Genomic DNA, 288,358 nt, shown 5'->3' with positions numbered 1-288,358 from the left:
CACTCTGCTGCTGCTGTCACAAAAAAGCACAGTATTGGAGTATTTTCCTTTCAGATTCATCCAATTCCCAGTTATTTTCACTCCACCCTTAACAGAGGCAAATATCCCCTTCCAGTGCAGACAACAAAACCTTTCAGTTTTGTTTTAATTTTCTCACCTTAGCAAATTACCTTCCTTTCCGCAGTGCTGCCCAATACACACTACAAAAACAGGGCATACAACACTCTTCATATTTGGACTTCACCTTGACATTTTTTTGAATTAATAGCGCTGAAACTCTTCCTTGAAAAGAAGTAACACACTGATTTTTCCCTCTACTCCACCACCTACTTTTCAGGAATTGGGACACATTATTGTCAGGGCTATCAAGTACTGTAGAATTTGAAAAGCGTTTCCTTTGCAAAAAAAAAAAAAAAAAAAAAGAAAGTTGTTGAAATATCACAAAGAAAGATTGATTCATCTCTCAAGAAAAAGTCACTGCTGTCTCATGGGTAGGTTTGGCAAAATCATCTACTTGGATTAATATCAAGTGCTTACTTCCTCCTTCCCTTCCTCCTTCCCCAACTGACTACTTAGTCCTAGAGAGTGAGGCATATGAAAATCCATGTTTTCTTGAGGGCTTCTCTGTTTCTGAAATTATATCCTGCCATTGGAGACCAATAAAACTGCAAAACTTTGTGTAAATTGCTCTGGGGTTGGAAAATTACTGATTTTGCAAGCAAAGGATGTGACTTTATATGGTAAACAAGCATCATTCATTCTGGCCTAATCTAAAATAATACAAGGCTTCAGAGGCAAAATGGAAACAAAAAAAAATAGAAGTAACAAGGAAAGAAATCCAGGTGTCCAAGGCCAGTTACTAAAAAACCTAAAAGTCAACTCAATGTTATATTGAATAATTTGGTGTCAATTACCTTTGCTGAGGCCACGTAGGACCCACAGGCAGTGATTTGGGGACAGAGTCCAAGATATGAGTAGCTACAAACACATATATTTTGGCATTACTTTTATATTTAATCTTATTTCTGAGTTAGTTTTCAGGAAGAAGCATAATTTGTTCTGCATTCATGCGCATTCAAGTGTTCTTCTGCCTATTGTGCTGCTGATTATTTTGCTTATAAAATAATAAGCTTTTCAGAGTAAATTTTTTTCTCATGTGCCAGCAGCAGTGCTGTAGTTTATATTATTTAGGATCAGCTACGTTTTGGGCTATGAATTATAAAGAGATCAGAATAATAACCAAAGTCATTCTCTATCTTTCTCAGTGAGAATAAAATTTCTTGTCTTCTTTCCAAAACGTTAATTTTTGAAAATGAACAGAGTCAGCAATCAAAGCATCCTTTGCTTGCCAAAGAAATAAATTTTCCTGTATCACATGGGGGTTTGCAGTTTTTAACTGAGTTGCAAAGAAGAAATCACACTTGACAAGCCATCCAAATTACTGCAGATTTACAATTCAACCAGTAAATAAAGACTTTTGTTGCTAGAAAATCTTACATCCCTAATACATCTTTTATCTTTCTGTGAGTGATTCTTTAAGGGATGCTTCAATTTTCTGTTGGAAGAGACTCTGCTCAGACATGAATTCCCAGGGATGAGCTAAGTGTTGTGAGAAAAGAGAGCATTTCCCTTCATGGCTATCAGCTGTGTTGTCAAATTCACCCCTGGACAAAACATCCAGATAGTCCTGCTGAGTGGAATAATCAATTTCTTCTCCAGAAATTCTTTAGTTCACAGTCTCAGCAGCTGCTCTGGTTTCTGTGTTTGCCTGCTTGGCACAAAATCTGTCACCATTTTCAGTTCTAAATGTGTAATTTTTTTCTCTACATTTTCACCAGCGTCCTCTTGTGTCTCCATCCTTGTTGTTTTCCTCCACTTTCATCCATCCCTTTGGAATTACGCAGTCTAAAATCCACTGTCACCCAATTAAAAGTCAACAATGTGCTTATCCACCACACACCAAGAGATCTGACCTGGGCAAGTTATTGCTGTAAAACAAATATATAAACACCATAAAGATTTTATCAGGTGAATAACTGATCAGATGGGATGCAGAAATAAGGCCAAACAGCGTAGCTTCACTACAGAAAAGATCTTGAAGCTACACAAAAATTAGAAATGTCTTCTCTTCGTAAACCTGATATTTTCTTCCCTTCCCTGACACAGTATTCATATTGGTGAGCACAGGGATTTCTCACATAGAGGTAGAAGTAAAAAAAAATTCTTCAGTTTAGGAAGAAAAGAAGAGATGGGAGAAAAAGGCCTCAGGGCACATGGCAACCTGTCAGCACAAGGAATAAACAGTGATGCAAGCCAGACTCGTGGCCCACACTGCTCCCAGCCCAGATTCTGTATTAGGAAGGCAAGGTTGGGATGGCCCTTCATGCCAGGAGGGCCACAGAAGAGAAATGGAACAAAGTCCTCTTGATAAGGAGCACCCATGCTGGTTAGACTTTGCAACTTGGTTGCTTTCAGAAGAATTTCGAAGTTTTTGCATTGTTGTTTGAGGTCTTTTGTCTTTATTCCAGCCTTGATTTTTTTTTGTTTCTTTTTTTTTTTTGAGAGTCTGTTTTCCTGCCTGCTTGTTCTTCCTACTCAAAATTCCCTGCCTTGAAATTCTGCTGCCTTCCCCCATTCCTGACTCTCCACTGGATCCTTCTCCTAACTTTTACTGATTTCCCCCTCAGGGTAACCAGTATTACTCTCCTGTAATCAGAAAAAAGCCCAGTTCTCAAATTTTTAATATGCGTATATCTGTTTTTCTTACCCGAATTATTGCGAAAAATTTATAAACCAAAATTGCAAAGTGCTCTTTTTAAACAAGAAATTTGGATAGCTGATCCTGAAGAATATTCATTTTTTTGAAACTACTGACCCTTTATAGTTCCCTTTGATGTCTCCCCAATGAGGCACTCAAAACATTTAAAAAAAACAATTAAAATCATCCTTTACTCTCTTTAACTTTCAAGAGCAAAGTTGGATAAAATTCCAAATAACTTTAAATCTTAAATTTAATAAAATTATTTCCTATACCTCTGTTTCACATATTTTCTTCCACTGTCAGCCTGCAACCCTGTGAACAGATAAATCTTTTGCATTTGTTGAACACAAAAATATTCTAACCATGTCCTCAAGTCTTTTACACAGAGCCATAAGGCTTGGTTACAAAGTAATCAGAAAATAATCCTTATTTTACAGACAAGCAGACAAAAACAACAGTCACAACATCCTGAATGCTGCCTCCAGTTTTAACTTCTGTGTCCTGTCAGTTGGGCTAGCAAAAAGTACAAATTCTAATGTCTCCCAAAACATTTAGGGATCATCTCTTATTTGTTAGTTATCACAATATTAACATTAAAAACAAATAAAGAGGTAAAGTAATAGTAAAAGGCTGAGTGAGAAACTGGTAAGGATGATAAGAAGGCCAACCAGAAATCCCAGCTTCAATTTTTAGGACTTTAAGACATGTTTTGCCACCCTTTGCCATCACCATGATTTTCAGAAGTGCCTCTGAGCTGCAATGAATCACATACTGCTTTCCTTCATTGGCTTGCTAAGGAAGATTACCCCAAATCATCAAAGGAAAATGATCATAAATTAAATTATCATAAATTATCCAAGGAAACTTCCTTTGTTCAATTGTCTCTGCTGATCTGACAAAGTGAGCACCAGGAAAAGCCACCCCTACTCAGCAGACATCTGAAAGGGAAATCGTGCCACATGTAAAAATAATTTAAAAAAATAAATTAAAAACCACTTTAACACCCAAGACAAAGTTGTCATAGAAGTCAGTCAAGGAAATGGTAAATCATTAAAATGATCAAATAAAATGAGATGGGAGTATTTGGCTGAGATTCCTACTGCTTAATGTTTTCCCCTATTCCTGGTCAAAAGGGTTCCTGACAGAGCATTTTCCGGAATTTTATCCAACTTATTCTGAAATGTCATCATCAGCAGGAGTGACAGAGAGCAGCCCAGTGTTCCCAGCAGCAATACTGGCAAATAACACCCTCTGGCCATCACACCTTTTCCTGCAAACCTGAGCTGAATCACTGGCAGCTTCCCACACTTTGCCCCTAAGCCACCATGCCAGGACCACTGCTCTGGCTCACTGTGCTGCTCAGGACATTTTCACCATTTCACAGCACATGAAATATGCTATATTTCATTTTATCATCTCATTTTCTTTATTTCACAGCACCTATTTCAGCCTTTGCACAGAGCCACAATGTGAGCAGCCACCACAATTCTTTGTGATCCAAAGAGTTGTGGAGGTTGCTTTGTGGATGTTCCTTAGGGGAGGAAAAACATTTTGAGTGTTCCTTTTTCAAGAAACAAATTTCTTTCCCTCTTTAATAAATATATTTCTACTAGTCTGCGGAAATATCCCCTGGAATGTTACATCTTAGACTTCCTAGATATTGGAGAACTTTTATAGGTGCTTGAGACAGAAGTCCCAAATATTTGCTTTTGCAGAAGTGTCTTCTGCAGCACTTTCATAAATTGAGGAAATAAATTCGTGGAGTGTTGAGATTCCACTTTCCCCTGGGGTCAAAGCATTCCCTGACCACACACCTCAGTGTTGTGAGTAACAAGCAGCTCAAATGATCCACACAATAAGAAAAAAAGACTCTCTATCACCTCCAAAGTGCTGTCATATCAGTCCAAAACAGCCACTAAGATCTGCTTGTGATTTAGTTTGCAAATAAAGATCCCTGATTGAGTTGCCTTTTTTATTTTCACTTGTAAGTGAAATAATTTAAAAATTTCTAGCTATTTATTTTATAATAATAAATTCTAATAATAAATAATGAATATATATTTTCATACACTGAATCTAAGAGAGACTTTGTACATCTCTGCTGAAGGGAGTTAAAACTGCCACAGGAGAAAAAAAATGAAGGAAAACTACATTTGAAATAATAAGCTGCAATGAAATTATGTTCAGGCAGATAAACAATTTCAAATAAAACAATGAAACCAAGCCACAGAATGAAACACACAAAGAACCTGAACTGGATCTTTCTGCAGCTAAAATTTTGACTTAAAATCCATTTGTTTAAGACAGCTTGCTAATTATTGGAAAAACTGAAATAATTCATTTTATAACCTATGTTTTCACTTACTTTTTACAGCAAAGAATTTTGGGTGAGGCTCAGAATTTCCAGAAGCTGTCACTGAACAGAACCATTGAATATTTTGTGTTTGCTTTATTACTACTGATGGCATGGGTGGATCTCCAGACACATGGCGGCCATAAAGGACACTTAGCCTTAAACTGAGGCAGAAATACTGATAAAAGGCAGCGTGCACCTTCCTCAAAACCAAATATTCTTCCCAGACTCCTCTATTCCCACCAAGAGTGGGAATGTGTTTCTGTTTTGCATGGAAGATGTCCATGAATGCCATAACCAGGAAAGCTGGCAGGCAGTGGCAGTGCAGCTGTAATTGTAGCCTGAACTCTGGAATTCTGCTGTTCAGCAATAAAAAGCAAACCTTTCAAAATGGGATGTGAGCAGACAGCTCCCCATTCCATGCAGGATTCAGGCTGGGATCAGCTCTTCCACTTGATGCGTTGGCAATTTTGGCTGTGGCACACACACCACCAGGTGGTTGTCAGGACCTGTTGGGATTTTTATTTGATCAAATAACTTGCCTTGATAAATGGGTGAAGCTGTGCCATTCTAGGCACAGTCCTACACATCTGCCTCCTGCTCTGTCAAATACACATCTGGAGCTGGGGAATTGCTGGATGTTCCATTTGCCATTTAAAATCTTAAAGAAAACCAAGAGGTGTCCTCAGACATTGGAGAAGAGGGGATTCAAGGGCAATCTGTTCTCCTGTGGCCCCAGGAATTCATCACTGGTGGTGTCAGGTATCTTACAGCCTCAGGGAATGAAAAGATGCCCTTTCTGAAGGACGTTATCAACTGTTATTTTAATTTAACACATGCTGACTGAAGGACAGAGGTGTCATCATAATATTTGGCTGTAGTTTCCCTGACTGTAGGTCGATGCCTGTTTTCAATTCTCTACCTCCTGCCTTTCACCTACATGGCACCAACATCTGGGGATTATAAATCCAGTCTCCTTAAACTGTCCCTCTGTTTTACTATTATTTAAAATATATCAATATGAATATTTAATATAAAAACATTATATTTAATACTATTCATAATATGCATAAAATATCTATTATTAATATATCAATGTATTTAATACATATATTTAATATATCAATAGTTCATATACCTAATATATGAAAACAGATATTACCATTATTTATACATACATTTAATATATTATATGTAGCAAATACATATATGTATGTTATATATATATATATATATATATATATATATATATATGTTATATATATATTTATAGTTATTATGTGTATGAGTGGGGGGATGTTGGTTTGGGTTTTTTTGGGAGAGGTTGAGTTAAGCAACAAATTACAAAATTGTACAAACCAGAATTTTAACAGGTTGAAAATGCTGCGAAAAGTTTGAAACTGTCAGCATGGACCAGGTTGGAAAGAACTGTGTGAACACCATGAAAATCAGCGATGTAAGTGTGTTCCTTTCACTCAGATTTTACTTTGTAGAGGGAGAGGGAACAGACATTAGGTTTTCTCAAAGCAGTATTGCCAATAATGCCTTCAGATTAGCAGCTACTAATAGTAAATATACATATGAATATTAAGGTTGTGTAGATACACATCTGAACAGCGCAACCTGAACATGACAATGCAATTATTTTGTTTTTGAAAAACAAGGGCCCTCTCAAGTTCCCAGAAGCCTTAAAAATATTTTGCAGCCTTTTAGCTTGCTCAACAGCCTGTTCTTTCAGAAAAAAAAAAAAAAAGAAAAAAAAAAAAAAAAAAAGAAAGAAAGAATTCGATAAGACTGAACTCAGAATAAATTCACAAAACTTTCTAAGGCACAAGGGGGGTGTAGACTCAGGTCTAGTGTCCAGGTCAGAACTAGATGAATTTTAGGGTCCCTCCCAACCCAAACCATGCTACAATTCCACATTACTGCTTCTGTACCCAAAGCCATTCTGATTTTAGCAGCCTCAGAGTGCCACCATCCATCCCCCCGAGGAGCTCAGCGCCTCCCCTCCCCAGGATGGCCCTGGGGGCTGCTGCCACCCCCAGCCCCCGTGTGGGCACCTCCACAGCCAGACCTGGCTCCCCCAGCTGCAGCAGATGTTTGGGGGCTTGGGCCAAAGGAAACTGTGTAAGGCTTTTCCTCCCTCTCAGGGAGGAATGCCAGAACAGTCAAGAAATGGGAAATATATAACTTTATTCAGCCTTCCAAACCAGGAGGGAAATGCTGCTGTTGGATTGTTTGGAAGGGTGTAAGGGGCCAAATTCTGCCATTAAAAAAAAAAAGGGAGTTGCACCTGTGTAACTCAAACATCCCTGTCTGCATAAAGGAGGGGGGGGAGGGAATCTTCTCTCCATTTCAACATATAATATATAATTTTTCTAAAACTCCTTCAGACAAGCATAAAATAGCAAGGTATTTTTTAAAAAGTAGTTCCAGAACGGAACAAAGAACATTTTCCTACACAAATCTGCTACTTCACCTTATCACACTGAGATTATGATGTTTTAGCTGCCTTCAAAACACAGACATCCTAAGAGTCTTAACCAGCCAACTCTTTGTTTAAACCAGATTTTAAAATTAACCGTGCCAAGCTTGTCACCAACCCAAAAATTCACTTAGTTTTTAAAATTCTAGTTACTTTAAATAAATTAAACAGTCCAAGAGAAGGGATATATACTTTATCTGCCTGTATATGAGTTTTCTGTTTGTAATTTTTCCTGCCTTGATGATGCACAAAGATGTCTGTTTGTGGAAATAAGGCCGATTTTTTAATATCACTCATAAAGATTATGAGCAGCTTGAACATTTACATTTCTGCAGACACCCAGCTTGTAGACCTCTCTACAGCAAACTAAATAGAGTATTTCATCTGAGCAATTAATTATTTCACAGAGAAAGTGAGTTGTTCATTTTGAGATAAAACTACTGCAAGAATTCCGAGAACAATCCTTGAAGGCAAAAGACTGAGCACATCTGCTACAGCCTTGATCTACAGGATAGATTTTTTCTTTTTTTTTTTTGGCCCTAGAGATGGATGGATGCATTAAGAAGCCACTAGGCTCCTGTTCAAACTAAAATATGAAGAAGGTGGTTTTCAGTTATTCCACTTTCTTTTGGTGTGGGATGGTTAAAAAAATCTGAAATCGCACTCACTCAATATTTAAGCAAATCAATAAAACACACTCAGCTCACACTTTTTCTGGAGATACACAGCAAGTTTCAATCATGAGAACAGCATTTTTCCTGTGAGCATGAACCTTTTAAAACTCCCAGACCTGTAAATCTCTGAGAGCTGGAGCACACCCAGGGCTCTGTGAAGTCCTGGTGATCTGAGCTCGGAGCCCTCCACATTGCTCTGGCAGCAGGGCAGGTATTAGAACATGCAATTATTTATGGAAGTGGCCAAAACCTCGTGGAAATAATAAGGTTCTGATGACAGACAGGCAAAGCTTTTGTTAAAGTAAGAATTAAAGGCTTAACATTATAGGTGGGATTGAAAATGTAACCAAAACTCCAATTTGGTGAACTTACACAAGCATTCAGTGAAACACAAGTACACAAACCCCACATGGGTTCTTTAACCTGTGTGGAAGAACACAGTGGAGCTGAGAGTGGCAGGCCACAATTTCAGTGAGTCATCTATTTCAAGAATCTGGTTTTTTCCTCATATTGCTTTTAAACGTGTACAGCCACTACAATTCAGGAAAGGTTCCTCAACAGATCAGTGGAATCAGAAAGTAGTCCCAAGGAAGCCCATTTATTTTATTTTACAAATTAGTCTCTTCACCTTTAATTTTTTATTCATTAATTATGAATTAAATGAAGCCTTGTTTGTGTCAAGTTTTCTCTTTAAGCACATTTGGGTACCCTAGATGCAAACATAGCCTGTCTGTTTTCTTAAATTATTTGGGGCATTCTTAACTTTGTATTTTGGGGGCCTGACAGTTCAGAATCAAAGACTTTACAAATTACAAACCTTTCTTTTTCTGTCAGGCTGAATTATCATTTATTAACAACAGTGATATTGAAGGTTATGACTCCTAAAGAAACTATTTTTTTTCTAGGTGCTTCTTTATGTCTACATATTTTCATAGTCTGAGACGCCCATTCTCACTAAACACCACAGCCATGCCTCGTATTATCTGAGTTAAAACCATTAGTGTCCAAGGATTATGGATTCCCCCATTTATTTGATTAGAAAGAAACCATAGTTTACACAAACATTTGCTGAGAATGTGTGAAATTGCACGTTGAGGTCAGGAGTTCTGTGAGAACTGCTGTTCAGATCACCTGGGAGCAGCCCTACAGTGGCTGAATCCTTTCAGAGGAACACTGCAGCAAGGCTTGCTGCTCCTAGGAAAGTATTTTCTAGAAATGATTGCTACAGGCAGGTGAAAAAGCCATTTCTTTTCCATTATACCTATGATGCAGAGGCAAGTAGAGTGCAGATGCAGAAATATCTGTCTAAAAGGGAAGAACAAAGGCCTGGGATAATGAAAGCTCTGTATTTCAACGCACAAGAACAGACTTTATGTTTGTGGAAACAAAACAGAATTCTTTCGTAATGGATCATCCCAACCTCACCAAAACATCTGGTCATCCTTTCCCATCTGGACCCTCTTTTCCTTTTTTTTTTTTTTTCAATTTGGCTTTGCTTATCTTGGGACTGGTGAAGGTGAAGCAAGTGCTGGCAAAGAAAACCAGTGAGAAGGGTTTGATGGTTTGGGGCTCAGCCAAGAGGCCATTGTCCAAGCTGTTCCACATTGACCCCCAAGTGCCTGAATTCTCCAGCAACAGAGAAAAGCCTCCCATGGGACAAGTAATTCAATCTTTTTCTGGCTGGCTCAAGTCCTCTTACCAAAGGCTACGAGTTCATCACGACCTGAAATGAATTAAATGGAGCTCTCTAATTCAGAGCTATTGAAACATCACCTGCAGCTTTAACTCTCACTTGGGAGACCTGAAATATGATAACTATTTCCAGTTGCTTCCATTTGCAGAAATCCTCTGTACATAAAAAAGTAATGCCAAGGTATTACATGGCCCTAAATACATGGCTGTTATCAGTTTGGAAGGATTAGCACCTCATCCCTTCATAAACAAACCTCACCCACTTTGTGCTCACGCTGCAAAGATCCCCTTAAAACCTGAATCTACAGCAAAATGAAGCAAAATAGCTCAGATGACTGATGAAGACTCATCTTTTTTTATGGGTTCACAGCTGCCTAATTCTTAGCCTAACAGTGGGTATGATGTTTGTGGCCTGTGCCTCTGCCCCAAAAAAAAACTTTCAACTTTTAGAAACACCAGAGCTGGAAGCAGTTACTCTCTGATAGGAATTCTCTCTAGAAATCTTTTTCAGAGCAGAACTAATACATGTATTTTAAAAGTAAAATAAGGCTCTATCTAAAAATTTTTCTTATTTTGACAAAGTGAATGTTTTTTACCGATAAAGACTTTTCCTGAATCTTATGTCCAGAATTTCATTGAGCTTTGATTTTTCAGTCTTATTTTTTTTCCTTCTTCCTTCAGCTTTATCCACCTCCTATCTGGAGATATGCTACCAATGCTCTGTGGTGCTCCAGACACTCCATGAATTTGGTGAAAATTAACAACTCCCAGACAGTTTTTAACCTGTTGTGATGGAAATGAACCTTGACAAGGTGAAAATCTTTCAATGAATGAAGGCAAGGGACTCTCTTCTAGTCAAGGTGCATTGAAATTTGAAAGGAAAGGGCCAAGAGGAGCAGCAACAAAGTGGAGGAAGGTGGTGAAGGAATTTGTCACACTCAACACTTGTGAGGTTGAATCTGGAGCGCTGCTTCCCATCCCCACCTCCTGAGCCCTCAATACAAAACCAGGCTTTGATAAAGTTCCTACTGCAGGAGCCAGGATGAGCAGGGGGCTGAAGGACGAGTTCCAGGAGGAAAGGCTGAGGGGCTGGGGCTCCTTCAGGCTGGACAGTGGGTGGCTTTGAGGTGACCCAGCAGCTGTCCCCACTGCCCAGGGCAGGGCAGAGCCAGGCCCTTCCCAGGCCTGCACAGCAGGGCCATGGCAGAAGCTGAAACCAGCAATTCACACTGGGAATACACAAAATCTTTCCCCCATAAGATCAGCGAGGCAGTGGAGCAGTTCCTGCCCAGGGCAGTCTCCAGCCTCCATGTATTTCAAACCCTGGCTGGATCAGGCCCTGAGCAACCTGGGCTGAACCCGTGGCTGACCCTGCTCTGAGCAGGAATTTGGATTAGAGGCTTCTCAAGCTCCCTTGCAAACCCAGATGCCCTCTGATCCCATGAAAATTCATGCTTGCCCCACAGGTGTTTCTCTCCTGACTTTTTCAAGCTCCACAGAGCTTTTAAGAGATTATTATAAATATTCCAGTGGACTCTTGCCCGTTCCCCTATGATCCTGCAGTCCTGCTGTCACCACTTAGCAACACAAAAGAGATCATCAGCTATCTTGTGAGATTTTCACACACACCTTGAAGCGAGAAAGTATCAAGGTACAAATTCTGTGTTAATACACCTACAGGGACAATCAAAGACAGGAAAAGGGGTGAATTAAAAAGGGCTAAGAAAAGGTATTATTTATATAATAATAATATTCAGTCAAGCCTAATAAATACAGAGAAGCAACAGCAGCCTCACTAGCATGTAAAGCTATGATTAAAAAAAAATATTGCAGAAAGGGGTGTACAGGACAAGATTTCTGGGATACCTGCAAGTCTGAATTTACTGCACCAGGAGCTGTTGGTGGACCCCATCCCTATCACCACACTCTGCCCACCCAGCACTCATCCATGCTGGGGAGGGCACAGACTGTGCTGGGACACTCCTGTTTCTGGCTCGTGCTGCCTCATGGATGCAGATTTCCTAAACAGCTATGGAGAACCATTCTCCTATGGAGAACCATCAGGAGAATAACACATCTCTAGAAGAACAACCACACATGGACTCCTCAGAACCCTAGAGCTGTGTATCAAAACCTAAAACATCTGCCACACTTAAAGCCACTCAAGTAAAAGCATAATTTAAAAAAAATGGATGTACACTGCTGTCCAGACATGGTGCTAATCTCACTAACAAAAAATGTGTCCTCGGCAGGGTTCAAAAAGGTAAGGCAAGCATTAGAGAGGATCACATTTTCTGAGGTGCTATTATTCCCTTGGAAGACACTGCTCAATCCTTCAGCAGCTCCAGCAGTTGGTAGGAAGGCAGTGAATTGCAGAGTCTTTTGGAGCATTTTAACTGATGTCACTGCAGGAGAATGGCAGCTCAGCCTCTACTGACACCACTGAGAAGATAAATATTCCCCAGATCTCAGCTGGATGAGCCAAGCAGTGAAGCTCAGCTCTCAGCAAGCTCCCAGCCCAGCACTGACTCTGTGTTTTAAAGTTTATGGGGTTTTGGTTTTAGCTGAGTGCAAGCACTCCATTATCGATCTGTAATCTGGGCCATTTCACAGAGCCCTGCAGAGTAGCAGGGAAAATAAGGGTCTCTGACAAGTAATAACTCCTTTTCACCTCTATTTTTGATTCTATCTCCAGCCATCAACCCTCCAAAGGCACCTGTAATGAAAGGCAAATGAAACCCAGGTCCCTTCCATAAGTCAGAGCTAATACACCATTAAAAATACTGCTGAGGATTTATAGCCCCCCCCAAAAAATACACGCTGACTGCATAGAGAGCATCTCATGTGAATACCTCTGGACCACAAAGCTGGGAAATCTCATCCTTGTGAAAGATGGACTTTCTTTAAGTTTCTGCTATGCTCAGCAACCTAAGTATTTTGGTTAAGGACTGCATTAAAGAAGAATTAGCTAAAATAAATTGTATCCCCCTTTTGATCTGAGTATCTCCACAGATATTTAGGAATAGGGATTGGTAGTAGTGCCCCTCCACTTGACCTCTCTGCATTTCCCTATGACCAGTTAGGAAACAACTGAAAACAAGGATATTCTATGTTGCAGAACAAAATAAATTTAATAGGTTTACAGGTTCTCTGTTCCTGAATCCTACACAGCCTCAATGCAGGCAATTACTCATTGGAGGAGTAAAGCTTTGTTTGCCCAAGAGCCCTGGTAAGGTCTCAAATAAAGTTTACTCAAGTACATTTGCAGAGGTGTCACTGAGAATCCCCATAAAATGGTCCTTAACCTGCATTTAACAGGCTTTACTTGATTAATTGAGAAATATATTGGCTGCTATTGGTGATTAGTAGACACCTAAATGTTTTCATTTACAAGAACCTTAATAAGGAAGCATTTAAGTAGAATAAAACGTTAATTTAATTTTGAAAAACAAATCAAACCACACAGATTTTTTTAACACATCACCTGAGTACACCATGTCGAACCAGCAGTAGGAAATCAAGACCACACTGACAACTTCTGACTGTCTAAATCCTTACCAGCAAACTTGTGTTTATTAATATTGCATTAAAACACCAAAACTTCTCCAAAATCAACATATACACATATATATGTATTTTTAAAAATCACTTTAACAAGATGTAATTCATCCTTTCTGGATACAAATCTGTTAACTAATTGGAGACATATTAATTCCTACATTATTCCACATCCTGAAAGTTATTTTTATTGCTTATTTTCCCTCAAAGTTTTCCAGAAATAATTCATGTGAGCTTTACTAGACCATCATCCAAGATCTCCCTGACCATGCTTTCTCTACAAGCAGAAAAAATTCTGCAGGAATTAGGAGGTTCTGTGAGCTCCAAATTGAAGTATTCAGTCTTTGCTGATATAGGTACAGATAAGGCATCTTTTAAAGTAATGATTAAAATCATTCAATTTACCAAACTCAAGGCAATAATTTTAATCAAGACAGCCAATGAGTATATGAAAAATTAGAACCCAAAGTAATTATTTTATGTTTATGCAGCAATAGGAGAATTTATCTCGGTCCTATTGATTTCAAAAGTGGTACAAAAGACAAAATCCTTGCCCAAACCAAAAGTCTCATCATCTGCTGTTCTAAGCTGAGTCCAATCTCAGATTTCCAGCACATATTTAGAGCTTTAGTCTGAACTGGTTTTGCACTCTGAGCAAAGTAACAGATATTGCCCCAAACTCATGTGGGTAAAGTTAAAAGTAGCTATTTGAAGAAGATAATCTCAAATGTGAAACACTGCAGATTAATACCAGGAAAATGCTGAGTGTGTTGTACACATACTCAATTATATCTTCCCAAAAAGAGAAAATCCTTACACAGTATCTTGCTTCTAATTACCACTGATAAAACATCATCAGTGCTATGAGAAACACACTGTATACTGAAGAGGAAAATTACATCCAGGAACCTGGATTTCTTTTCTAAAATGTTGACATCTGCCAACAGTAGAGTAATTCCAAGAAATTTGCCTTTTCTCCCAAGGAAAACAATCTCTACTTTCAAAGTGGGGTGCAAAAAAAGATTCAAGAAGGAAAACTTCCAGAACACAGTAAAACATAGGAAGTGTTCTCAGCGAGAGAATAAACCTGGTTTGTTGTACTTCAGAGGGGACATTGTAGAGGCCAGTGGAGCCAAGAGCATGAAGAGCAAACAAGCCCAAAGCAGATGATGTGACATTCTCACCGAAGGAGATTTGGTTGTGGAACTTTCAGCAGAATAAACCCAAATTCTGCTTCACAGAAAACAGGGCAAAATTTTCCACATCTGATTTGCAGCCTGGCTGACAAAGTTTGTATCTTCCAAAAGAAGCCACAGAATTAAGATCCCATTATATGCTCAAAACATAAATAACATTTCCAAACACACCTCTGATTTTAAGAAGATATGCTTGAGCCTTTTATCACTTTGCATCACACTTTGGCTTGTGGGGTCTCAGTTGCCTTGTAAAATAAGATTTAAGATATTAAATCTGCTCTGATTCAGATGAAAACATCCCCATACAATTCCTAAAAGGATGCAGCTGATTTCTGTAATAATTTGTTACACACTCTATTATATTGGTTAATTACTTAGAAGAAAACTCTCAGAAACTTAAATAAAACAGAAAAAAACCCCAAAGCAACTATGCTGACTGATGTGGGGCTGCAAAGACTTCCTTTAAAAGCAGGGCAGTCTAGAGAAATTAGATTTGTAACCCATATTACAAATCCAGTTTTGCTTGCGCAAATATCCAGTGTTACCCCACTTTAAAACACTGTTCCACTTCATTGTGTGTGATTTAAAAACCTACAGAGCTGACTCTGTTTTATTAGTGGAGAGCAGCTGGGGAGAGGAGAATTCCTGCACAGCACCTTGTCGTGCAGAAACACAAGGCATTATTTTTATTAATTGTTAAGCAATTTGTCTGCTCTACCACCAAACAACTTTCCCTCATGTGCAATCCACAGCCCTGCCAAGAGAAGGCTGCCAAATCACCACTCCCTCCACCTGAAAGCCATTTTCATAAGCTCTTGTTTAAAGTAGAGACCAAATGGTTATTGTATTTTTGTTAATGTAATGCAGCTCGATTATAACAACCTGTGGCAGATACACAGGATTTGGACGTTCATGCTAACAGATGTTTGAGAAGGGAGCAATTCTGTTTGGGTTGTTTTTATGCCAGCAGATCTTGTGCTGAATCTATATAAAAACCATCTTCCTCCCCCCTGAACACACATATTAGAGAAAGGACTACATTAATCCCCAGTGTAAACCCACTGAAGTCAGCAGTGTTACATCAGCAATGAATTTGACCCTTTGTGGTTAGCTGACATTTATTTTAAAGCACAGCCATGAATCCATCTTCCCCCTGTCTGCCCACCTTCCTTCAGAGAGGATGTGCTGCCCCAAATAATGAAGGGAATGACGTGGTGGTGGCTGAGTATGAGCTGAACTTGTGCAGTTATCTAAGGATATGGTTTCACATGTTTAGCTTTTGTATTTGGATAAAGGGATTACACCATGAGTAATGTCTAACAACCATTGCATATGGTTTATTTGCTTTCCAACATCTGCTGAATCTCAAATCCAATTAAAAAAAATACATCTAAAAGCTAACTCAAGTCTCAGCAATGTGCCAAATTAGCGACACTGCTCTTCTGCTTGAAGAGAAATGTTCCCATGTCCATGAGAACACAAAAGGGCCCTGCTTCAAACCCACCCACTGATCTGCATCACCAGTGCCAGTAGGAAATACAACAGTGAAAAGAAAAATAAACAGCAGAAGAACAACAAGGGGAAGAAAAATAAGTGCAGGACTGAGCAGAAGTAGAATTTCCATGAGGGTCTAACACTGGGAGAGGGTGACAATCAAAATAACAGAGGAAAGGTTTTGCTGGTGAAGTAATAACACTATAGAGAGAAACCGTGTTGGGCCTTTTTGAGGTTTCCTTGAACAAATTTTCTGTTTGCAAAGGGCTTGGGTGGCCTGGCAATCTCCCTATTTTCCCTGTGAACACTGACATGGGGTCTTTGAAGGTCCATTAGGAAAGTGACTCCATAACAGATGAATTTTCCCTGTTTATTAGCAGGTACAAGCTAATGACAAACAGCACTGTGGCTATTACCTTGTACTTAAATTATTTCCTCAGCAAAAGACCAGTACATTTAATGATTCCAAGAAAATAGAGAACAGAGCGTTGTTTCCAGCTTTACTTCTCCCAAAGTAAAAGGTGTCTACTGACTGTTTCTTTCAGGTTTGCTACTCATATTTTCTCTCCTCCTTTATTTGAGTGTTCATTTTTTAAAGTGTTCATTAACATCCCAAATCCTTGAGTGCCAAAATGGAAATGTTTGATCAGCAAGCATTACACTAGAGAACAAAAATCTTGGTCAAGTCTCCTCTCACTTGGTCCTAACACAAAGCAGGAATTGAAATTTTATTCTTCTTGAAAAGTGATGCTTTCAGTACCAGCAGTATTTTTATGCCTATTCTTTTATATAATTAAGAAAGCAAGGCAAATAAACAGAAAAGAAAGATATTTTACTGATGCCCAGTGGTTGGTGTGGCCCTTTTCAGGTTGTTAGAACATGGAAAAAAAATTAGATGCTGAGACTGAGTGGTCATTTGAAAAAGAGGAGGGACAAGGTCAAACAAGCTGAAAAATCTGAGGCTGTTTGAAGCCTCTCTCTCATCATTCAGGGAAAAATCATCTCACCAGCAAAGCTTGTTGGTGCTCTTTCATTTTTCTATCTAGGGAAAGATCCTAAATTATGTAAATCCCAAAGAAGTTTATTAGACCCTAGGCACTATGTGGGTTTGTTATCCAAGCATGGCAGTTTCATCTGTGTCATCATTTGGAAAGCTGTCAGTCCTGTCAGCGTTTCTCTGAAGTGTGAAACAAAGACCCCGCTTCTCTGATCAACAATCCTTATTTATAGCCCCCACTTTTCAGCTAAACTTGGGAATTTTAAGTGGAATTTACCTTCATCTTCTAAAATATTAAACACAATAATGCAAATTTTAAAAAAATAAATCCAAAGCAACAGTTTTCTTGATTCTGCTGCAAATTCCAAGTTAACAGGAAAAGTCTGGACTGTTTGAACAGATATAGTCAAAGTGATGCTTATTGTATAAGCCACTGCACAGTTTGCTGTTCCATCCCAGAGCAACCATCAACTCAATTAAGTAAATGAGAGAATCGAGTTATTTGGGGAATGCACACCTCTAATTAGCTGGAATTATTTGTGCAGTTAACTCATTTATGGATAGATTTCTCAGCAAGCCCACAGCTTCCACTGCTTTCTCACTGCTGTACTGAGCTTAATTGCCATTCTGCTCCTCTCAAAAACCTTAATGGGAAATTGAGTGCTGTGGGGGAATGCACGTGGGGAGAGGGAGATCTGTAAAGGACAGGCTGTCCTCAGTCACAGAGACAGAAAAGAACCTTTTTTCTTCCTTCTGACACCTCCTATTGCCTGACCTGCACTTCTTGTTGGTACAAATAGGCACCAGAGTGGTGATTGCACCTTGCCAGGAGGGGAATGTCCAGCTTGAACCTCACCTGGCAAACACCATCCAGCTCCTGGCCAAGCCTCCTTGCTGTGTTAAAGCAAGAACTCTCATCAAATGGTGGAATTATGACTGAGCAGAGTTCTCATTTAATTTCCACTGCAAATCGACATCAGAGTCACATAAAAACTGTCTAACACCTCTGTTTTCTTGTTAACTTCAAGTGATGGTCATCAGTCCATATAGCTGATTTTAAGAAAATATATGCCAATAAGGGAAAAATCTTATCAAATGCTGGGCATTTTGAGGATTTTGCTGTCTGATTCCATGAGGGAATGGACGGCTCTTAAATTTTTCCAATTTTTATTTTTACTGCAAAGCACTGAGGACAGATTCTTTTTATTCCTTTTAGTGACTTGCTGCACTTTGGATGTTGAAAGGACATGGTTCTATTTAAATTAGCAGTTAGGCATCTGACCAAGTCAGTCATGATTAGAGCTATCCAAAAATACATGGCTGATGAGAGGACTATTTTTGACTGATTAGAACATGGAGAATTTTTATCAAACTGGATCACTTACTGTTCAAAAATTACAAGGATAGGATTGTAACCACCGAGCTGACAAATTTCCAGGGTAAATAAGTTACTGTCTTGTGACAGTAGAAAGAAAGCAAAACAGCTGCTAGAAGTGGTGAGATGGAAAAAAGCAGGGAGTTTCTCTTTTATAGACAACATGCAGTGCCTGTTGTGTTGCTGCATTTCTTCCAAGGAAAAAAAATTTCAGCTTAGCACATACAATACACATGGACCATTGAAAGAAAGTAAAATACATCAATATTCTGTGATAAACTGGAACACAACACTCAATTCCTGAGGCAATTCATGACCAGAACAAGCAGCCTCTTGCCAGCAGCACCCCCTGAGTTGGTTCTGCCTCCCCCAGTCCCCTGAGAGCTGCAGGCTCACCCCTGGGAGCTGAGGGATATTTTCCTAACACCAAAGCAGAAATCATCGTCCAGTGGCTGAAATTCAAGAACTTCCTGGGGAAGTTGCTTGCTTCCCTGAGGTCTGGTTTTAGACACGTCACTTCGACACTTTTGCATCCTCTCTTGGCTGCTGGCTGCAGCTGTTTGGTTCAAGGCTCACAAACAGGGACGGTCACTGCAGCCCCACAGCCCCGAGCCCAGCCCAGGTTGCTAAGTGCTGCTGCAACACAAACAAGGACCTGGTGCTTGGCAGCTGCCTGAAATTAATGGGCTGGAGGGGAGCTGAGGGGCTTTCCAAGGGTTTTGGAGAAACCTTAGGCCAGGCACTTCCCATCCTGGATCCCAGCTTTTCCATCTGTAAAGCTGAGGGTGAGATGCTGACTCCATGTGAAAGCGCTTGGGAACCTCCCTGAAAGCCAAATGGTAAAAACATGCCCCTCTATGAGGAGCTATAGCCCATTTGTTTTACTAATATTGGACAATGTGAATTACATTTAGAAGGAAAAAAACCATAAAATTACTTCCCTAAATATATAAATTATCCTTGCTGCTACCTTTGCTGATGATACAACCACACAATATTTGGATATGGGGAGCGGGCATTGATATTTCAAATATAGTTCATAGAAAAGATACATACTGCCCTACCCTAAATATCATCAGAGAAAAGATTCTTTATGCTCTAGAGATTAAATCTGGATGTATTGGAAGGAAATAAATGCAGGTATGAGGTGTTGGATTGATTTTTAATTAGACATTTTAAGATGTATTTATTTTAACTGGCTTCAGGGACGGATCATTATTTATTGCCACATCAGGTTTTACTGGAAACTGGAGGCACGGAGTTCATTTGCCAAACTCACTGCAGACAGGAGGAGAGATAGACAAGTCTCAGTCTACAACTGGGAGAATTTTAGAGGAAACCTTTGGATGGCAAAGCAATCCCAAAGAGCAAACTTAGAGGAATTGTAATTCCTACTGCTGGAAACCAGTAGAGCCCACATGGATGGCAAGAGATGAGGTGAGAGCCTCCAGGAAGCCAAGCACAGAGCAGCACTTCCCAAAACCAATATTTTTTGGAAATCGCTCTTTCCCTAGGGCTCTACCCTCTGTGGCAGCAGCACCTCTTTTAAAGGGGTTCCAAGTCACTGTCCCCAGTGCAGATGTGGGATTGCACTCCCTGGCTCTTTTCCTGGCAAAATCAGCCTAAGGATCAAGCCAGGAGCAGGAAGGCTTTGAACAGCACAAGTCTCTTCCTCCCACAAGACTACACTGATTTGCTTAGCTCAGAGGGGTGCAGGGCAGAAATAAAGAGCAATGTCTCCAGGCAGCTCTCACAGAAAAAAAAAAAAATTACCACCTCTGTTTTCTGGCAAACTTTCCAGAGTCTTAGCACAAGATATGAGAGGAACAAATCCCCCTTGGGCCTGGCTTTGTGGCCAAAAGGGTCAAGCTTGGGAAAACAGCCCTGCTCCCCAGGCACTGTAAGTCACTCTCCAAGCTGAGCCCCTGGACCAGAGTCCAACCTTTCAGCAATAAATCTCAGCTTCAGGTGGTGCAGAGGCACCTTGGGAACAAGAGACAAACTCTGTGCCCAAGCTGCATTGGTGCCTCTGACACACCTGGAGAGAAGGTGATGCTGCAGCCCTGCTGCTCATTCTGCTTCTCCCTCTCCTTCCCACAAAGAAAAAAACCAAAAAAGATATCTTCAAAAATTTTCATGGAAAAGAAGCATACTTGAGGCCAGATAGGGAACTAAGGAGGTTCAGAAAATATATCAGGGACCACAATGAATATATGTGGGAAAAAAATCACAGTCCAGTGATTTATATTTCTCTCCAGAAGCCAACAGCTGAAGACTAAAGGTGAATTGCCCTGTAGCATAAAAGAAACTAGATGATTATCTAATCAAGCCAATGCTGCTCATCAGTGATGAATTCATTCAGCCACTCTGCCTGTCACTGTTTACAAGGCACTTTGAAGATGGATTTCCAATGAAAGCTCTTTAAGTGTGGTGCACCGACAAGTTACTGGCATGTTTTGTTACCTGTGGACTTGTATTTCATTCTTGTCTGCCACAGGAAGGAAAAGGCTGAAATTTATAATTACCAGGGGTGCTTTTAAGTGGTGCAATTTTTCAGTAATACACAAAAAAGAAGGGGAAAAAAAGCCCCACAACAAAACAAATCTCACACACACACACAAAACCTAAAAAAGCCTAAAAAGGCAAAAAACAAAAACAAACCCCCAAAACAAGAACAACAAAACCAAAACAAGAAAAAAAAAGAGGAAAGTCCAAAATTTTCTCTTTTTAGTTAAAAAGGTGCTCTCATGCCTCCATAAAATGACAAAACTGGCTCTAGTGGCAACAAATAGATGAAGAATTCACAACTAAATAGCAAATGGGAGCAATTAGGCCAGAGTTTACAGAAAAGCAATCAGCCAGCCAAATGCTTCCCCTATTCCAAATTCCCTTAAATCTCATCTCTCCACCAGGAACTCAGTGTGCAAATGTGGGGGAGTTTGTGAAGATTCCCCTTCCTCCCATTAGAAATCAACCCCAAAACCTTTTCTTTTGACTATGGAGAACTACACAGGCCTTAAAAATATTTCAGCTTTATTTCAGACTAACTCAGCATTTTCAAAGTAGACATGAAACAAAATATTTATATGAATGAGTAAATAAAGAATAAGTATTGTAGCTCAGCAAGTCAAAAGCTTCCCCCAGTTCCTGCCATCACACTAACCTCATATTTGCTAAATTTTCTGTTTAAAACCACACATGTGCATCACAGTTCCAGCAGTTTTCAAAACAAAGCATCATCAATAACTTGTTTAAGAAACAATTGTCCAGGCAGGACACTGAACTTTATCTGGAAGCCTCTGAAGACATCCAAAATGGGGCAAAAAAAAAGAAAAACAACATCTCCAACTCAAAGTGCAGTTTGGAGACTTCTTCATTTTCATTACCACATTTAAATTCTGAAAGACTTAATTACCTACTGAGGACCTGACTCTGATCTAAGCCACTTGACTTTTTTAACAGTGAAAACTAAAAACGTTATACTGAAAGGAATTCTTCTCTCATGCAGCACCACACCAGATATAGCTATTGGCAAAATTATTAGGAAAAACTCCTAAAAGTTCCCACATATAATGTATACAATGATTATTTTGGGGTGTTTGTTACCAGAGGTCTCCTTGCCTGTCCAGTTTTGCTAAATCTCCCTCTATCCCTAGCAGCACCACCCATGCTAATGTTCCTCTCTTTTCTGCAGTGTGTTTTTTTATTTTTCTTCCAAGCCAGTTATTAAAGGATTTTTGTTGTTGTTTGGTGGTTTGGGTTGTTTTTTTTTTCATTTATTACAACAGAAGAAAAATATTTACTAAAGTAATTCACAATATATCCTTCAAGTTCTGACTTTGTCTTGAGGATTTCTAAATATAACACTTCTACCTCTCAAACACAGCAGTAGTTACAGTCTGGCAAGATCATTGTCCAGAGTGATGGAGCATGTGGGACCAAGCTGGAGCAAAGCTGTTCCTCTTGCAGATGAAAATAAAGGCATGCATTTGTGGGTCCATCTAATCCTTTCTTTGCTTTTTGCAGGCCAAAGGTCCTCTGGGGATCATTGCAAAGTGTTCCCAAGGGCTGCACTCCACATTTAGGGGCTGGCTCTGCTGACAGATGTGAAAACACCTAGCCAGACATTCTTCAACAAATGCACAAGAGGATGCTGAGAGCATAAGTAATTACAGACAAATTTAAGAATAATGTCCATTTAGGATTTAGGCTATTTTATTCTAAGCTGAATTTTTTGTTTGTAATGAATTTATTGTTTACTGATCTGCTTAGAACACAGACTTGCTGTTTTCTTGCTGCAGAATGCTACAAGATCAGATGAAATTCACCATGAAGCAAGTGCCTGCTGTGTATAAAATATAAATAATTTTAGAGTGAGGAAACAGGATAGTCTGGATCTCACTGGTACTGTTTGACATCCTAAATGTTTTCATTTAGCCTTAATTTATAATTGCATCTAACCATTTTATGCCTCTCCTCTTAGTTTCTTCCTCACCTCATTTCTTGCATGCAGACACTGAAGCTCACAGTTATTTCCTAAAGTTAATAATGATTTTTATCTCTCTGCCTCTCATTCCTTTTCTAGCACACATCTTCATGTCCTATAACCACATGACACAGTGCTTGATTTTAACATCAGTCCCTCAAAAACTGAAACTTAACACAGAACGTTATTGTGTATAAACCTGAATCCAAATCCCCATGGCTGCTCCTGAATAATTTAGAAAACTAGTCACTAACTGATGGCATTTCTTCCTGGTGGTAAGAAGTGTTTAGTGAAACTCAGAAAAGCTTTCTTAAAGTATTTCTTCTCTTCTCTGGGTGCAAATCCCTCACTAATGTTCAAGATAATTTTTTTAGGATTAAACTCCTAACAACAGAACATGTTTATGAACCCTAAATCTGACTTCTTTATTCTCTTAACCTTCCCAGCTGGATACTTTATTCTCAGCCTCCTCAGCTGGCCTGAAAATAAATAACCCAAAGATCTTTATAAAATCTTTTCAGGTACCTGCTCCATTTGATCATGCTTCACTTTGATCTCATTTGGCAAAGGTGATTTATATTTTGAGCCCTTGGAAATACCAAGCTGGAGCTTGTTCACTGCCTGCTTGTGCTGCCAGGTGTTTTAGAAGCTGTGCTGAGCCAAAAGCTGGCAGTGAAAGGTGGAAGGGGCTCCCCTCTAACCAACAAGGCCTGGCCAGAGGTCAGAGCATCCCTCCCTGAGGGGTTGCTCAGCAAGGACCACTCTTCCTCCATTCCAAAACTCCAGTTAGGAGGAAAATGAGATTTTGAACCACCAGCCCAGCCAGCCATGGCCATCCAACAGCTCCCAATACCATCAATCTGTGTCAGAGCAGCGGCATCAAGTCAAAATAAGGGCCCAGCACCACTCCTGTCTCCCCAATAATTCCTGTAGCTTCCACCTGTTTGCAACTCAGACTTTCTGAGCCTGACTTCACCAATTGCATTTTATATCAATTTTCCTGGATGCCTTATAACAAATGAAGACTTCCACATCCTCTGGAAGTGAGGCCTGTGCTGGTGTGCAGCCTGGGTGTCACAGACACTGCAGAGGCAAAGGGGGAGAGAGGTGACATTTCTGTGATCTTCAGAGCTGCCCAGATGACAACACACATCAGCATTATAAGGGAAATAAGGTTAACTCCTTTGAAAGACATGCACAGTCCTTCAATAGTATTCAGCTCTGATCTTTATCTAGGCTTTTATTTGTCTGGGTTTTTTTTTTTTTTTTAAATCATATCTATTGAATTTTGAGGCCACAAATCAAAGAACAGGATCACTGCTGCTGTGGTCCTCCCTTATTTCTTTACTGCTATTTATTGCCCAGGCCCTACATGCTTGCATGCACCCAGTTGTTAATTCTAAATTACTCTCAGTCACTCTGTCAAAAATCTTTTTGCCAAAGACAGATTCAGCAATGGAGCACAACTTTACTTGCCTGTTATGGAAAGGCAAACAACTTTTTATTTTCTTTTGTCATCTCTGGTGGGTTAAAGTATGAAAAAATTAGCTGTGCTTGCTGTTACTTATTCAAGAACTTAAGATGACAAAAGTCTCAAAACAAAGAAGAAACACTGATCTACAGAAAATGTTTTGTCTAAAAGCTCTCAGGAATCCATTCTTGGCATATACCACATGTCTCTTCTTAATGTGGTACTACTGAACAGGGTCAGAATTGAGATTTTGGTAACTCACCACTCACAGACAGATAATCTTTTGTATAGAGGAAACTCACACTGGGATTTCTCAATGTGAAACTTCTAAAAACACACACAAAGCACAAATGGGCCACAACCACAAACAAGTTTTCAGCCCACAATATATGAATGCACACTCCCTCCTCTGAATAAAAACTCCCACTGATGTCAGGAGGGCCAGAAGAGCACCTTAAATCCAACATTTCCTCTCCATTTCTGATCACATCACTAGAGGAAAGTGTGAGGACAGAAAAAAGTATGGCTGCTACTTGGAATAAATTAGAGTAGCAGAACTGCACAAAACACATGAGGAACTCAGTGTATTTATTCACCACTCAACTCCCAAGGTGCTGAACCACTTTCCTAAACCAGAGTCTGTGAATGGATCATTTTTGCCCCTTGGCCATAAAATTTTCATGTCATAAAGGATAAAATACATTTGTAAAAGCATTGCAACACAAATATTTTCAAGTCTTTACAGCTATCAGATGAAGATGCAGATTTTAAACACAGCATTCACCATTTCTGAGCAGGATCAGGCGGCTCATTTTGTGCCTTGGGATTCCATCTCCAGTTTCCTAAAAATCCCTCTGCTTCAGCACCTCACTGCAGTTACCTCATCTTCCCTGCCCCACAGTATGACTGTCCTGGCCATCCTTTAAAGGAAGGGAAAGCACTCATTAATTATTAATTTGTCCTGGCCACCCCTCTCCTCTCCCCAACCCCTGGATGATTTAAATACCATGATTTGTTCTTTCCCATTCAGTGCCTCTTGCAGAAGAGCTTCAAGTAAAGCTTATGCACATTTTTTCCCTAGTAGTATAAATTCGACATGCAGTGGCTTTTGGGTTTTTTAATAACATTTTTGAGCCTTTTTCTTCTCTTGTGATGAGATCTATTAAGCTACACAAGGTAGAGGTGGACACTTTGCTCACCTCATACTCTGGAAGGTGTAAAGTGAATTTGTCATCACAGGCAATGTCAAACACCCAAGAACAACCTGAGGATAGCACAGCAAGTAAAGAGTAGGAGTAATAATTGTAATAAGGTTAAAACCTGGAGTGAAAAAAGTTAAAAAATCCCCCCAAAACAGAATAAATCTAGAAAATCCTTCACTGATAATTTATGTGTGTTAAGGAGAGAACATTGAAACCTGAGCAGTGCAGTCAAAACCCAAGGGCACAGAAAGAAGCAGAACTCAGTGAGAAAATCAAGAGTAAAGCACTATATAAGGTACTGCTGGGAGATGATCCAGGTGGGAGACTGGAGAGGACTGTAAATTACCATCCAGGAAGTGCTCACAGAAGGAATAAACCCTTTTCACCTATTCTTATTGAAGAAAACCTCCAAACTAACCAACGAAAAACAACACCAAAAAACAAGGAATAAAAACCTATTCTTATATAAGAAAACCTCCAAACCAACCAACCAAAAAAAAAAAATCACCAAAAACAAACAACAACAAAAATAAAAAATCTTTTTTATTGCTCAAGACTTGTCACACTTATTCTGTGCTTCAGTTGCAATTTAAACACTAATTAAATAGAAAAAAAAGGTTAAAAACACAGGCAAAAACCACTCCAAACCAGACCTCAAGCAAAAAAGTGTCATCCAGCTTCTGAAACACTACTGTTTCAAAATCTACACATCAAAGTACATTAAAAATTCCATCCAAGGTACAATAGCAAGATAAATATTTCTAATTAATGAATTATCATCTTTTGGACACTTTTCACTCTTTTTTTCCCCTAAGGATAATTTGTTTTGTGAAATGAGTGACATGTTTAAGGTATCCATGCAGAAAGATGTGGCAGTAAAATTCAAAATATGTCATTATAATCACAGATTTGGGGGTTCCTTCCCCTGGCTTTCAGCTTTTTACCTTCCAGTTTTTGGTTATGGTAACAACAAAATAGTACACAGAGGCAAAACCCCAAATCTACATTACAGTAAAAATTGCACCCCTGGAAGAGAAGAGCTCACTAAGATAAACACTAAAATCCAATTATAAGCTCATCTATGATGGGCAAACCCCCCATATGAGTTTTTTATCTTTATCATATAACAGAATCAGGCACCTGTCTGAATATACACATTGTATGGTACAGGATTTTATTTCTCCATCCTCCTTTTCCAAGAGTTTCTGAAAGTTTTCTAACTCACCACCTTGACAGTTTTGAAGATGGATCTATTAATTTCCTGACACTCTGGCAGCAACTGCTGTGATAAAAAGGTAATAGCCAGAAGAAAAATAGGTGTCGTTTCCCTGCATTAATTCACAATTTCGTTTCACATCCTTTAAATCCCTTCCTCTCCCATGAAGTCACCGGTGTAGGACACTGGAGCAACAATGAAATTCTACTCAAGTGAAGGAGGGAAAAAGGAGGCCTTTCAGTCTGCACAATGAAATGTGACAATTGCCATGGACACCTAAGCTGTTCCCTGAAAAGCACTCCTGTAAAGGATTGCACGGTGCCTGTCTGGAGAAATGCAACTGCTGCATTGCCAAATTATTCCCTCAAGAGGGGGCATTGAGTTGTCCCCACAAGCTCGCACCCCTCTGAAATCTACATTTCAGGGCTGGATTTCTTTGCACTCATCAAGATTGGAGGTCCATGGTTATGCATGTCTATAGTCTAGCAATAATTCATTAATCTTGAATTTATTTCTTGCAACAGAACATTAAAATGCCCTAAAACATCCAGGGCACAGATTCCCTTATGGAACTAATACAAAGTGAAAAGCTGAACAAGGAAGGTACCAGCACACGACAGATACACACTAAACAAATGTTATTACGGAAAAATGGCAATTAAGATTCTCTTAATTAGCCTGTCATTTTGTATTTATCATCATAATGTTTGTTTTACAATGCTTTATTAAATCTGGCTTTATGACAAACAGTCTGCTGGCAATGCATCCTGCTGTGCAACATATGGTGTTACACCTAATGAATATTAATGCTGAGAAGTACAAATGGTCTTCTGGGACAAGGGCTGATGGCTGGGAAACTCCTGCAGATGGCATCATTATTCAGAGAGCTTCACCTCACGTGTTTCTCATCAGGTCTCCTCCACAGCTACCTGGGCTGCTGCCTGTGGGCTTGCAGGGGAAGTCTAATACATTAAAATTCTTCACAGTCCCATTCCAGATTTTCAGGGGGTTTGGTGGGGGTGTGTAGCTTTTTGTTTTATTTTTGTTTTCTTTTTCTTTTTTTAACAAAAAGTCATAGCTTAGCTTCATATTGCAAGTTCTCCTACTCTTTGATTTAAAAAACAAAACAACACAACAACAAAAAGCCTCCAAGCTGAAGAGAATCCTCATTCAGGATCTCTTACTGTGCTGGACAGTGTCTGGTGTTGTTCTACTCTTATTTCTCTTACATGGTGCTTATAATAAAGAGACATTCCCTCCCTAGACAGAAACCTAGGGAGAAGAGGCTTTCCCCCTTTCTCTTATTTGTAGTTTTGAGCCAGCAGAGGTTTCAGCTGGACACAAAGGGACCATGGTAAGGAAATACAAAGTGTTAAGCCTTATCTTTTCCTCTGCACTTTTGGAAGCCTTTAATTTCCCCTGGAGAGCTCAGAACAGGAGAGCACCTGAGCACATCCAGCTAACAGAGCTCAAGCTACACTCACCCAAAAATTAAACCTGTCTAACTGGGAGACTCTTGAAGAGGCCAGATATATTAGTGGTACAGACCTTATTGAAGATAGAAGACCCCTCATACCATTAAAGTCAGTTCTCCTCCACCCATTACCGGATGAAATGTTTATCTGTCAAGAAATTCTCTCCCTTTTTCTCTGGCTGGAATATCACAGCACCAGCAGAAGCAGTGCATTATCATTTCTATAGCATATCTGCTTAGGGAGCTCCTGCAACTGGACAGATTCCTACCCTGAGCCAGTTTCTTATTATTTCACAGCCTCAGCAAAGCAGCTCATATCTAGCAGTGAAGTTATTTCTGACCAAGAAGTTATTTCTGGTCCTTACAGCACATTAAGTTTTCAAAATGTGATTACTTAATATGATATTTAAAAAAGCTACTTGCTTGTTTTAAAAATTACTTTCTATCATCACTTAAAACAAATAAAGCAACAAAACAAACAAACAAAAAAACTCCACAAAAATCCCCAGCCCACATTCAAAAGCCCTGATTAACTTGGCTTTGATTACTTCCCTTTGTACCCACAAAAAAAGCCAGTGCTGTATCTCAATGAGGAAAGTGACTGCAGCTTTTCCTGCACAAAAGACAAGCACATTATGTTTCTTTGAGAAGTCTTCTAGGTTCTTCTGGAAGCCTACAAATTAAGAATGACAAAACAGACCCAGCAGATTTTCACAACCTGCGACTCCCAGATTCTCCATCAAGTCTGACTATAGAAATGACAGCTGTGCTCACCAATAATCACTTTGTTTATGGTACACCAATTATGCAGCACATTCTCCTAAACAGCTGGGCAATACACACTTATTTGAATGCCATCAATGCTTCAGCTATTCACAGAACCACCCCAATATAAGCTTTTGGCTTCCTTCTGCTGAGAGAAGTCACAGTTTGACTCAGAGCAATGAAAAACAAATACAACATTGGCTGCCAGAATGCTGAAGATGGGCTGTTGGTTTCCACTAGATTTATTTTGAGAATATTACATTTATTTTAGTCTTTCAATGGCCTGTTGCTGCAACAAATAGAAGAAGCATCTCTTTTATGTTCCAATATTCAGGGTAAGCACCATGGAGACAGCTCTAGCTGAGGCAGAAGAGACAAATCAGCAGCTCACTGTATGCCATAAATATCTGTGTGGCTTTTGCAACATTTCCCAACCCAAAAGGTTCAAGTACTACACAGAGATGGCCCAGAAGGGTAGGAGCACATAGTGCTAAGCCAACCACACCTTTACAGGAGAAAAGAAAATTTTCTTTGCTCCTAGCAGAGGAAAGAAATAGATCTGCAGAGCAACCTCCACAGGGTCAGGCATCAGCTCCTCAGATGAAATCAGTATAACCTACATTTTCATCAAGTTTTCAGGAATAGCAATCCCTGCACCTGCTGAGCAGTTTGGTTGTTTGACATGAACCAAGTCCCACATACACATCTTGGGGTGTTTCAGGATATTCCCTGAACAGACAAACTTGGGTTTCTGCTGTCTGAACGAGCTCTGTGTCCCACTTCCCCTCCCAGCTCCATTCCTCATTCCCAAACACAACCTCCATATAAAGCACTAATTAGACTGATAGATTAACACAATATACTGTGACTGAAGAGCCAGCAAAGGTTGATGTAAGTCCTGAAGATCAGAAGGGTATGAATATTACAGGGAATGAATCAGTGCAGAGATTTCCCCATCAGCAGAGAATTTCCCTCCAGTGTTTGAGAGGAATCACCTGGAAGCTGCCACAGTTCTGGTCTGAGGCAACAGCAAGGGGAATAAATGGCAATAGCAGTGTATTTAAAAGCTATTTCATTTATCAACAACAAAAAACCTGTGGAGTTTTGGCAGTCTTTGGACACGAGGTTAGAAGCTGTCTCGCCAATGTCCTCCTCCATCCATCCCTCTGCTTGGCTGATGCTTTTTCTCACTGCACATTGAGATCAAAGTGCAGTCAGACTCCCACCCTCTGCACTTGTTTTCCTGTTTGTTAAAGGCACCATCAATAATGAAGGCAGAGCTCTGGGAATTAGGTTTGTTATTCAGCTTGTGACATTTGTTGTAACTGGATCCAAAAAGTGTAAAACATTGTGGAGGTTTCTGTGCAAGTGGATAAACAGTAGCTGCTGCTTTATGGATATTTTGGCTTAGGGCTGAAGCAGTTTCTAAAGAGGCAAATTCTTCATTTTTCATATGGCATCTAGGGAATACATCACACCAGATTAGACTGAATTTTAAGGCAGAGACACAGCAGGCCAAACTTACAGTGTTGATATAACAGATCTTGCGCTTTCACATTGCTCAGCGCAGACTGTGCTAACTCTCCTAGAAGTTATTTCTCCCCTTGTCTTCCTTTTAAAATAAAAGCAAAAGATGACAGAAAGCTTACATTTTAGCCTGATAAAGCTAACTCCATTTTTTTGCCAAATTTAAGGACCAGGACCTCCCAAGCTATTTGTAGTGTAAGGACATCAGGATTGTCTCTTGCCCAGAGTGCTTCTTCTCAAGGCACCTCCCTTCACTCCCTTTTCCTTTTGGCACTGCTGGACCCAAACCTGCAGCAGCTGCTGAGACACCCAGAAGGTCCCTCTCTATCTGGCTTAAGGCTGTAATTCTTTAGCCTGAGGCTCCTGTCTTCCTTTACCTATTTACCCAAGAGGAACAATTAGCAGCTTCCCCCAGCAGAGCTGTTTGAATGCCACTTTATGATTGTTATTCCTGCTAGGTGGCTTAGCATGCACTTTTTTAACCTTTATTTAGTTTTCAAACTAACAGTGTTTGAATCCTGATCAGTTTAAACCTGACAACTTCCAAACAATTTGCGTTTTTGTTATCCAAATCTGAACTACTTTACTGACCCTGAAAACTTCATCCAAATGACTGATAAGGGAGCTTCATTCTTTAAAATGGGTGTCATTCTTGATAAAGATCCCACAAAGTAAACACAATTAAATATAGGTCTGAAAACTTTGCTGCTGCTGCTGCTCCAGTTCCAGGCAGCTTTCTGAGGTCAGTTTGTGAAATTCTGCACCAGCTCCCCCTCCCAGTACCTTCAAACATTTCTAGGAAGTTCAAACAAGCAGCTACAGAGAAGGTAAAGCCCATAATGGTTTCCAAGGATGAAGCCTGCAGCTGCAGGGCTCACTCTGAGAGCAGAGTCAACTTTTCTTGGGCTGCTGATACAGCCTCAAAGATAAACACAGGCACTAAAACAACCAATCTCTCTCTTATCTATTGTGTGTCAAAGCTGTTTTCTCTCTTGCACAGTACACAGAGGTAAAACTTCTTGGCTGTTTGGTATCTCATGCAGCTGCTTATCCTCTCTGAGGGGACATAATTCAGTACTGAGAATTTTCATATCCAGACGTGAGTGGGAACAAGAACAGATTCCTACAGAGTTTGGGGCAAAACTGGAAGAAAAGTGATTTTTAAAGAATGGCTGGGCTATGCCAGCTCAGCTGAGAGTTTTAAATACATTTCCAAGTATGTTCTCTAAGCAACAGAATAATTTTTTTCATTGACACTAACCTCCAGCTGCTGGGGCTAGGAGTCAATTTTACCCTGTCGCCATTCCAGCTACCAGGTTCCTGATTTGTCCAAGCAAATCTGAATCCCAAAATGTCCAGGTTATAACCTGTACCCAAAGCACATTTTGCCCATCACTTTACCAATACGCAGGCCAGTTTGGCTGGCTGAAATGAGCACTTGTCTTTTTCTAGAAGATACAAGCATCTCATCAAGTGTTCCATCCCTAAACAGACCAGCAAAGGTTAAAACAGCATTAACATTGATGTCCTGCTCATGAATTGCTCCTCACACACAGGAGGCAAGTGGTTCACAATACTGTGCTAATTCAATAATGAGAATAGCCAGGAAGTTTGTGTTTTTTAATTAATTGGTGCTGTATCCATCTTAAATGTCAAGTACCGAGTTCCTAAGAGCTATGAACCATCCATGAAAATCCCAGAAATGGCAGGTATAATGCATCATATCTTATATACTAATAAAAATACTGCCTGCTAGACTTTATAAGGTCATGGCTTACTGCTGTCTCTCAACAATAAAAAGCTTAATGCAACACTGGGCTCTGCATGATCTTCATAGCCAGAATTAATGAAGAGGAATCACAATTAATGGTTTTCTACAAACCAATGGATCACAAGTGACAGGAGCTTATTCACAATTTATGAAGAACTGATTTTTTTTTCCTTTTTTTTCTTGGTGGGTAGAGGGCTGGAAAATTGCAAAGAGATAATGAAAAGCAACTATTACACAGAATATGGTAATGCAGGTTTATAATCAGAAGCCACAGATGTGCCCATGGCAGGAACTGGTGAGCTGCAAGCCTGCAGCTCCTACATGAGCTTGAGATTTAAGACACACTGACAGAAAAGTACCTGGGGCAGCATCTGCAAGTAAATCACTGCTCCATAAAGTGACCTACAGAGGGCATCTTTCTCTATGATTTGTGGTCTGAAACATGAATCAGAAAAGACAAGGGAGAAAGGTAGATGATGAGGGAGAGTTGAGCAAACAGGCACATTTTGCTCATTTACCAGTCACAGCTCCTGCAACCCTCAGGAGCCAGGTTTCAAAACAAGTCATTTTCTAAATGCCCACAAACCAAATTTAACTTAGGGACCTAAAATGTCATAGTTATCTGTGGCTCAAACAACAGAGTTTCAGTTCCCCAGCCTTTTCTGAGTTAAAAATCCTAGAAAGGCTCATGTTTATACCTTCAGACATATACAGAGATGTCCCACTCCTTACAGAAGTTGGTTCCTTGCTGCTTCTTTATTGAAAAAAACCAAACCAAACCAAAAATTACCAAAAAGCCCAGCAAAAACTACCAAACAAAAACCATGATATAGATATTGGGTTTTCTTTTCTCATTTCAAAGTGAAACATTCGAATCAACTGGAGTAGACCAAAACCACTGTGTCCTAGACCAGACCTTCACCTCTTCTCTCCAAACTTTCAACAGTATTGCTCCTCTTTAGACCCCAGGGTCATTTTAGACCTCTCTGCAAGTCCCCAGGAGACATCACAGCCATCCCAGAGCTCAAACCAGGACTCTCAGTGCCCAAGATTCTCTGTGGCTCAAACTCTCCACTTCTTTGGCTCCTTAAGATCTTCCTTGGGCCACAAAAGGGAAGCAAGGTGCCCTCCTTTATCTTTTGAGGGGAAAACACCAGTAGAAGTATTCTGCCTGGGATCCACAGCCAGAGTGGCACTGCAGAGGTTTGAACTGAGGTGCTCAATGAAATATGCTTTGCTTTCTTGCAAAGAGAAAAGAAAGGGCTGGAGAACAAGCCCTTCTATACAGCACAGGGCAGTGACAGAAAAAGAAATTGATTATTTGTAGTAGCAGGAAGACAAAAATATTAAATTAGTTTGGGAGGGCTTTGCTTGCATAAAAACAATGTTGTCAAAGTGAGCATCACTGGTTCAAGGATTCCAAACCTTTTCTCCTCCCCATCTCACCCCAGAAACCCCTTTAGCACCTAAAGCTTAATGTGTTTCCCATTTGAACATTTTGGTTAAGGAAACCAATGGATTGTTTCCCCTGTCACAGGCAGTTACCAGGGAGATACAAAGGAAGGCAGGGTGATGAAACCTGGCACAATAATTCCAGCCATGACATAGACTGTGCACTCTTAGATTAATTATTGAATTTGGGGTGATTGCTTACAAGGTGAGCTCCTGTTTTCCTTCTGCAGCAATGGATGCAAATCAGAGCAGGCAGCTGGTGACATCAAAAGGCCTGGGCAGCACATCTGATTTTCCCCTTGCATCTGCATAACTCCACTGACTCAGATTTATATTGGGGTGGAACAGAGAATAATCAAAGCCAGCATGCTCCATCTGAGCTGGGGCACAAAAATGTCAGCAGCCTTAATCTTCGTAAGGAATCCATCATTAAAGCAGGGCTTTAATGCAGTCTGGGTGCTGCACCCAAAGCTGCTGCAGCTCAGTGATGGATGCAGGGCAGGTAGCAGAGCTGGAAAGCAGGGAGGAGATAATTGAAATACACGTGTAAGCCATTAGGCTATCACTCCCTGCGGGGCAGGCAGGGGGAGCAGCAGCAGGATGGCTTCCAGGTGGAGCTTCTGGAGCCTGAGCTGAATCCAGCCCAGGAGGGGGCACAGCAAGGGATCGGGAGGGGACAACACCCCCTGGTTATTGATTAAAACAAAAATAAAAGCTACAGATGCACACAGCACAATTACAAAGAAGAGCTATGACAATCAGAAGGGCAGGTTCTGATTAGGATCCTGCAGCTGACAGAATTCTTTCCCTTAGGTGGACTGATAGTGGCAGAGGAAGGTGGAAGGGACTCGCAGCAGCAGCATCAGCCATGCCCTGACCTGGGCTGACTGCACATTGCAACCTTGCAGCAAAAAAGTGACTCCAAGGTGAATATAGTCCAAAAAAACAACACTGCACATGTTCCCCACATCCACACCCTCATTCCCTGCTGAACAAGACACAGCTGAGCCAGGCAGGTTGTGCTGGTAACCCTGCTCTGCTGGACAGAGCCTTTCAGAAACAAAACTACCAGCAACATTTATGCAGGGGTCTAATGGCTTCTCAATACCTGCAAGAGTGGAAAGGCACCTTTAAAATCCCATGTACATCTTCTATTCTAATATACCTGAGAATCCAGCACTAATACTTAATTTTTACCCACACAGATTTTTTTCTTTGACACGTGAGGACAAGAAATTTATAAGTCACCCTGTGCAAAGCTAAGGACACAAGCAGAAAAGTGACCCATTTGTAGGGAACTATTTGACAGAGATTAGCAGCTGGTCTAACTAGTAGAAGTGAAATAAACTGGAAGTGCATCCTCTTACACAGACATAAGTGTCAGAGCCGGCCTTAGAAGTGAAAGAATAATTATTGCAAGAAATAAAGCTGAAACATGTCATGTAAACACACAGATGCACAAATGGTGAACTTGTGAAGCTGTGTGCTCATTGCAATGCCACAGAGAGTAGTGGAGCAGATGTAATTAATCTTGGTTGGAAATGCACAAAAAGCCTGAACATTTACCCCAAGCCACAGCCCATGGTCTGCTTGCAGTGGTGATTTCCCCCTCCTGTGCTCCTGGTCACAATGGATTTTGTTCCATCCTTCCTCGATCCCTCAAACACAGATAGGTGCTTGAACTCCTCCAAACAGAAGGATTTTCCAGTCAATTCCAGTTTGAAGGCAAGTTTTTTTCTGGTTTACACTCTGAATGGAAAATAGAGCTGAGTGACACCACAAGCGATGACATCAGCTTTAATAGTGCCTCAAAACTCAGATTATGCATGAAAAATTTCTTCAACAATTCCCCAAACCCCTGGTATTTTTCCTGGCCTGCAATTGCAAGAAAAGATACACTTCACATGAGTTCTGGAAATAGCTTGGGGCTGTATTCAGCACAAAGCCCCAGCACGATGACCTGAGCTGTCACCTGCTCCTGGTCCCCACACACAACTTAGGTGCTGATCCCCAAAACCCCATTTCCATCCTGCACCTCCACTTTCTCCCACCACCTGGAGCATTTAACCTGAAGATGTTCTGTATTTGGAGCATCAAAGTATTTTTCTCCAGGACCTGTGCTATTTGATGTGCACGTGGTTCTCATTAGTAAGGAATGGTTTGGACTTTATGAAGAGATTAACTCTGCTGAACTTGTTCATGGGGTGAAAAACAACTTTCAGATGCAGAACTTCTGTGATCCCTCCTTGCCCAGGATGATTTTAGCATATGAAATAAACCAGTTGCAAAATCAGTCTTGCTCCTTGCAGGCTCTGGAGTGAGCAGCAATAAAGGGCATATTCATCAAAGCTTAGTGCTCAGAGTGAAGGAGTCCATATGGCTTTAGACTGGAGGTGGGGAACAGGCAAAGGAGGGGGAAGAAGGGAGAAAATTTCAGCCAAAAACTATGAGAGAAAATGTATATTTGAACAAGACTATTGCATAAGGAGGCCTGAATGATATTTCTAGATAGACAGCAACTTTGTCAAGGACTAAAAGAGAGAGTAGGACTGGTACTGCATTTACTGTGCTCACTACAGTGCTGGAGAAGCCAAGGCGACCAAGCAAATTAAACAATAAAAAAATCCTTACAGGCCAAATTGGGAAGATTGTATTTCAATCTCTTTTAGTCTCTTTATTTGTATATTTCACACAGCTATTTTTCAAGAGCTACCAGACTGTATTGTTGCAAGACCCAGGACAATACACCATAAGTGATTTTATTCCAAGCAGAAAGAGATTTATTGCTCTGGAAAGTTTCCCTAGATATTCCAAAGTCATGTAACCTATACCCTGAAAAAGTGTTGAGAGCCTCCCACTACCAAATAGGGAATTAAAAAATTCTAGATATTTAAGCTGGGTACTTGAAGTCAACATGAAAAAGAAACATTTAACTGCATAAAAATGAAGAGCGCTGGCAAAGTGAAAAATTTGTGCTGATTTAACTTAAATATAAAAAAATAACTGACCCAAGTATTATGCTGCATTCTCACAGTTTTGCTGGCATTCACACCAGATCTGCCTCTGCCCCATCTATCAGAGAGAGAGGAAAAATTGCTTAAAGCCTCAGTATCATCAAGAGATTTATAAATGCTGAGGTTTAGTTACAGCAGATTGAATTTGTGTCTGCATCTTATCAAACTGGAGCCAAATTGTGCCACAGATCTGAGGCTCAGGGCGAGGCACAGGGAACAGACAAGGCATTCATCTGCACCAGGGCACAAAAGGGAAGGGCCAGATGTGGGAGAGAAGGTGAAGTATCATTTAACCAGAGATGTTAAATCCAGGTCTTAAAGCGTGCCAAGGGAAAAAAATAATAAAATAAATAAAAAAAAACACAACACAAAAAGCCAACCAAGAAGTGAACAAACCCATCTGTTGTTGCAGCTTAACTCGACTGCAGCCCCACCTCAGCACTGAAGCAATCACAGTGTGCTGCACTTCTCACCAGGGCTGCATCCCTGCACTTGCCCAAGGGTGACGGGGATGCTTTCTGCCACCAAAAGCTGTGAGAGAGCTGAACATGCTCTGTCCCCTGCCAGCACAGGCTGTGCCACTGAGGCAGAGCTCCACTTGGCAGGGCCTGTGCTCAGAGAAGCTGCAAACACACCACCAGGCTTCCCACAGCTTCCTCACACCCCCTCATGCTGGAGCAGCATGCAAGTTATTCTGGAGGCTGAGAAAAATGTCAGTTTAAAATATTCCTGTGTGAATTTGGCACCAGTTGTCTTGCTTAGTGTCTTCACTGTAAATTAATTAGCCCTTCTGCAGACACATTTTCTATTTATAACACTTTTCTCTGTGACATTGGTGCTGACTTCTTCCTGCCTAAATATTAGATGCCATCTGTGGGCTCCCTGTTGTTTCACCCACAAGTCAAACAAACAAACCACAACTGAAAGTGCTGCTATCAGTGCCTTCAGAAACAAGGCTGAGGGTAAAATTTAAATTTGGCAATATAGAATGGACAAGATGCATACACAGAAAAAAAAAAAAAAAGAAATCAAACAAAAAAATTTACACAAATAGCTGCCCCATCCTTCTGTGAAAATAGGATGCTGACCCACATTGCTCCCAACACTGAAGGACTTTTTCAGCTTTGTGACTCCCTCTCTTTCTCTTATGACAACATGCAGGTGTTCTATACTACTTTCAGAGAGAAACCTTAAAAGACTGTGAAATGATAATTCTAACATGCACAAGGAAGAAAAATAAATTGTGAGAAGCCACATAACAAGTTATAGCCAAGCCAGAAAACTTCACATACCCAACTTAACTCTACTGATTTCTTCACTGTCTTATTGTAATATCTTCAACTGATCAATAAAATTTAGAACAAATATAAATATATAATGTATGCAAAACAAATATATATATAAGTTATGCAAAAAAAAAAATAGAAAATACTTTAAATCTTTGTTTTAATGGAGGTGGAACTGCCATCTCATAAGAAATTTCTTGTAATTCCCTATAGATTAATGACATTTAAATTTACACACATACACCAAAGAAAAAGGCACTTCAGCTTGGAATAAGTAGCTGGAAATTCCTGCTCCTCTTTCCTCGATGATCTAATTTAGAAATATGTTGAATAAGAGTTTTGTTCCCACTTAAAAAAAAAAAAAATCAACTATTGGAAGGTATACACAGCTCATGAGGGGCTTCAGGGGAGCAGGTGAGGAAGAAAAAGGCCAAGAAGCCTTTGGGGACAGGAAGAAGGGGTGTGAAAGGAATGCACCTGAAGAACAAATATTGCTGTGCAGGGACCTGCAGGCTCCAGAGAGGGGAGAGCTCTGCCTGATGCAGCCAAGAGATTGTTGCTCAAGCAACTGCAGAGATAAATAAGCATTGTGCACTGAAAAGAGCATGAGGATCCTATAGAGGAAACACTGCTGTCAATGTGACAATATTTTTTCTTTCTCTAGATAGAATATGATAGAAAAGGAAAACTTATTGCCTTCATGAATTCTTATCAACATTTATGGTGTCCTTTATATATTAGGCATTAATATTTCACACATCCAAGGTGACAGAGTGTCCCTCCTCCCCTCAGAGGTTTTCTCTCTAGTGCACAGCAGAGATTTGTGGACACATCCATTATCATAGACCAATTATTTAGCAACTATTTCCCTATAAAAACCTTTCCTAAAGCTTCCTATGAGACGCACAAGTCTGTTCCAACTGGTGCCGCATTTAACCAAAATTAAAACCCAGTGCATTCTGAATTCTTTCTGTGAACACTGATCAATTTTCTTCTTCTCATTCTCATCACCATTTCTGATTCACCTTCAGACAGGAAAAAAAAATAGAGGGGAAATTCTATGGATAAATACATATACACACACATACACCCTGCCCATACATGCTTGTGCACCTTGGAAAACCTGTGATGTGTTTTATACCTCCCCGTGGCTCCCAACACCCATTTCCAGATATAATCAGTTTTTCATCTTGGCTATCACACCACAGAGACCACTGGCATATTAACGGTTGTATCTCTTTCTCTCCTTATAGAACTGGGGAGATGTTAAGCTTTGCTATAGTGTGGAATAATTCCTCAACCCTGCTTTCAGAGATCACTGCCTCCACACCAGCTAGGAGGAAAGAAATCCAATGTCTTCATCTGCAGCTTTCAGGTTCTTCACTAACATTTTAAAATAGAGATTTGGACAAAAATTAAGGCAATTGGTACCCCTGAAAAAAATCTTCAGCCACTTAAGGCTTAGAAATTACTCATTAAATGATTATTGAGACTCTAATCAATCACATTCCAGAGATATTTTTAAAAAGCAGCAATTTCTTAAAGGCTTTAAGGCTTTAGCACTCTTTGTCTCTAACAAGTGCTTAGATTCCACAGCCTTCCCTGGATTTAAACACCTCCTAACACATTTAAAGTTCATCAAACTTCTGCAAGGTCAGCACAAGATGTTCTGGGGTAAATCCTTCCAACCCTTGCACATCCAAGCTCCAATAGCAAAAGAAAAGGAAAGTGGGATACATCACAGGATTTGTTTGCCATTAATGCTGCAGATCATCTCTGCTGATCCAAGTCCTAGCAGAGATTAATGCAATGATGAAACAAGACCCTGGTTAAAAGCAGTGAAGACTTCAGAGGGCAGGAAAGGAGGGAGAAGGAAATGTGGCACAAATCAAAAAACTGGTGCTTGACAGAAGGAAAAAGCAGAGGCATCAAAAAGCAAGAGACACATACAAGAGGAAACTGAAAAAAATTGAAGGAAACACAACTGAAAAATCAATTCACTTGAAACAACAAAATCTTACTGGGTTCTTTTGTGCCTTCTATTTACACAAATAAGAGATGCAGCAGGAACCAGGGGAAAATTAAATGCTGAATTCTTCCCCAGTCACACAGAGCAGAATGAAGTTTGCATCATGACTCAGAATAGAATGAACATACCAGAGTTGCTCACTGATATTAAGTTTGTCTTTTTTGTTTTAAATTCCCATTTTAGGCACAATTTCATCACAAGGACAGGCCCAGTAATTACAGGCAGGTCTCCTTCTCAGTGATGAAGTTCCAGCCATGCCCAGACAACATCAAAAAGGAAGGAGCATCCATCAGGACTCCTACAAGCCCTTGGTTACAAAATTAGGAAATAGCCAAGCACAAATAAGGGGGAAATGATGGATCTGAGCAGCGATTCTTTTGACATTTCTGCTAAAGGTTCTTCCAGAAACAGTTTATATCCATACAACTCATCCTAGCAGTGCCCATAGTTTCCTAATCAAATTAGAAAGATTGAGTCATTAGGGTCAAGTGACCAGCCACAAAATGATTAAAGACCGTAATCAAGAAATCGAAACTAATTAGTACCTAAGCCTATTAAAATGGCTTCAAAATAAATTACTTCAATGTGAATTTATGTGCAGTGGTTCCATTTTGAAAAGTAACAGAAGCTCCAGGTAGAAGTTGCAGCATTCCTGAGAAGAGCAAAGCATTTCACTGGGACAGCAAAACACAGAAAAACGGGCTTGGGTCCAAGTCAGCATTTTCAGGTGAATCAGCAGAGTTTGAAGGGTCAGGACTCACAGTCTGAGCTCATCTGAGCAGCATTGCACAGAATTTATGGTTAACTCTTCTACAACTTCATTTTTAAATACCCAACTTAAGGAAATTTTACTCCTAAACTTGAAAGCAGCAAAATGAATTGTTTACAGAAGTTCTGAGAAGCTAAGGGGACAAAACTAGAAAACAAATCATCTCCATCAATTTGTAGTGGTTGGAAAAGCTCAGTCTGGGAATTTTGTTTGTATAGAGACCCAGAAGCTGAGGTACCCTCTTGTTTACACAGAGCTGGATAGGCCACCAGATTTCTATCTTTTTCTAATGGAAATACTACAAATGCAACCCTTAATTTAAGACGTTTCAGCATTTTTGTATTAGTCTCCATCAAAACCAAGAAATGGAAATGAGCATAAAAATTAGGAGTTACAGAGAACAGCAAAACCTCATGCAACTACTTTATACATCAAGTTCAATTCTGATTTCACTTAAGAAAATAATTTTGAGCCATTTTTATTAGGAACATGAATCCAAATAGATTTATGCACTCCCCATACAGGCTATCCTTGTGCACAGACAGAGTTCTTTCAGAGACAGCACTTCCAGGAACTGTGAAATTAAGCACATTATTCTTTCCATAGCTGAGGTTTTCTTGCTAGCCCAGTCTCCTCTGCAAGCTGTCAGTACATTTTAGGAAACACATTTTCTTGCATCTCAGCTCTTACTTCAAAGCACACTCCCAGATTTTTCTCATGGCAACAAGTAACATAACGTGCAGAACCTGCTAAGAGTAATAACACAGCAAGGATTTTCTAAATTCAGAATTGATGGTGTGATGATTAGAGTCAAAATAAAAGCAGAATTAGGTTTGTGGTTTTTAAATTAATCTCTTGACCATAACTTTTTACTCCTGCCCTACACATTTCAGATGTTTCCTTGGCTGGTGTATCATCTAGTTTGATAGAAAAAGGAGTTTGCTCCCCTGCCTTTAAGAAGGTAAGTCACATATTTTACTTTTTCAGTAAATGAGAAATTATATTTCTTTTCAAACTTTTCTCTTTTCTTACATCAGTTCTTACTACTTTTCATATGTTCCCTCAAATCTTGCCTCAGCTCCTTCACTAGATCTCTGTGCCATCTTTATCCCATACAAAACCCCATGGATCCTTTCAGCGCTGTGGCTGCAGCAGATCTCTCTTTATGTCTCTCTCATGGCCCTCCTCCAGTCATTGCCTTGTTCTAGGGCTCAGTACCAAAGAAACCCCATCTGGTACATGTTACATGAGCTTAGATTGAAAATTACTCTTTTTTTTCCTGTGGCTGGGATGGGCCACTCTGGCTAAAAAGCGAAGGAAAGCTGGGAACAGCAGATGCAGAGTTTATTCAAGATTCAGAGGATTGCATCTGCACCGTGCCTGAGGTGAGCACAGCACACAGGTCTGAGAAGAAAGGAGCCCCTCAATTTTTGTTGGGGTAAGGATGGGAGCACATTGTGCTGAGGGGCAGGGAGGCCCTAAACTCAGCTTTGTAGCTGGGATTAAATACTGAGATCTTCCCAAATCTGCCCCAGTAAAATTTCTGCAGGCACAACACCCCCAGCCACTCAACTCTGCCTGCTGACACAGAAAGGAGCTAACACTAAAAAATGACATGCACAGCACATTTCTCAGTGTTACACCAGATAAGCAGCATGTCTGGCAGTAATTCAGTTTGAGCCTGCTCTGCTTCTAAGGGTGTGTGCTCCTTGAGGTTTGGCTACCAAATGTTATCCTCTAATTATCATTGCTTCCTGGAGTTCTGCAGCCCCTCAGAGAGATCCTCACTGGATGTATTGTGCTCTTTGCAGTACGAGCAGCTGCTGGTGCTCACCTGGATGCATTCATCAGAGTAGAGCTCCTCAACACTATTTCAATCATCTTTGCAGGAAAATCAGTGCTAAGCAACCCCAAATCTCTCCTCTGCTTCTGCTTACATTAAGCTTTCAGCCATTCTGAAGGTTACTGTAAAGATGAGAGTCTATTGCTTGTTAGCAATAAAAAAGTTAATTTGGCTCTGCTATAAAATAAACCTAATCCTAAATAAAAAAAAAAAAAAATAAAAATCACATTAAAGTAGTTACAGCAAATTTCCTAGGTAATGAAGAAGGTATGGTCCTTCATTTCCACCTCTATCATTAGTTACAGATGTTGAATTTTAAAATATTTTTCCGTGATCATGGACTGCACACCCTGGGAAAACAAATATCTGGGGGAGGGAGGGGAATTTGCTGAGGAACATTTCTCCAACAGTAGTTTTTTTCATCCATTGATTTACAAGGCACTGATTTACAAGCTGTGAATGAATAGTAGCCTTCAACAACAGGAAGCCACGGCATTGAGAAACCCTAGAGCGTCAGGTGGAGCCTGGAGACAGGGCTGTCTGCTAGCAGGGAAATTCACTCCAGGAGCCCCTGTAATCAGAGCTGTTAGCCAGAAGGAAATGTCTTCAGCACTCTTACATGGCTCTTAATCAGATACTGACAGAGTGCCTTTGATCAGTGCATTTCCACAGCGAGGGGAGCTGCGGCTTGCAGGGCGCCTACACGGATTTCACAGCCAGCTCCCAAAGCATGCAGGCACAGCGATTGCTCCGGCTTCACCCTGCTCTCCCCTTGGCTTTTGCTGCCTCAGAAGACAGCCAGGGCCTTAGGAATGAGCAGCACAGATGCTGAGCAGCTTTGCTGGTGCCCGGCGTGCAGCAGGGAGTCAGCCTTGCCTCGTGTTCTTCGTGGCATTTCGCAGCCTGGGGATGGAGCAGCAGGAGAGAGAACATTTGCTCAGCTGCTCCTGGCTGGTCCAGGCTCACGGGGAGCCAAGGCTGGAGAATCAGGCTAAAACAGCCTCCTATAAAACAACTATGGTCTAAATAAGGGTTTTAAGGCGGCATTACTGAAGATTAAGGCCCTGCAGCCCTAACCAACAACTAACTTCAGGTGTGTAATAACTCACAGAACGTACTGCATGGAAAGCATCAGCTTCTCCCAGAGTGTAAAATGCACGTGGTAAGAGGAGAAGAGAGGCAGCTCTGGGCACTCCCTGTCCATGCCACTGCAGGAACATTCTGCAGTATGAAAGCTGGCACACACCAGGACTCACAAGAGTAATTTGGGAAACCCAAAAAGGCTCCTGAGCTTTTATCACTTGAGGAAAGGGCCTCTGTTTCTAATAAGCTGAAGACCACAACAAGAGGTTCCACACATTACACAAGTTGGGCAGTGAAAGCAAGAACAGGAGGCTACAGAGGGAAAAGATGGTTTTGGGTCCCACTCCACTAAAAGAATGTGCTGTGAGCAGAGAGATCATCAAGCAAAACAGGGACACATTAATCAGGCAGTCATTCCTCATCCTCTTACATCACCTGGCTGCAGGCTGGGGCAGCAGGGGTCCAGAGCAGTGGGTGACCATACACAGCATCTGCAGTGACCTGTGCAGCACATCTGGAATATACATTGCAGACACAGCAGATAAAAGCTCACCTGCTGCTCTGTGGCTTTCTTAATAGAGTGCCTCTGCACCACTGGGTGAATTAAGAGCAGAGCAGCAGCTTTAACTCTGGATTTCCTCACCTCTGTGTTAGAACACCTCTCTTGTTTAATTTAAGTACTTATTAAGTCATTGAGGAAATGAAGGAAATGAAGAATGTGATGTCAAGACAGAGAGCAATTCTATTCAGTGTTATTACACAGTAAAAGATACTACACAAGATAAAACAGATATAGGAGAGCTATTCTATAGCAGATGCACTCTGTAATAATATCATCAATAATTATGCACACTTAAAAAAACAAACAAGCACAAATGGCTCACTAAAGTGAAGGAATACTGGCACTGCTGCTCACAAATGCATCAAAGAATCAAATGAGGTCAAACCAAACATTCAAATGCTCTAAAAGGCTTTACACCTTCAGGGGTAAAGAGAAAAAAATTATTAGAATATTCAACATACAAGTGGTGGCCCATTTAGAGTTTGAGAGGGCACCTGCATGCAATGTATATATATTTCATTAGGCATACAACTGGTTTGGATATTGGCAGGATAAAACACAAAATCCTGACAGCATTTTATGACAGAAATCTCACCTTAAGAGCAAGCAGCAAGCCTTTCTCCTCTGTGTGTAAGAGAGAAGATAAAGTATTTCAACCCAGATTCATCCCACATCATTTCTAGTGCCCCAGCAAAGAAAATAGTTTATCAAAAAAATCAAAAGTAGTTCCATATCATGGTCTGGATCATATGTGGAATTTGAGATTTTGTTGGTTCTTATTTTGGGTATTTTCCTGGACTTTCCCACCACCACTTGCTATAAAACATATATCACATAATCCTGATTTTCTATTAAATAAATTTTGTATTTGCTCTCACACACAAAGTGAACTTATCATGGACTCACAAGCTGTTACCTGTAGCAAAAATGACCTTCTAAGTAATTGTTTCCTTTTCAAGCTTTTTCTGCCATTCACCTACTAAAGTTTAATATAGAAATTCTCAGAAGCAGCTTTCTACTGTTTCATGCACAACCATTCCAAGGAAAATTAAGATGAATACAACACAAAGTAGACTGGATCTCTTTCCTCCCTATGGCCTTTAGAAAAGATTTTAATTTCAGCAAAACTTTCTCCATCATGGAGGGAAACAACCCAAATGGTGGAGATGGAAATTTTTATATAAGTCTTTAAGAAGCTTTTTAACCAAAGGCAGCTGATGGAAAAGGAGCAAAAAGAGGATAATAATGATCCCCAACATGGACACAGTGAGTTTGGCTGGTCTAGAGCATTGTGCCTGTCCTGAGGAGCCAGCAGAGCATCCAAACAGAAATCCTCCCTTGCTGCTGCATGATGGATGTCAAATATTAGGATGTTGCTGTCCTTGTGGATGTTTAGAGATATACATTTCTACAGCAAAACATAAACAAGTGGAACCACCGTGCAAGCCTCAAAACAAGAGCAACTTTGTGTGCTAGCCCCCAGATTGAAAGCAGATGTAGGGCTTGGTAATTAGGCCTGATTTGAGCTGCATGAAGTGCATAAAAGCAGTTGTTTTGGAAATGAAGGGAAGGACCAAGGTAATGTAAACACAATTTGTCTTTTTGCTGCACATGGCAACAGATTAAAGAAAATGAAAGAGAATTAATCATGGGGCAAAAAAAAAGGGAAAAAATCTTCAGGGAGGGTACTTACATACTCTCATCCTTCAAAACTGAAATGTTTAAATGCTGCTCTTTCAGGGCTTGTATTTGCATTATGCTGATGTGTAACCTGATCAAAAAGCTCATTTATTTTATAAAGTTTCATATTTATCAAACACATGTGTCTAAAAACGCACAATTAAGGTGGTTGTGAACTCATCAGGAAGAGATTGCTGATAGCTGACTGATTTGGTCGCAGGCTCCTGCTTCAGTCAATGGAACCCTTGATTTCCAGCATTTGGATCAGACCTTGTCCTTGGGAAAGACTGAGTGCACCTTTTCCAGGTGAGTGGCACCAAACTGATGTCTGGAGGAAGTCACTGCAGATGGATCCTAGGATTTCATAATCTTTTCTGTTGGTTTTGGCTTTGCAGAGAATTGAAACACTTCCCACTCTGTTCCCAAAGAACCAAAGTGTGATTGCAGGACACAAAATCCATAGGTTGCTCCAGTATCCTCTCAGGGTGCACTGGGGCCTCTGGATGTTGGATTTAATCATCCAGGCTCCTCCAGCATCCCCACCTGAATGGGATGTGACAATGTGAGATTTCTTTGTTTATCTCGCTAAATGCTGTCAGTCACACACAGGACACAAACACATTTTATTAAACGCAATGAAAATGTTGCATTAAACACTGAAGTCCTGTAGGCTAAAATCCATTGCTTACTGTATTATCACACAGATGAACACAATATTTTTTTTTTTTACTTTGAGAAAGATCTGCTATTTAATAACTGCCTGGAGCTATACTGAGGGCATCAGTGTTGTAAATATTCACTATTCTTAATCTCTGCTTTGTTATTTTCATCACTTAACTCAAAATGTTGCCATTTGGATTCTAGCTCAGTTTTCCCAAAAACCAAATCACCACAAAAGAATTGCACTCCTCTAAGATTAAACATGCATTCCCACCCAACCTTCTTTTGTAGCAGCAGAATTATCACTCTATCCTCTTTTGCCCCTCCCCAGTATATAAAAAAAGCAGTTTTAAGTTGCAGTATGCCTGTTTTAAAGGCATTGCCCTAACAGAAGGCAATGCCTACTTGCAAGAAGTGTTAAAAATGGAGTACAGGTCTTAGAAGTCATTACAAGGACACAAGCTTTTAGTAGGAAATTTAATTAAAGTTCCCTGCCCATGTTCGCAGAGTATATATAAATATATGTATATTTATATGCAAGTTCACTAATAATTATTTTTACTGATGATGTTTAGGGCTGGGTTTTCTAGGTTTTTTTTAGGAAGTTTTACTGGCCTTTGGGGTTTGGGTTCTTTTCTCTGAATATTGTAGGGTTTAACAGTATCAGGCTGAAAGAAGTAAAAGTACTCGCATCACTGCAAAGCAGCCAAAAGAATATTCCCCTCACTTTGGTTTCTCCAGCAAGGATGTGTTAATATCAGATTCTTGCCCTGCAAAAGGTGCCAGGATGTTACATTTCTCATGTCTCAGAAATTCACTTTTTCTCTGAATATGGAATGTATCACAGTAGCAGCAGTGCCATTCCATTAGAATTTTGAAACAGAATAATGAGCTAAATATCTTTTTTTTCCAGCTAATTAGAGGCTTGAATATGCTTTGAAACATTAGTGAGTGGTGGAGCTTTAGCCTGAATGATCCAGTAGAACCAAGGTCAGCAAAAATAAAACTCAAAAAAGGAGGAAGCACTGAGAAAGATTCTTCAGGTGGTTTCCTTGGGGGAAGGTGATGTGAGAAAGCAGAATGTGGCTTACAGAGGCTGCTTCCACAGTCATCAGCAACCCTCAACTAACTTTGGCTCCTGCACTACTTATATATTGATTTAAAGAAAGCTGATCATTACCACTACTTAAAACAGAAGAGAATTCTGCATTAGAATTTCTCTTTTTTTGTGGGTTTAGGGTTGTTTTTAATGGCTTTTCCTGTTTTATCACAGAGTCTGAGGCAGCTCTGACCCACCACAGGACTCAGGGCTTTGTGTTCCCCACAGTGAGAGAGATTTCTGCAGCCTCAGAGCCAGCGAAGCCAAAAGCACAACAGCTCAAACTGATGCAGAAAACATTCAGGAAATCAAACTCTGAGGTTGGGGAAAACAAAAGAAAAGAAAAAAGGGAAGCTGTTTGTTTTGAACATAGTGACATTAAATTCCAATTTAAAGGCAATTCGGGAATCTATGCAACCATTTCAGATTTGTCAGCCCAGTGATTTATGAAAACAACATGAATTCTCTCTCAAAGCAGGGGGCCTCGCTGCTCCCCCTCCCTCAAACACACACTTTGGACCATGAAATGCCCATTTCAAAGGAAATTCAGTGCCTTGTGTCACCTTGGAGAGGCTCTGCTCTCAGGTTAGGACTCCTGGGCCTGTGGTGGGGAGATCCCTCTCATAGCAAGGAGGGCCAAGAGGCCTTTTTATTTTCCCTAACTTGCTTCCACATCACTGAGATTTCAGCTAAAAAAAATCCCAGAAACAACAAACCAAACAAACAAACAACTGTCCACAAATTAAAAAATAATCAACACAACCAATCAACTAAAAATAAAACCAAAGTAGCCTTTGACTGATTTTCATTTTTACTATTTTACAGTGCAGAAGCTCTTCTTAACTGAGAGCAGTGCAGCTCTAAAATGTCTGAGGTTGTGCTGAACCAGCCTCACAATTATATGAACCTTTCTTCCCCATTCAAATACAAATTGGCACTTGTACAATTCCTGTTTCTAGCTCTCTGTCTGAGGGATTGGCTCCAGGCTGGGCAGGCACCAGCACCAGAAAGGTAATATTAAATCCAGGAGATGTCAGAACCCTGCAGAAACCCTCTCAGCAGGCTGGGAGCTCTGGATACCAGCACAGTACATACGAATCAAAGGGGTTTGGAAATCTTTGTTCCGGCATTTCAGCTGCCAGGTGTCTGCTGTCAGTGATCACAGCCTCAGCATCTAGATGGGCCTTTTCTCCAATGCATGGTTAATTAATAATTTAATACATAACGTTAATTTTTGTCTCTGATGGTATTTGCTGCGTTATGAAGTTACCCTCAAGCTCCTCTTTCCCTGTCAGGATAGATGCTGTTCTCCTAATATTTTAGTAAGGACAAAATCAGTGGTACAGGATGGCAACAGCCTCCTTCAGAGACATATTCCTGGCAGGGGGAGATGTAAACATTAATGTTGAGACTTCTGTCTAAATTCCTAAAGACCCTGACTGTCCTCAGGTATTTCTCCTGCCCCAGGATCAGTTCTCATTGCAACCAGCCAATGGTCAGATTCAAAGATCAGCTGGATCATCTTTCAAAGTGAGCAAAGCACACAAGAAACAGCAAAGAATTTTTCTTTACAGAGCAAACCTGCAAGGTCTGGAAGTTGGACGTAGCAGCAGCTCCCAGGCACTCCTTTACTGGTTAGGTAAACAAAGTAATTCACATCCGTCCCCAGATGATTGCTTTAAGATGAGTTTTGGGGGAGTTTTTTTAGATCATCTTTCTTGTTCTCATAGAATACACCTCAGGAAAAAAATAATTAAAGCCTTATATCAGAACATTGGGCTGCACAACTGTTTCTATCAACTGTGTCTTTCTACTTTCCCCAATTCTGCCAACAAGTGTTGCCAGCATCCCTACTTTAAAGGCTTATTTGCTCTTAATAGAAAAGTTATGCATCACTGCACAATCACCTGAAGGCCAGGTGGATTATTCTTCCCTCAGCTGAGATTTATGTCTGTCAGTATTACAATATATGACTTGATAATTAATGAGAATTGTTTACCTTGTGAGGTCTCTCAGTCACTGGAAGTGTAAAACTGAGGGAGATTTCCTTGTCCAGGAATATCAGTTCCTTTAAGTCATGTGTCTGCAAACTGCTTTCTGTCCTCAAACATATAAATATCAAATATTTCCTCGTTGTATCCTCTCAGCTGCCAATGTAATGGGCTCTCCATAAGTTTCATTGTGGCACATTAAAATAGGCCATGCCAGGAGACATTTCAAATGCAATTGGTTCTGCTCAATAAAGAATTATTCTGTTGGTTTGTGCTTGTTCAGTGGGAGCCATGAGAGACTAAAGAGATATGGAAGAATGGGGAAAAGTAACCCAGCAGGATTTTGATCTTTTCTCCCTTCTCTAGACCTCATTGAATACAGGTAACCAAGGTTTTGGGGAGACAACCTCCCACCCACAGACCCCATCAGCTGTCACTGTGTAGAATTAACTAAGAATTATTACATAACCTGAAAAATAGAAAAGGTAAGATAAAGAGTGATATCAACCTTCTATAGATCTCCCTTTAATGAAGCTTTTTATGTCCCTACCAGCACACTAATTTTATTAGTTCAGGTAATCAAAGGTATCACTTCATTTAGAGGCAAAGGAATCAAAGTGGTTTCATGATAACACAAGCAGCTGTAGCAGACACCTCAGGCACCTTCCAGCACCACATTTCCACCAGGGAACAATTTCCTGTGTACTCAAGGCACTGCTACATCCCCACTTCTACTCCAAAGAAAAAGAAAGAAAATCCATAAATTGCCCAAACCCCAAAAAACCAGACCCAAACCTGACACACTGGCCGTTCCCTTTTCCTGGGCACACTTCAAGGCACACAGCAAAAGTGGTTTCACATTTCTCTTTCATTCAGAGTCAATAAAAAGCTGAGCAGTCATGGATGAAGATGTGTTACTGAGACTCACAGAAATGTAAAACATTTTAAAATTGAAACTGCTGCCCTTTAAGTGGCTGTAGGTAATAGCTGAGCTGCAGCCACGCTGCTTTTAATTTAACAGCACTGAGTGACAAATGATAGCATGGAGTGGGGAGAAATGGCCTCCCTGCAGAGTCCTGCTCTTTGCTACATTTTTAGTGTGCTTACTAATCAAATATGAAAATAAGCATGCTGTAAGCAGCACCTTTTAGTTTATGGAGGGACTTGAACTAAAACCTCACAGACCTCTCGGGCGGTTGAGCTAGGAAGGTTTTCCATCTGGAAATTATCTTTTGCTGTAAACTTCTCTCTTTCACCTTTATGTTTATCAGAAAACCAAACATAAAATCCTAAACAGGGTATTTTTGGAAATCTTTAGCAAGCCTTAGCATAGTCAAAGTCAAAAATGCTGTGTAAACTATGGGTGTAAAACCTTCTATCAAGGTATTCCTCTCTATCCCTAGTGCCTATTTCAAGGCTTGTCCTCAGCCTCCTCTTTCTGCCATTTTATTTACTCACAGTTTATCATCCCAGTCTGGGGACAATAACTATGCTCTCCTACTTCTGACCCAGCTCTAGGCTTTAATCTCAAGTCTCCCATTATTTACCCTCAACAATTTGAGAATTTTTTTACTTTGACTTAGCCATTCAGACCACCCCATTGCCCTACAATTCAAACCTTGCATGAACTAAATTTCTAAACACAAGCAGTGTCTGATAACCACAACTATGAAACAAAACATTCAACAAGGTTTATGCAACCAAGCAAAGGATGGTTTGCAGGGGACAGCAATTTTGCCTCGCTCCTCTCAGAAGGCAGCTTTGAAGTAGGGTTTAAATCAGCTATGAAAACCCCTACAAAGAAGCAAGAGGTGCACCTTGGCTTCTGCTTGGTTTGATGACACAGGACAGTGCTGCTGCTGTGCCAGGAAAAAGGTGCAGGGTCTGAGGTGCAGCAAACCCTTCTCATGCCATGGCCCCAAAACATCTCTGGAGGAGATGACACACCTGCCCCATCACACCCAGAAGGAGAAGGTAAAAACCCACAGAGCAATGCCAACCCATGGCACAGAAGTGCCATAAGAGGGGTTTTTATCACCCTGCTCTGCTGAGCTTTGCCTTTGGCCACACACAGGAACCTAAGGCGTGACAAATTGCTCTGTCTCCCAGGATGACTCCAGCCCTTTGTCTCTGGGTGTTTTTCTGTTATGCAAAGTCAAAGCCCTGATTTATGTGAGGCTACCGCCACTGCTCCACTCTGTGAGAGGGGTTTTGTTCTGCTTTAGACTTGGTGTTGGTGTCCTGTACACGAGCACAAAGGTGGTGAGGTTCAAAGGAGCACAAAGGACTCACATTTGTCTGTCCCTCAGTGACAGCAGGGCTTGGGCACTTGGCTTCTGCAGAACCTGAAGTCTCTGTAACTCAATAGCTAGGTAGGCAGGCTGTTTGAAGCCAGTTTAAATGTGTAAGAATAACAGAGAAAAGCAAGGGACAGAGTTGGAAAAAATGTCAGCTCAACTGACAAACTCAAGGAGCTACTGCTATTTTCTACTTTGATTTATTTAGGGAAAATAAAAAGAGCATTTAGATTTAAAGAACTGAATTTGCCCAATTCACACCAAAGGAAATGCTGGCTCTTCAACAGCAAAGGCTCAGCAGTGTTTCCCAGAGCCACAGATACACAGAGGTGACACAGACATAGACCAGACCTGGCATGTTCTAGGACGTATCTCTGGCAATATTTTAATTGCTGGAGCCAAGCCCCATCATGCTACCAATGCTGTTGAATAAAAGCTTTCATTTGAAGAAATGTTTTTACATCCTAAAATTGGTCCTGATCGACTTCACCTTCAGGTAATCAGCAGACACTCCTAAGGGATTTTGTTTCCACAGCCCATTTTCCTTACCCCCACTGAAATTCTGGTAATGGAAATTTGACATGCAGAACCCAAGTCATTCAAAGCCACTGTTCTTGTTAATTAAGGGCCTCCTGCCTTCAGATTTCTTCCAAAAGTCACATTTTCCTTTGGCTCCTCCAGACCTCCCTTGTGTTCCTGTTTCAGTTGCTTCAACCTCAGCTGTGCTCAGTTCTTTACCAGAGCTGCAGGCTATGTCTGTGCCGCAAGGCTGAAAAAGCACCTTAATCTTTCACACTAGGTTCAATTGGATGAGAAGCAGTCAAAACCCTGATCAGCAGAGCCTAATCAGTGTAGATGTGGCCCTCTGTCCTTCCCTGGTGTAATTGGCAGTGAAAACATGCAGCAACAAGAGGAGGGAAGGACAGGCTGGAGACGGAGGCGATCATCTCAAACAACTGACTGATCACTCATAATCTGGATTCTTGTATTTAGTAAATACATCCTCTTCCTTTTCACGGGCGTGTGTTGACACCCACAGCAATTACTGCAGAAAGTTAACTCTCTGAGGCAAGATTTCTACCCTGCCTATTTGCACAAGTACCCCTCTCAGTCCATCAGCACCGATGAGCACTGACACCCTCCTGTCAGCTTGTAATTCCTCAGCAGAAAATGCCACAGACGCTTTCTCCTCCACCTTTCAGAGCTCCTCATGCAAACCAGAGTAATTAGCGCTGACCTTTGGGCTAATGCTGCTTGCCAATCAGCAGCGCTTCCCCGCTCAGCAGATAAATTTATACAGCCCAGTTTGACAACCAGGAGCACAAAATAAGCACAGCAGGCAGGCTGCAGTGCTCACAGCCTGCTCACCAGCCCCAGCAGTGCCAGGGACTGCAAGGGACCACAAGGAGCAAAATTCTCACGACACTCCACACCTCATAGGATTAAGGGCAAATTTGAGAACAAGGACCAAAAAACTCACAAACAGAAAACAAAACTAATTAAACAACAACAACAAAAAAACCCCAAAAAACCCCCAAAACAAAACAACCCCCCGCCAAAACAGAAAAAAAACCCCAAAATCAAAAAAGCACAAAAACAGAAAAGCACAAAACCAGAAAAAAAAACCAAAACCAGAAAAAAAAACCAAAACCAGAAAAAAAAAACCAAAACCAGAAAAAAAAAACAAAACCAGAAAAAAAAACCAAAACCAGAAAAAAAACCCCAAAACCAGAAAAAAAAACCAAAACCAGAAAAAAAAAAACAAAACCAGAAAAAAACCAAAACCAGAAAAAAAAACCCAAAACCAGAAAAAAAAAACCCAAAACCAGAAAAAAAAACCAAAACCAGAAAAAAAAACCCAAACCAGAAAAAAAAACCAAAACCAGAAAAAAAAACCAAAACCAGAAAAAAAACCAAAACCAGAAAAAAAACCAAAACCAGAAAAAAAAACCAAAACCAAAAAAAAAAACCAAACAAACCAGAAAAAAAAAAACAAAACCAGAAAAAAAAAACAAAAACAGAAAAAAAAAACAAAACCAGAAAAAAAACCCAAAACCAGAAAAAAAAAACCACAAAAAAAAAGCAAAGCAAAAAAAACCCAAAGCAAAAAAAACCCCAAAAAAACCAAAAATACCCCACAAAACAACAAGAAAACCCCCCAAAAAAACCCCAAATCAATCCCCCCCCCAAAAAAAACAACAAAAAAAAAAAACAGAGAAAACCCCCAAAGTTATTTTTTCGTTCAGAAATCTTTCCGTGATAAATAAACGCAGGCAACAGGGGAGTTGCAGGAGTGTGTGCAAACTGAAGTCTGGTCTGGGACCTGCTGGTTTGGGGGCAGTTCTGCTCTGTGAAAAAGGTGATTTGAAGCTTCCAAACACTCAGGTTCAGGAGTTCAAGTGGCCACATAATGCTGCAGGTTTCCATAAGTGACTACCCCAAAAAAGGAAGGGCACAGAGGGCTGTCCTGGGCACCCCCTAAACCTTCGGGGTTTGCTCTGAGCCCCCTGCTCAGGCACATTGGTCACAGCCTCATTCACTGTCACGCAAATCCAGCAGAAGATAAATCACCCTGCATTAATCTTTGGCAGTCTGCATCTAACAGACAAAAGAGCAGAAACCTGACACTTTAATCACGGCACTGTTACAAGCTGCTGTTCCCCACCAAGCTGAAAACTTCTTCTGCACTTGGGCCCATCATCATGAGCCCCATCCCAGGTGTCACAGGGTGGGAAATGCCATCTCTGCCTGCTATCAGGGATAAAGATTAATACAGAAACCAAGGGAAGTTTGGGAAGCTTCCAAAACCAAGGGAAACCAGGGTGCCTGGCAGGACAGAGGAGGAAGGAAATTGTCCTGGAGCACAGGGATCCCAGCAACTTCCCTACATGAGGGTTTGAGCTTGCTCTGAAGGTGCAGAACTGCTGGCATGGAGATCTCCATGGTACAAAGCCCTGTCTCTAGTTCACTCTGATTCCTCAGAAAAATAAAATGTTACCCTAGGAAGCTGTTTGTCAACAGGATCCTTCCTACCTGCCACATCCATAGAGTTTGCCACTGCAAAAAACTCCCTGCTTTTTTTGCAGCATCACCAGTTTGTCAAAGGTGACAGAAGCATTGTGCAGTGAGACGCAGTGTCTTTCATGGATGGACATAAAAAACTACTTCAGAAATCCGTAACTAATCTGCTAGATCATAGGAAAATACACAACTAATTGTCTACCCATGGTTTATACTTTAAAGAAGTCACTTTTGCACTTGCAGTAGCAGAAATGAGCTTTGTCTGGGAAGAATGATTTGTATTAAGCTTATTAATTAATCACAATGTCACATTCCTGAAGAAGAGTTCTGCCCAAAGAATTTCCATTAGCAAACAAGACACACAGGATATACCTAGAAGTAAAATTGAGATAAATTCCTCTAAGCCACACGCACGTTTCTCTTTCTGAGTTGCTCCATGGAACAAGCCTTTGTCCAAATATTCTTGGACAACTTTTCTTTAGGAGATGCTAAGCCAGAAGCTTCCTCTGAAGCCAGGGAAAGCTGCAGTTTCTCCACACCTTCAAGCAGATATAACTTGCAGATAAACACAGATGCATACATCACATATACATAACACACACAGAGCTGCAGGAAGACATTAAAAACAGAGTTCCCTTTTGTATTTACTTTACAATCACCATGGGACACAACAAATTAACTGAACTAATCAACTAATAGAGAACATTAACTCTCTCAAAATCTAGATGTGGTTGCTGGATACGGGAATTGATACCAGACAGCCTTTAGTCACTGACTGTGTTACTGATTACGTCCAATTATGGCAAAGAAAAAGGATTCTGAAACATCTGAGCTGGGGCAGAGAGAGAGAGAAGCATAATTTGTGCCTTATGTTAGGCAGATCTTCCTCCCCTATTACAGCATTATTCAATTATTCACCATCTCTTTACCACCAAGGAGACAGCGTGGCCGTGAGCTCTGCAGCATTTACCCTGTAGCCGAGCTGCCTGATGCTCACACGTCCCATTACCAGGGCACCAAGGGCTGACACCCAGCCAGGCTGCCCTGCAGAGCCTCACACCATGCCCCGCTCACAGCCAGGGTGGGAGGTTGAGTTTCAGGCCTGGGATGGGATTCCCATTGCAGGGTCCTGCCAAGAGCAGCGCCGATGCCCTGGGCACTGTGTTATCCCACACACCCTGCCCTGGGAATGCCTCCTGTGCCTGAGCACACAGAGCTGCTCCTTCTGCCTGCCAGCCCCATCCATGGCGAGCTGCTCGCTGATCCCTGGCAGCCACAGCTCTGGCACACACAGGGCGTGCAGCACAAAGCAGATGATGCTGCCTGCTCACAGCAGGGTTTGGGTAGAGTGCTGCTTCAGCAGAGCAATGGCCATCACTTCCTTTGCACCTCAATCACCGCCTTTCCCCAACCCCGAGTAAAAAACCAAAATAAAATAAAAGTAAATCAATCTATAGCAAAAACTTCTAATTCAGCAAAAGATTTACAGCTCAAAGGGCGCAAAACAGGCTGAGACTGTCACTCTCCAAGCTCAGTTTAGTCTCTTAGATGCCTCTACAACCTAACCTAAGCCTAAGCATAAAATTATTTCCCTCCCATCATATCTTCATGGTAAATTAGCCCAGTATCCATCTGTCCAGGAAAGGGTGGTAAGAGGAAGCCTGGAATTGAAGGAAAGAAGGCAGCTCTATTTCCACCAGGCAGGTATTAAATGTAACAGGGAAGTTTATCACTCATGCCATCACACTTGAAAATCTCACAGTTTATAAAACATTTCATAAAAGCAGGAGCCTTGGGTCTAGCTAACACTAGAGAAGAGCCAAGCATCTATCTTAGGGCATATCTGCCCAGGTGGGCAGGACACACAAGAGCAGAGGCACAAACCAAGGTTACCATCATTCCTGGATTCAGTCCACCAGCTTTCACTTCTCAAGCCACAGAAAAATCTCAGCATCACCCCAAGACAAGGCCAAGACACAGCAGAGCTCTCAGCCCATGCAGCATCCAAGGTCACAAGGCACCCACACCAAGGGGCTCTCCATAACAATAAATTCCTTCCCTCTCTCAGGGCCTTGCAGGTCACCTGTAGCAGAGCAGCCACACCAGGAACCCCCTCTAGCTGACAAAAAAATGTCTTCCAAGCCAGATTTTAACCTGTGATAATCCACAAACCAACCTAAGACAGCTCTAGGTTTACTTCAAATCTGAGAGCACAAAAAACCCCAACAATACCAGGAGTTATTTTACCTTTTGCCAGCCAGCAGACTGCAGCCCTCAGGAAGTCCTGGCGTGCTTGGCCATCAGCAAAAACCAGACACACCTGCCCTGAGTTGCTTTAAGCACTGCTTTAAGTATGCACAGCTGTGACAGGGGAACCTCCATTTACACCCCAGCAATGAAGCTCTCTTCAGATTACACAGCATTTTACACAGGTGCTGAGGACTATACCTGATAAAAGACCATAAAAAAATAGGTGCACTAACCCCAGGGGTGGTCTGTTTTTCCCTTTATAAACATTTTTAATTGATTCTGCAGGACAGAACACCAGAATAGCCTATTAATCCCAATATAAGTTTTGCCCTGAGTAAAAGGTTGGACTGGATTTACTTTTATCCAAATCTGTCCCTTGTGTAAATCTGTGGAAGACAATCAAGTTACAGCATGGGAAAATACACACTTTTATATCTAAATGCAAGCTGTCTTTATTAACTCACTGCAGATGGATGCAGGTGCAGGTAGTTGCTACTGATCCCATTCAGAAACTCAGGCACACAGTTTCCCCTAAAGATCTGTGCATGCTAAAAGGGAAAAGCTGAAGCTGCACAGGCCAAATGTTAAGCTCCTACAACAAAAAGGGAGGTTCCTGTGACAGTAGGACAAGTTTCTGTGTCTCCAATGTTGCTCCCTGATGACCACAGGCTCCAGGACAAGAGCACATCCCAAGCCAGGGAATATCCATCTGGGAGATGCATTTTGGGCCCCTGAGGCTATGACAGATTTCTCTCTTGCATGTCATTGCATTAAACCACTTCTTCAGTGTCAGATGGTCATTTCCTCAGCAGTTTCTGGAAGGAGGGAAATCCCTTAACTGCTTTGGGATAAATCCCCAAGTTGTTTGGTGTCTCCAGGGGACACAGGGCTCCAGCTGTGCCAAGCTGAAAGCACTGCTCCTTCCAGGCTTGCAATAGCAAGAAAGGGGACAAGCATCTCCCAATTCAAGCCTCAAATAAACAAGATAAAAGCATGATACCGTTTGATCATTCTTCTTTTTTTTGTGTGTGTGGTTTGTTTTTTTGTGTGTTGTTTTTCGGTTTTTGTTTGGATGCAGCCCAGTTAGTTTTGATCTGATTTGTTGGCGTTTTTTCCACTCTCATCAGTTAACAGGAACTAAACCAAAGGAAAATCCCTGCTTTTTTGATCAACCCACCCAGGCAGTTGTGTAAACATGCAGTGACTCCACATGTGGTATCACTCAGTCCATGAACAGGAGCTCATGCTCAGCATCCCCGTGGCTGTGCAGTGCACCAGCCCCTCGCAGGTGACAAACAGGATGCTGATTCTCCATCAGAAGGGAGGGTTTCACGGCTTCTTTGTCAGAAAACTAATGAGCAGGAAAGGAGGTCAAGGCTACATGAGAAATGTCTTGCTTCTGGATAGGTTCTATAATTTTTGTAGTTCGTGATATTCCTTGTTCGGGCAAAAAGAAAAGGGTCAGGGCACCACATCAAGGCTTGCACGGGTGATATAAAAACCTTCATGCCCTTCTGTCCAGCAAGAGGCTTTAGCAAGACCAATATTTTTCTGCACACTGCACCCAGGAAAGAACAAAATCCTCCCTAAGATGCCCACCTAGGAAAATGGATTGGTTTTGTTGGGTTTGTTACCTGATCTGTTCAAAAGTTCTTTAAAAATATCAGTTCCCCACTGGCTGCACTGCCCAGGCCTGCTGGCATTGAGAGAACACTTTCTAGGTAGAAAAATGCTCATTTGTGGAAATTCCAGTTATTCTATAAAAAAATCTAAAATATTTATCCCCAAAGCAATCCGATAAGCAGCTAATAAGTCTACAGATGTGCTGAGCTCAGTTTTTTTCTGCTGTGAGGACTGTCTCAGAGCAGAAAGCCAGGATTTGAGAGAGCACAGGAAGTCACATAAACTCCAGCTACACATCTGGCTTGAGCCTAGAAATTTCCCAATTCTTGGCAGGTGGGCATGGATATCCAGACTCTTCTTTTGGGCTCCTGGGAGTCGTGTGTAGGGGCAGCCATCCCAGAAGGTCTTTCCAAATCTTCAGCAGGATTGTAAATCCTGTTCTTTTTTCTGGCCTCCTCAGGATTTTATGCTCCATGGACCAGAAAACCCCCAAAGCCTTGAGAATCAGGATTGTCCAAAAAAATCCTCCAGGGGTAGTGCTGTGGATTCCACAGCTAGATGTAACCATTCATTGCAGAATGGAAAAAAGACAGGAGGCTGGGATTTCACCTCCCTTTGGCCTCTGCAGCATCCTTGGTGGGGCAGTTGTGCCTTCCAGCTGTGCAGGATAATTAAAATGAAACACTGTCTTTGTTTTTTTCTTTCCTTTTTTTTTTTTTTTTTAAGTGAGATTTTTGAATGGAAATGTCAGAAGTTCTATGAGGACATAGGTACCAATCACTGCTTGGGGGCAAAGTTAAATTCAGGGAGCATAGTAAGGTACAGAGTTCAACATGCAGCACTAAAATGAGATTATAATTGATGCTGTAACTACCTGGTTTTGAAGGATGGGGTCTTTCAGCCCAGGGAAGTGCTGACTGTAGATGTAAACTGAATATTCTTCCAATTATAGGTCACTGGTTACCTCCCATTGGTCAAAGGAATAAACACCATGTAGCTTTATATAATTTCTGTAATTTTATTCACCATGCTCCCACTAAAATCAAATCAAAATCCCTTCCTTGCATCTTTTTGTTCAAAATCTTATCCCTTTTCCTTCCCTCTCTGTGAATCATTATCTTACAATAAAAATAAGCTCTACTGTGACCACATGGAGTCAGTGATCTGAAGCTTTAATTGCCTTCATCTTGTCCCTTAGTTAGTTAATTCAAGAAAAAGAAAGGTTACAGAGAGTGGGGAGGTGAAAAGTCTTTTCTCAAGCCACAGGACTCCTTCATGCTTTTGGTCATCATTGATAGACACTGTAGTGACAAAGGTTACATTAAATGGTCTTTAACAGAGTGCTCTTTAAACACAAATTCAGCAAAAAAAGAAGAAAATATTCACTCAGCAAACAATATAAACCCAGTGCTTTGGCACTGCCTGAAAAAATGAGAGTGAAATTATCAGGGTTTCAAAAACATTTATTTCCACTTACAGAGCAAAATCTCGCCAACAAAATCAAGTTCTTTGACTGATTTCAGTTTTTATTAAGTCATCCAGGCCTCCTACAGCCATAGTCTCCACGTTAAAATCTACTGCAATTTCATGTATTAAACATTAAAAAAAAAAAACAAAACGTAGAAGCTGCTGCCATACTCTTAAATTTCTTGAAGCTGCAATTGACTTGTAACAAAGGCCCCCGGTGCATTGCAAACAGGGCTGTCAAGCCATAACAGCTCTATTGCAGCTCTGGCAGCCCTTGTGCAGGCTGCCAAAATCCCCACCTACCCAGGGGAGGTCACATCCAGCAGCAGAGGGAGGAAATTGTCCTTGTGTGAGCTGTTCTCCCATCCCACGGAGCAGATTGCACAGGTTGTTCCCTTGCTCCTCGAGTGCTGAGGAGGAGGAGAAGTGCAGATTTAGGGAAAAGCCAGGGGGTGAAAAGCAGCAGGGGATCAGTTTGGGGTTTTTCCCCCATTTTGTGGCTCTCCCAGTGTGTCAGGGCTTTGTGACAATGAACAGGCTGGGCAGAGGGACCACGCTGGGTGGGGACCAGCCCTGATGGAGGCAGCAGCAATATTAACTGTGCTGTCATCTCTCTGTGCCCAGCACACCTGGGAGAGGGGAAAAATGGGATTTGTCTTTTAGGACAAAGATTTTTCAGGAGTGGGTGGTGCCTTGTGAAGGCTGACCTAGAACAGAGGCTGGATAGGGTTACAGAATAAAGCAGGGGTTTATTTAAGGCCTCAATGGATCCACCTTGGGCAGCACCAGAGCCCAGCCAGAGCTGCACCCAGGATGAACCAAAATGGCCCCAAAATGCACGAGCGCTCCCAGGGTCTCTCCCTGGGATCAGTTCTGCTCCATTTGCACCTTGCAGTTCATTGTCCCATTCCAGCTTTAGCCCAGGCAGTCCCACCCTGCTTGTTTTTCTCTCTCCAGCCCACGGTGTTTGTGCTCCTGGGCTGAGATTTGGATCATTTGTCCTTGGTGCCCAGCTGGAGCAGGAATTGTTCTGTCTCCCTGCTCTGTGCACAGAGCTCACCATCCCCTGATATGAAGCTCAGACCCACACATAAAGAGCACAGAATGTGATAAATAGAAAAGCTAAAACCTGAGGCATCATGGGGAAGGGAAGAGCTGTGTGAGTCCACGTGAATCATGAACTCTGAAGCTGAAAAGACTGAGAGGTTTCTCTGCCTCAGGCCATTCCAAATGATTTCTGTGAGACACCAGGTTATTTTCTTGAAAGCCTTTGCTGACAAAGGTTTCAAACCTACTTTTGCTGCTTATTTTGGAGCACAGCTAGTGTCCAAGTGAAAACTTCTGCATTATTTCCCTGCTCCACCCCTCATTGTATTTGTTTTCCTCTTTGCTGTGATTTAATCATTCCCACTGTTTTGTATAGGGCACATAAAGAAGTTTCAGCAGAAAGGAGAAAATGTCCAGTCTTAAGGTTACAAAGTAGACCTGAGAGTTTCTAAAATGCAATGACAAACCCAACAAGAACCAAAGCTAATGAGGCACTAAACAAAGTTATTCTACTACCTTGGCTCTTCCCTGTTGCTGAAGCATAACAGATACACAGAGAATGAGATGCAATGAGCCTCCAGTGATGAGCATTTTCCTTAATGAAGTATTCCACCACCATTTAGCCTTGCCAAATCTGACAGTGCCCCAGCAAGGGCTGGGCAGTGGCTGTTCCAGGTGCTGGTATCCCCCAGGGAAGCCTGGAGCTGATTTTGGGGTCTCCAGCCAGAATGAAATCCCCTCCCTCACCCATAGCTGCTGCTTCACCCCCTTCTGCAGCTGGGAAGCAGTGCTGGAAATCACAGCGCCACAGGGAAATTGTGGCCTTCAGGACATCCCCAGGGATGTGGCACCACGGGGTGTGATGCCAGGGATGCAGTGGCAAGATCAAAGCAATGTAAAAAAACCACCCCATACTCAACAGAACATTTTTTAATTTTTCTTTCATTTTCTTTTTTTTTTTTTTCTCTTTTACCTCTGAGGGTTGGATAAAGCTTGCATGGCCTAAAAAGAAAAATATGTGCACATTACTCTAAGCTTCTAATGGTAGCAATAAGTCTCAGGGGTGCTTCTCCGAGTTGCAGTTGGACTTTTACAATATGCAGAACCCCCTTTTAAGGCATCTCATTCTGCTTTCTCACAAATGCAAAGAGCTAGGCAATTACTGAGAGGTTGGAAGTGCCACAACCCTCAAATGACACAAGAGGCGAGGTATTTTTCTTCCAAGAACCTTACACTCTCATGTTCTGCAAAGAGATTTATAATGCACTGCTCCCATTCCACATCCAAGCCCCTGCACAGCATCTCTGGAGAGAGGGGTAACTTTAGCCCTGTGTCCAAACCCTGCTAAGGCTAAATGAAGGAAACAGGAATGCTTCCCCTGAGTCCTCTGCTCCTGCCTCTGATATTACTGAGCTTGGTATTTCAGGGACTAAACCAGATCTTTTTTTCTTTTTTTTTTTTTCCTCCCTCTCACTCTCCCACTGGAAAATTAATCAGCTTTTCACAAACTGTAGGTGAAATCTCTGACAAGCCTTCTGAGCTTTTTCAGATTCCTTTGTACTGGAAGATATAGTTTTTGTCTGCATAGTAATGGCAACCACTCCCTCAAGATACAGGACTAACATTTAGCCTAAAACATCAAGCAGATTTCATTTACCTGGTGATCCAAGCCCATAAAACTTTTAATTGTTAAATGTTTTAAAAATATTTCAAGAATATTTCAAAAGTTTTATAGCTTCAGTATCACAGTAACTACACACAGCCAGACCTGTCATAGCAAACTCAATGTTTTGCAGCGTAACAAGAGCAGTTACTTGGAGAAAGAAGTGCTGTTGATAAAATGATAGAATAGCAGCAGATAAGTTTGATAAGTTTTCCCTTTTGGGAAGCCACTGAGACATTTTTGACCATTGATTCACTTGGCTCAGTGCATTTTCAGTCAGATACTGCAGACATTGAGAACACAGATGAAAGAAGGGCGTGATCTAAATTTCAGATTGTAAATTCCAAAGGATTAGGAGAAAAATATCCAAGCTGGTTGTTCCACTGGTTTCCCACAAGATAGAAAACTTTTGTTCTGTCTTCTCAAGGAGCCCTATTTACTGTGATCCACAGGATCTCCTGTTGAGAGCAGCAAATTATTTAATCTGTAATTTTAGCACCCTTCTAGGAAGCACTTAGCAACAAAAGGCCATAGCAAAAATCATTGCAAGGCCTTGGGAGAGCATTGAACAGCCTGTACTAAAGGTGATCTTTACTAAAGGTAAAGACTTGGGTTTGGGAAGAAATCCTGTGAAAGGGGCTGCTCTGGAAAGGCACCCAACAGATCCCAGTGAAAACATTGAACCAGGCAGAGTGGGGGGAAAGGGTTTTTTTGGTGCTGTGCTTGTCATGGTTAAAAACAGACTAGATAAACAAATATACAGCTCAGAAAGAGTGTTTGAAATCCAAACCAACAGGAGGTGTTGTGGCAGCCAGAGAGAACAGGCCAAAGAGCTGCTTGTATCCATAATGTTTATAATAATAAAAATGTATATAGATTATGCCTCAAAACACATGTTGAGATGATGGAGCCTGGTCTATACACTGTAGAGAGCTGGATCACAATCACCCAACATTACCTTAATCATGGAGGAGCTGCTTAGTGTGTGGGTGCTATTAAATATCTTTTTTTACTGTCTAAATGCATAGTTTAGCTGGTTATGGTACTTGTTCAGCAGAGGATATATTGCATAGAAATTACAAGAGAAGGGAGAAAGAATGCACTCAGTTTTGGGTGTTAAGAGCAGCAAAGGTCTCTGATTTCTTCAGCTCTGTGATTCAGTGTCTGCCTTCTGTCCTCCTTCTGATGGGATCTCACCTTGCAGCAGGAAATTGATAAAGCTGTGTTACACCTCTGAAGGCTGGCTGGTGCCAGGGACAGAGCTTTACTTCAATTTAATCTTTATTTTATATTTGTTTGAAAATCTTTATATTATATTTGTTAGAATGGCTTAATTACAGTTATTTATATAGTCCCTGCTGGGGAGGTGTTCCCTTACAGATTTTTGGTGGTATCTGATATACTTGGTTTTATTCACAAAAACCCTCTAGAACCTTACATGAAGAGGACAACTTTTATATGAGGAAGAGGTAAAAAGGCAGAAAAGAAATTTCTCTGTGGGCCAGTGAAATTTCCTTTGTCTCCAAAAACCCACATGCACAATGAGAGAAGTTGGGAACAGAAAGTAAAAAATGGAACCAAGTAATAACTGAATATTAAATTAATAAAAAACTGAAAAAACCAAAAACTTCAACAACTAAAATCAAGCAAAAAACTCTAGAAAATATCTACATCCAAATCTCAGAAATAGATTTTATTTGTTCATATTGTTTCCTATTTTCATTTGACTTCCTTGGCAGGTAGCCCAGTGCTCCATCAGTGAGAGGAAAGGAAGTTACAGCACCACATTGTTGTAGGGATTGGATTTTATTGCTTTGCTAGTACAATTAGGCGACTATTAACTCAGTTAGATGAGGCACAATTTTTTATAAAGTATATCCAAGTGGGAATTTTGACTGAGTCCTCAACTAAAGCCTCCAAGAAAGTTTTATGAGAGTGAAAGAAAGATATTAAAAATAGCTAAATAATAAAAGGCGATGGAACTTTAAAGGGGCACACTGAAAATGGGAATAATTTTTGGTAATTAGCTGACAACCAGCCTGAGGGGAAGCTGAAACCTGGCAGCAAATATTCAGCTTGGATCTGCAAAAAGCCACCCAGATAATGCAGAAAAGGTGGGGACAAAATGACTACACTGGAGGTGATTTATGGGGGAAAGAATCAAACTGGGATTGACAGAGTTAAACTTGGATGGCACAGAAAGGGAAAGTGCAGCAAGGCAAGCAATGAATAGTGCAAGGACAGAAACACTGCTGTGACTCTAAAACATCTCCCCAAGTCATCTCCTTCCTTGTTTTTGGGATTTCTGGGAGTTTGGGCTGTAGGCTGGCAGCAGAGAGGGCTCAGGGCGATGCCTGGTGGGGACAGCAGGGGACAGCAGGTACCAGGGAAAGCTGCAGGAGGAGGGGGCTCTGCCACACAGAACTCCTCTGGTCTGAGCCCAGCTTTGGCCTCCTGGCCTGCACGAGCTCTGAGAGCAATGAAGGTGAAAAGAGCCAGCCAGCCCGTGAAAATAAAATCCTTCAAATAAAATGAAAATAAATTTCAAATAAAATGTAAACTACACCTAAGGACAATTTCCTGCTGGGTGGGGAGGGGGAAGGATAGGAAAATTTACATCAGAGATGTTTATTTGAATCCCTGATCAGACTACGGTGCAAAAGTACCAGACCTTTTTTTTCTTTTAATTTTTATTTTTTCATTTAAACAAAGAGGGTTTAGCATTTATATGTTTTTTACTGGCTGCATTTCATCTCAGTGCCTTAAAATAAAATGCTTTACTCCATGCTCCCATGAACACATTGAGACTAAACACTTTTTTTTGGCCTTACAGGCCCTGAGGCAGGAGAAGCCAAAAAAGCCTGCTTCCCTAAATCCCCAAAAATTAAGAACAAAAAGCTCTGGTTATTTCACATTCTCTTGCAAACATACACTTCTTTAAAGGGCTAGAAGCTAAACTCAGTATTAATTACAAATCCATGATGAATAGACACTCACTTTACTGAAGAAACTTTACTGGATAAAAGAGGACTGGAGATATAGAATATTCTTCCCCTTATATGGAGAGTAATAGAGTGAATTGAAAGACTTCTAATAAACCTCAACTACCTTCAAAGTGATATATCAGTGATCAACCTTAGTTGCTGAATCTAATTAAAAATAAATAATGAAATTTGCTAACCAAATCTTCCCTTAATGATGACTCTAAGTTGTTCCTTGATGGCAAAAATTCAAAGCAGAACCTGGCCATGCACTAAAATATTTGTCTGGATGCATTTTATTTCTGTTTCATAATTAGAAATCCTAACAGTCAAAAGTGATTGATGCATTCAGGATTTCAGAGTCTGTGGGTTTTATAGCATTTCTTATATATTTGTATTTTATAATTTTATATTTACTGTTTATTTATAGTATAGATTATAGCAACAATGATCTGGTCCAAGTACTGGCTATTCTCTTGGAGAAATCCTGGAGCCAAGATCATCCTGAGCTTTAAAGAGAGGAGAAAAGCAGAGCCCGGCAATTCCAGAGCAGGTATGCTTACCGCAAATACCCAGAAAGATTTTACATATATATGGATATATATATATACACATATATATAGCAGCTGGAGGATTCAAGGTCTTAAGAAACCAACTCAGATTTGTCAAGAATAAACAAATCCTGTCAAACTCATCTAATTTATTTCTGTGGCAGGATAATCTAAAAAGTAGTGGATGTGATTTATCTTGTCTTTACTAAGACTTCTGGTGCTGTCCCCCTTGACATTCTCATGAGTTAACTGGGGAAATATGAGCTATTATGAAATCATTTTAATGTGAAAGCAGAGAGAGCTGAAAAATCCCATGTACTGAGTACTCTTCATTTAGCAGAGGTTCTCTGGCCATCTGAAAAGGATCATGAGGAAGCCAAGGGAAAGCCGCTCTTTGTGTTTTGTGCTGTTCACCTTTGCATGAGTAACCTTCATGAACACCATGTGCCTGTTTGTATATGGGAATAAGTCAAATTTGAGGGAAATATCTCTAAAATAATTTTTTTTTTCTTAATGGGGAAAGTAAAATTCATTAAGGAATCCCAAAGGATTGGACCAAGGACTGAAAAAGGAACTGAGTGCACACCCATTAAACAGGGAATTACTGACCAGGCAGTGATGGTTTGGAAAGGAACTGAGGCATTAGAGCAGCTCAGAAAATGAAAGGAAGCCAATAGCATGGATATCCACATGAATTAACAGGGGTGGCACGTGTGAGACAGCAGAAATAATGCTCTGATTACACTTGGCACTGCTTGGGCTTTTAATGGTGCAGATATCTGATGATGGGTATCATCCTTGGGAAGAAATGCAGAGTAGAAAAACACCACTTGGGCAGCACTAAAAAACCCTGGCAGGCATATTGAATTTATGGAAGTGATTATCAGCAATTTACCTCTCCAGACTCGATGATCCTGATGGGTCCCTTCCAAATCAGCACATTCTGGGATTCTGGGGGCTGCCAGGCACTTCCTTGTCCTGCTGTTGTTAAGTGAGTGCATCCTGCTGCCCTTCCAGAGCTGGCTACATTCATTAATCACATGAATACCATTTTACAGTGAAAGCAATAAAAACACCAATAGCCACCGTGCCCTCTAGGCTCTAGAGCAAATATAATGCACCAGCAATGCCACAGGGATGGACACAAGCTGGGCTGACACAACTGCTGAGGTGAAACCTGTTCACAGAGAAAATGGTTTGCGCCATTATCTGCATGGATTAGATCCCATCAGAGCCCTGGTGCTCAAGCACAGCATCAAACCCCCTGTTTGGAAGCTAAAATGACACCACTGATCCACCACAGCGTGAAGCATTCTGGTGGCAGGAAGGACAAGGGGCATTTAAGGACAAATCCAGCTCTGGGTGGCTTTTTCTGTAATTCCCCTTTCTGTTGAACACATCAAGACAGAATGCCACCCCCACCCCAAAAAAGAAGTATGCTACATCCACATTCATAAATTTTATCAACTTACAGACTCCAGGACAGGTATATCATTCATTGTTTTGCACCAGTAAGCAGAGTAGTATACAAAAGCATGCAAAATCAGTTATGGTACAGAAAGAACCTGCAAAATTCAAGAAACTGGCAAGCATCAAAACCATTCCTATTTTCCTAGGAAGAGGATTCCTGAGTTGTGTATGTTGGCATTTCCAAAGACCCTGTACTTGGGTGAAGCACACAGAAACAACATGGCAGGGACATAACAAAACAGGGGCAAAATATTATCTAATACAGGTACTCAGAGGCAAGAAATGATCATGGGGTGAAGTTACAGTACGTGGTGGGCTATTTTATTTTGTTGAAAAGTACATCTTTGACTGGATTCAACATATTAATAAGATGAAAATAGGTCCACTGGTGAGGGAGGAAAGAAAGCAAAAGTTTGGAAATACTTGACACAAAAATAAAATAAGTGACAGCTTTTTTCAATATCCCATAGGCAGGCTGTAGAAGATGATGTTTTCCAGTATCCATGGAGAAAGTAAAGTCTTTGACTGATGTAAGTCAGTTTTGCACAAATGCTGGTCTGTTTAGTTAAAACCTGCACTGCTTGTTTCTTTCAATAGATAATATAGGTAATATCTAGCTTTCACTCCAGACCCATGCTTTAACACTCAGAATTTATCCATATTTAATTACAATTTTATCACACTAATCAAATAAATTTACTTTGTCCTCCAAGCAATCACCTCAGTATTTCAGTATGTAAAAAATACTTTCATTATGTTTATTATAAAAATATAAATGTTTCCACTACAAATCATTTTACATTAGTAAGAGGCCATCTACAATTGCACAATATATAATCTAAATGAGTAAGTAATGCTTTTGAAATACAAGTTAAAGTAAATACATATTGCCAATCAAATCACATCTATACATTGCTTATTGGATGCTAAGTTACAGCACAAAAACTAGATTATGTTAACAGAAATAAATAAAATGGAAACTATATTGAAAGGTACAAACCCAATAACATGGCGTGTCATTTTATGAGCAGTTTGCATTTTGCTGGATGTCCATAACCTGTACAGGCAGATGGCCACACGACCTCTATTTCTCTACTCCACACTGAAGAATTGTACACTGCTATGTTTACATATGTACAGGGGGACAGGGAGTACAGGATGCTTGCAACAGAGGCCACTTACAGTACAAATCAACTTCTGACAGGGAGAGAAAACCAAATGGGCTTTAAAAACTCTCAGCTCCTAACAGCAAAGAAAAGCAAAACCCAGCTGCTTGATTTTGTTTCCCCTCGGTGAGATTGGATTTTATGCTGAGCATGCCTGAACAGTGGGCAAGAACACGACAGGAGGAAATTGGCTGGTGCAAAGTTTTCAAGTGTCTAAAACTCCAAGAACTGGGTCTGTGTCTCCAGGAGCATCTCCCAGAGGTCAACTCCCCACCCCAGCCCCTCATCCCCACACTCCAGCAGCAGGGTGAAGCTGAGGAGAAACGTCACAAAAAGCTGTCCCCACACAGACATTGTTTGCCACTGGGTTTTGGTGGCTTAAATTCACTAACAGTGTCTGATTTAGAGCAATCTCAACCCGAAGTAAAGATGGATTCTGAATGAACTAAGCAACACAAAACAGCTTTTCTGTCCAGCTCACTGCATTTCATGATAGATTGGGGCAGGTAAGGGGAAGTGTTCTTTACAGCTTAAGTGCTTTATTTTACCTTTCTTCCATTTTTATTTTTAATTTTCAATTTTAAAACCCATTCACTTCTCTTTCAGAGAGAATTACTAATTATTATGCTGTGAGTGTATTTCAAACCCAGTCCTTTACAGCATGCTCACTACCAGCACTCATGAAAAAGCCTCTAACACTTCTCTTTAGCAATGTTGTGCCTGGACATTTTTTTAAGTCCTGGATTCATGCAGAACAATTTCAGCCCCATAAACCCTAAAAATGGATTCTTTCCTCACTTACATACCAAGGAGCTTCAAAACCCAAGCCAGCAGAAGGAAGCACAAGTGGTCACCTGCTTTTGCATGCACAGAGAAAACACAATGTGCCATTTTTTCATCTCCTTCTCACACATCTCACACTTCTTGAATTTTTAGGGATTCATCATCATCAGAATCAAGTCTGTATTCCAGAATGTCAAGTTGGGAAGCAGAATGGTTTCCCCTGGTGACCAAAGCCTGCTCTCTGTGTGCCTGGCATCACATCTACAGCATTAAGAAGCACAAAAAATGGCTCCCATTGTGTTTTAAACCACTCATTTTCAGAGCAAAGAGTGGTGTCTGCTCAGAACTGGGACTGATGTGCTCCAGAACAAAAACTTAGGAGTTGGGAAGCTCTTTGGAAGATGCTAAAAATGGTGGAGGGCCCCCAAAATCCACCTTCCAGTCTCCTTTTTCCAATGAGAGATGTGAATGTTCTCCTACACTTGGGCTCCCTTCTGCTTTCTTTCAAGGAACAGGTAGCCCACTGAAGCTGTGCCAAAAATTCAGGTCCCCTACAGGATGGCAGTGCCTCTACAGGGGGGTTTCTAGCTCAGTAAACTTCCACACCAAAGCCTCTCCCCACAGCTCAAGTCATCCCTTTAAACAAGGGTCACTTCCCAGGGAACTCAAAAAGCATCATCAGTTAAAGCAGGATGCAACAAACCCTGGCCCTCTTTTCTATTTTCTTGGCAGATCTCTCACCTGAACACCACCCCAGAAAAAGGAGATTATTGTGACAAGAAAGCAGCCCTGGGGTAAGAAATGGGATGTCCTGTTTGGGGCAGATCATGATCTAAAGATCAATGCACACACCACTGACAAAACCCCAGCCTGGTTGAAAACACCACCCACAGCAAATGGAAGAAATCTCATTTGCCAAAAAAAGTCCAGATTCTTTTCATTGTGTCAGTGCTGGGAAAAAAACACCTTTCTTTCCTTCTGTATTTCATGCATGATGCTACGAGTATGAAATTATCTATAACTAACTCTCAGATAATTTCTCAGGTTGAACCAATGAAATTTGGATAACATTTGGCACTTGGCAATAATACAGCCAGGTTAAGGTATTTAAGCATAAATATAAACAATAATGGAAAAAAAAACAAACCAAGAAAATAAATAAGCCTTTTAAAAATTAAGACTTGTTTCTATTTAAATGAACACAGTTAGGGAAGCTAACATAATGGTGAAAATCTTTTGTCAACTAACTCAAAGTCACTACAAACTTTATTTCTGTGTTCCTTCCTGAAGCTGAAATAGCATGTTACAATGACATTATAGTAAATATGGCCAGACAGGTTGTGAGGTATAGTCCTCTATTTTCCTTGCTTTTAAAGAAATAAAATACCTGTTACAGATCTCTTCTGTATAAAAATACTGCAAGTCTTTCTTTCTTCTTGTTTGCTGTATAGATCAAATACACAGCTTTTATGTCCATGGTTTTTTTCTGTTATTCAGTCACTTAATATTCAAATGGCTCTAAGTTTTAGTAACACTGGTTTTTACTTGGAAGGATTTTTCACATGTTTTTTTTTTCTTTTGATATTTACTATCTGCATTAACAGTCAGTCAAGAGCACCCACCCTTTAGGATTAACAGATAGAAAACAAGTTTGCTCCTATTTTTAAGGCATTTATACTCAGTATTTGAGTGTCTTGTGGGTATGAAATTTCAACATTGCGTTTCCCAAGCTGTTGCCAAGATCTCCTTTAAATTCTGCCGTTTGTCAGCCATCACTTTTCACCTGCGATGCAACTTTGCTCCTTTTTTGTTTTCCTCTCCTGAGCAACATCATTTTGGTACCTTACACAGGAACAGGGCTGTTCTTTGTATGAGTTTCTAGAGCTTTGATACTGCTGACAATCTTCTTTTGAGGGCCCACCACCGTAACACCAACTTTCTTCATGTCACTGGAAAAAAGAGGAGGTGTGTGAGTGAGGACACTGAATTTCACAGCTCTGCTCCCAGCAAACAGCAATGAACCTGCCCATCTCACACTGCTGCACTTCAGGAGCCTCCAGGTACAGGGATAATGCTGAAACACAAGCCCTGCTGCAAAAAAACATAGAGCAACTGCCTGAAAACATGAGGGGCCTGCAAAAAATTAGTCAAAGCTCATTTAGCCTTGTTGTGGAGGAAAACATGGAAGAAAAGGCAATGAAATCGTTCTCCAGTGATGCAAGCACCGAGGTTTGGGGTTTTGGGGCAAGGGGGTCACTGCTGGATCAGCTGAGCCTCTCTAACACCTCCATCCCTCACCAATCTGATGGCTTTTCCTGGGCACTGCTGACACATCACTGGCCTGTCAAAGGTCCTCTGAGCTCTGCTATCAGCACTGAGGTGAAGGAATCCATGGCCAAGCTTCCCTCCCCTGGTTCTCCCTTCCTGTCTGTCCAGGATCTTGGCCTCATTGTTCCTTGTGCAACACAGAGGTGCTTTAACACCTGTGCAGGGCTAATTAACCAGGGGCCCACAGGAAATTGGGCATTCCTAGAGGATTTCCACACTGTCCCCAAAGGGTAATTGTTACAAAAAGCAATTAGCACCCTTTTAATAGATGCAGTAATACACTAATTAATGGCATTGATGTGTTTAATTGTTGGCAGCACAGCTGCTGCATACTTCTCCATAACTTATTGTGCATCCAGCCAGCCAAACTGGGAATTAAGATTTCCTTTGGCATTAAAGTTTTAACTGTACTTGATACCTTTTCAGGTGCAGAAAGAACATTACCCTACTCCTACTTGTCATTAGAACAAAGATGGATTGCATTTAGAATGTAATAAACTTGCCATTTGCTCACTTCCAAGCGTAGCAGGAGGGAGCCCAGCTCCTGAGTAATTATTAGCATGGAGGAGGAAAACAGCTACAAAGAATTTGCCCCTTCACCTGGTTTGGTGTAATATGGGATGGGCAATAAAGGGAAAGATTGGTAATGTGCCAGCTGTGGAGAAACTGTCATGTAAATTTAGAATTTAAAGAATCAACAGAGAAACTTGAGTGAAAGGAAGTGATGCTAGTGTACCAGATGATGCATGGTGCTACTCTATTGGAAGAAATTGGGAATTTCCTTGTATTTAGTGACAAAAAGCTGTGACCACGGCCTTCACACAGTCACCAGACACAGATTTCCTTCATGGCCATTTCAACTACAATAAATAACTCCCATTTGTCTCTTTAAATGCAAGAAAATTTTAGCTAAGAATTGGAACACCATATAAAAGAGCTACCTTTGTGCTTATGTTTGAACTTGTAGCTGTGATGAAAACCCACATCAGACTGCAACTTACTCTGTGGAAATCTTGGCTATGGTGTCACAGGAGCTGTACTCCACCCCAGTGAAGATGTCCTTGCACTGCCCTGTCCGGAATCCGTTGAGCCAATCGCCCGCGGTGCGGAAGGCTGAGATGTCAACGCTGCTTTGGTCCAGGAGGAGATTTGATGGCCTGAAGTGAAAGAATAATGCAATGGAATTTAGGGGACAGGGAGAAACACAGCTTTATTTTGTGTCTAAACTCAGCAGTGGCAGGAGCATCCAGGCTGGATGTGGCTTTGCTGTTTATCTGTGGGAGTTCTCAGCTGCTGAGGCCACCATGGGACTGGTGCTGGCAGCTCTGACAAATGCAGTGCAATCATCCTGCTGAACAGCACCAGCTTCCCATGCCTGTGTTTAAATCACTGCAGCATTCACAAAGTGCATTGCTATCGCCCAGTTTAATGTTAACAAAGACTAAATTAGGTTATATTTATGTGATTCACCTAGTCCCAAACATCACACAGACAATGCACACTCCCGGCTCCAAGCTGAGTGTGTTGGTAGAATTTGGTCATATCAAATGTTCAGAATATTGTGGCCCACTGAAAAATCCTACTACATTAGAAGCTTCAACAACATGCAAAGTACCTTATTTTTCTTGTTTTATTTCAGGCTTAAAGCCAAGCATGTGCTTGGCTGTGCTGTGCCTGAGACTGAACTAGAGAATGTTCAAAGCAGTTATCTCTGCAACTTCACAGTCTATTTTCTGCCCCAGAATTCTTTTTCTCTCTAGCAACCTGCACAGGAGTCTGACTACTGCTGCTGAACCCATTTGAAGTGACTTTTGTCCCTGAAAGCAGTGAAAATGAGAGGTGGCTGGACTGACAGCATAATTTAAAGGCAGTGATTGCACAGTGTAACAGGTAGGTGACAGCTGCCAGAACTGGAGAACTGATCTGGGCTGTAAAACACTCTTTTCACTCCAAAGTCTCCAAGTCATCTCTGTTCATCAATGGAACCAACATAAATAGGAGGAGATTTTAAAGGCACCAAGAGAACCACATATTTAAACATAATGATTTTAACCTCATAGGAACCCTAGAAATTCCAAATCCTTCTCAATTCCAGTATGTCTTAAATTTCACCAAAATCAGCAGCACTACATCACATCTTTGCAGTACACCTGACTTGCCCTGGAATCAGAGGACACCACATCAGTTACATAAGTAACATTAGTTACATCAAGACTTTTACCTTTCACTTTTGAAGAAAAGAACAATGATTTTTAGTATTGGCCACATCTTAAACAGCTCTTTTTACTCTGTTATCAATCAGCTGATTTTTTCAGGCTCAGAAAGTTAATACAGTATTTTTTTTCCCCTTCTGGGAATGCAGGACATAATTAAAGAGCTACTTGGATGCTGGAAAATCTTAACCCCAAACACACACAGTCAGTTTTCACCAGGTCCCAGAGGAGCTGAGGTGTCCCTGATGGGGACAGGTTTTGCCTGGCTCCCTTCCCTCCAGAGCCCAGCCAAGACTGTGACCACTGACACCAACTCTGGACTTCACAGGCTGGGAACAGCCACCCATGGAAAGAAAAGCAACAGAAGACACAGAAACTTGCTCTGTCCCCAGAACAGCAGCTCACTTCATGTGCTGGCGCCATGGTGAAACCAAATCTTAGACACCTACATAACACCCAGCTTTAAAGGCTCAGTTTGATAATCAGGCCCAAGATTGTATTAATCAGTAGCTGTAAGGCCTGAATTTCACTGACTACTGTTTGTCCTGTGAAGAGCCAATGGTTTTTTATTTATAGTTTTCTGGGTACAGTGGCTGGAATCCCAAGATATTAATTAAGAGTATTTATGAAGTGTTCTTAGTGATAAAGCACAGATTTTTTTTTTCCCCAGCTTAGTACACCTTTTTAACTTAAGTCTAATAAAACAAGGTCTGACTCAAGAATCACTAATGAAAAAAAAAAGTATAAACAAGTTGAAATAGAACAGGTCTCTAGGATTAGGAATTAGAGTGGCCCAAAAGAGCCTTTATGTTTATTACTTGGATCAAAGTATCATCATGACAAAAAATATGACCTAATTTTAATGCGAGTGACCTCAGAGTAACCAGCACTGTAAAGTATCATTTTTCTTCTTGCAGGATTCCAAACAGAAATTAGTTACTTTCCTCCTCAGAGAGGACATCTGGACTGTTTATCAACGAGCAGGAATTCGCCTCGCTGCGAAGAGCCTGCGCTGTCTCCTCGTGTGCACCAGGGGAAAGCTGGGCTTGCAGAGCATCTGCACACCCTGGCAGGTTTTTCCCCCTGCCCCAGCCCCTAGACAGAAGGGCTGACCAGGGAATTTATGGTCTGGGTGATGTGTGCCATGAGCTCACGCTTTAGCAGACAAATTAGACGGGCTGCAGTCCGTGCAGCTGTAAACGACGTCCTGCAGGGCTCCACCTGATCCTTTACAGCTTTTCATAAATCAGTACCTACCAGCTTCAGGAGAGAGTCATTAAAAAGAAATCATGGAAATTACATGTTTGCTCAGGGGAAGTGAAATAGAACATTTCTCTCCATCTTTTCTTCTCTCCCCTCCTTTTTTATTTTCTTTTTCCTTTCTTTAACTCTTTTTACCTTGTTGCTCTGACTAACTATGATACACCCTCTCATAACATCTTTTGACAGTCATGGCAAGATTTTCTATCCTGTTCACCCTGACTTTTGTTGTATCTACTACACCTACAAAGTTGTATTTACTGACATGTGGTGCCCAAAAAAAAACCCCAACAAACAGCAAGACTCAGTTTGGAGAGACAAATTGAACAGTGAGATGCCAGTTACAAAACATCCCATGGCTGGAGGCTTTCTCTGGATGTGTCCATTACTTTAACAGTTGGAATTAACCTTTGAGCCATCTGCACTATGGTGTATTGTCATTAGCACAGCTTTTTGAAACAACACAGGGAAAATTTTGCTGCACTAGCAAGAAAAAACACAGAAAACATCATCAGAACCCTTCCCAATACAGCAGGAAAATCTCACCTCTGTTAAGCTGCTGTCTGCAGAGAAAAAGAGACAAACTAACTTGTAAAATCCAGGAATTGAGACAAAGAAAATGAAAATGTCCTGCCACTTCTTCTGCAAATAGACAGAGGAGCTGTGCACACACAATGCCAGACTTTGTACTGTAGGAGCCTCTCTCTTTCCATCCTTTCCTCCAAACAGCACAACCAACCCTCAGTTTTTTTAAATCTGGACTTTCCTTTCCACAGTCAATTTCTTTTAAAGAGGAAAGGATTTTTAAAAAGTCCCCAAAAACATAAAGTAATTTCCTGTGGCAAATTTGAGGTAATTAAAAGCTGATTTAGTATAGTGAAATTGCTCCCAATGAGCCTGGTTGGAACTCAGATCCTATGGGCTTTATGATTATGGTGAGCTGAAGCACAGAGTTGGGGTCTAACAAGAATTTTATTTCAAGAGAAAAATAACCCCAAAACCAAGAGGTGGCACAGAAAGCAAATTCCAGTTTTATCTTCTGTAGCAATCAGAGTCATATGCATACATGTGTATCAACAGGAAACTAGTAAATAAATGACATGCCAAGGAGAAGTAGAGTTATTCTGTTTACTTGATTATCCCTGGACCTTAAAGATAAAAATCATTGGAGTTCCATCTCTTCATGCCCATTTTTAACATGCTTTGAGCAGAATTGGTAATTTAGTCCCTAAATTACAATTCACCTCTTAAAGGGGGCACATGGGCTTTTCCCAAGGGCCTTCCTGGGTTGTTTTCATACTCTCCAAATAATCATGTTGTGGGCTGTTCCTTGGAGTGAAAGGAGAGCTGGAAAAATCAAATAACCAAAGGGAAAAAACAATGCTGTTGAGGCTGCAAAAATGGTACACCTCTCTAAATGTCAATATTTTTGGTTTTCTAGCTCCATTGTTGGCAAAACAACCAAATCAAGCCCAAAAAAAACCCCAAACAACCAAATACAAAATAACCCAAAACAACCTAACTTACCACAGCTTCCACTGGGATAATAACCAAATAAAAAATTAACTGCCCCAGAGGTCAATCCTTCAGTCTTCCCTACTCCTTCAGCTGCCCCTCAGAACATGATTTTCCATGTGCTCTTATTTTTCAGCATCTTGGTGGGATAATGAATCACATGCCTGAGTGTATTCATGCTCCTTCATTTACTCCTTCCCAACAGCAAACCACTAAAGGCAAAAAAAGCCCCCAGCATGTTGCTGAATTTTGGTTTTTTCCCCCCTCATAACCCAGCCTAAGCTGTGCTTTTAAGGAAATACAGGCACATGGCCATTTCCTGGGATGTGTGGCTGGCTGACAGACCCTCAATGCCAACCACTCATTATTGTTAGGACAGTCTGTAAGCTCCTCAGAACAGGCAGAGAAAACAGCTTTATAAAGCTCTCAAAATGCTTAAAATCTACCATTTGCTGTGGAGAGCTTTCCTTTATATCTCACTTTTAGCTGCTGTGCTGTTGCCTATAATCAAAAGGCATCAGTGTTAGAATAGTAAAGTAAAAAGCAGATCTTTATCTGGAAGCTTCCAGGTGTCCCAGTGGTGATGGGCACACCCAGAATCAATTTTCTGTGGTTTTATAAGGTTAATTAATTTAAGGTTAAGTATTTAACAGCTACATCCAACAGGAGATTCAGCTGCCCCAGTAACCCACCCTGGGTCAGCCCCTTGGACTTTCCCCACTTCTTATTTTAGGTCCCTATTTGGAATAAAGAATATTTATTAATCTAAACAATATTTCAGGGATGTGCTCCAAAATCTAGGGAGAAAGGGCAGGAAAAGTACTACAGCCATGCATTAGCAATCTACCAAGCTACAAATATATGAGAAATACATAAAAAGCTTAGGCACAACTATGAATTTCTACTTCTGTCACCTCTTTCCAGCATTCCCAGTGTGGAATTGCCACCACCACTAACGAGGGCTCCAAAAACTCCTCAGAAATCCCAATAAACAGCAAAACCTCCCCTCCCCACCAGGCCACCCGCTGGTCCAGCTGCATTTCCATTTAAATTACAGAGCACCCAATCCCAACCCAGTAAATTCTTGTCCCAATTTCACCAAATTAGAGGTGTGAAAGTGCAAATAGATGTTTTACTGTCCCTGTTAACAGCCAGCCCTGCTCACTTCCAACCCCTCACTTTGAAGGGACAATGGCCGAGTGAGTAATAATGACCCCTAGGAAAATCAGGTGGAAACAGGGGTTTGCTGTCTGAAAAGCTCAAGTCCCTAAAATCCTCCTCAGTCTAACCCCTCAATCCAAACTGTGCTTAGACACCGAGGAATTGGACTTATTCCATTTTGTGATTTGTAGTTAAGTTTCTTTTTTTCCCCCTCCTTCCATATATTCACAATTTTATGTTTAGCAGGTTTCGGAGAGAGAGCTGGAGTTTTAAGTTTACATTACTTGAATTCTTTCAGAGCGAACAGTCTGGGTTAAGGACACAGATTAGATTGTTGCTGGATTTTAAATGAAGCTTAAAGTCCTCACAGAATTTTGCCCTACAGAGCATTTGGCCAAACTCAAACCCCGTTGTTAAGACCCTGACAACATCCAAGGAAAACTGAAATCTCCTCCTCTCTTCCATCCTGGAAGTTCCTAACAGGGAGAAGCAAACAAACAATATTACAGCAGGTCAGCACTATATGTCAAGCATCTGAAGCCTTCTGACCTGAATGGCAAAAAAAAAGGGACTTCTCAACAAAGTGTTCAGCCAATCTAAACAGTAATTTCATTGCAAATATTTTTGTAAAAACAGGGCTTGAATTATACTACAAAAAGGAGCAAGTCTGAATTTTTTATTTGCCCTATTCACTGCTCCTTTTGAGTTTGATTTTCATAAAAATCCTAACAAGCTAGAATGCAGTGTTTCCACCAAATTATCAGATTTTAAGTGGAAATAGACTTTGCGAGGAGCAAAGTTTAAAATGCAAATTTTAAATTGTAAGTGCTGCCCCTGGATGTCTGAGAATGTCAGCAGTGAGAGCAGCACAATGAGAGACAGCAAAGCTGAAGTTGTTTAGCAGTGAACCCTTGCAAACAATTACCCACAAATAACAGCTCTTCCAAAGACTGCTCAAGGAAATTATCCAGCCAGTGTTTCAAACTACACATCAAATTTAAGCAAATCAAGGCAGGGTTGCAAACAACTTGCTACCATGAAAATGAATTTAGGAGGAACTAAATATTCATACGTGGAAGAACAACTGACCCTGACCCACTAAATTTTATGGGCTATATGAAAATAATTTCAGCTATGATTTTTCTGAAATATCCTGAATTTTCAGGTGTTCTTCTCCCCTTCCTTGCAATACACTTATTTCCTCTTCTCCTAAATATGTGCTTGCAGTAAAGAAAAACAACAACAGCAATACCTGACTCTGACTTTCACACTACCAAAAGCAAACACAGAAGCAGGTTGGGATTTTTTTGGTGCAGATTCCGTGTCAGCTTTGCAATCAATCAGAGGTCTGGCAGAAATCCAGAATTTCTAAAGGAATTAAAAGCAAATTTCAATTTTCTTTCAAATGAGGAACTCTGTTCCATAGGTTCATGAAGACTAAATGACTTCAGTCCCCCCTACATCACAGATGTGAACACACAAAGCAGATATGGGAAAGCTGCCCCAACGTTTGAGCTGCCTGTGTCACAACCCTTATACCTCAAGATCACACTGTACTATGACAGATTTGGGACACGTAAAGGCTTTAAATACATTATATTACACACTATGCTTTAAATATATTTTTTCAAATGGCCATGTAAGATTAAGATTCATATGCATAAAATGGTAATATACATTGTAAAAATACATATATATTCATGTGTATATGTATACATATAAATGGAGAATCATAAATTTAAGAAGAAAAAACCCATAAATCTAAAAAAATGACAAATATAAATCAGTGAAAAAAGTTAAATGGATCAAAAAAAATTTCAAGAGTCCATTTCATATTTGCAGTGTACACAAAGTACTTCCAGTTGCATGACTCAAGTTACAATTTTTTCCCCACACAAATGAAACAACAGCTAAAGAGCCATTTCAGCCTCACCAACTCGCTTGCAGGTGGGTGAAGTGATTCTGACTCCCCAGCCCAAGCTGAGAAAAGTTTCCATCTGCTTTGTATCTGTATGAAATGCTCACAAATGTGAAGCAATACACAGTGGGCTGAAAAAACAATAAGCTCAAGAGGAAAAATAATGAAATTGATCAAAACTGGAAGAACGATGAACTCACTCCCACCCTAAAGATATCCAAACAACCAAAGGACTCTGTTAGAAAAATGAACATCGTGTTCAGAAAACAGGAAAGAACAGCAAGACATAAATCAAATAAAAATATCATGAGATTGTGCTTTAGAAAACCACATGGGTTGCACTGAGTTCTGTTCCTACAGCCCCATACAGAGCTGGTTAACTCCAGGCAGCCTAAGGGACACAAAAACCCCACATGTCCAGAACCAGTGCAGGTCTTATTAGCAAGAGCTCGGGGTGGCCACCTGATTAAAAAGTGAATTTAGACAGGTAAGAAAGAAATCAGCCATACTCTGTACTTCACAAGGAATAGAAATGGAATTTGTACATGAACCTGAGATGAAACACAACACCAGGAAAGGTATTATGAAACGTTTGCTGGGCTGAGGCTACAAAAACCTTTTGTCAGTGTGAGGTTCAAAGGCACGTAGAACGGTCTGCAAAGCCATGATCAATAAGGATAAAAACATCCCCTTGGGAATCAAGAAATTATTAGATACCATGGAGTGGCCTGAAGGGATAGAAAACTTTAAAGGGAGGAGGGAATTGAAGGCTTTGACTCCTCTTCTGTGAGGTATTAGTGCAGAACGTGCCTGGGCTGTGGCCTGGAATCAGATGTTCAGCCAAGCACATCCTCCAGTGGAGGTCACTTAACAGCAACCAGCACCCAGAGGACAGGGATATCCTATGCACCTCCAGAAATACGTTTTTTAAACAGATACAACGGTGCTGTGACTGATTTAAACAAACATCAGCCCTCAAATCTGTAAGAAGAGACAGGTTTTGCATCTGCACCAGACGTCGTCAGGTTAAACATTTTTCCCCTGACCGAGGATATTCTGAACACCTACAAGCATATGGTGGGCATGAAGCTTTAGCATTCCTCCAGTAGCACCACAGACACAGCCAGAAGAGAGCTGGGACCTCTATAACTTCGATTAATTGCTTATTATGGGTAGGAGGAGAGGCAGTGTGGGAGTGCTGCGGCCTCAAATAACAACTGAGAGCAGCCAAGGCACTCCCCAGAGCCCTCGGGGCTGAGTCCCTGAGTGCTTCCCCCTGCTCTGATGTTTGTCCCTCTCTGGGATCCCACTGTGTCCCCTTCCCCAGGAGCTGCCCTGACCCACAGCCCTCCAGTATCACTTACACATTCCTGCACACAAGGCTATGGCAACGCCCCAGCCCATTTTAAGCCTCACTTCTTATTTTTCTGTCTCATTTTTCTCTGTCAGGCTGTCAAAAAGCGCTGCTGAACCTCCAGGCTCAGTCCCTGGCCACCAGCACCAGGGGCTGTCACCTGTCACCAGTGCAGGACACCACAGGGCTGTGCAGCTGGCTGCAGATTTTCACTCCTATCTAAGGTTGAGATTAGTCTGCTTTGACACTGATTTCATGGCACAGGGCTGCCAAGCACCCCTCACTGGTGTTTAAGGATAGGCTGGGCTGTGTTTAAGGATAGGCTGTGTTTAAGGATAGGCTGGGCTGGCCTGCAGACACCAACAGAGGAGATGGAGAGATCACAGATCATTCCCTGAGCTGCAAGAAGCTCCTCCACAGAGGGAACTCCCATGCTGGGACCCCACAGTGCCCTGTGTGTCACCAGGCAGTGAGGGAGAGACACTGCACTGCCTAGCAATGTGCAGGGATGTGGCACTGGAGGGGTAACTGGGAAGGAAAGTAGGAATAAAATCACCTTTGATGCTGCCCTCCTCAGAAATGCACTCAGTATCAAAGCCAAGCAGCAGCAGGAGGAGCATTTCACTGAGAGCTCTCCTAAAGCAGCTGTGAGAGGTTCCCTACCATGCAGGCAGCCTCCTTCCTCCCCTCCTTGCCTCCCCATGAGCTGAGAGCATGGCACTGTGCTAGGGATGTGCAGCCTCTGCCACCCTCTGTGCCCCAAAGCACCGAATGGAACAGGAGAGACAAAAGGGAACAATAAATATCCCCCTGTGGAGCTCCTGCACAGAATCCAGCAGGTGGGAACAGTGCTCAGCCTGAATTTGGTCCCCTCTAGAGGATATCAGCTTCTACTGGCTATGAACAGGTAACTGGAAATTATGGCTCCACACTGTTTTTATCCCTGTTGCAGTTCAAATCTGCAACTGGACGGACCACAAACAAGACAACAAACATTTTAATTCTGTTTGGAATGAAAAACGTGCAGCCCTAGTTTCTGCAATCAGATCTCCAAAGCTAAACAAGATAGTTATGATTTCCAACTCCCCTAGTCATCAGATTGCTGCAGCACATCCCTATAAAATCATTCTTTGCACCAATGATTTGCCACATAGTGGTGCAAGGTCTTTGGAAGAAATGTACTTGACTGAGAAAATGCTGTTTAAACAGTTTGGAGTTTTCCCCAAAAATGTGTTGTTGTTTTTTTCTGTTACCTCCTAGAAATAATTGCTTCTGCAAGCATGTTGGTTTCCTACACGTTAAACACTCACCAAGCAAAATTATTCAAACATAATTTTGTGCGAGCCATCTTCTCTCAATATTTAAATTTAAAAGCAGAGCCCATTAGTATGCCTGCCTTTCTCCTCCCAGTTTTTCCTTCTTTTTCTGCCCTCTGGCATGGCAGCAGGAGGTAATTAGAGTGGCCAGTGTGTGGCTGAGGATGCAGCACAAAGCCCGGGCCAGGAAGGAGGAGGCGAGGTCCATGGCAGTCGCACAGCAGGCTGCAGGATCAATGCAGCTCTTCCCTCTGCCTTTGCTCCGTTTCCCTCAGCCTTCCCATCCAATTGCCCTGGTGGGAAGTGTGCTGCACCACAAGGAGAGGTCTGACAGCAAGGTTTTCTGTGCTCCCTTTTGAAACCTGCCTTGTGTCAGGTTCTGGTCTCTTGTCCAGGGGCACACAGAACACCCTCCAGGGCCTGGCTCTGAAGCAGCAGAGGAGCAGAGTACTTTTCTCTCTGACTCTGCCTGCTGACAGAGGATTTGGCACTACCATTCATGCTAAAAATACTTTACCACTCCTTCAGTAAGAGTATGACATTTTAGTGCATTGTACAAACCGAGTCTCTTTAACACTACTTAACTAAAGCTCTTCTTTCACCACGTCTTCATTATGCCCTTAGGTGTCAACACACTCTTCAGCTGCTCTCTCTCAATGAGATAATTCTTATCTCATCATAGTGATGATGTTCCAGAGTGTGTTGAAAACCCAGGATTAAAAATGAATGTTTTAAATGCAATTAGGAACATTGCATGAGTTGAAAATTAATTCCTAGTTCACACATTGATCTAAGAGGGAGTATAAGTGCATTTTTAGGTCTGTGAGCACTACTGAAAAACAAAAAAAAAGAGATTACTCAGATGATTAAAGTTAACATGACTTGTCAGAGAAGAGCCTAAGTGTATTTGGACCCAATTCAGAAAGATACTTAGGAACATGGCTGTCTATAACCTGTGAAACACTAAGCACTTACAACACCACCAAAGGGCAGAAGGAAAAGGAAAATACCACAATGGCCAAATCTGCCAGCTGTGTTTTTCTCAAAAAACCTCTGCTCAGTCTTACAGTAGGTTTTATATCCTTAGCACAAAAATCTTTCACAAGTTGGATGAATACTAGCAAATAAATAATAAAATAACCACAGTAATGATAATAATAATAATATTATATCCTTCTCTCAAGAGAGAAGGTGGTAAAGAGTGCAAACAAATTCTAATTACAGGAGATGAAGGAATCAAAGAGGTTCATGAGCAATGCAAGATCTAGTATGTCACCTTGCCGCCGCGTTGGTGATTATTTTCAGACTGCTGGGATTACGGATCAGCTTATCCAGGATGCTGACAATCTGCTCAAACTTGGGTCTGTTGTTTCTGTCCTTCTGCCAGCAGTCCAGCATCAGCTGATACAAGGCAGCTGGGCAGTCCATGGGAGGTGGCAAGCGGTACCCTTCATCCACAGCCTTAATCACCTGCACAAGGAGAAAAGTTTGTGCAAACTTAAAGGCACTTTACAGCAACTTGGGTTTTTATCAGCTGTGAGAACGTTAACGTGGACACTGTGTGTTTAAACAAACGTGTTTATTCACTAATTGTCTCTCCTTTATCTGCAAAGTAAACCAGGCAGTCGATTAGGCATGCAGAAGGGGGAGTTAAGATACAGTGTGTGACTTTGAAGAAGGTGAGTGTGTGGAAAGGATCTCAGAAACTCACACTCACTTGAAATAAATCCACAAACAAAAGCCACAGTTAGCAAGAGCTTGCTTAAGTATACAAAACTTCAAAAGGTCCTGGATATCTCTCCTCTGATTACACTTAGAAAAACAACCTTTCCACATCCTCCAGTGGATGCAGAACTCAAAACACCAACAAGAAAAACAGCCTACCCTGCTGAAAAATCAACATGCCCCTCACTGCCATCCTCAACCAACAGACAAAAGGTCTTGAGGATGATGTCACAAGGCCACAAAATGTTTTTAAAACTTACCTCAGCTATACATTTTCTACTAGGCAGTGCAAGCCCAATTCCTTATAATTTGCCTAGGCTAATAAAAATTGTCTAGATTTTCTGTATTTTTTCCAGAAGGACACATGCAAAACTAAGATTACTTTAGAATTTATGTTGTCCAGAAGATTTTTAATCCAGCCTTTTCACTAGAATCCAACACTTCTTGATCAGGCCTACAGCATCTATTGCCCTATAAACAAAAAACCCAATGTAGAAAATTCAATGTAGAAAATGATAAAGCCATATTCTGTTAATCTTTCCTTTTCATCTGTATCAATTAATTGAAAAGCAGAAGAAACTATTCTAAATCAGAACAAGGACAAGAGAACAGTTAATGCTTTAAGCAGCCATGAAGGAGAGGTACATAAATAGGTTAATCCTTCCATTTTAGATTTCAATGGGATATTACCAAAGACATTCCACTAATACATCAGTCTGCACAAGAGGATACATTAATCTCCACAAAAACAATCATTACCAATTAAAAGAAATGCATAATTTTCTGCAGAGACTTGGGTTGCAAGGGTACCCATTTAAAAGCAAGTTTTCTTCTCTTTTTCCTTGTTTAACATAAAGTAGTACAGAAAAATGTTTGACTACAACTATGTAACTGACTTATTTATTTTAACTTAGAACTAGTAACAATATATATCATCTCCTTGGAAAATCTGCTTGTGTGAGTGACTGCACTCCATAAAATTTTGTCCATAAGAAACTCCTGTGGAATAAATCTAAAATTAATAAAACAACAGAAAAAGAACTCAAAATAGACATAATAAAAAATCTTCTTTGGGGAAATGTTATGTTTCTTTAAAAAATACTGGGAGAGCTCCATTAATCATTTGGATTGCAGGCTTGGACAGTTTACTAATGTTACAAAGAAACCTGTATTGGAAGTCTAATCAGATCACTCTCCTTCTCTATTTTATCCATTGATTACTTCCAGAAGCATTTTGGTTCCATTAAACTCTTAGCAGAAATGCTTTGCTTCTCTTTTTCACAAGTGCCAAGAGCAATTTATTCTGTGCATTTGACATTTGCAGAAAACTTCTATAGGATATTATACGAGTGGAACCAAAAGGGGATCAACAGAAATTTAGGAGGGTTTTCTAACAACAAGCCAAGGAATGTAAAAGGCAATGACCTCATTGCAGCGGAATGATTTGCATCATCTTACAGAAAACCACCAATGGGACAAAATTCTCTACTCTGCTCCTTCAGAGGTCCAAAACACTCTGCTATAAAGATGGTGGTTTTTTTAAATTCTAATGAACTTTTACTTGACCAGGGAGATCCGGCGGTTTTCATCTCCACACCTTACTGCATGTCACCATCAAAAACTCAGAGCCACCTTTCACAGCTTGATCCCTTATCTGAGAACACAAAAAGCCAACAATTTACTCACATCCTGGTTGGACATCTCCCAGTAGGGTCTCTCCCCATAAGACATCACCTCCCAGAGGACAATCCCATAGCTCCAGGCGTCGCTGGCTGAGGTGAACTTCCGATAGGCGATGGCTTCTGGAGACGTCCATCGGATGGGAATCTTGCCCCCCTAGGAGCAAAACAAAACCAGAGAGTCCATTTGACTGTCCTGCCACAAATAAGATTTCATGTGGTTGATTATTTTATCTCTGAGATTCTCAGTAATCATGATATTGGTGTAAGAAAAACTAGTGCAAGCTGGAAAACGCTGCTGCCATTTGTTATAAGAGCAAAAGAGAGAGTAAAATACATTTCAGTGCAAAATCTACTGATATCTAGATTTACCATAGATTTATCTACAATATAGATTTATAGTACATTACAGCATACATACTTTATAGACACACATATATATACATATTTCATATATATATACATATGTATGAGTGTGTAGCATAATTCACACAGATAAAAGTAAATGGTAAACCAAGTCTGGTTGATTTTCAGTTATGAAATGTTGGAAACTGCCACATACATCATTAAAGGTGAAAAAACCACTCCAAGGTCCTTGCTTATAACCCAGTTTCTTTTGCACAGCCCAGGAGAGCTGGATTTGGCTAATTTAAAGGCATTGAAGTGAATTCCCTGCATGGCTTCACCAGGTTTTCTGGGACATTCAAGAAAATAAGGGGCCATGATGTTGCTTCACTTCACTAAAGCCAAGCCTCCAGCTGAGACAGAAAGTCAGATTCAGATGGAGTCACTTGTGCAGTGGGAAGAGTGAAAAAATGTCAGCTGGGAGAGTGGCTTTGGACATTTTTTACAGTCACAAGAGAAGCAAGCCACCATTAAATGCCAAGCTTGAAGAGAATTGAAGCTTCCAGTACAATTAACATGGTAGGTAGGGGAACATCTCTCTCTGGTCATGGCCACCACTTGGTGCTGTAGGTCAAGTTAATAAAATGCACATAAGGAACCTCAGGCTGAGTTTCTAAAATGTGAGAATTAGAGGAAAGAGACAATTCCTGGTGATGCCAGCTTTGACAGAGTCTTTTGAGAAAATAATATCTTCTGAAAGATAGCAGTGCAGAACCTGTTCCTGAAGGCAATTCTGGAGTGAATGTGTTTGTACAGAAAACTGTGAGAGTTTAAAGTTATTTCCAGTTATGCATAACGTGTACAGAATATATTCTGAAGATTTCACACCAGACCAGCTCTTTGCAGTGCTTCTGACACCTCCATTATATTCCAGTCACACACCTCTCCTCACAACCACCTCTGTGGGGAGAGAGTGCTCTGACTTCCACTGAGTAACCAGCAAGAAAAAAAGAGATTTAATTATTTTACTGCTTTGCCTACACTCTCATGAACTGTACCTGCACTGAGGGTAGCTGTACAATCATCAGCTTTAGAATCACTGGCTTGATTAACAATAGAAATGCAAGCATTAGTGTTAATGAGAAACCTAAATACAGTCTAACTACACTGAAGCATCTTCATTTTCATGGCTAATATTGCATAAATTAAATTAAGTACAAACAACACAGGCAGTCCTGACTCAGACTACGATTTAGGCCCCCAAAATGTCACTGGATAGGCCTTAGAGGCTTGGCAAAGGTCAGGGAGGGGATTGTCTTGGCACATGGTTTTCGTGGGTCCCATTCTGTTTAGCAGAGCTCCCTACCAAAAGAGAAATCTTCATTTCCCACACAACCCTTAAAATCAGGTGATCACCAAATTTACACAGCAAAAACAGGACACAGAAGATAAACTGGAGTGTTTGAAACCACTGTTTTATCACTGAAGCCAGATGAAGAGCCTGATCTCTTTTTCTCTTGGAAATTTAATCTATTGGATGATGGTCTTTAGTCACAAAAAATACATCGTATTTTCTATGCTTTATAACTTTATTCACAATTCCCAGTGCTGCTCCAGAACAGTACCAAGAACATAAAAATGACTTGTTTTTTCTCATACTCAATTAATAAGCTCCCTTTACAAGTGTCCAGGGGCCCTCAGAGAGCCCAAGGCCCAGCCAAGAAACAAGGAAAGCTCTCCTGTAGCCTCGTGTTTTCACAAGAAATCCACTTACAGTTTTAGATGTGAGGCTGATAAAGAAATCAATCTCTCTGTTTTCTATGCTAGAAGTGAGCCCTGGTTTTCAATAAAGAATATGAATCCTGGGGGAAAGCCACATCCTAAATTTACATCAACAAAGACCCCACCACCACGAAGAAGATCGGACATCTCCCAATAGCCAGGGGCAGGAATTTCATATTGGACAGAAGTTATCTATGAAATTGGAGAAACACTTTTACAAAAAAAGAAAAAAAAAAGGCAGCATTAATTAGTCTCCTCACATTTTGGGACTGCTTTATTGCAGAAAGATTAAAAACTCAATGAAACAATTTCTGGCTTTGCTTTACTGAAAAAAGAAGGTGCATCTACCCCAGATCCTTCTTGCAATGAGTGTGAGTCAGTGACTTTCAAATTCTCTTTGCTAAGTCTCAGCTGTAATCCTATACAAACCTGCAGATCCACACAGCATTGCCATAAATAACTCAAAAATATTAATTAAAATGTAGTTAAAAAAAGAAATCAACTGCCAGTGAACAGAGTCTAAAAGTGTAATTTTGCTCTTCTGCTCCCCAATTTGTCATATAAATGTCATAATTATTTTTAAAAAGAGATTTTGCTGACTCTTTTTTTGGAATAATTTAAGAACAAGAACAGCAATATATTTACTGATTATTTTCTGAAGATAAGTACAGTTTTTATATATTTTTGTCATGGTCTGCCTTTAAGGACATGCTCATCATCAAGCTCAGCTCCCTAAACTTGAGTAGAAAGACAGTTTTGGTGTTAGAAATTGTAGGAGTTTGTTACTTCAGCTCAAAATCCCAGGCACTCTGGGTCAGAGAACCTCTCTCAGGGTTGGAAATCAGAGAGCCAGCAGCAACCAAAAGTTTTATCTTCTGTAGATGGAGCTGCTATTCCTGCAGTATCTGTCCCTCCAACATAATTCATCTAAAGTCAATGAAGTCCTCAATTTATTTCGAGCACGTCTGGCACTCCAGCACAAGGCAGCTGTTTCCAGGGCTTCAGAACCCATTCCAATATTCTGATTTATAATCTGTTACAGGGTGACAGCCACAGGCACCTAAGCCACAGGCCTGGGGAGGAGTGAATCAAGAAAAATGGATTCTAACTGAATTACTAGAAGGAGTTTGCAGAAAGAGCTGAAAGTAAAAGCCTGACATTCATTCATTATACCAGGACTTAGGAGAGGCCAGGAGATATCTTAATGGCACAGAACAAGAGAGACTCATGTGAGTGAGATGAGCCAGTTATACCTTTTTACACGCCTGACATTATCTGATTCTGCTTGTCAGTCCCTTACTAATGCATGTTTTATATTGAAATCATCTCCTCCTTGAATAGTCAGTGATGACAGAGCACTGTTCCTCTCCTCTGTGCTTTGGAGCAAGAGAATTTTTGGGATTTTGGTTCCTTTTTACCACACCCTTCAATACATTCAGACTGTATCACTGTGATTTTGCATATATAGGGAAAACACAACTGATTTCTGTCCAGCACGGGCTGCATTTACATTAAAATGCCATGAATACTGGTGATGTATCTATGTGCTTAAATAGTCAAAGTTCATCTACAGATTACCCAAATATTGTCTTTGAGAGACATAATTACAGTCCCTCTGCAACTGTGATTGCTTAAATTCCCTTCCACTTCATAGTGTGTGATTAGTCCACCCACTTGTCATACAGACATCTGAAAAATAATAAGGATAAACCAGATCCGTTTGAAATGACAATTTTAATACAATCTCAGTGTTTCAATTACAAGTGAATAGATATGGAGAATGTAGATAATTACAGCACATCCCCTCAGGCACAAAGACTCTGTGAAAAAAATTAAAAAATCCAAACAGTCAGCCTGGTTCACAGGCTAGCTTCTGCTTCTGTAAGCAGGCACACCCCAGGCTGCCAAAGGCCTTTTGTGGTATCAAGGCAGTGACAATAATTCAGGAGGTAAAAAAAACGACCCTCTCAGTTAGCAAAGTTCCTTACAACTCCTGACTCCCTGTAATTCACATGTGCACTTGTGATCTTTGCATTGTCCTTCAGGCTTCCGGTACAATAGCATGAATATCACAGATTGTGCATTGATATATAAAGGAACACATAAATTATTGATGTATAAAAGAATACATGTTCATAGCCTTAATGCAAAGCTTCAGACATGGCTTCTGAGAACAGCACAACATAAAATTTCACCCAGGCAGTGCTGAGTATTGAAAGCCTGGCTGGGCTTCTTTTGGGTAGATCAATCCTGACTTGCAATTATGAATTAAAGCAGTGAAATCATTCTCAGGCTTTGACATTTACAGGTGGAAAATAAGAGTAGATAAGGAGCCTAAATAGATAAAGCATCCATCTTTGCAGCTAACTTTATAAATTTCCTAGCATCACTGATACTAAATGGACAACTGGGAGTAGGAAGAACTGGAGGACAGAGGGACATCAATATAATACACACTCTGTAATGTTTGAAATTTGAGTCATAATTTAGATTTTTTTTGTTGCTTTTTTAAATATCTTGTTGTCATCCTTTAGTTTTAAAGGCATTAAATAGTTTGGGACAATGGCATTATTAGGCATGAAAGAGTTTGAGATGATGCTATCATTTTTAAAAAGTGGCACTATTTTTGTCCTATAATTAGTAGTTGCAAAATTTGCTAAGCCTAGGAAATGGTCCTGTGTTTTGTGAAATATCCAAGCAGCAGGAACACAAACTGTTCATCTCTCTGCCAGTGGAGTAAAGCTCTGTTTCACATCTGTGATCCCCATTTTTTTCAGCTGGGGATCAAACATCCCACCTGGAAACACTCCCCTGACATCAACATAAGACTCACTTCAAAGGGAAATGTGAGCAAAAAAGATGAATATCAAATAGCCTTGTTCTTCTCTCAGAGCCAACATGTGGCACAGGTATATTCACAGCAACAACTCTTGAAAAAATAAATTAGATTTGTCCTAAGTTGTATTTGAAGGTTTTAATTATCTGAGCATCTTCCTGCAGCAGTTTGCACACACACCATAAATGCCAGATGGAGTTTACAGAACACAGATGATTACACTTCACAAAATAGTTTCTTTCCATCTGATTTCACTATCTAATTGCAAATAAGCAGGTAGACACAGAAAATAGGTGGCAGGGGAAGAGGAATATCACACAGAACACTGGCTGAAAACACTGACAACTTGTGCGCCCTGATTTGTCCACGCCACACACAGGCACGTCACTGATGTGACAGCTTCATCCAATGCTTCATTTTCAGCTTGATTTAAGAGAGCAAACAAGTATCCGACACAGCAAAAACACACCTATTTATTTATAATAATAATTACTATTATTATTAATAATAATATATTTATAATATTTATTTGTGCTGTAACACTACTGAGAATGAACACTGCTTTCTCCTGCTAAAGTCTCTCTGTATTAACCATGCCAGATCTCTGCAGACAGTTTTCTAAAGTGCTATATATTGCATATTTCTAACTCCATGGCAAAGTTTATCAGAGGGCAAAGAAAACACTGAAAGGTCAAGTAAAGAATAGAGTCTTTATGCCTGCTAAGTTATGAAGGTATGATAAATGTATCTATTAATGTATGAGCATATAATGTGTAAGAAATCTGTCATTTCTTTACTCATTTCTCATGTTATTTTATTTCAATCATGAAGAAGGCAGCATGTAAACTACTAAAATTATTGATTGCTCCTGTCAGTGTTCAGGAATGAAAGAAACCTCAGAAAACCCACATTAAGGTTATGCTGATACATTGTAATCTGGTTTGTACAGTGAAGATGAGGTGATCACTGTGAGCAATGCAAATTGCACTTGACTAAGATACTGGATGTTAATGTCACTTTTTGTAAAGCCTACAAAGTCCACTTTAAATAGCATTAAAATAAGCAACCAGATATCCAAGTGTAATACTCATATATACATAAAGCTGAAGGCTTCCACAAAAAAATGAAAGTGTAATTCAGGGTGATATTCAGATATGCATTTTTTTGTTTTACTCAGTTAGGGGTACAAGAGCAGGTATAATGACACGCCCTTGAAGAACAGTGATTGCAGTATGCCCCATTCAGAAATATGTTTTATAATGCTAGAAAGCACAAAAAAATTCAATGGGTAGGTAGGATATTTTTTTCCTGTGTGGGAGCTAAATCAGCAGTGTATCTAAAATTTCTCAAAGCACATGAAGGCTTAAATTACTGTGTGCCAAAAGAACTCCGGCTTTAATTGTAATATTCACTCCTTTACACAGCCAGGAGAAAGAAACAGAGCCAAGAATTTTTTTGAATAGTCTAGGGAAAGTAATCTACCAACACAAGCCATACTTTTTGTATGGACATTTTCTATTTTCTCCAAGACATGAATTAAAAAATAATTGTGATGAGCTCCTGATTTATTGAGCATCTCTGCGCAGACAGACTGACTGCCCTCTGCAACACAGCTTCAGATTTCAGACTTCCATCAGATTTGAGTCTTTGCCACAACCAACAAAAATTTAAAAAAGGTAAAGGAACACAGGAACTCACCCTTGTGGTGTAAGCAGCTTCTGGGTCATCCTCCAGCACACGAGAGAGACCAAAATCTGAGACTTTGCAGACCAGGTTGCTGTTGATGAGGATGTTACGAGCAGCCAAATCCCGATGGACGTAGCCCATATCCGACAGGTACTTCATGCCAGATGCGATCCCTCGAAGCATGCCCACCAGCTGGATGACTGTGAACTGGGCATCATGCTTCTGGAAAACATTGGAAATGTCATCTCAGGGATTGCTCATGCTCCTTCCTACACAGATTTTTTCATAAATAACCTGGAAGCTCCTCAGATGAAGAGCTCCTGAGTCAGGCGTTGTGATTTAAATGCCACATGTTGGTCTCCCAATCAGCTGAGGGAAGGGGACAGATTTGCAATTCAGATAAAAATTCATTTTCCCCCTTCTTGCTGTCATCAGAGTTTTAATTTCCTAGATGGGGCACGTGTGAAAGCAGCACATAAATCTAAGTCGTGCACGCTCCTGAGACTGGAGTGTCAGAACATTACAGAAACAGATGTCCAACTTCCCTGCAAGGCCACAGGATTTTCTAGTGAAAATCCAAGCCTTCCCCAATGGCCTAATGAAAGTTTTCTATTACACAGGAATTCATTTAACAATAGCAAATGCTGATCTGAGTCAGCGGCTTTCAAATTCTGTTAGTTTTAAACTCATTTCAAAAATTCAAAAATTACTGAAACACATTATGACTTAGCCTAGAAGGCATTGGTTGGATATATTTCCAATCATCTACTTCTGGGCATAACTCAAATCTCCCAACTCTTACTAATCCTGTTTGCTAACATCTACTTTTGATATTGATATATGGATACATAGACAATAGGACAGCATTTGCTGTAGTGCAGCTCTCAGATGAATTCCCCAGTGCTGTCAATGTAAGGCATGGGCAGCTCTCCAGCTCCTCGTGCTGCTGCTTCTGGAATTTTATTAAATGCAAGGGAGCTGGCTCTGTCACATGAGGTGATCTGACATGAATCAGTCTGCCAGACTGATTGTACCCATTTTTCATTTTTGATTAGTGTACTTGGGGGTAATATTAGCACTGGAAACATTAGGCAAATATATGACACAGTGGATACTTAAAGAGTCTCTCAGAACTCCCCTTCATGAAGAAATTAATATTTTAAAAGATTCTTAGCAGTTGCCTGTCCTTTTTTTATCAGAGCCAACACAAGAGAATTTTATATAGACTCTGGAAAAGATTTAGCTAAAAACCAGAAGGTTTCTAACCATGAACAGAATCAGATGCTCAGAGAGCCTCTCAATGGCAATGAGGAAAGCAAACTAAGTAGTTCCAAAAGGCATTTATAAAAAGGTTATAGGGCCTGAGTTGCCTGTGATATTAATGAGTCACAAGGTTCTTATCTATGCTTCCACATAACAGTAGTAAAAAAAAAAAATCACAGTAAAATGAAAGAACAAGCTGAACAACTGTTCTGTGCAGTCAGAAATTATTCTCCCTTCCTCAGGGCTCTCTTCAAGGATTTCAAGTCTAAACAAAATATATATAGTTCAGTACAGAGATATTTCATTCAGCTATACTGACACATTATTTATATGTATTTTACATGCTCCAGTGGACACCATAACATATACAGTACATAGAGAAACTAGGGTTGACAATCTATCCCCTTCTGGGGTTAAATGTCTAGTTCAATGTTATGAATTTGGGGGATAATGTCATTCAGCCGTGGCAGAACCAAAGCAGTCTCCCAGCCAAAGCTGAGTTTGCCCTAACAAATTAAAATTAAACCAGTGTTTCCCCTCAGATGGGATTTCACTTCTCCTGCACTCCTTGTTTTGCCACAAGTAAATCTTGGTGACGCAGGGAGCGTTTCAATTTTTTTAGGCTCACTACCAACTTTGACAGAAAACAAAGATAAATCAGCCACAGCATTAGTGTGTCTAAGGTTGGAAAAAGAAAACAGGCCAGTAAATGTTGCTAGCTAAAGATTTCTAACATGCTCAGGTATGGGGCTATTCTCTCCAGTCTTTGTTACTGATAAAATTTCCACAAATCTATTAATTTTGAAAATCTCTTGCTTAGACAAAGAGACTGCCAACCAATAAGCATAACTGCACTACAATCATAATTCAGCCTACAGATAAACAGTTCTCATTTTTTGTGTGTCAGAATGTTGCTTTGTTTTGTTCATTTTTAATAGATATGACACACTAATGCAACCAAAATTGCCTTAATTTTGGAATAATGCTTACTGCAAATGGACCAGCAGATCCCTAAGTGGCTTTCTGAGCACATCATGATACTCACAAACCCAAATGAAAATAAAAAAAACATCAAACAACAAGAGCTGCTGATGAATCACTGCAGAGTGGCAGCAGACCCCTGACAGGTCCAGAACAAGAGCCATTTCTGCCCCATTTAGTTTCCTGTTCCACTTACTCGTAGGAAGCTGTCCAAGGAGCCATTTTCCATATATTCAGTAACAATCATAACTGGTTTACCTGGAAATAGAGCACAAGGGTCAGGCTTTTCAAAGAAACACATAGGAATACCATCAGCAAACTGAAACATTTCAGGATTGTGTCCAAATCTTCCTAACCCCAAGGATAATTTTTACATTATTCCTTTACATTTAGAAAGGAAGCAAAAGATGGGTGGGCAAACTGAGGCTGGGTGCAGACACAGATGGAAAGGAAAGTGCACAGTAAAACACAGGGCACAGGAAAGAGCTGTTGGATGGGCATTCCTTCCAGGAACTCCTTTTCTCTGTGCTGGGATCCCTGACAGCAAAAAATCCCTGATCCCTTGGATGCAGCTGGGACCTGAACATGCATTGGCAAACTCTAAGAAAACAGCCCTTGAAAAGCCTTTTTTGTTCCCCCAAAACTCATCCAGATATATTCAGACCAGTTTTTGAAACCATTGCCTCCACCCTAGGGCATTTTGTGACACAAACAAGATTTTCTATGCAGCTCTGACAAGCTGGAGAGAAAGTAATGCAAAAAATCATGTGATGACAGGGAAGTTTTCAGACCAAGGTCATTGCCCTGCTAATTTTACCATCATATGGATTTTATTATTTCATAATATTTACTAATGCTTTGCTTATTTTCTCTTTGTGGTAGAGAGAAGGCTGGGTAAGACCATGAAGTTATTTAAGGAGATGAATTATTATTGCACATAAAACACAGGAAGGCATCTGACCATAAAAGTAGGACAAAAGGCCTGCATATTGTATATGGGCATGGTGAAATTTTAGCTTTTAAAACTGAACAGCATGAGGCTTGAAAAAGGTACCCAGCTTAATTAAGAAGAAGAAAGCCATCAAAAAAGCTAAGTCAATGGTAACAACTTTTTTTCTGTTTGCTTTTCAAAAAGTACAGCTTCTACCAAATAGAAATCTTAGACGAGAAATATTAATTTCAAAGAATGAATTTAACACAAGAACATTATGAATTAATGGGTTCAAATATCTTCTTTCTGTGGTACAAATGATGTGTTATACTGTGGGAGTCACACTAATGACTAATTAATTGACTCTCATCCATTCACCAGTAGGAAATACTGTATGCAAAATATTAATCTTGAATGATATGAGAGATGATACAGATAAGAGATCTAGCAATGTAAAAGCTCAAACAAAAAAATCTATTTATATTTAGTCTTGCTAGCCTAGAAAGAAAAGAAAAAGCACTTAACTTGCACTCTGTGTGTAACATGAATTCAAAGGGATTTCTGGTAACACCCAGAATATGCTGCTGGACCTTTCAAGTACAGGGCTATCCAAAACTTTCTATGATAAATTGATTTACTTTGCCCTGCACTTGGAAGCCAGGAGACAGGTGCCTGGTTTCTGTACAAACTCAGGCAATTTTACGAGACTTTATCAGAAGAACTTAAATTAGAGTAAGAAATATATCTTCCAAATTATTACAGGAGCATCTTCCTGCCTTGCTCACTCACACTCCAAAAGTCTAAGTGCAGGGTTTCACCCTCATTCAGTTGGAAATGTGCCCATAATAAGAATCACATGCTCTGAAGTTTTAAAAGAACCCTCTGCATCCATTTATCAAAGCTCAGCCGTTTATAAATGATAACAAGTTGTGTCAACAGCATTGCCCAGGTTTATTAAAATAGCAGGCTGCAAATTGCTGTAAATTATTTGTAAACTAAGCAGAACATGTGTGCTGGTTATTAAGACTGCTGCCTACAGTGTGCCCAGGAGTGCAGGGCAGCAGCTGGGAAATGCAGAAATCCACAAGGAGCAGAGGAAAAACTCTGCGCTGGAGGCGAGGCTGGAAGCCTGATGTAGTGATTGATTTGTTAAAAAAAAAAAAATCAGACAAAAAAATTCTCCTGACTCCCAAGCTTCTTGTTCTTCTATCACCCTGCAGAATGTCCAAGAGAACAAATAATTATATTTATTATTACATTCAGCTTGTGCCATATACTTTTGCCCAGTAAAAAGCAGCTCCAGAGCAGATTTCTCAGCTCCTCTTCTGGAGCCATCTGCAGAGGGTGTTGTACTCCTGAGGTTTTATTGGCTTCAGCAGGGAATATTCAGAGTTTGCTCTCTCACACATGGATGTGATGGGCAGCTGGCACTCCTGACCTCCTTCCCCTGCCCCCCAAACCAGACAGCAGCGCTGTGAATGCACCTGAGTGGCAAACTCACTACAAGTCACTCACACAGAGTACAGAGAGAATTAGTAATGCACATTCAAGAGCAATGCACAAATTCCTGCCTGTACAGCAATTAAATTATTGTTCTCAAGTGCTCCAGGAATACAAAATGGAACAAAAGAGATTTTAGCTCAGCTGTGTGCAGGCTGATGCTGGCGTTTCAAGTGATTTTGTGACTGCAAATCTTATTCTGACTGTACAAAATGTGTGTCACTACAAAGCAGGAGATAAACCTCAATTTATGCAGGCAGACCTTTCCTAATAGGACTGTGAGACCTAAGATAAACAATAATTTCTTTGTTATTGAAATCAGCAAAATAGAATTTCATGAATCACACATAGAGAAGGCATTATTATTATTATAATTGTGACTCTTCATAACATGTAGTGTTTTACATACCTTTCACTAGTGACTTTTAGACATATTCTGGTGGGGTTTTCATTTCTTATACTTTTCAGCAGTACGCTATGAAATTTTTTCATGCCTATCCTTGTGAAACTTTGAATCACACAATTAAAAAACCAAAATTTTCTTCAAACTAATAAAACCATCTACTTAAACCCAAAGAGTTTGGCATGATTCTAGTCAGTTAAACTAGAAACATCCTCAGCAAATTCCAAGCTGATCACTGAAATGGCAAAGAGTTGCTTTGCCAGCAGGGTCCTCTGGGATGAACAAGAAAATATCCCACCAATTTTTTCTGCTCCCATGAAACATCTTGGAGCACTCCTTTTTTTTCTTCTTTTTTTTTTAAGATTGCCTCATATAAAAGCTTATTCATCTCCCCCTTAATAAATAATGTAGGTAGATAAATTTGATTGCTAAATGTATCTCTTCACTCTGCAGTGGATATATAGAAAATGTGGCTAAAGAGGGTTGTTGAAATACATTACTTTTCCAAGAAGGTACCACATTTACATGGAGGTTTCAGTTAAATTTTTTTTATCTCAAAAAGAGAAGGTGATTTGTTATCATAAACAAGGATGAAGAATATGCTTTAAAAAAAAAAAAAATCCCAAGCAAACACATAACATAAGCACCAAAAAGCAGATTTAGAAAAGTCATTTGAGTAAATATATATATAAGGACAGAGATAAAATTAATTTTACTACTGACAGATTAAATCCTCAAGACTTCTTCCTTCTTTGAGATTTTTACCAAGATGTTTGAATTTTGGAATTCTGGAGCTTTAACATGCCTTGTGCTGGTACATATTGAATATCCTATGGATTATTTCCCCTGCAGGAAAACCATCTAGGAAAAAAGTTTGGCCTTATTTAATGATTCACTAGAACCAGTTCCTGTACCAGGTAGGCTGTTCATTAATTAGTGCTAATGACAAATCTAATGACTTAGCTGAAAGCAGAACACAGTGAAGTTTAGTGCAATTAGGAAGCCTCATCAGTCTCCATGACTCCTTACCAGATCATCACCCAGTGCCTCCTGGCCCTTTTGGAGCAATTTTGGAGCAATTCCTAACTCGAGTTTATTAAACCTGCCAATTTATTATTGAGCTTTTTGCAGAGCATAAACCTGGCTGATTTCATTCATAATTCACTTTTTCTCTCCTTTGACTGATCAGCAAATCAGAGAATTATTCAGGCTGGAATTCCTTACTTTTAGTGACGACTCCCTCCAGCCGGATGATGTTGGGGTGGTCAAACTGGCCCATGATGCTGGCTTCTCCCAGGAAGTCCCTCCTCTGCTTCTCTGTGTAGCCAACTTTCAGGGTTTTGATGGCCACTGAAATTTCCTTTTTAGAAGGCAGCTTCAGGCGTCCACTGCACACTTCTCCAAATTCTCCTAAAAAAAGAGTGGAAAAGTGATGAAAGCTGAAATGTGGTTATTCCGTAGGGATTCAAGGAAGAACAATCAGCACTCAAGCCCCTGGAATGTGGTGTACACTGGTTTACCCTTTTGCAACATGCAAGAGCAGAGCACAAGGAAAATTATCTTAGCATTCAGAAGAGGAAGTATTAAATATATAGAAAACTGTTGGAAGAAGACACCTTACTTGAAAATTTTTTTCTGTTGAATAATTTTTACACAGATCACATAAGGAAGTTTCAATATATTATTATTTGAGCAGCAACTGATTTCAATGCCCCTTTTCAGCTTTTCTTTTCTGAATATTTTTATTTTTTAGACAGCCAAGATAATCAAAAAAGGCCTGAATAAATGTGTGGTAGGGCAATGACCTTCCTCTGTTGCTAACCTAGGCTAGATTTGAGTCAACAACATAGAAATTAATGTTACCATATCTTACCACCAGCTGCTTCATCCTCTAGGCATAGAACTGTACTATCAAGGTAATAACCAGTCAAAGGAAGATCCATTTTTATGTACATATATATTGCTAAAAAGCATTGACATTACATCCTTTCATTCTAACACTGTATTTCAGGCTGCCAAGACAGGCAGCAGCTCAAAAAAACAATTTTAAAAGCTGTTACTAGTAACTTCTTTTCAGACCTAATTAAAAGCATTCAACTTCTGCAAGCCCAAATGACCATTATACTTTACCAGGAGTTCAAACACTAACCCCAGCTCAATACTGTCAGAGCACCACAAAATAGGAAGACCAAAGCACATCTTGAAAACAGAGGGAATGGGGAAAAATGCTTGAAATAAATCTTGTAGCACCCTGCTTCCAAGTCCATTTTCTTGATGTTTTAATGGTCCAAAAAGCTATAACAAGCTAAGGTCTTAGAACTGTTTTACAGTTACTGTCAATGGAGACTTTAGCTATGATTTCAGCCAGCAGCCCAGCAATCAATCCTTCATTTTGAAGCTGGAATCATGTATCTGATATTTGTTTAACTTCTGGGAAGGAAAAGGTTATGGGTAATGTCCATCAACACAGTCCCATTCAGCCATGGCTGAACAACCCAGACCTTGAGTGATTAATCAGATTCCAAAAGTACCTCAAGGCCAGCAGATGCTGCAAGAGAATAAAAGATGGGCTCTTTCTAGCAATGAAGTTTGCTGCTGTCTATGGATATAAAGCAGGTTCACTTTCTTGGAAAATGATCCCAGTAAGAAATGGACTGGGTCTCACCAGACACTGCTTAGGAGAAACAAGGGCTTATGCTTGAGTGGAAAACCTGGCACTGACTGTAAGATGTGAGGATGATGGCTTTTCATACAAAGCCTTCCTGAGGTGTTTATTTTTAATTACACCCCACACATAAAGATTGAACAACCTGCCCTGCTGACTGGTGTGTCTATTTACATGTGGGAAGCTGATAGGGATTATTTAGGAGGGCTGTTCATGGCACAAAGATCTCTCTTCAGGATATTTTAATTTCTTTTAAAAGAGGTTATTTAGTACATCAGAGGATGGTGTTTGCTGTGCATTTAGACTCAGGGGAACAGTAAAGGAAGATTCTGTGAAATCAGCTACTCCTTCACTCTGCTGCATTTTAAATCTGTGCAGAGAACCCCCTCAGATTTGGAGAGGCACCAAAGTTCAACATTTCATAAACCTTGGGAACATCAGCCATGTTCATTGGGACACAGTTGGGAAACCTTCACAGTAAGTTTATAGACAGGTAGCCCCTGAATTTTGTGAATAATTTGTTTAACAAGATGTTATGCTATAAGTATATTTCTTCTTTGGAAGAAAAGCAAATGCTTGCTTTCTTGTTCAGCAAAGCACATAGTTAAATCCACCCCAAATCAATAAAGTACTTTCTTCAGTATTCTCCTACTGCCCAGTTGGATTTAAACTTCTGAAGTGGTTTGTTGAACTGAATCCATAAAAATAAGTGAGTTATTTTAAAAGAAAAAATTACTGTAAAGAAAAGTCTGAAAAAGTGGCTTCTGACCTCAATTTTCTTATGCTTAGCCTCCCACTAAAATCCCTTGTGTTTTTCTTGAGGTTCTTTTGGATAAGAATATTTCCTTATTGCATTTGTGTATGTTTTCAAAGCTATGTAAGCTCTGAAAGCCCTCTCTTCTCAGAGACTTCTGGCTAAAGCTGTGAAAAACTGCTCAGAGCCCTTCAGAATGTCGAGACTGCCTGCCTGACTTGAAGGTCTCATTACTTACGTCACACTCCAGGGCAGTTAAATGAATCCCTTCTTCTCAAATCCCTGTCTTTTTTTTTTTTTTTTATATAATTTCATCCACACTTGCCTTGCAAAGGACAAGGGCAGGAAGAGACCAAGACATTCACTCAAACAAGGCATTGACTCAGTAAGAGGCAGGAAATGCCTTACTGGTTTTGGGAGAAGTGTTCCTGAAGAAGTTGCCTCAGAGCACTCTGAATGTGAAAGCTACCACGTGCTGAGGGTGATAGCAGTGTAAAGTGATGCCACAAACTCATTTTGGGTGCTCCCAGCCCTCTGTGGCCTGATTTTCATCTGTTCTTGCCTTCCTGGCTCTTCCTGATGGCATCTCAAGCAACTGCTAAGAGGAAATGTTAACTGTAATACCTTAGGTGCTCCAGACTATATGAATTGAGTTATGGTGCCCAAAAAAAGGTGTTATTACAGCTTGAGTGCAAGTTTTAATGTAAAAAGCTTTCAAGAACCCTCTGGCACTTGGCTCAGTTGGTTTGAGCAGGGTGCTGGTAATGCCAAGTCCAGGTTCAACCCCTGTGGGCGCCATTCATTTGAGGGTTGGACTCACAACCCTTGGGGGTCCCGTCCAATCCAGAATAACCTGTCATTCTCACTGCAGTGGAGCAGGGAGGCTTTTAAAACATCTGACCCTACAAAATTTTTCCTCTGTTTGCAGAGGCCATATTTGACAAATTTTGATTTACTTCTTATTCTGCTGTGCATCCTGACTAAAAACAGGTCAGAACAACGAAGCTGTAAAACCTGGCATGATCCTAGGAACTCCTTTTCTAGATTCATATATTGCACACAGCCCAAATTTACAAACTTTGCATTTGTGAGGCTCCTGAAAGTCTTGCAAGGAAACACACTGCTCCTGGACTTTAATTTAGAGTATTCTTCCTTCTCCATCTCCACACAAATTCCCTGCTATGTGCAGTAAGCAGAGCTTTGCTGCCTTGACTGAAGATAATGGAGAACAGTGCACTCTTGTGGGGCAAAATTAAAACCAGCAAGGAACATGGATTCCATCTTTCATAAAATAACTTCAAGCTAACAACAGTTGAGTAGCTTCAGCAAGAGAATATGAAAACTGTTCCTTTTGTTTGCTGGTGATTCAGGAGATGCACTAGGTGCAGTACCTTGGGTTCTGCACTTTTTCCAGCTGAAAATCTTTTGCTGTGCACTCAGAGTCTCTTACATCTCATGGTTTTAATTCAAACCATATACTTAGAGAGAAGCCAAAAAAATCAATAGTAAAGGAACAAGTATTTTTCAATGGATTAAAAATCAATAGTACTCCTCATAAATGCTTTAATATAGGAGGAAAGGCAACACTCCATGATCTCCTGGCTCAATGAGAATCTGCCACTTCACTTCAAGGAGCAAGCACACATTCCATCAGGAGCTACGTGCTCCATTGCAACACTTGTTGTAATGAGAATTTCTGTAATCTGGCTCCTCTGATACAAAATCTGATCATTTCACCAGCTTGTTTCCTGTAAATCCAACAACCTGTGGCATCTTTATGGCTCAGACAACCAGTTATTGGACAGACAACCCTTTTCTCCTAAATCAATAATTCAAATCCCAAGCAGTGACCAAAATCAATCCAATGGCCAAAGGTCACTGCAGCCTGATGGATGCGTGGTGACTGCTATGAAATGAGTTTGTGGTTTCACTCAAGGCATAATAGTCAAGAGTCCTTTTATGGGGAAAGAGAAAAAAAAAAGAAAACATCTTCACAGTTGATAACATTTTCTGTGCTGACAGATTTTTAAGAGAAAGATAGAAGTGAGGCAGAATGATCTTTTCCCTTCCAACAGTGGTGCACTCAAGTATGGGCTTGGTGTCCTTTGAGAAGCTGTCTTGCTGTCTCCTTTCTTTCAGGAAAAAAAAGAAACACAAAATTGTGTGCTCTTAACTTTGCACTGAAATCAGCTGCAAATGTGACCTGCTAATTTGAAGACTTTCTAGAACATTTTCTTTCCAGTAACAACTATGAACCTAAAGACATAAAACAGTATATACACAGCAAAAATATATCTTTAATTCAGTATAGATGGTGGTCATTACCTGCTCCAACTACTTTATCAATGGATATATTGGAAGCATCCAGTTCCTTGGCAAACTCATGCACAGCTTGGTTGGGATCCTCATATGTGTGTGGATCTACATAAGTTCTCAGACCTGGGAGTTTTACTGTGTAAAAACAAATTCAGAGAGAAAATGTTACTTAGACTTGAAATAAAACTCATGAGACAACAGAAACCAAATCAATAGAAGGAAGAAGAAGGAAAGAATTTCCTTTGAAGAAGTAAATTCTTCAAACCAAACTGTTTTTTGTGGGTCCTCAGATTCTTTGTACAGTGTGAAACCAGACACTAAAGCAGAGAAGTGTGACAACCTATTTCAAATATCTGCAATTTAAGGCAACATTTAGATGCTGCCTTAAATTGACCCTTCCAAAGTAACAAAAAAGGGGCAAGGAACAAAATGTGTTGCTACAGTCAACCTGACAAGTTCTTAGGAATATATTAAGAAATCAGAGTAACTCCAGCTTTTTTTTTCCCCTAATTCCATCAACGAGATGCATAAAAAGAAAGTTATATATTAAAAAAATGCATCTCTGCCAGAACATTCAAGGATAGCAGACAATTGTTCTGAATAAAGGCTGGTTCTAGAGATTTGTTCCCCATACATCCATGTTATTATTTTGGGCATCTCTAGAGTTTCTTGGCTAGGGATTGCTGGAAGAGATCATTGTCAACCTTTGCCTCCAACAAAAATGCTGAAAGCAAAGCACAGCCTCATTCCCCCTGCCCAGCTCAAAGCCTTGCTTGTGTTTGCACCCAGTCCCTTCTGTGCCTGCCTCTCTTGTACTCTTTTTACAACAGGAATATGTTTTATTAACAAAAAGTGAAATACCCAGCTTGAAGTTTTCTGCTTCTGACACAAACCCTACATTCCCAGACATGTATTCCAGCTTTCCCTAACTGTACCAGTAGGTCTTGTAAAAGATATTAACTCCTTCAACAAACACTGCTCTGACCCACTCAGTAATATCCTTTCCAGCTTAGCATTATTATACTGCAGCAACTTTTTCACTGCTAAAATAGTTAAACCTTTTTTTGCTGGGGTTGCAAAGATGTGGGAAAAAAATCTTTGCACAGTGAGAGCACAGAATTGTTTTATCAAACAATGCAAAGTGTATGAATAAAAAGAAGAAAACCCTCAATTTTATGAGGATTTATTGGTCTCAGAATATAATCATACCAGTTATGACAACTGGGTAACACAGCAACAAACAAAAAAATGATAAAACTGAATTCCCAAGCTAATTGTCTTGAAAACAAAGCAAAACAAGAGCCATGCTCCCAACACAAGGGCTGTGTGTGCCCAGCCTTAAAAGCCAACTCTGTTTCCTTCAAGAGCCTGATGATTACAGAATTACCTGCAAGTAAAACAAAAAGTAATTGGCTGTATATTGCTGTTGGTTAAAAATCTTGTAAATGCTCCTTCCCGTCCATGCTGAATGTACATTACAGGCCCCCTCACATCCCCAATAAAAATAACAATTAAAAGCTTCTGCACTGTGGGGTTTTTGGCTTGGGATTTTTAATGCTGACCCCAGAGGTTCCCAAGATCAGGTGATGGTGGCTGCAAGGAGAATAATCCCTTCACACCAATAATTAAGGGCAGCCTGTGCAGTAACTGGGTTCTGTCATGAAATACAGATAATAAACACGTGCACATGTGTTAAGCTGCACTACTTTACAGCTCATTCTGTGCAAACATAATAATTTACATTTTCATTTTAACGGCACAAATTGCCCTAAAGGTAGCAAAAAAATAAAAAGGCCCAGCCAGAGGAGGCAAAGGGAGAGGATCTGAGGAGGTGAAACATTTTTGTTCCTTTGAAGTAATATTATAGGATTTGTAATAAGGCTGCAGGGAATAGCTCATGGCTGGAGCCTTTTTAAAAGTAATTCAGAGTAAACTGACTGAAATAAACCAGCTGCTGTGTATTAGATGCTGAAAGTTTACGACAGCCATGGAAGTTACTTTGTCCTTTTTCAGTTCATGGGAGCAATTTTCTTACTTTTTGGGAATGACTGTAATTTGGTAGATTGAAAATTTCAACAGCCACACAGGTACATACTTCCAAATTGTAACAGATAAATATCTGCAAAATCCATAATAAATAATTTTCAAGAACTTCTAACAGACATACCAGACTCATGATTGGCTCTGGTCTTATTGCATAGTGAATCAGCATGGCACTACTCAGAAAACAGTACATAAATATCTAAAGCCAAATTAAAAGCAATTTAATCCACAGGAATTTAACAGCACTGCCATGTTTAAGAATAGTGATTGCAACTTTCCATTGTGTGGGAGTAAGGAGAGCAAATTCTGACCTGTTATTTGTCTGTGACACTTATTTTACTGGCTGCTTTTATTTTATAACCTCATTAAATTTGGATGATGAAGCATTAATTCTATGGGCCACATGTAACCTTAGAGATTTTTTTGAGAATAGTTGGTTAGCAGTTGTTGGGCTGCAGCTTGTGTATCCCCTGACAGTGCTGGGGAAGGAGACAGAAATTGTGGATATTCCTGCTCTTGGCTCTCTGGAGATAAGGAGAGGCAGGAAACTTTAAAGAACAATAATTTGAACAGTCAGAGAACAGTCATCCCATTGTCAGGAGGCTTGGGAAGCAGCTCTAATTTCCACCTACTGCAGGTAAATCCCTCATTAAAATGTTAATTCACTTATATTTGGGGAGGGGGCACCTGATTATGGTACCAGCAGCTCTTTTCTTGCAAACAGCAGAGTGCCAACATTGTGTGCAAAAAACCCCACAGATATTAATGTCACAACATGCTAAACAACAGAAATACATGGCTCAGCCATGGTTTACAGGGTGTAGCAGGACACTCATCTGGAGCTGAAACAGTTTCAAAGATGAACTACTGCTTCTTATTAAACAAAGCCTCATTAGATATCAAGAATTATGTAGGTGAAAAAAAAATATTTTCTTGTCTTGGTGTCTATTAGGGGCCTTATCTTTGCCTGTAAGGATTTAAAAATCCAAAGTACAGTGATTAAATGAAAAACCAACCAAGTAATCCTCCCATTCCTGATCGGGAATTAGGCTATCACCTTCTTTTCCCCTCAGCTTCTCCTGCTCCAAAACTATTTTTTTTCCTGTTTAAAGGGTGTATGGATGGAGCTTTGCCTGTGAAACAACCTTTAGGATTCACAGCTCTGCTATGGAAAAGTGTAACAAAATTACGCACATTGCAAAGGGGAACCAGAATCAGATTATTACAATTGTTTGTAGGTGAACTTTTTCAAGCAAGCAATTTTCACAGCAGCTTTGGTGTTCATCAAGATGGGTATAATTTATTTATATTTTGCTTTGGGAAAGGAAAATATATTTCTTAGACTTTATATAATGAGGAAGATGCAGTTGTACTCTGGATTTCAGTGCTGCACAGCAGGATAAATATTACAATTCCAAACACATGCATTGTTTGAACATAGACAGGGATGTTTTGCTCATTACTAACCCGAACACAGATTAAAGAAGTTGAAACAAAGAATAATTGTTTGGGGAAAATCCCCTTACCCACAAGAGAAGGGATAATTCTCTTCCTAATTTCACCTTGGTTTAAGTGAGGTATAGCTCTTTTTTTTTTTAATTGAAAAATATCAGTTTCCTAGGGGAGGAATTCAACAGATCTGGAAGCATTAAAAGGCTTCAGTAACTTACAGTGGCCATTCCCAAAATGCAGCCTTTTCTCATCAGTGCCATGTTTAGACTTTTTGTATCCACAGAATCTACAAGCAAAGAGAAAAAAAAAATTAATACAGAGAATTTTATGTGTTAACTGCAGGTGGAAACAGAATTGTGCAGTTTTCCCTGCACAATTAAAAGCCTGTTTGAAAGTTTAATGATATTTACATTCTCTGTGCCCTATAGAGGCATGTGATGTTCTCAGGGAATTTGAGGAAATTGGCTAATGAGAGGATTTGTTGATTTTTGACCCCTACAGTTTAATTTTACAATTGCCTGAGAATGTGTTTATAGCATTTTTTAACAACTGCTGCATGATTTGGGCTGCTAACGTGAGCGGGCTCATTACTGACTGTGAGCAGCGCTTGGAGCTCCTGGGCAGCAGACAAAGGATTAAAAAACAGCCACACCATGACACCCCATGTGCCACTGTCACCAGGGCCCCCCTGGGATGTGGCAACAGGAGAAAATGTGCAAATCAGACCCCAGACTCACCTCCCAATCAGGACATACACCACCACGGTGAGGAGGATGATGGCCACTGCTGCTGAAATGGCAATCAGCACCACCTGGCTGTTCTCACTGGAGATGGAGAAGGCTGCAAAGGCAACACAAAAACATGTAAATAACCTCACACACACACCTCATTGGTGACATCAGAATTTACATGCACACAGGGGACAGACATCATTATATAGCATTTGGTCTCCTGGCAGATATTGAATCCAGGACATAATTTTTCATCAAAAAAATAAGTGCAAGAGAAGAAAACTTAAGACTCCACCCATCTTTGCCTATTTACCAAAGCTGTTTCTGCTACTCTCAGTCGGTACTTTTGCTAATTGTAGCAACTGTTGACAAACTGATGCTAATATAAAAACATATACATAAATACAAAGATTCACGTCATGTATGCCATACATACTTTATGTCGTGCTCAGTAAGGAACACTTCCTTGGCAAGAAATCCCACAATCATCACCTTCACTTTCCCTTCTGTATGATGGTCAGTGTTTTTAGGAGCTAAGTTTCCCAGTAAAGCCTGACAATATCCACATGAAGGTTGTGGAAAGCCAGGGCATGCAGGCACAGATGTCTACAGGGAAAACAGGGGAATTTTCTGCCTTATTTTGGGTATCTCCCGGTGGTGCCTGAGCATGGAACTTTACAAAATGAACTGTTACAAAATCATAGGATGGCTTTAGACCTTTGGTGTGAGAACCAGCGTCCAGCTACCATTTCTGACCTAGACAGGTTAGAGAGCCTCTGTTTAGGGTCATAGCATTCCCACAGCTGCACCTATTTATGATAACTGGGTAACACAGCAACAAACTCATGCCATTTGTTGGTCATCTGTGTAATTTGTATGCTTCTTATTGAGATGTGCACCCCTGTCTCCTTCCACATTTCTATTTTTTCAATTTCCCCTTCTTTTGGTAGCATTACTTTGCAGAGAAAACTCATTAACCTCTAAACTGTTAGGCTTTTAATCTCTGCAACTAATTTTCCCTCCCTATTGCAATTGTCCTAACTTGGGTTCTAGTTTCAACCAGAACACCAAAGCTGCAAATCACTATAACAGCAATTTTTAACTCTTTTTTTCTAAACATGAAGCTTGTTTGCCTTTCAGAATAAGAACTGGGGTGGAGAAGGAAGAAGTGTGGATGAAATACATAATATATCATAAATATACACAGAATCAGGGTGAAAGATTTGGCTTGACACTACTCTGTTTTTCTATCACACCTCCTCCCTCAGCAAGAGCCACAGTCTAGCAAGGCATCAGTTCTGGCTTGAGGTAGAAGTAGGGTAGGGAATGGAAGAAAACACCACCTGTGATAGTTCTGGGATAGAACTTTCTTTACAGCCTGTTTCAAGTTTAATGATAAAACATAAAGTTATCCAGCAGTGCTACCAAGAAAGACACATCATAAATAGTTATGAGACACATTTCCTCAGCTAGAGCAGGAGTGAAAGCAGCCATTGAGATCAGTCAGGAACTGGGCAGGATGTCAGCAAAAACCTTTTGAACAGATACATACAGTCTGGGCTGGTCTCAAACTCAAACTTGCGGCTGCTGGTGCCGTATCCAGCTGCGGTCCTGGCTCGGATTTGGAAGACATAGGTGGTGTCAGGCTTGAGGCCACTGATGGTCACGTTGGTGCCCCTGGCTCTCAGAATTGTATAGCTTGTCTCTTGTTCCTGCTTTTGAAAAAAGACATCAGATTAAAACCACACCCTAAAAAAAAAAAAAAAAAAAAAAGAGGTGGTTGGTTGTAAATTACTATAAACGTCCTGGAGACCACTGGTGTATTCTTGAATATTTTCACCTAACAAACACTTGTGCAAACATTCATTTTCAATCATCTTTTAACAAGATACCTTAAATCATCAGATTTGCCATGGTATTGTGCAGTAAATTGAACACTAGACATGCTGAATTTATGACATTTTACTAAATGGTTTTGCATCATTTTGTCAGTGGTCTGTAATACAACAAGAAAATTATTAAAAGATTATTAAAAAAAACCATAAATCAGATTTGCCTAGTGCACTGAACTGGAAGTTGTAACAGGACAACTTAGACATTTTAGGGCCCTGCAGAGCTGTTGCAGGATGCAGTTTTTACTGCCTCACATTTTACAAGACAGTGGTTACCTCTATAACAGTCAGAAGGGAAACCCCACTCAGGCTCCTCAGCTCAGCAAAAAGGCAGATTTAGCTGGTTTTCTATTATGCTATAAAAACTATGAGATAGTTGTGTCCATCCTCATTTGGACAAAACCACACTGAACTCAGTCCTGGACTATGTTCATAAACCCTTCTCTGCTTAAGAGTCACCTATGTCTGACATAATGTTCTTTATACAAAATAAGAGGAGGACTGGTTTGTAATTTGGTAAGTTTGGATACACTTCACACTGTGTAAAAAGCTAATCCTAATAAAAGTATGTCTCTGTCTCACTGTAAGCACATAATCTTAACATCTAAGCATGCATATGGGGCCTGAGGTACTGCTTATTTTACTAAAGCCATCTTGTACCAAAAGAGCATTTTTGGCTTCCTAAATATGGCAGCTGGAACTGTCTCAGGAAAAAAAAAATGCTCTTGGCCAGCAGCCACACATATGGGAAACTGTGAGAATCTCAATTGTTTAGGTTCCCCAGCATGAACTTTTTTTATTCTGGAGGTGGTGGGGATTTCATGCGATGTCCTTTTGCTTTGAGCCCCGTGCAGAACACTGCGGCCATTGAATGCGGCCGGGCTGAGAGCGGCAGCCCAGCGCGGGCACGCCGGGTGCAGAGCATCTCACCCAACCCTCACCGTGTCCATGGCATTGCATTAGCTGCTCAGGGGCTGACATTTTCACTCTGACAGCTCTGCAGTGCCAATGCACGAGCTCAGGGGCTGGAAAGCACCCAACACACTCATTGCCATTTCACCTCCAGGTGTAAAGTTCAAGTGACTGGAGTTGTTTTAGTGTGCTTGCTCTGCTGTCTGCAGGAATAGAGTCAGGATATTCTAGGTTAGTAGGTGAACATCAGAAACTGCTCACTTTGGTGCTAAAGAAGACTAAGTGCCCTGTTCCTGGCAGTACTTTGATATACAGAAACAGAAACATTTACACCATGGTTAGGAAAATTGCCAGAATCTCCATGTAGTATTCAACATTATGCCCATGAGAAATCACAATGAAAGGAAAAAAGAAAAAAAAAATTAAGAAAACAGAAAAAACCAGCTAAGTGCCTAAAAGTTACCATCCAGAATCTAAACCTCAGATAGAGTGAGCTGGACCCAGTCTTCAAAGAATGACTATAAAATTGTTGACCATGGCCCATTTTCTTTGCACAGTAAAAATAAAAAGGAAATCAGCATTGGACCTCCTCAGAGTTTCCCAACACTTCTCTAAAAAGTTCTCTGTTCTAAATTCAGGGGAGCAAATTTACATGAAGACACTGTAAAGAGCTAACAGGCTTGTGTGAAATTATTTATTTTTGAACTAACAAAGGCCTAGTATTATAATTTGCAGGCTTTCCTTATCTCATCATTCAGTTGGATGTAGGCAACTATTTTAATTTCAAAGACATAATAATCTTGTCTTTAAAACACAACATCTTTTGTGTATGCTATGACTGGACATTCATTTTGATCTCGCTTCAGGCTGCTTTTATGAAATGCAAACATTTCCTTCTGGTGCAGATACATACGTGCAAGGGAAAACACAGTCATGGCCCTGTCTGTTAATAATCCACATTGGAACTTGGAAAATAAACCTTTAAAACAATGGTATGGAGGATGTCATGGTATCTCAGTTTATGGGAAGCTTTTTACACACATATTTTGTAAGTCATTTTTTATGTTCGTAGTAATCAAATCAGCGCAACACCACATAAAAGCCCAAGTTTATCTTTCCTGGGGATAAAGCAAAACTTCAGAGATACAGCACTAGAGCTCCCATAAGCAGGAGGAATACACAAAAAGGAGACTCAGTCCTTGCCAAGCAGAACTTCAACCAAACACTCTGAGGATAAATTTGAACTTGGATGCACAAAGCAATTTCTTCCTGAATATTTCTGCATAGTTTATCAGACACAACCTTTGCTGGGACGCAAATCCTACTGCTGTTAGGGTCTCATTTGCAAGTGACATTTTATAATTTTATACTTTGTTTTACAGAAATCATATTTTGGAGACATTTTAAATTGATACCAGGAAGGGTGAAAGGTTTGCCCTTTTCCAGATAAGCACAGAAAGTGCTTATATTATAGAAGGAAAAATATTTTTTCCAACAGCTTCACGTGCATTTGAGAGGACAAAACCTGAGTACACATTTCTAGGAGGAGGCCACACTCCTGATACTGCTTCCCTTATTTCCAGAAGTGAGCTCTGCAAGGATATGACATTTCCTAAAAGTCTTGTGGAGTACTCATGGTCTACCTGCACTTAAAGCCAGAATAATTAGAGTTCAAAAGCAACAAAGTGCATTTGAATATAATGCACTTTTTCAGCCTCCAAGTGCAGAGATCTGTATTGGCTGTAACCACTGATCACACAATTCCTGTGATGGCAAAAGCAAATCTATTTTAGTAACCTGAGCCTGCAGCTGAATTTCATTTATTGTTTGCAGAAGACTCCATCTTAATAAAGAGTACGTGATTTAATTGTAAGCCACATATTTAGTTGAAACAATTAATAGTTTATGAGTGGTGTTTAAGAGATGGCTTTCTTCTGCACCTTCACATGACAAGATACTCCTTCAAGAGAACATGATTATGTGAATAAGGACAAGGAGGAAACAAGAATAGGGCTTGTACAAGGGAAAACATGGCTTTGTTATTTATGCAATTTGATGGATGAGACACTTAAAATTCAGCACAGCATTATATGGATGAACTAAACTGAGGTGTCATTTAGTACTATTACCTTAACATAAAATGTTATGCCTTACCATAAAGTAAATGCCTAAAAATTCCATATGGTCTCCCTCTGAGAGATTTTGTTTCTTTTAAATGTTTTGAATAAATATTGACTGGGGCTTCATAATAAAGCTCTAAATTGTATTTTTTTTGCAAAAATACAATTCTATTCCAAATACTGCTGCTGAAAAACTGCCACTCAGTTCATCATGCTATGAAGTGCTCAAAGCCTGGTTGGAAGCTTTGGACAACCTGGGATAGTGGAAATTACCCCTGCCTATAGCACAGGGTCATGGATGATCTTATGAAGTTCCTTTCCAACCTAGGCCATTCTGATTAATTCCAAGGAGTTGAAATAGTTTCCTAAAGCTGTAGCTACTAATTTCTTGAGACACATATAAAGCTCTGCTGTTTCAGCTACACAAAGGCAATAACTGATGAAAAAACCCCAAATGAGCAGGGTAATTAACTGCCCTTGAGAAACTGAATATATTTCACATATTTTATGACAATAATCCATGAGAAAAAAACTACAAGATATTATAATTTATATACATGACATTGTATTTTTTATTCCGAACCTCTTGTAATATCCTAAATCCTTAAGACCAGCTTAGCAACATAATGCCATGAACAAGATGTATGACAGAATTGGGCTGACCTGCATTGCTCTATTAATGCTGTTTTTTAATTTCTAAGAGATGACAAAAGACATATCAAGTGAAAACAAGCAGGATGAAAAAGGATGGCTCAACACAAACCATTTACCAGCAATCAGGTATGAGTTGTCAGGAGAAATATCCAGATTTGCTAACTCTGAAGGGTTTATTTCCATTTAACAGCAGCGGATTTTCTGATGAGCACAACCGAGATGATTTCTGAAGCAGAAAAATCAAATGGACTGGACCAGTTTGAAAAGAAACCTCTCCTCTCAAAAGAGGAGGGAAGGAAGTACGCTCAGAGACCCCAGACTGAAAAGCAGCATCTTTCAAAGGCGTTTAGTGGAGGAATGAAGAGTAACAATTCTGCATGAGCTGCTCTGGCCTCAAGTAAGTTTATCAGAGAATTAGTTTTGAACCTATTTGCAAAGCTTAAAAATACATAGATTCAAGTCTCCTGACAACAGATTTGCTTTTTACTTTTTTTTTTCCCCCCTCATAAACCCTGAGGAATAGGCTTCTGACTCCCCAAGGGCCTGCAGAACACACATTAAAAACGCTGGTGCCAGAAAGGTTGGCTTTTTAAAAGCCTTTTGCTCTAAATGGTCTGGCTCCCATTGTCAAGCACTTTTCTCCCTGGTTTAAGAAAACTGTCTGGTGCATATGAACTCTTGATCACAGACTTCAAAGGGGAGAAACACATGTGCAAGATCAGCCCCCTAAGACTGGTGGGCTGTCTTATAAAGCTGTCTTCTGACAACCAAGTGCTCCCTGAGAGTGGATACACCCGGTGGGAATAGGAGCTGTGTGCTCTGTCTGTGCATAAAACAGCACTGCATGGCAATTTTCTTGAACAGAAAACCCCAATTTCGGTGCAGAAAGATGATCAAAACATCCCAAACCAACGCAAATTAAACTTATAGGTGCCTTAATTAAAATTAACTGAATGTGCACAGCAGGGGGAAAACTCTCTCCCTTTGGGGCAGTAAAACCCAAGAGATCACCTGTGCTGTTTTTGGCTGGGGTGGAATTAATTTTCTTCACAATATCCAGCTGTAGCTTTGGGAATTGCACTGAAAACAGACAGGTTTGATAATAAAGAGATATTTTTGTTATTGCTGAGCAGTGGTTGCAGTGTCAAGGCCTCTTACACCTTTCCAAAGAGGAGGCTGGGGGTGGGCAAGGATCTGGGAGGTGACAGAGCCAGGACAGCTGATCCCAGCTGAGCACATGGATATCCCATCCCAGATGGCACCATGCTCAGCCTGTAAGGCTGGGATAGAAGAAGGAAGAGGAGGATATTTGGAGTGTTGGCATTTGTCTTCCCAAGCCCTGCTTTCCTTGGGATGACTGAAATTGATCTTGTCCCAATTGAAATTAAAAAAAGAAAACAATGTGGAAGCCCACAGATGCTGCTCCCCTAAGTGAGACTGAGCTGAAATGTTTTGGATGATTTTTTTTCCCCCATTATCACCAGCATGTGCTATGTTTAGATTTTTACCAAAGCCTTTGAAGGTTCAAGTGCTCAGCAAAAAAACTCCTCCCAAAATCAGATTACATAAATTTGGGAGAAATCTTTCAAGCATCCAGCCTTCTGATCCTCTTTCTTCATCTGAAGATCAGGCATGAGCTACCAACTCTGTCCCCCTCCAAACCTTCATGAAAAAAAAATTTCTAAAGATTAACTGAATACTCATGGAGTATTTTTAAAAGCATTTTTTAGAGGATATTATCACTACATCTTCACTGGTATAAAGCCTGATTATTAGATATGAAGACTGTTAGCTAATGCTCAATTAGCTAACCAGAAATCTGGCATTTTTTTCAATTTGTTAATTCCAGGAGCAATATATAAAACAGAGCTATCATTAGATCTATAAAAAATTGGCTAAACCACACTCCTCAATCTCCATGGCAATTTATGATATTTTCAATTCTACCAGTAAGATCTGCTAAAAACATACTATTACAAAGAATTTTTTGTAAGTATAGATGTCTACAGGATGTCTAAATGAACAGTTGTAAATAAAAGAAAATGTCAATAAAAAGCAGAAGGTAGATTTTCTTTCATTTGTAGTCATTTGCTTGCAATTTATGAATAACTCAGTTATTCATAGAAACAACTTCCACAGTGCAACCAGCCCAGTAGGCCAGCCAACATTTTCCAAATAATTTTCATGTAAAAGATGCTCATGCGGCACGGAAGTGCCACCAGCATGTGAGGAAATGTATGGGCACTGACAGCATGATAGAACAGCATAATAAGGAAATTTTAGTTGAGAAAATAAGAAAATAAAGGAACTATATACTGACTGCATTACTTTGTTTTTGTTTTATGTGCTTGGGGATTCCCTATGAGGGAGCTGGGGGTGCTCAGCCTGGAGAAAAGGAGACTCAGAGGTGACCTTATCACTCTCGGCAGCTCCTGAAAGGTGCCTGTGCTCAGCTGGGGCTGGGCTCTGTCTGCAGCAGCACTGACACAGCCAGAGCACACAGCCTGAGCTGCACCAAGGGAAATACAGGCTGGATATTAGTGAAAAGTTTTTTACAGAAAGAGTGATAAAATTCTGCAATGTTCTGCCCGGGGAGGTGGTGGAGTCACCATCCCTGGGTGTGTTTAACAAAGCCTGGATGTGGCACTGGGGGCCAGGGTTTAGTTGAGGGTTTGGGGCTGGGCTGGACTCCATGGTCTTGAAGAGATCAAGAGTCAAGGATCAAGAGATCTTGAAGGTCTCTTTTAACCTAGTCATTCTGTGAACTTGGTAGACAACACATTGATTTCACTTGGTATTTCCAGATGTTCTCATCACCAAAAACCGAGCAGTTCCAACACTCAGTGCTGTTGAGGGAGGCTGTACAAATCTGAGTGTTTCTGAACCCTTAACACAGGCAAGATGCAATGATTTCATCCCAGCAGTGCTGAGCAAACCCCTCCCCTTTGACCTTCCCACCTTTTCATAGTATTTGACCTCGTAGTCCAAGATGATCCCGTTGGGATGCTCGGGCTCCTGCCAGGAGAGGGACACGCTGTTCCTGGATGTCCTGTCCTTCCTTATGACTGTGATGGGGGATGGAGCTGCAGAGGGGGCAGGGGGAGAGGGGAGGGAGAGAAGCAAACTGAGTTTATCTGTGTTCCAGCTCTTGGCAAAGAGTGAGGTTTTCATTTAATCCAGCAAAGGTCTGGCCCCTCACCGACAGCAGCAGCTGGATTGCAGCCGTGGTACTCCTGCCTTGGAGCACCCTGGCCTCATGGAAAACCAGCTGAGATTTTCTCCTCCACTGGAGGAGGACTGGCAGCAAGGCAGCAGATGGTTTTGATCTGCTACTACAGTGTTAGCAATGAAATATATTCAGTGGGAAATACAGAGCAAAATAGCAGCAGTACCTGTTTGTTATAATGCTGAGGTATTATCATTACCAGACTCTGCAGAACTCTGACTTTAGACTTTCCTAACATTTTGATAAGAAGGTCTAAAAGGGGGCTGGGATGCATTAAAGTACAAGGAGCTCCTGGTACTCATGGCTGGGAATAACCATCAGCACAATTCAGCCTCTTTGGCATCGTTATTTGGTTAAGTTCTCCAGATGAAAATTGCTCCCATACACACTTCACTTTTCACCACATTTCTTTGAAAATGAAAATGAATAAAAAGGGAAAATCTAAACTGCAAAATAACATAATTTTTTTATGTGCATTGATCAGGGTTAGGCATGACAACTGATTGCATACCATAGGTTCACACACCACCCACAACGTGGAAACAGTATCAAGGTTAAACACACACATAAAAAATAATAATTACTTAAGATTCTTGAACATTGGTTCAATTTTAGACCACCCAGATCCATAAGTTGTTCCAAGACCCGGTCTGGGTTTCCTGGACTCAATGAAAGCTGTGCAATTTTTAAAAATTATTTTGTTTTGTTTCTTTTGGGTTGACTTCCCACTCCAAATGCTTCTCTTCCATGGCTTTGGCTAAAATTCATCAGATTGTATTTTACAGATCACACACTGGAGGTTGTAACTGTCATTTCAAAAAAAAATCTTTCACTAATAAACAGCCTTTTATCTTAACATGTAAATAAAATCTGTTTATAAGTTCAACATTTGCTATCCTAATAAAAAGGCTCTAGAGCTGATCTCAACAATTTAGTATCAGCTGAATCCTCTGAAGCTTTTATTGTTCATATAAAACTAGCTGCACTTTATAGGCATTACATATTTGCATGCTTCAGCCAATGCACTTTCTAAGTGGGTTTTCATTTTTGCAAAAGAACTTTTCAATAGTCAGGAGAAAAAAAATTAAAAAGAGAAGAAAATTAAAGAGAAAGAAAAGTTTTAGTTAAAATAAAATTTTGACAATTCATTCTGCTTTTGATTTTGCTGAACTTCCAGCAAAATATACTTTCTAGTCCTGAGTCATAATCAAAGTATTGAAATCCTCCTTTAACAGAGTGGAGGATCCACTTTTTCATATTCATTCCAGGCTGAACATGTTCTCTGAACAGCATTTTCACATTTCACACAGTTCACAAAGTTTTAAAAAGTGGCAATTTTTTTTTTTTTTTCTTCCAGCAGGAGGAATTTATCCTGAATTTAAATTCCTAAAATCAATTTGGGAGAAGCAGACACGATTTGTGTGCAACAAACATCCTTCAGCAATTCCACTTGAATCCTGCAAACCAGTGCCAGAGCCAAAACACAAAGTGCTTAGCAGGCTACTTGCTGCTTTTATGCTCTCCTAAGTCATTTTTATGTCTTCTTTTTAAGTCAAGCTATTTATCCCTATTTTTTCTTTTTTTTTTTTTTTTGGTGGATAGATTATCAAGCCCAGTACCCAGCTGGTAACACTTCCCATTAAGGTAAAATTAATACTGATTTTATGAATAATTAATATGTGATTAACAGAAATGGCTTTTCCCCTAATATATTATGGTAATTTTGCTCTAAAAGATTCTCAGGGCAGGATGAAACAATGTTGCATGCAGCAATACAGACCAACTTTTAAAAACAAGCTTTCTCCTAACACAGTATTAATTATTTTGAGCTCATTTGCACACCACTCTGCAGATGCTACCAGAAACTTATCTCACAGCAGTTTATTAGAAAACATCTGCTCTGCAGTTATCAATAACATTATAAAACATTCATATACCTTCCCTAATCCCTAGGGTTCCCAAAGCTGCTCAGAAATGAGACATTCAGAATCCCACTGCATGGGCTCAGCGAGGGGAGATAAATAATCAAGGGAACATCATGTTTCAACCACCTTTAATCTCACACCAAGGTGAGACAAAATGGAAAACATTCCCAGCACAAAACCTTTCTTTGCAGGTTAGTGACAAGCTGGACTGTCACAGTTTTACATTTTAATGCATTCTTTTGGATTTTTTTTTGTATACCTGTTAGATAGGTGGGTTTAAAAAGTGCTAGAAGGCTTGAACCCAATTAAAGAAAATATCTTGTTCAGATAACTTCTAACTTTATGCTTAAATCTACTACAATTAATGAATTTAAGATACAGTAAGAGTTAAGGTAAACTGAATATAGCCCCAATCCAGGGCTGGGCTATAATTTGGAGAAATAACCTGACATTTGAACCATTTAATTAATTTCTTGTTGTACAAATGCTCAGAATAGAATGTAAAACTTAATAAGCTCTGTTCTAAATACTGTCTAAACAGAAGTCAGCCTTAATTTCCATTTTGTAACATCAGAGCAGCTCAGTTACTGTATTTCACTATTTCATTGGAAGTGTCTGAAAATGCAACTAAGAGAAAAATCAAAGTAAAGGCAGTTAACATTATAAACCAATAAACAGTGAAGGCATCACCATGTGCAACACTGCTTAGACTTAAGTCTTTCACATGAGGGAGAGAGAATCAAGAGTTCCCTAAAGAGAATTAAATAACCACAACAGGACGAGATGGAATTCAAAATCAGGCTACAAAAAGGAAGAGAAATACATGATATTTAGAACAGCCATTTTTCATTGAATTCTCATTATTTTTCTAACTTAAATTGAAAATTAAAAATTGAAAATTTCTATCGAAAACCTGCAGCTCTCACTGACAAAACAACTGGGTTAGCAAATAATGAGACATTCTTAAGCTTTTTAGGATTAATTGAAATTTTAAAAACTATATGACAGTATCAACAGGAACGCAAATGTTAAATTAGTTCACCATTAAGAAAGCTTGTACCTAAAGGGAAAACTTGCACCTAAAGGTAAAACTTAAGGAGAATATATTTTTGGACTAAGAAAATGTTTCAGTGATTTTTTATTTAATCACATGTCTCATATGCTGCCAGGTATTTACATTTTTAATGATATTTTGATTAATGTATTAGCACTCAACTTCTTCACCTGAATAGGAGCTGGGCTTTTATGAATAACTTTAGGCTTGTGTGGACATATATGAAGAGTTTTAGTCTTAGCAGCCCCATGCAATGCACAGAGAGGCATTTTTACACTTCACATGGTTCGAATTTGTCTGGCACTGCAGCCTAACTGCTCTGAGCACTTAACAGGAACCTTGAAAACTCCCTGGAGCTAAGAGGGGAAATGTACTTTGAGCGCTCGCTGTTGTTAGGTAGCATTTGTGACAACTGGGAATGTGGATGTTGAAAAGGTAACAAACACAATGATTCAGGGAGCTCAGGCTCAAGTGTAAAAACCCCTCACTCCTGACTATTAAAGGTGCAAGCAAATAATATGAAGGATCTGCAGAGACGACAATAAAACTCTGCTCAAATTGATTTCCCACTGAAACTGACCCCAACAGATGATTTGTTTTCCTCCAGTTTAATAGCAGCTATATATAAATTTCCTTATTGACTTTTTCCTTATTCCTTGGTTATTGTTTTCATATGCGACTGGCTTACAGATGTACAAATGCACTGAAAGGAAATTCCCTGTCCTGTGACAGGGAGAACTCAGTATTAACTCTGCGAAGGCACATGTGTACAACTGCTGAAACATTTAGAGTCCTATTGTTCCTGGCTTAGCTTTCTAGGTCACAAATTAAATTTTAGTAAAGGATTTAATTCTAAAATGAATCACAGCTCACTTCCAGCTTTTGCTTGCAAACAAGAGTAAAATATGCTTTGCCTTTCCAAACTATGCTGAAAGATGGTGACCAAGCAGAATTGACTGTTCTACTCAATTTTCAACTTCTGCCCTGCTGAAAAAATGGAAGGCTTGTTCCTTTTCCTTTCTTTAGAAAATTGATGCTTTTATTCTCTAATCATAATACTGTAATCTGATATAACCTATAAATTTTCTTTAATGTCTATGATGCCCCCAGGAGGTAATGTAGAACAAGAGCAGTAAATAAAGATCATAACCTGAAAATTAAATCTGCATTCTCTGATCCAAAGTAGGACCCACTGGGACTCCAACCTAAATCTGCCAGTCTTAGAGGACCAGCATCCAAACCACAAAACTATCATGCAATTTAAAGTAGAAATAGCAGTGTTTGAATGAACAAACTGATCTCTCACTTGAAGAGAGTTTCTCTGGGACACTGGAGCCACATCCACATCACGACAGGAGAGAACTCACCATGGTGCTGGCTCTGGCACTGCTCATAATGCTCCACACACACATTTGGATTAGGATTAACGCACAACCACCCAGCATCTGGGTTTTTTGGGAACCAACATTTTATCTCTAGGTTTATCCATCTAATTCCACTACTCAATTTGTCAGAGCCCCAAGCACTGACTCACAAATCCATGTAATGATGTCACACCACCATGACATGGTCACACTACCATGAAGTCTGTGAACAGCTGTGCTTTTACTTGGAATCTTCAACACCTCCAGCATCTATTCTGTGGATTAGTGTGGAAGGGGTCTATGAGAGAAGCCAGCTCACAGAAACCAGCAGCACCTGCCCCGTTTTCAACCTCCTCTGGCTGCACTCCTATTCACTTTCTCTGTTAAGCACTGCTACAGGCTTGTGCTGAAGCAAGCAAGCCCCATCCCAGGGACACATTCCAGGAAGGTCCCCAGGTGCCTCCCAGGAGACAGGAGGAGGAGGAAACAGTCCCACTTTAACAACTCTTTGGAAACCTGCTAAACCCTCCACGCTGCTCCTCCAGATACAATTCCCCACCACTTCAAGGCACGTGCAGGCACAGCCCTTGGCCCTCTAATCTCCAGGACACGTAGTTAAACCAGCACAGTGCCTGTGTTTGTCCTCCTGCATCTTTTCCTTGAGCTGGAGCAGGCTCCATCTGTTTTTATGACCTGGGCTGTAAAATGTCACCTGAATCTGTAACATCACTGGGTGACCATCAGCCTGAAGGTGACATTCCTTCCACTCATCCCACACCAGCAAAAAGCCCCTCACACCAGCCCCAGGCTGGATCCTGGTAGGGTTCCATCATAAGGAAAGGGTTGAAAAGGCTCACAGTTTCTGGGAGAAGGACTATCAAGATCACATTTACACACGCCAAAATGTGGAAGGAAAGAAACAGGACGAAACTTCAAAGGCAAACTCAAGCAGGCTGCCATTGGATGGAACAAAGCTGGGCACATTTCTCCCAGAAACAGAAAAAAATATTAAAAACTGGTTTGTTCGTAGCTGTTCTGATGGATGACTGCCTGCATTATGGCAGAAGTGCCCAAATGCATCTGTGAAAGGCTCCAGCCTGTGGCTACAGACTCCAGAGTGGCTGCAGGCATTTCACAGGTGCTGAGGAAGAAAGACTGCAGGGAACGGGAAGGGGGGAAACAAGCAGCTTCAGCAGGAATTACACCAAAAGGCAGCTGCTTGATTTCCCTCTCAAGTGCACAGAAAGGCAACCTTCTGGGCAGCAGCTGTCACTGGACAAGTGATTATCAGAGATCATTTCTCAGTTTTACAAATAAACTCTAAATTAAAAGAAACTGTCATTAAGCACAGAGCAATTGTGTTCTTGCTTCTCCCTCTTTTTATTAAAAGAGATAGCAAATGCCTTCCCCAGAGCAAACAAAAGGTTTGATTTGCTCATGTGGTAAACACATGTATAATAAGTCATGGAAATGCCATGTCCATTTGGGGAGGATCAGGCTGCACAAGGCACTCGCTTCAGAAACTGGAAATTATGATGCTGTGGCATTCCCAGCTGTTATTTCAGACAGGAGACAAATGCTGGATGTGCTTTCAGAAGGATTCATCCCAAAGGTACTCACAACACAAATGTTATTCTTTCTGCTCTCTGTTGAGGTGGTGATGGTGGCAGCTTTGCAATAGTTCATATTTTTCACTGAATGTGTTAAGACCCTATCAGTTTAAATAAACAGTTTTTCTTTGCCTTCCCCACCCCTTTGTTACATTACATTACCTTAGAGGATTTTAAAGCCTCACATTTCCTGGAGTGAAGTGTTCAGAAAGAAGAATTTATTCACCATGCTCACAACATCAACATTTAGGTGCTGAGCAGGCTTTCCCTTTCTGTGATAATTTGATTATTTCCTCAACCAGAGAAACCCCATGCACAATGTAAGAATATACTTAAGAACTATCTCTGAAAAAGCCATTATCCAAAACTGGAGAAGACAATTGCCCTCAAATAAGTACATTTATGATACAAAATACTTTCTCTCCTTCTATGTAATCACCAAGTGCTCCTGAACTGGTCTGTCAGTTATTATTTTCCACCTGCTCAGAACAAGAAAAGATTTCTCAAACTTCTTGCCCTGTCATTTGGAGCAGCTGCTTCTGTGGAGGTTCATCAGGAAAGAAGAACCTCTAACAGAAAAGACTTGAAAGGTGCTGACATCTTTCACATGCTTTTGGATTTGGAGGTGATTTAATAATTTTGTTTCCTTTTAAAACTTTATTTAATATACACAGAGATATAGTTTACTAAAAGGATTGCTAGAAAAAGACTCTTTCTGCTGTAGAAGCTGACACGTATTACGTTCATAATTCCCATTGCAGGAGCAGTCTCCAAACCCAAAGAAACAATTTTTCCCGTCTCTCCCCAGCTTGCAAATTGCCTAGAGGGAATTGCTTCAGAAAGCAGATTGGTAGCTGTGTTTACAATCAAGAGGAACACAATTTCCCTCAATGATTACTGAGAATGCCAGCACAGATAACAGAGAGAGACACAAGTCTAAGGTTTATTATTTAACAGAGGACTAAGCATCCTGCTTACCTGCATTCCTTCATTTTTACTCTTGTACCAAACTAAGATATTAAATGAGGAAGACACAGAAGCAAGCAAAGAAAACCATTATCCAGTGACTGCTGAACAAAATCTCACTGTGATCTGTGGAGAAACCAAGTAAAAGCTCTGAAAGAGGAAAAACTCTCTGAGCCACAAACTTCACCTGTGAACTTTCTGTCAGGTCAGCAGCGTTCACATGAGGACTGAAGAGCCCAGTGTGTGTGTCACAGACTTTGAAGCCTTGGCAGAGCTTCCTTGACGTTCAGGGGGAAAAGCGATCAAAGACTTTGCAGGCAGAACATCTCCAGCTAATAACAGGCTATGCATGGAGTGACATTGTTAAAAACACTTCCCTTTTATATCCCTAAAGGAGTTTTATTGAGTTAAAATGATCCTCGAATAGCCTCTGGGCTGAACTGTAAAACACATTTGAAGAGCGTAAAATCTTTATTTATGCCAGGAATGTTTGAAACTCAAAAGATAAATGTCATTCAGGAAAACAAGCATGTCCTAGGTATTCAGAACGTAATGGGGCACAGCTGTAATAACAGTCAGTGAACCAGAGACTCCCTACATCATGTCATTAGCTCACTTTTAATAAGTCTATCTTCTTGTCCTTTTTATAAGGGCCATAGGGAAAGAAAGAAATATATCATCCCCCAAACATCTGTGCCTCACTCAAATTGTCTCTCTTAGAAGACAGATCTACTTAAGGGACTTGCCTTGGGATATAGGTTGTAAAGTGCACACAACCCTCTCTAAATATGGATTTTATTTAAACAGGGAGCATCACACATCATTTGTGAGCTGCTGAAGACAGTGCAGTGCAGGCTGAGCACATAAATAGCATCAAAGTACCTGCAAATAATCAAATACATACACTGAAACAAAGCTTGGGGCTGAACTTATTCCCTTGAAGCCAGAGATTTCAGGCAAATAAAATTCTGGTTCTGAGAAGGTTTTAACAAGCCTTCCAAGGAGCCACAGAAATCTCTACTTAAAACAGAACTGAAAAATTGACTGGTTCTTTCTCCATTGTAAATGTTTATCCCTCCAAGCTGAAATTAACACATGGCTTGGAATTTTAAATGGCACAGGGAGGTCAAGATACTGCAAACCCTTCAACACACCTAATGATCCTAATTTCTCTATCTCTACCTTACTTTTGTTCAAAAGGTTATTTTAAAAATAATTTTCGTTCTGGCCTCTTGTAAAACTCTGCAGTGCCTTACTGGTTACTTTCTCATTAAACACACTGATTTCCTATGGCTTTTCATGCCTGAGTTCAATGATTAGGCAAGATGATTAAACAAGTTACATGGCTTGTTCTGCCTCCTGGCTTTTAGAAGTATAAAAGATAAGAGACTCTAGATAATCGAACTACTGCTTGTCAAGGGAAGCTTGAGGTGATATAAAGTAGATCTGGGGTTTTGTTATAATTTATAATGTAGCTTTGCATAGGATGCTTCAGTTTGGATGCAGGGGTGGTTGCTCTCTAAGCTTCCTCTAGGAAAAGTCTCTGACAGAGAAAGGAATCAAAATTTTGCAGGTGCACAACTGATCTGTGACGAGGCCAAACCTCAGGGTTAGGCACTTTTAGTCTCTCAATTGAGAAGCATAATCACTTCCTACAATTAGGAAAAACCTGACATTTCTAGCTGAAATTTAGCCCACAAAAAGCCTTCTGTGTTTCCTCTGCAGGGATTCCTCTTTATTCTCCAGTTTATTTACTTTTGGCACCTATCTGCATCCTGCCTGAATTGTGTGGAAGAGCTGTGGTGAGCTGAGGACAGAAATGGAAGAAGTTTCTTGTTACAACACATCCCATTTCTTCCTCTGCTGGTGCCAGGAGATGTGACAGCACAAAATCCCTTGGAATTGGTTTAGTGCTGACATTGCCTTATTGTAGCTGAATTATCTGCTACCACCTTTTGCAGCAGCCCTGTTGAAACCTTGGGTTAAAAGGCCTGAAGTCCTTAAGAACTAAGCTCCATTTAAAGCTTTTACAGTGTGCTTTTGGTGATCAAAAGAAAGCAATCTATTTTATCATCAATGAAATAAAGAACTGAGACATAAGGGGGAAAAAAAGGAAAATATTTGGGGATTGGCATAAGTAGATTGGGAAAATAAAGAAAATAAAATTATTTTCACAAAACTTTGATGCTAATAATAGTTTTGCTAGAAGCATGAACACTGAATCATCACTAAATAATGGAAGGCGTAAGAGTTCAGGAAGATGCACATGCAAAGTTGGTGTTTTGAGACAGAACATTCAGATTGATGTGGAGCAGCTGCCAGGAAAATGCTGTTGCAAAAAGAGAGTCATAGACTTGACCCTCTTGTTCCCATCTACCCTCTACAGGGTTTTCACTTTGCTCCTTCTGCTTGCTCTGCCCCACAGCCCCTCTGGTCTAACCTGGATTTGTGACCCTTTGTAACCCAGACCCATTTGGGTATGGTACATGGAAATTAAACTGTAGAATAAAGCTGGATAAAGCTGTAGAAAAGCTCTCTTGAGACAGCATTCTAGACCTTACAGAGCTAAAAATGTGCTTCTGATATATCCCTTTTGTGATCTGACCAGTGAGGGAATGCAATTATGTTTTTGTAATTATACTTTAAGAGACTGCTTATATACATACTTAAGGTCTAATTTTAACAACTTGCAGAGTTTCTAAGGGAATTCTAATACAGTAAACCAATTGGCATGATCAAGAGATAGCACAATTAAGCCTCTACTAACCCACATCACCTAAATGTACTTAGAGAAAAAATGGGCCATGCATAAAAGCAGAAAATAAACTGCTTAAGCAGCCTGTGGGTTACAGTGAACAGAGCTGCTACTGCCAAAAATGCTTTTGACTTTGCCACATCCCAGGTACTGTGTGTTCCACTCCAACATCAAAATCCACCTTGCAGAGCAAAGGCAGCAGCTCTGGGCCCTAGGGAAGCACACTGTAAAGCAAGAGGGAAAGAACTTCCCTGATCCTGCACAGTTTTTTTTTTTTTTGTGCACTGTCCTCAGGTGATTCCTAACTGCTGTGCTGATGAACAGGCTGAAAGGCAACACCTTTGATCAGAGAAACAGAAGCAAAGAGGGGAACTCAACAAGGACGCTCCAAATCACTGATCCAAAAATCCAAAACAATGAACTATAACAGCAACAAATTGAATGGACATAAAATGCAGGTGCCAGGGCTGAACTGGGTGGATTCACCTCTGTCTGCCTACTGCACAGTTAGACAGTGCCCCAAAGCACTGGGAAATGTAGTGACTGGGGTCAGGAAATAGCCTGTTCTCACATTTTTGTGCCTCCCACTACCGCTGATCTGTGATTTAAGGAGCAAACATACACCCTCTACAGTGAAAAACATTGCAATAACACAGCCCACCAGGAGGATGCCTACCCAGAACAATGTGAACTTGTCTGTGGTTTCAGGAAGACAGAACTGGAAGTATTTTGGGGACATGGTGTGGGATGGGAGGACGTGGGAGGAAGCTTACTGAACACATGCATGTTTTCTGTACAAAGCCTCCTGATGGAAGCTGCATGGAGCACAAGCACAGAAATTGCAGCATCTAGTTCTCTCTCTTCACTGGCACACACTGCTCCTAAAAATTTCACACCCAACCAAATGCCAGGGAAGAGTCGAGATTCTTCACAACTTTCAGATAAATGGAGCCATGTCAAATGAGAAGCAAATGGCAGAACAGAGCAGTGATGACAAAGGCTCGGATCCAACAGCCAGGGCACACTGCCGTGCTCAGGCAGGGCCTCAAAGGCTTTAAAAAGTCTCCACAGAAGGAGAGCAGCCCTTTTGTACCCCATCAACTGTGACACCACGATCTAATTCAGTATTCAGCTCCACACCCCCATCATGTTGGCAATAATACACAGTTGGTGAGACAACTTGTAAAGGAGTTAAAAAAAGGAAAAAAAAAAAGCCTTGTTTTCAATCTCTCTAATTTAATGTTAGCTTTTTATGCATCTAACATCAAAGCCTTTTTTCACTTCTATTTAATCAAAATTAATCACTAAGATTACTACAGCAATTTACGTTGGAGATTATTGAAATGAGTGTTTTATTAAAATCTAGTTTTATTAATAAAACACATTCTGGCTAAGGAATCATGTGAGCCTGCTATTAGAGACTATTAACTGGGAACTGGGAGTTAATCATAACAGTCATGCTGCCAGGTTCTTTGACAGAAACACACACTGGGTTTGTTTCTACTTTTACTTTTACAGGAATATCCAAGACAATTAGTCACCCTGGCACAGAGCAAATCCTGCAAATCAGGGAGAGGAAACAAAGGTGCATGTGGCATTCACATTCTCTGAAAAATCTCTTCGTCCAGGATTTTCCCCTGGGAAGCTGAGAAGCCTCAGAGAAAAAGGAAAACAATTACTATCTCATTTGCTTCTCCTGTATTTTGCTCATGTGGAATATGGAGATTGTTTACCACAGGTGATTGTTTCATTGGATTCTGGTGTGAGTTGTTTTCACTCTTTGGCCAATCAGTGCCAAGCTGTGTCAGGACTCTGGAAAGAGTCACAAGTGTACATTATTATCATTTTTAGCATTCTGTAAGTATCCTTTATGTATTCTTTAGTATAGTTCAGTATAGTATTTTCAGTATAGTATTCCTTAATATAATATAGTATCATAAAATAATAAATTAGCCTTCTGAGGACATGGAGTTATCATTGTCATATTTTCTGGAAAAATCCCTTCACCAGGATTTCTTCTCCTGGGAAGCTGAGAAGCCTCAGAGAAAAAGAAAAAAAATATAATTCATTTGCTCCTCCTGTGTTTTGCTGCCTTGGAATGTGGTTTGGACATTGTTTATCCAACAGGTGGTTGTTTGATTGGTTTCATGTCAATTCTTTTAAGTTAATGACCAATCACTGTCCAGCTGCCAGACTCTGTAAGGAGTAGTGAGTTTTTCATTAATATTTTGTTAAGCCTTCTGTAAGTATTCTTTCTCTATTCTTTAGTATAGTTTTAATATATCATAATATAATATAAACCATATCATGTCATACACTATCATGTCATGTCATATCATAATAAAGTAGCCTTCTAAGAACATGGAGTCAGATTCATCTTCCCTCCCCACAACAGGGGACCCCAGAAATACCACATGGAATCAGATTCATCATTCCTTCCTTCATCTGAGAACCCCACAAACACAACAGGTGCACAAACCCCAGCAGCTTGAAAGGAAAGGAAACCCGAGGGGACTCACCAGCCTGGTTGGTGGTGATGCTGACAGCAGCGAACTGCCGGGACAGGGCGCTCAGGTCGGAGACGCCGTTGAGCGCGTCGATCTCGAAGGTGTAGTTGGTGTGTGCCAGCAGGTCCACCACGGTGACGGTGGTGTTGGTGAGGCCGCTCTGGCGCGGCAGGAAGCGCACGTTGTCGCTGCAGGGCTCGCACAGCCGCCCGCCCCCCGAGCACTTCTTGCAGACGATGTTGAAGGTGACGTCCTTCCTGCCCCCCGTGTCCAGGGGCCAGCTCCAGTCCAGGATCACCGAGGTCTCGTTGATGTTGGAGATGACGTTTCTCGGGGCGGAGGGTGGTCCTGGGAAAGGGAAAGCAGGGAGTGAGATTTTCTCCCTAAGGGTGCTCCAAAATGGGAGTAACGAGGGCGCAGAAATATAAAAGTAAAAAAAAAAAAAAACATTATTAACCAAACTCTTCTGGTTATTTCCTGTGGAGACTCCTTCAATATTTCACTAGATTACAGACCTAAGATAACAAGAACCATGTTTTCTTATAAATAGAGAGTTCCCTCAGGGTGCAGTTCAGGATTGAGGGCTGAGTACTGGTAGCAATAAAAAAAATCCTACTTTTCCTTCTCGAGTCTGACAGGGTACAACAAGGAGAAAATGAAATCAGAAAAGGCACAAACCCAGCCCACCAATTTCCAGCAGCCTGTCCAACACTCAAGAAAACACAAGAGGGAGTGGATGGCTGACTGCAGTGGGACATGAGAGGAAGCAAGCAGGCGAGCTGTTGTGGAGGGACGGATGGAGCAGCAAGAATGACAGCCCCGAGCAGAATGAGCTACTCACTGGTGCAAGCCATGGATGGAGGGTCTTTCTCAGAGCGAAAGTAATTCTTTTCACACCTGCAGTTCAGAGATGCATCTTCGTAGGTGGAACTGTGAGGGGGGCATTTGGCACACTTCACATTGCCAGCAGAGGCTTTGTAGAACCCAGCTCGACAGGCTGCAAAGTAACAGGGATAGAGTTTTAAATTCCATGGGCATCTTGATTCTAACATGTGACTACTGCCCTGGAACCTACCCATATGGGGATCACAGTTTGCAGACATTTATGGTCTAAAATTACAGATTTTTCTCATAATCAGAGCTGACAGAAATAAAATGTCTTGGTAGAATGGAGTTCATGCATCAGCCTGGATTTGCAATTAATTTTGCCTGGAAAACAAAAGAGGGTATTGCACCACTAAGAAGAAACATTTTCTACACTTCATTTTGAGAACTTTGCTCCTTTTCCTTCTCTTCTGCTTCATTTACCAAAACTTTGGCCCTACCCTGCATAAGAAGCTAACTTATCCTCCCTCTGCTGCAAACATTTTCTTACAAGGGCACACTGATTGTAAACTTCATCTCTTCAGTTCATCAGGTCAGGAGCAAGCAAGCCAAAACCAAGAAAATAACCTGAACAGAGAAAGATCTTTTCCATTTTTAAATGATCATGTCAATGAGCTGTGTGTATTACCTGTGTAAAAAAGATTTCTTTTTTGGATTAGCTAAGTCTTTAGATGGGCAGCAGTAGGAAAAAGCTCTGAACAGATATCCCAGCAGCTTTTCAAGTGATGGAGGAGGTAGGAACTGTTATTGTCTATTCCCAAAACCTAAACAAACACCTGGGCAAGGCAGATTTGTTGGTTAGCTCCTGATGCTGCACACCTGAGTGAAATACTCTGGTAAATGGTGAGAGAAAACTACTCTGCTCTTCTCTGAAACATCCTAAAAAGGGACAGCCTCCTCCAACAAGGGACAGCAGCAGGAGCACGAAGGGTTTCACAGGGAAGTGCCAATCTCAGCCTCCCTCCAGCTCTTCCCAGCCCTGGCAAATGGCAGTGCTTGGCTGCAGCTGCTCCCTCCACTTCCAGACTGCAGCAAAGCAGCTGCCAAAGACAGCTCCTGCTCCAAGTTCTCTCCTGCAAGCCCTGAGGAAACATCCCAGAGTCTGAGCCTCTGAGCCACAGCCCCAGCAGACAATCTGTTACAGCAGAACTGTAAGAATTGCTAAAGAAAAGCAGAACTGCTACAAATGACCTTGTGTGAGCAGCACAAACCTGCCCAACCTGGCACAGCCCATCCAGCTGGCACTTCTGGTGTTCCCCTCTCCTCAAGGGTTGCCCAAGGGGCTTGGGGATTCCCATTTAACTGGAGGAAATAAAGGAAACCTAAGTCCTTCTTACACCCCTCCACTAGGAGGAAATGCAGCAGGAAACAACTGGGTTTTTTTTTTTTTGTGTGTAGCTGTTATTTTTGCAGCCTTTCACAACTCAAATGCCATCCCCTCCCATGTGATGCCCCATGAGGCACCTGGAGCAAACCCAGCTCTGGCTGACAGAGGAACCTCCAGTGACTTTGCTGCTTCTGTTCCCAGCCCTGAGACAGCAAGCCAGGCAGAAAAGAGGCCAATCCCCTTCTTACCAGCAATAATAACTAACCAAACACAATAAGGAATAAATATCACACTTCAGCTCCCTCATTAATACAGATAACTTCCACCAAAGCTTCTCATGGAAACTTGCTACCATATTAAACTGCAATGGTTTTGCTTAACCAGCTTGAAGGGACATTTTCACATTTATGAGACAATGATGTATTTATGATTCTATACAGCAGAATCTTGTAATAAATATATATGCTAGTTTAATGCAATGACAAAAAAGAAAGACCCTATAACCAGTATTTTAATAAAAGCAATGAATTTAACACAAGTAAACAAGCTTGTATTAGAAGAAGAAATATTCAGAGGGATAAAGAAGAGAAACTGCCCCATTAATCAATGTCTCTTTCATCCCTCAGGTTAAAAACCATGGACCTCATTTAAGAAAAGCTGGTGATGGTCAGTGGGGGGGTGAGCCAGTCAGATTCCTGCTGTCCCAATGTGCCCTAGCAAGGGCATCCCAATCTCATGTCTTCCCCTCAGGCTGTCTTGCACTTTCTGTCTTTGTCTGTCAGACCAATTTCAGATTACTCACAACTGCAGCCCAAAGGAGAAAAAAAAAAATGCATTTACACTTGAAACTGAAGCTCAGAACTGGAGGTGCAATGAAAAACATTGTCGATGTACTTCCTATAATTACTAATAATTTTTTAAAATTCTGATATATAAGAGAGAAAAAATGAAGTTGTTATTTCCAAAGGCATTAATTTCTCTGTTAGACAAATTGGATTACAAGTACTGATAAAAGAAGCTTTGGCTTTTTGAGGCAAATACCATGGCTTTGGTTTCAATTAGGTTGAAAAACATCATAGGAATTAGCATAGGAAGCCTTCACAGAATCTCTAATTTTAGCATGGAAACCAGCTGTGAACAGCAGTTGCTTTTACTCAACAATTTCTTGCAAAAACTAAGCACTTTTTCTTTCCCTCACAATGGGGAACAATACAGGAGGAAGTAGATGCAATGGGCCAGGAAGAAAAAAACTGTTAGCACACTAAAAGTGAGTCAAGGAAACTTTGGGAGCTTCTATGATATAAACTTCTGTGATATAAACAGTACAGCAAGGCTGGCTGGTTTTGCTTTTTCAGGAAGATCTCCTCAAGCCTGCTGGCTCTGGTGACTCCTGTGGTAACTTCCATCTGCAGCATTCTAAAACTGCATTTATTCTGATTTCAGTCTCTTTTGTTTGGGTGTGATGTCAGGATGACTATATTGAGTCACCTGTTAGTCAGAATTTCAGGACTCTGGTTGTCCTTGTTACTGTGTGAAAATGAACTTCCTTGAGCTCTAACTGATGAGTTTGTCTCAGAAACAGAGAGCAGGGAAAGTTAATTCAGTGAGAGGAAAACAAATGCATGCAACAATCTGTGCTAGGTACTGATTAAAAGAATGTGGTTCCCTTTTCTGCAGCAAAGTGAATTTTGCCTCAGCCTGACTAATCTGCTTGGGGTGAAAACATGCTCCTAATTAAGGGTTAAATTATTAATTTAAACTGGAATTAATTTTAAATTAAAACATAAATCTGTTAGCAAATAGGAGCATTTTAGCATTCAGGTCCTGCAGCCCCCTGCACACAGAGCAATCTCAGCAATTCCCAGCTGTAAACACCAAGGAACAAGCGGAGCCTGCACTGGGGATGTCCCAGCCCCAGCACTCCAGGCTTGACAGGGCCCATCTCCTGCACAAGGTCAGGGAAACGTCATTTAGAAACTGCCTGGCACTGCCCAGCCCTGCAGGAGCTCTGCTTTTTGTGCTTTTTAGGCAGGGCTGGAGCATCACAACAGGCTGGAAGTGGATTACACATCCATGGCATGGCTGACCAGCACCCACCCATTGATTGTTTCCTGTCTTTGTTCCTCTGCTCCTCATCAAAACAGCCCAAAGGTGAAATGTCATTGAGGCTTTAAGGCACAGCCTCCACAAAGAAGGGAATTCAGTCACAAACCTGTGCAGCTCACAGATAACACATCCTCAGAGTGTGCACTAATGAGACAAATCAGAGCAACTCAGGACAAACCTCCTGTGCCAGGACAGGGAAGCATTCCCTACGGAAGTGAACACTCTTAGAGGGGCTTTGCAAACCATTCCCACTGCCCCCTGAGCAGGTGAGTTAATTGAACTAATCAATATTTTAATTCTCATATCAGAACCCATTCTTAACTTCCAGGATTTAGAGAAAGTCCTCTAGTCCCTGTGGGGACATAGATTTGCTTGTGTTTGAATAGCTACAAAGTCCTGAAGTTGGACCTGGTCATCACAGGATGACCTTTGGCTGGGCAGGTGTGTTGGGAAGGCAATCACAGAATCAATTAGGTTGGAAAAGACCTCTGAGACCATCAAGTCCAGCTTATCACTTCCCATCACCATGTCAATGAGACCATGGCACTGGGCTGTGTCCAGTCTTTCCTTAAAATGCTACTGACTCACTTCAATGCCCACACACAGCCTTGCATCTTTGAACTGTTCTCCAGTTCCTTTTGCCAGTGTTAAACAGCTTTTCCCTTATTTTTCACTATGGCACCCCATTCACCAGCAAGTTTTATAAAGCAGGTTTCCTTCAAAACCCCTCAGAGCAACAAAACCATCTTCAGCAACTCTGGTTGTTTATCAGTATCTTAAAAATCATAAATTCTATAGCATTCTTATGTCTGTAGCATCCTCTATCTCTCCTGAGCCTCTCTCTCTGTAACTTCTTAAACACCAACTCAGCCCAAAAAGGCTTCTAAAAATTAGACTGGATTTTTGATTCATATTTCCACTGAACTTCAGGCACACTTTTTGTCATCAGACCTGAATAAAAAGACACCACTTAAGTGAGCAGCTCTAAAACCAAGGGCTATTGCTGTACACGCAGAGCAGGCTTTCTCTGTGATGGGCTGTGCTGCTGGCACCTGAGGGAAGAGAAAAATAAAGTTGAGAAAGGCTCTAATGAGGGATAAAAGCTCTTCTTGTGATTGGACCCCATTACCACTACTGTAAGAATATCCCCAGAAAGAGCTAAGGATATTGACCTTCTCTCCTTGCCTGTAGGATTCCATTCTGTCTGTTGAAGAAATTAAAATTCACAAATGATCTTAGTGTGTGTATTCTTGCATCATCCATGAGATATGCATGGTGCAAGTATTCAGTGCAATGTGACACTGAAATGTCTTTAGGAAAACACTCCTCAGAATGAGCACTTTTCATTTTTTAAACCTGAAAGCTTCTGCTAGCACAAAAAAATTAAAAAATCAGTATTTAATCTTCCTCATGAGTAAATTTCTGCCTTTTTCCTCCCCGCTTCATATTTTATAGTGATCTGTGACCTTAACATATTTTAATCAGATGCTTCTGAAATTGGCTTTACTCCCAGGTCAAGCCATTGAGCAGAAACAATTCCTGTTCCTTTGTTTAATAACTGTTACTGGCAGACATATTAATTATATGTACATAAGAGATAGTACTGTCCTGAGGGAACAACACTGCACCTTTCAACCACAAAAAACCCAAAGTCTGTAATAGCTGCACGTTGTGCCTTGCAGGGCTTCTGTGTCTCCTTTTGTGCAGTGCATTTCAGTGAGGATTGCTGCCAGCAGCTTTGTTTAAAGTGCAATGTCAAAGATTGCAGACCTAAAACAGACCTAAAACCTCTTTACAGCAAAGAGGTTCTCACTTGTGGGCATGCAAGCACCTGGTTTCAAAATGTGTCAGGCATTGTGTCCTCTCTGCAGCCAGTTTTGGGGGCAAGCAATCTTAGTGGATCACTTAAACAGGTATTTAAACCTTTAAAACAGGTATCACTTAAACAGGTATTCCTTAAACAGGAATTTAATAAACTCATGTTTGTAAACTGCCACATAAATTATTTCACCCTCATACCTAAAACTCAAATACTATTTCAAAACCCTGGAAATATAGAGATATCTGTTAATTTATTTTTTTAACAAAGATCGTTATGTTAATCATCATTGTACTGCCCTTCATGTAGACTATCCAATATTTGGGGTTTTTTTTGCAAATTATTAGTTGCAATGTATTCTGCTCCAGTTTAGGTAGTTGATGTGAAGTACAAAAATTCATCTTTCCTTCAATTTACCTTCAAATTTGTTACTTTTTTCACGAAATCAATGTACCCTTGGTTTTTATTACATGACAGGAAGACCAGCTGCTCTTGATGTGTCCTCTCAAAGCCATTCCTCATCTTACAAAGATCTATCATGAGCTTATCTTCTCTGTGATGAACAAAGACAAACTTTTCCATCAGCTTTTACAGGAATATCTTCTGATCCTCTGATCATACCCATCTCTGTTTCTACACTGTCATTTATACAGTGGAAAATGTTCTTATTTTTCCCATGACTGTCTGATGAAACCAATTGATTTATATATTGGACCACAGATTACATCTTGCTCTCTAACACATTTGGGCCTTTGCTATTTTTTGGGTTTTGTTTTTTATTTTGAGCAACCCATGGAACATCTCTCCCAGTGTGTCAATGCACAGATCCCAAGTCAGAACAGTTAATTCAGACATATAAAAGGGATAAATTTTCTCTCAGGGATGGAGGGAAGATGATGATGCATTTACTGAGGCTGAATATTCTTTTGCCACTTCCCACCTCTGTTAGCACATTCAGGAATCTTTTGGTGTCCCTGGGAGAAAATTAATGCAGAACAGGCTCCAAACCCAGTGTCACCTTCTAATCAAAATGCTGCCTGGTGGCCTGTGTGATGTTTCAGAGAGCCCAGCCCAGCTCCCTGATGACACAGGTCCACTACTGCAATTTGCATGAATTAGTACTTTTGTTAGGAGTCTCAGCAGAGCTGTCAAATTAATTGGAAAAGAAATTTAACAAACCCCTTACCCCTCAGAGATTTGCTCTCAGGTCAGGGTTGAGGCACATTGCTCGAGCAGTGCGGGGGAAGCTTGTGTTCTTCACACCCTTGCTGAACTTATTTTGTTGGTAAAAAAGAGAGGACTTTGGTTTCTTGAGCTGTTAATTCATTACCTGTCACTGACATAAAAAAGACAATCTATTTCTAATGCTGCTTTTGGCTAGAGTAGGATTAAGTTTTTTCATAGCAGCTGCTATGGGGCTGTGTTTTGCATTTGTGCTGTAAATAGTGTTGATAATTCAACCAAGTTTTTATTTTTTACTGCTGAACACTGCTCACACATTGTCAAGGTCTTTTCTGAGCAGGCTGGGGGTGCACAAGGATTTGGGAGGGGACACATCTGGGACAGCTGACCCAGTTTGGCCAAAGGGATGCTCCATCCCACCTTTCCTGGGGATGGCTGAACACCTGCCTGCTGATGGGGAGTGGGGAATCAATCCTTTGTTTTCTTTTCCTTGTATGTAGCATTTGTTTTCCCTACTGAACTGTCTTTCTCTCAACTCCCAAGTTTCTTCACTTTGCTCCTTTGATTCCCTCCCACATCCCATGAGGGGAGAGGGAGTGAGTGGCTTGGCTGTCAGCTGGGCTTAAACATGACAATCTCACAACACTAAATATACCAGATGCTGATAAAATAAAAATAGAATGGCTCAGTTAATGGCCAGCGACTAGAATGTCTGCACACTCATTTCCCACAAATTCTCATACCTCAAAATTAGTTCTTTTTCCCAATTTCACCATATTTTTGAATTCAACCACTGGAGGCAAGACATGGCCAGAGGCACATAAAGTTTCGGAAGCAAACACTGGAGATACTTTACTGTCCTCACTTGCAAAACACAACCAACCAACCAAAAAAAAAAAAAAAAAAAAAGGAAAAGCTAAAATTGAAGCTGAAATTGTGTGCCTATGCCTTGTTCAGTGCTACTTTCACTGCCAACCACTGACTCATTATTTCCTGAATTCACTGAGAGCTGGTGCTGGGAAAGGGAAGCTCTTAAGAAGAGAAATGCTGCTGCAATGGCAAGCACTTAAATCTGTAGGAAAAAAGTCCCTAAGGTTTAAGCCACTGTCATTAAACCTGATATAATTTAGGGTATCAAAAAATGGTTGTAATTTGCAGCAGTATACAGGAAACAGCCATTGCTTTGCTAGTGATGCTGTTAATGCCACTTAATGGCTGCATCTATATTTTTGCCACACTTCTAAAGCAAAATCTCATTTCTCCCTCTCTTGTATTATGATTCACAACAGAAAGTGTGCCCAGACCACACAATTACATATATTTCAGGTATACTGGAAGAGGTTCTCCCTGCTACAGGAAGTCTGTATGACCTGACAGAGATTTTCTGAAGTGAAAATTAAATGCTTAAAAATTGTCATGGTATGGGCACAGAATCCTTAATTCCAACTGCTGAATTCTCCTATTTGGCCACACTCCTTGCTAATGTAGACTTAAGCCATGAGCACCAGCCTTCAAATATCTCTGTGCTGTCAGAATCTGGCAAAAGGAGGATGATTTTATCTAAAGTCATTAAACATATAAACAGATATAGTCATGTGCAGAGAGGTTTCTAAAGAAAAGCTTTAAACAGAAGACCCAAAACATTACAGCTTCATCGTTGTCAGAACATCCTCCTCTCTTTGTGTTTTTTTTTTCATCAACTGTATTTTCATCCTTCCAGCAGAAAGCCTGAAAATTAAACAGTTCCAGCCCCTGGGGACATCTGTGAGCTGACAATCCTCTCACAGCTGAAAAGAAGGGCTTTTGCAAAACTATCTGAACACTGAAGTGCATTTCTGCACTGTGTGCTTTAGCTTTTGCCTCTTCTTCCTTGGTATTTCTCCTTTCAAAAAGAAAATTCTTAATTACCTAACATGCATTTTTTCTGCATGTGTTAAAAAAGTCTGGGTTTGCAGGGTAAGCAATTATCTGCTGAACAAAAATCCAATTAAATGTAAATTTTTTTTTTAAATCCCACAGTTCAGCATTTTTATTCACTTGCCTGCTACCTGTGTGAACCCAAAGGGGGGCAGAATCTCAGCTGTTTAGAAAACAAAGAATCTGATGTATTGCATTTTACAAGGTATTTGCTACAGAATGGAATCCTTCCTTACAATCAGCAACAGAAACAAGAACTCAATATTCTCCAACAGCATTCACTTCTCAATGCAGGAAATTCATCAGAAGGAACAGGAAACCAAATTTGCATTGTTCTGCTCAGTACTTTTTCTAACAAATAATACTGTGTGCTGATATCCAATGCCACATGTTCAATTAACAGCTTGCAATTCCACTGGACTTTATGGGGAAAAGAATCACAAAACAGAATTACAATGCCTTTCATGACTCTGCATTTTTTTATAAAAAAGGTTTTACTATATAGACACCATGCCATTTTCTGAGTGAAGGAAAAATATTGCAAACACCATGGATTTAACTACAACATTGGTTTTATATTAATTTTTTCCCACTTCTTAATTTAACAGTCAAAATCAGAAACCAAGGAGGCTGAAAGGACATCCAAAACCCTCAAAAGATGGAGGTATTTAGGGAATCCACCATGAGATTTGACCTTCTCAATCTATCAGGACCAACTGATGCAGAATAGGGTGGGGTTTTTATCCTACTAGGAATATTCTCAACTACTCCCATTAGAATTCTTTGGAGTTTACTAAGAGGTAATGGGGAAGTCAAATTCCATCTGGTTACTTTGCTTAGCAAAGCTCTGATCACAGGTCTGTTTCCAAAATATCTATTTTACTTTTTCTGAACACATCTCAAGACAATAAAAAAGGCTTTCTTTTTTGCAGGCTAAGTTTCAAGAACAAGAAAGAATCCAGAAAAAAGAATGCTGTACACATTAATCTGGTACAAATGATACAAGATAGCACATAAAAACCCAAACAATTTTAAGCAATTAAGTCAAGTAAATCTGTTATTGAAAACAAAAGTTATAACAGAAATAATTACCTGCTTATTGATGTAACTTTGACTGGGACAACTGGTTTCCAGCATACTTGTCATTGAGACCTTTTTTTCACTAAATACTACATTTGAAAAGCCAATACAGAGAGGAGAATAGGACAAAGGTTTGTCCATGACTAAGCAGTTACACATCTCACATTCACTACTAACCAGGTGCATTTCTGAGAGCCCAGGGCTGATGGGTGAATCTCTACACCTGACACAAAAGCCTTGCAGACTGGTGAGATCCCACAAAAGCTTTCCAGCCACAAATGGAGCTCCCAGCCTTGTGCTGGGACAAAATGGGTACCACAGGCAGGCAAGGGTTCAGCTTGGGATAACCTTGGACTAGAAGATAACCTTGGAAGAAGTTCTTTAACAGTTTTTCTGCAAAGCCATGGTTCAGCAGCTCATGAGCCCTCATTTCCCCACCAAACCCACAGAATAAGGGTGTATGTCAGCGGGGAGCATCCCATGGAAAGTTTTTCTTCTATAAAAGGCTCTGTGCTTCAGACAGGAATCCAGTTAAAGTGTAATAGTAATAATGTCCATGTAAGTCACTAAAGCATTTCTACTTTTTTTCCCTTCCTCCTCTCCTTGCTGCCTGTCCTGTGTGTCAGATTAGAAATATACAACAAGTGATTATGATAGGCAAGTGTAACTGTATTTTGAAGGTGCTGTCAAAATGCATTAGCAAAATGTCCCATTACAGCCCAAGCAATCTGAAATGATCTCCCACTAACACAAATGCCATCAGTGCTGTGTTCTGCTGCCCTGACAGCACAAAGTGAGGCTGTGACAGCTTCCCACAGTTACAAACCTGGCCCTGCAGATCCAGAACCTCACATCGAGCCCTCACATCCCCACCTGGTGCCACAGACATGGCACACGCAGCCCTTCGCTTTGTCTTGCTCCCCTTTATAAATTAATTTCTAATTATTAATTATAATCTGTGCAGTGACCCTCCCTCAGCACTGCTAAATAAATCCTGAATATCCCTATCTGGGCAAGGCATGGCCAGAAGTGCAAAGGCCAGGGAGCTTCCTCCAGCACCATCACCATTTTCTGTGCTGCTCTGTGCCCCTTGGGACAGGAATTCTGAATAGCTGTGAACTGGAATATTAATTGCACTTTCTAACTGTTCCCTAACAAGGAAAACTTTCCTCCTGCATTAGGATTTGCTCTTAAAGAACATTTTGCTCTTTTTCCACTTCTTCTCTTGGCTGCAGTGAAGACTGGGTTAAATGTGAATTCCCATTAAATGTGTGTGCAGCAAGCATTTGGAAGAGGCGAGCAGCAAGCAGGCTTGTTATTCTTGATGAATAATGTAACTTAAGAGCTGTAATGCTCACAATTGATTTAACAGCTGCCAACAGCCCCAGTTTAGAAAAGAGTGAGGCAATGCTTGTAAATTTGGCTTGAATCAGATTAGTCCTCCCTGTTACCCTGCAAGTGGGAAATATTTCTGCCCTGCCTCCTTGGTGGCACCCTCCTTGTGCTTCATCTGTTGGGCATTTTTTAATGACAATAAGTAGAGTCATCTTTCTTCTCACACTATATACAACTTTGTAAACCTTCCATCAGAACTCTTTGCATATAACACTGAAAATCTCTTCCTGCCCCCTGCTCCATGCATTCTCCAAAGCCTCCAGTAATATATAGATATTTTTACCTCAATCTTATCACATTAATTTCTGCATATTTTACATCTGTGGCACAAGAAAATCAGAATAGGAGTTAGAGCTCATGTAGTAATAAAGGACAGTGTTCTATTTAAAAAACCCCCAAACTTCTTTCTATTAACAAAACCTCCTTTCTTCTAAAACTCCTGGTTTACAAAGGGATCACCTCACAAGGTTTAGGAAATGATCCCAAGCCTCTGCATCAGTATCACAAAACCTCCAAAGCAGCAGAGGAAGGAAAATAAATCTCTCAGAAATTAGGAATGCTTATCCATGGAGGATTCCTTGTGTATAGCTAGTAATCAACAATTTTAGGGCAGCTATAATGAAAGCAATCACCAAATAAAACCAACCCATTTTCCCCTTACATCTGAAACATGTGGGAAAGGGTACAATGGAATTCCCTCTCCATTTGTTTTTTACCCTTTGACTTCTTCAGGTGTTTTTACAGAGAAACTTCTCTGAAAAAAGGTATAAACCAGAAACTCATGGCCCTTCCAAGGGCTATTTTTGATTAGGTAATTTCTGCCCCAGAAGAGTTTTATACAACCAAAATAATTTGAAAATTAAGCCTGTAAACAAATACCAAGTTGAATTAACTCTAGGACCATCAACAGAGGGAAGGGGATACAAGAATCATAACGTCACCCCAGGACAAGGATATAAAGGAAACAGTAGAAAACAATCATGAAACAACAATAAGAGGAGAGTCTAAAATTTTTTAATTAGCATTTTGTCATGTAATTCCTTTTCTTTTCAAATAAGTCAACTACCTCAACATTCACTTGCACTAAGATGCCACAGTCCAAGTAAAAAGCAGAAGCTGAGTGCAATACCTAAATGATGTCCTTTCCAATATAGAGGAAAAAATGAGTGTGTTATTTTCACAGCCAAACATTCCAGCCTACTAAAATAACTCGGTTTCATAAGTGCTCCTGAAACAGTTCCAACTCAGGCAGGAGCAGAGTTGGCCTGGATGAGCAGTTCAGAATCCATGTGATTATTCAGTCCTCATTTTTGCTAAATTTAATATTGGCTCTTTGGGGATGGACTCCCAGAGGTGAGGCAGAAAAGGGCCACTCAAACCCTGCCAAGTTCAGTGGGGAAAAACTTGGACTGACAGCCTGGTTATCTAATTGTTAGCAGCAGGCAGCAGCAGTTTTAAGTAGCAAATTAATATGTTTGGGGGTTATGCAAAACAAGAATAATTTACAACAAATTGGTATCAGGAGCAGTTCTAATCAGCCACAATCTGAAAATCCTGAATTCCCATTAAAATAAATTGGATTTACATTTGCTTCTACGTAGCCTGCTTTTGACTGCAGGAATTTTGAGTGGTGCAAAGAGATTAGTAGGGGCTTGGCTTTATCTGTAGACTTTATCTATCTAATTATATATTTGAGACTGGTAAAATTAGTATACAGAATAATGGAAAAAGTTATTAAAAAGTTGCTGAACAGGCCATTTTTCTTCCCTACATATGGAAAACAGGATTCAAATCTGACTCCAAGAGATCCTCAGCTACTGAAGCAGTGACTAAGTTCGGGGTAAAGAGAACAGAAAATATTAAAGAATAGTGGGGGAAATAAAATCTACTCTGGAACATTTAAAGGCTTGTTTCCAGGGGTGAAAGGGAGCATGATCAGATTAAAAATTAGAAAAAAAATAACCAGGCAGCATGAGAAAAGCAGTTAAAAATGGTCTTGGCTCTGGGGAGAGAGTGGGAGTCCCCTCCAGATGCCCCCTGCCCACTCCAGCAGTTCTGCACTAAGGTCCTTCCTTGAGGGCCACCTCAGGGGCCAGGAGCTGCTTGGATGGGCCTTTAGAACCCATTAAAAATATTTTGAATTATTAAATATTCACAAATAGAAAAGCAGACCACAGACAACAAGCACCTGGGATTCTTCACTGTCAGAAAGAGAACACAGGACTAGAAAAACACTTGTCCCCATTCTACCCCTGGCAGGATCCCCATCTGTAGGAGTCTCTACATTTCACAGAATTACACCAACAGACATGGTCTATTTTTATCTTTCTGCAAAAAAACCTCTGTGCACTGATATTTTTCTTAGCTACACCTTCACAATTTAATCTGAAGCTCTGTATTTTTATAGTTGGCAATAAGAAAAAATCACCCCCCTTTGCAGCAGCTCAAAAGTTTACTTCAAATGCACACACAAGAAGCAGCTTTTTGAGGCTTTTCTTTGTTTGTTTTTTGGCGATTTGCACATCTCTAGCTTAGCAGTCATTTCTATCAGCTTATATTAAATAGCTGCTTCATCAATTTCAGTTAAAACCAAATTAGCTTGAAATGAAGCCAGGATCTATACAAGACTAGCAGAAACTTAAATAAATCAATATCAAACAACAACCTCATCTGAAGCTAGACAGCTTGCTGATGTGCTGAACAAGAACATAAGCATTGAATCCAAGCAAGAGTTTCTTAAATCAGAATAATGTCCCCATATGTGTTTGCAATTATCTAATAAAGCTGTTCTCACTAACTGGGACGGCAGCAGAGCTAAGAGAAAAAACTGACACGAGCCAACAGGATTTCCTGATAAACACAGATAAAAATCTCTATTGCAAAATGACTGATTCTGGCATTTCTAACATTTCTGTGGGAAAATCCCAACACACCCTGGAGAGAGGCCAAAACCATACAAACCCTACAGAAGTAGTTTGATTATTTCGCTTCTAAATTTTAGGACAGCACTGTTGAGTCCCATCTTGTCCCAATTTTCTATTCTCATTGTCTTTCCACAAGAGAGTTCCAGGAGTTTCTATGATTTCTGTGATTTCCTAAAGACTTATTAACCATATGTATATATATATATGTATACATATATATATATATACATGTATATATGTGTGTGTGTATATATGGAGAAATATCTAAAAAAAAAATTAATGCACTAATTTTTAAAAAAGCTTAATTTAAATGTATAAAATTGTATAATTAAAATTTATAAAAACTAATAAACTAATGCATTAATTCCAATTATTTGTGGGAGTTTATTTGGGAGAAAAATGCACATATTCCATTATTTACTGTTTTATAAGCCTAAAAGGATGAAAAAGTTAACACAATCTTTTCCAGCATTAGTCTGTTGATTTTCTTTACCTATCTGCTGTTTAATTAAGCTAAAGAAGCAATGAAATCCCTTCATTATCTTTACCACTAATTTTCTACCTCCAAAATTAAGACCCAGCACAGAAGAAAGACAGTAACAGCATTCCCTGGTTTATTTTGTTGTTGAACTTTGGGATTCGTAATGGATGAGAGAATTTTAAAAAAATAATTTAAAAAAGAAAGGGGCAAGAGAGAGAAAGATGATCAGGTATAACAAAATTATAAATTGATTCATGAAACAGAAATAGTGAAGCTACAACCAGAACATCTTACATTCCAAACTTTAAAAAATGCCATTGACTTAGGGAGAAGATGGTGACATTTCTGGTTTTGAAACGTTTGAGTTGAAGATTCGTTTTATTATTTTATTTATTAGTTCTTATACATTTCTTCATATATATATATATATACACACACACCTGTATGTGTATATATATATGTGTGTATATCTATATATACATAGATACATACGTGTATATATATATAGTTAATAAGTCTTTAGGAAATCACAGAAACTGTTGTCAGATATGTCCACTCTTTCATGCAGGGGGAGAATTTGCTCCACCTCCGTGGTGGTGAAGTGCATGTGCAGTGTTTATATTAAAAATGCCACCAACTCTGTCCAGAACAGCCTCCAGAAAATGCCACTAAACAAAATGCTGTACCTGTGTAGAATCTCAATTTTTAAAAGTGGTCCCAACAGCCACCCAGAGGAAAAACACTGCTGAAATTTAGCATTATTTGTAAGAGCCTAAGAGTTGTTCATAAAAAAAGTGAGGCAAGCGCAAGAGAAACATGCCTGTAGTCAAGAAATTAAAGCTAACATCTTAAAAGATGAAAAGAAAACTACCAAAAACAAATAGTGTAATGATTTGGCAAAGGAGATGCTGAGATCATTTCAAGCAGAGGGCTCAGGGCTGGCTGTGACAAAGAACCACTGTGGCAAACCAGCAGCACTGTCATGCAATAACACAAACCCAAGTGCAAAATTACTCCAGAAGCTCTTTTTAAGCCTTTAATATCTCTGAATCTCACTTTCAAGCCTCGCCACGACGTGAATTTATTACAAACACGGAGGCACAAAGGCTTTGCTGCCTGTCGGCCAGGGGTGTGAGCAGCAAGCAGTGAGCCATGGTGGGGACCCACATCTTGAGCACACGCGCTCTGGGGCCTGGGAGGCTCCTCTGGCAAACCGGGATTTACATGGCTCAAACAGCTTTGTTCTCACCAGCTACAACTCAAGTGTCTTGGCAGAGTGGCTGAGAAATGCTGCTGCAGCACTTCCCTACTCTAATCCTGGCAAGAGCTGCTCTTGTTGTTGTTAATCTTCTGCTTTCCTAAGGACTAAATTCATTATTCTTTTAAATAGACGTGGCAGATGCTGAACTGGTGCTATTCATGCATCCACACAGAGATAAGGGGCCCTCCTTTTGCCTCAGTGATGCAACTCCACTGACAGTTAATATCCTTTAATTATGTCCCTTAATCCTAATATTGTCATAAATAAGATACTTTGGATCCTCGTAAAAAAGATTAACTCATAGAAAAAAAAAGAGAAATATTTTAAAGGAAGATTTCAAATTGACCAATACTTTATCTACTATTCTTATTTTCATCCTCTATAAAAGAAGAATCCACTATTCTTATTTTCAGACAGGACAGTGAGATGCTTCAGTCTTAACTACCAATATTAAAGTAGAGAAAAACAAGAGAAAAAAAATTAACAAGAACAAAACAAGTAAATGCTGTGAAAGAGTCAGGTGAATTATAGCAGAAGTATTTTATCTGGCTGTGGGCAGTTAGGAGAAATTCTCTCCCTCTGATTTATTTTGTGTGTGTTTGGTTATCTTAAAGAAAGCTGTCAAGGTAGCAGCACAGGCAACCCCAAACCCTTTACTTAGAACTATATCACAAACAATCCAATCTTTACCATTTAAATACCTTCCTTTTAATTAACCACTCTCGGCAAAGACAGAGAAAATTAATTTCTTTTTTGATGCAGTAATTCCTTATTACAAGCCCACTGTACTTTAGAAAGAGGCTGCTATGACGACACTACTAATTAGATTTACTTTTAAACTATTAATGTATAAGAACCTTGTGTCTAACTCTTATAAACAGGAGAAGAAGCAGTGTCAGAGCAAAAAAAAAAAAGGATTAAACCTCAACTATTCCCCAAGGAGAGAAGGGCAATCTTCAGTGATTAAATAAAAACCAATTATTAGAAAGCAGAAGATGCAATTCCCATTTTAAAAATAAAGCGTCAAAAAACCTCTTTTCCTATGAAATTATGCAGTGTGGTTTTTTTGTGACACTACAAAATGTTCCAAAAATTTGAGGCATTTTACTTTTTAAGCATGGGAAAAGGAGCATCTTACTATACTCACACCATAGTTAGACTAAACTTTTAGGAACAGGGAGTGAGGAAGTTGCACTTTCTGCCCCTATAAAGGGAATATTGGGCAAATATTCTACAGTTGGAAGGGAGTTTTTTACACTTATGAAGAGTTAGCAGGGATCCGCTGGCAATTCAGATAAACAGCCATTTTGGCACTCTGATATACTGATACCTTCCAACAATTAGGTGTTTTTCTCCTAATGTAGCATCCTCCTGTGACTGTTGTTTCACTCTCTTTATGGCTTTTGGGTTGATGAAGCCCCTATTTGATGAGTATCTGGCCCAAATACTCGTTTGATATTTCTTTTTTCCTGTGTCACCTTTCCCAAACTCCGACCACCATTCTGAGTTCCACCCTCCCACGCTGAGCATTATTTTAATCTAAGATCAAAGGCTTCACAGGCACAGTGCTGGCCTCTGGCTTTCAAAAAGCTGCTTCCATGTACCAGGCAAGAGATGTTTTGAAGGGAGACACTCACTTGCATGCAGCAGTAATGAGTTGCTGCTTATTACTGTCCAGCCTGCACAAAAACTCAGTGTGAGTGACCAGCAAGACAGGAATGCAGCTCAACTTGCTGTGTGTCATTTAACCACTCTTATACCTCAAATATAAGTCATATATCCATTTAAAAAAAATTACCAAAACCAAAATTTAGTGAAGGTAAGTTGGTGCCTTCCTGCTCAGCATACAGTGGAGGAATATCTCATGGTGCAACCCTGCATTTCCAAGGAGCAGAAATGCTTAGGTTTTCTTCTTCTTTGCATCAGAGGTTATGATAAATATAAGGGTTAAAACTACACAGAGAAGTAGCTCTTTTTATGGGATTTCTTGTGGCAAAGAAATTAACACTACTTGGAGTGCTGACTGCTGCTATAGGACAACCAGAGTAATTAAAACAGGAAAAAAAAAAAAAAGGAAAATTTCTCAAGGCTTTCCTTCATATAGCTCATTAACTCAAGCACTGGCAGGTGCCAGTATTAATTCTTCAGTTCCTTCTCCTTTATTTAGTTTCAGAAATAAGCCTGACTAAACACAGTTGAAAAGAAGCAATGGTGCAGGCTGCAAAGGCTTTGTAATTAACACCAGAGAGAGACAAATGAGAAAGTGCTGACTGCATATTCCAGCATCTGAGATCGCACCACGCCAAAAGAGCTGCCCAGCAAGAGAAAACCAGCAAACTTTGTAACAGAAGCATTAGTGCTGAGTGAAAAAGGGACTCTGATTTATTTCTGCATACATCAATTAAAACCCCCATCTCCTGAGAATAACAGAGCAGAGGGACCTCAAGGGACAGCAATTCTCTACATCCACCAAGGAACAAAAAGAAAACCCAACAAAAAAAACCCAAAAACAAAAACAACCCCACCCAAAACAAAATCAATCAAATCATATGTCAGTGGTTCAGCTGGGAAGTCATCACATTTTTTAAGATTTCACTGCCAACCATCACCAATTCGTCTCCAGTGACTGGGCACTGAAACTGTGACAGGGCAGGTTGAAAACGGCTCAAAATACATCAAAGCCCTTGTGAAACAACAAGAAGTTCATCAGGAGAAGAGATGTTTTCATCTATCATGCCAGCTGGGCACCCACGTCACATAAATCAGCCCAAAACTTTGAGCCATGCACAAGAAAGTTCCTTTCTCCTTGCTGCCAGTGGGTGACAGAGTTATGAAGTGCAGGAAATGATCCTTGCACATCATCTCATGCAACATTGCACTTCTAGGTCCTCAGTGGTTTAATAATAGCTCTTCAGCCTAAGTACCTAAATTGCCTAAAAGGTGTCTGCGACGTGCAATCTTGTACTGATCTCATTATTCAAATATTCCGTGAAATATTCTATTGTTTCCTCCCCTTTCCTCCAGGCTTGGGCTTTTGTTCAGGGCTAAAAGTGCCTTTATTACCATCTCTGAATATGCACCATAAATGTTCTGCATAATGAGCTCTGTGGGTTTAGAAAATCATGATTTTTCTCCAAACCAGGCATCCCTCGAGTGCCTGAGGCATGCTGAAGGAAACAGTTTGCTGTGGAACTGGGATATTTGCAAATGCTCTCTCCTTGGGGAAAGGTGAGGATTGGAGCTCCCAGAAGTGACAATGCCAACAGTTGAACATCAGAGATAAACTGCTAAAGGTATCTCCTCACAACACAGCACCTAAGGGGTTGGTTTGCTCCCAGCACCAAAAGCATGATAAACTTCGTGTGGCCAGAGTTGAACTTTGAGAGATGTCATTTGTCCTTTTATAAGAATAATTCTATTGAAACCCACTCAATACACATATTCCACAAATAACCTGAAATGTTTTTTTTAAAAAAATTACAGATAAAATGAATTGTAAATTATACTCAAGTACAAAAAAGAAAACCTACCACCCTTTCCCCCAAGAAATAACTTCAAAAATGACATGACCAGTTCATTCAACTCCTGCACTCAGCTTTGCTTGGGGATAAGGCAGAGCTTTCCTGTATTAAAATACAAACCTTTACCAGCAAACTCAACAAGACTTGCAGTTCAGCACAGGCACAATTTTTTATTTTTTCATGTCTTTATAAAAAGAACTGATCAAAACCCTTAAAATTCTTTCTAAGGACCTTCCTAAGATGACAGCTGTGAGCTGTCACTATATTTTTGTAAATGGTTTAAAATAAAAGAGGAGGTTAAAAGCTTTTCCCCAGTTCATAGCCAGTGGTGGAAACTCCTGCAGACCTCTTGACACCACATATTTTACATCTGACATAATGACAAGTTTTCTGATGTTTAAGCTGAGGTCTTAATTTTCCACCAAGTATTTACACCAGAAAGAGCCCGTGGCTCTCTGAAGGGTCAGCTGGAGCAAGGCCACGTAAAACACACATTCAAAGGCTTCTGGAACATCACACTTTCATTTCTGAGTGAAGAAATACTCACAGGTTTTTCCTTGGGGTGTGACACCATCCCTGTGTGTGGTTGTGGGGTGTTCTGAGCATCCACAGAAAAACCAGAACTACAACTCTGCTGCAGAAACATTGCTTTAAAAATCACCTATTACATGGCAAGCTGCTTTTTGGAAATTCATTTTCTTCATAAAAAACATCTTCCTGAGAAAAGGTACACGGTGACAACCTCATGGAAAACACATCAATGTTTCCAAGTAATTCTCAGTATTAAAACAGAGTTGTCACCCAGTTAGACCACTCTGAGGGAATCATACTAAACTGAAAACCTGGAAATATCCATTCCATGTTGATGTAGTCCAGTGAGCAGATAAAATGCCCTGCACTGCTACTCCTGTACCTGTGACAGCAGCAAGGCTGCCAATCCAATAAATCAAACAGTGGAGTGAGATTTAAGCCTCTGACACTGAGGGAAAAGAAAAAAGGCTTTAATGCTGTAAGGAATTACAAAACATTAAAAAAAAAATCACCCAAAAAGTTTCTTTTTTTGTTTTCTTTTTTCCCTCCGATCTCTATTACCACTGCACTGCCACAGGTCTTAAAATTATACCATGAACACACACACATTGACATGCACATACCCTAATCCCAAAACATCATCTTAACTTTGTCAGATTTATTAAAAAATAGCATTTTTCCTCCATTAATGACTAATACATTTTTCATAGGCGGTCATGAAGCGACAGGCATCTCATTCATAACATGCTTTTCATTCTAAACATCTGCCTAAATGGATGCCAAACACAATTCTGGGTATGTTCAGTATTTAACTGATAAAATGCCTTCTGTGACAGAAATGAGGCACTGTGGTGCTGTGCCCTGTTGGCATTTACAGCCCTTTCCATGGGCCACCTTCAAAAGCTGTAGAAAAAATATGAAATGCAATATACAGAGCAGGCAAACACAGTGATCTTTGTATGATGAGCACCATTTTTTCAGGATTACATTCTTGCATGCCTGCACCAGCAATATTTATTCTGCAAGGAACTGGGAGACAAACAAAACCTTGCACTTGATGCAGTTGCAGTGGCAAGGAGTGGAACAAAGCTCCAGTGTCAAGTCTGAAATAATATCCCAGACTTTGCTGCTAAGCACTGGTTTTGTTAAGAATTTTGGCATTCATGCAAGCATATGGGAATGCTGCAGTGATTATCATAATACTTATGGTTAGAAGTGGATTAGAAAGCTGTTTGATCAGGGAAAGTCTGGGATCTTTGGCCAGCTCTTTGGTATTGTCTCCTTCCTAAGGATGGGGATCTACAAAACCACACCAATACTGGGGGGTTTTCCCCTTGAAGCCCAGAGATTCTCTGCTGTTTCTTAGCTCAGGGAGCAAAGGGAAGGACCCTGGCATGCCCCACTCTGGTTTCTGGTCAAGGTTGGACAAAGATGTGCTCTCCTGGTGTCACAGAGCATCAACTCTGCATGGTTCCAGCTGGATCTGTCCAGCACACCATCCCCAGCAAGCCACAAACCCTGCTCCACACAGGTACCCTCCTGTTAAAACTAGATCCACACCAAATTATTTCATCTGAGGGGTCACTCCCTCACCTGTGATCTGACATCTTCTATTTATAATTATCAGGTCTAGGAAAAAAACCCAAAAAAACAGCTTAGCTGCTCCTGTCAGAGCCAAAGCATGGAAACTGTCAATTCCAGATCCTGACATCTTGTAAGGCACACAAAAATCATCCCTGTTTGAAGCCCAGCTAGCACAGGTAGAGCCTTTTAACCTCTATTAACCAGTACCAGGGTCATGCCAAAGTTGCTGTGAAGAATGCAGATGGTGCATCACAAATAGCACAAGCATAGTTTGGAAATCTATAATTCATCTCAGTAGCGAGTGAAAAGAATGATTTCTTGACAGTACAACAAACACTTTCACATTTTGGCTTCTGAAAACGCACTTAGCACCTGCACAAACAGAGCTTTTTCTTGAATCATGGCCATTTGGTGGAGTTATGTAAGGTAACCAGTGCCAGGACAACTGGCACATTTGCATTTCATACAAATGACTTGTGCTAAGAATATGCTCCCACACCAAAAAAAAACAAAACAAAACCAGGAATAGAGAAAAGAAGCAACTCATCAGTACAGATCACATGAAATGGCATCCACTCACACCACTATAAATGTCCAAGCCACTGATATCCAGCCACATAAGAGCTTGGTACCACAGTCAGGGAACTGGGAAAGAGCCAGAGGGATTCAGCTCCCCAAAGGATCCCAGGGAGCCAGAAACCCAACCACACAAAGGATTCATGCATGAGACTACTACTTCTCACCTTTTAAAGGAAAAAAAAAAGAAAAAAAGAAAAATACCATAAAGTCATTATTAAACAGATAATCTAGACATTCATAATAAAAATATTTTTTCCCCCCAAACCATCACTTATAACACACTTCACATTAGAATCTTACACTCCCCACTTCAGAGCAACAAAACACAGAAGATTTTACTCTTTGATGAGTGAAAGATGTTCATCTCAACCATATTAAATTACAAAGGAAGTTCATCAAGCAGGATGCCAGAACCAAGTATTTAAATTGATCATAAAAATGCCAAGGGAGATGCTAAAAAACTTTCCCACGTATCAAAAAATCCACTGAGAAGTTTACAATTAGACAACAGCAAAAAACTTTTGCTTTTGCTCTTCTGCAGGATAACCAGGGAACTAAGTTGAGAAGACTCTTGGATGCACGTTGAAAATAAACTATATTGAGGCTTTCCATGCAATTAAAAAGTATTATTGTTCAACTCAAGTTATTTGCAATTGCAGTGGTTTAGCCATTACAAAACTAAACCCAGGACTTGATTAGAAAAATAAACACCATTCTTCACTCTTTTACAGTATTTTATCAGTGTTGTGACTCACTGATAACCCACTGGTAACTCACTGATAACTCACTGTGACTAACTGAAAAGTTTCCCAAGAACTAGAGTTTAAAATTTCCCAACTAGTTTTAGATGCCCTGTTTACAAATACAGTTGTAACTTTAAAAACCATTTTAATAGCATTTTTGTAAATTAATTTTTCAATTTTGAACCATCACAGCCTGCTGAACATCACTGGTTAAGGTAGTGGGAGGATTATCTATAAAGGAGATTCACTAGGCAATCAGAAATTCCTGAGGATTTCTGCAGACTGTGGATTATCTCATGTCTATAACAATTCTTCTCACGTCCTTGTTAGTCATCTCACAGCTTTTATCTAAGAAACAAAATTTGTAAAATCAAGCCTAATTAGAGATTTAGGAACAAGAAATTCCCCTTTTATTGGTAATCTGGAAAAGAGAATACAAAAGTAATTCTAAAGTTGGCACACTAAGCTACAAGCCACCCATAAAAAGCAACAATTCTGTTTCCTTTCTCTCTCTTTCTCCTGAATTTTCACAGTCATCAAACTTGCTCTAAGGCAGAACAACTCTGATGCAAGACAACACAAGCCAATGCAACCCTGCTCTTTATAAGAGGCAAAAAAACAAAACCAAAACCAAAGTCAGACTGACACTCCATCCAGAAACTTCTCTCTCAAAATGGTATACTGGCTACAAAAATGGAAATTGTCCTCAAATTAAGCTTTGTAAGACTCTAATTTTAAAATGAAGCATCAATTACTTGTCAGTCTAATTTGCTCTTCACAAGACATAAGTGAAAATTTTATTAGGATATTGAAATCTTAATGCATCTTATTGCATAACTAAGAAATAAATTTGGAAAGAGCTTAAAATAAATAACTTGTACTGAGTACTGAATTTCATGTATAATATTGGAGTAGATATTTTCTGTTAAAATATTTTTTTTTAAAAAAGTGTAATAATTTTAGGAGCTCCATTTATTACTAAATAAACCCCAGATTGGGTGAGGTTGGAGGGCACCACAGTGGGTCATGGGGTCCAGCCTTCCTGCTCAGGCAGGGCCATGCCAGAGCACAAGGCAGAGGTTCCATCCAGAAGTTTCTGGAATATCCCCAGTGACAGATACACAGCCTCTCTGGGCAACCTGTTCCAGTGCCACTTATAGTTTAAAGAAGTTTTTCATGCTTTTCTCTTTATTTAAGAAAGATTAAACAGTGTATTTCACTGCCTAAATATCACCTTACCAGCATCTGTGGCACGTGGTCACAAATACCTGCACGAGAGTGATGCTCAGACCCTTGGGGCTGTGGAAACAGCCAGGAGAGAAGGTTTGAACACCCTCAGCAGCAGCCCCGGGCATCTCCAGCTCCATGGAACCCCCACTGCTCCCTCTGAGGCACTCTGGGTCTGTGCCATGCAGGACATGCTGAAAATGCTGACCACCTGTCCCTCTCAAATCTGTGGCAACAGAGGCATTTTCGTCTTTAGCATTTGAAAAAACAAAAATTCCACTGCCTCCACAGACATCTGAAGCGAAATTATTGTATATGGAGGGCTGAATAGAATTTCTGGAGTTGTCAGTGCAGACCATCAGTGGAGAAGGGACATTTTTTTGTTCCTTGTGAGTTGAGAAGAGCGAGCCCTTGATAAACACTTCAGCAAGACAATCTGCTCACCAAGGCAGCAGCAAGGCTGCTTGGGTGAGAACTCTGGGGCTGGGATGAGGCTTTAAAATCTGCAACAAAGCCACTTTGCGTTTTCTGTCACTCTTTCAGGGACATTTGTGCAAGAGGGCATTGCTTTGTTGTGTATCTCCTCACCTCATGGATCAAAAATGCAGTTAAGGTTATGCATTCAGTCAAGGATGGAGCAAAGGATCCAAGAAACCTCTATTTCCACTTGCCAGCTGCAACTTCTCTTTTCACCACCTCCTCCTTTTTAGCACTTCTACATGGTAGAGCTAAACTGGGTTTCTGGAGGCACTCTAAGCTGGCTGCACTAACCACTGCCAGCAGCCTAGCTTCAGATGTTTGAATAGCTCACAAAAATCAGCTGGCTGCAAACAGGAAATACCCAAGGAATATTTAATGCCAGACTCCAGGAGAATTTAAGCGCTCGCAGAAAATCAGTAAATGAGTAAATCAAAAAAGGAATGGCTCTTCATTCTGGCTGGAATTGTAACCTTGGAAGGCAGTACAAAAAAGCCCCAAACAAATAACAAAAACCAAAACAGAAGCAAAAAAACCCCAAAAAACCAAAAAACACCAAAAAACAATGCCAGCACAACAGCATTGGTATCTGTGTCCTGAAGGCAACATTTGCCCATCAAAATAGTCATTATTAATGGTAGAGACCACATAACTTACAAGAAGTATACTTTGACAGATTTTTGTAGAGTTTTGGCACAGAGGCTTTGTTCAAAAATAAATTTACCATGACAGATGTCCTCACACACTTCAAAATCCAACAGTTCCTACATGCAATTCCAACGATAAGGAGTGAAGAAGAAACAGTGTCAATCAAACCCTCTGTTCCAGCTATTGTAAAACTTGCACAGCATATGAATATCAGTTTCCTAGAGATCAGTTCCCAAACTCTATGCTGCAGGATTCCTGCCTCGTGCTCCTGGGGTCTCAGCTGGATTTCTTGTGCTCTTTGACACGTAGCTATTGGAAACAGTACAAAATGAATGCAAAGCAGCTTATAAAATATTACCAGTGTCACACCCTTCTCTCTCTCTCTCTCCTTCCTGGGGTTTATAATGATATAAAATGCATAGCATGTGAATATCACAGTCCCACCTGGATCTCTATAGGTTCATAATATTTTTTCCCCTTGTCCCTTACCAGCACATTACAATACTCAATACTTTTCTTAGTGGAAACACCAGAAACTCAACATCAACATAGTAGGTAGTAATTTGAACATAAAAAATATTAAGACAGTAGGTAAATATTCAATTATAGACTTTTTTATTCTGTGAGTTATTAACTCAGTGATGAAACTCAAGGTGAAGGCTTAGCTGCCTTCATTGTGTGCTGAAGATTTGCAACAGTAAAATCTGAATCTCAATAAAAATGAACTGCTTTGGAGGGCTGAGAACAGATAACTGTTACAATAAGTTTTTGATTCAGTTTTGGTTTAACCTCCACTTTACTCAAGCTGTTTTAATTCAATTTTTATCGAGAGAAAAATCATCTGAAGTGATGTTTGGTGAGGTTCGCTATTTCATAGTTGGGGGGAAAAAAGCTATGCCTAAATTCCCAAAACAGCTTATCCCTGGAGGCTGATCTCCTGCAGTTCATCCTCCTTCTGGGAGAAGTTCTGCAGGAGGTGTACTCACTTATTTAATATCTGAAAGAGTCTTTTAAGTGGTGTGGAAGACCATGATAAGACAGAAAACCTTTACTGAAAAAGCAGAGCACGATGCTTTTTCCAAAATCATCACAGCTTCACTGTTTCCCACCTTTAATTTTTGTCCTCAACTTGCATGTGCTGCTTTTGAGGCTAAACTCTAAAATTTGGTTCGGCTGGATGCCCATGGCATGAAGAAGAACCAAGGGGTCGGGTTCACCAACACTGCAAATACATCTGTGGTTTCCAATAATTCTCACATAATTTTACTTGGTTCCTCTTTCAGACTGTTCATCAAAAGGATCAAAACCACACTATGAGCTTTCTGCCACCTTCTCTCCTGCAAGATAGGGAGGTGAACTCCAGCCATTGCTAACAGCTGCTCTGATGGGGCTCAGAATCCATGTGAGACCAAATCAAAGACACCTGACACTGGCAAACATCAGTGCCCCCAGGACAGCTCCCTGAGCCGAGATCGATGGGCACAGAAACATGGCTTGTCTCTGCTGCCGTGCTTTGATTGGTGTGAGCTGTACAACAGGCAGCAGAGACAAGATGACAATGTGTCCCCGGTCTGCTTCACCAGACCCTGGCAGCCTTCTTATTGATCTGGAATTAAATCTGAGCAGCTCTCCCTGCACTGCTGCTGTGAGGATGCAGACTTGCTGTCTAATGCAACACTCAGCCCTCTACTCAGGTCTCAACTCTCTGGACATATTTTTTGTGAAATATAATGTTGTACTGAAAGAATTCCAAAAGCATTTCCGTAGACTGAGTAATAAATAGCCTAAGTAATGCTATTGATTATTCATTTAATGCCACTTCATGCATTTACAGATCTGGGGGAACTTTTAGATTTCTCTTAGTTTGTACTCAGTATTTATGTGTGGGCATCTTGTCTGATTTTAAAAGGCTTTAAATGTAGATCAAGCTAAAAATGAATGAGAACAGCCAGTAGCACCTAAAAGGCAAAATACACCTCTCAGGTGTGCTGTACAGGAGGTTCCTTTTGCACATAAAACTCTGCACTTCTGCAGGACACTCCTGAAGATGAATGCCCTCATTTCAGAAACAGTGGGATGTGACTTCTGATCAATTAGCAAAAATCCTATGTGTACAACTGGCTGACACACCAGCTTATTTCACTGAACACTGAGCAAATTGAGCCATTCCTCTGAATTTTCAGCTCCATTTAGCCTAGACATTTATTAAACTAATCTCTAAGCCCCCTACCAATCATCTATGGAGATCTGCTTAAAAGGAGAGTATAAAATGAATTAATGATGCAAAGCTCACAACATTCCTTTTCTAAATTAGGCATATCTGGTACTTTATCTGTAAATATTACAGTACAGCAATTGTACCTCATTGACCTTTTCCATCTTGTCCCTGAAAGACAAGCAGAGTGGAGCTGTTGTAGCAGACAGGTCTGCACAACCTTTTAAGGATATTGCTCACTGCTTGGAGAAGAATCTATACCTGACTGATAACAGTTTGCTTTTTAGTCAGAAATGGCCACTTTTATCTTAGCAGAAAAGGATACATTTCATTAGGAAGAAGGTCACTCTTCCCAGTTACAAACATATAAATAAATAACAACAGAAAGCATCTTGCCCCTCGTCAAAAACCTTTTAGGCTTTGACTTTTAAGAGGCACAAAATGGACTGAAGGCAACTCACTCCTAATGAATATTGATGCCAGATAAACATCTTCAAAGTGCCCTTGAAAGCCTGCATAAATAGTTTCACTTAGTTTGGCTTTAGTTTTAATAAAACTGCTTATTAAAAAAAAGGGAAATCTGAAAACTACTCCAGACAGCACTTGTGGGAGGAATGACCTCTCAGACCATGTTTTCTGTATCACAGAGCCCCACAAAGGCTGATGCCAGATCCTGCAGCCCTTTCTATCCCTGAGTAACTGCAATCACTGAGGAAAGAAAGATTTCTTTATCAATGAGGGCAGAAAAATAGCAATGATAAAGTGAACGGGTACCATGTTTCAGCTCCTGGATGACAGAAAGTGAAATTTACCTCTGTGTCTCACCTGGAAAGCTCCTTAGCTGCTCAAAATCGCAAATGACATCAACATCTGGAGTTAGGGCATCCCTTCTTTATCAAATCTTAATCACATCCTGTGCTTTTAAAAGATAACTTGATGGGGCTTAACTTTTCAGGTTACAAATATTTATTGGTACAAATATTTATTTATTTGTACCATATTTAAATGTACTGAGCAGAATATTTCAAGGGCAACTGTAATAGTTTGGTTGAGATATTCATGCCATTACATGAGATATCCATGTCATTACATGCTGTTATTCCACATTTTATCCAAACACAAGTTTGCTCATATCCACCATGGCCAAAGACAGCAGATAATGCAGATTCTATACATGACACCAACCAGAATCACAGAAAACACTTTCTGGCAGAGGAAATCAATGGGGAATCTGGAATGTCCTCCTGCTGGGCCTACACATGGCAATCCACTCAGTGAATGAAAAACTGGATTGTTTCACTGGAACAAACAGGGAGCAATGGGAACACAGAGCTGCAAAAGTTTTCATTTAATGAACTTGGTACACTAATCATGTTCCCATAACTCAGCCTGACAGGCTGACTTCCCACCTGAAAGAAGGCAGCTTCTTCAACCTGAAACCACCTACAGAGCCCACCACATGCTCACTGCTGCCTTTATTCCAGAGATATGGCATGCCTGGATACTGCTGGGGAACCAGCAGAGCACTGGAATAAAATGAGGCAATATGTCTTAAATCATGCTCCAGTGTGCTTGGGATTCGAAACACACCTTGAAAATGGGAAAGGTGGCCAAGAAAAGTTACCACAAATCTGTCTTCAGGGTGATCTTCATTCAGCAGGAAAGCTAACAGAGTCCAATTTAAAAGGTTTCAGAGGAACTAAAGGGTGCTGATACAAAGACACACTATAAAAAGTATAAGCCCAGCATGAAGCTTCTAAAAGCAAAAACAAGTACCTTTTGTGAATATTTTTGTTGTTGTTGTTTGTACAGTGAAGCATAAACAGCTACCTAGAAAAGTAAGATGGTGCTACACTTCACATAAGGATTAAAAACTCTTTGAACTGCACTGAAATCTCCAGAATATCAACATTTGAATATCAATTGTATTTGGCTATCAAATAAAATAATGATGCTGTGAATTTCTTTCTCCAATTTGTGTTTAGCTTTACCAAAAGTTCAGGTTTGTGACCTTCTCCTCAATGCCAAACTATTTTTCACTGACAAATCACTTTCTTCCCCATTAGAAAAGGACAGACAGAAGTGTCATGCCCTGAAATGAGATCAAAGCTCTGCAAATATGAACTGTGGTGACTGGTTGTTCTTTCTATAACAGATACTATTCATAGTTCTAAAAAATTCTAAATTCTCCTCTCTTTCTTGCCTGACTTCATTGTCTCCTTGTTTTTCAACCTTTATTTATGTACTCCAGGAGTTCTTGCTCTCTGCAGCTCTGATTCAGGAAGTGTGTTTAAAATATACTCTAATTTAAGCACGTACCTATATCCTAAGGGGCAAGGCATATATTTAAGTGCTATTCTAGATGAATGCCTTTTTCCCTCCTCTCTGCCATTTTTATCCCCTGGAGGGTCTTTACCAGGTAAAACACAGATCCAATTGTGTTAATCCCACTAATTTAGGGTTTATTCAGATGGGATCAAGACAATTCTAAACCCCCTGCTGCTTAAAAACTTCTGTCCTTTATCATGTTGCTACTGCAAATTAGTATTAAATGTAGATGAACTAAACAGGTATTTAATTTCTGGTCTTACACAGTTGGAAGAAAAAGGCAAGCAGGACTGAACTGTTGCTGTTCAAGGAATAAAATTAAAAAGGAAGCCCCTTTTGATCTTAGCTCCTTAGAATCTGGAGAAATAAAGATCCATATTTGAAACATGAAGTGGTAAGAAATTGTAAAAAGCTGACAGCTCATTACTGCAAAACAGTAAAAAGCTCAGTGTGAAAAGCTACAAGGTATGTGGAAATGCTTCCGTAATTCAAAAAGAGTCAGGAGAAGGTGACCATTTTAAATGCAACTATTTGCCAGCAATATTATCACTTTCTGAGATGTAACCACAGTCTTGGAACCCTAACAGGCACATTAATGCAAACACTTGCTTTGAGAAATTGTTGGCTCATATTCTTATTTCATCATCTAATCATTACCTCACTGCTAAGGAAAATACAAACCCCCAGACAAGAGCTTTGGTCCTCTGATGTGAGTTCAATGCCACTTTCAACAGCTCCTCCTGTCCTCACTGCTGAAGCAAAGATCTACATCTCATCTACAAATGATGAGTCTGCATATTTTAAAGATGTTAATTTCTGTGTCTTTCTAAATTAATTAGGTTTTGTTTGTTTGTTCAAAAATAAGCAGCCTGAAACTTTGAAAAGTTGGGGGGTTTTTTGTGCACAAGCATTACTTTCATAGCTGGAATAAAAACACAGTCCAGGTTCATGGTTCCTGAACTCACTCCTGATTTTCTATCCACTTTCTGAAGAGATTATTTCAATTTCTACCTTTCCATTCAATGACAAAAATACCTCAGCTAGAAAATTCACAGTGGGACCTTCCCTTTAACACAAGGGGTTGCTTTTCCCAGGCAGGGATGACCCTCAGCTGCCAAGCCTGCTGATATCCTGCTGTACAACAAATTCCAGCCTATAAAATTCCAAAGGAAGAAAGGTCAGTTCATAGGACAATCAGTTAAAAAATGTTACTGCCTGAAAAGCTGCAACTTTAATCCTTCAATGCAATGCTCACTAAATACAAGCAGAGAAAGCACATAATAGAAAAAAAGCTGCTGTTACAGCTTTAAGCAAAACATGATCTCCTGGAATCCCTGTAGGAATCCATGCTCACATTTTGCAAATGAAACAGTAACTATGAAAACAAGCTTGAAATAATCTATCTTAAATCAAAGTTTCCATTTCACTTAAGTGCTTGCACTTTGTTAAATGTCAGGGACAGAGCGTGGCCATTAACTGCAGCAACATCACAAGTGCACCCAGTAAAAACTCAGCTGTAATTGCTTGAGGAAAGGAATAAATTTCAGGCCAAATACTTTACTTCAGACTAAAAAAAAAAAAGAAAGAAAGAAACAAAGACCTGTCAGATGACAGGAGAGAACAACAACAAGGCTTTTGAAATAGTTGTAGTGGATGTGAACTGTAACACTTATTTGGGAGACAATATGTGGGGAAGCAACAGGGGGAGCATTTAAAGATTACAGATTAAAATTAATTGTCATGATTGACTCTTCAGTTTAAAATAAATAAAATTATTGCAAAGTATTTGCCAGATATATGCAAATCCATCTTTGGTTATTTTATTTATCTAACAGGGAGTAAAATTACAGTGGTCTGGATTAGTACCACAGCTGCACTCCCTCAGAGCATCAGTGACTTACAGATATGCCTTTTAATGCAGAACGCTCTTTTTAGTGTTGCAGAAAAAAAAATACATGATTTCCTGAATTCTGTGGGAACTTTGGCTTCCTGAGAGCACCATTTAGCTCATTCTCATAAATCTTCCCACCAAACACAGAAAGCTCAGGAAAATTCACTCTTACTTAATCAAACTTATAAAATAAGGCTTTTTTAAAACAACATCCAAGCAGTTCAGCTGGGTCCCTACCCTTCACTGCTGCTTTCAGCTCTTGCTTTTTTTTTTTAATTTACATGTGAAACCACTGTGTCAAAAATAGAAGAGCACAAGTTACCTTTGCATGTGCTGCTATTCAGGCTTTAATCACACGGTATAACAGACATACAACAGCACTGGCAGACAACCATTAAAAAAACCAAACTCTTCCATTTATTGCCCTTTTGCCCTCCCTGTAAGCACCAGCTCGGGGCAGGTAGGATGATCAATAACTGATCAATAATGCAGGAGGGGTGGGTGGCACGTGGCTCAGCTGAGCGCTGTCCAAGAGCCCTTCCAGCAGCACAGGATGCTCATGGCTGTGGGTCGGCCTGGGTCAGCATTTCCATCACAAAACCCCATTGTTCCTCACTTGTAGTTCAAACAAGTGGCCAGATCTCAACTTTGAATTTGCAGGAGTGAGGCTGGATTAGGAAAGAAATTTATGGCAGCCAGCTGAGAGTGCTGCTCAGCAATTCAAAAGCACACTGCAGGGCGAGTGGGGAAAACGTGTGAGAGCTTCAGAGAGCTCTTTTCCTTTCAGAGGGTTCAAACTGATTTTCCTCAAAACAATGACAGAGCCCATGAGCCAGTGGCAGCCTCCTGAGCACGGCTCACTGCTGCAAGAGATGCACAAGAACAAATTGCCAGTGCTACATTTAATCCTCCCTAAATTAGGCACAAAGCAGAGTCTGTAGCCTTGCTGTGCTTCTCAAATCCCTTCAATAAAAAGGTAATCTAGAACTCATTATGAACAATACCCAGAACAAAGAGAAGGGGGTGAAAAGAAAGAAAAAGAGACATTTCTTCCCATGTCCAATGGTTCTCAAGGGAATTCCCATGTGACTACATGTAAGACTATATCCCATTTGCAATAGTGAAAGTATCCTATTAGCCCTTGGGAAGCCCTGTTGGGACTTCAAACAGCAGATTTTGAAGTTACATGCAAGCATCACTGTGCAAAGGCTAAAGCCATCTAGAAGAATTGCCATATACCACAATTTTCATATTCCCATTTCACTTAGTAATATCAAGGGTTGCTCTATGAAAATTGTGGAGAAAACCAGTAAAGAAACTGCAATTCATTTGTTTATGCCAAACATTTGTTTATGGTTGTTTTTCTTCCTTCTCACTCAAAAAAAAAAGTTTCCTGAAAACCTTGGACAGAGCCAAAGTTTTCATTGTTCAGTATCAATGACTGAACAAATTTTCCTTTAGAACATCATGTTCACAAAGAAGGAACCTGATTATTTATTCCACACTTCTCCTCCGCTCACACACCCCCCAAAACAGATTACAGTGCTTTTAGAAATAGAAAATGTGGCTGTGTGAACAAAGAAAATATCAGTAAGTTACTACCCACAGATAGCCAAAGCCTATTTGTGAGCTTTGTGGATCCTTTTGAAAAACATCATTCTAGCAAAGCAACTCTTCTTCCAGGGGAAGGTTCACTTGTTAAAGGAGTCACCTGCAAAAATACTAAAAATAGGTTTCCTCTCTTGAATTCAAGGCATTACACAGCTCTCCTCTGTTATCTCAGTCATTATTAACTTACAGATATGCTTAAAACCTAAATATTTGTACAGGAAAAAGAAAGGGAAAAGGAGCAGCAGACAGACATTCTATGAACCAGGGAGAAAACAGCTGCAAAAGGGACCAGCAGAAGTTATGATGCAAGGCACAGCATCCTCACTGAGGCCTGACAGAGCTCCTTCCTCTTTCTACCCCTATGTGAGCTCATCGTGTTTTTGGGCATCACAACCAGAAACTCAATTGCAACTGCAGTGCTCTCACCACAATGGGGAACATTAGCTCCTTTGTGGGGATGGAATACTCAGGGCCAAAAAAAAGTCACCAAAACCATCTGTAGAATATGGGAAGGGGATTTGGTAGAGCTGCTCAAGCCCTTGACAATAAAGCACTTTTCTTCTGAAACAACAGCAGCTTGGCCATTAGCATTTCAGCACAAGATAAAAACGGGTAATTCTGTGCCATTCTGGGAGTGAAAGAGAGCAGGGCTTGGCAGGGCTTTTTCTGACTCAGCCTAGTTAATACCAGCAGTGGGAAGGGATTCAAGTGTTTTCCTTCCAGTGATTCTGCTGGCAGAAACGTTGGCATTTTTGCCGAGCTTTAGATGCAGAGAAAGGCAGGAAGACAACTTCCTGCCTTAAAGCTGCATCATCCCAGCCTCAGGTGCATGAATTCCACAGGAACTCACTGGAAGTAGAAGCAATAAACACTGAGAAAGACAAAACAAATAGGTCTTGCTTCATCTCTACCTCAGACACTCTTAAATTTGTCACTAGAATTTTTTGCTATGGATTTCCTTTTTTTTTTTATTATTAGAATGGCAATGAGGCAATTGAAATTAAATATTTAATGCCATGCTGGTCTGCTTTCGAATGGACTTCATAGCTTCACTCCATGTAGGAAATCAATAAAATGTCTAAACAACCTCTACAGATGCATATAACCAAAATAAAATACTGAGAATAGTTCTTAAAAAATTCTTTGCAGAGTAAAATAAATAAATCCATTTGAAGAACATTCCTCACCTATTTTAACAAAGACAGGCTGATATTTGGAGGGTGTGGATTCAGCCTTGAGTAGCTGTGAGAAACAAGGGGGGGAAAAAATTCTTCTGTCAAAATGCAGACCACATAACTCTCAAGCCATCACAGATTTTCTCCAACCTCATTTCTGGTTTTATTCAAGGATTTGGATCAGCCTTATAAAATATCTTGAAACTGGTGTAATCAATGACTTCATACCAGAATTATGCCCTGCATTCACACCAACGCTCCTGCAAACCACTGAAGACTAAGAAGAGGTACAGAATCGATGTGTACAAGCAGTGAAACCTGAACACTTTGATTTTTCACATTCCTGACTGATGAGGCTTTGGGCAATCCAGTTTATCTGTAAAAAGAAACCAGCTGGCAGGCAGAAAACCCCTGGGTTTTGCACTTGAGTCCCTCCTTCCTTATCCATAGGCGCCACAGTCCAACAGGTAACCTGGAGGCTGCCTCTGGATGGGCAGGATGTCTCCTTCTCCCTGCAGCCACGAGGCCCCAGAGGGACAGAAAAAGGGTTAGGGATGGTTTTGTGTCCCAGAAAAGGGAGGGAGACCAAAGGCAGCCAAGGCTGAGGCAAAAGGGACAGAAAGGACAACAAACACCCCAGCACAGCGTGGCGCCTGCTTTGCTTTCCTCTATTTTAGAACATTCCCTGCTCAGAAATGGGTACAAAACCCATATCACAGGTCAGATCTAAGAAGATAAAACAGGTACTAAAAAAAAACCCCTGTAAAGCACCAGGTAACAGCAAGCCAAGTTCCACCAAACTGCCTAAACATGAACCAGAGCCCATAAAAACAGGCAGAGCCAAACAGACCAGGATGTTCTCCTGGACACAGATGTCAGTCCCAAAGCAGATTTTCAGGCTGTGGCACCACATCACAAGTGTAGTGTATTTTCCCATTATTTGTCACAGAAATCTTTGGAAGTGTCCTGCTGATCCCCTCCCTGTGACTGACATGCCAAGGCCTGAGCCCAGCAGTTCCTGACCTTTATTTCCTCCCCTATCATTCCTCCTCCATGAGTTCCATTGGGAATTGCAGTGTGGTTGCTCATGGAGGATTTGCTGACTCCTCTTTTTTCTTTTTTAATATCTCAAGGCCCCAGTAAGCCTATTTCCTAATTCATAGAAGCTGGAGATGGAAAAGCCCTAGGTCATGCAGGCCTTTGCTTCCCCTCCCTCCTTCCTTCCCCATTTGTCCAGTTTGTGATTGTTTCCTCCAATTCTGTAGGAAATGTATTTCTTCCCTTCTGATTGATCCACAGTATGAAATCAGCACAGATAATTAATGACACATTTTCAGTCAATGCCCAGCACACTGCCTTACCCAGAACTCCAGCTCCCACACCAGCAAACAGCCAACTGAACTCATTTACAAAGAAAACAGAAATGCTGCTCACCAGCTCCTTAAATTACTTCTGGAGGCCTTGAAACATTTTCTGTAACTCAGAATTTGGCATTCTGAGGATAAGGTTACCTTTTCCCACTGATCCAGTTTGATTTCTACTAATTTTCTGCTACATGTTTTATTCAGTTCTATTTGCAATTTAGTTACCACAGAAAAAGAGCAGTCTTGGGGTCTGGATTGTATTGTTTTCCCTCTTCTCCTCAGTTTTTACCAGCAAACCTGGCTGTGTTGTAGTAGCAAGAGAGAATAAAAACTATGTCTAAGCAATGAATAATATCTGAGGAAAAGGATCTAGGCAAGACTATCACTCAACAAAACTCTCATCTGGCATTTTGTTTTAAATATTTTTTTAAAGGTCAACTACTCTTGAAGGACTTTGAAAGGTTGAGCAGGAAGATCTCAGTATCTGAACAAAATATAATCTCCACAAGGCAGTAAAGCAGTGCAAAAATGTTATGGATGGGGAGTTTGACAAATTACAAGGTCAGTAATTATCATACTTCACCTCCTTCTTTTCTGCACTTGCTATTTACACCCCAGATCACAAAAAGCACACAGGTTTTCTCATGTTTGTGCTGCTGCTCCACACACAGTCACCCCCACCCCATACACCAGGAACATCAAAGCCACAGTATATTTCTGTCTGCCAAAGGTACCCCCAGCTTTCTTGAAAGAGGCAGCTTTTCCTCTCAAAGGTAGGACAGAGCAACTGCAAAATGAGGCAAATCAGCAACCCCTACCTGTGCCCTGTGGTTTCAGCAGGCTGTGCTCAGTGAAGGCATTGCCTGGTGACCCCAGAAGACCCAAACTTCCTTCAACTCATTCTTCCATGTCCAACCACACGTGCCCAGGCCCTGCTTGTGGCTACAGAGAAGCTTTTCAGTGGTTTGGGCAATTTTCATTGCAGCCTTGGGGAAGCATTCATTAGTGCTGACCTTGAGCTGCTAATGACTGCAGTTAACGGGGAACCCACAATTATCGTTCCATTCCTTGTCTCTCTCCCACAATTTCCTCTGACAGCCTTTGCCTCCACACCAGTAAACCTAACTCTCAGGCAGCAAAAAAGCAAATAGGTGAAGTGAAGGATATGAAAGAGTTTAAAATTTCATACCCACCTCATCTTCTCTCCCATTTCACCTTCCATTCATTCTTCAGTTCATCTTCTGAGGAAATGAAGATGACCTGGGGAAGCTCCTCATGGTCCAGCACCCTGAGGGACTCCACAAGGAACCAGAAGGCTCTGGAGAAGGCATCTTTCACTCTCTGCTCAATCTATGAACTCTTTAATCCCCATGAGATAAAATTAGTGTAAAACAAATCCTCACAAAACAGGGGGAAGGCAACAGTAGGGTGGCTGACTGTTCAGGGACCAGCTCCTGTAATGTTGGGAAAAGGCCTCTCCTCAACATTCCTCTTAGGATAATCCCCAAAAGAAGCACCTCCATTTGTTAACTTGTCTGCTTTTTACCAACTGTGTCCTCTACTGCACCCTTTACATCTTCAAAGGAGAAACAGCCAAGAGTAAATTAGGGTTGTATTCAAAATTTCCCCAAAGAGACCGAAAGAAGAACAAATATTGACTCCCTATCTCTTGGTCATATTTCTAAGCAGAAAAAGTGCTGTGCATATAGTTTTGTATACACGCCAGTGACAGGTTAAGAAAAAATAAAAATCTTATTTACAATCACATTAATAAACTACTTTGATACCTCAGAGATATCCTGAATGCATCTTAATCACCCTTGCATACAATCAACAAATTTCCTTTTTTTTTAGTGTTTTTTGTTTTGGTTTTTTTCTGTTTGGTTGTTTTGGGGGGGGGGGTGTTTTGGGTTGTTTTTGGGGGTTTTTTGGTGTTTTTTTGTTTGTTTGTTTTGGTCAATGTAATCTGTGGATGAAAGTTTCTATGCAGTTCAGATTATCATAAATTCCATTTGCCCACCTGGTAAAACCAAAGATACATGCACTGTGTGCAGACACTCTGAGCAAAGTCCTGCCTTGGAAACAACTGAGATCAGTATAGGATGACAGCCATTGCTTTTTAAGTGCTACTGAAAAAAACACCTGAAATTCAACTATTTCTTACAGCTACCACTATGTCCTCAATCCCTGCAAAGACAGACCAAATTTTATGAGCTGCACTTTGTCTTTTGGGTTTTTTTTCCTTCTGAGAATCTCCCAGTAAAGGCTTTTGAAGCCCCAAATATTTGGAAGTGCAGCCTGTGCTGGGCTAATCAAGGCAAGTGCTTATTTATAACATCCCTGCTGGACTCAGTAATCTCCCCCCTTTTCTTTATATGTGGGACCTGAAACTGTGGGTCTTTAGTTTTTAATACACCATGAAACCAGGACCTGATCTCTGCCCATTATACACGGGGTCATTTCTGACACACATTCTCTTTTTGATGAATTCAATCCATGTTACAGCTCTCAAGAGATTAACTGCTGTTACCGCACAATCACACAACTAAGGCTTACTTTGACTCCTGAAAAGTTTTGGGGGGTTTTTTTGCCTCTCTTTCTTTGTTTAGGTAGGGTTTTTTCATTCCTTTCTTTGTTAAAAAAGTTGTGGGAGAAAGGAATAAGAAGCACTCAAACTATTAATTGATGGTAATTGTTCTTATTTCATAAGCCTGCAAATCCTCTTTTTTTCCATATAATAAAAGCCTTTCAGATCCTCTAAGCAAAAAATGTACTGGATTAACTTCTATTATGCAGCTCAGAAATCTCCAGGCCAGAAGAGGTGACATTAGCTTCCACAAGAAAAGCCTCACTGCAATAATTTATGGTTATTCACGAGGGGAAACTTCGCAAAACCTTCCAAAAAATGCAAGCATGGCAGCAGCTCCTGCTGGGATCAGGAGTATCACTTGCAGCACTGCTTTAACCACAATTTCACCTCCACACTTGTCGATGCATAAATCTTTCATTATCGCTGGGAATAACTGAATGACACCTGGGAACAGCATTGGAGATGAAAAAACACCCTACAGACTGCCACATTTCCTCAAAACAGATGAATTTGAGAGGTTTATCCAAACCATTATGGTTAAATATACTCATTTTATGTTCAGAGCATTCTTGAAATGGAGTAAGAGATAAAATTGTCCCTGCCCTGTAGTTAATCACCACAGTTCTGTAATTAATATGGCCTGAATATTTCACTAGTGACCATATACAGAGAAATCATTGCAAAAATCTATTTAAATTCCTCTCACTCCTTAGCATAGTTTATTTAAAATATCATACATTTCTGTTTTCAGGAATATATGACAAACATTCAGTAAAAATCAAAGGGCGTCACAATTTAAGTGTCAGCCATAAACCTCTGGAAATAAGGGACCAAAATAAAAAAAAATATTATATATTGTATGCATTTTGTTTCCCAACTATAGCTCTTGGACTACTTCTAAGATACTCTGTGAAATTTAAGTATTGAGTATTTAGTTCCAGTAAAATTTCAAATGCACAGATTTATATTTGCCATGTTTTTTTATAGCTGAATCAGTGTTTAGGGTGCAACATACTAGAAAATACTTCAGACTGATATTCTAAAAAATGCTACTTATGGTTTTTATGCAACAGCTCTGGCAAAGGTAAAATATCTTTGTTCACAGCTTTGCTCCAACTAACCTACCTTCCTTCAACAGAAAGGAAATCCCTCAACCTTTTTTAGAGAAATTTTGCGTGTGCATACAGATAAATATTTACATACGTGCAGTCACACACATGCACACAAAAATCATATTTTGGCAACTAAAGAGAATTTTGAAGGGATGCTACATGAGACTACTTCTCTGCTTTTCTCACTCTGGCCAGATGCTTAAATAAATAACCAAATGCAGCGTAGTGTGAGGACAGGAGAGATATTTAATAATGCATCCATTTGTTCTGAGCCTTCAAAGGCTCAGTGACCTTCAAAGCTGATCAGGTGGGGCTGTGGTTGGATTCCCACCAGCCACAGCTCCAATAATGAAAGCCCAGCATCACTCTGAGTGAGAGCTACTCTTCCCTCTTCAGTTTGGATCACAAATACACTCTGGAACTCTGCTGCTAAAATCACTGAGTCACTGCCCTATTACGGTTGAAAAAGGGTTAAAATTACTCTCACAACAGTAATGCACTGAAGTTATTGTTTCTATCAATTCCTTCTCTCACAGGAAAAACAGAGAAAATATGTTTAATTTCTCCCATGTTCCCTTTTGAAAGGAGCAGTTAACAGAAAATTATCTCCCTACCATATAAAAATTGATATGAAGGAGACTTCTATTTTTTTTTTTTAGATAACAGATTCAAATTTATGATGTATTGCTCCACAAATAGTTCAGATCCCTGAGCATTTAGGGGGTCCTTTGAACTGTTGCATGAGCTGCTTTAAACTTTTTTCCCATGCAAGAGGTTGTAGCTTGCATGGGATAGAAGTGAGCACTCCACAGCATCCCAGAGACCAAAATCAGGTACCAAAAATTAACTCAAATAACTCACGGAGATGTCCAAGTCCCACTAATATATTTAAAAAGCTGTCAAACTTCCTTCCTCAACCTGCAGCACCAGAAGAAGACCTTGCCCCAAAACCCTGACCCTCTGCCTATATTGGGATGTTCCACACCTTAAAAGCTGAGCTGGTTGGAGAGGGACACCCAGGAGAGACCTATTAGCACCTCCACAGCTCAGGCCACTCTGCTTGATTACACATTCATTGAAATTAATTAATTTTTAATTTCCCACTAACCTCAGCTATTATAAATCAAGTCAACCAGGCCAGGGAAATGTTCACTGAAATATGAAACTGCCTGTGGAAGAAGTGCTTGAGCAGAGGTTCAACTTCAGCAATCTGTCACTTGAGAGACAAGAACAAAGCAAATTACTCTGCACAGAAATTATTAGAAAATAGTGCCTTGATTAGTTATGCTGTTTCAGAAAGGGCACAAAAAGAAAAAGATGTTGTATCAGTATTGAGCTCTGTAAGTCTGGATCTGGTATTCCAGCTAGTTGAATGGTTTAGCCATCTGGAAAATCCATTTCTTATTTAATTTAACCATTTTGAATTTTTTGTTTGTTTAAAAATGAAGGAGTAAAACTAATTTTACACAATTAAAACAATGCGAAATAATATACAATATTACAATCTGTATCTATGAAAGCAAAATCTAGGCTCCTCAGAGATGTTTCTCTCACTGTCCTCAGACTTCTCTGCTATAGCTGCAGGGAAAAGCAAAAATCTCACTCTGAGATATTGGCAGGTTTGATAAAGACTCACTTGATATCCTCCTTCCTGCCTCCTGGTGCTTGATTAGCATGAGAGTCATTTATCAAACACATTTATCCAGCAGGAGCAGGTTCCACCAAAATCAAGGCTCATGCAAGATCCACAACCTTCTGTCATCAGAAAAGATGGGGATGGGAGGAGACCCTTTGGTCTCCGGTTTTAAAGTTCAGATTTATTATATTGGAAGTATGAATTCACACCTGGGTTAGACTCCACTGGTTTAAATGGAAGAGTAACTCACATCATAAACCTGAGCTGGTTCAGTATTGCCCTATTAATATTCATATATTGGGCCCCACCAGTGGCTAGCATAAGAACCATGGCACTGAACACGTAAAATTCCAGTTAATTTTAGAGACAAACTGGGACTTGACACCTCTGGTGCTACTTTTCTTTCTCTACTCACCACCCATTTTGCATTTACATCTGCTTACTCTCAAGGCCACTTTGAAGCAAAGCCATTTTTCTTCTTTATGGATAATATTTCATAGCCAATACCTTTACAAGTGTAAGAACTACTAAAAGAAGTATTTCATAAAATAAGAGCAGACATCCACAGAGATTCTATTGTTACTTGAAACTATTTTTGTAACTGCCTCTGCCTGAAAAGAGTACAGCAAGAATACAAATGGGTTTTGATGCTTCCTCAGAATATTTCCCTACACTCCAGGTATTTGTGGTAAAGGGACTTCCTGAGCAAGAGAAGGTGCCCTTGTATTTAGCAACTTTTGACAGCATTTTCAGCATACCCAGTGTCTCAAGGCTGCCAGTACTACACCTTAAAGTGCAATTAGACAACAATTAAACAGGTTTAAGTAAAGAAATAACTACAAATGTTCTCTAAAAATAAGGATTAAACCATTATCTCACACCTTAACATATTGTGGATAATTTAAATTAGTAGGAAGTAGAAGGAGTGCATCCTCAATCCTGGTACTCTTAGGATGGAAACAGAAATGGAATGGAAAGGTGGGAATTTTCTCTTGCCCAGAAGATAAAACTCTTACCTCAAGATTTTGTTGGCACTAGTAGTTAATTTAAAATTTGACACCTTTACTAATGGGACCAGTGATGCCAATTTAAAACTATGATACCTTTAGGAACAGAGAAGTCATCCCTGCTTGAATTTGGCTTGTCCTTTTGGACAGAGATGGTTTCAGCAGGAGCATTCAATATTTAAACAGGACAGGCATTTTTTTTCCAAAACCAGAGTGACTTCAAAGCTATTCAGACATGTAATGTTTGAGCTGATTGGAAAATCCTTCACCAAACTATTTTCTGCTCAAAAACACTGGTCCATCAAGACTGAAATCCCTCCTCAAAAGTGACAGGATATGTGCATGTGCATAAATATTTGGGTGACTGAGAAAGTCAATGAACCACCTATGCTGTAGCACACACATCCATAAATGTCATCCTAAAAAATCAGGTTATTGGAAGCTTACCACCTGGTATTTCAAAAATGCTAATTTTTTTGAATGTGTTTAAATTACTAGAAAACCCCAAGCAACCAACCAACAAATCAAACTAAACCCAAAATCTAGAGATATGGAATAACTTTCCCTACATCCTCTTTTGAAAGTACTTTATGATACACGGCCTAATTTTTTATTTTCAAATATATTTTATTTTATTCTGTTTCCTCTTGAATAGCTCATTTTACTTTTTGAAAGATCTTTGAGAAATTTGATTTGGAACTTAAAATTTCAAAACCAAAGCACAATAAATGTGTCTGCAGAAACACAGAATGTGAGAGCCTTCACTAAACTTTTATCTTAAGGATAATCATAAGAAATAGCAGCCATTGTATTATTATATCAATATTTAAGCAAATAAAAGCAATGTGTATTCTGTAAGCCACTGGGCAGATGAGTTATGAAAGTTATAACTTATTCAGTGACCTAAAGGAAAACCATTTTAGGAACAGCAAAAGTCACCTCACTTCTCTTGCAAGGGGCTTCCTCATATGATCTCATCCATAGTGATGCTACATTTATTCTTTTTCATTCTGAAAGAAAAAACCAAACCAAACCCTCACTTCTGCTTTGTTTCATGCTAGCTCTTTTCCTCCCCTGAGAAGGTTTAAACACACATTATGAGCTTGGTCTAGCAATCACTCAGAGCAGAATTCTGACACAAGCCCACAAGAGTTTTGTCTGCACGAGGACCACAGGCTTGGCCTCTTGTGAATACTTTCATTAATACTGAAAGGCCCCTTTGTTTACTGCATGACCAGAACATGCATATGTGCCTATAAATGGGAGGCATTTATCATTCCCAAACAGTGATGAGGTGGCCACGGTTCATGAAGCAAGCAGAGAGATGAGACTCAAGAAATCTGAGTTCTGCTGCTCACAGATTTATGTGACCAAGCAACTGCAGCTTTTCCTATTTTAGTACTCTATTTGTAAAATGTAGATGATGTTTTATTGTGCTTCAGAGTGCTTTCAGATTAATGAATTAAATTCCCTGATTGATCATTAAACAAAGAGACTTCTTTGCAAACACAATCATCAGCACGATGAAATATGAATGAGACACTCTCCACTGAGATGCAGGGGGAGCAGAAAATCTCTCATTTAACAAAGCTAAAGTATTTCCATAACACAGAGCTGCGCCTTGGTCCATCTTCACTAAAAATACATTTTCTACAACCACCACCAGATTCTGTGGACCTTATATGGAAGGCAAATTTTACAAAACAGAGACACAAAAGAGAAGACATAGAAATAACTTGAGCCCTTACAGGAGTTTAACCTTTTTAACCATTTTGGGGTGCACTGTGCTAAGTATCCCAAATCCTTTGAGCTCACAGATGGCTCTGCTTTAGCAGCACCTGTGCAGTGCTGGTGCTGCCTGCCCTGTCCTGTGGTCACACTGGTGGCACCACTGTCCCCAGCCCTGTCCCCAGCATGCCTGGACTAAGGCAAGCTCAACTCAGACAGGGCAGGAGGGCAGCACATCAAAAAAGAGCTCCCAAAACTGGGAAATGGCTTCTCTAGTCTGCAGCTATCAGGTCTGAAACACAGCAGATTGGCTGATTCTGTAACAGTGATCCTTTCAACTCACTTAAATCAGGAACAGGTTGAAGAAGGTCAGGAAGTAATAATCAATACTATTCTTGGAGAGTCACCTCCCCCCAGAAAAGGCCCTGAGGGGTATTTATCAGAAATTCTAGAAGTGAGGAGCATGAGCTACACCCAGACAGGTCCTGAGCTCAGCTGAATGCAGGTGATAAGAAAAGATCATATCAAGGGGGAAGAAAAAATAGGAGTATGGGTGAGCTATGCAACCACTGGACACTAAAAAAGAATAAAGAGATGGGGACTGGAGGGAGACAGCTACAAACACAACTGCAGAGGACAACACTGAGCACCTCAGCTCAACAAATCTGCCAGGAACTGGCGTCTGATTAAAACAACTCATAATTCAGAATTAAACAGAATGAGCAAGAGGCTGCCACTTAAAAAGAGAACACTTCAGCTCTCATAAAAAATACATAACACTTATGAACTAAGATGACACAAACTATAAAGTATTTTTAAAAACTCACCCATTCAGATCATAGCAATTTACTGCATTATTTGAATAATTACTTTTAAGCTATAACTTAATTTTGAGCTTTATTCACAGAAAACCAGCCTAAGAAAAGCTAAAATTTAAGTATTCTAATCACAGTTCAGCTTAAGCCCAGCAAACAAACATTTTTTTTTGGCTACAGACACAAGAGCTTCTAGGGGTTTTACATAATTCTAATACTTTATTTATGCACCAAGCTTTCTCTTCACTACACATGCCTTGGTAGCTTGTTCTTTAAAACAGAGTTTTAAAACAGACCTCCTACATTTAAAATCAATTATTATTTATGCCAACAAATCAATTCATCAATTCAATTAAATTCACCTGCATGCCTTTTTTTTTCTTTAATATATGTTTTTTTAGATTAAATGTGTAACTGTTATTCATTGTTTTTCGTTTCATTGTTTATTGATTACATAACTTGTATTAGTCAAAATTCTTCTATGTTTTGGCAAGTTTTGACTTTATGGCCTGTGGACTGAGAGCCAGATTTCCCTGGTCACTAAACTGAGCTCCTGCCCAGCGCCAGCATGGGGTTACCCAGGCTGATGCAGCAGCTTCTGTTCAGGTTGAGGTGGAGCATCCCATGCTGGGCCAAGTGGCCTCTTCAGGCTTCACCCCCATGGTTTCCATATGTTTTCAAATAAATCTCCCTGTTCTGTGTTTTGCAAATTGCTCTCTCAAGGCATGCAAAGAGAACAGACCTCCAGTTCTTCTCTCTCTCTCTATATATATATATCTATATCTGTACAGAGATATAGGTATAACAGAAAAAAAATATACTTCAAGGTCAAAAAAAAAGGCAGAAAAAGACAGGTTTTCTCTTAAGGTATTGCATAGACTGATTTGAACCAGAAGCCCAGACCCAAAGCCCTCAGGCATGCTGGAAGTTCAGTCCTGTGAATGCACTAATTTATGCAAACTGCTAAATTACAGGGAACGAGCAAACCATTTGCAAACCATTTCCATATATTGCTAATTGGAGCATTTTTCATGCATTTAGCTGTAATGAAACTGGGACCACGAAGACTCTGTAAAATACAAACCCAAAAGCAATAAAAACAAAGCCTTCAGGTTATCATAATACTTCTGTAACAAAACATGTGTGGGCCACTGGTGAATATTTTTTGTAACTGATAAAAAACATTTATTTATTTTTTTATAAAGCCTTGATGTACAAACATTGCATTAAATTTCTCAATGGCAGCGCTGTATCCAGAATAATGAGAGCTGTAAAAACACCAGGGTGTACATGGCTTTCTACACTCTAACCTAAATGTGAGCTGGACAAAATTACATTTGAACACAGAAAATTACTGCAAATACTTGCTGGTGAAGCTCAGCCGCTGCCTTTTTATTGTTTTGGGAGATACTATTTTTAGATTAAGTATGTGCTAAAGAATCTCTTTAATTACATCTTTGTTTATTATATTGATCTTTTGAAAGTTGGACTCTAGCTATTAGTAAAGTCACACAGCCAAATGCTTTTGTTTTCTAATTGTATAACATTCACCAGAATTAACAGCACACAAGTGGTATATATTTCATTGAAATATTTCCAAGTTCATGTTGATGTTAGTTATAGAGGCTGGAATCTAAAAGAATCCCATTTGATTAATATTATTAGCACACCAACTGTCTTGTACTTTAAAATACAATACAAAGAAGTGATTTTGAGTTACTGACAAAGCTAAAAATCTTTGCTTGGTAAATTAGCTGAATGATAAATTCATAATTTTGCAAATTCCATGATCTGATTTGTATTTGATTTTGTATTTCACATATACAAAAATTTATTCACTAATGTATTGCACTGCATTCCTGACTGTAGAGAGATATGTTATTTAAGAGGAACAGCATTTTATCAAAAAGCCACACGTTCTCATCCATCCAAGAGCTAACTGTCTGAAATTCTTGACTTCTTCCCATTAAACCAATGGGAACTTCACCACTGATTTCAATGACAGCACAAGCAGCAACCCTGACATGTGGTTAGAGACTTCACATCTAAAATGTGAAGAAAAGAAAATACATCCTCCACCAGGCAGCCATTCCCCAATGTCCCACCTTCACAGGAGGCAAAAATCAAGCTCTGCTGATGAGGAAAGCATTCCTGCTCATTGGGGCCCCTGCCATTTTCAGCTGGCAGCTCTGGTGTGCCATCATCAGTCTCTGTCACTGCTTCCAGTGGCTCCCACTGCGAGCCAGCCACGAGCATCAATCCTGAGCCCGAGGGCTTGCCAGCTCTGAGCTGGGAGAGCTGCCTTCCCACTACCCACTGCCTGTTAGCACAACAGGAACTCAGCACACAGGCGGGAACAGCAGCCTGGGCAGGGCTCCTTGGGCCCATCACAGCGTGACACGGTGAGGGGGGAAGGTATGTTAACAGCCATGAAGGGAGGGATGAATGCTCTGAGCCTATGGATGGGTTCTGATGCACAGAACCTGCCCCTGCTCCTCAGGGAAAAGGAGCCCCAGAGCCACTGGTCATTTTTACTCATTTCTCTTCCAATGAGGTGTTCCTGCTCCTCAGGGAAAAGGAGCCAGTGCCACCCCCAGTGCCACTGGTCATTTCTACTCATTTCTCATCATTTCATTTCCCCCAGAATGAACAAGCCTTTATTTGTTAGGAAACTTTTCCCTGCCTCACAGTGAAAGCCCCACAGGCACACTTTTGATGACTCTCCAATGGGAGTGCTTAATACATCTACCAACAGTTCTCTTCATAAATATCTTTTTTTTGTTAAATCTTTACACAAAATTGCAGTTGTCACATCTCTTCATGAGTTCAACTTGACATAAAGGGGACTCCTAATGTGAATTAGGACGTGGTGTGAATGATTCTGCTCACATCCAAGAGTCTCCAGTCAAGTACATCTCACTCCAAAAATCTTCACAATTACTGGTGGAAGGAAAAATGATACATTTTCTTTTTTCCCTCAACTAGAAGCCTTCTCAAATTACTGCAGGACGTGACTGTTATCCAAAACCAGTAAGTGCTTCTAAATTGTTTGCAGAGAGAATATATAACACTGTTTATTCCTCATGTTGTTTTTAAGTCAACCTTTGGACACAGACAGATTTTCAAGTAATGGAAACAGTCTATAGAAAGTCAACAAACACATCATCAAACACCACAAAACAAAGTGAAATGCCCCAAAGCAGATTTACAATCTGCAAGGAAAGACCAAAAGTGTATCAAAACACAACACCTCTAAGATGTCAAGAGAATTTCTTAAGTCCTAACTCCCAGAAACTTTTTGCAACGTTTCCCATGTGATCCCACAAAATCAGCTGAATCCCACAGCAAGGTTATGAATGCATAACCTTGTGTTCAGATGTGTTTGGGCAGGGGGGCTGGGAATCTGATAGACTTGACCAAACTGACCCAGGATAAAAATCCCTTCCTGCCACCTTCAAACTTCTAATCTAGCAAAAAGATGAATGCAGGAGGCAGGAGCACAACACAGAATCCAATGTGCCTAAGAAAAATAACTCAGAGGAGCACAGAATCACGGAATCACTAAGGTTGGAGAAGACCTCCAGCATCATCCAGTGCAACCTTGGACCAAACACCATCCAGCCCGACCAAACCATGGCACTGCCCTGTCCAGGTGTTTCAGGAGCACTGCCAGGGATGGGAACTCCACCACCTTCCTCTTCCTGGGCAGCCCAGTCCAATGCCTGCTCACCTTTTCAGGGAAAAACTCTTCCAGAATATTCCTGGGGGTGTCTCCTCTTGTCCTGCTGTTCCCTGGAGAAGAGGCCACACTTTGCCACAGCCTCCTTTCAGGTAGAGTAAAGGTCTCCCCTGAGCTTCTTTCCTCCAGACCATACAAAACCAAGAAAACACCTGTAGGTTGAATGACTGCAATCTGTGGATGTCAGACAAGGAAGCTTCCCAGCAAATGGATAACTGACAAGCTACAAAATAATCCCTAATTATGAGAGAATTTGGGATAGAGGGCATGCTAGGTTTTAAGGCAGTCATTTAAATACACAGGCTCTGGAAAGTAATTATTGCACAGAAAAAAACCCAACGCATTCAATTCCAAAGAAGCCTCTAATCCATGTTTAAATAAGCTCTTCACTAAACAGGCTTGTGCCTGAACACCTGCTTTTACCACAGGATTTGGCAGTGCTTTGTGTATTTTTCAATTAAAGACTAGTATTTAACTTTTGGGGGGAAGCAGGGCCTACTTGTTCAGGGAAGAGATTAAAAATTAAAAGGTTAGGTTGTTATCACACTGCAGCTGTGGATCAGAGGCAAAACTCAAAATCCAATTGAGGGAAAACTCCTGTGAGCTGTGTTATTGCCATCACATTTCAGATTTGCTGTGGATTAGAACGGATCAGGACCATGGCCGCAGTGTGAGGGCAAACAAGGATTAACTTTTACCCAGCCCAAAAAGCTCTGCCACCCTCTTCCTCCAAGCCTCTGAGAGATCCATCATCTGGTACCTCCTCTCACCTTCCAGAAGTGCCCAAAGAAAGCAGGAGAGGGTGACTGAGCTCTGCTGCACACACACAGCTCCTCCCTGACCACAGCAGCTGCTTGCCCATGAATATGGCATGAAGCAGCAGTTCCCAAAGGATGAGGATGATAAACTGCACCTCTGAGTCATCCCTACAAAGGGAAGCCATGGATGTGACCATGGTTTCTATGTCACATCACTGACAAGAGCTTTATTTCATGTCCCTCTGCTAAGGACACTGAAGAGCAGTGATAAATTCACTGGACAGAGGCTTTTCAAGCTAAAAAAAAACAACTCCTAGTCCACTGAGTTCAGAACAAGGCACAGTCATTTGGCTTTCAAGTTCACAGAATCACAGAATTGCCAGGGTTGGAAACAACCTCTGGAGATCTTCCAGTCCACCCCCAAGTCATTTCCATAATTTGTGAGAAACTGGTAGGTACACACCCAAGAGCCCTTGGAAATTCAGTGACACAAAGAAAAATCAGGGAAAGATTATTAAAATGTTGGCCAGACAAAATTCAGAGAGACAATTCACATCTTCCTCTGAGAGGAAGGCTCTTGAGAAAACAGCAAACCTTTTCTAGTTCAGCTTCATTTAGACAGGGCTCCCTGAAACACAGATGTGTCACTGCTTACTGCACCTCACATCAGCTTTAAATCTCTCAATGTAGCACTATCTTTATGACAATTTATGACAATTTAATATTCTTATTTGCAGACCAATTCCATGTGAGACTGTGACAGAGATCCACTCAAACATGGACTTGAAGCAGCCACCACATTTTTTCCCCAGAAACATGAATATCTTTAGTAATTGGGCACAGACTAAACTTGCACAGAGATTTACATCCTCCTTTAAAGACACCATTGATTCATACTCCTGTCTGAACTAAAATCAGTATTCCTTCTTATCTCAGGAGAGCCTCTTACTTAGTAACTTTTTTGAGAATACTAATTTCAGCATTTAGGTTTAAGTGAAATAAGTATATTTTATTTATTATGGTGATTTTTTTTTCCCTCTGGTCTCTTTCCTCACATTGTCTTTCTTATTCTGACTCTCTTATAAAAATGCTTTTAACTTTCCTCCACCATCTGCTGTGGCTGGTGTGGGCAGAGAAAAGACACAGAAGCTGATTCCCCTTTTACTGTTAATTTCACTGCCAGTTCATCCCCTCACACAGGGTGATAAACAAGAATGGCATTGCTTGTTAAATGCCATACACACATAAAAATTTCATGTTTTCCTAATTCCATCCTCTGCATTTACAAATATTCCTATGAGCTCGAGGTGAAGGCTCTGGACACGCAAAATAAAAAAAGCCAGAGATATTGTACACTTCACAAAAGTAGCAGCTGAAGGAATGGTTGATTGATTAATGAAGATGAGGGTTCATTAGTTGTGGTTACCTGAGATTTCTAAGCAGCTACTTCAGCTGAAATGTCCTGCTTCCCACCCAGCCTCCTCCTCCTCCTCCTGCCCAGAATAACTCCACTTTTGCAGCTGCAGCAGTGATCTCATGCTCGTGGTTAATACACCTTGACTTCCCTTCAAGTCACAGTCCCCCAGCCCTGTTTCAGTTTTCCATTTTATCCTTTTGGGAGCAAAACCTGAAAATTCCTAGAACAGATTTGAAGAGTAGCTTCTTAAAATAAACTGCCCAGAGCTGTCATCTCAGTATTAGGATCACATTACCAAAATCAGGAAAAAAAATTCCTGTTAGACCTTCAGAGAGTTCAAGTTGCTGTGGCATCTAAAGAGGCACATTACAGCAGCTGGAGATGCTCCTTTTAAATCTGAATATAGATATAGATATAAATAATATAGAAATACTATTGAATAATTTGCTTGTATTTATTTTTATAATAGTAATAAGGAATACATTATGCCCTTCATTAGGAAAACAAAGGAGGAATTTTTACTTACTGGATTCTACACCATCTTAATATTAATGTGACATTAAAAAATGCTACAGAAGACATTTATAAATAAACAATTCTATATGTGCATACCTAAATCTCAGAATTACCTCTTACAGAGATAAAGGGGCGGGTCAGGTTAGGTCAAATTCTGCCTAAGTGACCTCTGTATTGGGTTGCAAAACATCAAAGAACATGTTTCATATTTGACTTTAATATGTTTGCCACACTTTAGGTCTTTCTTAGCTCAGCTGGGTAGCAGATGACCATTTCAACATATTTTACTGCTTTACTAGAATCATCTCAGAGATTTTATTTTTTCTTCTTTTTTTTTTTTTTTTCTAGGAGAAGGAAAGAAAATTTTGTTCTTCCTTAAGCAACAGGTTTTTGTCCCATCTTCACTATGGGGGAGACAGGGGAATAGGACACACCAAAAGAAGTTTTATTTCTAGTTGGGAGTGCACAACTGGGGGAAAATTTTTGGTTACTTGTTTAGTGGCATTTTTTCAAGGTAAGAGCTGGGCACTCTAAGTAATTTATTCTGTTATTCTCCTTACCTTAAAAATCTCTGCCACATCAAAAAGAATTGGTGGCATTTTTTTACGTAATTATTCTGACAAATTATTCCCCTCCTCCAAATTGGATGAATTCTCCATAAGATTTTGAACTCCTTATGACCACCTTATTCCTACTGGCCACTAATGTTTAGGAAGAGCACAGAGAACTACTAATTTCATGAGGTTTCAGGCTATTTCACATGCTCAATTTACTGAAATTTAAGTATGTGAACAAAAGCAGTGTCACTTAAGTAAATTACTCTGCGAAAAGCATCTGAAGTTAAATGTGGGATACAGCCTCTAAAAATACATGCTAATACACTTGAAAATTTTGAAGCAATCATTCTATAAAGCTTTGATATGTTTTTAGAGTACAAAGAGTGGTCTGGATATGGCTATGGATAAACTGTTTATTTTTAAAGCCCCTCCCCCTTTTCTGTCAATTAACCATCACTGCTAATAAAAAGTGTTATATAAAAATAGCTAGAAAAAAGTACAGTTACTTACAATTCAAATAAGCACATGGATTGGAAACACCAATGGCAAGTAAAATGCCTTATTTCAAGCATATTGTTGAAGAGAACTGTCCTGTATCACTTCTGCAGCTATTCAGGCCTGGCACAGCATCAGCTTTTACCATATGGCTTTTTCTTCCCTTGCTGAAAGTGAATCTTCCTGTCAAAGAGCAGCTGTTCTAAATTATCACATCAAATTTTAACCTTACAGTAGACAGGCACTGCACCCACAGAGCCATGATGGTGAAATAGTTCACCTCCTTGACCTGGGAAGGATTTGTCATCTTTCAGGGCTATCCCTGCCTCAGAACAACACCTACACTAATTGCCAGGGTATCTGATACTTAAAGCTGAAGCCACAAACAAATTCTAGGCAGTGAACTTTGTATTTCCCCTCCCTAAACAAGCTGTGTGAAGTCCAAGTCATTATTTTCCTGGCACGCCGTAAAGAATAACGCTGAATTTCAGACAGAATAACAGAATTTCAAACGCAAGGAGGATGAGACTCTACAAATGAACTGAATGTTATTGAGTTTGTCATCCAAGAAACAGCAAATGCTGCTACTTCTCCCACAGTCTGAGTGTTTCAATAAAGTCTGCTATCAATTGCTGGTTATTTAGATGTCTGCCAACAGCGTGTTTTGACAACATCTTGAGCTTCACGCTGAGGAGCAGCAGACTCAGAGAAGATTCTCCTCATCTTGTACTCATCTTTCAAGATGGTCCTTACTCTGAGAGCGTTTTCAGAGCCGAGTGTTATCAGAACTCACAGCTCTTGCTGCAATTGCTCTCTATTTAAAGCCTAGTGCCAGCTGACAGGGGTACTGCAAACCCCTGTTAGCCTTTCTAAGTCCCCCTCTGGAACTAATAAGGGATTGTCAAATGGCTCTATAAACTCTGCCAGTGGCAGGGAAACCAATGGAAAAAGTTCTCAATGGAAAAAGCTCCCTTAATTCCCACTGACAATGCAACCTTCATGCAACTCCAAGACTGAAAAATCACCCAAGGCATGGTGAGCAAAACGTGCTGAGGATGATACTCATTATTTAGTCTTTAATCTTTTGAAAGCCTCCAAAGAAGGGAACCTATGGGAACCTATTCCAGTGAAAAGGTTAAGGAAATACCAGCAAGATCCCTTAGGATTCTCAGTGACAGACATCCAGAGGATTCCTGCAGCAAAATCCTGCCCATAAATTCAGTGGTAGAGCCCTTGAACAGGTGAGTGTCAGAGAATTAAGGCAAGTAATTCTGTGTGGAGAAGAACAAGTAAATGTTTCACAAACTTCTTAAATTGGAGGAAGCCTGGGTTCCAGTGGGGAGTTTGAGGAGTTTCCTTGTCAGAGTTTGGAGTGGGGTGGTCATTGTGTTGCTTGAAAAGCAGGTAAGGGAGACAAGGAAAAACTGCCAACACACCCACAAAGTGGCAGAACAAACCCTTATAAAGTGGTAACATATCTGGATCAAACAAACATACAACTGTATTATGTTGCATTTTCTAAGTCATTAACATTTTTGCAAATATTTCCATTATTTCTGAGTTAACCTATTTCCCGCCTGATTTCAAATACAAAAATTCAATCTTGAATTATCTAGTCCTGCCATATATTGACACTGTAGTAGTGAACAATTTGCAGAGATGTCTTACTAAGTTTGCTAAGAACACTCAAAAATAATGTTGCATTCAAGCTTCTGATCACTGAATGTTAAAAATTTTACAGCAATATTTATAATCATGTTTTTAAAGACTTCTATCACAATTTTTTTCAAGAAATTAAAAAGGGCCAAAAGAACATTTTTCTTACATGTATGAAAAATGTGCATAGTATTGTATCTAAAAACTCCTCTTTTCCAATAATTTCAGAATTTTTTTTCTTCGGGATATGTGAAAATGTGTTCAAAAAATCACAACATTATGCCTAATAAATTTTGCCTTAAAAACTTGCATTTTTCTGTCTACTAGCAACAAATTGGAGAATATTTTCCAAATTTTTAACAGTCAGGAAATGTTACATAAAAAGTTGGCTGGGATCTTTAGCAAGTATTGAAAGCAACATAATTCTTCTCCCATAAAAATCATCTGGACATCTTCGACATAACTTTTGTAAGAGTTAAATAAATTCTAAGCTAGAAGGTAAATCCTTCACTGTTGTGCTCTGTTTATGTACTTACAGACTATAAAGTGGATCAAAACAATGAATATTTTACAAATAAAGTGATTCATAATTTATAGCTGCTGTCATTTTAGTTTACCAGCTTGAAAGACTAAGAGTCCTTTTAAAAAGCATCTCTCCTGCTTTTTAAAATCAAAACAATACAAACCAAAGGAATAAAAACACACCTCAGACCTCTACTTAAAAAATCTGAACCCCCAGTTTTCTCAGATTTTATGTAAAAGGAAACTTTCTGATAGCTCCATTATTATACTCTATGATCTCCATATGATGAGTGGCTAGGTTTTACTAAAATAATTACTCCTGTGCAGAGTCTAAGAGTTAAGGCCACACATTTTTGCAGTGTAACACATCCAAGCCACTTAATTCCAAGGGAAACTTTGCAGTTGCAAAAAACATTTGTGCCTTCATTCTGTTTTCACTTGCACAAAATTGAGTAGTTCCTCACAGTATCTTTTTCTCTTTACATGCAAAGTCATAATTTTTTTTCTTACTGATCTAGAAAAGTAAAAATTAGATTTACTTATGCAGAGACAAAATGGTTATTTAAAGCATAGAGGCAAAAAAGGAGTCTGGAGAAATTTGCTTTCTTGGTATTAATGATGTTGTACATATTTTTACCACAAGTGCAGCAGTTATTCCACTCAAAGAAATAGGCAATGGATGTGATGGTTCAGATTTAGCAGCCACAGATGGCATTCCTTTCATATCTCCAGAAACTCAGAGAGAGAAATATGATTTAGGAGATGCTCACTGCACAACTTGAAACACTGAAAAATTTAGTGTTAGGGGAAATTTTCTGAAGTCATTTTTGCAATAACCAGGCACAGTGGGTGAACTTATCCTCTCCCTCCTTTACCCCTCACTCCCTTTTCTCCCATTCAATCCACCTGATTAATAGCTAAAAGTTAAACACATAAGGAGGAACTGTTGGGTTACATTCTTTTTCCTTCTGGCTTTGTTATAGAAAATGTATCAGTCACTCATGATTAAAACTTACAACTATATTACATAGCATTACATAGGAAATTTACAGTTCAGATTTACTCAATTCCAGCAACTAAAATTTAGAACTATACCTTGAAACAACACCATGCAGAAAATGTTATTCTCTGCTTTTTGGGCCATTCTGTTCAGGCCCGCCAATTTAAATTTTTCATTTTGTAAACAGAGCCAGAAAATTTGGTTTTGGTATAGAGGGTCACCTGTTGGAAGCCTTCAAAAGAGGATTCAAGCTCATAGTCCCACATGGATAAACAATAGCCCACTGCAGGCTTGCTAATTAAATATACTGCAATGAAAAATAACATTTTTCATCTCCAACTGGTCTTCCTGAAGTGCATGAAACCAACAGAATAGACACATTCAGGATGGAAAAGATTTAGTAGTCCAAACCTGCCAGTGCAGGATTTTCTTTATGATCTGGTTCCTGCAATTTTTTAAAAAACAACTCCTGAAATGAAGCATCCATTATTTCCCTGAGGAGCCCTCCAGATCATTACAGAACTACAGATAGTTTTTCTGCCATTTATCTTACATTTTCTCATTTATTTTGGTATCAATACCTCAACTAACCAAACTTCAGAGATTGAGATCTATTTCTTCTATAGTGTTCAAAATAAAACTGAGTCAAGCTTTTCCATGTACAGATCCCTCACTGGGCAGGTGATGTGAATGCCCCTTTTTTTAACTCAATCTCTGGGCTGTTCCAAACTCTAAGCCACTGTCTCATCTCCTCCTGCACCTGCAACTTAAATAGTGCACACAAGATTCACTGCCATCATAAAAACCATGTTTACCTCGAATATGTACAGAGGCAGTCAAAAAGGATGAGGTACAGAGCAACCAGTCTATCCTTTAAAAAAGAAGGCACCAGTAGAGGGGAAAAGCTCAGACAAGAGACATTAGACATGAAAGAGGTCTTGAAATTTGTTCATATGGAAGCTGAAAAGGGAGCACTTACTTCCTTACTATACAGGGATATGCTAAACCTTATCCCAGTGACTCTAAAAGAGAAGGGTTAAACACAGCAAGAAGTTATGGTTTCTACACAAGGCAAGATATGGCATTCATTGCCACAAAAATTAAGAGATTAAAAATATAAATGAGTCAAAATATAGACAAATTACCAAGAGACTGGTCACTGACTCCTATTGTATATAGTCTTTCTTACAAAATGCGTCTTAAATCTTCAAAGGTCAGCAGTAGATTGGCAGAAGCTTTGCCCAGGAAAGCAGCACTTTTATATAATTTCTTACACTTTCCCTTAGTTTCCTTAGGAGGATGCCACTAGTCACTGTCAGAGCAAGAATAGTAAGACAGATCTAACCTGATCTACTCTGCCTCTTCGATGGGGAACAAATTGAAAAGATGATTTTTCCTTGTTGACTAAGGATCAGGATGGAGATTATTAGAAAGCATTAAGTTAAGTGTCTAGTTCCCTCCAATTGGGTTTTTTTCTCCCCTAATTAAAACACACTAATTCTAAAAGAGAAGATGCCAGGAAAATGTAGTTTGGTCAAAGTGACAGGAAAATACAATTTATAAAAGATACTGTGAGGAAGAAGGCCCACTAACCATGTAATATTAAAATAAGATTAAATAGACAGGATCCTTGTGATGCCAAAAACCTGTAATAACAAACAGCCTACAGTGTATGATATGTACCATTTTAATTAACTAATATATGTATTAATTAGGTGAAAAATGGGTATGAAAGGGTGCTTTTTCCAACTTACTCCCCAACACATCTTACTTTACATCAGACAAACTCTAATTCTTCCAAAACACTGAACAGGTGCACAAGCCTTTGCTAGAGGAGGAATTAAATATTAAGCTGTTAACCTCAAGTGTATCATTTTTGGGAAATCTTTGCTCTACAAACACACAATAAGGAGGACAAGGATGGTCACAGTGAAATTCTTTTGCTGACTGACAGGTAGGGATGTTGCTGCTGTACAGGAAAAAATCACTCAACAGGATCCAGAGCAGAACAATATTCCACCCAGAAAGAACCCATCAGCTGAGCTGGCTTTCATAGCTTACCCATAAATGTGTTATAAAAATGTGCACTAATAAGAAAAACTGGTCTGAGTTTATGTTGACTTTTCCTGGTTCTGCAGAGAAAAGAAAGCAGTTAAGGAAATTGGTGACATTTTTGTTATTTGGGAGGCCATGACTGTGTCTAATTTTCCAAGTACAAAGAAAAACTGTTCTGAATGGAATTTAAATAGGCTCATCTTACACTATTAAGGTCCTTCCTTGTAGTTCTCAGTGATAATCTCCTGCTAATGCAAAATGACATTGTTTATGAAACCTGCATTATGGAAACAAACAAAATCAGAAACCATCTGAACACAGGATCAAGTAGTGATTTCTTAAGATCTTGAGCTTGAGAAGCTCTTAAATGTTTTCAGCCACTGGGAAGACAATAACCTCTACTACTACTTATTCCTTCAGATTTCAACTAAAACTTATTTTTCCTAAGTTATGTCTTCATTCCAGCCCCTGCTTGTAACACCATTCTGGGGTTACATTGCCACAACCCTGATTCTACTGCCCTCTCACTGACAAAAAAACCAAAACAAAAAATCCCAAACAAACACAAAAATCCTTAAACAAACCCAAAAATCCTTAAACACTCTAAGAAATGGAGCAAGAGAAGAAGAGAAGAAAAAGCAAAGGCAAGATGCAGGAGCAGCCTTGATCCTGAGGTCAAAGCTGAGCTGGTTTTTTGAGTTTTCCAACTCCTGCTGCACCATTGATACCAACAAATGAGAGGTTTTGAGTTCCTGCTTTTAAAGAGCCACTTCAATCACAGCACACTGAAAGGAACTGATCAATATTACTTCCAATAAAGGTTAGTAGAACATTCTATGTTACAACAGAATAAACCAGAAGGACCGGTTGCTACGGTTAATGGCTTCATCATATAAAACTCCCTTGATCAACCGTGAGTGAGAGGAAAAAAAACAAACCAGAAAAATATATTCATTCTATGGTCTGATTTTCTCTGCAGAACTCAGTAGGAGCTGCCTTGCCTGCCTCAAGCTTTTGAGAACTTGTTTTTAATAAAAGTTCAGTTTAATTTATTCAGCTTTACTTTTGCTCAGTTGCAGTCTCTCTGTGCTCACGTGTGACTGAAACTCTAAACCAACAGCTTCCAACCATTTACAGAACACAGGCTCTGCAGCAAGCAAGAATATACACAGTGGATAAAAGATTCACTCATGTTTTAGCATTTATAAGAGCTTTAGGAGGCCCTGGAAAAAGGATTTTTGAACAATAAAATATCCTCCCCTGAATTCAGCTCTTAACAGAAGAGCTTACTTTGTTTTTTATAAATAACAGTATCTAACCCCAGAAAAGCATTCTCGTACCTGGCTACTCAATTTATTCAAGGGCAAAAGATTATTTAAAATCTACCTAAAAGAAAAATCAAAGGAAGAATACTCTTACCCCTTCCCCCAAATGTCCACCTGTCATTGTCTGAGAAAAAGTCATGGCTATGGTTTGTTGGGTTCTCAGTAACTCCCCAGGACTTGATTGATATATGCATTGCTGTAGGACTAATTAAAAAGGAGTAGGCACTGTCCCAGCCAGGCTCAGAATACTTTAAATTTTCTGTTCTAAACATACACACACCCCACAGTAAACATTTCAGCTATTGTGCTTCCAACCATGTGATTTCCAGACATTACTGTTTAATTTTTACTTGTATATTTAACAGAAGACCCTTTGCCACAGCCAGCACCCTTCGAGGCACACTGTGAAAAGACTGAATCAGCACAAAGCTTCAAAATGTAATTTTATAAAAAGAATAAAATATTAGCTACTATCATCTTGCTTGATAACAAAATTAGTAAATACAGCATGGATTTCTCTAAGATTTCTAAGAAGGACCATTTCTGTAAAAAATCCAAATCCCCAGTGTACTCTTGTTCTTAGGAGCATTCACATAACCACAGTTAGCAGAAACCAAAAGTTTGGAGAAGATAGAGTTAAAATACATGAGTATTTATGAATAAACTTGAACTATTAATCTTCCAAATGTATCTGAACTTAATAATTTATGCTACAGGAGCAATACCATATCTTTTTTACCAACCAATTCCAATTAATCAACACAGCTCATTGGCAGAAATCATATGTCAAGACACAAAGTATAAAAGACAAGAAGACACTGGAAAAAAAATCACTTTTTTGACACAAACATTTAAGAAAATGGAAGAAGGTCCAAGAGTGGTAAGAGAGGCTAGATTTGCTGCACAATGTGCTACTAAAAATCAGCTGTTGACTCTTACCAAATATTTTTAGAAGATTACGTTATTAACACAGCTTGACCAAACCCCCACCTAACTGACTGATATTTCTGCAGGGATTCAGAACGTGGAGAAAAGGAGCACAGCCCAACAGAGGGAGCAGGGGGAGCCCCAGCTCAGAGCAGAGCTACGGGCACGCAGGGCACGGTTACCTTGGCAGGCAAAGCCTCTCTCCTCGTAGCCAGCGTTGCACAAGCACTTCCCGATGGGCACCAGCCACTCTCCCTCCGTGCTGCAGTACATCTTGGGGGGCTCCTCCTCCTTGGAGTGGTTGACACAGGAGCCCCTCACCTCCACCAGCGACTGGGAGTCCATGGGCACCGTGTCTGGGAACATGGCCAGGTTCTTGACGGTGAAAGGGCACTTCTTGAAGTAGACCCGCACCGACACTAAGGCCACGCAGGCGCCCACGTCCTGGAAAGCCAGGTAGAAGCCCTTCCTGCTGATGGGCCCCACCTCACGGATCTCCGTGTTCAGCTTGAGGATTCGGTCGCCCAGGTCCATCTGCGTGAAGCTCTCGTCGGCCGCGATGGTGTCGATCTTTGTAAACTGGTGCTCCTTGAACTTGACCGAGTGGTCGTCGTCAGACTCCATGTAATAAAGGTTGAAGGTCTCTTTGCAGGTGCCCAGCACCAGGGGGATGCTGTTGCAGTCCCTCAGGGTGAACTTGAGCTCCACGTAGATCTTCTGAGCCGAGTTGCGCGGGATCCAGTTCGTCCGCAGCCAATTGTTCTGGCTGTGATCCATGACATTGCACACTTGGTAAGTCCTGATCGGAGTGTAATGCTCGTCAACACCGCTGATCTCTTCCCACTGGATCAACAAAATAAGAAGAAAACAAAATGTTTTAAGATCAATTATTATACCAACAAAAATAATGTTTAGACCAAAAGCTGTGAAAAAGCCAAAATAACTTTGCTTGGGCATATCTATAAAATAAACAATAAGGTCTGGTTCAACCTTCTCTTACTTTTTTCTAAATAAAAACTAAAAACATCTTAAATGATCACAGAATTCCCCATTAATAAGTCAGTTTTTACCAAGTTACTTCAAGGTGGATGAAAGAGATGCTACAGCCATTTTGCTTTACTAAAAACCTGTGGTTTCCTAAACAATAAGGAGTGCTGTCCTTTCACCCACAATTCCATGCCTTTACAACAACTACACTCACCTAAAATGGAAGAGACCCTCAAGGACAACACATATTTGCACTGTTAGAACCAGCTTTATTTCTAAGATTAAACAAAAGCCAATGGCTCCAACTGAAATTCCATACAGTCGCAAAAAAATGTTACATTTTTACATCTATTCAAAGCATGACAATTGATTTTCCTTGTGATAAATGTACTCTGGACAAACAATAACTCTGGAAACTGGGTTGAGCTGGACTAAGAATTACAACCCATTTGCAATATCTTGATTAGGTGGTTTTTCAGTGGACTACATAGGCTGTGACACTGGAATGATTTTGGAAGAACACAGGGTTATGATTTGTTTTTACAGCAGTCCTCAGCTGACAAACTCTCTTGACCCAAAACATGAAGGAAGGGGTTTCCTACTTGAGAATTACTCACATACCAGTCCTACCTGGTTTCCAAAGTCACACTTAAGAAAGAGGAATATTTATCACTCACAAGAAAAAAATAAAAAAAAAAAAAACCCTCACAACAAAAACTGGAGAATCAATGTCAGAAGTCACTGCCACTCTCGAGAAACGGAGACAAAGAAGAATTTCTACCAGAAAAACATCTTCCCTCAAAAATCAAGTCATATCAACTTTCTATTTAAGATCTCAGTCTGATAATTACTTGTTTTATATAAGCACCTTTTGTTACAGGACTTTACTGTAGTGCAGACAGTAGGAGAGGAAAGAACTATTCCCACTACAGAGACAAAAACCATGGTGCAGAAGTGCTTACAGTTTCTTGGGTTTACAATGCATGTATATCACACACATATACAAAGGAAGGAAAAAAAACATGGACATATCAGAGTAGCATCTGAGAGTTCTCAGTCTCAACCCACTAATTTAAGGAAGTTTTCATCTGACTAAGAGCTGGTCTGCACAATGAAATTGTCCACACAGCACTGAAGATGTGTGGATGTGAAGATTTTAAACCATGTCATTAAACCAGTAGATAAAAGCAGTGTAAATACTCTTTCCTTTAATTGAAACCAAGTTTACTGCAATTCACTTTACAGACCTGACTATACACAAGTTTTATCTCTTCCTGACTAGTTCAACAGACTTTAAAACACAATCTTGGATGTGTCTACAGCAGCTGATATGCTGCAGCATGCCATAGCAGAATCTATTTCCAAAAAGAGCCAGCAGCGCAGGGACTTTTTAAATCAAAATTACCACACTGGAGCCCATGGCCACTTGAGAGCTTGGCAGCAGCCACACAAGGATGAGCTGCTGCCCGCAGAAGAGGCAGCTGGACCCTGGCTCCCAGCCTCTGCCAGCTTCCCAAAAGCGAGTGAAGGACCCTCCTCTGACAGATGTCCTTGCACAAGCACAGGCCCTGAGCCAGCCATCCAACCCTGCCTCAAAGAGCCATAATTGTCTCAGTGAAGCTGGATGCACTGATTTATCTGCAGCTCTTACCTGGACAAATAAACACTGAGTAACAACACCTGGATGAAACTAGATAGGATTATATAATGAAACCAAATTTTAGAGACATTTTAAGAAACTTGCACTGATTCAGAAGTCATTCAGTGGTTATCATTTCCGTATAATTTCTAATCAGTTCTATTTAAAATGTCCAGAGGGCGACAGAGCCAAAACCAGGAACTGGCACAGTTTAAAACATCTCCACAGGAAGATGTTAGTTTTCTGAACAAGTCTCGTGATAAATTTTTTTGCCCGAAGCTTCTTATCCAACAGACTTTTGAATGTAGATATAGGACTTGCATAACAAAGGCAGTATCACTACTATGTTCGTCATCCAGAAGTTTCAATTAATAATTTAATGCAATTATAATTTCAGGAATTTTCAATGAAGATCAAATTGCCTGGAAGTCTGTGTTAGTCCACTTACATCAACAACAAAATTTTAGATTGATCACTTAAATGCTAAAGCATTGCTGAAGGGAAATGTCACTCTCTCAGTGCTAATTTGACTAAAATACTTTAACAATTATAAAATTGTGGAGATTGCAGCTATTTCATTAGAAAAAGATTAAATAACTCACCAAAACTACAGGAAGAGCATTCAAATCCCAACATGTACATTTGGGAATTCAATAATGATCATTTTCAAAGTAAAAAGCAAGCAGTACATTTGCATTGCTCATACATTGCAACTGTTCCCATTAAACCTCTGTATTGCCATTTAAAGGGATCTTAATGGTAAACAGATAATCAAGGACATTGAGGGTTTTTTACTAAGTAAGGTTTCTCAAACACTTGTATTCCCATTTATTTTAATTTTATTTTGGTACCTCCCATGTCCGTCTGTTTTATTATTTTCCCTGCTTAATTTCATCCCTGGAATAGGAATTTATCTCTATTTTTTTTTTTTTTAAAGAAGTCGTGTAACTGTAATAACTTTACAGAGCAAGTTGAACATATGAATTGCAAGTACCAAAATTGCTAGAGAGGAAATTAATAGGCAAGTCCTAAATTCTAAAATGACAGGGCTATCCTCCTCCAAGCCCAATAGGAATGATAAATTCAAAATTTTTTAGGAAGATGTTTATAAAAGAGCGTCAGTGACTCTATGAGAGAATGATGTGGGCCACAATTTCTGAATTAATATTATTACACAGTATTTATGTCATATTCCCCTGATGCCTTCAGGCACTTTCAATACTTTTGAAGCATTTCCAGAAGTGCCATAGCACCGCTCCCTTCCCAGCATGTAATCTGGCTTTTGGAAAATGTTCTTTTGTTTGCTTTTCACTATTTAAAATCTTCTTTGGATACTGTTAATGACAGGAAACAAGAGATTGCTTTCAGTGGCGGAGAAAAACCTCCAGATCTCCAGTGAGAGGGTCTAACTCCTGTCTCTGAGTGACAAAGTTGAGCCAAAAAGGATTTTCTTCTCCAAGATCTGGCACTGTGCTGGACTTAAGCCTTTGGTTTACTTCTTGCAATTTCTTTGCAAAAGGAAATGCAATTTCTTTACAAAAGGAAATGTACAGAAGTGAATGTAGGACGTTTCTGGGATGTCATGAGCAGCCTCAATGAAAAGCTCCCTCTCAATGTGGGAATCTAGGACATGAGTGATCTCAATTCTTGCATCCTGCCTGTGACATCACTTTTTGTGTCTTTTTATTCATCATAGTTTAAAAAAAATCTGAATTACAATAAGAAACAGAGGGATATTTTGTGATTTACAATACAACATATATGCAACTGTGTGATTGCAAAAAAATCCCCATTTTTCAGTCAGCATCACGTTGCTATAAAACTCTTTAACTACAAAGTATAAAACTGCAAATTGAGATGAGCATTAGAATAATTCAAGTCTAAATATAAAAAAGAACCTCCCCACATGCTGTTTAAAAGCTTAACAAAATAGTAGCAGGATGCAAGAGCTCTGAAAGGTTGCTATTAACAAAAACCCTGTGATGACCATATTATAGGAGAACGCATTCCAGGGCAGCTCATCAGTATGGAAACTTTCCTCATAGCATCACCAAAGATGCTGATTCAAGGCCCATAAATGCCAACCAACTGAGATCAGAGGACAGAGAATGATCTGATTTGGGATTTTAAGAAACTTTAAAAGTACCATGGAAAATTTTTTTCTGCATTTGACATTCAAAAATCAATGAAATTACCTCAGGCCACTGGCTCTAGGCAGAGGTTTTTAGTTTTTTCTAAGTGGTAAATGGAAGAATAAATTGCATTGCAAGAGTTTTCTGATTAAGTTATACATACAGTGAAATTATCATTTCCATCACATAAACCTTCATAAGACACAGACTGTGGGTACAATCATAGCTTCAACCTAAATCTTGGTTTCTTCATAGCTAAGCAAAAGAGTTTCAGAATTGCAACCAAGACAAAATATTAATATCTTGTCTGTTGAGTGCTCAGGTGACATGAGAAGCTCATTTAGAGTACCCAGATACTAAACTTCCCCAAGAAAAACTGAGGTTTAGCATTTTACCATACACCTGGCCCCAAATTTATCCCAAATTATCCAAGCCAGTCAGACCTGTGTTCCATACAGTTATGCTTCTGAACTTTTAAAGAACTGCGAAATAAAATAAAAATTACAATAAGTAACTGTCTTACAGAATCTAAGCACACATAAACAATAGTGAGAAAGCATGAGTGCATATTTCATCCTGGGACTACTCAACTAATAATCAAACCAAATTGCAGAAAGCTGAGGAAGACCATCTTTTCTCCCCCATCTCTAATTGGCAGACAGAAGAGTACTTCATCATCAAATTTGTAAGGACAGCTGATTCTCACCCATCAGCAAGCAAAAGTCTCTTAATCACAGTGAGGTAAAAAGGTCACCACAAGGAGGAAAACATCTGACTTCCTAACAGACATCTGAATCCAGCATTCAAACACCCCTTCAGACAAAAAAAGTATTTACAGCTTCATTTTTTTCCCCCTAAGCTATATATCTCCTGGAGAAGCAGGTTTTAATCTTATTTATCTCACAGGTTAAGCAGATTTTCTGGCAAGTTCTCAACACAACAGTCCCCATAGCTGAAATCTGTACTAGGTTAGATTCAGCCTCTAAGTGTGGCTATTTCAGAGATGGAAATTTATCCAAGGTAGATCTCACACATCTGTGGATGTGGCAGTCTGAAGTGAAAAAGTGTCTTCAAGGAATTATTTCACACAATGTTAGACATGACATTTAGCTCATAACAATCAGCTCCTGTAAATTTTCAATACTAACACATATAAACAGTATCAGGTTGTCCAGCACCATCCTCTGCTCTACCTAATATACTACCCAGCACCAAAAACTGGATGTGGCCACCCACACAGGCAGTCATTACAAAGAAATAATCAGGACACAGTCAATCAAAAGTGGGAAGAATCCACTTCTCCAAAGTGTTTGCTGGCTAGCTAAACAGGAATATATCCCTCACCCACATTTATGTCTCAGTTTTCTAACAAATAAATTAGGAACAAATTAACAATGGGGCAATAATTTCGTTACTATTTTAGCTATTTCTGGAACCATAACAATGATGCCTGCATTAAAAAAAAAATAATCAAAGAATGAGCAAATGCAGAAGCATCAGCAAGCAGGATTTTTTAAAAATGAAACCATTACTTAAATGGGAAAACAACACCACAACAGAGAAAGTGAAAAACATCTGTGGCACAAGAACACTTAAAAATTCACATTTGAAAAGCCCCTGCAGTTTCTTGTTTTGGATTTGCCAGCAAAACACATCAACAAAAAAAATATTTACATCAAAATGCACAAAACAGGTGCATAATATAGCATTTCCCTGCTAGCCAGTCTTTCAGAACAATGTATTTTTACACAATGGCATTTCCTAGAGAAATCCCAAACCACCCCACATTCTCCTATTGTCATTAACACAACACTCAATGGAAGTGAAATTCAGTAGTGTTGTGCTGAATGTAACTGTAAAAAGCACCAGCTGGCTGTATTAGAAATGGCAACCTTCCAGGTCTCAAATGTCTTATTTATATACAATGGAATCCTTCCAGCTGTTTAATATTTAGGGCTAATAAATATAATTGGCAGTACTACTGCACAAGGGCAAGGAACACAAATCCATATAAAACTACTTCCCAACAGAAAATCTCATTTGTTCTTAGATGATTAAACCAAAGAGGGATACAGAGTTCTGAGCAAATTTTACATAGCAGACTTTTTTTCCCCCTTTAATCCAAATAATATTTGCTTGTTTTCGAAGTGCAAAACTGAACAGAAAAAAAAAAAAGGCAAACCAGGCATCCTTACTCCAGCTGCTCCTGGAGCAAAGTGTCCTTCAACCAGTGCCTTACACAGGGCATAAATAAGTAAACTGGCAATGCAGAAAGACAACAAACAGCAATGTTGGATCCAGCAAACAGTCACACCACACCAACCAGTCCAGAGGCGAGACTTATTCCCAGTTTTGTGCAGGAAAATTTTACCCCTCTCGCAGGAGCAGATTAACCCCATACTGAGCAGGAGGTGAGCAGAACACAGCTAAGAATGGAAATGGAAGAGTTGTATGCTGAAAAGTTTGTGTCCCTATTTCCAGATTTGCAGCAGATTTGATGATGGCAAAGCCACCCCAGCGTGGTGTCACCCCAAAGTGACACTGCAAAGGTTCCTGCTGAGCGCAGCAGTCTCCCTCAAGCTCCAGAGGATCTCCAATTCCAAGGAGCTGGAATTTTGCACAGCCATCTTCACATGAAAACTGAGGAAAAGCCCCAGGATCTCTGGCCTCCAACACAATAGAAGCTTTAAGATCTCAACACTGGATGTAATCCTGCGCATAAAGGCAAGAACTGTGACTCTGCCCCTTCTGAAAGACCTTGATCCCACAGAAATCTTCAACTCCCTGGCACAACCCAGATGGGGAGCTAATCTAGAAATGGAAACCTTTAATTTGGGCGAGTGACACATAGCTAATGCTTCATAGGTCCATGTGAGGCAACAATTTCATCTGAAACTCAAACAACTTCCATGACAGCTGGAGCCCACAATCAATCCCATAAAAGGCTGCTCAGAGTAATTACCATAATTTAAAGGTATTTGGGTTATTTTGGTTTTAACTTTGTTCATATGGCAATGTTCTTTTTATATCCTTTATAAAGGATATATTATCCTTATCCTTTATATATGTTCTCTTTATCTCTACTTATATCTTTTCAGCTGGGCAATTACACATTCACATATCTCCATGTTTCCATCTTTAGAATAATTTCTTAATAACTACTTGAGGAGGCTTCCTTTTCATTCATGAGTTTATCCTTTCATTAAAAATTGCATTCTTCAGTAGAGGCATTTAAATTATACTATGATATTCTTCTGAGTCGTCAATAAAATACATTTTTCCTTCTGAAGTTGCCTCTTTATTCCTGAAGAAGGCAACACACCTTAAAGAAAATAGCATCTGAAATCCTGTCTCAGCCATCATACCTCCCCTTTAATGAGCACAAGCCAAAACTAGTTATGAATATAACTGAAAAGCATAATATTCATATTGTTTCCTCCAATCCCTTGCTTGGGAAGTACTGCAAAAAAAGGCAATAAATAAAACTAGCACACGTACTATTTTTTAAATATAGCTATCATATAGGGTCTTGAAAATTAAACACATGCTAAAATCAGACAAGAGTCATTATGCTTAAAAGGCTAAGTTAAAAATACCTCCAAAAAGGTAATTATTCTTTTGTCAACTGCTGAGTCAAAAGAGAGATGGTAATTATTATATTTTTACTGTAACTCTATGGAAATTAATTTCCTCACCATACAATTAGGAAAAGTTAGTTCTGTGCACATATTTCCAGTTATTCTAATTGAAAAATATGCTTAATACAGGAACTCATATTTCATTGACATTTCATATTTTCTAAAGATAAATTTGTTTCAGCTGAACAAGGAGAAAGTAATTAGACTGGGAATTCTGGAGATAGTCCAGATATCTTCTCAACCTCTGGCTGAGACACTCTTGATTTCTCAAAGCTCTAAAACATTATTAAACAATTATTTTTCCTGTGTCAGGCTAGGGATGAGAGAAGAACTCATGCCTAATTTAATATGAGATGAATAAACAGAAGTAACTCAAACAGGATTTTAACCAAAGACTCTTGAGAAGCAATGGCATTAGCTGATGTTCACAGTTCTATAGTGTAGCAGTAAATTGGAGATAGATCATTTTCTAAAAATTCTGTTTGTTATTTGATGAATTGTCCACACTGGGAACTACAAAATAGCATGCCACAAAAATATGTAGTTTTACCTGTAGAAACAAAACAAAACAAAACAAAAAAAAAAAAACCATAAAAAAAACCCTCAAAAGTCAACCAACCATAAAAAACCCCCAAAAGTTAATCATACTTTAACAGCTTACAGGCACGTTCACATCCAATCTTGGGTAAACAGAAGCTCATTAGACAAAACAGCTGACAAATACACAAACAAATACTTGGAAAAAAAAATCTGGTCACAGGTCATTGAAAGCCCAAGGAAGAGCCAAATGTCTCTAGGAATAGGACACTTCCAATTCTAAAAGGTATTGTCATGTTTTAGAGTAGGCTCACAAAGAACTGCAAATTCAAAGGTCATTAAATAGAGATATTTGTGTACTTGCTCTGTGGGAGTTTGAGAGACATCAACAGGAACAGAAACTCCAGAGCTATAATCCTACTCACCAAATTCTTCCATTAGGCCTTGCATGTAAATATGAGGCTTAAATTTCATTTTCTAGCTTACAGTGGAGCACAAAATGCTTCCAGAAATGCACTACAGTAATTATCAGTGGCACCAATACCTTACTGCAGAGATTAAGCATGGTTCAGAGAATTACCCTAAAGATGAAGAGTGTTCATTAGGTGTAATGCCAAAAATAGTTCCATATATTACTTTTATTTCCTCAAGCTTCATTTCTTTGTCATAATGTTGGATATGAACACACTCAATAGTACTGCACTGCAAGTTTGGTATTCAAACACTCAAAATTGCCTCACTTCTAGGTCCTGCTGTTAGAAAATCAAGTTAAGTTTTCACTGCTCTCAGTAAGACACTGATTACCTGTACGTGAAAAGCTCAAAATGAAAACAACTGCACAGGAGAGAGGTTTGTTATTTTTTAACACAAAACACACTAAATATATGGAAGTCTGCTGGGAATGTGCATCAATAAATGTGTGTTTGACTGGGTTCTCTGCATTTGGGACTGCAGAGAGGGAAAAAAAAAAATCAGACAAAGATTTCAGTGTTTTATTTACTTTGCTGGATTGTACTCCAGAGGTGAAAGTTTACTCAGAACCAGAATACAATGAGCCCCTGTATTTGCCATCCAGGTAGCCTTGCAGAAGTAACCACATGGCCTTCCAGGATGTCCTGATGACCTCCAGAGGAATGGGTGAATCACAACCCAAAGGAGGACAGACAAACCAACCTTCTCCCTATGTCTGGTCTTTTCCTGCCCCAAGGTCAGGGACTGTGTCAAATGATTTATGTTTCTGATAAAGAATCAATTTCAAGGCTCTGAGATAAGGCCATCACAGCCTCTCTGGGTGAGTTAAGTCTTTGAAGTCCCATAAACCAGAGATAAAAATTACATTTTAATATACTTGATTAGACAAGCTACCACATGTATGCAACACTCTTTCAGAACTTCAGCTTCAGTCCCTTGCTTCCCAGGGTCCCACTGAACCATTGTGAGAGTGAAAATCAAAACCCACAAAGAACCTGAGCTGTCAGGAGTTCCTTCCATTGCTGGCATCGGAATTCTCCCCTAGAAGATGGATGGGACCTAGTGAGAAAACCAGGACACGACAACACTTGGAATGTGCTTCAAGCCACAGGAAACAGGAAAAATCGGGTATCACTGCTGATTTATAACCCATGAAACGCAGGCAGGAACACAGATTTACTGATAGGCAATGAAGTCCAGAAGTGCATTTCAGAGTTGTTTCATATTCACATGTCCCAGAGCCAACATCCCAACTGGGAATGTTTTGGGAAATGACAACTCCAGCTTGAACTGAACCCACATGCCACTTAGAGTAGCAGAAAAAGAGATGGAGAACATAGGAAGCTGATAACCATAACAAGAGAAGTTCTATTTTTCAAGTGATACTGAATGAAATATTGCTGATGAACCACAGTGGTGCTGTATCCAAAAGCAAAGGAGTCATGCAAACAAATAAACCTTCAAATAAACATTATCTTGGACTACACCAAGCCTCATATTCCATATACCAAAATTTCAAGTGTAAAGACTAAAATTTTTGTCATGAAAACAGCAATTTGTGCCCCAAGCATACCAAAATTTGTTTATCCATTTCAATTGTCAGAAAAAACAAGAAAAATAAAACTAAAAACCCAAAACATACCTTTGAACACAAAGGAGTCTTTTATGCAGGTGGTGTTAAACACACACTTTATACCTGGGAGTTTCATAATTTATGCATTAAACATTCTGGAATATTCCAATCTGCTAATTTTAGATGCAATATTATTTTCTAGTAAATGAGAAATTGTGTTTACTGTAATCACACTGCACTTCTTTCACTCCATAAATAAGAACACTTCCAATAGAAAAATAATTTTGTTGCCATTATTGGTAAGACTGTTATTTACTTAAATTGAGTACAAAAAGTCAGTGAAAAAGCTGCAAAATAATTTTTCACATGCCTAAATATAATTTAAACACATTTAACATTTCATTCACTATATACAGAGATTTTTGGAAAGAAAATAATAAAATACTATTTATATGCTTACTGATACCACAGTTTTAGAAGAAATTGCTTAGACTTAGAACTTCTGCTAAACATAATTATGTGAGCAGAGAGTCCAAGAAGTTAAAAATATAAGAACTCTTTTTTTAAAAATAGTAAGGCATAACTTTCTGTTATAAAGGCCATATTCTATATACCACATATATTTATTTTGTATTGTAATTTCTGTCTTTAATTAAAGCATTTTTGACCTCTATAAAAATGATAAATTGTTTGTATTACTCTGTCTGGGACATTTTGGATACAAGCTTGTATTTCTCAAGATGGTCTAATACAATGTTATAAAGCATAAATTAAAATTCACTGCCCTTAAGAAATAACCACTGTCTGGGTAAGGCAAAGTAAAACAACACAAATAAAATACTTGGCTAAAATACACTCTCTCTCTGATGTCTTTTTCCTGTGAAGAGTATAGAAATGTGCATCTGACCTCTAAGCACCACATGGAAAACTGAACTTGCACAGCAAGGGAAGTCATGGCCATACACAGCTTAACTGCTCATTCTGCTCAGTCCTGTTCCTAAAGTGCCCATTCTGGGAGCTGACATGAGGAAAAATCTGTCTACATGTCAACCTAGCAAAAACACACCAAAAACAGAACACAGGGAAACAAACCAACCAAACAAACAGCCTTAAATAAAGACACAGAAATGACTGCTATGATCAACAATCACAAAGTGTTAATTCCAGTTCCTAGGCTGGGACAGGAAGAGAGGGCTGGAGAGTAGAGAAATCCTGAGGAATCAGCCTCCATTCCTGTGAAAATAATTGAAAAAGCAATCCTAGGAATCACTTCCAAGCAGACAAAGGACAAGGAAACCATCAGGAGGAATCAGCAGAGTTTCACCACTTTCTCCCATAACAAGCTGACAGAGAATCTGAGAAAACACAGTTGAGCAGACAGGGAGGTGAACTGAAACTGAATAGCCAAGTTTAGGAGGCTGCGATCACAAAGTCTGTATGGAGACACCCCAAGAGTCTAATCCTGTTCAACATCTTCATCAATGGTCTGGGTGATGGCGCTGGGAGCACCCTCAGCAGTTTGCTGGTGACACAAAATTCAGAAGAGTGGCCAAAATGCCAGAGGGTCATGCTGCTACTCAGGGGACATTGACAGGCTGGAGAGATGGGCTCAGAGGAACTGCAAAAGGTTCAGCAAGGGAAGTGCTAAGTTCTGAAGCATAGGAGGAACAAAATACTCAGAACTTTCCCTTGGCAAAACTGGATTCCTTTGCCACATCATTAGCTCACCATGACCCAAACAGAAGATGTGCACTTTGGTAGAGACATCTAGAGCCACAAAATTTCTTTCTAGACTGTTTCCCCTCTGTCCTGAAGTGACTTTATGATGCTGAGTTTTATCCCCACTCATCTGTTTAGCCCAGAAATAAGTTTTGCACCTTTAAGATTGGTTCTGAGAGTGAAGGTAGCGAGAAGAAGTGCGGAGTTGGTTTTCAGAAACTGCACTCACTCCTCCCCGTTGCTGTGTTGTCTGCAGCATGGACAGACAGCAGGACAGAGCTCTCCTTTGCTTTTAGTTAGTTTTTAGCTAGCTGAGGCAGACAATTTCACTCGACTGTGGTTTTTCATTTCCTTGGAACTGATCAGTCCTGCTCTGGGCTGAAAACCCAGAAAACACTGGGAGCTCACCCCTGAGGCCCAGCAGGCCAGGCCTAGGCTGCGGCATTTGCAGCACCAGAGGGACTGATAACAAACTGAGCAAACTACAGCCCACAAAGGGGACTTGCTGAGTTTGCCATCTCTCCAGAACAGTGAGAGGTTTTCCTGTTTAATATTATTCATTTTTCATGCTTGTGAATGAATTGCTTTTTAAACAGTTTTTTCCACCTTTCTCCAAGGAAATATTTTGCTGTACCAGCTGGCAGAGAGGCCGCTTGAATTTGTGTTCTTGAGGAACCCCTTTAGAGGTTTTGTCCCAAATTTGCCCTAAACCAGGGCACCCTCCCAGGATGGTATCACTCAATGCACTGCAACAAGGATCCAGCACTGCTGCTTTCCTGCATAATTCACAGCCACCTCATGGTGATTCTCAGGAGAGCCCCCGGGTGTGGCACAGAGCATTGGACCGTGCAGGTGAAATTGTCCATCTCAGCAGCAGCAAAGCACAGCACAAACAGCACAAACACAATGAAACAGTCCAGCCCTGCAGGTGATTTAAGGTTAAACCAGTAACTCAGCAGCTGTGCATGCACACAGGTCACAGAGTTGCTTCATTAAATGATGATGAGAGGATTTCCATTCCAGCCAAGCATGAGAAAACAGAGTGTGCCCTGAATACCTGTGCAAGGCCTTTTGTTCCTACATAAAAGCACTTTCCCAGACACCTTCTGTGATTCCTCAGACCCAATGAGAATTTTCTGTTCCTGGAACCTAAGGGCCCTGTCTCCTCCATCAGCAGGGAAGGTATCCTCACTCCACAGCAGGAACACCATCTCTGTCAACTATTTCCAGGCTATACTGAGCAGCCACTTATTTAAATAATTGTAATTCAATCATGACAGTGATGCCTTGTGAAGGGTGCCCTAGAACACAGGTTAGACAGAGTTAAAGAATAAAGTAGGGATTTATTAAAAGGCCTCAATGGATGCACCTTGGGCAGCACAAGAGTCCTGCCAGGGCCACACCCAAGATGAACCAAAATGGTCCCAAAATGCCCAAACAGTCATGGGGTCTCTCACTTTGATCAGTTCTCCTCCATATTTGCATATTGGAGATAATTGTCCAATTACAGCTTCAGCCCATGAATTCCCATCCTTCTTGTTTTTCTCTCTTCAGCCCCATGGTGTTTGTGCTCTTGAGCTTGAGATTTGGAGAAGGAATTGTTTTGTCTCCCTACTCTGTGAAGAGAACTTACCATCCCCTAATATGAAGCTCAAAAGTACACAGTAAAGCAGCAGAGAGTCTGAAAAATATAAAAGCTAAAATACTGAGGCATGAACAGGAATTCTGGGGTGACTGCACATGTGTGTTCCGAGGAAGGAATCAAACAAACCTATGCCACAGAAACAACCTAAAATCCATGCAAGTGTATCTGGTTTATGATCACAAAATACAAAACTTAAAATTGAAAATTAGATAGAATTGAAATTATTTAGGATGCACTAAATTACAAATAAACTGAGATTTGCACAATAAAGGCAGATTAGCTGTGGAAAAAGGAACAGATCTCAGAAATATCAACCCTAAAAAGTAGGTCACCCAAAGAAAAAAAAAGTTTAATGTTCCTGAAAGTGACGTAATGGCATTTTTTTTGTAGCAGACAAGTACAGGAAAGTATTTTTGCTGCTACCTTTATTACTTGAAAAGTGGTAGTACTGAGAAGGACCAATTCCATTGTGAAAGGCATAATAGGAACATGTAAGAATGACTCATCTCTACCCATAAGAAGTTTTGTTTGAACGGTAGATGCTATTTTATAGCACAGATTTGAGAGAGAGGGCCCCATGCCTCTCCACAGTGAATTATCACAGCAGAAAGAATAGAACATTTCTCAAAACAGAAGTTCATGTTTCATCAGACTAAACAGTATCTGTAATGTCCTGGTTTAAAATAACTACAAGCCAGAAAATTCAAGTGGACTTTTCTGTAACACTCGAATACAAATGTCTGAGCACACAAATGGAGTGAGTCATCTTTTAATGACATTATTTTCTGAAAATAGAGGCCTGAGCTAAGAAAAGGGCAATCAAAACTGTACAGAAATTCCAGCCTTTGACTGAAGTAGGGAAGAAAAGTTGAAACAAAGTGTCATAAGAACATTTAGTGGAAAGCATTGTTGGCTTTCACTGGCTAAGAAACAAAAAACCAAAGAAGTCTGTTGGGAAAAAAAATTAATTTGATTCTTTGTCTTACACCTGGAAAGGAAAATATTAAATATGGCACAATGTTAAACATCTATACAAAAACCCCTGTGATCCAGGAACCTATACCAGTTTAAATTACCCTGTGCAATTTTTTCATTTCACTTAACCAGAAAATCTCAAACAACCCAAAATCCTACTTTTTTCTTGCAGTAGTACAATACATTATTCAGCAGTCATTTAAAAAAAATTAAAAACACATTTATCTTCCTGAAAGTTGGTAACTGCTGAACACAACAAATTGTTCTATAATGCAGAAATGAGGCAAAGAAATATTCCCTATGCTAATTTTGTGCCAGCCCACTCTCACTCTCACATTCATTTTCCAATGAGGAAGAACTGGTTCCTTAAAAGTAACTTCTTGTGGTATTCTGTTGGGTTTAATCTTGCTTTTTTTCTGCTTGGTTGCCCTTTTTCTTTAAGGGGAGGAGTGTGGGACAAGCACAACCCAGCAGCTCCCAGGTGATAGGAACCATTCGCCTGCTCCCTTGGACAGCAAAGCCCCTTTGCGTCCATTCTGCACAAACAGACCCCTAACAGCCCTGCAATTATCAGTAATTTCAATCAAGTGACCAAAGGAAAGGTTGACTTGGAGAAAAAGAAAGCATGGCGACCAATTAATGTGTCAAAGCAGCACTCTGCTCTGTTAATGAAACTTTAGCAAGGACACGAGAGTGATTTTTGGTGTCCAGGCTTGAGGACCAGCACTGAGTTAGAGTAAATAATTCCATTTTATTACCACGGGCATCAACAGCACCTGAATACCTCTGCCAGTGTCCCCTCTTGCCCAGCAGGAAACTCAAAACATCTGAAGATGGGTAACAACAGAAGGAGCTCGTGGCACAGCACTGAACAGGAGGGAGACATGATGAACAACCTGGTTTTTCTGTTTCAGGTCATACAAAAAAAACCATTAAAAAACACCAAAAAGCTCAGCCCAAAAGTTCCCCAAAAACAAACAAACAAAACGCCCCCAAACCAAAACAAAAAAAAAAAACTAAAACCAAACAAAAAAAAAATCCAACCCAGAAAACAAAAGAGCCAAACCAAACCAAAATCTATTACCTAACCCTCTCCACACACCCCACACTCTGTGCAAATGTTGGAATGCACAAGATAACCTTTGAGGCAGCTATTCTCATGCTCAGTCCATATGTGACAGATTGAGATACTAACAATAAATAAGTTTATTTGCTTCAAAGAATGTGTTCTTCTCCTCAAAAAAACTTATTGCACTGTGCTTCCATCTGGGTAAAACCAGTACATGGTTCAATCCTATTGCCTCAGAGAAATTATCATTTTCAGTTTGTTTTTTATGGGAAAGGAGTACACTGCAAAAAACTAATAATAACAAAACCAATAACTCCAAATTACATGAAAATCTACCACAAAGATTTTCCCATCACAAAAACAAAAACCCATGAAACACTGTTCAAAGAACATGTCGGATCTCAGGATCTCAGTCCTGAGGTGCCGAGCCACCGAGACCACCCTTGGGGGGCTCGGGAGTCCTGGAATGTTGCCAGAAGTGTCTGGTGGCTGGACTTTGACCCTACACAGGAGACGACACCTGTATGAGGATAGGAGGGTTTCACCGGGGTGAATGGTGAAGGGATTGGTTAATTAGAGGGTGAGACACAGGGTTTAGGATTTCTGTACAGGGGGGTTTAGAGAAGTAAGATGGAGGAATTGGGGTGTGTCCTGTCCTTCTTCTTCTTCTTCTTCTTCTTCTCCTCCATCTTCTTTGGTGATGGTGGCACTTTTGGATTGGCCATTACTAAAAGTGCACCGAGCAATAAGAATAAATGGTATTGGGGAAAAATGATAAATATTGTACACGTAACCATGGGTATAAAGATAGGTGACTGTCCGGAGGGCAGCACAGTGTGCTCATGGCTGGCTGCTGAGCAGAGCTCTGTCGGGCTGAAAGAAAATCTTTTAGATAAACAATTAATAAACATAAAAACCGAAAGAAGAACTGAAGCCTCTTCTCGTCCTTCGATACGCGGGCTGCCCCAAGGCCACTCCGGGCCTTTCCAGGCCCCTCAAACAGCCGAAAACCCGACAGAACATACAAAAAACCCCAACAAACATTCTTCCTCTTCTTACTTGGCATAAGAGCACTGTTTTCCTCAGAAGACATCATTCACCCTGATTAGTTTATATCACAAAAAAACCCAAAAAACCACATTAAATATATTGAAGTGATTTGTGAAGAGTAATTTTCTAAGTAAAGAGTCAATTACTCTTGTTCCTATGACCACCTAAAATCTAGTTAGTTTCAGGACCACTGAAGAGTCTTTCCAGACTGAATTATTTACCTGAATAAATCTGGCAAGCTTCCCATTTCATTACATTGAGGTGTGGAAATCCACCTGTGCTCCAGGGTGCACAGACATGGTGATACCACCTAATTCAGTGATTATACCTCCTTCCCACAGGACCCTTGATTTCTAGAAGAATGGGAAATCCTGATGAATGGCAAGGTCGGCTCTGGATTCTGATACTTCTGGAGAGAGATTTTGAAAATTTTACTCCAGATTCTGGCCACAGGTCAAGGACCCCCTTGATTTTGTAGAGAGGAATGCAGCATCCTCTTAGGACAACTGTTCTGCAGAGAGAACACCTGGGTCAGCTGCAGGAGCTCAGCAGTCATGGGAAAAGGCAGAATCCAGAATGAAGAAGACAACAAGAGAGGCTCTGAGCAGCAATTCAAGAGACTCTGAATTGCTCAGGCTTTCATTCATTTCACCTTTTACTTCTGCCATCTTTGGCATTTAAGATAAAAATAACCCCTGCTAGGTAAATATTTTGCCTGAGTGAACAAGGTGCATAGGCAGTGAATCAGCATTTAATACTTGAATTTACTTTTATTTAAGTTTCTGGACTAAAGGCTCTGAACATAGAGTGATTCCCCACGTTTTCTTTCCCCAGCCTCATCCCACATCAATACAAAGCAGCAACTCCAGAGACCACTGAGATGAAATAACACACAAACAAAAACCTTCAGTGATTTTAGGTGATTTGGACACAGCTCTTAGAGACGTTTACAAGAAAAAGTATCTGATCACGCAAACTTGTTACCCCAGCAGAACTTCTCTTAGGAACAGAGATCTGGCTTGGATAGGCTAAAAACACCCCATGACTCATATTCTGCCAAGGCATCCTCAACATAATAGAGTTCACTGCCCAAATAGGTCTAAGTTTCTGGTGAAATATTAGGATTGGCATTAGAAAAATCACTAGAAAAACATTAATTACATGTAGAAGCAGAAGGTTAAAGACCAGCTAGAAGTTAGAAAACTTATTATATGCATTCTATTGAAGTTTGCAAAGTGTTTAAGGTCCAATCAAATGCATAAAATGCCTTTCACCAAGAAACGCTTTTAAAACACAACACACGCAGCAGCAGATGACAAGCTCAAAAATTTAAATCCTTATTGTAACAATTCTACTTGAAGCACACACAGAACTGAATAAACAGATCAACTCTCAGGCTGTCAGCTCTCCCCTAAATTTATACCTTGTGTTTCAGTCTAAAAAATCTTTCTTTAGAGCCACATTTGTCGCAGAGAACTTTTCTCACAGTGTTGTAATTTCAAGGTTGTGAGTAGAAGCCAAATAATCTCTGAATGGAGAGACTGCTGGTCACAGCTCAGGTATGGAGTCACTGACCTGAGCACTATCTTGCACTCTATTTTAATCCATTTACTAGGAACAAATTCAAAACTACTAAACTTTTGTTCACTAGTCCAACAAGATACAAATGTGTGGGAGTCCAGAAGATAAGGGAATATTAATTAAAAATAACTTTTTCCCTCTTCAATAAACACATCTAATTTCAAAAGAGCCTCACACCTACCTGCACCTAAACCCATATATAGTGAATTACATAGATAGAAATGAGCACTCAAGCCAGAGAAAGAAAACACCTCTGAGGACCTCAGAAGCACTAACCAAGCTACAATGCAGGAATCTGAACCCAATCTTTCTGTTTCTGCTTTAGCTTTGCTCTGATAATGACACACAGCTGTATTTACACCGCTGAATATTGACATCAAATGTGCCTGCAACCTGTGTGAGATAAGCAATGCATCTTGCTCATTTAACATTAACTTTTGGCTCGGCTGACCTGAGTTTTCAAAATGCTCCACCTTAATAACCCCTTCATTTTCCCAGCCCTGAATAGCTGCACACACAGCGTGCAGACCTGTTTCGTGTTCACAGTGCTGGAATTCCTCCTGCACTTTGATCATGGCCCAGTGAGTGGTAATTTTCTATGTTGAACATGTCAGTCTGAAAAAAAACCAAAACAAAACCAACAAGAACAAACTGTTCCCAGTCTCAGAAATCTAAAAACAAAAAAATCCACAGTTGCCAAAGTTATCTGCTTCTTATCAAGATCCGTGTTTGGCACCAGATGCATTTGATTCATTCATCATTGTCACTGCACTAGCACGCTAATTATTTCAAATTGTTTCCTCAGGCAGAGGTCTAGGACAAATGCAAGCAAGCCAAAAATAGCAGTTATGAATAATTATGCATCATTTACCTCAAGGCCTGGGCCAGGCTATCATTAAAACTTCTTCTTGCCACCTGTGATCCCGACTAATTGTGGACTTTAAATTAGTTCAAGATTACTTTTTTTTCCCTAATACAATGCCCACATTTAACCTACCTATTAAAAGTTTTCTGATGCTTTAAAAACTCCCAATAAAATGTCAACAAGGTTCCTTCTTTTTTAACAGTGCCTTTGTATTTCACAGCCTGACAACAAGTTTGCTAACAGGAAAAACTTCAGAGACAAGGTCAGCAACCTCACTTTAAGAGACTGCTGGAGAAGGTTCTTAGAAAAGCACAGTTCCTCAACCTCAAAGTAAATCCTGATGCTCCAAAACTAAAGCTTTTTTAGCCCCTAAAACTTTCCCTATTACAATTCTGACTCCTTCTTAAGGCAGGAAGAGAAGTTCGACAATACTGACTTTTCTAACAACAACCAGAAGAAATTGATAAAACACTTGCTCCCTCAAATTCAGAAGTGTCTGTTTAATTTTACAGATAGCAAACTCATTAATTCCAGTGGGATCCAAAATGTAGATGCTTTTGCAGAACCAGAGCCTTGTTCCATTCATTGTAATGAATGTACCTCCCATGCTCTTGTCATGCTTTAACTATTCAAATTGCAGGTTTAAAATAAAAACAGCTGAAAAAAAAGGGAAACCCACCCTAAGATTTCCAATGGAAGAAATATGTATCTCATTTTAAAAAAAAGTGTACGTACCACTGATAATTGCTAACCACTCTCCAGTTAGGGAACACAGCACACGCTGCATTTTGAGACAACACAAAATGTGTAACGGTAGCCAGAGCTATTAATAAAAAATTATAATTTTTTTATTTAGAATTACATTATTTGCAATTATAAATCATGAAAAAACATCCTCATATTCGTCCATTCAGGCACCCAATCATCAGACCTCTCAGGGACAAGAATACTCCACTGTTCAGCAAACAGTGGAAGACATCAAGGAACCAGACCAGCCAAGCTCTGAACCCTTTGGAGCTAAGGATGTGTTTATGTGATCTTTTGTGACTTTCCTTAAGCAAGACAATAAAAAATATCAGAGCAGAGATTAAAAAAAATAAAAAGAAAAAAGTTAAGTTAAAATATAAGATGTTATTAAAAAGAAAACACACACAGGAAAACATGAAGTCAAGCTGTCTTCGGGATAGCTTCTTAAAACATTAGTCTCAAAATAGCTCTGCTATTAAAATCAGATGTTCTTAAAATATTAATGAATTACACACAGTGTGATCAGCTCTATAGCTGACACACACAATTCTGCACCAGCACTAGACTTCTGGCAGAAGACAAAAGAAGCCAACATGTTCTAAATTGATGTTTACTAAGTTTCCTAAACAGGAGAAGAAAAAATAACAGCAATGTCTCAATTCTGTGTCCAACTTCCGTGTGGTCAGTTCACTGTTATGGACCTCCTACCACTGAAGTTTGTTATTTACCAGTCTGCCTGGGTTTGTTCTAAGGAGTAAGGAAGTGCTTTGCAATTTGTAGAATAGTTATTTACAGAATAGATATCTCCAGGTCCTTCAAGACTGAATTAATTCTACCATGGAGGACTAAGTTCTGGAATTCAAGTGACCTCTTCAGCTTCTATTTTCCACAAGGAGAAAAAAGCATAAACTCATCTTTCAGATCTTTTCTATCCATCACACGCCCCTTCTATGTGAGGTATAGACTGCCAAATGATCCTCAAAGAAGTATTTTTATTATGAACAACTCAAAAGCTTTGTTATGAGCAGTTTTCAAAACAACTAAAATGAATAGGTAAACAACATCGAGATATTGCTTAGAAACTAATGAAATCTTACCGCAAAACAAATTAATATAATGGATTATACGACAAACTGCATTATAACATCACGGGCATCTTAAATAAAAATCTCTCAGTAAGTGTCATCAAATAAACACACTCATTTTTCCAACTACAATCACAGTGATGCTGTTGCATTATTTTTCTTCCACATGCCTCTACTCTTTTTTTCCAGACAATGCTGCACTCAAGGAGTTTTATTTCACATCTCTTCCATGTTACACCCTCAAATTACTTGTCATAAAACATCTGCTTTGAGCAAAACAGTATCTAGGAAAAAAAAGAATAAATAAAATCCTATTCACTGGAAGGAAGCTTAAAACCACAGGACAATGAAGTATCAGGTATTTATGAGAAAGTGGAACAAATTCAGAGATGCTGTGAGCCGTGGTGTCAATTACACACAGCCAAACACACATAATTCAGGGTGAAAAGACACAAATAAGCAGGCTATCCCCTCACCCCACCCGGCTGTCTTATTTCACAGCAGCACAACAGACTGAGATTCTCTTTTCTAGGATTGCATTCCCATTCTGCAGGGCTCTGCTGCCTCCAGGAACCACGGCCCAAGGTAGCTCCAGAGTGCCCAGGAGGGTCTGGGGGAGTTTATCCTGTGCAGGAAGCACAGGGCCAGGAGAACAGTGGGCAAAGGGACAAAGCTCCACTCAAATGCAAAATTTGTCGGTGTTTGACCTTCAGCTGTTTGGGGTTTTTTATCTACGAGCTAATTTTTCATTCTCATTTTTCCCCATCCATGCTGCAGTTGCTGAGTACAGTAAATCTCTCCTTTTTTTGGGGATGTATAATCTCTTTTAATATCCTGTGCTGTCTTATCACACTGCAATCCTCCCCTGTAATATATTGTCCATAAATTTTTCAAATGATATGAACTTCACCAGCTATGGAAATGATTGAAATACAACAGTAACAATTTTGTTCTGACAGAAATATTCTAGGGAGGCTTACACTTGTTCTTGACACAGAAGTAACATCTGGGTCATGCAAATTTAAAAACAGAATAAAATTACTTTCAAACACTAAGTCATAAAAGACACAATACCAAAGATTATTCTTTGTCTGATTTCTTCTGATTTATGATATACATTGACTTGATCATTAAAGGAGGTGCATAAGCAATTCAAGTCAAATATGTGTAATTAAAATGCTAAAACTCAAAAATGTGAAGTGACATTGTTACTGCTGAAAAATATATCAGCCATAAACACATCATGTCGATGGCCTATAGATCCTCTGCCACAAGTAAGGATGAAAGTTAAATTAGGTTTTGTTGAGATGTGACATAATAAAATTTTAAAAAGCACAGTAATCCACCATGTTAAAATGCAGTTCTTTCTAAAATGATCCAGCTTACTGACTGAGATGTTTAATTTTTGCTTCTTTTTCCAGCTCCTTCCTCAGATAATTTCACCAAACTCAAGCAATTGTATTTGTTAACTGGAACTCTGGTTTAGGTCAATTACAGCTACACTTCCAGCTGCTAATGGTGCCTTTTGAAAATTGCAACTTATTTTTCATGTCCCCAGCTTCCACCAATCCCAGTGGTGCAAATTCTATGGCACACTCTTATGCAAAGCAGGCTAATGACCCCAATTGGTTACAAAAACTTAAAAATGTGGATTTTTTTCCTGCAAGTTACTCTTTTGACAGACCTTTGGAGAGGTCTAATGACATATCTTACACAAAACTCTTCTGCAACTGTAGGCCAACACCCTCTTAAATTTCCTATGACAACAAGCACAAAAAGCCAGAGGTAATATCAAAAACTGAGTCTGCCCTCAGTACAAATGTCCAAATGCTTTCCAAGTTCCAAAGTTTCTGCAATAAGCTGCATTTATGGAGTTTGATGACTTCTCAAAGAAACTGTTTGAAACTATTCATAGTTGTGACATTAAGGCAACAGAGTTTCAAGAAGACATAGGAAAAAATTAAATGGTAGAAGGTATAGGAAATTATCACCTAGACTTTAACCCTGCATACCCAGTAAAAACTTTTGTAGAAGTAGCCATCCATTAAATCTTATTTTGTTATGAAAACTATGAAAGCAAGAGATTTAATGAAGACTTAACTTCTCAAAAGGAGGAGAGTGGTCCCAGGACAAATCACCCCATGCCAGTGAAACCAAATGAGTTGCTCAAAACAGAAGGTTGGAATGTTCATTTCTTCATAGTAATAAAAAGGTAGGAAGTAGTGAAATAAAGAATAACCTTTAAGAGCAATAAGAAAGTAGTCAAGTTCTGTAAGGCAGATATCACACTGCACGTTGTCAATAAACTGCAGTACAAAATCAATGTCTATCAAATTAATTTCTTATTCACTCTTGTACCATCAATCACAAGGAACTTGATATCAATACAATGATCTGGTCTATAGCCTTCATCTGAATTAAACTGAATTCTTTTAATACTGGCTGCTTGCTTTGGGAATAGCAAAGCTTCTTTGATTTGTGAGGGGTTGGGATTTCTTTAACTTCTGTTAAAATAAAAATCTGATTTCCACAAGTGTTTACATATATTGCATTTGGCTGCTCTGATTCACCAGCAGCAGAAGTTCTAGTTTAATAAATATAAGCTTATTTTGGATGAATCTTTTAAAATTATCATGCAAACACTAAAAAATACCAACTTGTTTGCATAGAGAAAAGACAAGATTTGTATAGCAGGCCTGGTAAAAAACCTTGAACAGCCAGGACCTAATGCAACTCACAGATAGGCTATGAAATATGCACTGCACTGCATACAGTATTAAATGTATATAAATTTGTAGGGCTTTTTGATTTTCAACTTCTTTATCAGAGAAGAGTGAGTGTGTGCATGGCTATAAAGATATTTGCTTTCATAGAAAAAAAAAAAGGACCAGAGAGAACTTGTAGTCTCTGTCCCTAAAATTGTAAGCAAAGAACTATTAGAATTTTGCTTTATACTGTAATATCTTTGACCAGGACTCTGTATTTATTTTACCCATTAAGGTATCTGCTGAATTATGAAAAAAGATACTTAAAAAAAGAAAAGAAAAAAGGGAGAAATGCTGCTATAGAAGGAGTCACTGCTTCAGGAACACACAGCCCTCTGGAGACAAAGGACCATGCTTCCCTACAGACCCCAGAGCAGAAAGCAAACATGGATTCTCTTCCTAGTTCCATAAACAAAAGGAAAAAAATAACCTATAACCCACGCATGTCTCTTTCTCAGTTTGCAGCTTGTTCATATATTATTATGTATTTTAAAGATTGCACCCTTCATTTTTCTTCTTTTCTCCTTCTTCCTGAATTTCCTCTTGGTCTCTCCCTCAGTTTCACCTTTGTTTGCTCCTTTTTAAAATCTATTATATTGTGAACTCCTGTCTTCCCCTATATCCCTGTTCATTTCAGTGCACAAAATGTCAAGTGGCACCAAAAAACCTAATTCTAAACTCTTCTCTGTCAGTTATTCCAAGACCATCTTTCTTGCATTATTCTTTGTGTACACATTTCTAGAGATTTGTGGACACTGAAACAATGTTTTTAACCTAATTTTGGTTATATGCAAACTCCACATTAATCAAATTATTCTGGGTTACTTCTAAGCATCTTCACTTTTTCTTCTTTTTATTTGCCCATTCTCTCTCAGATAATACAATATATCTTAAGTATTTATTTTGACCTTTTGGCATTCGTACTTTATTGTCATTTTAATAATGCCATTAGCCATTCCCTAACCTTTCCAGTTGTCCAGAATACCATATCCATTGCTCACACCAGCCATCAGTGGTTACTTATTACAATTCTGCATTCATCCTCTCTTCACAACAAAGGCATTTACAGTCACATTGAACCAATGATTCCTCTTCAGACACTCACTCCACCTCTGTCCTTTCCAGCCATGACTTTGTTCCACAAAGTCTGGCATGGTACATGATGCCAAAATGTAATTTATATTCATTTTGGTTCGTGCATTTACAAAACATTACTCACATTTAGGAAAAAAACCCAAAACCACAAAACCTTCACATTAACTCCTCTCTTTGAAAACCTTCACATTAACTCATCTCTTTGTTATGTTCAGTGCAGAAGCATTACCTACACAGAGTCATATTTTACTCTCAGCTACAATGAAAATTCAGCACAATTCAAATTTTAATATGAACAAGGCATAGACAAAGAGAAATAAAACCCTGCCAAAAGTCACTAAATGAACTTGATTCCTAAATACAACACATTGCAAGAGGCCATGACAAAACCTGTTTACTTTTGGTCACAGTACTGCCTTGAACTCAACTAGGGAAGCAGGTTAAACAAACCTACACCACATTTGGCCAGTGTTTGTAAACACCTCTATCATGCACCAGTTCAAAGGCATATGGTTTTAAAAAGTTCACTTCCAAACATTTCAGAGGCAATTACATATACATTTTATGTTAAATATAAAATAGGGTGGCAGATAGAACCCTGCAAAACTTTTGTACATCAAGCATTACAAGAATCTCTGAACCTTCAGTTCAGACACTTCCTTGCTCCCCTGTTGAATCCTCCTTATTTTTCAAAGGACATAAACACAAAAAATTACACATTTAATGGAAATTATATACTTAATAGCAGATTATATTCCTCTTTTTCACCTTCTATATAAGAACCTGTCATTCTTCAGATTAAAACACAACTCTGAGTCAAGTAAAACTTTTTGTATTTTCTTTGGTCTGTTTTCAGTGTCTCCACATTTCAGCCTAGGTAACAGAGATTACAGACCTTCCACTTTGTGTCTCTGTTAATAGTGGTTTACCCCAGTAAATTAGCTCTATGGGTTTAATGCTGCCCTCCACCTTCTAAATCAAGACATTGCAATACTGCAGTCACATGCAACAACTGAATTTTCAAAACGTAGCATGCAGTATATGTCAGATTTCCTAAAAATCTTATGAACACCAACATTCAACATTTACTGTTTTCAAAACATTTTCCATTCTCTCAGCTTCTGCTTCCATTTTCTCTATCAATACTTTATTACAAAAATCCCAAGCTCTTCAGGAAGTCAGTGGGGCAGCCCATAATTCACCCTCTGCTTGCTCTAGAACAAGACAGACAACACACAACTTTCTCTTAAAACAGTATTTAAATTAAAAAGGTGACAGTGCTGATGTTCAGTCAGGGGTTTGTTCCCACATCTGCCCATCCCACCACACCCTCTGTGATTTAAAACCAACACCTGCCTTTGGTATTTTTAGATACTCCAGTTAGTTCCAGCCTACAGGAGTAACAATTCTGTGGTTCTGGCAAATCAACCCCGTGGTAAAGGGAAAGTTTGCACCTGGCCTGCACATTTATTTTGTGCATTACCTCACCACCTCTGCCTGTCCTTCATCCACACAGCACTTTTCTACAAGATCTGATTAACATTCACCCTCTGGATGTTTTCATTGTAAGAGGATGTTCTAATCTGAAAACCATTTACTTCTGAATACACAGCGCTGAATTACGGTGCCATCAGCAGAAGTGCAGCTCAGCCTCTCCTCTAAACATTTCTTCAGGCTAAAACACTTCTACAGAAATGCTCTGCAGTTCAAACATTTATTACCAGGTTTCAAAGTAAAATTAAATTACCATCACAGATACATTATGTTTATTAATAAAGTGTCACAGAAATATTAGTGAAAGTTAAACAGGTAACACAAGGATATCAGGGAACATAAACGCTCAAGTTCCAGTAGCAGTGTTTGCTTTGCCAGGTTACACATCCCATAAGTCTGATGGAATGCACTCAACATGGTGTATCAGACTACACAGGCAGGAAGAAAATTAACTTCTGAAGCTCTGGTTGGGATTTGAATTCTTGTGAAAAGTGGAGAAGTGAGAATCCTGGTTTTTTGGACTCTGAGTGTTTACAGAGGTGCACAAAGGCAGAGTTTTTGAACAGGTGACAGGCAAACATGTCACTGAATCTATCTCTGAAATATGAAGTCAGAGTCTCAGGGAAACCCAGAGTTAACCCAAGCTCTGTCCCTCTCAAAGAAGCCACCGGGTCCTGTCTTTTCTCTGGAACATGAAGGTTGTTGTGGCATCTTTATTCCCTACTGTCACATGGGAGAGAAGCTCCAAGCCTTGCAGATGGAAGGCAGCAGAAACAGCTCCACAAGCAATTTAAATCCAGGTTGCTTTCTGGAGATCTCACTCCATTCTTGGATTCTTCACTCACCCTAATACCTGACATCTCTCCACATAGAGCTGAATGTTTAATGTCACTATTCCCAAAGCTCTCACCTTCAGTTCAGCTGCCATTATTTCCTCAGCTCTTTTTTTTTTTTGTATCCTGTTTACCCACAGAAAATTATCAGGTTTTCTAAACAAACAAAACCCCCATAAACAAAAATCCAATCAAATAAACCCACCCCAACCAAAACAAACAAATAAATCCCAAAACACTCAATTTCCAAAAAGCACTTCTGTTATTGAATCTTAAACAGTCAACATCTCCCCACTGAGCAGAAAATACAATCTTAAGATTTTCTGCTATCATGGAAAGGGCTATTAAGATTGGAAAAGGTCTTGAAAATATTAAGATTTTGGACAAACATGCCTCCTATTTTAAGAGCTTTTTGATCACAAGTTAGTTTAAGGCTAGACTTCTTATTTTTAGGAGTTGTGAAGAAATAACTCACACTATGCTGTTATCTTTCTTTTCAAGAAATCCCTCCAGAACCCATTTAGCTTATACTTATTAAATCCCCAGCTTGTAAAAGGAATGTAAACTGAACTGCAGCATTGCTGTGAGGTGTTTCTAGACTGAAACACTCCATCAGTTACACAGATAAAGCACCTACATCCTTACTTCATCCCATTCTTGGATATTTTTCCATCATCCTTCTAGAGGTTTTCCACATTAACCTCCCCATTAAGGAAGCCAGGATAGCAGTGAGTATGGCATCACACCTAATAGGAGTGTTCAATACCAAGTTGGAGGACAAATACATTGCAAAGACACAGGGATTGTTCAGTCTTGTAAAAAGAAAAAAAAAGCTAAGGAATGATCTCATTACAGACTGCAACTTGAAAGGGAGTTAACACAAACTCTCCTTAGTAACAGCAGATGGTGTAAGAAGAGAAAACAGCCACAAAGTGTGTCTTGAGAAATTCAGGTTAGGTATCTGGCAGAATTCTACCCACTAGAAGCACTGAAACAGGCTGCCTGGAGGGGCTGTTATATCTCCAGCCTCAGACTCCACTATCCAAAACAGAGCTGCTGCCTGATAGAACCTTAGCAATTATCCTGCACCAGGCAGGAGACTGGGTGGCCTCCTGGCAACTCTCCTAAACAACATTTTAATTTGTCTCTGCTAATCTACATCTCTCAAAATTAGACACATTTCAGTACAACATTTTAATGGAGATTCCAAGTGAAAAGTAGATTCTGATTTATGCCATTCTGCAGCCTGACTCATAACCAACACTATCACCCTCTCCCATCAGCCATAACTTTTGGGTGAATTAACTTAAACCAACTTAATTGACTTTAATGCTTTTGTTGATATCAGTGAAGTCTGAACAGGCACTAATTAAAGGATTAGTGGTCAAAATGTACCTTTAACATTCCAAGATAAACAATTGATATAGGATACTAATTCCTACCTTTCTACTCAGAAAGTGCAGCATATAAACCTAGACATCCAATTTAGAAACCAAGTTTCAGCTACTGCAAACAGAAACTTTCCTCTAGATTTAAGAGATTCACTTTGGGGTTAGGCTTTTATTTTGTTTAAAAACACGAACACAGAGCAATTCAATTTTTTTTTCCCCCCCAGAGTCCAACTAAAATCAATTGTCAGGCTCTTGAGGAAGGATGGTGTTGATTGCCCCTCCTTGCCTACTGCAAGAGCACACAAACCACATCGCAGCACAGCTCTCATCCCCCTGTCCTGGTGCTAACAACCAGCAATCAAATCACCCTGTGTGTCTCAGTTGCCCTCTGGGGCCTCTGGAAACCCAACAGCTGGAAATAAAGTTTGAGTAATCGCAGTTAGGCAGGAGAAACCAAGCCGCAGATGAAATGGCCAGATGTCACGGAGTGAAACTCTGAGATTTCATCACCTTATTATGTGTAAGATGGTATCTCCACCCCGTGCACAGAGCCCCCAGCAGCACACAGCTTTCACCGCTGATTAAAAGCAGAATATCGGCACAAAACACGAGTTCCACCCTAACACCTTCTGCTCCAAACACCAAAACAACAGCAGCGAGAACCAAAACAGCGGCTGCTGCCTGAGCTCTGCCGCTGTATCAAGGGACACAGAGCAGCTGCCTAAAGCCTGGCGATCCTGTCCGGGCGGGACGTGCGGGACAGCATCCCGGTGCCCGCCGAGGGACATCGCCACCTGCCGGGACACAGAGCGGGACGGGAGGCGGGATGGGGTTTTGGGAACCGGGATGGGGCTTGGGCACCGGGATAGGGGCTTGGGCACCGGGATAGGGGCTTGGGAAGCTACAGCGAGGAAGGTAGGTGGGATAGGACTTGGGAAATGGGATGGGGCTTGGGAAGCCGAGTTGGGGATTTGAGAAGCCGCAGCGAGGAAGGGAGGCGGGATAGGGCTGGGGAAACGGGATAGGGACTTGGGAAACGGGATGAGAACTTGGGGCGCTGCAGCGGGGACGGGAAGCAGGATACGGCTTGGGAAGCGGGAGAGGGAATGGGAGGCGGGATGGGGACTTGGGAAGCGGGATGGAGACGGGAGGTGGGGATGCTGCGCTCGGAGCGAGCCGGGCTGTGCCGTGCGGACTGAGCCCCCGCCGCTCCCCGCCGGTACGGGACACCGACACCAACATCCCCGCTGGGCACAGCGTTATGGGGACACTGTCCCAGCTCCCCACCAAGCCCGTCACCCTCCTCCAGTGCAAGGGAACAGCGAGGCGGTGCATGCTCCCACCACACTCCTCCTCCATCATCATCATCACCATCACCGCCGCACACTGCTCTGCCCGAGCCGCAGCCCGTCCCGGTGTGTGCCGCAGGGTCCCCAGGGCTGGCGATGGCCCGGGACGGGGTGAGGGTGTCCGGAGCAGGCAGGGGAAGGGCAGGCGATGTTTGTGGGGCCGGAGCAGGCAGGGGAAGGGCAGGCGATGTTTCTGGGGCCGGAGCAGGCAGGGGAAGGGCAGGCGATGTTTTGGGGGCCGGAGCAGGCAGGGGAAGGGCAGGCGATGTTTTGGGGGCCGGAGCAGGCAGGGGAAGGGCAGGCGATGTTTGTGGGGCCGGAGCAGGCAGGGGAAGGGCAGGCGATGTTTGTGGGGCCGGAGCAGGCAGGGGAAGGGCAGGCGATGTTTTAGGGCCGGAGCAGGCAGGGGAAGGGCAGGCGATGTTTTGTGGGGCCGGAGCAGGCAGGGGAAGGGCAGGCGATGTTTTGGGGCCGGAGCAGGCAGGGGAAGGGCAGGCGATGTTTGTGGGGCCGGAGCAGGCAGGGGAAGGGCAGGCGATGTTTGTGGGGCCGGAGCAGGCAGGGGAAGGGCAGGCGATGTTTGTGGGGCCGGAGCAGGCAGGGGAAGGGCAGGCGATGTTTTGGGGGCCGGAGCAGGCAGGGGAAGGGCAGGCGATGTTTTAGGGCCGGAGCAGGCAGGGGAAGGGCAGGCGATGTTTGTGGGGCCGGAGCAGGCAGGGGAAGGGCAGGCGATGTTTGTGGGGCCGGAGCAGGCAGGGGAAGGGCAGGCGATGTTTTGGGGGCCGGAGCAGGCAGGGGAAGGGCAGGCGATGTTTTTGGGGCCGGAGCAGGCAGGGAAGGGCAGGCGATGTTTGTGGGGCCGGAGCAGGCAGGGGAAGGGCAGGCGATGTTTGTGGGGCCGGAGCAGGCAGGGGAAGGGCAGGCGATGTTTGTGGGGCCGGAGCAGGCAGGGAAGGGCAGGCGATGTTTTTGGGGCCGGAGCAGGCAGGGGAAGGGCAGGCGATGTTTGTGGGGCCGGAGCAGGCAGGGGAAGGGCAGGCGATGTTTGTGGGGCCGGAGCAGGCAGGGGAAGGGCAGGCGATGTTTTGGGGGCCGGAGCAGGCAGGGGAAGGGCAGGCGATGTTTTGGGGCCGGGGACCGCTCCCGGCAATGCCCGCCCGGCCGGCGCTGAGCGCTGCCCCCTCTCCTCCTGCCCCGCCCGGAGCAAGGCGGGAGAAATTAGGAAATTAATTACCACAACCCTCGGGCTATTTTCACAAATAACTCTAAAAAGACGGGGGGAAGAGGGAAATCAAGCAACGCGTGTCTCCTGCCTTGAAACATCCTGCGAGTCTCGCTCCTTCACCCTGCACCCATCAGTGCCCTTCGCGCCCACTCACCAACTCCTTCTAAAATCACTTTATACCTTTTAAAAGCACTTCTAGAACTACAGTCATCTCACACTGAATGCTTACAGATATTTGGGGGAAAAAGAGAAAATGCAGAATAAACCACCTAGCCAAAGTATTGACACCATAAATTCAACCAACAGCAAAGCTATCAGGAGAAAACATTTATGGGCTTTTTTAACTGGAGATGGGAGTTACTTGTCTTGTGGACTTGATGTTATAAAAACAGTCTTAAAATCGGCTGCAGTGTACCCCTGTGATAAATAATATTGCATTTCATGACAGTTCCTGTATTTACTTTGCTCTGTTCTAGTTTATGCAAATAAATTCAGCACAAAAGAATAAAATTATGAAGTAAGCGTTTCTTCACAAAATGAAAAAGATCTCACAGCGATGAGACCATTTGAGAGAACTTCTCACAAATGGCCTGGACTTATTCTGCCCGTGAGGAGAATGATGTTGCTTCTAAACTTTGAAAGTTAAAAGGAAAAACTGTAAGCTGAAGCATCTCCATTTCCAATTTTAAATAAGATCTTTCTTTAACTCTTCGAGCAAAAGCCAAAACTTGCTCTTTCTTTTTTTTCTTTTTTGTTTGAAACTACAGAAAACTGATCTCCAACCTTCAACAACCTTATTACCAGCAAATAAAAGGACCGATGAGGGTAATGAAATATGGGGAGGGTGTCCATATTTTCATTACAAAATATGTTATAAGGACATTGCCCTTATTGTACTTTTTATTCTTGTTGTTATAATTATTGTTTAACAGAAATCTTATAACTTGAAGTAACATAGTAAAAAAGTAGAAAAAAAGAAAAGCCTCCCTCCCTTAATAATAATCACTGAAACTAGCACAGTTTCTACTTTAGATCAATTTTAAAAGGTACCAAAACACAGCACCATTATGATCACATTGAATTTTTCAAATGAATGCAATTGAGACTACAATTATTTAAAAAAAAATCTTAAGAATATTCCAGTGCTCCACATTTTAAAAAGGAAGGCATTTGTCTCTGGTAACAATGCCTAACAAGACCAAGGATGCATAAAATTCTGAAGTAATACATTTAATCTCTTTCTTTTCCCCCAAAGCATTTATCTTTAGTCAACTCCACTTAAGTTTTTCAATTTAACTTCCCTTTTAAGCTTGCTTAGTGCAAGCAGCAGAAGACAGTGCACAGAAGAAACACAAGTCAAACCCAGCTACACTGTCATTGACTACTTACACACTGCCTCTGAAAACATCAACAAAACTCACATTTATTCAAAATCAGTGAAGATATAACAATATTCACAGAATTAACATATCTATCTGGCCTATCTCACAGCTTTATGTTGCTACAAGAAAGCTCTATCAGAAAGGGGAAAAAAGTATAATACAAACAATTTTCTTTTTACTAATTCAGATTTTTTGTAAAAGCAGCACCCACAAACTGAAGAAACCACAACTGCATTCTGATTCAAGGCTGTGTCAATGAAGAGACTTGAAAATTTCAGAAATCAGGCAGATTTTTAATTGTCCCTCTCCAAAGAAAAATCATTCCTTTTACAGCAGAACATTCAGAGAGTTTTATTCCAGCAGGAAGAAAACAAGAAGTCTAAAACTGAGAAACAGCGCATGCTTGATTACAGAAAACTGAGGGTAAAAAAAAACTTTTATGAAAGCTCTTACTTTTTAAAGTGTTCACTATTTTGGAAAAAGGAGAATGGAGTGAAACAAATACACTTTCAGTGCACCCAAAAGCACATAATAAGCGAAAAAATGAGCATATTAACAAAAAAAAAAAAGTATTTTTCCAATCAGCCACTCACTGTAAGAAGAAACAAAGTCTATGAATCACAAAACCAGAATCCCAAGTGGTTCATTTGACTTGTAACCGTCACAACAGTGTGCCTGCATTTCAGACATGATACACAAATTGTGGAAGGCAGGGTAACAGCATGGGGTTGTAAGGAGACCTGAGCTCAGGCAAAACAGATAAATCTTGATTTTACCAGAACACATTGTTTTAAGAAGTACTAAGGAAATTCCACTGCTAATGGATAGGAAAACAAAAGTATACAGCATAACATGATTGTTTTCATTTTTAAAACAAGGACCTAATTTTTTTTTTAAAAAGATATCTTTAAGTTTCAGTCTTTTGTCTCATACCAATTGTTTGATATCACTGGTTCCCTTTGAAACTCATTTTGACAACCACTTAGTGATTTCAGCAACACTGCCCACTTTATATACAGTACTGCTTATAAATTGTCAAATTTGTTGTCAGATAAAAAATGAACACAGGCTAAGATGTCAATCAGCATTATAAAAAATATAAAATGAGGTGTTTGATAATTTTTTGTATTTTTGTTGGCCAGTTTCAAGGTTTTTTGGCAGCTCAGCTGCCCTGATTCTGCAGTGGTGTGAAAATGTTAGATTTGTGCAAGGAAGAAAAACTTTACATGTTTTTTTGTGCCCAGCTGAGGGGAAGGCTGAAGGAAAGGCACAAGGAAACCCACTGGCATTAAGGATCTAGTGAAAAAACCAAACCCAAACCTTCTGCAGAACAGGATGCAATTAACAGCAAGACACAAAGCTGCAGGAAAGCAAACCTCATGGAAATACTTATTAATCTTCAAAATGTCTTCTGCATTAACAGAGAAACTTCCCAGTCACAGTGGGCTGAGAAGCTGATTCCTGAATAACATTTATTTGAGAGCACCTTCATCAGAACCAGGCTGTACCCTGCTCAAATTCTCCTCTACCTTCACCTAGTCACAAGAGACATCCAAGTACCTATATAATTCAGGTTCTTCTGCAGTCACTCTGTCCATGATACCCCCCTAAAATAAAGAAACTGAAAGTTTTTATAGGGCCACACATTAGCCAACTATTGAAAGCAGAACAAATGAAACCAAGGAGGCTGCCAGCAGCCTGGGTAGGCAGCAATGCAGCCTAACGTGACAAACTACTTTCAGGCTTTTGAAATATAAGAAAGGAAGCATTTTCCTCAATTTTGCTTGGATTATTTTGATTCTAACCCAATTTTTGGTTGATGGAAAAACTCTCATTAATCTCAGTCACGCAGGCTCTAGCCTGCCTGGCGCAACACCAGCCATTAGGGGAGCAGGGAATGTTACCCTTCTCTCCTCAAATACTGATGAACCAGTTTCCATTACTGACATGATCAGCTAGATTTGTTCAAATGACCATCAGAGTGACCACTAAGAAAAAGCCAAGTTGTCCACACCAGATTTCCAACTATGTGTCCAAAAGTTTAAGGTACTGAGTATGGCCAGCTCTCAAAGAAATCTACTGTTTCTGAAGAAACCCAGGGATTTAGAAAGCTGTCAAGATCAGAAATAGAATCATTATTTTTCCAATCAGCCTGTTAAATTTTGTCTGCATTTTACTAACTTTAGCCATGTACAGAACTCATTGAGGCTGGGCATTTTTTTTTTTTTTGTTAGAGCTGTTTCTGTTATGTTTTGTTTTCCCTGACTTGGCTTGGTTTCTTTTTTGAACAATTATCTTTCACATGACAGTAAAAAAATGCCACAGCATTCCTTTCTCTAGCTACAAACCAAACAAGATAAGAGTGATTTCTCTGTTACTTTTCTCTGACTACATGAAAAAAACATGACCAAAAATTTCAAGTCCATAAATTTGACTAATAAACACGTAAAGATTGAGTCACAGGCTGCGTGACTGCAGAACGATGGATTGAGATTATGTCACGAATGATTTTTTTGTGAAGTTTGAAAAAAAAAAACCACATGGAGCAGGAGTCAGATACATCTTTCTCCCTAAAAAATGATGCTGAAACCAATAAAATTCCTCCCATGAATATGCAGAGCAGGGTTTGACTGTACTCCTTTTGTTCTGTATGAATTATCCATCACATTTCTATTGTATATTATTAAAGTGACTTGCTTTATCCTCCCAACCCCCACATCTGTGCTGCTGTAATTTATGTGAATTACGGTTAATGATCATTTGCATTATGCTTAATCAGCATATCAATAATATACTCTGCACAGAGTAAGTAGCTCTTCTTTCTTTCCCTTTTAATGAAACCTATAGAAATGGAGCTGGGGTTTGACTGATTGGCATCACAAAAAGGTTGCCTGGGCAGGTGCTAGGATGGTGGCACAGGACAGGGGCCTTGTGGCTGCTGCCAATCATGCTCAAGCATCAGCAAAACCTGCTATTATATTTTTTAGTTCTTGTGCCTTGCTATCTGGAGGGGCCAGTGCTTTGTGCCGACAGGGTTTTAATGAGCTTGACCAGATCAGTGTTCCCGGAGCCAAGGCTGTGGCTGTGTGGGATGGTTCCAGGGGAGATCACATTCTTCCAGGGTGATATTACTCACCAGAGTCTAAATCACTGCCATTACAGCGTGCTCATGTGGGACACACAAACCCCTGAATACCAATGAGCTACAAACCTTAACATGAATATTCAGGAATTTCTGGAAAGCTATTATTATATATGCCCAAGTCGAGACAACTTATAGAAATAAAGAGGAACCAATCAATTCAGGTCATTTTGCCAGAAATCAATCAATATCATGTATCAACAGGATAAAATTATTAACCTAGTAAGAGGTTTGTTAAACACTTCAGTTAAATTATTTTTTAAAACTCTCTAAGTCACCAGCTTTGGTGTCCTGACATTTATGTGAACACTGCTGCACGCTCGAGTGGAACTGGCACGACACCAATATTCTCATTTGTGAGTCACAGCCTCCAGTGCAGCTCTATCAGCTTTACCTTCTAAATCACTGCTCTGCTATTAGCAATCTTTCAATATGATGTGACATCTTTATTATAATGTTTTTCCACTGAAGTTTAAGTTCATATTTTAGCTCAGAGACAGACACAGCCATATTTACCAGGTTTAATTAATTGACTATAAATAAAGGGCTGTAAGAAGAAGGCGCCTCTCTCACACGATGCTCAAGTTGTCACCATTTTACAGCAAAATGCCAATTGGGATAGGATAAACATTGTTATTTCTACACTTTACATTTATATTTCAATATGAAAGCTTAAAATTTCAAGGTATTTTGAAGACTACAGTCTAGAGGCTCAGTTCTCTTCCAAAAACAGTCACAGCATATGATCTACATTAATTTACTGCCACGCGATTTTTAACGAGGAATTTCATTAACTTGCAAGAACATCAGTGAAATTCCATGATTTACTTTGGCTCCCATATCCGAGGATATGGCAGTAAATAGGAACAGCATGTACAAACACACGCAAACAACAACTTGGGCTGGATTTACCTGACAAAATCTTGCAAAAGCCAATAAAATTGACCTTGACAGATCCAGGGGCCCTTTTTGGTGGGGTAATGCAGCACATCTGTTTTCCTTATAGCCCCCATGATACCCTGCATCATTCCCTACCAACTGTTTGAGGCATCCAAGGCAGGAGAGACACAGCTGCAGGGAGCAGAGCAGCAGATCTGCACAGCTGCAAGGAGCTGAGCAGAGCAGGAGAGCAAAGCAGAGGAGCAGTGGGAGCTGGGAGAGAAAGGCTTCATAAAAAAAAAATGTGAGTGAAAACAAGAAAACCACACTGATGAACTAGAAATTGCTGGAGAGTTCCCTCTTGGACATCCTGTTTAGAGATGTTTCTTGTTGGGAAAAGTCAGCAGAAAAAGCCACCAGGAGGAAACCTGAACCCTCTTCCCACTTCTTTCCCATGAGAATGGAGCAATTTTATCCAGAGACATGGAGAGAGATCCATGCATAAACTCAAAAAATGAACCAAACCTTCATCCTTAAATACTGCTAAACACCTGCTTGATGCCTAATATCAAGAAGGCACAACTTAAACATTAGCAAAGGAATCCCATGAGGCAGAGAAGCAAAGGCACTCTTAAGACTGATTCTGTAAAAGTGGTAAAGGTGAATCAACAGCTTGCCCAAAGCAAAAACTTGATGGCTCAGCCTTCTCTGAGAAAAAGGGTATGGGGGTTCTGGACATGGGGGTTCAACTGCCAAGTGGGGTTTTTTTATGTTTGGGGGAAACAGAATGCAGGAATGTAAGAGTCATCCTGCATATCTGCATGATGTAACGCAGAAAGAGAGAGGTGGGATGTTCCTACACACATACACACATTCCACGGAGACATGGAGGTGGGGAGTGAGAGAGTGAACACATATCAGCATCACTAGACAGATATGCACCATTTAGTCATCAATATGATGTTATTCAAGAATTTTTTTAAAGAGTCTTGCTGGGAAAAGCCATGTAGGAATGATGTAGTTAGCAAATGGGAAAGCACAGGTGCTTTAAGACTGCACTTCTAAATCTTCCAATAGAACATGTAATTTCATTAGATCTGGATACAAGGTAAACAAAACAACCACCAACCTCCTCCAGAACATTATGTAGACATTTCTGTAGTAATACTTTAAATCATAGCTTGAACAGTTTAGCAACAATTCAGCACAAAAGTTACAAATAAGTACTTACATCAGCCACTCATGTCCACACAGCTTTCACCTCCCACCACTTCCATCTGAGCAAATTAGCAACTAACACCATGAAGCAGAGCCATGATCTCTTTTAGAAATGCACTCTATGACAGAGAAGGAGCAGTACCTAAAGAGAACTTTTTGCTTCTGTTGCTCAGTGCACCTTTTGCTTTCATGTTTCTCCCCAAGGAATGAGCCATTCCAAGGGTTTATCTGCAGGGGGATGGGTCCTCTAAAGAGAAGGCCCCACACCTGTGTAAGCCATATTTTGAGAGCTCAGAGCAGTTTATTTCTGCATCTCCAAAGCCCCAGCCTTATGGCACAGTGTCCTCTGAAGAGGAAACAATGGTTAAATAGCACATTGGTCTGCAGCAGCACTTTGCATTTCACACTCCAGTGGACTCACCCCATGTGACGGGTAGGAGATCCAGCCCAGCTCCCCTTGAATTGTTTTTGAATCCAGCAGATTAACTGCAAAAGAAGACACAAGGAAGAGGAGTGAGTTCCCTTTGCCTCTGCCCCGTTAACCTCAGTTACCACACCCAGAGCTGTGTTTATTTGTGAGCAGATGATGGCCACCTGGCCACCAGGCAGTGAAGCTGTACAAAAAAAAAAAAAGACAGACAAATAAAAAGGATCATCTCCTTTAGCTTAAAACACAATGAACAGCAGACAGGGCAACTTCTGAAAACCAGAAAAGTGACAAAAAACAAACAAGGGATCATGGCTAAATTAATTGCAGCAGGGGGTGGGAACAGAGCTCTTCTATCAGCTGCACAAACCACAGCGTTTTCCCCTCGGATGCTTGAAATTTGGGTCACTGCATCTAACTGAAATGGTGAGATCTGAATATTTAAATCATTATTTGATTAAAGGCATCCATTTGGCATCTATAATCTTCTCAGAATACAGGAATAAATAATGAAAGCTGATTAAAGTCCTTCCCGCAGTTCTTTCTTGCTTCTGATCTAATTTGTTCTCAAATTGTCTTGCAGTAGTGTTTTCTAAATGTCATGTGTAACACATTAGATCTAAGAGTAATTATTTACAATGTTACAAGTTCAGACAAACCTGCTTTTAAAGAGGGCCATCAATTGATTGCTAATCTTGCTGGTTTGTTTTTTTGGGGGTTTTTTGAGTCATGCAATAATTTTCAGTGTGAAAAGGAACATTTTATTTGTAAACAGTTTCACAAGCATTTTCTAGTCAATCAAATCTCAGTGGATTTATACCTTAAACACAACGGGTATTTAAAAGAAATACATACATCAAAATTAAAGGATATTCTTCTTTTGACATTTGTTTCCTACAAGCACAAAAATAAAGAATTTTCCTCATCTTGGCCATACAGCCTCCAAGTGCCTGATCACACACTTCCCTAAGTAACCACTTCTTTATCAACCTGAAGCAGAGGAAGTGAATTTATACAAAATACTGTATAAAAGAAAATAGCCTCTATATAAATATCAACTAATGAAGTATTAATACTCCATAGCAACACGGTAATATTTATTATCTGCAATCTGAGCTTACTTTGTTCTGTGTGTTCACCACCCCCCACACCCCCTTTATATTTTTTTTTCCGTTCCAGAATGGAAGTAATGATAACGAGAAATTAAATAAATCTCAGCATGTGCTAGGACATTTTAACACCTGACAATGACAGATTTATTAGAGGTAGCCACTGTAGCAGCTTCTTCTTCTATTTGTTAACCTGAAGGGTTGTCACTGCTGCCAGAACCAGATGGCCTGAGCATAGGTGTTCCAAGTAAACAGAAGAACAGGAAACAAAAAATGAGGGACAGTGCCTATGAATCAGCTGAGTTAAGCTATTTGTATTATTTCATCATCCTTCTCTAACTGCTGTTTAATTTTGGACACCACTTTAAAAAAAAAACAGCTCTGAAGGCATTATTTTTACTGTTAATTAGAATGTGCAGAAGGAGACACAGGTGTACAGTATTAAAATAAGATTGTGCTATAAAGAAACATAAATAAACATATTTTCTACATTTTTGTGCACACATATTTGTGTTCTGTATGGATATATGCGCACTGCTATACTGCCAGGACTGAGCTGCTCTGCCATCTATGTGAGAAAAATGTTTCCCCCTGCAGTTATACTCCTCTTTAAAAGAAAACAATAGCATTGTTTTATCTACATCAATAAACAAAATATCTTTACTAATCTTACAGAAAGAACATAATCCAGTGCTACATATTTCTTAGCTCTGAATCAAGTCCTCAATCACGTAGACAAAGAAAAATCAGTCAGTCCTTTATTGAGTGCACAAGGCCCTAGGCAGGCAACTCTGCAGCAAGGTTTGCATCCATAAAAAGGAAACACCAATAAAAATTCAAAAGGAAAAGGGCACTTCTCATTTTTTGTTAGTAGAAATTCCCACAGATTCTGGATCTCCCGGGATGAGACAGATCTGCTTGCCATGCATCTGCACTGCACGGTGCTGAAGGGAGTGCGACTCCTGAGGAAAATCACTTGGCAAGAAGTGGCTGAGGCAAATCACCCAGGGGCAAACTTAAGTGATATATTTTATATATGATAAATAATATTATTATAATAATTATATATTATTTATTCTTTCAGGACAAGCTCCTTGAAAACATGATTGCAGTCACTCTGAAATTGATTAATTCAGTCCAAACTCAGTTTCATCTACAAAACACATCCAGGCAATGGACCCACAGCTTGGTGGAAGTTCCCCCTCTCTAGATCTGCCCTGCAGGTCCAGCTTGCCCTCCCAGGCATCCCAACAGGACATGGGTGGCAATGAAATGTTCACTGTCCCCCACAACAGGCAGGTGCCTCAGCCATGGGACAACCTGATATCACCAGGATCAAATCTATGAAGTTAAGAATCATTTTTCAGTTCTCTCCCTCATTCCACTTTCCTCATCTCCTTCAGACTGGAACCACTACTCTTCCATGCTCAAACATTTCAGAAGTCCTTACAAGGGAGGTTTTCACACTGGTTACAGGAGACTTCTGGTTCAGATGGGTGTTGTGCTGTTCTTTAATAGTATCTAAAATGCAAAAAACATATTTCCTTTCAAGTAGTAACTTGAAAAAAACACCTTCTTCCTGATAAAAGCTTCCAGTGACTTCTAAAAGCTTCTGTGACTTCCAGAGTTGCACATCTCAATAGAGGGGAAACAATAATGCAGAATTTAGAAGATGCAATCCTGGTCTCTAGACAAAACTGACTGGGAGAAGCAATGGTAAATTTTGTCATTGTATGTCCTAAAACTCTATATTAATCTGGAAACTGCAGAAGAAAATGGCATTTCCATACACAAAGACATAAGAAATATATAAAGAATGGGTTAGAAATTCATTGTCTGATTTATTCTTCTTCATGGATTTGGATGGTTAGGTAAAAAGTAAAAATGGAAAACTTCATGCAAGCACTCAATTCCTACATTAACTCATCACAACTTCTTTTAATCCTGATAGATCCTTTAGTGTAACAACACACAACACTTGGTCAGGTCCATTTTGTGAACCAATTAATGAAGTGTTTCATGAAGATGTACTCAGCTAGATCCTCACTGGCAAGCTAGATCACATTCAGTGTGATCCTCATTTGTTTTCCCATATACTATTAAAGTTACATGGAAGCCAATACTTAAATAGCCTACAAATGCCTACAGCCATATATTTACTAGATGAAAGAAGTTTATGAGTTTCTCACACAACTCATGTGCTCTCCTTGTACCAACTCCTCCTGCAAAACTGTGTGACCATCACTCAGCTGGTTCCTACAAAAATCCCTGAGGCTGACCAGCCAGTTACCAGGGGTAACTATAGAAAAAAAAGCTGAACAGTTTCTTTGCTAGTGACAATTCTTTCCAACAGAATGCCTTGGAAAAGATTGCCGGTTGTGCTGAGGAGACACAGAGGAGCTCTCATAAAGCAACTTTAAGTAAATAAATAAAGTGCTGTCTAACTAGCTTGGTGTCCTGCATGTAATTACCTTGATTTAAAGCTAGTGGTAATTCCAAGGGAGAATTTACTGGTATTAAGATTAGCAGCCATGACTTCTGACTCTGACAATCAGTGATTTGGTCCTCCTGTAAAACAGCCCTGCTCTCCACACTACAATGCAGTATTTCTGCTGATACAGCACACCCCTAAAATGCCAATTAAGAATATTTTCTCCTTCTAGAGAGTCTTTCCTGATTCTCTTGCCCTTCCCCATGCACAGCCACAGGAGAAAGCATTATCAGCTCCCTCCATGTGGATTTCCAGGGGGTAAATCCAATCTCTCCCCAGAACTGGAGATGGGCTGTGGATGTGAAACACAAAGCTCCCTCACTCTCCTCTCACGGCATCAGCAGCAGATGAATGGAGGCTTGGGTGGAATATGACACTTGTACTACCAGAAACTGCTTCCAGATTTGGGAGTGATGCTCCAGGGCTCACGAACAGCATGTTTCATCAGGAGGGATGTCAGGGAAAAGAAAGAACCCTAAAACTAAACTGATTCCTGAACACAGTCTGAAAGCTGCAGCATTTCCAAAAACACAATAATAGTGGGGTAATAACTGCCACAATGAGCTGAATACAGTAGAAATACCTCCCACAAGAATAAAAATAAACAAACAAATCTTGTGCCAGGTAGAATCACTCTGAGATTCCCCTCACTGCTGAAGAAATGAGGAAAGCCTGTTAGGGGACACTATCCTGCAACTTGCAATATTTAGAGAGCTACCCACAAACTTCACCAGTGGAAAGCATTTCCAAATTTTCTTCTTTGCATAGAAAATGCCAAGCAATAGCCAATGCCAAGAAATACTTAAATCTTTTTTCTTCAGCTAACTAACATTTTCTATGAATATTTTAAAAATGCATAAAAAAAACCTCACACCACTATGTTGTCTTCTCTTGTCTGGCAACAAACTCTGAGTTTTTACCCTAGCTGGTTATTAAAAAAAATGCCAACAAATGGGAAAAATTAAATTCGCTATGCAACAACAGCAACAAAAACAAAACTAAAAAATGATGACTGACGAATTGAAATGTGCCATATAATCCCAAGCAGCAAAGAAAATACTCTGTGGCAGAAAGTCAGCCAGAACTTGGTTTTGGGGTGGGACAGAGTGGAGTCAGCACAAAGCCTGATGTACATTTTTGGAATGGTGAACTCTTCCCAGCAAAGGGGGCTTGCACCTGTATTTTCATCCATCTATGAACACAGGTCTGAGCCTTCCCAACTCTCCATTGCCCCAGCACTGCCAGCACATCACTTTTGTGATTATTCTGGGGCTAGAACCAACATTTACAGATAGGTAGGCAGAACTCAGAGCAAAGTTGCACCTTGATGCAATTTTAATTTCCAGCTAGGATCAGCTATCACACTGATGTTGCCAAAACCATGCTGAAACCAGCTAAGGCAGACCAAGAAACCTTTGGGAAGGGATAGCAAATAAAAAAGGGTGTCCAGCAGTGAAGTCTGGTTTTAAGTAGTCTGATTTGCTGCTTGCTTAATAATAAAAGTCAAGCCTCCTGTGATTTTATGGTCCTGCATTTCCCCTCAAATATTTTAGTGAAGATGTTAGCACTGCTCAGAAGAAAACAAAATAAAAAACAGCCAGTAGAACTCTTCAGGACTTACCCAACACACATGCCATCAGTTTGGCCCATTTACTAAAAAAACTCTTTGCTAAAGCTGAGATTTCTGCTGAGCCCAAAGCCAGGCTGCAGCCCTGAGAGAGGCACAGCCCTGTGGGGTCTGCACTTCCAACCCTCCTTGCCTGAGCTGTGACACTGCACAACACAAATGTGATTTTGTGCAGAACGTTCCAAATTTGGCAACTGTCATGTTCAATCTGCGGTCAAACTGCTGACTGAAGGACTCCACCAGGGTGAGGGCAAGGGATGAACAAGCAAACAAAAACCAAACTCAATTAAAAAACAGTTGGGGCAATACTGAACACAGGAATATTCAGAAAATACTGGAAAGCCCAAGCCTCCATTATTTTCACTTAAGTGCTCATTAAAAACTTTCCAAAATTACAAGATTTTGTCAAAAATATCAGATAAAAAGACAAAAAACTAGCAAATTATGTCAAATTACCCTAGAGATTATTGCTTCTGGAGAAGATAAAAGCTTCCACCATCAATTCTGATGATTTGGCTAATTCTAATTTCATAGCAGCTTCCCGCAGTTTTTGAATAGGAAGAATTTAATTTTCCTCCTCCCAGATTTTACATTTCTTACCAAACACACTCCCCAAGAGCATCTGAGGCCAGATTTAGATACCTCAGCTTTTCCTACAGCTGAAAAAGAAGAAGCAGCCAAAGCAGCAACCCCTCACTGCAGGTTTCTCTCAAAAGGCTGCCATGAAGGAGGGAATGCAGAACAACAATCAGAAATGCAGGAATGCATACAAATAAAAAACACCACCTGCACTCCATGCTAAGTGGAAGCTCTCCAGTGGTCTTCCCCATTTTGCTAAGTATGGAGCCTGCCTCTGGAAAAGGGACAACCATCCACCCATTCTCAGTGATGAACACAGGCAAAACAGGTTTTTATTTCTTTTTTATTACTTTGAAACATGAGCGTTCTCTTGATATTGTTAAAGTGGCACAAAGCTCAATTTCCAAGTATGCAAAAACATATGACTGGTGGTGGGCTGGAATGCACTGTTTATCAAAGGGGCCTAATAAGGTTTCAGTTTTATTAGGCTATTTCCTGTAAGCTGATATGTGCCAGTTCTTTTCATTAAGACAAGGATATAAAAATTAAAAATGGATTAACCTAATGGGTTCCAAATTACTGTCGCCTTGGCTTCTTTGCATTTTTTTTTAAACAGTTCCAATTGGTCCTGTTCCAGTGCCTCCTACAAAAAGCAAGAGGCAGAAAGCTTCAGGATACCTGAATTAGAGTTTAGCTGAACTGACATTCAGATACAAATCCCACAGATCTCATTCCATTCCAACCACTCTGGCATGAAATCTGATACCACTGAGGCACCATGTTAAATATGCAAATGCAAAATGGGGGCTACTGTGTTGAAAGGGAGTTTAAATTCCCTTTAAAACCCAAGTTATTTTCCTCCTCTCAGAGGAAAGAAAAAAATCCAGAAAGTATGGATGAGATTGAGTTACCTAAACCCTGCCAATCCCTGCCTTTTATCAGCCCAGAATAGAAGTGGGTCTCTTGTAGGATGTGTCATGTTTGTCAGTCCCACTGGGTGCCCAAACCCCGAGGCACATAAAATGGCACCACATGTTATGTCTAGCCAAAACTCAAGAGCAAACAGTACTCAAATCATTTCAGTAAGTCCTAAAGCACTTCTAAGAAAGGTTTAACCACACTGCACATCTAACTCTTTTTACTTCTACATTCCCTTGGAAACAAAAAGTAATTTCCAGTATTCACTGGTTTTACAGAACTGAGCTCTCTGAAGGTCTGGTAGATTTGGAGCGTGACAAAGATCCCTCTTGAGAAGACTTTTAGCAGCTTAAAGGGGAAAATAAATGTTGAGTCAGTGTCCAAGTTCACTTAAGGTAAGCTGAGAGGTCCAAACCTACTATGACACGCTCAGTTTCTAGAATTCTAGACACCAGCAAGTGTCACAGAAAAGACTCTTGGGCACACACAACACCCACAACTAGAAGTTCCAAGGTTCCCACAGATTTTACTGCAGTTCAAACATATTCAAGGTGCAGAAATCAACAAAATCCACAGCAAGTGATCAATACCCCACTGGAAGACAGAAATTTTTGAGACAGGGACCAGAGCATAAGTCCAGGAAATGGCTATTCATTTGTTAAAAAGGCTGTGATATCCCCCTGGTGAATCAACTGGCAGCATGCCAAAACTCAGAAAAAAATTTGGCTTTTAAGGAACTCCTCGCATGGGGCACAGAAAAACAAAAATAAATAGAGTTGGGTTGGGCTTGGTTGAGTTTTGTTTTTCTAAGTTTAAAGCACAGAAGTCAAGAATTATAAAACAATTCTGAGAATCCCGAAGCACTACATTTGGAAAGCCACATACTCAAGTGTGCCCTGATAACTTTGTCAGGCTTTTTTTCTCTACCTCCGTGAATAAAGATCCCCAGCTTGCATGGAATGCTTGGGCCCTTCCATGGCTGCCCAAAGATAAAATAAACCCACAGAGCAAATGACTCAACACCACGGTGCAAATTGCAGGAGTAAAATGCCAATAGCATAAGAAATCTCCTCAAGTGTCATGCTGAGAAAATCAAGATGTTGAACCCATTTTTATTTTCCAATACAGTGATGTCACCAACATGATATTTTCATTGTTTGCCAGGTTAACAGAATTTATGGAGGTAATTAATGCAGAACATGTGTGCTGAGCTATCCGTATGAAAAATGGAATTGCCCCGACTTCATTTGCTGCCTTTGCAACCGAAACCCCACTAACATCTTTTTTCACTATTTCCATATGTGAGAAACACAAATATTTATAACAAAGGTAAATGACTGCTCTATTCCCATCTACCCACAAGACACTTTCAGACCCCTGTCTTCTGCTTATTCTTCTGCTTCCACCACCTTACCACAAAGGGATCAAGTTTCCATTTTATTCCATAAACTAAGCATGTTCCTCACGCTTCTTCTCCAGCGTTTCTGTCCTTGGTTTGCATGGAAAACTTCTGTTTTAATTCCTTGAACACCCTATGTCTAGCTCTAGCCCATCTTTCAGGAAAAACAATGCCATTAAACATTTCATTCTTCTCTTTTGCCTTTTCTTCTGGGCATCTACAGGGTCAAAGCATCCCTCCCCTTTGGTAAACAGCTTTTAGTAAAAAGAGGATTGGGCACATAGCCCTCAAAATCAGGAAAAAAACCCAAAAAACATCTTTGCCTTCTACTCTTTCTGGCTGAATGTTGATTTCTGGAAGGGAAGGGACAGAAAAATGGCACAGGCATGAGAGGAAGGGTGGGCAGGTGAGCTCAGAATAGAGAACCAGATGAGTTTTCCCTGCAGCTGGGTTTTCTTTAGAGAGTTTGGGTGAGCACAGAACATTCTCCACAGCTGGAACCACGTACTCCAGGAACGCTGAGCACTCAGGCACTGCCAGGACATTTGTTCTCTGGGGTAAATCATGGGAGAAAAGTTTTTTGTAGGGTAAGGCCCTCACCATCTCAGAACCTGTCTCAGGATAAAAGCCTCAAGTCAGTTTTCTCCATGAACATTAAGGCTGGGCAGACATAACTTGCCTTGCTTTTCTTTTCTTTTTTTTTTTTATTTTTCTTTTTTAAAGAAAGCACTGTCAGAGCAAGATTAAATAGAATGGTGAAAATGCCTCTACCCTTTCTTAACTGCAGCCTCTGTTGAAATTCACCACTGGTAAATCAGAGTCACGAAGCTTACTAATGTAAACAAAGCTCAGACTTTCAGGGAGGCAAGGAATTTCTTAATTTGTGCTTTGCTCACTCTTTGGATCCCTTTCAGGGCTGAATTCCGGGTCCCTAACTTTGTCAGTAATCAGGGGAAATATGGATTTTTTTACATATTCAGATCTGATTTTCTTCATCTCTGCCTACTTTTTCTCTTCCTTTAATCCTTCTCTTCCCCCCCTAAAATGGAACTCTCAAAAAGCCTTGCCTCTTAAAAAAATAAAGCCAATCCAGAACAAATCCTTCTAACTCCTCACCAACTAAATTAAGCAATCCCATGTCACCTGTTATTATTTGTTACTGTACAAAGTTTGTGGGGAAGCCCACCACGGACCAAAAGATATTTTTGTGATTTAATTGTCAATTATTTAAAGAGTAACTTGTCACTCTAGATTTTCTACAAACCCCTCCATTCCTAGGCACCAATTTAAAAGTTTTAGATTTTAATTGCTGCCCTCTTATGTGAGGCAGCTATACTTTAGCAGGTTTAATTATTGTTTAAAAAAATTGCCATGCAAATCTTTCTATCTAAATATAGATATAAAAACATTATGAGAAACCAGCTGGAAAAAAAAAAAAAGCCTCATTCCCACACCATATTACACTAAACTGCCCTGACTGAACCTTAACATTCAACCTATTGTTCTCTTAATTGCTAGCAAGTTTCAACCACTGTTCGCTTGCTCTGCTATTCTTCTTTCATCAATATTTTTCCAGTAGATTAATGGGATTTTCCTCCATATTTTGCCTGAAACAGCAGGACACGGTAGTTAAATGAACAAAAAAAAAAAAAAAAAAAAAGAAAAAGGAGAGTGGTACCAATGTTTCTGCTTACAATGTGTCTGATTTAATAACATCTCTGCAAATTTAAGGCTTTATGTTCTGGTTCCCCCTCACTCTCGCAGACTGGAACTTTTCTGTCACCATCCCAAGGTTTCTTTCAGGCAGGATTATCTTTATTTCTACATCTTTATTTCTTTCATTCATTCACCGCAGAAATTTGAAAGGAACTTTCAGTTTAAGGGACTGAATTTTAATCTTGCATCTGTTTCACGCTGCAAAATGAGAACTTGCACTAGGGTTTAGCAAGCGCCTAGGAAACTAAAAGACACAAGATTTCTGCTGGGGAATACAATCCTGAGCCCACAAATTGCTACCACACTCTGTTTCCAAAATTACACTCCTGGGAGCTCATATCTAATCTTCTGAATTAACCTATTTTTGTGTAAAAGTTTTAGTTCTTGTTTAGAACAAGTTTAAATTTTTTTTTTTTAAAAAAAAAGCTACTGCTCTAAAGTGTTTACAGAAATAAAGGCTACCTCACTGTGGTGAATTTTTAGGAAAAACAATCATTTTACAGTAGCCAGATGCTTTTGTAAACTAAAAAGTTTTCTATTTCACTCTATCATTTCTTATGACAAGTCTTTTTCTCCTCACTAAAAATATATTTCAGCAATGCTTCAACAAATCTAACAACGCAAAAGAAAGGAAATGTTCCATTCCAGAAAAAGCACTTTTTGGATGCTGAAATTACGCTTTGGAAAGGCAGGGGGTAACAGAAAACCCTCTGCCCCATCTCTGGAGATTTATCTAACAACTCTGGAAATATTCAGTTTTGTACCTAAAGGTATCAAAATTACCTTCTGGGTTTCAATACCACCTCCACTGAGCAGAGCTTTGAACTTCACCATAAGTACAGGCATGATTATTGCAGCAGTTACTTATTTATTTTTATTTTCTTTCCCAGAAAAAATCAAAGAGCAGCTACAAAGCTACAGGAGTTACAGGTATCTGATGGCACTAACTCGGGCTCTGTATAAAACTCCACAAACAGGACTGTGGTATTTGGTAACAGCTCTGTAGTGACCCTCACTGGTGATAAAATCCAGAGCTCTGAAAACGAGAAAATGAACACCTGCATCTGTATTTCTAAACTTTCATCAAGTGGGGATTACAAGAACAAGAGCAATTATAGACATTTTCCTGGAGGAAAACTCCCAAGTTCTCCAACAGAATCAAAAAGTAAGTATACTAATAGCAATTTACCTAACTCCAGCAGAGAATAATTTAAAAAAAAAAAAATTTAAACTAATTTGTACATCCTCCCAGCTGGGAACGAAAAATTTAAGTTCAGTTAGAACACACTCCTGATTTGCAAAGCTTTTGTGTAAACAACTGTTAAACTTGGTGTGCCTATTATCTGTTTGATGCCTGCCCATCTGCTGGTGCCTTTTTGCTGAAGCTGAGGCTACAGAAGAGTTCTGACCCATTTCTCTGCCCTGAGTGCTTTGCTGGGCAGCAAGGATGTTGTGTCCAAATTAACTGCAATAGGAATTAATTGCTGTGTCCAATTTGCACATCTCTGCGTTTCAAACACCTGCTTTAAGTTTGCTATGGAGAGATGGAGAGATTGAGAGATTTTTTTTTTCATTTTAATACACTATGCTGAAAGAGCAGCAAGTCAAGAAAAAAGCCCAGTGACAAACAATTAAGAAAATTAGTTATTCCACATGTTACAGTCTACTACCAAAAATGTAGTCAGAAAACTATGCATTTACCCAACTTCTCCTAGCTTTAAAACCATCATACCCTTGTGTGAATTCTAAAACATGCTTATTATTTGTCTAAAGATACAGTTTAGGATTAAGCACAGAAGCTTTGAATACAGCACAGCTGTATGAAAAACAGTCCTCTAGCCCTCAGGACTCTGAGATTGTTGAAACTAAATTTTAAAAGATAGGACATTATGACTTCTAAACCTGCTTTTAACTTCTTCTGCAGATAAAGTCAATTGCAAGGCAGGGGCAGCAGCAGGAATAGTGCCACGAGAAATGAAGACTTACCCTGACCTAATGATACATGACATGGAGCAAAGTAAGATTTGGAAAAAGCATTTCCCCCTTCTGATTCTATTGAAAAGTGCCCAACATTGTCAGCCTTTCCCAAAATCACATGCAAGACTTGGGCAAGGATTTTGTTCCATGTGCAAGCAGCACATTTTTCAAAACCACACCAAGAGCTGTCACTACTACAAAGGCACAGTAAATTGTCTTTAGCAATTTTAAGTGTTAACAGAGACCAGCTCAGATAAAAATGGTGCATTTAATTGTGTGGTTCTGCAAAGTTCTGAGATGGCAATCAGTGCTCCAAATCCAGACTGAAAAGTGAGGCTGATTGGAACCTTCTTACTGTAAACCCAAAACAGGCACTGTTTGAAGCCAAGTACTGTAAGCAGATTTCCCGTATTGATCTTTTGGTAGCTGTGCTCACAAGAAATTAATTTTATGCTAGATTGAGAGGTTACAAGAAGTTTCCTGTCTGCACAGTCAAAATATTATTGAAGCAATTCAGGTTGTCAGTAAAAGCTTAAACAAATTTGCTGATAATCCTGTTAATGACCTAGGTCAAGTGTTAACTGTTGTGGGTTATAAAACAGTGAAATTAAGGTGGCTGGTACCCTCAGGCAGGCAATATAGTTACAGAAGAGACCGAGGAGAAATTATTAAATTAAATGACAGAACACACTCGATTTCTTGATACCACAGGAATTATTCAGAAAGAGAAATGCATCCTTCTAAGAAAAAAGAAACACAATCCTCAGCAAGCAGAGAATACCCAGCAGAGTGGAACAGGAGAACCTGTGGTTTCTGTGCACCTACGGGGCTCAGTCTGCAAACTCCAAACTGCTAAAGTTGGATGTTAAATCTTCCTGACATCGTCCTGCCCAGCAGAAAACAGCACACACCTTTTACCAGCAAACACAGATAAATCTGAGCTTCAGAGAACCCCCTTGGGTTCCTGTGATTGAGTAGAGAAAATTTCTCACAAGCACGGCAGAGAGTTTGAAAATAAACTCGGGGAAAGTTTTACTTTTTATCCAGAAAAAATCCTGAATAAAATTTCTCTGGGATGAAGCAAATTAAGAAAATCTCAAGCTGTCCAAGAAAAAGACAAAAAAGGAAAGCACTGAGCACCACAAAGTGCAGTAAGACAGCAGTTTGTCTTCAGCCCTGCTTTCATCCTTTACTCCCTTCATCCCATCCACTGCCACTGTAGTATTACCACCAACAGTCATAAGTTTTCATATCAATTACAAATGTTAAGTGAAGTTGGATTTAAAAAAAAAAATATTATTTCAAGTCAAATAAATTCAGGAGCTATTTCTCTGCCCACACTCTTGTTACGTGCCCACTACAACATTTACATCCCCTAGAAGTTAGACTAATCTACACAAACACACCAAAAATTAGTTCCATCCACTGTTAAAACAATTTATGGGGGAGAATTTCAACAGTAGCTTTAATATAAAATAGATAAAAATGTCTACCATTTTCCTTATATGTGCCTACATTAACAAATGCTGTCCAAAATATATCTTTTTTTATTCTCAGTGGTGGAAAAAGGAAACTTTTCTAAATACTCCAGAGAAATATAGAAACATCTATCTCTAGTTTTGGGAGGAAATTTATGGGAACAACACCAGAAATGTAAATGAAGTGGATAGAAAAAGATTATTAAATAGAGAAAAACATCATCTTCTGACATGATTTAAAGCTGCACGCTAACACTTGTTCATCAAATTAGTGGGTCAGCAAATTATAAGAATTAAGATTTCTAAACTCACACGATCAATCCATATAACGTAAATAAATAAAAGGATTACTGAGCTTTCCTAAATGGGGTTTAAAAAAAAAAACTGAAAAGCCCTGAAAAGTTGATCTCTTTTTCTTAAAGAAAACTGACAGTATTTCTCTTTTTTAAAAGCATAGCCAAACATATACTTTAAAAAAAAAAAAAACACTCAAAAGCAGGTTACTCTCCTGTAACTGCATTTTTACTGTTGTTTTCACTACCAATTTTGCAAATATTGCTCATCTCGTACGAGCTCTTGAAGCTGGGAAGAGAGAAGGGAGGCAGCATTTGCTGAAAGCTGACTTGGACAAGTGTACTTAACATGCATTCCGTATGATACCCATATTTTCCCTCCTTTCTCCATTCTCAGTGCCGGTGGCTCGAAACAAAGACACAAAAAGTGGGGGTTTTTTGCGCACTGGAACGCTCCAATATCTTTCTGGCATAGCCACTCTCAGTTTGCAGAATGTGCCTCCACTGCCATGGAGGCAGAGCTGCTCCACTGACTGACAGAACCACAACCCTTCCCTAAGAGGAATGGTTATCAGACAACAGTAACCCCTACCCACACTCTGGCTTTCATTCCTGAAAATGATTTTTGAGAAATGACAATATTTACAAAATAGTTTCTATCTGGAGGTTTAGAAGTGACTGTTGAAAGCACGCTCATGAAAAAAAAAAAAAAATCATAAAGCACTGCATACAAAACAAATTTGCATAAAACACACAAACAGATGACATACTGCTCCTCTTGTATAATGGTACCATAATTATCTCCCAGCAATGAAACAAAATGATTAAAGATTACCCAGGACTTGTGAAGTTTGCATCTTTCCTTAGTTATTTTTTACTATATTTCTTTTTCCCTCCAGAAATCATGGAAAGTTGTTATCTCACTGCCTTATTGCACAAGCACCCGGAATATCAGTTAGTAAACCAGCATTATTTGTAAGGGAGAAATAAATAATTGCTCTGACAGGTTTCAGAGCTTCTCTACACAACATCCAACTCGAGCACAGGTGCAAGTTTTACATGGTTATTAGGTGCTAAAAGTTCTTCACAACCTTTGCCCTCCAGATTTTATCCCGAAACATAATTGCACCTGGTCATGCCGAGTGCCTTCACTGCAAGCAAGCAAAAGCTCCATTTCTTTTTTTTTTTTCCTTAATAGGGAAAGGACAGGGTCTTTTAGGGTTTTTTTCAAGTATTTCAATCAGTTTCACAGTGTCTGGTTGTCACTATTTATTTTTTTCCCTGAAACTAACACGGGTTTTCAGCAAATGTCATCTTATGAATTAACACAGCAAAAGAAAACAAACTACTCACTCCTTTTTTTTTCCGGAAAATTACAAACAGTCGCATACACACACAAACACAACTTTAACGCGTTGGTAACACATCCGATACAAACAACGCGATCTGACACAAACCCGCTAGGGAACCAGGAGGTTTTACAGGGCAACAACCTTCTTTCGCGGATTAATTAAAAGTTTTGAAAGGCACGACGGCTAGCGCAACCGCCAGCCCTGCAGACGAGCAAGGGCTCGGAGTTAGCACCGGGGGCTGAGGGGGATCGGGGGCTCGGGCAGAGGCGGCTCCCCCCGGGCACCTGCCGGGGCTGCGGGTCCCGGGCCCCTTCCCCGCCCCGGGGCTGCGGCTGCCCGTCACTGCCGGGGTGGCACGGGCTGCGCTGCCCTCGCCAGCTCCGCTCGGGGGAGCGTAGGGCGGCTGCCCGCGCATCCATCCATCCATCCATCCATCCATCCATCCATCCATCCATCCATCCATCCATCCATCCATCCCTCCCCCGCACGGCCGCGCTGTGCCAGGGCGAGCCCCGCGCTCCCGGGGCGAGGAGCCGCTGCCGCACGGGACCACCTTAACGGGGAGCAGCGGGGCGGGGGAGGAATAACGGGGATGAAAAAAAAAAAAAACACAAAAAAATAAAACAAAACAAAAATTTTAAAAAGGAGGAAAAAAATAAATAGAGAAAGGGCGGAATAGCGGAAAAGAAGAGCGAAGAAGAAACGGGTCACCCCGCCGTGCCGCGGCTCACCTTCGTTGCCGGGGCGGGCGCTCAGACGGCCGGCAGCGCCGAGCGCGGCGCGGAGCAGCAGCAGCAGCAGCAGCGGGAGGAGCAGCAGCAGCGGCGGCGGCGGTGGCGGCAGGCGGCGGCGGCGGTCCATGTCGGCGGGGCAGAGCGCAGGCACAGCCGCATGTCTCCGCGCCGCATGCCACCGCTCCGCGCCCGCTCCGCGCCGCCGCCACCGGCCCCGGCGCCGGGACCATGCCCCGCGCCCGCCTCCGCGCTGCGCCCGGGAGGGGCCGCCCCCGCCCGGCCCCGCCGCTGCCGCCGCCGCCGCGCAGCCCCCGCCCCGCTCCGCGCCCCGCCCCGCGCCCCGCCCCGCCTGCCCACAGCGGAGCCTGCCCACAGCCCGCGGAGATGCCCCCCTAGCCCCGGGAGATAACCCCGGGTCTGCCCTCAGCCCCGGGAGATAACCCCGAGCCTGCCCTCACCTCGCGGAGATGCCCCGGAGTCCGCCACAAGTCCCGGGAGATAACCCCGGGCCTGCCTTCACGCCCGCGAGGTGCCGCCCGGCCCAGCCCCGTGAGATGCTCCCGAGTCAGACTAGCCCAGCCCCGGGAGGTTGCCCCCTCACCCGGAGCAGGGCTCGGCCGTAGGGCTGGGTGACACGAGTCACGTAACTCGGGAGCCTCGGGTGGGCTGCAGCCAGCTACGAGCCGGTCGTGTCCAATTACCGGGCTCTCCCCGGTGGAATGCAGCGGCAAAGCAGCGGTAAAAGCTCGGGAGTTTCAGGCTGCAGCCGTGCAGGAGCGAACGCCAGTTCCATCGTTCGTGCCTTGGCTGCCCGCGGTGACAGCCCGCACCACGCGGGGCAACACGTCCGGCCCCAAGAGCGGGCTGGCTCTGCCATCACTAAAGCAAACTGGAGCAGGGGCCTCCCGCCGAGAGCCTCTCTCTGTGGGAGTGTGTAGTTCTACTCTAGAAGTTGCCGCGTGAAATGAGAGTTTTTTCTTCATATTTGCACCTTTCCTTCTGCCCTTGCAGCCCGTCAGAGGCCCCAGAGTACCTGTCAGAACACAGAGCAGAGAAACAGAGCTGCTATTCTGCTGCTCTCAGGGGGAATCACTGCAGAGCGGCACTTCCCAAGCTTCCCCTTCTGCAGATCGTTTTTTTCAGAATATGGACAACTTCCTTCCCAAGTGACTCGTCTCAGGTCTCCAGAGTCACCCAGCATGGTTCTGTGGAAAATGGGAAAATATCTGAATAATACTGAGGTCAAATAAATATTTCACTCCAAACCAAAGCTATGCATCCTCTTAGTACAGAGGCTGGCTCTGAATGCATGTGCTGTCTGCACAGGCAGCAAGCAACAGGATGGGAGGAGGACAGCCTCTGGCAGCAGATGTGGAACTACATCTTAGAATCAACATCAAAAACCTTTGACAGCAGAGAAACCGATCCCCAGTGTTTCACAAACCAGTGTGGCAAACATCTGAACAGCCTCCTTCTTCATGGTCCTGTGTGTCCTGGTGTCCTCAGGGTCAGCAGTGCCAGCAGGACAGCTGGGAACTGCTACCACCTGAGCTCCAGGTTCATCAAACACAGAATCACCAACTTGCTTCAGCAGTGATGCAGCTTCCCTGCAGCAGAAGAGGAGGTGCTGGACTGGCTGCAAGCCAGGGCCTGTGCCAAGGTCTCTCCTGCACAGTATTGGCACTCCCCAAACATCTGGTTTAGCTCTGTGCTGTACTGAAGGGGTTGGAGATGTGTGGAAACCAAAGCAAAGCAGAGACAAGGCTGTGAGAAGTCATCTCAGACAGGTTCCTGGTTCAGGAGAGCACAGGGGAGGACATGGGCACTGAAAATTAACATGATATTAATCTCCTTTCCTGTTTCCAGGCTTGATTATTCAATCAACCAAATTAAAGAATCATCAAATTTAATACTGTTTGTTTCATGTCTCCAACTCTTCCTTTCACTCATATTTACCATCTACCCAGTTTCCTCTGTGGTCAGACTTCCAAAAGATGGAAAAAATGCCCAGAGCTCTTGAGCAGGAAACTTGCAGGGGCAGAGGGAGGAGCAGGGTGCTCTGGTCATGCAGTTAACCATGTATGGCCCAGAGAAAAACATCTCCTGTCCTCCTTCATCCTTCTCAAGTCTCATTTCACCACACCTTTCCATTCACTGGACAAAAATGTTTTTCCATAGCAAGAGGACCAGAAATTCACATTTCTCAAAATATAACTTCCCCTAATATTAAAAACTACTTTGCTTTAGTTTGAAGGGGTTTTTTGCCAACATTTTCCTCAGCTTTTTTATAATACACAACTTTTTTTTCTTTGGTGTATCTCATACAACAGAGATACACCCTTAAAACGCTACTAAGTTCTCAGGACTACTAGTTCTGAAGCTGCATCTTTCTTTCATGATTTCAGGTCTTTTTTTTTTTTTTAAGGTATGAGAAAAAGGTGAAAGAAAAAAGGTAAAGAAGGAACAAATATGGGGGGTGGGGAGTGGGGAGGAACAAAAATGGCAATCAATCCAAAACCCAAAAAACTTCTGTTTTCAGTTAGTGGAAAAAAAATATTTCCAAAGAAGGGACTTTATGAGGTTACTCATAGCAATCACTTTACAAATTTGTAAATATCTCAGCATCAGTGAACTCATCTCATATAGGAAGAAAAGTATAATGATCAACACAATCCATATAATACAAATCTTAGTATCAAACTTTCCAGAAAGAAAACCTCCCAAGTGAAAAAATGAATAGCAGAAATACTTGGAAAAATTTGAAACAAAGAATGCATTTTTAAAAAACCTCACTAAAAAAACCCCACAAACCTGGGAAAATTCTCAGCAGGAAAGAAAGATTAAATTCATTACAAATTTCTCACTAGGCTTTTTTCTCTGTGACGCACGTTGTGTTAGTTTTGTGCAAATTGCATGTTTACTCTATTAAGAGTAATTTTCTGTGAGCTTAAAGGGCACCTTTGAAGAAAGAAAATAGCCTCTAGTGGCATTTCTACATAACCAGAGTGCACATGGTAATATCTTTGCCCTAGCATCCATAAAATCCTTCTGGAGAAACACATAACTATGATTTATGATTTTCTGCCAAGCCTGGGCTTTAATTTCTTTAATATATTGGAGATCAAAATCCTTACTAAACACAAATTTTATCTCTTACATTTTTCTTTTGTAAACAGGGAGGTGACACATTCTGTGATTGTATAATGGAAAAAAGAAATCATAACACATGGGCAGAATGCTCCAGATCCCACGTTTGCATACTAAATAGGAAAACAACTTTCTGCCTAATGAAAAAATGCTACAGATTATTAGGAATAGCCACAGAAGTAATCAATCAATTTATCCAATGAACTGGGCCACAGCCTGCTTCCAAGAAGCTTTTTAATGTTTATGGCTCTTGAGTGGCATCGTTTAATTAATTGAATGGCACAAAACTTCTAATCTTAGAGATTTAAAGTATTTTCCGTGAAAACAAACAAAAAGAATTAATGACAGGTTCACTACTCATAAAGAAAGGTGGCTGGACAATCCCCCATTTATTCAGGGAGGAGGAAGAACAATGGTCCCAAGTGATGCCTCGCCTGTGCCTCCATGGGATTGTTGGGAGGCGTGAGAACATTTCCCCCTCAATTTCTGGGATTTATTTATGCAGGTTCTTGTATATATATGTACATATATATGTGTGTGCATCTGTTTTAATATTAACTATTTAGTGTTCAGGTAAAAAATATTATAGATGGAAGCATTGCTGCTTGATGGAAGCAATGCTTGAGTTCATCCTAAATCTGACATGAGCCACTCTTGGAGATGGTGACCAAGGAGGAAAAGCTCTCCCACGAGCTACCAAGTAGATTTCCTTGGTTTAAATATTCTTTGGGAGAGGTTTTACAGCACAACTCAGAAGTCTCCTAATGCACAGTGTCACCCTGAAAATGCAAGCAGATGAGGAAATGCAGGATGTGGAAGAGTAAAAGGCAGGATGCAATAAAAACAAATGATAATGAAGTGTGAAAAGTTACTTTAAATAAGTCATGTAAAGCTAAGCTATAGCCCTTTCCAATCAATACTTACATAATAATTATGTGAAAATCCAGACAAATGGATTAACTAGACAGCATAAAAAACTCAGCTTTGAGCAGCAATAAAGCTGAACTTGTAATTATGAAACAACTGCACACCAATCCCATAATGAAAAAAAGTGTGGAGATGGAAAAGGGTAGAAAAGCAAAATGCAAATGCATTTGAGCTGCAAGTTTTCCCCATAAAGCCTGAATCGTTTGTTAAATATGCAATAAAAAGGTGACAGTCCAAGCACTTAGACTGAATTTACCTATCTGTAAACAAAAATCTATAGAAGCAATAAAAGAAAAGCCTCACCAGCGTTACTGCCAGTTTTCAGAGAAAAGCAACATTTATGTGCAGGAGAGAGTATTGCTACCATGAAAGAGCTTGCCAAATTTTAGCTCTAGGATGGAGCACTTACAGTAGAAACCCATGAATCCTGTAAAACCAGACTGTATTATGGAGACACTGGCAGACCTCCAATGAGGTGCATAATGGTAAGTTTGATCAGTTTTCTTTTCTTCTTGCAGGTCACAAAGAATGTTCAGAAATTTCTTTTGTAAGTCCAGAAAAAAAAGACAAGCAAGAATTGAAATTATTTCTTCTCAGTGCAAGGCAGGGTTGGACACAAAATAGGCAGACACATTTTAAAATAAATATGACAGTACTTGTAATACCAGGGATCAACATCCAATCTGGGGAATGCACTTGGAGAGCACACGGGCAAAATTCTGTAATCTGGTTGAGCTGGATTGGAAGAATTCCCTTGTCTTTGCAGAGCCAGGCTTGCACACTGACAGCAAAATAGGTCGTCTATTTTTGCCAGCTAAAAAACAGAGAGAAACACTCATGGCCAACTGCAATTTTAAACAGCAGAATGCAAACACTCTGAAGAGTCTGTGTTCATAACATGTGAGAACTCCTTAACAGTTCCAATTCCACAGGGAACTTTTTGCATTTATTTGTTGATTATCTTCTTTTTTTTTTTTTTTTTTTTTTTGCCTCGTTAAAGAATACCTGAGATTCTTCATTTGAAGAGACTCTTCAAATTAAACTTCTGTCATTTGCTGCTTTTTCCTCAAATCACCTCACCTCCTCCCTGGTAGTCAAAGTTTCCTCCTCTTCTGTCCCATGGAACTGGCAGCACCACATCTGTCCACATCCAAGGAAGCATCAGGGGATAGAATAAGATGGGGGAAAGACCATAAAGTGGAATTATCTTAGAATCCTCAATTTCACATGCAGCATCAAAGCATGAAATCATTTCATACTAATATTGTACATATTACATTCATAATTATTGCTCACAATGGCAAGGTGGGTATTTGATTGCATGTTGTACATATGGTTACTAATTCCCAACTAAAGGCTTCCACCCAAGAGGAAAATCAGATTTCAAAAGGGGACAACCATGTTCCAAAGACTTGTTCCCAATTCTGGTGCCTGCATGGAGACAGAGAGTTCCTGTTTGCTTCAAAAACTGCTTCCTTCAGGACTTTGGGGAGAGCTTGGGAACTGAGGACAGCAGCATATGCAATAATTAGCTATAATTAGCTATATAATAGCTATATAATTAGCTATATAATAATCAGCTATTAGCTATATAGGCTCAGAATTTGTCAGGGTACACAGGTGCTTCAGAAGTTCCTCCACAGACAAGTTCCTCATGTGCCCACTTGTACCAACATTTCTCAGCTTCCAACCACAATACAGCAAAAATACACCAGAAAAGCCAAAGCAGCCCCTAATTAGAGCCCCCCAAGGCATCCATTCCCCCAGCTGCAGCCAGCTGGGTGCTGAACAAGTTCTCAGCAGTCACACCTGTGCTGCTGGATGAGCTCAGCTTCTGTGAAACATCCCCATCCTCCTGACCCATCACCCCAGCACACCCTGTGCGTGCTGAGAAGCTCTCAAGTCTCCCAGTGTTTCCTTCTTGATTGTAATGAGTTAATTACTTTGCCAGAAAGCACGAGGTGGCTTTTTTATTAATCTCCTCGGCCACTTGGGCAATGAAGAATTGCAGTTTCTGCAGAAGGCTAAGCTAACATTATCTAAATATTATTCTTTATAATTATTAGACAACACATGCAATAAATAATTATGGCTCATTAGTATTCTCCCAGCCCAACTGACCCATAGCAGGACATTCTGTCAACCTTGGGTCAAGCAGCCCTTATCCATTAAATGGGGTATTTTATGATATTTTAGGCTTTCCCCTCCAGTCCTACAGCCAGCTGCAGCTCTGCAGTGAAGGATGGAGCTCCTTAACCTTTCTAACTCACCAAAGAGGGTTGGAAATGCAAACATTTCATATTCCGAGCTGGAGATGTGCTGTATATGTCAGTAGAATGTATTACAAAGATTTCTTGTCCTCCTGAACATGAAAAAAAGCTTTTCCCACTGCAATATCAGATTTGTTTTATCTGAACTAAATTTTCAATCTTTAAAACTTCTTTATTCATCAGGGTTATTTTTCATGAGACAGACAGTTCATGACTTAAACGTTGGCTTTAACATTTGCTTAAAGAAATTCTCTCATTTCTTTGAGCTGTCATCAAAACCTGGAAGAATGTGTGAGTTACTTTTTTTTATAGCAGAAATGAAGAAATTCTCTGTCATTTGTGTTACCAAACTAAAGTTGCTGGAAAAGGTTTACCAGCATTGAAATGAGTCATCTCTCTAGAGATTTTAATGAGAGAAATTAGCCAGTGAGTACTCAATCATTTCCTTTGGATGCATCAGCTTTGGAACTGGGAAGTTGCAGCAAGATTAAAAGAAAGAAGTAACAAATAATTTGTACAGTATGGTGGGGGGAATTTATTACAAAGGGTTGCAGGATTTTCCTAAATGAATGCAAGGTTCTAGCTCAAAAGGCAACTGTAGAAAATGTATAGAAAAAAAGACCCATAATAAAACAAAACCAAAAAGGCCCCCAAATTATTGGAAAAGCTGGAGACCATTAGCAGAAAATAGTCCCCATCAGTTCCTAAGATGAACTTACACTACTGGCAAGCTACAAAACTAAAAATCCAAAACCCACTAGAATCAAAGTGCATTTCTTGAGAAAAGAGGACACTCATCAAAAGTGACATAAAATGAGACCTTTACAAAAACTGAAGAAAAGGAAATGCCTTGCAGTGGATCTGTGAAAGAAATTCAGGGGCTTGTCAGGGGTGTGGAGGGAAAGGCTTTGCTGAAACCCAAGCTGTGAAACCCAGGGTACTCTGCTGGGTTTATGGATGTGCTCCCTTTAATGGGACTTTGTTTTAAATAATACTTTGCTTTAAGATGGCAGCTGAGTGAATTATTACCCTTGCCCAGGAGAAAACAAAAACTGCAGCATTTACAGAAGTAAGAACCCTGGGATAAATCACAGAGAAGTGGAAGGAGGAGCGGAACCTCCGTCCCTGCTTAAGGATGGAGAACCTTGCAAACACCTCCAGTAAAGTGCAAAAGTCTGTGACCCAGAGAAGGAAAAAAGGGTCAGATCTTTTATATTATGGGTCCTGATTGTTGAGTTGGTTGGGAGTGTTGTTTGTTTGTTTGCTAGTTGGATGGATTTTTTAAATTTTTGCTTCTGGTTTTTTTTTTCATTTTTAAATTGAAATCCAAGTTATCACCTACTTTTAAATAATTAAGTTTTATATCAATTTCAGACCTATACATGCTGGGCCACCTGCCCTTTTGTTTTCCTTAAGAAGACTGTAAAAGATTCTTGTGAGCTCTAGAATAACAGACAGCATTTTCTATTATTTTATACAGTCTCAAATGTTTTGTCTAGAATTAAATAATCAAGCCATGCTGATTTTGCCAAGTTTTTGGGTTTTTTGTTTTGTTTTGTTTTGTTTTTATTAAGCAATCTGCACTGGGTTTGTTAGATAAGCAAATATATTTATATTCCTTCCACATATGTTGTCTGATTTCATGTTAGCCTTTTTGCCAAGGAGGTAAATAGGTTTCTTGGAGACTTCAGGAGTTTAAGCTTATGACCTCCCAGCTTTTACAAGAGAAAACAAAAAGTTGCTCACTCAAATGTTAGGAAGGGCACTCCATTTTTAAAGGATGTTATTATTTGAGTTGGAGTTGTAATGGAGCTAAGCCACACCTACTTAGAGAACAGGGCCAAACATTGCTCTTGCTTACAGCAGTTTAAATCCTTGGAGGCCTTTATTACTAAGAAAATTGAGTAAGATTTCAGTAAAATCAATTTTTAAAAGCACCAGGAGCTTGCTGTTGACCTCAGCTACAGCAATCTGTGCAGCTTTGCTAAAACCTGCTCTCTCTCTCTTAAATCTGACTGACGCCACTGATGAATTGTGCTGTAAAATTTACTGTTTCAATCCCTTTAACGCACAGAAGCTGCTGCTGCTTGTGTTTCTGGAGTGCCCTGTGAGATGGAAGGGAGAGGTTTTCCCAAACTGACTGCAGGAATGCAGAATTCTCTTCTCTCTGGCACCACGTCTCTGCTCCTTTAGCACTTAGATTAACCCCCAGCAGCACCAGAGATGGAGGGGACAGCAGCCTGAAATGTGGCACTGGAGCAAACTGTCCCCACCTCTGTCCCCTCACAAAGCCCTGCACAGAGCTGGCAAGCCTGTACCTGTTATTCCCCTTGCTTTATATGCAGTGATCTGGTGCTTTGGAGTTTTATTTCACAATTTTTGTTAATCATCATTATTATTATGATGGCATATTTGACAATGACTGTAGCACCTAGAATGCCTCAGGAATCCAAGCAAAAATTATTTCACACCTTCAAACTTTTCTTCTTCTGTGCACCCTCAGAAGCCTTTCAGACTTTTTACCTGACACAGCCTGAAATAAATCTGGGATTCCTGCCTTGGTAATGAGGTAATATTATTTCCATTTTCAGTTTTGGGGGTTTTTCGGCTTTTTCCTCCATGAAGGATTGCCCTTGGTGGCACATCAGTCACCTCACACCACCAGACCGAGCAGCAGTACTGAATATGCAATATTTAAATATCTTACCCAATAAACACCTATCAATAATGCATATCCCAACTCCCAGAGTAGTTTCATTTTTTAACATGTCTCTGTTTGCCATCAAATCACCATGTGCACTTTGATCTTGCACACTTGACACATTTTAACAGACAGAAGGAACAGAACCATCAGTTCTTTCTGGCACCATCTGGGGTTCTTTTACAGATACTTTCTCCCTGGCTGCCTAAAGCTCAATTCAGCTTTGTTTTTTTGCTTTTTTTCTTTGCATTTTTCCCCCACACCATCTTCCTGATCTTCTTTGGCTGGCCTCAGGTTTCTTCACAACATCACCTTCCAAGCCCTTACCTTTGTCACACGTTCCTGTGCTGCTGCAAAACTCAGGAGAGGTTTTTTTTCCCCCCCTTGCTATTCTCATTCTGCTCTAAGTGCACTGCAATTACAACAGGATATGAACTATCCTGCACTGTTATAGATGTGTTCAATTTTCTCTCTTTTAGAAGAAGTCTTTTCCCATCACTTTGGCCTGACAAACGTGACATTCACACATTGATTGTATATGTCTGCTTTACACAGCATAGCTAATGACTTTCCCTTACCCTGACTTGAATTCCAGATTAGTTTTCCCACTGCTGAGCATCCCATTCTGTCAATAATTGCAGGACAATTATCTCATTTGTGATTTTTTTCCCTCCAAATGCTGAACAAATCTGTGAATCTTAGAGAATATGATGCAATAAATGTAAGGGTTTTAACTAATTCTTCATTCTGGAGACTCTCTTCACTGTGTCTATCAGCCTGCAGACACCCCAATGACTTCTGCATATTCTCAGAAGGGAATTCAGTTTGCCTTCTGCATTGCCAAATACTCAGTGTCCTCTGAAAGTTTTTATGGGGTGCTGTGACACAAGTGTTTCAAAATTTGAGCCTTAATCTTAAAAACCAAGACAGAAAATAAGATTTCTATCATAAAGCTTCACCACTGTTTCACCTGATTCCTCCATCACTTGGAGCAAGAAATGCAAGAAATACTTTATAAATCATGCTGTTTTCTAGAGGCAGAGGCCAATAATATCACAGAAGATTTTCCTTTTATCTCTGGGGGATCTCAGACATCATCTCCTTTGCAAGGTGTTATTTTGGGCAATGAATCATGGATACCATTTACTACCTTACACAGCTCTTCATTTTGGACTTTCAATCTTGAGTGTAAATATCAAGTCCCACTTGAACTCCCCTGGCCACTTCTGTTGTGGTTTTTTTAAATTAATTTTTTATAGGCTCTGAAATAAAAAAGAAAATACTGGTATTACTGAACTATGGATATATCAGATAGTCACAAAAGATGGGAGGGAAAGGTGGTCTTGCTGATTTTTAATCTCTCCATTCCATGTGCTGAAAATTATCCTGATTTCTTTCCACTAAAGAGTACTGTAATGCCCTGAAAATTAAGAGATGCAAAGTTACCTTTGATCTGTGTTTCCTTTCTGGAGCTTATCTACCTTAGCCTGAACAGACAATGCAATTTAGCAAAACAATATCTTCAAATGATTTTTAAAAATTTCTGACAGCAAATCAGGACAACTGTAACTAAGTAATATAGAGTTGAAGCCTGCATCAAGAAATATAATATTTAAGGAGTTCCCTAAAGTAACATAGGATGTCAAATTCAAGGTAGGTGATGTAAAATTCAATGCCAGGATTGTGACTTTGGTGTTTCAGACTCAGGAGGCACAATGGTAGTTCTGGCTGTTGGTTTCTGCATTTCAGAAACCTTGTGGTTTTGCCTAATATATTTTCCAGTATTTCTTTCCCATCAATTCTTTGGCATTCAAATCAAAGTACATTAATAATGAGAAAATATAAATCCTCTCCACCCCTCTCCTCCAGCACTCACAGAACCATTAAGGCTGGAAAGTACCTTTAACATCACCAAGTCCAATTATTTTTAAAAATAATAAACCCAGTGAAAGACTGAGGCAACTTCAATTTACCAGGCATTTTTCTACTTTGTGGTAAATAGAAAAATAAGTGTAATGACAACGTGACAGATGGTTTTCTTTGTGTAACAGAAAATAGGGGATAAAGAGATTTGACTGAGAGAAATCAGGACTCTTGTCTCTCATCATGTATTTTGGGAACTGTAGGCTTTTTGGTTTAAGGTAGCCATTTAAATATTGAGGACAGAACTCTCAAGACATTTCATGGGTCAAGAAGATGAACATGACTCCATCAGAAGCAAGGAATTTGTTTCAAATCCACTACTGAAGTTAAGAGCACATTGGAAGGAGGGAGGCTTAAAAAAGATCTCCCAAGAAATATGAGTGTATTTCATATTTATCTCCAATGGAGGTTGCAAAGTGACACAAACATCTCTGTGTTGTTTCTGTGTCTCACTCAGTTTTATTGCAGATCAATCACAGAATACTCTCCATGCATAAATATATTCCTGCAAGTGCTTGAAATATAGATTTTTCCATTATAATTTTTCAATTCCTTTTTTTTGTGCTACCTTTGCATCGTCTTGGTCCTTTTCACCTCACTCTCAGAATTAAATTGGTGCCTTTAGGAGTTCCTGATTTCACAGGAAGGAATAACTGTCTTTCATAACATTTTTTTTCATTTCACCACACCTCCCCATCAATACATCCCTACGGGTACAAACATGAATATAGACAGCACATATAATCTTATTCTTTTTTCCTTTTCTTTTTGGTTTTTTATTTTTGCATTATAGCAGTGTCTGGAAATACCAGCCAAGAACAATGTTAAAGCTCCATGAGAATACAGTCCTGAGCCATAAAGTCCTTGGTATTAAGCAAATAAGATATGCAAGGAATTCAAGAGAAACAAAACCTAATGTACAGATAGAAACTGGATCAGGAAAAATCCCTTCTCTGCCTCTTTCAGCCCAAAAAAATCACTGGGTCTTTCACCTTTACTGAGAACAACCTTAAGCAGATGAAGCCCTTGCTCATCTCAAAAGCTCAAGGTAGGAACATTTCAATGGAAACAAAAATGCCAACATAGGCAATATGAAAAGGGAAAACAGTGCTTTGATAATACCTCAGAAGAAAAGAATGAGGCCCAAAGCTTATAGCAGGGTCCCACAAGGTTCTGCAGTTGAGCAGGGAGGACATGGGGGGATGTCAATTTTTGCTCACTGTGTGGTGTGAAACACCTGCCAGGTGATGACTGCCAGCCAAAGAAGAAAAGCTTCAAAATTCTGGTTGGAACTGTTACTTTTTCTTGGTAAGATATCAGTATTCTAAGTGGGACAATGAGGGGAAAAAAACTGCTTGATGAACTTTTACTGCTTACCGTGAACTGATGCTTGGCACTGGCAAACAACATTTGCAGTAATTGGCAGAATTTAAAATCTACCTGCAGAAGTAGATTTGCCAGAAAGACTTGATACAGAACTGCTTGTTCCTCTGCTATTATTCAATCCAATCTAGTGCTTCTTTTACATATCACTGAATATTTTCTGGAAATCATGAGCTCTCATCCAATATCTTGTTCAAAGCTCACATTGGGGGGACCTGGTTCTCTGGAAAATCACACCAGTTGCAAGCTGAACACTACAAGAGAAGGACCCTTATGATAAGCCAAACAATACAAAGTTAAAACCTTCATCACATTATACATAGAATTTTTATTTTACTGTAAAATTTTTGCTATTAGGGACTTGGGAAACATTGCTTAGACAAATTTGTTAACACTGGAGAATTGTTCTGAAAAAGAAAAATAAAAGAGCTGTCACTGAAAAAAAATTAAACTCCAAGAAAAACTTGATCAGAGAAAAGGGGAAGCAAAAATGAGGGAAGAGAAATGGAATAGCAAAGTGAAACAATGTCAGGGGTGGGATTGTTTCTGTCATTGCTCCTCCATCTTCCTTGTTCACTTCCCAGTGGGTCTCTCCAGCTGTCATTTCTCCATGAGAAGCTATAACAGAAATAACCAAATTTAATAAATCTGGAGAAAACTAAGGTTGTACAGAAATAGTTAATCCTGGAAGAATTAGCAGATGTACTTTTAATGGTGAAACGTGGGCACTCAGGGAGAATTCCCAGCCACAGCAAAAAGGACTGGAATTTCAGCCACTCACCACAATTCAAAGCCATCAGGAAGCAACCAGCTAACTGAGCAGGCAGCTCTGGTCTGTTGACACCTTTTTTTTGGAGAAGTGGATACCTTTACCTCCATCTGATTTGCAGTGAATATTAATCAACACAGCAAAGGTAATAGCCAAAAAATCTGTACTCATTCCATCCTCTGCCCCTCCATTCCTACCAACTGGTGCGCAGACGTGCCTGACCCTGTGCTGCTCTGCAGGGCTCTGGGCACACAGATGAGGGATGTCCCCCAGCCCCAAGCATTTGAGATGCTCCCCACAGGAGTAACTCCTCTGGCAGGAGCTTTGAGCCCATCCTGAACGTGTCAGTCCTTAAAACCAAATTCTGTGTCTGCACTGGTGCAGATCTGGCCATGGAGAGGTCAGATCAGCTTCAGGCTGCTGCTTCAAACACTCCTTTAATGGGCAGCTTGTGGCAGCAAGGACAAGTGTGTGCAGACCATCTGAGACTGCACAGCTTTGCTGAATGAATGCCATCCTGAGTCAATACCTCCACTGTTTACCTTGAGAAGATGAAAATCAGATTAAACTCCTGAGGTTTTTTGGCAGGTGGAACAATCTTCCCCACAAGGAACGGGCACGGGGAGTTTGAATCTGTATTCCTGAAATACAACAAAGGTACTCAATTAATTTGGAGAAGTCACTATCAATTTCTAAACTTCCATTGAGATACCATAAATAATGCTTTGCAAGCTTATTAATTTAATAGCTCTGATATTCATTCTGTTTCATCATGTGTTTGCCAGGCTTTTATTCATTTTGATTTGTTTTTTCCTCCTCAAATGTTATTTTAAATAGCTCTCGTGAAATAGCTGCATAATAAGTGTACCCTTTTGTTCTTCTTCAAGGAAGCTCAGCAAAAGCATAACAAATAATAAAGCTGATAAAAGGATACATGAAATGCATACCAAAATCCAGGTTTTTTTCTGATACAAGTCCCATTTAACTTCAAGCTGAGACATCTCTCATCCTGAAAAGCTGTTGGGAAATGGATAGAAGCCAGAGCCAAGCAGTGGAATTCTGGTTTTACCCTCCTCATTCTACCCTTCTGACTCTAAGTGTGCAATATAATAAAGTGTTCTTTGGCCATCCAGCTCGGAGAGGTAAGAGGGCCCTTTCATGGCTTTCAACTTTGTCGGGTGAGCAAGAACTAAAATGAGTTGTTAACAAGAAAACAGAAAACAGAATGATCATGGCAGAATCTAAAATAAATTATGACATTTATGCTCACACACTTATATTTTGGAGAGTGAATGTGACTGAACAAGGCAATTATCTCTAATTAGGAGGGGCTAGGGTCATTCCATTAATTATGTCCATCACAGCTAGTTAACAATATTGATTAACAAGATAAGAAGCAGAATAAGCCATTCATCCCTGAATAGGGTTATTATAGATTTTCTAGTGAATTCCTGCAATGTATTTCAAAAGGAAAATTGCAGAATTGGAGGTGCCATAATTCCAACAAAGCCTGATTTCAAACAGGCTCTTCTGAAAAACATTCCTGAAACAATCTGCTTTTGTTAATATGGAATAATTATGGAGCTAAATAAACATACGAGAGCATTCCATAAGTGTGCCTGACACACACAGGGAAAACACTCTTTGATCCTTGAAGCAGAAAAAATTTCAGGCCCAAACTTTGCAGAGCTGAAGACAAAGACAAATTAAAATCTGATTGACTGCAAGTGATTAAGAAGAATGCAGATCTGCCACAAGAAGTCCTGGACTAACTTGGAAGTGGTTGCCTAAGAATGGCTCAGTGCAATCCCTGGTTTAACTCAAAAACTGTCAGTGGAATCAAATTATGAAATATTTTGTCTGTGAGATGCTATGAAAGAGAAATACAGACATGTATGTTCACACTCACAGACAAACTTGCTCCTCCTTCACATTTTGCAATAAAATCCTCAATCTGTAAGAAGTCCTACTATTTTCAAAACAAAAAATCAGGTTTCTCCTGCTTTTTTTTTCCTTTTCTTTTTTTTTTTTGTTTGTTTGTTTGTTTCATGTGCATGTGTGCTTTGGGGATTTTTTTTTCCCTTCTGCATTCTGTCACAACAGAGTGATTGATCCCCAAGTTTGGTGGCAGGAAACCAAGAGGGTATCAAACATCCGTGGTGCTTCTGAAGCGCCGGTGCCAAACTGCAAATTGGAAACGCTCTCCTGGTTGCTCCACCAACAAAAGAGATCCTTGATGTGCAATTCCACTCCTCATCCCTCTCAGGCAGCTGAGAGGAGACAGCAGCAGCAGCAGAGCATGTGCCTGATTGTTGGCATGTCAGACAGACATTATTAAAAACAGTGGGGGCAAGAAGAAAGATGAGAGGGAGGCTTTTGCTGCTTTGTTCTGATGCCTGAAAGCTCATTTGGGAAGAAAGGAGTTCCTGCATGCACTGACATAGATATAAGGACTTGATGCAATGAAGGCATCCAAACTTTCTCTGTGTGTTTTGGATAATGACATATTCAGATATTTTCCATTTTATATTAAAAGAACACATATGCTAAAGTAATCTGATTTAGAAACCTTTGTTCCTATATCTTAACATCATATTTGTTTTCGTCTCTCCAGCCAAGAAACTATCCCAGAATTAACACAAAAGCAAACTTATTCTGACCCTGTGTATAAAATACAAGTTCTTGGTCAGGTCCAAAATTATCTTCTCATATTCACTGCTTCAAAAAAGGAATACAAAAAATAATGCTATTAAGAACATAAAGCAATTACTAATTTTAACAATAATATTTAAATTACTCTCTGAATGAAAACATTTAAGAAGCATTTAACTACAGTGCTCACAGCAAAATTAAAGCTATGGTTGAGCAGATAATAACTACTATCCTCATTCAGCAAAGAATTAAACTCTCTCACAACACCTGCTCAAGACCAGAGATGATATAGAGCAAACACTGAGGGGAAAAAAAAACCTTTCTACTTTAAAATACACAATTCCTTCCCCCCCCCAACTTTTGTTTTAGTAGACAAATTCTTCAGGAAATTTTAACACTAGAAATATGTTTTATATGTAAATGTGCAACATCAAATCATGCAGCCAAGAAAGATATGCAAAGAATTTTACATGGACTGTCAGAACTTCGATAAAGAATTCAGAACTGACTTTTTTCAAACCTTGATACTGTGGTGTTCCAGGAAATGCTGCAAGTCAGTCAGTGAGCTCCCCAGCACTCCTATTTTTTACTTATATATGGAAATTTCTGTCCCCCCCCAGAAAAATAAAATCAGTAAAATACAGATTATCATCAACATCTTGGGCAGTTGTCAACACTTCACCAGTGAAATTGCATTTCTTTAACATTAGTACTTTTGATGATGATGCAGACAAAATTTCCAAATGACCTGAGAAGGTTCCAGAAGAGGTACTCCCTTGAGATGCTGTATGATAAAGAGAACTGAACAAATGAAAGCATGACTAAACTTAACTACAAACCTCAGGATGTGGAGATTTTGAGAATAAGCTGTACTGGAATAAAATGTTTCACATTTCTATACGAAACACAAATTTGCTTTACAATTAAAACATAAAAGGCAGAAATAGGGATGATTTCAAGATTACAAGAAGTTTAAAAGACACCATTTCAGATCTACTTTAGGGCAATGATGATGGTTTCAAAAGGCTGTAGCTGAGACTGGTTCATACTAAAAAGCAGTTTCACCATGCAGAACTATGATCAGAGAAATTACAACCTCTGTGGTGACTCCTTGTGAGCATCAGATGAGAATTGAAGATTTTGGGTGCAGATGACAGAGGGAAAACTTTGCCAGAATGCTGGGAACTTATGGAATAATTCTAAGAGTTAATGGTAAAACTTGATTAAACTATGCTGTTGTTTATGGATCCTAATGCTTTCAACATTACAAAGCACAAAGCAAAACCTTTTTTTCCTCATTAGGCACAGAACACACCATTTCTAACCACTTTTCTTGAATGCCACAAGATATAAACTACAGTGTAACCACATAGTTCTTAAATTTGCAGTAAATACCCCCTTCTTTGAATTTCCTGGGGCTGAATACTCCAGTGTGTCTTCTGTGGTTAAAATCTGTAATGTGTTCTCCTTTCTATTCACTTCTTTCTCTCCCTTTGCAGTCTTTGAATCTTTCTCCTCTAAACATCTGCAATCTTACAGCTACCAAGACCTTCATGCTTCTGTCAACAGAAAGAAGTTTTGACCTGAATCAAGTATAATTACATCAAGATTTTTTATTCTTATCAGTATATTTATTAAAGAGCAGCAGATTTTGTAAGAGACTTTTTTGAAAACATTATATTCCAGCTCTATGGCACAAATATTTCTATTTCAGCTCGCATTGCAGCTGTCCTGAAAAATGTCAGGTTTGCAGAAATGAGTGGAATTTCATCCTTCAGATCTGTTCAACAAGGACCATGAGTAGTGGCTCAGCATCCAAAAAAACAAGCATTTGTGCCTTCAGTTTGATTTGCAGATATTACAGAACCCACTAACTGTAAAGTCTGGAAGCTTTGTAGGACCACTTAAATCAGTGCATTCCTGTACCAACAGGAAAAGCACAACAACCCTAAGCTCCAATGAGGAATGAGAAGCAAAACAAAAAAAAGGACAAGTTAAATAAATTCTGTAACATGTCAGCCCCTCTACCTGTCTCATGATACTTCTTCACAGATTAAGTAATAAGCATCTGCTTATCTGCAGTTGCCAGGCTCTTTAGTTTCCACTTATCAGGTCCTCTGCTTCTTCTGCCTCTCCTTCATGCTCCTGCAGTGTCCTCCCCGTGCTTCTTTGCTGCTGTGACATTTCCCAGTCAGCACAGGCAGGTATCAAACCCCCAACTGCACTTATTCCTATGATCTGCTGCTCAGTACAACAGCAACTCTGAGCAGTTCTAACCTCCAAACAATCAGGCAGAGTTGTCATATGTATCCTGACTTGCTGACAAACTGCTTGGCCATTTAATTCCCTGATTGCAATAAAAACCTTTGTTAGGTGAAGGAGTTGTCTGCTTTAAGCAATGACAGAGCTTGGCAGTCCCAATTCACTGTTACTACAATGCCCACCTCCTCAGCACGGTGTGAGGTGAAAATGTGCATACATGGAGAAAGAACCAGCACAGTGAGGCGACAAAGCTGCACAGATGCCAGACTTTGTCAGGAAGCCCAGCTGCACAGGGCCATCAGGGCTCCCAGCTTCTCCCAAGCTCCAGGAAAAGCAGGAGCTGCTTGCCAAGCTTTGCACAGGCTGCCCCAGCTTTAAGGGATGTGCCAGTGAGCAGCCAGGTGATGGAAGCTGATTCACACTCAAATATAAACCTGGGGTGCTGTGCCAGGCCTGTTCCAAGGCAGCATTGATCTGGGACCTCCTCTTTCCTCTACATCTCGCCCAAGAGAAAAAAGGAATTGTCATGTTCTGAAACGTGGCCATAAAGTTGGGCATCTTCTGTCTGGATGCAGATGTAATGATAACCAGGGATATGTTACTTTGTGTTCAGGGAAGTCAAGATTCACTCTTGAGATTGGACCCACAACTGTCTTTAGTGCATCTGAGGGAATTCCCACCAGCTGCAGCTCGAGTTACCACAATTTTATACTGGGATACAGACATGGTCTGTGAGACACAGCAGGCAGGTGTGTAAGATCCATATGGCTTATCCTCCTAAGCCTTTTCAAAGAGGTGAAATCTCAGATGCACCAAGAGTCCCTAAAGGAGCTGAGGTTTGTTTTGTCCCTGCTCATCAGCAACACTACAGAATGTCATGTTCCACCATGGGGAACTGCAAGGACTTTTTAAAAATGGATGGGTCTGGAATGAAATTAAGCCAGACAAAAAGCATCAGCACCAAAAGCCCCCAGAAGGCAAAAGACCAAAATGCTCCCAAGGCTTCTGCCTTGTCCATAGCCAAGCATCTGCCACCAAGACTGAAGAGCCCTGAGTGACAGTGACCCTCTTTGCCTTTCTGCACCTTGGGATAGATCAGACAGAGCAGCCAAATAAAGTCCTGATCCAACAGGAGCATTTAGTGACTCAAATGCTCATTTTCCCTGACCCCAAGGTGATTATACTCCTTCCACCATGGCTCAAAATTATATTAGCAGCTGCCAAGAGAGAAATTAGAAGCACATATGCTTAGGAGATCTATAGATAATTATGTCCCACATTTTACATGTCACACCTAGAGTCTGCCAGAGAGCCACCACATTTGTTATTAGCTCTGACTTCTTCACACCATGCAGAGCAGGAAGTGTAGTCAAGGAACATTCTTGTCCTGAAAGGTTCTTAACCCAAAAAATACCAACAAGGAACACTGTGAAGGATTAAAATCTCAGTTTGCTCTGAGGCAGAAATCAAACACTTTTTGTGGTACAACTCCACTTTTTTTTTAAAGCAAAACTGCAAAATTTCTTGTCTGCTTTGTGCAACTGCAAGGTTTGTTCCTCACTGAACCACAGTGACACCTTCCAAAAGTTCAACAGTCTCCTTAGCTAATTTTCAAATTTTCATAAATAAAAGTGGAAGCTTGCTACACCTCTCTCTGGGTTTTTTCAAATCTGGAAATACAAACATGAGTTTCCAGATTTCTTCCCATCAATAATTTTTTTTCAATATAAATTTACTTCAAGAATTTTAACTTGAATAAATACAAAAAACCACTTGGAATTCTTGAGGAAAGTATGATAAACAGTGAATTTTGATAATCTGTGTGGTTCAGTCAGAAAAAGCACCAGCCATGTGAGATGCAAACACTGTCTGCAGTGGTGCTATTTGCTCTGTGAATCCAAATGAGCCCATTTGCAAAAGTTATCACAATATTATTTAATTACCATTTCTGATACCACAGAAACCCTACACAAGTCATATACTTAGAATAATGATGATCTAACAACTCTGGTGAAGGGTTCACAGGGCAGCAAGTTCAAGTCACCCAGACCTGGTCAATAACTGATTTCAGATTTACAATTTGTGCCCACGTGACACTTTGGTCAGAAAAACAGAGGAGCTGCACATTCCCACAGTGACAATGCTTTCTCTTCTGTGATAATCAACTTAGAAGTAACTTTTAATTACACAATAAGGTCTTGGGTAGAGGTCTGCAAAGCCTCAGGCAGATCCAGGTAACTGTGAGCCCTGCCACAGGTGGTAGGGCTTTGGCAGGTGTGATTTCAAATAAACTTGTACAACAATATAATTATTGTGAACATAAATTAACTCTCCCTAGAACAGTCAAGTCCAAGAGACACTTGGTCAGAGAACTAAAGAAGGAAAAAATGGGGAAAGAGAAGTTAAATAATGGGCACAGGAAGAGGAGTGAAACTGGGACTAACACAGTAAATAATTTATCAAGGAATACTATACCTGAAATGATTCTCAGAAAAATTTCAAAACTTCTTCCTGAGCAGGCAGTACCATCAATACCCCTAAATTATAAGTCTGAATCTCTGCCTGTCTTTTCTCTTTTGTGACTCCTGTTGCCTGCAGTGAGTCAGGTGTGGACAGTTGCTGCTGCTCCGAGTGGAATTACTCTTTGATGAGATTTCTTATCCACAGACTGAATTAAAGAACTTGAACTTGCATTTACAAATAAATCCAAGAATAGGCATGTCATTCCTCATGGGATATTACAGACAATGATTTTTTCAAACCACTGGGTATAACCAAATCCACTCTAAGAGGGGAGGGAAAAAAAGGGCAGCATTGTTCCTATTGCTTCATTATTCCTGCAAGAAATTATCTTTCCCAGCACTGATTCCATCCCCTGTGCCAGATTTGACAGGGAAAGCAGAACACAGTAAGTTTGTTTTAGAGCTGCTTTGAGCAGCCAAAAATCAACTACATAAACAAACCAAACACATAAAGTAGGTAAGAGAATGAAAATCATCCTAATTCTTATTGCAGAGATAAAATCTTTTTGTTTACTTGTGACAGAACAAAACGTTTTGTCATTTGTTTTTCATTAGTACTAAAAGAACATGAAATTTTAAATCACAATTACACACAATCACAGCCAAACTGGGACTTTGAGTCTGGATGATGCCTTAACTTCAGAAATAAGAAATAATTAGGTTTTGCAAAGAGGAAGGTTCCACACATACTGAAAGCAATGTCTTTGTTGGTAAATCCACATTTCTACCCATCTGCTTTTGTGAAAAACTACTAATTTTATTATCTGGGTATAATAGACCTTGTGATAGAATTTTCTCCTCTCTGAAAAACTTGAAGTATTGGCATTAATGACACTGATCACCATCTTGCATGTTTTTTACTGGAAAGAAGGAGAGTAAACAGTTGATGCGACTGTGATGGGGGAAAAAAATCAATTCTAAAACTGGACACAATCTGAGCTTGAAAACAAAAAGATCTGACAGGGAAACAGCTCTATACAATTAGGAAAAATCCCTTCATTTCTGTTAATGAATAATATGTTTTACTGTTTGGGGTTTTATTCTTCTTTCTAAAGGAATCAAAGGGAAGCTTATTCTAGGGAGCTTGACTTGAACTTCAACAGAGTTTCAGAAGTTCAGTCTTCTTGTGTGTTTACTCCACCAAGGAAATGTTTTCCACTTAAGCAGCACATTCATCTAATTAAATTAAATTAATCCATTCTATATCCCTAAGGTAGAAAGCAGCCACATTTTCATTTATTTATGTGTTATTTTCCCTAGATTCTGAAACTAGTGGCAAAAAAAAAAAGGAGTGGAATTAATTTTGAATATGCATCTGATTTATATTATTCCTTGCAGCAAAACTATTCCCTTTCTATGGTTAAAGCTGCTTCCCTGATACCTCCCATCTGCAAGGGAAAGTAACTACAATTTTTTCCTCTTCGAGGGAAAATGTTTCCAGCAATCTCTCACTTTCACATAATAGGATTAAATAAAAAAAGAATTGGAACTGTCATGAATACTTCCCTTTTGAGGACTCTCACCAAGTTCTGGACGTTTCCCTGCCTAAAAGTTCATAATGTGCTAAACTAATACTGGTGAGGATTTTCTGTTCCTTCAAGAAAAGAGACAAAATATATGCTGAGTTACACTCTGAAACTGAGTTAACATTGTGCCAATTATAATTGCTACTTCTCTGACGTGGATAAATGTGGTTTATTATGATGTCTTGCTGCTTTTCCTCATATCATTTAGATAACGTTCCCATCTCCTCAGTTCCCTCTCATCATACATTGCCCATAGAAAAGTGCAAAGGCAATCTAGATGTCAGATTATCCTCAGATCACAAACAAACAAAGAAAATAAAAAAACAGTGTTAAAAGTGTAGAGATGCTTTTTTTAAGATTTCTAGCCAAGAGCACTGTTAGAACAAAAAGGAGAAAACCTCTCTGTGCATTGCAATTTGTGGGTCTCTGAGAAAATGCTCCACCCTCAGGTTTCAACTAATTCAAAATTAACTGTGTAAAATAACAGGGCTTGAATTCTCTGCTGCATCAATCCCACCTTTAAGTTCAAGTACAATTGATTTGATCCTCCTAAAATCATCACCAATTTTGGTGCTGCAATTCATTACCCTTGGTCTGAAGCCATACAATGGGAACCTTTGTTGGAAAGGACTTTTTGCACGGCCCTTGCTCAGGGTACAGCAGATCAGTGAAACCTGAATTGGGCCAATGGCTCTGGGCATGGATTGGAAATGCAAGGACTGTCAGGATTTATGTTCAATTTTTGCAGAATGAACAAAAACTTGCCATTAACTCACAAGTGTTTTCACTTTGGGTATATCGTGTATCTTCCTTCTCAGCTATAAACAACGAGGTTGCAGCCACATTATAATTCATGCGCAAAATATTTGCATTTTTCCATAAATGTGTTTCAGATTTCATCCCGTGCACTTCAGTCTGGAGGGTATCTATATTCTCTAGACCTCATTATAAATTGAAAATATGCACATTTTCATTTTTATCCAGCCAAGCTGTTTGTCCACACCAATATTCATGCTCAGATCTGGTGGAGTGATTTGTCAATTTACATCAAACCCAATATTTGTAGCTCATTTGTTTTTTAAGGAATAGGATAGGGGTTTTGCCAAATGCTTCCTGAAAGATATTTTTTGTAAATTGCCAATATTATTTTTCAAGCCCCTAAATGGTTCCACAGTAGTCCTTATCTGATGAACAAGTGAAAATATTTCTTACATGTAATTAAATATTACATACTTTCAGGACTTACCATGGAAAAAACCCAACTTTTTCTGAAAATACAGTGGTTCAGTCACATCCTTACTTCCAGCCAACTTTCCTCTCAACACGAACACTGATCACAGTTCACTTCAAACACTCTGAAACAGGAACCAACAGCAAAAATATACCTTCAGATCCCACTGGAGTTAACAACAGTTTACAGCACTGTGAAAGTTAAGAAAACCTTCAGTCTGAAACAAAGAATGCTTGATTTTTCTGGCATTTCAAAATGTGGCTTTTGATGTAAATGATTTGGTTACTGACAGTGATGGTTTTGCTTCTGTAAGTTAAACAAATAGGCCTTGCTTTTAGGGAAATAAAAGAGAAAGCCAATATCATTATGTTTGCTGAATTTGTCTTGGGTAATTATTAATCACTGCTAAAAAGCAGCCATTCCACTGTAAACTGACAGAAAAAACAGAGAAATGGAATTGAATTTTTGTCCAGTAGGGCCTGTATAACTTTATGAAATTTTTGAAAAATTGTTTTTCTCTAATGCAGACAAACAGAATCTATTCTATCATTTCCTGATTCACAGTTGCACCTCACAGACAGTACCTTGCATCACTGCTGAGCTGGGAGACCATTGGCAAAAACTTTCTCTTATCAACTCCCTTGTTCAGGTGCCAAAGATAGAAGCAAATGAAATTCCTTTAATTTCACTGGAGCATAACTCCAGCGCCTGCTGGAAAGAGCCACAGCAGCAGTTTAAGAGGTGTGAGCATTAAACAAAGATGCCACATCCACTTTGTTCTGTTGACAAGGAATAAATTAGAAATGAGAGGCCAGAGGTGTGAACTAGTACAGTTTGTACTCCAGTAACATTTTTTCTGTTAGATGCTGTATGCTAATAGTAAATATTTTACAGTTTTCATCAAAATCTCTCTACAAATTCCCTCAGCTATAAAAACCAAAGGAATGGAAGCATATACAGTTAAAAACCAAAGTGTTTTAAGGCGTGTCCAGCCTTTTTTTCACTCAGTTTACTCAACCATAAAAAAAACCCAAGAGGATCAGGTAGCTCATTCACCAAAATTTGCAAGATCAGGACTTTTTGTATACGCAAAGCTTACTCAAAGCTCTTTCTTAGATACATTTGCAACATCAAAATTACACTACAAGAGTAGAAGAGGATCCTGATCTGCTTTATTGATTTTAAAAAGTGGCTGTAAGTGAACATGGATATCCTTAAGTCATGTGCTTTCATTTACTTTGTGTGCTTTTGTACTCTCAGAAAACAAATGCATTTTACCTGATTCAAGTCAAAAAGGGCATCCAAACTATTCAGTGGTGAGCAGATTCCCTCCTTCACTAAACTACACAAAAGGCCAAGACAGGAAGTTTGTTTTCCTTCCCTTCAGTTTGATTTTATGCTTACAAGTCTAACTCTTGGCAGAAGTTTAGTTAATAAAAGCTGAGACTTTTCCACTTAACAAGCAGACTAAGAACTGTGCCTTTGAATGGGTGTGTGGGGTGTGAATTCCCACTAAATGTGTATCCCAGGAGGGGCAGCAGGTGCAATTCTTGTGTCTTTCTAAATGTCTTTGGAGGCAGGATAGCAGAAATGACTGAATTTTAGTATTTCTAGAAAGCTGCCTTCACCCTGCACAGATAAATTTGTTTCCAGCAGCACCACAAGCTTCTGCACCTTCCAATGATGAAGTTTCACCTCCTGAAGAAGGCAAAGAAGGCAAAGAGCAAATCAGTTTAGGTTCTTAGTCCCAAATCTAGACTAGGGAAGGCTTTCATACTCATTGATGGGGTTTAATGAACAAGAATTTCAGTTTGCAGACTCTTTCCAGTGGTTTATGAAGATGTTTATGAACAGTTGACATTGAGCACTGTCCAGGATGATACCCAGCTCAAACACAGGGGGATGAAGCTGGTGATGGTGCTCATTGCACACCACCAAAGACCATCCCAGCCTGATGCAAGAACAGACTCACTGCCACAACTACAAGCTGTGCTTCTTCTCCTGGAGGACTCTCCAATATCATATTGCTCTTCACAGAAGAAGAGAGTTTAAAGACAACACCCAAGCACAACTCCCCTGGTATGCAAAGGCTTCTTTGCATTGTGTAAAGCAACCTTGAAATGACCCACATTCATAGTTACACCATTTCAAGAGTGCTGTACACTGCCAGAGGTCACCAGTATAAAAGGGGGGTGTAGTGATGCCCCAGAATTCTTCAATATTATGGCTTTACATTTCTTGTTCCTTCCATTTTTGAAATACAGCACATGTTATTATAGCTAGTTATATCTGCATATTACAAGCAATTACTGGGCAAAGTGCTTTTCTTTGTCAAAGTCACTGGCAAAACTTACATTATCTTCAGAGCAAACAAGCCGAGATCAGATCTGTGTGCACTGTGAAAGTGAAGCGTGCTGCAAAAAAAGGGAGATGGAAACCGCATTAATTTAAAACACGTGCTGCTAAAAAAGAGAAGCACAGCTCAAAGGCTCGTCCTAATATAATGAAACCTGACTTCCCTTCAAAGAACATATAGAAAACTTTTCATTTCAACTCTCAGCATAAATATTTGGTAAAAAACCTAACTGAGGGCTTATTGTCATGTTTCTGAAACATACAGTTTTTCACTCTCCATGGTTTATGTACTTAAGGTATAATTTATAACTTTCAGGGGTATATTTGAATCATAAAGAGCAAAGATGACTTTATAGCTATTTCATTGGTTTGAAAACAGTGCTTCACTCAGGTTTATAGCCCATTAAGACAGTGTGTTTTTCCTTGTATGATCCCCTCCTGTGCAGTACTAATTTAATTTCAACACTATGGTTTGAACACCACACATACAATTAGTTTCTATCAGGAATGAAAGCTCTTTCACTCAAGGTCAAATTATAAAATGTCTACCTAGCAGGATGAACTGATAATTTCAGATCAAGTAAAATGAGTCAAAGCTCTATTTTCAGATGTTTTTTTCCTAATTCACTTGAGCCAATCTAAAAATTTTATAACTTAAAAAACAACTTTTTTGCTGTTAATATTATTCCTCAACACATACTGAAATTCATTTTTAGCCAATAACAGCAGCTATCTACATAGATAATTAGAAAATATAACAAAGCACTGGTTTACAACTTCACCAATGAGCTCTCCCCTCAGGAAAATTAAATAGTAGTGATATAACTAGTGTAACATAAAGCACTCTAAGAGATTATTGAAGGGGTTTGGGAATTTTCTTAAATATTCACACAGCAAAAGTTCAGGCAAGCCCCTACCTGTGGTGACAGGGGACCTCTCTTGCCATTTGTCACTCAATTAGAGAAAGTCAGCTTTCCATGAAGCATTCACATTTCTTTATTTAGAAATCATAGATCTCATAAATCACCCCGTGACTCTAGAAAACAGTCATTTGTGTTTACATCACCCTACAGTGCTTAAATCTTCCTCAGTTACCTGTGTGTCATCTCTGGCTTCAATATTTGTCATATATCACAGCTTACCTATGGCTTGGCAAGATGCAAGGCAGGATCACTCTGTCTTCCTCCTGATGCTTCTAATTAAGTCTTAAAAGATGTGTCTTTAACCTTGATGCTGTCTTCCTGTAGAAGGAGTACATGAATAAGACACAAATTCTGCTGGATAAATCCACTGCTTCAACAGATTTGAAGATAGAAATAACATCTATATAACCTATATAAAGCCAACAGTGCAGTTCAGAAAATCAGCAGGTTTGTTCTGGTCTTTAATGAACACAGCAGATTCAGAGGTAAATGTGAGTCCCAAGAGCCAAGACAAAGCTGAGACAGATAAGAGCTAGGATTTTACTGAGTAAAGTTATTTAGTACCTGTGAAGTAGAGGATATTTTAGGAGTGTATAAAGGACAAGGGAAAAAGAGCAAGTGGAAAAAAATCAGTCAGGACCAGTTGTATCAAATATCTGCCTCTGCAGAAGTCACTTAGAAAGGCACTCACCTAGCCCTGGATGTGTTTCTGCTTTAAAGGAAAGCTATGTAAACAAAGTAAAAGTCTCACCAAAGCCAGGAAATAAGTGATGTCACCCAACACCCATCCTTAAAAACATGCTCCTCCTAGGGGTAAAGGAGAGAGCATGCTGTGCTGAATAAAACAGGTTTGAATCATTTCCACTTAAGGTGGATAGCAAAGAGCATTTTTCAGTTCACTCCTCAAGTTCCCAGCAGCTTTGGCTGAAGGAGACCCAGCTGGGAACGACTGGAGGACATCTGAAAAAAAAAAAAAAATGGATTGTGAACGAATATAACTGAGCCCACTGAGACAGAGGCTGACCTCTGGTTATATTTTAGGCCATACAGTAATTCTGATTGTTATTTAACTCAGAATATTATTATTTACATCAAACAGTACCTCTGACACAGAGAAAAAATATGAAGACTTTCATTTCTTTAACAGCAAAGTCAGCTGTGTCCATGCCTTGTTACCCATATTTTGAAAACCATATCAGTTGCCTAAATAAAGAAGATAAAGCTGATGTTCTAAATCTCCAAGCCAGAAGGCCCTGATTAGATTTGTTTTAAAGACACACTTGACATAATTGGAAATCTATTTTGGGGTAAATTTTTAGTTCTGCAGCCAAATAAATGTTATGTTCAAATTTAAACATGCAAATAAAAGCAGCCTGGGATTAGGCAGCACAGAATGCAGACACTTGTCAGTGAATCACCAAGTGATGAAAATGCTTAGCACCTCTGGGTATAAAAATTCAATTTTTGTCCCAGTTACTCATTTGATGGTGCTCTTTCTTATGCTACCTCACATCAGAGGTGTAGAGCTGTGTTTCATGGATTTGGGAGAAAGATTGATGAACAACTTTAAGCCAGCAGAAGAATCCCCTCCTGCTTGTTCTGGGCTTGGGCTGACAGTTACCTTCTCAGCAAACTGAATCAGCAAATGCATCTGCTCTTTTGCAATATTTTATCTATTTTTGTTTTCTTTTTAAAAGGAGAAAGGGAAAGCAAGTTGAGAAAAGCAAAAGTAAATGCTATCAATAAAAAATTGCTCCCAGATAAAGGTGTTTATCTTCATTTCAGAGTGGGAATTTCCAGTTTTGCAAACTAGCATTTAAATTCTGATAGTTTCTTTTTTCAAGAATCCTTCTCATTTACTGTTTCCAAACTATTGCTAATTTGACTCCTAGTTTTTTGTAAGGAAAAAGCAACTTCTAGGTATAGAAATATTTGGGAAAACACTAAATGAGAATCAATACCAGCTATGTTCCAAGTTATTTTCACTTCTTATTTCATCTTTGTTTTCTTCCAGCAGCCACGAACGAATGCATGACCACAGGATAACCTATAGAATCTGATGAGTTTTGAAGTTTAGTTTTAGCAGCTACAAGAGATAAAATTCAGCAGTGATTATATGCAAGTCAAATATAATTGAGGTACATTGGATTTGCAACAAGATAACACCTCCCAGTTGGTCCAAGCACTGAAAAATAAATATTAAAAATTCTTGCTCCTCTGTGATGCAGACCATACATAAATCACATGAGGGCATTAGAGTGATCAGTAAAATCCCAGACTGCGCCATATTTTAGTGGCATCAGCTGGTTACCATTTTGCATTTTAAGATACAGTATTTAAGTCTTCTATACCTTTCCAGCATGACATTTCCTTCCAACACTGAAAAGGCAGTGGATGAGTTTTATTTCACCTTAAATTGTGGGGGAAATATAACATACACGTTACCCACTAGAATACACATCTGCAATAGCAAAATGTAACTTTTCTTGAAGTGCAAATTTACAGGTCCCATTCTCCTCTTAGTTAATGCACACTGTTATGACCTTTTTCTATCAAATTTGAATATAACTAATGAAAATGTGTTATGATAAATATACTTTAGATGTATGTGGTTTTTTGTACATTTGCTTCCTTTAACACATGGCTGGGTTCAGCTCCCTGGAAGCTGTTGAGAATTTACCCAGCCAGTCAACAAAAATGATGAAATGTGACTTATCTGATTAACCATAAGCACACACAGTGGTTTGAATTGAGAATATTCATGATCAATCAACCCAGTCAATGGTATCTGGCAAAAGTTGTTAATAAAAGATATTTGAAGAGATGAACTCCAGGAAATTGTGATCTGTTTGTGGTTATTCCAGAGGCAGAAAAGAAAGACTGAAATCACTCAATATACAACTCTCAGCAGATTATTCTCTCTGCTCCACTGAACACCCGTAAGCACAGTCAACTATTAAATTAGCACTGCTAAGCTCTGCTATTTGTGTTGGCTATTTTTATACACAGCAGGCAATAATCATTACTTAATGAGAGCCTAGGCTTTAACACCAGGTGTGATTTTGTCATCAGGGGATCTATTTTTCTCCTTTTCAGAGTTTGCATCCACATCAGTTTCCATCCCCACCAGCAGCACCTCTTTCTCTCCTGAGGGTTTTGTGGGGAATGCTGATTCCAGGCTCAGCGTGGTGCACGGTGCTTGCTTTGCACTGATTGTCAGAAACTGTCACACACCAGCTTCTGCAAGGAAAATGTGATCTTGGTTACGTCCCTTGCATGAGAGACCACCTCTAATTTTCTGTTATACTTCACCCATATCCTATGCAAAGAAAGGCAAATCTCTGTTTCAAGTGTTGATTTCACAAAAGTCTACCTGGAGTAATGAAAGAAATGTATTCACTGTATTTACTGTCAAAACACCACACAAAGGGAGCAAAAAATTTTCACCTACACTAATGAAAAATGCTCAGCATATAAAAAGCTTGATTACATGCTATAAAGGGCTGACTTACTGCTTTGCTATTCAGCTATTCAAACAGACAGAACACTGCAAAATCTGAAGAACTAAAACTAAGAAAGAAAAAACCACAACTTCTGCACACTTTTGTAGAGAAACCCCAGTTTGGAGAGGGTTGCAGATGAATACAAACTCCTGCTACAGGCATTTTTGGGAAAAAGACAAATAAACAAACAAAGCTACACATGACTCTCTTTGACAGATTTCATTTTCAGCTTAATGAACTTAAGTGCAACCAGATGAAGCAAAAACATGCCTTCTTTTTTCCCAAAAAAAACACGAGAAGTTCCTTTCATGTGAAACTTTCAGTCCAACCTGAAGCAAACACAGGGCTGGGCTCTAAGTATTCACTTCTAGAAAATCCTATTAACAAAGACAAATATGAAGCAACTTGGGAATATCACTCCAGTGATAGATTACCACTTTCAAACTAGTCTAGAGTAGCAATTCTGTAAAAATGACACCAGCTTTTACTGCATAAAGTACATTTTTTTAAAAATTCTTCAGTCAGTAAGCAGTTGGGGATGTGAGTATTCCCTCACATTTACATAATTTCCCTTCTTTTTGCAAGCACCAAGGGATAACTTGGACTGTAAACAGGCAGCTCCAGAAATGTTGAAAATGGAATTCCAAAACACACTTGTGACTTCAATCTTTGCTATTAAAAAACCCCAAATATAGTTCAAAGTTGCAACTTCTGTACTTTTTCCATCTCTGGGATGAGAATGCCTTGACTACCACAAGGTAGAGCATTCTCATTTTTATATGTCCTGTGATACCCCCAAACATTACAGAAATGTTAAAAAAGCAGAATTAATATTTTTTAATCCTCCATGGACATGGAGAGTTTTTTAAATTGTTGTTTATTTGGGGGTTTCTTACTGTTCATAGCAGCAATAGCTCAGTAATTCTCCTGGCCTCTTACAATTGTCTTGAGAGCTTAGAAATGTGAGAAAACTTAGAAATAGCTTTATGGTGATTGTTGTATCCAGATTTTAGCAAGGCTGGTACTAAATATTACAGTGGTTTGCTTAGTAGTATTCGCAAGATGTGATGGCACAGAAGCCCCAAGTAAGGAATTTGATTTTTAATGTGATAATTTGGTCTCTTTCTGCTTTGTGTATCATCCTAATCCTATGGAAATTAGGTGATTTTTGTTCTAGTGAATATCAGAATCCACAACTCTGTAAGAATTTTTCCAAATTAACAAAAGTAAAGCAAAGTTCACACAACAGGAGACTTCATCAATTTGATTCAACAACTCTGCTTTGCTCTCATGAAAACACTTGGCTTCACCTCTTCACTGCACACATATCACAGGAATGATGTGAAATCAGCATCCATGTAGCTCTTTAAACCTGCAGTCAAATATTCAGAAATATTAACCACCATTTAAATGAATTCTCTTGTTCTGCAGCAAAATCCCACAGCATTCAGAAACAGCAAATAGAAACAAGCAGGTGCTTGTTTGTGCAAGTGCTTGACTTGTGCAAGCCAAGAGAGAAAAGCAATCATGGGATTGGAAAATATCTCCTTTATAACATTATAGCTTCCACATTCCTATTCTATCCCTCACACTCCAATTTTTGAAGCCCTCAAGAAATTTCTGTAGAGGCATTCATGCTGCATCTATTTTGCACCAGGTGCGGAGAAAACTGACATTTTGCTTTTTCCCAGCAGCATCAATCACTAAAACCTTAGTGCTGCACTCCCAGCACGTGTTCACCCACCCAGATAACAGAGAGAGGGAAGTGATCCAGCAGTGCTGCAATATGGAACACACCCTGATGTACTCAGCTCCTTCAGGTCTGCTGTCCAGATGAAAAGTACAAGGAAAATCTCATTTGTTAAAGAAATGGGCATATTTCTCTTCTATATATTGACATCTACTCTGTGCAGCTGTGTATGAAAATAACCCTTCCTGAAAAATAGCAGTTTAGTGCATAAAGGATTACTCTCTACCAAAATTTCCCCTACTCAACCAAATTGTACCTGTGGTTTATTGACAGTGCCTTTTGCTGCTGTAGATAAATCAGTCAGTGAAGAGGTGGGGCTGGGCGGAAATAATGCAGCTCTTCAGCAACATAATATGGATCTGCATATCTGTGAAAATTAAACAGAATCAAGAAATTATCAGTTTTAACTGTCTGTGTTGTCTCAGCTCTGCACAAAGAAATGGCTGATGAGGAGCAGCCCATAACCTGGCTTCAGCTTGATTTATGGGCAAACTTTTTTCTTCATTTTTCTGTCCAGAAAGATGTTGGAACCATCTCAGATGTTTTTGAGGCTCAGCTAGACAAAGCCACAGCTGAGATCATCTGCCCATTGGTGACAGACCTGCACTGAGCATATGGTTGGACCTCCACAGGTCCCTCCCAGCCAAAGTCTCTGTGATTTTCCATTATGGAACCAGTCTCATATGTGAACTAGAAGCTATCATCCCATTTCTTCTGCTCTCTTTCCTAGAGCAGCATGATCTTGCTTTCCAAATGCCCTTGCCCATGCTAAAATTTCTCTGAGATAATAATCACATCACTTATTTCTGAAGAAAAATATTAATAGAGCTGCCATAAGTTGCAGCATTACAAAATTAAAATCATATAAATTTAAGGAATTTCCTCTTTTTGTAAGACAACCCTATCAGGGAGGACTGTAGCAGAAGTGAACGCAGAAAACCAGGACTGGTCTGACCTTGAGGATCTCAGGGTGGTTAAGGTGCTACAGCTGCATTGATTTCCTGTGTCTCCCATGCTGTATTTTCCCTTCACTGGCAAACAGGACACTGAGCTGACTCAGGAGAGCCTCCATTTGCCTGTTAAATTTATTGGCTTTGTCTGCCTCAGCTTCTGTCAGTAATGCTCAACAAAAATATTACTGGAATGTGTTCTCCATGTCAAAGAGAAAACACAGCAATTATACATACCCAAAAAACTAGCTGCTCTGCACTTAGTCCATTCTAGCTTTAATGCTTTAACTAAGGAAACTGGGTAAACTAGTGCCCAAAATATTAAGGAAAATACCTTGATTCGTGGCTGATAACTGCTGACTTGGCCATGCTGTCACACCTCCTTCTGTCACTATTTCTCTTCCTTGCAGGGGAGAACCAGTTCTGATTGTCTTCCTTGGGTTTCCTCAGGGTTTATTGCACTTCCTTCTTTGTAGGACCATAGCTCTGCTGAATCTTTTTCACTTATTGCATTTTAATCATTTTTACTAATTTTCAGGGCTAGTTTTCTTCACCAGCATCCTCATTTTCCTGCCTATTTGAAACTAAATGTCTGTGTGTCTTACCTGCTCAGTGCAGACTAGCATTTTTACAGCATTAAAAATTATATCTGAAAACAGTTGAGTTTTTCTCAATGCTTCTGAATTTGATTTCTTGACCTACTCCTTGTATTAAAATTCCCAGCAATTTAAACCACCTAACTTGGTATCCTTTCTGCCATTGGAAATATCTAAGACATTACAAAGAGCTACTAAAAATTAAGAAATTTTCTATACCTAACAAAGTGAAAGTAACTGAGTAAAATAATTAAACGCTCTACTTCATTAAGTTCTTCATAGAATTAATTTTACAGCTTGAAAATTCATTCTTTCCATGAGATACAAATGGAAAGCAATAGAAATAACAAGTATGTTATGCATATGATTACCACAATGGTGCTCAGCTGCCTAAATAAATGAATTTAATGCTGTTTTAGATGCTCCCAAGGTGTTCAACAGAGCCCCACACTTCCAGAGCAGCAACTGAATGCTACTAAAGAAATGTCAGATCAGTGTGGTTTGACAGCTGAATCACTCCCTAAAATCTACTTGTTTTTTGAAGTGTGTACCTATATATATACAAAATCAGTAATGCTACAAATTGGAAGCCAATACAATATTCTACAAACATAGTAGACTCAAAAATGCCTACATTTTAGCCTAGCTTATGACAGAAAGCATTCTCAATATTCCTTCATGGAGCTGAAATCCAAATTTGGCTCTCCCTGTCACTATATTTATATTATTTTACTGCCTAAGATTAATGGAGCATAGACTGGAGGCTGAGATTCCCATCTCTGTCATCTCTTTTTAAATCACTCTCCTTCCAAAATGCTTAAAATTTTTGTGCTGGAACCTTCACTCATTTGACATCATAATACATAAAGATTTATGTTAATGAAAAACTCCATTACATATTCATGGAGCTGTAGTGTGAGAGCCGCACAGAAACTTTAGATGCTTTTAGAGGAGTACACGAATTTCTGTGATTTCTGTGTCCGCAGCATGTGACTTCCCTTATTGGCAACATTAGGATTTTTTTAGGAAATTATGGTAAGCTGTCATTACTTACTGACATTTGTGGGTTTATTCAACCATCCTAACTCAGTCTGACTGCTGAAAAAGTTGCAGACAGGAATTGATTTCAAACTTGGGATGCAGACACATAACAGCATTAGTACAACCCCTGCAGTCATGGTAGTTCCTAATAGAATGGAAGTAATTGGATATAAAGATTAAAAATATTGAAATATTACAGATCCCCAGATAATGCTCAACTAGCACTAATTATTTAAACTTTAGGCCTTTGGTTTCCCATTGCGCCAAGTCATGACTTGGGCTGGCATAAAAACTAAAAGCAGGAGCACTGGAGTCACTCAAGGATAAAAAAGTAGGAGACCAGAATCAGATAATTTATCTAGGAATGTTAAAAAGAAATTTCCAGCTCAAGAATTTCAGTTTGAGAAATGTTCCAACTGCTCTCATTAACAAACAATTCATTACTAGAGCCAGCAATAAGGCAAAAACTGAATCCATTCACATTTTACAGAGGAACAACTTGCTACAAGCATTGCATAAAAAAGACACCCTGCCTCTATAAAAAAAAATTTATTCAAGCTCATGCAAAACTCATCTGAAGGACAGAGGTAGTGAAGAAATAGATTTGTAGATAAATTTGCTGTTGTTTTTAAGATCAATTTCAGTAGGTGTGCAATAAGTAATGGTTACTTACTGCAGGGAATATATTACATATAAATTTTCTTCATTAACTCTTTCCAAGTTATCACAAAAGATATTATTCTAGCCTGTGTGTTCACTAACATGATAAATTGTATTATAAGTGAAAAATTTCATTGTTATTTTTGATTCTTCATGTTTTAGATTAATGGGGTTTCAAAGGTTGTTAAATCTCCTGCATTCATTAGGTTTTCACTAAGTGGAAAATTCTCACTGGCATTGCACTAATGAAGTACCCTTAAAGTCAGCTGGTATAAATTGTGAATGTGGCACATAATGACTTGACTCAAATACATCAAGAGGTTTAAATTCAGGGAAAATTCCATAAGAGCCCTTTCTATGTTTTTAATCAATGTAGTCCAAACCATTCTTTTTCCCCTTCAATTGCCAAGTTGCAGCTTAATTAAAAAGGATCGAATTTTTGAAAATTTTTCCACAAATAGGGATTTCATACAAACAAGACAAGTCTTGTGATCCTCCTTTTTTCTTAGGAAAACTTGTATTCACATTTATTTCCATCAAAAAGCCAAAACACCAGCTTTGTGTTTCTCTCTTTTTGAGCACATGAGTTCACAAACAGTAGCTTTCTTTACCAGCCACCCCCACTATTTACACCCAAAACAAATTTGTGCAGATGGATTTACTTCTAAAGCAAGGGCCCACACTGGAAAAGAGTAAGGATAGAGATCAGTAAGTAATGTCACCCATATGAAAAATCCTGTAGTCATGGAAAAAACAAAAAAAACCTGCTCAGAAATGTGATGCGTACTTGCACTATAATGTGATGTTTGTCAGCACACATTTTTTACAGAGATGTTTATGACTAAATGCTGACATGTTGCCTAAGAGCAGCAGCAGCAAAATGATGAAGATAATGAAGAAAAGTGGATGCAGCCATTAGTTTTTATCCTATTTCTGCCAGGAAAACTTGCTTTTTCCTATGTAAAATGAGACCCAGGCTGTGTCTACACCAGAGTCAGCAGCATAACTGCAGCAAAGGTGCCCTTACATGGATAAATTGAAGATATTGAGCTCAGGTATTGGCAAGAGAAAAGGAAATAAAACAAACCACCACCACATAAATACACAGATAATTATCCTGAGTTCTGGCTGGAACCTCCTTGCTGATATCTGGACTGACTGGATTGATGCAGCAGTTCAGTGTTTGCCATGTCCCATCAAAACCAGCAGGGCTACTTTAAATTAGAAGCCTGGCCTGAACTAGAAATAGCTTTTCAGTGCTAAATATTAAAATATTCTGACCAGCTGGCTTAAATTTAAATGCTGCAGCTCACTGCAAGGAAGCCAGCTCAGCTGGAGGGAAGAGTCCAAGCATCGGGGCCTTAGGTTATCAGAGCCAAAACAGGTAAAAAAGGAAATTCTGGGCTCATCCCAGATGTAATTCCTTCTTCCTAGAACTGCAGCGGACAGAAAAACCCCATTGGAGCTGCACATGTGTCCCAGCAAAGAGATGAGAAGGAGATACAGCAGTGTTTACACAGAACCTCAATTAAATACTCTTGTGTGAAGGTCAGAGCTCCTCACAATAAATGGCCATCTGATGTTTTCAAACCTGAATTTAAATATTTTATCCAATAGAAAAGAAAAATTGAAAAACCAGCACAGCCTTGTAGCAGAAGTCTGTTTCTCAGCTTAAAGATAGGCTCCATTTTCACTCACTCAAGTGAATTTTACCCACAGTTTTCTATCATACAGCTCATAAATCACTTAAGCCTGAAATGTTTTATAGACCTGTACTGGTCTCTAAGCAGATGATCCTGGAATGCAAATACAAATATTTGGTAATTTTTGTAATGAAAAATTATCTCCTCACTTATTTGATTCTCCTGAGAATACTTCACCTCAAGGGAAAACACATCTATTCTCCTTTCTCCAAGACTCCTCCCAAATCAAGAGGAATCTTTTTGAGAAGGATGATAACTTCCACTGGCCTCTTTAAGATTAATGTTTTCACCTGGAATGAAAGTAATATTCTTCCTGACAAAAGACTTAGCTCTCATTCAGAATGAGAGCTTTCAAGTGGCCAGGAACTAAAATGCCACCACAAAATGACTGGGATACATGGCTGGAAAGAAAAAGTGCCCCTGTTTACATCAACAGGCTTGAACCACCAGCAGGTTTTTTTCAATTAATACTGTCACTTTGCCAAACACTCATGAAATTTGGCAGAAAACATTGATTCACCAATCCCATGTGAAATCTGTCCCTGGAAAACACAAAGCATAGTAACAGTTGTGGCAGAAAAATGCTGAAGCACACAAGGGTCTACAGGAATTTTCAGCACTGATAGCCAATGATAGCCAGAAGAAAAGAAAGCAGAGGGAGTAGAAATTGTTAAGAATATTAAGTTCAAAATAAGATTACCTTGCAGATCTGGTAAATTTAGAGTACCCTAAAGCAGAAAGAACATGAAGCAACACTCTACACTGAACTGGTGTTTCTGCCTTATCCAACAGAATCAACAGCCTGCTTGTCCATCTCAGGAGTTCTCAGTTTTAAACTTAGTGGCCAATTACCAACCTCTCACACACCCATCCCAAAAACTTAATTACCAAATGAAATGTTTAGCAAATGACTGCCTTCAACCAACATTTTGACAAGGAAAAGCAGTGCCAGAAGGATGAAAGGCCCAGACAAGTGTAGGATGACTGCAGTACATGAAACACCTCTATTATGTTCTGATAGCCAGAGCATTTTCCTCAAATAATGTTGAGAAAACAGAATTTAGCAAGTGACATCCAGCAAATACATAATCAGAGAATGCTTAAGTGGCTTGGGATTTGGAAGGCAGTTCCTTCAGGAATAAGTTAACTGTTTATGCAGTAGAGTTAAAAATATGTTAAGAAGAGGGTGTAGAATGACTTGCTAGATGTCTTCAATAATATTTCAGCAGGTACCACACAAATAGTTTTGTTAGTATTGGCAAAACTAAATAAACCCTGAGGAGAAGTATGATTGGAAAAAGCAAACCTTGTGGTGTAAAATAAACACGCATGTCAAAATCAAGTACCAAGCTCACTCAGATTCCTGACAGAAGTCTAGAGCAATGAATTGGCAGCCTCACTGTTTATACTGCTCTAACTCCTCTGTGACTTTAAAGGAAATTTCTTTTTTAGCTAATGCTGAGACCTCGAGGCAGGAAATCCTCCATCTTACTGATGTTCAGCTGTGGAAACGTGGCAGCTCATCCATTGTTTATCTCACCCCATCCTATATTCCAGCATCAAGGTGGTGGAGGATAATTCACCAAAGCAAGAGTTTTTGGTTGATTTGGAATATTAAAGCACAAATAGGGGAAGAGACTTTGAGCACAGAGTTGATTTCTAATTTACAATTATCCTAGAGAACTGCAATTTAAAATTATCCTAGAGATATTAAAAAAATTCAATTCCCAATAAGGTGAAGCTGTAGGTTCATATGCCAGCCTGCAGAAGCTAATCCACACCAAACTAGCAGGGACAACTTTGGAGAGGAAGAAATAACATATTCTTCCTATCAGCCTTCACAAAAGCTTACAATATTTGAGCCTTGTCCTGATCCAGGTTTTCAAAAATCTCCTTCTGAGATGTCGGCTTCATGTTATTCAGATACTAATTAAAGGCTTTGAAGGCTTTAGAGATGCTGGAAGGTTTCCTTTAAAAACTAGCTCAAATTCTAGGGATTTTACAACATTTTCTGAGATTTCTGAATGAAGAGAAGACTTAGATACAGAAATAAAATAGAAAATTGTGAAAGGTGAAGACTGTGTGAAGAGTGGAGTGTGTTCCTACTGCCTTCAGTAGAACTAGATTTAGAGAAATGAGAGAAAGGAAGGGAAAAAACCCCAAAATCAGGCAAGTTGCCTTCTCATCTCCTGCTGTGTAGGCAGGCAAAGCCTGGTGTGACAAATAGCATCCTTCCTAACACAGTTATTGTGTTGGGTAGGTGACTCACTCTCCCTTCTAAATCACACCAGTAATGCCAGTAGGAATTATTGACTAAACCACATTTGCTGAGACTCACTTGGATGTCAATAGTATTGAGGGGAAATGAAAGAAAGATCTCCTTGCAGCCCTTCATGGTTGTGAGGGATTTTTCTGATTTAAAATTACATATGGCTGTGGTAGGGTTTGCATCCAGGATGTGGTTTAGAAGTGTCTGGAAATCTAAATTAAAAAGGCAGCCTAAGAGCACCCAGCAAAAATTGGGCACATTAAAAGTACTACAAGTTTGACAGAATGAATTTTCCCTCGTTAGTGTTATTGACTTCTCCTACCAATAAAATCTGCCTGCCTTGCATGAATATGATTTACATTCAGAAAGTTCTGATTAGATGTGTATCTCGTGTTCTCCACTAAGTTACAATTTCTCTAACATATTTCATGGCTGCTGTGAAGAGATTCATCGTGGATATTGGACAACAGTGGAAATTGCTGCATAAAGATTACATTAATCGTGAAATCATCAGGCATTAATTCCATCAGCTGCTCAAGAGGCCAATATTTCTCCTTTGTGATTAGGGAAGGACAGTGAAGGTTGCCAGGCTTATCAGAGAGTCCAAAAACAAACTGGGGCTAGAATTTGAGGACTATGTCAGCTGGAAATTTCTACAGGATTCAATAATGACAGTTATATAAAAAACTGCATATCCCAGAGTCCTGACAGAAAACCAGAGCAGTAAACACTCCATCTGCCCTTGCTGTGAGATCTACATAAGTACTGATGAAGTTTCTCAATGATGCCTGCTTTTTAACTGGGCTCCTCTGAATTTTTTCAAGAAATACTAGAGAAATCCAGCAGAAATTAATGTGTCCTTTAATTATATCAACACAAGAAAGCTTTCCCAGCAAATGCAAAAGGCTCATTTCTTAAAGGAGGAATTTACTGGTTACCATTATGCCTCTCCATTGTTTTTTATATATTAAAACATTTTGAGAGAGAAGACTGCCTTAAACTACAAACATACCTTCTTTCTTGTTCTCTTGGTGTCTTTAAATGAAGTCCTGATATGAGCTCAGTGGAAGTTTCAGTATTGAGTGAAATAAACGCAGTTTATACGCAGCATAATGCCAAAGGCTCATCTGGAAGACAGAACAATTTTTTTTCACTCAAAACCCTCTTTTTGATCCACATGGGTAATGCTCCAAGTGTTATGTTAAGCAACCATTATTCTAAGAGAGCCAGCATTAAGAATCCTGAGCATAAACTGTCACTTCTTGAGGCAGATTTATGGCTTATGACAGTAATTGCTCACACCAAAGGAGCGAGCTGGTGCTCCATCCAAGCACAAAGAGATACTGCCATTAGATGAGAGGAGGGATCTGATAATGCCTGGGGTTTACAACTAGAAAATTACCTCTTATTTAAATTTTCAAAAATCCCCAGCATACTGCACACAAACAGGCACTTGTTCGTGTAAATAAACATAAATGTTCGCATTTTTGTTCAGCTTTGGTTTTTGTAAAGTGACTTGAATCACCGCATGGCACACTTGTTCCTCTGTATTTGACTTTGTGTTGCTTTAAATGAACTGCTAAAATCTTTGGGTATTTGAGGTATTTTGTGTTGCTTGAGTATATGTACTCATTTTAAGGGCTAAAAAGGAAAAGTAAATGTAAAAGCAAGGCAAAGTAAAATATCTGTGAGAAGGAAAGTCAACCTTGTGCCTGTAAATTGCTGCTATGGGATCTTTGGAAAAGGCAACGACCAACTCTGTGCACCCAGAAAGCCAAGCTTGAAAGTTTAATATGGACTTCTAAAAAAGGAAAAATAGAAAGGCTTCCTAATTATGAAACTACATTTTAACAAAGACATAAAACTTCCATCTCTCTCTCCATTTTAGGCTTAAAGATATTTTCCTAATATTGCAATAAGTCCTCCCTCAGAAAACTGAATCAGCAAAAAATAAAACAGCTTTATAAAGTCTACTGTCTGCTGTGTTTTTCCAGGTTCTGCTCTGCCAGTAAACCCAAGCATGATCTGAATGGTAACAGCAAGTTTATGGACAGTGAATAATAGCATGACATAGCTAATTAATGCTATTTCAGTCCAGACTCTTTAAACAATCAGGCCTAATTGTGCTAAACAATGTGATGGGTTTTTATGGACAGCAGTGAATGAGCAAATCCAATGAATATTTAAAGCTAAATCCAGAGTAATTTATGCTTTATGGCATAACAAACTCAGCCCAGTACCTTCATTACTTACATCTCCTGTTGGTTCTGTTTTCTTTCCTAAAGATAACCCACAAAACCAACACCACCTTCACTCTAAAAAACAAACTCAAGAAAAACCCCACAAACTCTCCCACCAAACATACTTACTATGCCTTGTTTGGACAGATTTTCTGTCACTGAGTTAAAAACAAAGAAAATAAATGCATGCCATTGATTGTACAGAACACCTCAGCTGCTGAAGGTGCAGGGATGCTTCCTAGATATTTATGCCTCTGTTAGGCATAAAAATGAATCTGGGTAGGTTCTTCATGTTTGGCTAATATTGACATGGTGGACAAAATAAATCCCTGTGTTCTGATTAGCCTCTGACATGATCAGACTTCTGTGAGTGTTTTAAATAAGGAGAAATCGAAATAATCAAAACTGATCACCTGCAAGCATTCCTGTTTAATTTTGTTTACTTCAAAGCAAAGAGCCAATCCTTCTGTACACCAAAGATCCCTTGGTAATGGGGAAAGGTATGAAAAGAGAGAAGGACAGAGCTGAAAGGTACAGAGCAGCCAAAAGCAGTTTTGTTGAACTCATACCCCCTGTGAATTCCTCATTTTGTTATTGCTATCTTATTGCAAAGCTCCCATACCTTCTTGGTGATTTCTCATGGGCATCTCCTTGCAGCACAGCCAACAAACTCCAGCTCTCCTCACCACCAGCCAACCCACTTCACAGCAGTCATTATTATTGGGCACAGCTGCGGCCTGTTAAGGGCAGGCCTGTTCCTAATCCTTGGTGATTAGCACAGCTGCAACTCCTCAGGGGTGAGATTGCCTTCTGCACTATCTTTATTTTCTTACACTTTATCCCTCCACATTTTATCTTTCCTCCTACCAAACCATCCAAGCTCCATCACTACAGCAGCAGGTCATGAGTGTTCATCTTCCAACACCAACATTTAATTACTTCCCATTTGGTTTTGAAATCACTTAAAGATATGTGATGGTGCCAGCCCAACCCTCTGCACAGGCACAAGACATTGTGACTCTCACCTGATAACGGCTCATGTTCTTGCCAGGGAGAGCCCATCTTCTCCTTCCTAAAGTCAAGAGAAGTGTTGGGCAACCAAAAATATGGACACCAACAGAATTAATAGCTAACTTTGTATTAAGAAAGGAGCTGTTGCTGACTAATGCTAATTTTCAGATCTGAAATAGACATATCCATGTAATTTCCTTTCACATGTCAATCTGAAGCATTAGTATGAACAGATAAACCATAAAAGTACACAAAAGTCCTAGAAAAGTATTTTATTGCCCTAAGAGATTTATTCAATATTTAAAGAGACTTATTACCTTCTCTGCTTTACTTTCTTTTTAGTCAGTCTGTTTAAGCACAAATCTAGTTAAATGTACATTTCATCTTCATTATATCAAGATAAAGCTGGTAGTAATTGTCCTTCCAATCAAACCACATAACAGAGCTCTGCAGGATTGCTCTTCTGCAATATTCAGGTTGGGCAGTAATTTATGTCACTTTTGGTACTTGGGTTCTTCTCCATAATGAGGTTTTTAAGTGTCCTACCTGACATTTACATTCCTAATGAGATTTCCACACCTCTGCTGGGGTCCATAAAGACCAATATTAATAGCTCAAGCTGTTTTACTGGATTAAAAAAAGTTAGAATTTACTTTTATGTTACGGCCAAGCATAATAGCCCTTTCCAGTTCAAATACACTAAACACACATAACTATTAAACTGCTTCACAATTAAGTACATTTAACTTGCCCACAGTAGAAAACCACTGTTTTTCCCTGTAAAAAATAAAAAAAGTCTCACCTCAGGTTTCCTGGCCTTTCTTTTCCTCCTCCTTGGTTTTCTCTCTCTCCTATATGTCCTCCCAAGCTCCAGAGGTGGAGGAAGGGAGAGTTACTCCTGCTGGCACTTAGGAAACCAAGATGGGATTTATTTTAGGGGAAGCAGAACCCAGGCTGGCTGTTCCATCTGGAGGAGGAGAGTTTGGAGATATCCACACTGCTGTGTGCAGGGGTGAGGTTAGAGGTGAATCAAAACTATTTGGAAGGGAAAAAGGTGAGCCAGCCCTAAGCTGGGTCTGCCTCCTCTCCTGCCTTTCCACACACCAGAAACTCCCCTTCTGTTTCAAGGTGTCTGTGAAGAAGATAGTGCTCAGCCAGAAATGGGAAATTCTCTGTGCTGTTTGCTTGTTTTAAAGAGAGTGGAAAGTTGCAATGACTGTTCTGGTTTGTTGTCATATATAAAGCAAGAGCTCTATTATCATTATATTGCAAGGGTTCCATATTACTAGAGCTTCATACCTCTCTGATGTTTCTTGCAGGCAGCCTCTCCAGACACTGACTCCTCCTCATCCTCACAGCAGCCAACTGACACCAGTTCCCACAAATCCACTCTTTTATAACACTCTTCTTATTGGCTACAGGTGTGGCCTGCTAACATCAGGCCTGTTCCCAATCTCTAATAATTAACCCAGCTGCAACTCCTTAATGGATAAGATTACTTTCTATACTACCTCTATTTACTTACATTCTATTCCCCTACACTGGATATCTGAGAGCTGAATGAGCAAATGCACAGGGAGGGGTCCTGCATTCTCTGCAGTGTCTGGTCACTTACTAGCCTGGAGGGGCTTGAAAATTTTGATTTGGTTACACTTTAGTCAGTAACAAGTGGTTTTAAAGCACAGGAGTTCAGACTCCCCTAATTAACTGATTTTTCAATCATCATGCTAGAAGTCTATTTTAACACCCTACCCTTTAACTGAGACAAAAAATATTTTTCTGTTACCTTGCATTTACTACTGGATAGTATTCAGATACTGAGCATAACACTAGAGAAATCACTGAAATCTTACCAAGGCCACAATTCATGTCCAAAGGTTGTATAAATGAGGAAAGTTTTCTTATA

General features: G+C 39.9%; 1 protein-coding gene and 2 long non-coding RNA genes across 9 annotated transcripts in view; all 3 read right to left on the bottom strand.

The window, feature by feature from the left end:
• Nucleotides 1–6, bottom strand: part of LOC135443556 (uncharacterized) — a 4,654-nt gene extending 4,648 nt beyond the window's left edge. Inside the window, exon 1 of the long non-coding RNA XR_010439065.1 lies at nt 1–6. This exon is cut by the window's left edge and continues 127 nt beyond it. This is a non-coding gene — a long non-coding RNA (uncharacterized LOC135443556).
• A 68,305-nt stretch (nt 7–68,311) lies between these two features.
• EPHA3 (EPH receptor A3) lies at nt 68,312–244,375 on the bottom strand. Of its 2 annotated transcripts, none has more exons than XM_064728076.1 (17): nt 244,136–244,375; nt 228,460–228,524; nt 189,735–190,395; nt 130,268–130,423; nt 129,439–129,774; nt 116,978–117,102; nt 109,994–110,156; nt 108,448–108,550; nt 107,929–107,996; nt 104,225–104,350; nt 99,705–99,890; nt 95,843–95,904; nt 93,415–93,624; nt 86,761–86,910; nt 84,626–84,819; nt 73,614–73,769; nt 68,312–72,233 (listed from the first exon to the last, which is right to left on the bottom strand). In XM_064728076.1, exons 1-17 carry the CDS (start codon nt 244,263–244,265, stop codon nt 72,128–72,130), a joined length of 2,997 nt encoding a protein of 998 aa, XP_064584146.1. In that variant the 5' UTR covers nt 244,266–244,375; the 3' UTR covers nt 68,312–72,127. The 2 variants fall into 2 exon arrangements, with proteins under 2 accessions (XP_064584146.1, XP_064584154.1); XM_064728084.1 differs by having other exon boundaries at nt 109,994–110,153.
• Nucleotides 244,376–256,868: 12,493 nt separating this feature from the next.
• Nucleotides 256,869–287,798, bottom strand: LOC135443542 (uncharacterized). Of its 6 annotated transcripts, none has more exons than XR_010439059.1 (12): nt 287,752–287,798; nt 287,255–287,359; nt 286,467–286,513; nt 284,214–284,328; nt 276,239–276,349; nt 272,691–272,785; nt 271,481–271,689; nt 270,949–271,047; nt 269,806–269,865; nt 267,467–267,575; nt 257,801–257,899; nt 256,869–257,107 (listed from the first exon to the last, which is right to left on the bottom strand). It is a non-coding gene; the product is annotated as an uncharacterized LOC135443542 (long non-coding RNA). The 6 variants fall into 6 exon arrangements; XR_010439061.1 differs by lacking the exon at nt 287,752–287,798 and adding an exon at nt 287,557–287,739; XR_010439060.1 differs by lacking the exon at nt 286,467–286,513.
• Nucleotides 287,799–288,358: the final 560 nt, after the last annotated feature.

Source organism: Zonotrichia leucophrys, chromosome 1, assembly GCF_028769735.1.
Source record: "Zonotrichia leucophrys gambelii isolate GWCS_2022_RI chromosome 1, RI_Zleu_2.0, whole genome shotgun sequence".
Classification (NCBI taxonomy): Eukaryota; Metazoa; Chordata; class Aves; order Passeriformes; family Passerellidae; genus Zonotrichia; species Zonotrichia leucophrys.
Note: the sequence above shows the minus strand (reverse complement) of the source record. Positions and strands in the feature narration are given on the sequence as shown.

What these genes read in the sequence shown, in the direction of transcription:
- EPHA3 (XM_064728076.1), bottom strand. Translation starts at nt 244,265, where the DNA reads ATGGACCGCCGCCGCCGCCTGCCGCCACCGCCGCCGCCGCTGCTGCTG. An exon ending in AGGTCAAATACTATGAAAAG is followed by an intron (nt 110,157 to 116,977) that starts GTGGGAAGGTCA and finishes TTTTTTCAAAAG; the next exon opens with CAGGAACAAGAGACAAGCTA. An exon ending in ATCACCAACGCGGCGGCAAG is followed by an intron (nt 73,770 to 84,625) that starts GTGACATACTAG and finishes CTTTCACTTCAG; the next exon opens with GCCATCAAATCTCCTCCTGG.